A 282,711-nucleotide genomic window follows, 5' to 3' on the forward strand; every position below is an offset into this window, starting at 1 on the left:
ACGTGAACAGTAGATCCTCCGCATTGGATTGTGCCTCCCCTTTCATACAACTGAAGGCTGGAACTCCCAGGCTTGGAGGAAAACCACTAGGAACCTCCACTTCTCACCATGTTTCAGGAGCTCAAAGGCTGAAGCAATGTGGTTTTGTCCCCCAGCTCTGAGGGATTTCTTTGTCACGGTTTAGAAGTCACTCCTGGAGGTCCCACCCAGAGCCAGGGTCACGTGGACTCACCCTGCACCCCTGTCCTTCCCTCCAAACTGCCCCCAGCTCAACCCGTGCCAGGCCCGAAGCCTCCCTGTCTCCACACAGCTCGTCCATGATGCCTACGCCAACGACACAGGAGGAACAGATTCCTCTCCCTCCGTGTCCCCCCAGTACCTCGGCCAGATCCAGAAGGGCCATCACACACCTCCTCTCGGGTCTGGGAGGGGGGACTGGGCCTTGCAGCCTTGGGAGCCCTGTAAGCGCCGGCTCCTTCTCCCTACAGCGAAAAGGAGGGTCTGCGTTCTCCAGCAAAGGCCCTGGGTGAAGGGAGCGGGTCAGAGGCGTCCACCATCTCCAGGGATGCCACAACCAGGACAGCCACCCAGCCACGCGAGTGCTCCCTACCTCACGGGCATGGGGCTAAAGGCTTCAAATTCATCATCTCACAACTTCTCAACCACCCACTGGCATCTGGACTTTAATCTCCACTTCTCGGGTGAGGAAACTGAGCCCAGAGGGCTCTTGTAACCTGCCCAGGGACGCAGAGGAAGGGGCACGGGCCAGAGCCCACCTTCTGAACCACTTAGAAAAACAGAATCAGGTCCTCATTCCACCAGCCTTTCCTGAGGGATTTCCAGGCAGAACTAAAAACAAGAACAAACAAACAAAAAAACAACTCTTGTAATCTGCAGAGACAAGTTCTCCTATGAGCAGAACTCAAAACTCAGATACAGAATCTGAAAGGAAGCTCTAACTCATTTTACTTTCAAGATTCTTTTCTTCTTCCCCATAACCAACCCAAATGCCCATAATTTCCCCCTCATCTTAAAGCAGCATTTTGGGGAGGAAACGTGGATTGCTCTCTGCTCCGCCCCCTCTGCGGGGCCATAAAGGTGGGACAGCGCCACCTCCTGGGCAGCAGGCACGAGACAGCAAGTGTCCAGCTTGGAGGTGCCCACGAGCAGGCTGTTCCTGAGACCTGCTAAGCACCTTAGCCCCTCAGTCCCAGGTGGGAGAGAAAATAATGTGGGCACGGGTGCTCACAAGAAGAGGAGGCTGCACTGGCCTCCCCGGGCTCACTCACCTGCTTTGGAGCTGCACTAATACAGGGGCTTCCAGGGATGCCTACCAGCGTATTTTGAAGGTCGGCTACCAAACGGGCCCATGAGCCAGAGGACGCAGAGCCTCCTGGGGCCGGGAGACAGCCAACACCAGGGAGGACAGCCTGAGGCAGCCCATCCGTGGGGGCCCCAGGGAAAGAATCAGGGGCACGGGGCAGGTGCTCAGCGTTCACCACAGGACCCGGCAGGAGGGAGTGGCCCCAATAAATGTGTGATGAAGCAAAACGAGGTAAGTGAAGCAGCAAGCAGGCCTGCCTGCCCTGAACCACAGCTGTGGGCATGCTGGGGGTCCAGCCTAACTGAGGACGCAGGGCCCCCACCTGCCCAGCGCTTACAGGACAGTGGGGGACCCCAGAAACACACAAATGAAAACATGGCTGATTTAGTCCCACAAAGTTTATTACAGTAAGTTAAGGTTTTCAGGTAAGATCCCTCCACAGAGGAGGAGCTGGGGTTCCCCAGAGACACAGGCCACTTGAAACCTTCATTTATTCATTCAATATGGACTGAGCGTCTATGCAGTGCCAGCTGCTGTGACAGGCACTCGATGTGTATGGTGCCATCAGCTCTTCACCACCGCCCCCCAGGATAAGAACAGAATCTGCATTCTGTAGATCTGGAGGCTGTGTTCCAGAGGGGCCGATTAGCTTGTCCAAGGTCAGCAGAACCAGAACTGGAGCCAACATTCAAACCCAAAGCCCATGTATGGAGTCTGCTAAGCCCCACGATGGTCCTTCATCCAGAAGGTATTTGGTGAGCTCCCGTCACGGGGCAGGCACTGAGTCAGGAGGTCCTCGGGACGTGTCAGGGAAGAGAGCAGGACGAGGGCCCTGCCCACCAAGACCAATGACCATCAAGTGAACGAGACAGCAAGACACAGGGAGAAAGGCAGACTGTTCATGCGCAAAGCTGGACAGAGCCGCTGTCCAGCCCTGGCTCTCCTCTCACCTCTCCGAGCCCATCTTCTCGTCTGTACAACAGAAAGAGGAGCCGGTCGACGTGAAGACGGAACCACCTGACGCCCAGGACAGACCCCACAGCAGTGGCTGTTTTGGGGAGCAGCTAGGAAGGCAGCACGCCCCCAGGGGGGCCGACGGGAGGCCCACAGGCAGGGGATGCCGAGAGGGAAGGCAGTCGCCTGCTGCTGAATTAAGAGTCATCTGATGGCCGTGCCAGGGATGCTGGGGCCGGAGGACGGGAGCGGGCCGAGCCACGAGGCCACAGGGCGGCATCGATGCATCAAATGCCCTGTCGGTGACGCTTACTGACAGTCTCAGGTATGCTGTGTGTTTTTCAAGGTGGGAAAGATTCTGTCTTCCTGTTTTTGACTTCTTAGTTTGATGCAATTTCAGACTTGCAGTAAATTCAGAAAAGTATAAAAAATCCCCACATGCCCTTAACCCGGATGCCACCAATGTTCATATTTTCCCACGTTTGTCTTATGCTTTTGTCTCTGTATTTGTTTTTAGAGCCATTTAGGAGCAAGCTGTCATGCAGACACGATGGCCCCCTGACCCCTCAGTGGGGTGTGTATGTCCTTAAAACAAGGACACTCTCTTTCTCAGCTCTGGTACTCAGCACAGCACCTCACAACCAGAAATCCACTGCAACACACATCACTAACCTACAAGTGTCGTGTCCTGACAGCGTCCTTCATACCCAAGACAGTCCCAGACCGTGCCCTGTGTCTCCAGCCCTCCCCTCATCAGCAACATTCCTCAGTCTTCCTGATCTTTGTCAGCCCTGGTCTTGCGTAGCATGCCCTTTGGTTTGGGTTTGTCTGACACTTTGTCCTAACGAGACCAAGGGTAAGCATTCCAGGCAGGAGCTCTGGAAAGTGAGAGGTGTTCCTGCCCAGGGCACAGTGTCAGGAGGCCCACTGCGTGTACCTGTCTGTTAACGGTGACATTCCCACCAAGATGGCATTGACCAGGTTTCTTCATTATAAAGTCCTTTATCCTTTGTGATCAGTTTCTGGTGGGTAGGTTCTGTGAGACCACGTAAATATTCTGTTACTCAAGAAAACTTCCATCCACCCGGAGACAGCTTCAGCGTACTAACCACCTCGCCTAAATCAGTGATGATAAGACGCTTGCCACACGGTGGCCCTCCAATCACTCCCTCCAACTCTATTAGTTGGTATCTGGCGTGCCTTTTCTTAGACAGATGATCACGTAACAGCGGGAAATTCGTCTGCCTGCTTCCTTCTCGCCCCTACAGTCTATTCCCCATATGAGAAGTAGAGAGACCCTTTGAGCAAGGAAATCAAAGCCTGTTCACATGAAAAAGAGTGAATCTGGACCCCTATCTTACCTCTTACACAGAAGTTAACTCAAAATGGAGAAAGAGGCTCGATATAAGAGCTAAAAATTTCAGTCCCTAAAAGAGAACAGAGGGGTGAGTCTTCCCAACACTGAACTTTCCAACAGATTCCGAGACACGATAACAAAAACAGAAAAACTGATCAGCTGGGCTTGACCTGACATTTCAAAGTACACTATCAGAAAGTGAACACACAACCCCGTACAGGGAGTGTACATGGATCTCAGCCCTGATGGGCACGGAGGTGTCCCCAGCTCAGGCCACCTTTCCACAGGCCCCACAAGCCTTCTGTTCCTCCCACCTGACAGCTCTGGGCTACATCGAATGACACAAACCTGCCACTTTGTTGCCCCAACGGCTCCTCACTGACCCTGCAGACAGTGCCTCTCAGAGACTTTCACGTGCACACGCATCACCTGGGGTCTTTTAAGGTGCAGGTTCTGATCCAGTGGGTCTGGGGGCAGGCTGTTTCTGTGCTTCAGGGAAGCGCCAGGCAGGCTGCTGTTCTGGCCCATGGACCACTGTCTAAGTCACAGGTAACAAAAGACCTATTTACTGCACCAAGTAATGGGGACAGGAGGTCCTTTCCCCAGTCACTGCCTTCCCGGAGCGTTGCAAAGGGCTACCGCCCTCTGCAGCCAGTGCCGGGCAGATGCTATTTGTCCTCTTGACGTGGATTAGAGTCTCATAACTTGGAGATGAGGGACAGGAGAGGCTCAGGGACCACAGGTAGTCGCTTCCCCATAACACCTTCATCTCTAAAGAAAAATCAGAGTGTGGAGAGGCAGAATCTTGCAATTCTTGCGTGTTCCAAAGTAGATAATCCACTCTCTTTTCAGGACAATGAGGTAAATAGAGAAAGTGACTTAAAAGCTTATCTGGGTATGAAAGAAGAGATCAAAGTAATAGCTAATGTGGAGCAGAGAGCCAGAAAAAGCTGTGTGTGCTCCCTTTCCTCCCTGCTGGCACTTGAGGGCTGGCTGCAGCCCCTGCCCACATCCACGGAACCGCGGTGAGGGGAAGGGATAAAAGACAAGACAGAGCGGAGGATAAAGGGTATCTGAGAGCCAACTCCATGTCTGGCTTGAGTAATGAGGTCACTTGTCCATTTTTTACAGACAAAGACACCGAGGCTCAGGAAAGGTGAAAGGTTGTCCAAGGGCACACGGCAACCAAGCTGGCAAGAAACAGTTGTCTCCCTGACTCCTAACGGGTCTCCTAAACTGAATGTTTATACCAAGAGGAGAAGAAAGGTGCAAATGGCATTTGGGGGGATGGCAACTGCATAAATCAATGTGTTCCAATTAACTTGGAAAAACTCACTGAGAAAACAAACACTATACTAAATGAGGAGAGGAGTAGAATCTATAGGCAGACCAAGGATAGTTTTCCAGATATAGGATCTTAAGGAATGGAATGAATGGTTTAGGACGATCTATTTGTTATTCATTTATCTCAATAAGCAATCAGGAGTCTAGAAAGCATTAAATAAGCAGCTACTGTGTGCCAGGCCTTTCAGTAAAGGCAAGAGGGTGAAAGGGATCGTGCATTTAAGCCTTGCGACAATCACCTGTCATTCCCTTTTTATATATGAGGAAACCAGGGTTCAGAGAAGCCACTACTCTGCCCGGCCGGAATGAGAAGCCAAGTCTGCATGCACCTGTGTCCCCAACAGGGCACCAGGCAAGTATCACCCCCTTTCCATCTCAGAAACACCAAGTCCCGCGGCTCTGACTACATGGCCAAAGGATGTATCTGATACTGTTCTCAATGTTGACCTAGAGTCAGGAAAACCACAGTCTTCTGATCCAAGTAAGTAGGAAACTAGTGACGTGCTGTCTACAGGAAATAACCTTTAAGTAAAAAGATGCATCTGGCAATAATAGAGTAATAAGTACCAGATTTTTCCCTTCCCATCTTATACAACAGAAGGGGAAGGAGGGGGAGGGGAAGTAGAAACAGTAGTAGTGATACATGAACGGTCATTAGTTCAGGAGAGTTGTGCCCGAGACAGTGGAAACAAAGGAGGTGAGCTTCATGAAGCAAAATACACGGCACCCAAGACGGAGAGTGTCTTCACTGAGATCAGCACTAGGCTCTTACAGCTGGAAAAAGAATTGGTGAAGACAGGTTGACAGAAGTTTTCCAAACTCTTAACACAAAGAGGAAGCGAAGCAGGAAGGGGGTGGGGAGGGGGACAATGACCATGACGACAATGAGCAGTTTTAAATGCACTTGGGACAATATAAATAATTTAACATACTTGTAACTGAAACCCCAGAAGAGAGTCACAATGATGTAAAAGATGTATGTGAAGAGGTGACAGCTGAGCATTTTACAAAAATAATGAAAGATATCAAGTCACAAATCCAAAAAGGTCAGAGAACTCCAAGCAGGATTATTTACTAGGGGAAAAAAAAAAAAAAACAGACAGACATATCATAGTCAAAATCCTGAAAGAGAAAGAGAAAATCATTAAGGCAGCCCAGGGAAATTAAGGAAATATAAGAACAACAACAGACTTGTCATCAGGAACTATGTGGTCCAGAGGACAATGAAGCACTGAGACAGAAAACAACAGGTGACACAGAATTCTACCTCCAGCAAAAAACACCTCTTATAAATGAAAGCAAAATTTAAATTTTTTTCCAGAAAAATAAAATCTGAGATAATTAATTACAGAAGATCCCTGCTACAAGATATTAAAGCTAAGCTTTTCAGGAACAAGGAATATAAAACAAGACGGAAGCTTGGATCTACACAGAGAAATGAAGAGCTCTGGAAACTGTTCACACAAAAGGAAGACCTTCTTAATCATTCCAAAATACTGAGTGTCTAAAGCAAAGGCCGGTGGGTTTATAGCCTATGTAAAAGAAACATACGAAACCAACAGCACAGAAGGTGGGAGTCCTTATCTGCAAGGAGACTGAAAATGGAGGATGCATATCTAAACCCTAGGACAGCCAACCAAAGTGTCATTAGCTGCTTAATAAAAATATAGTAACAACGTATTATCGATTTGTAACATATGTACTCAATAAGACGTACAAGAAAAAGGTAGGGGCTGGAGGAAATGGTTAGTCACATCACTCTGACAATCCAAGCACGGTGCACCGTCCCCCACACAGGGTCAGGGAGAGAACTGAGATCGCACATGGGCAATATGGAGCCCAGTCCTGACGTGTGCTAACGCTGCGAGATACCCGTTGAAGGAATGAGTCAGCAGCACACAACTCATTCTTTGTACGACAGTTAGGGGTTCTTCCAAAGCACAGAATCCCAAAAAGCTGAATATAGACTTTCCATGTGGTGCTCACGAAGAAGAGGGTTAACTGCCAGCTAGCTTTGTGTCTTTAAGGCCTCGTCTGGAATATAATCTATAAATGATTCCACCTCCAGGAACTCCGTCTCCCTCCCAGGGCTTGTAAGTGAGACAGTCTTGTTAGCAATGGCAGCCAGGAAAAGTAAGCCAACCACAGCTTATGTTGAGAAAAGGACATTTTTATCCCCCCTACATCTGTAATGCACATTATTTCCTGTGATGAACATTTGTACTGCTGTGTCTAACCTTGGAAAGATCCTAAGAGGAATGTATAAACCACCCACAGACTCTACAGCAAACTAGCCCACAAATACTCTCCGACCTGCCTTGACACCTGAAGATTACTATGAATCTAGTAAATCTAATATTAAATAATATTACTACGAATCTAACAAGGCTAACAGAATAACAAACTCTAGGCTAAAGGCAGTAAATAAAGCCCAAGGAAAGATCTTTAACTGAGACGTTGATCAAAAGAATTACCCGTTTTTCATCCTGCACCCAGGAAACATGACCCAACTTAAGAGAAAACACTTGCAGAAAGAGGATGAGGGGGAGACCGGGGCATGACTGGGGAAAGGCCGGGGGTCTCTGAGGCCGGCGTGCTGGGCACTGCATGTCCTGCCTGCTGTCCCCTGCCCCACTGCCCCCCGGTTGGCTCCCACAGTGTCTGTGGCAGCCAGCTGCAGAGTCCCCGGACTGTGTGCGTCCTGCTTTCTGCTCGGCTTCTCCGCCACTGCCTGCAGAGGCCCATCCGCCAGAGAAGCACCAAAGGCACTTGTGCCTCTGTGTCTCAATTTTACTTTCTTGAGAACATGGTCGCAGTCTGTGGAGCCTCATTGCCTGTTAGCTCTGAGATCCTGCCCCTTCCATAGCTGTTCAATCTGTTATTCGTCCCCCTTGCCAAGAGACATACCGGGGCTGAGCCCACACTTGCTCGCTGCCTGGCTATGTGACCTTGGGCAGGTCACTGCAGCTCTGGGACCCTCAGTTACCTCACCTGGGCAAGTCAGGATGAATTAAGATCATGCATGTTTAGAAGTCTGTGGAGCAGGCAGAGGGAGTTACTATTATTACCGTTGGCGCTCAGAAACTGTCAGTCCACTTCCCTTCCCCTTTTCCATTGCAGAAGAGCAAAACATTCTGTTAGTCATCAACAAACTGCAGCAAAGGCGGCCTGGCCCGCCAGCTCATCTCTTTTTTTATTTTTTTTAATGTTTATTTATTTTTGAGAGACAGAGCATGAGCGGGGGCGGGGCACAGAATCCGAAGCAGGCTCCAGGCTCTGAGCTGTCAGCACAGAGCCCGACACAGGACTCGAACCCGCAAACCGCAAGATTGTGACCTGAGCTGAAGTCGGACACTCAACCGACTGAGCTACCCAGGCGCCCCTCCAGCTCATCTGTTATATGCATGTTCTCACAGTCCTGAGCATGCATTTCATCGTTTTCCCATGCGGGGTGAGTGGTAAGTGAGAGAACATCTCTGGCTCTCACTACATACAAGGCACTGTCCTGCAGAAACAGGACAGGTGTATTAGTTACCTAGTGCTGCGTAACAAACTCCCTAAAACTTAGCAGTTTAAAACAGCAAGTGTCGGAGCCCCTGGGTGTCTCAGTCGCTTAAGCATCCAACTCTGTTTCAGCTCAGGTCATGATCTCCCAGTTCAGGAGTTCGAGCCCCACATCAGGCTCTGTGCTGCCAGCGGGAAGTCTGCATGGGATCTTCTCCCTCCCTCCCTCTCTGCCCCTCTTCCGCTTGTGTGTGCTCTCTCCCTTTCTCTAAAATAAATAAAACAGGGGCACCTGGGTGGCTCAGTCGGTTAAGCGTCTGACTTCAGCTCAGGTCATGATCTCACAGTGTGTGAGTTCGAGCCCCGTGTCAGGCTCTGTGCTGACAGCTCAGAGCCTGGAGCCTGCTTCCGATTCCGTGTCTCCCTCCTCTCTGCCCCTCCCCTGCTCATGCTCTGTCTCTCCCTCTCTCTCAAAAACAAATAAACATTAAGAAGAAATTTAAAAAAATAAATAATAAATAAATAAAATAAAATAAATAAAACATTAAAAAAAACAAAAACAAAACAGCAAGTGTCTATTATCTCACAGTTTCTGAGAGTCAGGAGTCCAGGCACAGCTCACCTGAGACAAGGTGAAGGAGGAGGGAGAGAGGGAGGGAGAGGCACCCAGATAGAAGCCACAGTATCTTTTATGACCTAATCTTGGAAGTGACACAGCAAAGTCCAATAGTCACAGACACCAAGCCTAGTGCAATGAGGGAGAGGACCACACAAGGGTGTGAATTCCAGGAGGTAGGACCACGGGGCGCCACGAAGGCTGGCTGCCATGACCCACGGAGGTCTGTTCCCAAGGACACCATCTGGAAGCACAGGCGGGGGCACCCACATATTCCTGTGATGCACTACCACGTGTCTGCCATCAATCAGGGTGGACAGCAGGGGCCGGCAGTCCCGGGAAGGCTGGCACCTGATGGCGAGTGTTCCCGCTGGCCGGGCAATCATCTCGGCGCATTCACAAATGCAGGCCCTGTGTGCATTTCAGAAATTCGACCAAGAGTCAAAGCGGCCCCACGTTCGTTTCAGGTGGTCTTCGATTTTACTTATGAAGGGAGAATCTGAGATTGCACAAACAAAGGTCTGTGCTGGACCGGGCTGTACTCGACTCCCGTCTGACCTGGGACGACAGAAACAAGAGAGGAGCCCAAGAACCCCAAGCACACTCTGTTAGGATGATTTGAGGAGACAGGTAAGGAAAGGACCTATTTTAGTAGGAAAATAAACGAAGTGATAATCGTTTTGTTGTTAATCTTTTCACTGTTTCCAGAAGCAGAAAATCACAGCATCTGGCTTCCTGCCAGGCCAGCCCATGGAACCTGGGCCCTCAGGGACCCCCATGGATCTAAAAGAAGTCACAGTCACTCAGGCAGCAAAGGGCAGTTCCAGGGTGCAGCCTAGCTCCTGCACATTTCACATGTGCATTCTGAGAGGCAAAAGAGCCACAGCACTCAACCTCAGTTCCTCCTCTGTAAAATGGGAGGTATCAGTACCTATTTCGGAGTACCCTATTATTGATGATGATGGCTATGGCTACATGTGTTGAACACTTGCTCGATGTAGGCCAGGCATAGGGCTAAGTGTGTCAGCAACACAGTCTCATTTGGCAGGTGAAGAAACAGAAACTCAGAAAAGTGAAGTCACTGGCCTCACCCAGCTGCCTAGATACACACGTTGACCCAGAGGCAGGTTAAATAGAACAGTCCTAGTCCTGTAATGGCTGGGTAGGTGGATGGTTAGAAGAAAGGATGGATGGATGGGTGGGTGGGTGCGTGGATGGATGGATGGGTGGGTGGATGGATGGATGGATGGATGGACCAACAGATGGATAAATGGATAGACAGATGGAAGGATGAACAGATGAGTGGGTGGGTAGGTAGATAGACAGGTAGATGGGTAGATGAGAAGATGAGTGTGTGAATGGATAAATGGATGGATGGATAGACAGATGGATAGATAAATGGACAGATGGATGGAAGGAAGAATGGATGAGCTGGTGGGTAGGTGAATGGAGGAATGGAGAGGTGGGTGGGTGGCTGGATTGATGAACAGATTAGCAAATGGGGGAACAGGACCACTGTTCTGTTGTGAAGAGTCCCAACTCCTTCCTTTAGGAGAAGCATTGGAAATTTCCATGTGTGTGCTTTCTTCAGTCTCTGACAAATGTTTCACAGGAGAACAAGGTTTGGCTGCAAAATACCTCTTCTTTTCCTGAGGAAAAACCAGCACCTCTTTTTTCTTTCTTGCAAGTGACGCAAAACATTTCACATGGCCCCAAACATATCTAGCACCTCAGGGTCAGGAGCTGGGGACTTCACCAGACACATACATCATTAAAGTTCCCCTGAAATGAACGTTACCACTGTTTTGCTCCCATGAATAAAGCATTAAACAAATACTGAGACTGAGACACCTCGTTACCCAGGCTTGTTCAGGAACTCAGGAAGACCACAGCTATGTTTGAGGCCAATTAAGAGGCCTCACAGTGGGTGTTGGAACCACATGAGGGGCTGGCACGTCCCCTAGCACATAGTAGGCACCTCATAAAATGTGTAGAGCGCGTTAACAGGATGCCCCTGTCCCAGAGATTAGCCAACTCCACCAGCGTGCTCTTAGATCCCATCCATCAGATTACCTACGACCACAACACTCAGAGCTCAGGACAACTGTGGCACACAGAGCAAATGACCCACCAATGGTAAATACCAACAATGCAGTTGTTTTCATTTCTTTGTGTGTGTGTATGTTTGTGGTAAAATACACAAACATAAATCTTACCGCCTTAGCCATTTTTAAGTTTACCCTTCAGAGGCATTAAATACACACCTAATGTGCCACTGAGCACCACCATCACCTCCAGAACATTTTCCTCTTCTCCAACTGAAACTATTAAGGGTCCCTTGGGATTCCACGTGAATTTTAGGATGGGTTTTCCATTTCTGCAAAGGACTTCACAGGGATTTTGATAGGAATCGTGTTGAATCTGTAGATCACTTTGGGTAGTACTGACATCTTAAGAATATTGTTTTTCAGTCCATGAACATGGGATGTCTTTCTGTTAACTTGTATCTTCTTTAATTTCTTTCAGCAATGATAGTTTTCAGCATACAAATTTTTCCCCTCCTTGGTTATGTTAATTTCTAAGTAGTTTATTTTTTGAACGGAATTTATATTATTGACTTCCTTTTTGGATTGTTCCTTGTTAGTGTACAGAAATGTACCTGATTTTGGGGTGTTGATTTTGCATCCTGCTACTTTGCTCAATTCATTTTTCAGTTTTAACAGCTTTTGTGAAATCTTTAGGACATCCTACAGATAAGATCATATTATCTGTGAACACAGGTAAATTTACCAGGCTTCTTATTAATACACTGAGTAGAAGTGGTGAAGGGGCGCCTGGGTGGCTCAGTTGGTTAAGCTCCCGGCTTCGGCTCAGGTCATGATCTCATGGTTTGTGAGTTCGAGCCCCGAGTCAGGCTCTGTACTGACAGCTCAGAGCCTGGAGCCGGCTTCAGATTCTGTGTCTCCCTCTCTCTGTGCCCCTCCCCCCACTCATGCGCGCTCTCTCTCTCTCTCTGTCAAAAATAAATAAACATTACCAAAAAAAATTTTTTTAAAAAGTGAAAGCAGGCATCCTTGCCAAAGGAAAAGCTTTCATTCTCTCCCCAGTAATTATGATGTTGACTGTGAGTTTTTTATTCATGATTCTACTATGTTGAGATAGTTTCCTTGTACTCCTAGTCTGCTGAGTGTTTTTTTTTTTTTTTTTTGAGAGAGAGAGTGAGTGGGGGAGGGGCATAGAGGGAGACAGAAGATCCCAAGCAGGCTCCACACCCAGCACGGAGCCCAATGCAGGGCTTGAACCCACGTGAGATCATAACCTGAGCTGAAATCAAAAGTTGGACGCTCAACCAACTGAGCCACTCAGGTAACCCAGCTGAGTGTTTTTATCATGACGGTTATTCGTTTTTATTTAACAAACACCCCCTTAGCATCACCTGCCAGGCACTGTTGAAACTGCTTTATAATTGTTAACTCATTTAATCTCCAAAACAACTAGAATTTTTTTTTTTACTATTTTTACCTCCATTTTACAGATGAGGAAACTGAGGCACAGACTGAATGCACAGGAAGCTGTGGAACCAGATTTCAAACCAGATCATCCAGCTCAGAGTCCATGTTTAAAATAACCAGAAGGCAGAGCACAAGCCAGCAGGTTGAAGAGGAACAAGTGGGGGAGACGGGGGGAGGGGGCACACTGGTTACTGAGTGCTCTCTGCCTGCCAGGCCCTTGCAAAGTAATAACATCATGCCCATTTCTCTGATGTGGACAGCAAGGCTCAAGGAGGTGACGTAATCAACCCAAGGCACACAACCAGCGGGTCTAGGTGACACCAGACCTACTTCTATTGCTACGGCACACGTTCGGTCACAGAGGAACGCCAAAGTATCATGGTCTTCAAGTCCAGGACACTGACTCTTCCTACATGGCATGTGGCGCGTAATTCTGTGATCTAGAGCTCCCGGTGGCCAGGACAGCCTGGAGCGTGTGTGTGCTTGTCAGTGTCAGGTTCCCAGGTGCCTCCTCTCCTGCTCTCCCACCTCCATCAGCCAATCTTGTCATCGTCATCCTTGAGACACAGACTTCCCCACGTCCAGGCTCATTGCTGGGTGGCAGGGGGCCCTCCGCCCTCCACGGCCAATTCTCAGCACAGCCACCAGAGGGAGCATGTTAGAATCCCAGCCTGATCGGCGACTCCGTGCAGGGGCTTCCAAGGGCTTCCCCAACTCAGGAAAAAAGCTGAAGATTTTCCTGTGGTGCCGGCCTGGAGCTGACCTCCCGGCCCCCAATCCTGGAGGCTGACCGCTTCTCCCTCCACTCCAGCCACACTGGGCTCCTGCTTTCTGCGCACTCACCACGTGTCCACCTTCAGGGCCTTTGCACTGCCACCCTCTGCCCAGCACTCTGTCCCTCTGCAGGGTCTCCCCCATCGCCACCATCCCTCTACTCTGCTTCGCCTTCCTAGCCCTGCCACCACCCAACCCAGAATTTATTTGTCCATGTCCATGACCTCAGCCCCCACCATATTGTGCCCCCTAATAGAAATACACTCTTACAGCACATTGGAGTCCAAGGACATTCCAGTTAAAGATCTATCGCTCTTCTGTTTTGTTTTTTAATTTGCTGACTGCCACTGTCAGCTGTCCTTAGCTGGAACCACGTGAGATAGGGGAAGGGACAGCTGGGGTTGTGGACCGACTATCCACAGGAGGAACAGCGCCCAGCGCAGGTGCGGGCAAGAAACAAACTCAAACACTGCTGTTGGCTCACACCCACACGGCACTCCCGGAAACAGCATGTGCTGCGTGCAGTGCAGGGTGGAGAACGCATCCCCCGCCGAATACCACACACGACTCACAAACACAACCAACACTCCTACAAACCTGTGTGCGTGGCTCCATTCAGACACAAGCACACAGAACAGTCGCAAAGGTATCTAACGGTGGAATCCTCCAAGAGTAGCAACCATGCTAAGTGTTCCATGGAACCCACTTTGGTACAAACTGCTATCTGGAAAATTCTAGCAAGAGAGAAGCAACACATAGGCAAAGAAGCGTCAGCATATCCAGGGTACCTGGTTGGCTCAGTGGAGCGTGCGACTCTTGATCTCAAGGTTGTGAGTTCGAGCCCCATGTTGGATGCAGAGTTTACTTAAAAATTTTTTAAAGGGGTGCCTGGGTGGCTCAATCTGTTAAGCGTCTGACTACTGGTTTCGGCTCAGGTCATGATCTCATGGTTCATGAGTTCAAGCCCCACAACTGAGCTCTGTGCTGACAGTTTGGAGCCTGCTCGGGATTCTCTCTCTCCCTCTCTCTCTGCCCCTCCCTTGCTCATGCTCTCTGTCTCTCTCAAAATAAATAAACTTCAACAGAAAGTTAAAAAAATTAATTAAAAAAATAAGTTGTTAGAAAAGAAATAGCATCCTGGGATAGATCCTGGTTCTGCATGGTCCCGTGTAGCCCTGTGGCATCCCATCCAGCCCCAATGTGGCCATGCATGGCCCTGTGCAACCACAAGAGACCCTCTCTGGGTATCAGTTTCCTTTTCTGCAACAATAGGATAGCAATAATCTTAGCATTCAAGAAGTAAATGTGAGAATTATAAGAATTAAACGGGGACCTGGGGACACAAGGACATAATTTTATAATTTCTAAATCCACATATTGTAAAACGTTCCCCCAGAGAAATAATGGATCTAGTCCCTGGTTGTCAAGAGATGCTAAGGCCACTAGATGGGGCTCTGCCCAATCAGGCCGGCCCCTCTGGGCTTCCTGGTCAGTCATAGCAAATGAAGAGTGAGACCACCAGGACCAGGAGCCTCCTGGTAAGATGCCACAGGGAGCTCGCAGCCCTGCCTAGGAAGCAGTCTTGCCCAAAACACTGTGCCCCAATCTGTCAAGTCTCTAGGTCAGGAAACACAGAACAAAGAAGTTCAATGAGGCACTGTGTTTATATTTTTTAAAAATCTTCATCTTTTTACACATTTTCAGACTCATATACCTGTTTTTATATGCAAAATGGTTTCCAGAAGGAAGAAAGGAAGGAGGGAGGGAGATAGGGTAGGAAAGAGGAGGGTGGGCAGGAGGATGGGAGGGAGGAGGGAGGAAGGGGGAGGGAAGGAGTAGAGAGGAGGGAGGAGGGAGGAGGGAGGAGGGAGGGAAGAGGAGGGAGGAGGGAGGAGGGAGGGAGGAGGAGGGAGGAGGGAGGAGGGAGAGAGGAGGAGGGAGGAGGGAAGAGTCAGGGAGGAGGAGGGAGGAGGGAGGGAGGAGGAGGGAGGAGGGAGGGAGGAGGAGAGAGGAGGGAGGGAGGAGGAGGGAGGAGGGAGGAGGGAGGAGGGAGGAGGGAGGGAGGGAGGAGGGAGGAGGGAGGGAGGGGGAGGGAGGAGGGAGGAGGGAGGGAGGGGGAGGGAGGAGGGAAGACGCAGGGAGGAGGAGGGAGGAGGGAGGGAGGAGGAGGGAGGAGGAGGGAGGAGGGAGGAGAGAGGAGGAAAGAGATAGGAGGGCAGAAGAGAGGAGGGAGGGAGAAGAGAAGAGGGAGGAGGGAGGAGGGAGGAGGAAGGGAGGAGTGGGAGCCTGCGTCACTAGGACCAGGACAGAGAGGAGGGTCACACGAGGGCGCAGGAAGAGGCTGAACCGGTGGAGCACACACAAGTGAGAGAGCAGGATTTGCACCCAGAGACAACCCGCCCAACCTGCCAAGTCACCCTCGGTCCCCCACAAAGCCCATATGCTGGTGAGTGAGGGGCAAACCCTGGCATCGCAGAAGAGGCTGTGGCTCCCGGCCCACCCAGTGCTCTCCAACTGAGAACAGGGAGCGGGTGTGCCACCATTCCTGGAAGTCCCCCCCTCAAATGTGGGATGTCAAACCTTCCACTGCTCCTGGATCAACCCTGAGGTTTGCGGTTTTCTCACACATGGCTGCTCCGGAAACGGCAAGAGCGAATGCAGGCAGGTCCCATCGCTCCTGAGGCTCCCAGCCCCGACCCACCAGCGGGTCACCCAGCAGAGACACAGCGGACCCCACAATCAACAAGTCCTTATGAAACACCTACTGTGCGCCAAGCGCAGAGAGAGCTGCCGGGGCAGCAGAGGAAAGCCCCACACCCGCGCCCCTCAATGACTGCAGAGCTCTCTCCTCAGGGACCCACATGGCTTCCGTGTGGCCACAGTGCCCAGGCCACAAGACTGACCCCTGCGATACAAAGCCCAGTGGGCATTCCTGCAGCAGGAAGGGATGGAGAGGACACAGTGAGCACCCCTACAGCAAAGTGACTTGAAGCCGCCTGGAGGCGGGCAGTTTATTGAGAGGGAGGTGACCTGGATGGGAGGCAAGAGAGCCAAGTTCAAGTCTCGCATCTGCCACCGGCTTGCCATGTGGCTTTGGACACGGCACGGCCCTCTCTGGCCTCGGCATCCCCATCGACGAAGGAAGTGGTTGGGCTAGGTGTCCCCAGAGGCCCTGCCAGCACCCAGGGCTCAGCACATGGGAACGGAGAGCTCTCTGAGGGTGGGGCCAGGCCAGGACCAGGGCCTCCACCAGCCACAGTGGCCTGGCCGAGCCCCTGGGGATCTCACCTTCTCCCAGGTGAGAGGCAATACACGGCCGTCCCAGGGAGGCTCACAGGCCCCAGGAAGCCAGACGGGAGCCTGGAGCAGGTGCAGGGTGGGGTTATGTGCGGAGGTGGGACACGAGGCCCTCACAAGACCCTTCCCCAGTCCCTCCGATGCAAGCTGGCCTCCCAAGGCCACACAAGCACCCAGCTCCTGGGCACTGGGCCTATCAACGGGTCATTTCCAGACAAGAGTGTGATGTGTCCTGGCACACAGCTGGAGCTCTGTAATTCATGCACCCACTCCCTCATTCGTTCAACACAACGGCTCCTGACCACCACGTCATGTGCCAAGCTCTGTGTTCAGTGCCAGGCATACAAAATACTGACTTGATAAACTTGGTCCAGTAGGTAGAAAGGGACGATCCCGCAAGCAGTATCAGTCCCCAGACACACAACGCCCAGCAAGGGCTGTGCGACTGGAGGTCCCTCACCGCTGCCCAGCAACAGCCCAGCACAGTGCTATCAGACGCCCAGGGTGTGCAAAGCTGGTGTACCATCGGCAGCAAAGTTCACTCAGAGGGACCTCCTGGAATTGGGACACATTACGAGAACCGGGGTCAGAAGACGTTTTGCATCCCAGCTCTGCCACTTAGAGCTGTGTGACCCTAAACAAGTTACTTTCCCTCTCTGAGCTTGAAGCTTCTCATGTGAAACACATTTAAGGGCAATACCTCCCTCCCAGGTTGTACATCTGATACAAATGGGTGGCAGTGCGGCTCAGTTACTGAATCCTGGCTCTGCCTCTCACCAGCTGTGTGACCAACAAGAATTAGCCTCTCTGAGGCTCAGCTTCGCCATCTGCAAAACAGGCCTGAGGCCATGACAAGTCCTGCCAGAGTCCACACTCTTGTCCCCCTAGTGCCAGAGCCAGTGTAAAGCAGGGGGCATCACTGCCCAGAAAGAGGTCTGCACCCCCGCCTCCCTCATCGGAGGTGCAGCCACAGATGTGGGTCTGGCTTGGACCGTAAGAACCTTCCAGAAGACTTACATAAGTTAATACGCTATCCAATACTTCAAGACAGCTGTAGTCAGCAGGTGGCTACTGAATAAGTAATGGATGACAAAGGGCCTACTTGCTGAGTTCTTTGGGGAAAAAAACAACCCTCCCCCAGAACCACTCGCCACTTGAAGGAGCCCCAATCAGTCTGGCTGCTGGTCCTCCAATCAGTGTTTTCTGAAGCCCGGACACTGTCCGACTGTCCAGCCACGGCACTCGTTCCGTGGATTCTGCAGCTGAAGAGACGACCCAGACGGCTCCCCTAAGGCTACCGTTTCCTGGCTGGGGCATCATCACCCTCCGGGGGTGAGCTGACAACTGGGAAGCCAGCCATCCCACACCCGACACAAGAGCATGGCGGCAGGCTCTGCTCCGTCCAGGGCTGGGAGAGACCCATCAAACACAGGAAGTTCTGCCAGCAGGAATATGCTGACCATTGTTCTGGAAGCCAGAAGAAATGGGTTCACAGCAAAGAAACAGTTCTCAGTTGGCTGTAAAGGACCTTTCCTGGAAAGGGAATTTAGGGAATTACCCTCGGGTTGAAAGAGATTCTCTTGCAGGATCCTTTCTAGTCTCAGAAGTCCTGCAGGGAGGGGCGGAGGGGGGGGGGGTTCATCTGCATTCCACAAAGCCAGACGTTTTCCCAGGAATTGTTTTCCTCTCTGCTTGCTGCATCCTGTTTTTCTCCATTTCAGTGTCCCCACTACAGGAAGCCTCCTAAGACCTTGTCATAGGCTTGCCCCATTGTCCCCTGTGCTCCCCTCACTCTGTGCATGTCCCCAGTCCTGGAAAGCTCGCTGTTCTGCCCCCCAGCCTCCGCATCACCCGCCACCACCCTGGGACTGAGGCCTGAGACAGGGAAAGGGGCGCAGACCACAGCCTCAGGAGGGGTGGAGGGATGTCACCCGTGATAAACGTTGAGGAGCTCTTCAGTTTCATTTGAGTTGGACGTGGCTGATTTCATGCACAGCAGTGGCGTAGGGTCCTTGGTCCCTGAGTGGGCACCACACAGGCTTCCTCCCAGAAAACCAGAGACACCATCCCCGTTGAGAACAGCCTGCAGGCCACGAGGTCCCTGGGAGCTGGCCTAGCTCTGTGTGGCATGAGCAGGGAGGCAGACCACCTCTCTGTCGAGCCTAGGGCTCCACAGCTGTACCAGGGGTGAGCACTCACTCTGCCTGGCAGGCCGTCATGAGCCATTAGCTTTGCTGGGACCTACTGAGCACTTGACATGGAAATAGGGCTCTGGGAGCCTGCTGCCTTTTCCCTCACAGCAGTAATGAGACTAGGAAGGTGAGAAGCAGACCAGCATATCTAAAGTAAATGTTGTAACCAGGCTCAGGGAACATTCTAGAAGGCCATGAAGGCTTAGGTCTGTGGCTGTGTCGGCTGGCCAGGGAGGACAGGTCAAAGGCAGCAGTCACAGGGCTACATCTTTGCTGTCCAACATGATGGCTGCTGGGCACAGATGACTATTAAAAGTTAAATTTAAGTGAATTAAACTACAATTCAGGTCATCAGTTGCAGTGACCATATCTCAAGTCCTCAATAGCCACATGTGGTTTGTGGGCTGCTGTACTAAACAGTGCACATCTGGAACATGCTATCATTGCAGAAAGTTCTACTGAGCGGGGCTGGGCTGCATGGTAACTGCTCAGTAAATGGTATGAGAGAGATGGAAGAGGAGAGGACAGTGGGAGTGGGGTGGGAGGGGGTAGGGGAGGCTGGGGGGAAGGGAAGGGAAGGGAAGGGAAGGGAAGGGAAGGGAAGGGAAGGGAAGGGAAGGAGGGAGGGGGTTTGAGAGAGGAGGAGGCATGGGCAGGGGGAAGGGGGTGGGGGGGCGGGGGCAGGGGGAGGCAGAGGAAGGACTTTCTCTGGGCTCCCTGACTTGAGTCTGAGGAGCCATGGACCACGGGAGCGTCCTTCCCTAAACTCCTTAAACTCCCTGGAACAACAAACACTGTGCCTGGAAAATCGAAGATTTCAGGGCCTCGCCCAGAGGAAGCAGCCGTAGGTCACACAGGTGGCCTGAACTACCGCTGGGCCCACCTCCTCTCACTGACCTCTGTGCTGACCTCCTCTGACTTCTCCAGCTTCGCAGAGAGGCTTCCAGAGGGGAGACTTCCAGATCACACCTTCTCGTGGCTGCTCCCGTGGGGCAGGCAGGTGCCAGGGCTCAGGTGTGTGATGACCACAGGGCAGGGCTGGTGTGCACCAGCCCTCCAAGGTGTCTGCATTCCCGACAAGTGCGCCTCACTCGTGGAGTGTGTCTGGGGGATTTCTGGGGTCAGACACTCTTCCACCTGGAACAAAACCACGGCCACCACCACAGGGGTCCAGGCATCCCCATCAGCATCTCTGCCGCTGCCTTGAGCAGGCCTCCAAGCCCACTCTCGCCCCCCTTCCCACTCAACTTGCTTCAGCCGAGCTGGCTTTTCCCAAACACAAGTCTGACACACTTGTGATTCTTTTTTTTTTTTTTAATGTTTATCATTATTATTTTTTAATGTTTATTTATTTTTGAGAGAGAGAGAGAGCAGGGGAGCAGCAGACAGAGGGGGAGACACAGAATCTGAAGCAGGCTCCAGGCTCTGAGTTGTCAGCACAGAGCCTGACGCAGGGCTCGAACCCATGAACCAACTGAGCCACCCAGGTGCCCCCACACACTTGTGATCTTTTAAAACTGCCAAGGCCTCCTGCCATCTGGTCCCTACTACATCTCCTGTCATTGCCCCTCCGAAGCATGAGGCTCCTATGTAGACAGAATGCTCCAGACTCTGTCCTGGGCAGGCCCACATTGTGCACCTGTGCCTGTACACTCTGTCCTCACCCTTCATCGCCAGGATAACTGAACTCGCCTTCAAGTCTCAGCTCAGACCACCTTCTCCCAGTAACCTTCCCTGACTTCAAGACCAGGCTGGCATGCCTTGTCTTCTCTTAGTTTCCTCCAAAAGCAGAGCCTGAGGCAAGGACTGACTGCACATGCTTTACTGAGCAGTGATCCAGGGAGGCCTGTGAGGGAACAAGGAAGTGAGCAGAAGAGAGCAGCCAGGACAAAGCACATTACCAAGGTGACCACGGAGGGCAGCGAGGTTCAGTCCCGCTAGGAGCTCCAGGAGACCTTACAGAACACCACTCAGAGCTGTCCCATCCAAGGGGGAGGAGGTTGGGTGCGCGTTCACAACTCCCACCCATCACTTGCTGAGGGCTGCCCCCAGGGGCATCACTCCCCAGGACACCCAGTCTGCCTGCACGGCTCCCGCAGCCAGAGAGACCCCAGTCAGGGACTGCTGGTCCCTGGGGCAACATGGGAATGTGGACAGGATGCCAAGAGCAACTCTGGCACCCCCACCCCCGTGCTCATTATGCAACTATCCCTGTGTTACAATATCCCATCAGCCAAAGGGCAGCCTGGGGGTTGGGCACATCTTCCTACGATCGCCCCTGACCATGCCTGACAGTAGTTAACACCGACAGATATTTGCTGTTGAGTGAATGATGCTTCGCTGGCCCTTGGGCCAGTGAAGATGTGCCCAGGAGAACACCGCTCTGCCCCTGGGGAAGCCTGGAGGCCCTCCAGGATGACCTATGCTCACAGGGAAGGGTGTGCCCCAAATGCCCCACAGGGCCAGTCCCTGGCCCCAACAGGAGCCTGGTCATGCTCCATCCTCTTCAGACTAGATCCCCATCTCTTCCTGCCGTCACTAAGGTGGACGCCCCAGTCCACACGTGCCCGAGTCTACTTACTGTGGGAATCTGTCCATTCTTTCCTGCCACACAGGCCAGCTCAGGGTGGGGGGTTCAGTGGGTCCCACTTTCCTCTCTGTGCTTTTCTGTATTTTCAAAATCTTCCAAAGCAAACTGTACTGCTTTTTTAATTAAACTTTTATTTTGAGATCATCATAGACTCACAGGACTGACAAGAAATAATAAAGAGAGATCCCGTGACACCCCTCATCCAGTCCGCCCCAGCTGAGAACATCTTACAAAACCATAGCATAACATCACAACCAAAACATGACAAGAGTGAAGATACGGGATATTTCCATCACCACAAGAATGCCTCATGTTGTCCTTGGACAGTGGCACCTATAGCCCTCCCCGAACCCCTGGAAACCACTAGTCTGTTCTCCGTTTCCATAACTTTATCATTTCAAAAATGGTTTATGGAACTGGATATCCACATACAAAGAGCACCATATACACACACCCCACACCATATGCACGCGACCACACCATAAACAAAAGTTACAAAACCAACTCAAAATAAATAAAACACCTGAATGTACAAGCTGAACCATAAGTCTCTTACGAGAAATCATAGGTAAATTTTTGTGACACTGGACTAAGCAGTGGGTTCTGACGTATGACCATCTGACCTAAAGCATAAGCAACCTAAGGAAACAGAAAAATGGATTTCATTGAAATTAAAAACTTTTGGACTTCAAAGGACATCATCAAGAGAGGGAAAATCCTTGCAAATGATACACCTGATAAGGACCTACTACCTACAGCACATCCAGAACACAAACTCAACAACAATGAAAAACAAAGGATGATCCAATTAAAACACAGGCAAGGAGTCTCAACAGACCTCTCTCCTAAGCAGACACGAATGGCCAATGAGAACACGTAGAGATGCTCAATGTCACCAGTCATCGGCGCTCCACACCCACGGGGACGGCTATCACCCAAACAATGGACAGTAAGTAACAAGTGTCCGCAAGGGTGTGGAGAACTCCGAGCGTGTCGGCCTGGCCGGCAGGAATAAATATGAAGCATGACAGTGCAGGGCCCCGCTGTGGAGGACTGCGGCAGCCCCACAGAGCACTGAACAGAGCTGCTGTTCCACCTGGCGTCCCCAGGTGCCCACCAGAGAGAAAGGAAAAGGTGTCCACACGGAAACAAACATTCAGAGTAAAGCCGACAAGCGAAAACCACCCCAGGTCCATCCAGCCCCGCTGCATCCACATAACAGAACATCACTCAGCCAGAGAAGGACGCGGCATCCCCGGCTACAAGACACGTGCGCCCTGGAGACCCTGCACTGAGTGCAACATGCCGACGCAGAAGGCCCGCACATTACAGGCCTCTGTTCACGTGAAACATCCAGAACAGGAAAAGTCACAGAGTAGGTGAATGGCTGCCAGACGCTGGGAGGGAAGGGAGGGAGGGGTGATGGATCATATGTGCGGGGTTCTTTCTGGGGCGACGACAAAGGTCTAGAACTAGACAGTGGTGAGGGCTGCACCACCTCATAAATACACCAAAATCCACTGAATCATACTTTAAAAGGTGCAATCTATGGGATGTGAGTGATATCTCAGTTTAAAAACTCAACTCCTATAATTTTACACTACTTAAAGCATGAGCCACCCTAAAAAGGTGCTAAAGCCACTTCCCGGCCCTCATCTGGTGGGCCCGCTGGCCAGGGTAGAGGCGGCCTCCCTCCCACAGGGACCCAAAATGGAGAACAGCCCCTCCCCCACAAAGGAGAACCAGATGCCCTCGTTCAAGAAGGGGCCACTGTGGAGTCTCACAAATAACATTTATTGGCCGCACTCAGGGTCTCACCAGCATCCACGGCCTCCCGGATGATAAACAGCTTGGATTCAACCCTGGGTGTGAATTATATGACCTGAGACAATGCGGGCCATCACAGACTCCTCCTGACTTGATTACAATTGACATGTTCGCGGATGTTCTCAACAGTAGCTGAAGATTCCAAGTTCAAACCCAAAACAACTGGCTGGAAAGCAAAGAGAAAGGCAGTTACTAGGAACAGTGGCCCACGCTGAGCCCACAGTGCCTGGGCAGGACCTGTAAGGAAGCCTCCGTGGGCTGGAAGGCGGGGACACCCTCACAGCAGAGGGAGGGGTGCCATTCAGATCACTGGTGCACTTGGTTCCCGAGGAGCCCAGGCAGGAAAGCGTGCAGTGAGGTGATGCCAGGATACCTTGCAGCCGCGGGCCCTGGGGTGGATGGGCACTCGGCCCCCAGAGCCCACTCTCTCCCTTGGGTGGGAAAGGGAAGTCCAGCCTTGCAGAGCTATGCACGGAAGCCAATGCAAGGAGGCTGTGGCAGCCCCATCTAGAAGGGACCTGCCTGTCTGTCACGGCCCTTCCAGGGTCCCTGCTGGGAAGGCCCCATGCTCCCCCTCTCTTGAGGCCTCCACAGCAAACCTCTGCCAGGCTAGCTCACGGGCAGCCGGCAGCTTCTCCTGAGATAAGCCACTCATGTAGTCTGTGGGGATCTCCCAGGGCACCCCACAGACACCCCGGCCAGACAAGATACTTCTCCCGAACAGCTGGCTGGGACCTGTGCCCCTGCCCTAAGAGCCTGGTTCAGAGGCAAACGCCTCCTATAACACCTTCAGCGCATCCCCTTGAGCCTGCCCTGCCCATCCACCTCACTCGTCATCTACACCCAAGCTTCCTTCTTTGCTCTTCCCAGAGCGGGCACGGGGGAGCCCTACCTACTTTGATGTCACGTTGGCAAAGATTAAAAAAGAAACAAATCTTTGCAAAAAGCAAAGAAAAAACCATGGCACGATGTCAGGAGCCCTACTCGTGTTCACCGATCACACAAAGCTCACGGATCCCTGCCCCAGCCCCCTTCCCGAGAGCACTTGACCCACAAAGGATGCAACCCACGTCTGGGCAGGCGCTTGTTTGAAGATGTGCCCCATGGCATCATTTGTAACCACAGGGGCAGAGGCAACACCAGGGCCCAACACCAGGGGAGCGGACCTACAGGATGCAGGGGGAGGGCCTTCCACCTCTGGCCAGGACGGGAGACAGAGAGCTAACCTCCTATGAAAAACCAGAAAACTGGACATTAGACACCTACAACCGTGTCAGATACTGGACATTTTCTAGAATATTCCTCTTACATGGAGAAGACAGACGAGCAAAGAGCCAACAAGTCAACATATGTAGGTTTGAACTGCACACACTGACATGCTGCCACAGCTTTGCAGATCTTCTATTCACACGTGTGTGGGCACCTGCATGGATGTACACAGGTGTGATGGAAGAGCCTGCGTGGGAAGGTAAACGGGGATGGGGGCGGGGGGAGCTATTTCAGAGACTAAAGGAAGCAGCCCCTTCCTGTCCGCTCGGGGAGGTGTCATCCTGGAGGCCTCATGGGGGAGGGACTGGGTGGGGTTCTAGGTGACAAACGCAAGGCCTGCGTGCGGCTAGTGGGTTCGAGGTTGGGGAGAGGGCTTCCCAAAATGGAGCCTCGATGGATGGGCCTGGGCTGGGGGAGAGGCCGCAGGTCCCCAGACCTGAAGGGGTGCTTCTACCCCAGAGGGCTGGCTGGGCGAGTGGGCTCCAAGGTCACTTGCAACCCTGACAGGACACAGATGTGCGCAAGCTAGAACCAGTGGCAGGCTGCCACGGGACTTGGGAACAGGGAAGAGCCCCGAGGTGCCCAGCCCCCCGCCGTCAGCTCTGACGCACCTGGACTGCCGTTCCATCAAGTGTGTGGTGTGGACGGTAGGAGCAGCAGCGTGGTAATCCCGCCACCCCATTCCCCACCCTCTCACGGAACCACAGCCAAGGTCTCCCACATTCTCGGTTCAACTGATCCCGAGGCCGCCGACTGAAACAGCCCGGGAGGGAGACGGGCCCAGGACCCCCAGTGCCCCCACCCTGTGCCTGCTCACCGAATGGCCACCACGACCCTCACGACAGCCTGCAGCAGGGTGAGGAGGCTGAGGCTGAGGGGCAGGATGGGGGCGAGGGGGCTCTCTCCCCTCCCCGGGGCCGGTGGCTCCTGGTGGTGAAGGGCCTGGAGCTGCCGCCACTTGAGGAAGAGGCTCCCATCACAGCAGACCCGCCAGCGGTGGTACCGGGAGCGCAAGTCCAGCGGGGATTCTAGGCGAGAAAGCGAGTCAGGCCCCGGGCAGCGTGAAGATGGCAGGCCGCGTCTGCACACCGCTTGCGGGAGAACCCTCTGGAACCGAGGGCGGGGACTCCAGGTGCCCCAGCAAGGCTGGTCCCAGCCCCATGAGTGTGGACGCCGACCGACGCTCATGGAGGTGAAGGGGACCGTGCCGTTCGCTTCTTCCGGGGCTGACCGTGAGGCTCCTGCCGGCGTTTCTGGAGTCTTTACCCCTCACGGCCACGTGAGGGCACGGTCATGGTTATGGACGAAAGGAGACAGAATCCAGGTGGCATGTGCTTCGCGTTAGTCTTTGTTTTCAGAGGAAAACAAGTGGTGAAGCCCAGATGAAACCAGACTGGCAAGAGGCTGATAATGACTGCAACTTAGCAATGGAAACATGGGCTGTGTCTGAGTGTCTGAAAATCCATGACCCCAGGTAGGGCTCCTGGGCTGCTGTTGCCCCGACGTGAGCTTTTCTGAGACCTGTTTTGGTCATCCTGTGACCCTTCTGACGTCACACCTTGTTTATGTTTTATCACACTACTGACATGCTCCTACAAATTACACTTTATTCACATGCTATGCTGTACTATATGCTACATTACTACTCTAACTATACCAATATGTAAAAGCATGATTAATATAAAATACAATAAATGTGTTTTGTTAAAAAATCCTACCGCAAAAGCATGGAGAAGAACACCGGAGGAGCCCCTCCTTACAAGGAAAATACAAGAGGAGAAAGGCAGACTTTCTCTTTAAAATGGAAATAATCCGGATTTGACGCCAAGGGAAATATTTTTAAATCACTGTATATGAACCTCAAGGGGCAACAGATCCCGCCTGTCCCGGCACCGGTGGGACCCGTGTTCTTAATCCTGTCCTGGGACCGGTGGGACCCGGGCTCTCAATCCTGTCCTGGGAACACCCTCCGGCCTGAATGGGTTTAAGGCTTGGCACAAGATCCCTATAAACTGCCTGAACTGTCAACAATGACTGGACTAAAATACTGGTTTTTGAAAACATATCAAATTGATGCATGATTCAACAATAAACAGCTTTTAGCTACTCTTGAAGATGCCAAGTACTCACAGCCAAAAACAACCAATAAGAATAAACCCATAAACATGTGATTATACAGTTAAAAGAGCACTTTCTCAAACTGTTCTTGTCCTGCTACTGTGGGTTTTCTTTCCTAAAGTGATTTCTGGCTCTTCTCCCTGAAACTTGAGCCAATGTATCGCTTGCTCTTGGTTCTTTACCTGTCTTCCTGCCCCCCCCCCACCCCCACCCCCACCCCCCGTGTGTTACGCGCGACTCAGCCTAGACACACACCACCTAACCCTCGTCCTCACCCAAACAGGGCTTTAGCTTTTCAAATGCACACGCTTGGGGTCCTACGGCGTGGACTGCAGCAACTTAGTTTCTCCACACAGCCACGTGCCTGGGGCCCCTCCCATCATTCCTAAGGGCCACAGGCTCTCCGTGGCAGGTGCCACATTTCAAATATACCCCCTGCTTTTATGTCCATCCTCCTACTGAGAGACACTTCAGCTGCTTTGGATACCTTGCCGAGGACAGACACGCAGTGGGGGTGTCTACGAGACATCACCCAGACGTGGGCTCGCTGGACTAGAGAATATGTGCATCACAAAGCTGACGGATGAGAGGAATGGGTAGTCAAAAAGTACGAACTTCTAGTAATAACATAAGTAAGTCCTGGGGATCCAATCTACAGCATCATGAGTACAGTTGGTAATACTTCACTGCATATTTGTAAGTTGCTAAGAAAATAGATCTTAAAAGTTCTCATCACAAGAAAAGAAATCTGTAACTGTGTGAGGTGACAGATGTTAACTAGACTTCTTGAGTTGGCTATTTCGCAATATATTTAAATACCAAATTGTTACGCTGCGCTCCTGAAATGAATATAATGTTATGTGTCAATTATGTCTCAATAAAAAATAATTTGATAGAGGCCCACACAAAGGCTGTGTAGATTTGTGCCGCTCCTAATCGTGTTACTTTTATTACCAGGGAAGACATGTATTTCTGTAGCATTAAGAGGTGGGTGTGCTGGCTGGTGGCCACTCATCCTGGCACTCTCCCAGCCAGCCCTGTGCCCCTGGGCTCCGGCAGGCTGCTCAAATCGCCTGCCCGTCCCAAGAACCCAGCCCCAGCCCGGCATCCATCCATTCCCTCCTGCACAGATTGTGGCCAGGGTGCTCCCATGCAGAGCAGAGCAGGGGCACGGCTGGGCACGGGGAGGACCTGATACAGGCCACAAAACGTGCCTGCTGCTTCGCTCACGGGCAACACGGAGGAGGCATACATGTTAGCCATCAGCGCCGGAAAACGCCTTCCAGAACAATCCAGCCCACTTGTTTGAGGGACAAAGAATGTACCGGTGGGGATGGAAATGCCGTCTCCTCGTGTGCTGAAGGGAATGAATGACACAGCGGGTCACAAACACACAAATACATGCACACGCCCCGTTGCGAGTATCTACTGCATCATGAACAGAGGAGTACGTGGCACGTACTACAGCCTCCACAAATGTGTGACGATACACGCCCTAGGTCTCAAATATGCAAATGTATAAACACACCGCAAGAGGAATACGTGTCTAAATGTCACGTCATGAGCATATGGTGTGTCCTGCACATGGAAATGGAGGTACAGGCGCCACGTCGTTAATAAATACGTATAGTAGCCGCGCGTACACGTACGTATGTGTGAGTATACCCACCCGCCCCCCCCCCCCCACACTATGTCATGAACCATAGCAGGTTAGAGCTTAAAAGAAAATATGCTTTAGATACCATCTAACTCCAGGCTGCAAACTGGCTGCATCTTGAGAGCCGCTGCAAATGGACTGATAGAGTCTAAGGCTCTCTGGGTTCGGTGGGAAATGGGGGGTGACTAGCGATGTCTGGCAAGAGAAGGGGGCGAAAAGGCGGAGTGTATGCCACACAGCCATGTCTGTTTTACAGACGTGGGGAGGAGAGAAGTCTTCCCATCCCCACCATAAGACCCCGCCTCCCTTGGGGAGCGGGAGGGGATGAGACCCACGTACGCGCTGTTACCTTGCATGCCTTTAAAACTCTGCTGCCTTTTCACCACCTAAAAGAAAAGAATGTGGGCAAACGTATCAGCCCTGGCCTGGTGATCTACTGGAAGGGTGGGCCCAGTGATGTGGCCTAGAAACCAGGAAAGGGCTGTGAGCAGCTCAGGACGCAAGCCAGCTCAGGACACAGCTTCAGGACCAAGCTCAGGTCTCCTTTTAAAAGGCCTTTGAGTCTGAATTCTAGGGACAGTTTGCTATTTGATGACAGCAAACCAGCAACTGGAAAGTGGGTGGAGGCAGAAAGGAAGCTTCTACTGACCACCCAGGGCACCTGAAATGCCGTGGGGCTGAGGAGGACTGGGCCTGGCCAACCACCCCAGCGGGGGCTGGCCTGGAACCCAGAGCCCCGGAGAGGGCCAGAAAGAGCTGAAGAGTGAGGACAGAATCTCAGAACAATGGTCCTTCCCGGCTCCTCCATCCGCCTGCTGGGATGCCCACAGAGCTGGAGCAGGAGGTGAGGCCAGGTGAGGGAGGGGGAGGAGGGGCAAGAGAGGAGGAGGGCAGGAGAGGCGGCAGTAAAGATGGCAGCAGCAATGCTGTCCCCTTCAGAGGGCAGCGTGACCTGCCCTCCGGGCACCCCCCCCAGGACACGGAGCCTGCCCCCCCGCCCCCTGCCTGCACTCTGCTGCCTTTGCTGTGCCTTCCAGGAGACCCTGGATGAATGGAGGCCACTGTGGGGAGAGAACCCGGTACCCTCCACCCCATCTCCGGGTCCCTCTCGGGCCTCGCTGCCATGAGCCTCCCTCTTACCTTCGTGTGAGGCCTCAGGACCTGGGGCACCCAGTAGGGCATCACAGCCTGATCCCTAGGCATCGGGAGGCGGCCCCCAAAACGGTGGCATGGGCAGGGGCATGCCTTGGTGGTTTTGGGGGTATAAAACTGGACCATCTTTGGGATCTAACAGAGAGGAAGGGAAGACAAGGTCCAAAGGGATAGTGCCCCAGAAACCTTCACGCTGGAACAGGGCCCCGGGAAGTTCTTCTTCTGCACCCCCACACGAGCACACCCCAACCACCCAGCCGAGGGAGCACAGTCCCAGGGGACCGCCTGCATCTCTGCAGTGCCACGACGCAGGGTGCCACGGCGGGACATGTGGGCTGCAGTCAGGAGGCATGGCTCTGCCCTGAGCTCGGAGGCCACCAGGAGTGGCCCCTGAACACAACATTTAGCCCCTCGGAGCGTCAGCGGTCTTGGCTATAAAGGGGGCTCTGCCAGATTTCTTAAAACATAGGTCAGAGTCCAAAACGGGACAGTGTCTGATTCAGCAATTCCACTCTCGGACACACGTGCGTCTGCAAAACGACGCTCTTAAAGGCGGCCGGCATCAGCACTGGCTGTTGGGGCCCAACAGCACGAATGCCATCTGTAAGGGACGATACAGGTGGGACACGGGGACAGCAGGGAATGGGGCAGCCTTTGGAAAGAGCGAGGCGGACCTTCCCGTCCTGACGTGAACGAGTGCAGAGAGGGGACGGTGAGTGAGAAATGCAGCGTGCAGGCACAGCAGCTGCCGTGCGTGGTTTTCACGGAGAACCTACGTGTGCCTGAGTTGTGGGGGGCCATGCCCTCACTGCGTTCTGCACCCTCCCACAGCCCTGCCCTTTGCCCTGCGACCCCAGTTCCTTGCAGCAGAGGGACAGCGTGGAGCCCACCCCTGGACCTCGGCCAGGCCCAGAGAACAAGAAGTGACAGCAGCCAGGGCCCGCACGCCAGCCCCAAGATCAGGGACAGGTGGGGCCGTGGTGCCCAGCAGAGCCCCTCGGACACCTGTGCAATGACAATGACTGCTGTTTCAAACCAGGCATTTGGGCATCGGTGACATGTCGCTTGTGAAGGAGCACACTCACAGCTCATCTGCAGGCCACATGGGGAAGCCTTGGAGGAAGCACGGGCAGGGGGGCATGATCTTCACTGTACCCCTTTGTACCTCTAGAGGTCCCCACCATGTGCTCATGTCGCACATTATAAAAGACACTAAAAGACACTAAAACCTACCTCTGAGTGGACCCTGCCAACTTCCTGAGGTCACGGAGGGCCCCACAGAGCACGTGTGCGACGTGAGGCGAAGCACAGAGGACCCCGCAGGGAGGGCTGAGGGGTCGCAGGCTCATGAACCCCTCCCGCTTGCCACCAGGGTGCTGCCCAGCAGGACGAGCACACTCGGGACACTTGTGCCCACCCACCCCCCAGCATGCACCTGAGAGCCCTCCAGATGTGGACAGCACAAACTCCCTGGGCAGACCCTGTGGGTGGCCCCTGCCGCGGTCATTCCGCACCACCCACCCCTTGTTAGAAGAACCCAACTTTGCTCAAGGGACCAAGTGCCCAGTCCCAAGGGACCAGCCTCAGCCAGGCAGGGCTTTGCCAGCAATGTGTCTGGGGGTGAGAACAAAGAGATCAAAGACAAGTTGGCTGGGGCTTCTGGGAATTTTTTACCCTGGATAAGAAAAGGGAACGAGACAGTAAGCCTTCCATGCACCCTCCCTGCCCCCCCCCCCCCGAGAAAAGGAAGACATCATAAAGGCTTCCTTTGTGCCACGTGTATCATGGTGTAAGGAGGAGACCCATGGCCACCATCTCAAAACACGCAAGCTGGAAGTACCAACACTAGGAGTAAAGGGTAAAAAGAATCTGGATCTTTAAACACATTATCCAGCCATAAAACCAATCCTAGAAGAATCCTCTCTCTACCAAAGACCCTGGTTGAACCCACTGTGGGTCAGCTCTCTGTTACTTGCACCTAACAGCGCCCCCTGCCGGAACAGGAGCCTGCTGGGTGAATGGAAAGGAGGCTGGAGCCTAGGGGGGTGGGGGGTGGGCAGCAAGGTCAGGAAGGACCCCAGGAACTCCATCAGGGACTTTGGTCCATACTCAGAAATGAGGGGCTATGGGGGAGCGACGGGACCAGATGTACAGTTTTAAAAGCTCTTACGTGGTGGGGGTGCCAGGGTGCCTCAGTCGGTTGAGCATCTAACTCTTGATTTCAATGGGGTCATGATCTCACAGTTTGTGGGATCAACTCTTGTGTCTGGCTCTGCACAGAGCCTGCTTAGGATTTTCTCTTTCTCTCTCTCTCTCTCTCTCTCTCTCTCTCTCTCTCTCTCTCCACCCCTCCATTTTCTTTCTCTCTCAAAATAAATTTAAAAACTTAGGAAAATAAATTATAAAAGCTCATGGGGCTTCAGATCAGAAAATGGACAGCCAGAGCTAGAACGGATGGAGGCAGGGAGACGAGCTGGAAGACAGGAGACAGGCTGGGCACCTTGGCCTCTGCACTCCTTCCACCCTGCCTAGGGCCACCTCCTCCCCGACGCCCAGCAGCATAACTCAGTGGAGAGAGTCATGGACCCTAATCCCCCATCGGCTGTGGACTGACCCTGTGACCTTAGAAAAGACCCTGTCCCTCTCTGGACCTCAGTTTTCCCATCCTTTAAAGGAGTACAATCATACCTACCCTGCCCAACTTTCAAATGATACAATGGCCAACAGGAGGGACTGAGACCATCATCACTGCCTAGAACAATGTGACTCAGTGACCTTGAGGCCACTGACCTGTTTAAGAATCTACTAAAAAACAAGAAATGAGAGATGGCCTCACTACAGATTCTACTGATATTACAAGGGTAATTAGAGAATATTATGAATAACACTATGCCAATAAATCTGACAAGGATATAATGGACAGAATCCTCGAGGCTCACTATGCAAGAGACAGATAACATAAATAACTCTATATCCATGAAAGAAATTGTTTGCAGTTAAAAACCCTCCCACAAAGAAACTTCTAGCCCCATATGGCTTCACTGGTAAATCCCACCAAACCCTAAAGGAAGAAATAATACCAATTCCACACAGAGTCTTCCAGAAATTTGAAATGAGAGACTACGTCTCAACTTATTCTACATGGCCAGCATTACCCTAGTACAAAGGCAAACAAGGAAAAGGCAGATCAATATTCTAATCAAATTCTAACCAAATACATCAGGAGAACAATACATCATGATTACATGGGGTTTCTCCTAGGAAACAGCTTAACTTTTGAAAGTCCATCAATGTAACAATATTAACACCCCCCCCCCAAAAAATTATCATTTCGATAGACATAGATAATACCCAACATTCATTCTGGATACAAACTCTGAGCAAATTAGGAATAGACAGGAACTTCTTCAGCCTGACACAGGGCATCTAAACCAACAGCTAACATCACACTTAATGGTGAAAACCCGAATGCTGTTCCCCTAAGATGAGGAAGAAAACAAGGGTGTCTTGTGTCCCCACTGCGTTCATCGATGTACTAGAAGTTCTAGTCAGGGGATAAGGCAAGAAAAAGAAATAAAAGACATCCAAACTGGACAGGAAGGAAGGAAATCCTCTCTCTCTGCAGATGGCATGATCTTCTACGTAGAAAATCTAAATCTACAAAAAGATCCACTAGAATAAAGGAGGTAATGCAATATTGTGGGATACAAGATCAAAACACAAAAGTCAGTAGTATCCTTGAAAAGTAGCAATGAGGCGGGGTGCCTGGGTGGCTCAGTCAGTTAAGCATCCAACTTCAGCTCAGGTCATGATCTCATGGTCTGTGAGTTCGAGCCCCACGTCGGGCTCTGTGCCGACGGCTTAGAGCCTGGAGCCTGCTTTGGACTCTGTGTATCCCTCTCTCTCTCTCTCTGCTCCTCCCCTGCTCATTCTCTCTCTCTCTCTTTCTCTGTCTCTCTCTCAGAAATAAACATTTTTTAAAATTTTGTAATAAATAAGTAAAAAATGACCTTCAAGCCATAGGAAAAAAAAATCAACTTAAAATGGATCACAAACCTAAACACAAACTATAAACTATAAAACTTCTAGAAAAAAAAACACAGGAGAAACCTTTCCAATCTTGGCTTAGGCAAAGATTTCTTAGAAATGCTTAGAATGCATGTGCCACTGCTGTGCTGGCAGGGATGGAGGGGGAGAGGGCGCTGGGGTAGAGGGGGGAGGGGTAGAGGGGGGAGGGTGCACCTAAACAAGATCCAGAAAAGATCAAACTGACAAACTGCACTTTGTCAAAATTTAAAACTTATGCTCTGTGAAAGATACTGAAAAAAGAATAAAAGGACAAGTCAAGAACACGGAGAAAATATTTGCAAATTAACTATTTCATAAAGAAAGTATATATCCAGAATACATAAAGAATTCTCACAACTCAATAGTAAAAAAAAAAAAGCAAACAACCCAATTTTTCTAAATGGGCGAAATATCTAGAGAGACATCTACATATCAAGTAAGATGCACAGATGCCAGGGCCGCCTGGGTGGCTCTATCAGTTAAGCGTCCGACTTCGGCTCAGGCCATGATCTCACAGGTCGTGGATTCGAGCCCCATGTCGGACTCTGTGCTGACAGCTCGGAGCTCAGAGCCTGGAGCCTGCTTTGGATTCTATGTCTCCCTCTCTCTCTGCCCACCCCTGCTTATGCTCTGTCTCTCTCTGTCTCTCAAAAATGAATAAACTTTTTAAAAAAAAAAAAAGTTTTTTTTTTTAAAGTTTTTTTTTTTTTAAAGTAAGATGTGCAGATGACGAAAGCATATGGAGGAGACCCTTGGCATCACTAGTTACTATGGAATTAAGTAGTGGAATTTAGCCACCTATTAAGATGGCTAAAATTTAAAAGACTGACCAAACCACATGCCAGTGAAAACGCGGAGGGACTGGAACTTTATACAATGCTGGTGGGAATGTCAAATGACACAACCGTTTTCGGAAAACAGTTGCCAGTTTCTTAAAAAGTTACACATACCCCTACGGCATGATCCAACAACTCGCCCAAGAGAAATGAAGGCACGTTCACACAAAGACTTGTACACAAACGTTCACAGCAGCCTTACTGCTCACAGACAAAACTGCTGGAAATGATGCCAATGTCCTTCAGGGGGCGAGAGGCTACACTGTGGCTGATTCAGATGACAGAGCACTCTCCAGTACTCCTCAGCGACCACGTGGATGAAACTCAAAAATAATTACGCTAAGGGAAGGAAGCCAGAGTACCCCCCACACGACGCCATTTATATAAAATCCAAGGAAACGCAGACTGGCCGCCAGCAACAGAAACAGACCAGCAGTTGCCAGGGATGGTGGGGCAGGGAAGGCTGGGTGCAGTTGCAAAGGGCACAAGGAAACCCTTCAGGGTTGTGTGTGTGTGTACATTAACTCAACGACGGGGGTGGTTCCACAATGTGTATCTATGTAGAGATTTAGCAAACTGCCCACTTCACACATGTGTGGTTATCGCATGTCAGTCTTAACTCCATAAATCTGGTTTAAAATAAAAATCCCGATTTAAAGAAAAACACCAACTGTCTCCCAGAAATTGTAAAACATCACTCATGTAATATCTATGATGCTGAGATGTGACTGGTCCCCTTAAGTTCACCCTGGACTCAGGTGAAGAAACCTGGCTCAAGTCACCTACCTGCTTTCGGGGTCTCAGGGACAAAGGGACCCAGTAAGGCAGGGCAGCCTTGACCCTGGGCACAGGCAGGCAGCCCCCGAACCTGGCCTGGCACTCACAGCAGATGGGCTCTCGAGCAGCGCTGGGGACGGGACACATCTGAGCATGAGCCAGAAAAGACAGAATTAAACATGCCGTTACATTCAGCGATGTGAGCCGAGGAACTCTCTGGAATAGTCCATCAACGCTCAGAGAGAGCCAGGGTTGAGGCAGGGTGTCCAAGGGCAGGGAACAGGGGCCTCAGCTCCTTCCGCAGCTCAAAAAGAGGCAGGCTACCACGGCTCACCCTCCAGAGTCATCTAGACAGAGACCAGCGGAGCTTGCAGACCAGGTCGTGAGGATCCCCGGCCATTTACGGTCACGTTGCCGTGTGCATGGCTGGGGAAGTACAATCAGCTACAATGGGGGCTGCTCTTTTTGTGGTTATGTCAGGGGTGGGGGAGGCAGTGGGTGACCCTACATAGAGATACTAGGGGCCGGGTGATGGGCCCCATGTCTGACACAGCCTCGTGAGGTGTGGCTTTTGGGTGCACCCACATTCTCCACTCTCCCCAACCCACGGGCATGTCGGAGTTGGGGCACAGACCCTGAGTGTTTGCTTTCCTTACCGAATAATCTATGAGGCACACTTCTTTCCCAAAGATTTGAAATGCGCTCTTCCTAGAAAACAAGAACAGGAAGGCTTAGAAAGTTCTGGGCTTTGGGTACATTGGGAGACAGGGCTGTTGGGCGACGACCTGGGCCAGATTTCTTGAAACTGACTCGTGTCACTAAACCCCAGGGAGGGAGGGGTCATCCTTCTGAGACTAAGAGGGTGTAGGGGCTGACAACAGAATCAGGTGTATGCACGCTCACATGCTGACATCTAGGGGGTCCCTGAACGCCGGGCTCGTGTAAAATCCCGTGTCCCCAAACCTAGTTGCTTCATGCACGCTCCAGCTAAACCTGTGCTAAGCCCTTCAGGAGAGAAAGAAAGCTCCAACCTGCTGAGAACTTCCCAAGCCCTGGAGCTGCCAACCACCACACCTAGGACATCCCCAAGCTTCTACTTGGGGAAAAGACAGTCAAACCTGTCCATTAAATGAAAGTCCTTCCAGCATAACCTGAATGCTCTGTCTCTGGGATGACAAAAGCATTTGGGGCTACACAGACCGTGTTACCCTTCCCCATTGTCCCCCCTACCCCTGCAACAAACTGCTAGAATGCCATATGGGGTCTCCAGTGGGCATGAATGTAACACACAGCAAAGCAACTTTTCCCTGACAGTGATGGGGTGGGGGGCGGTTCTGTAGCATGGAAACCGTAGGAGTGACACGGTGTTTTGGGGTTTCATTTTTACCGTGATCATCACCACTACTGCTATCTTATTACAGCAACAGCTTCGGGTCATTGAGCTCTCTCAGCACACCCGGCTGCCGCCAGAAAACACTGGATGCGGCCCCTGCGCGCATCCTCCCCCTGCTGGTAATGACTGCATCGCTAGTTCCTTAAGGGGCCACCCCTGTCTCCGCCCCCACCGCTCAGCCCCCCAGCCCAGAGGCTGAGGCCCAGCTCTCTGAGGACGTTGGCTCAGAAGGGGGGCATTACCCAAGTCAGCCCAGAGAAACTCATTTGGGGACTGGGGGCCAAAATTTAGGGGAAAAAGAATGTCCTTTTGTGTGGAGGTTGGAAGCCTCAGGTCTTGGCTCCAGGAGGGAAGCCGGCCCGCAAGCAAGCGCAGCTGACAGATGGACAAAGCAGTCCCCGACCACAGTCCCTGAGCATCTGGATACACCCGTGTCTGAAGAGCTGCCCTCCGTTCTCAGCCGGTGGAACAGTAACCCGCCCCCCGGAGCTCCCGTCAGCGCAGACGTGCCCTCTGCCCTGCCTACGGGACACAAGCTGCCGCTGGGCCGGGGTGACGTGGGGCCCGGGCGCCTGGCGGCGGGGCTGGGGCTGCCCCGGGTGCGGTGTCCGCGGCCCGGCGTGAGGGGCTCAGGCACGCACCTGCCTGCCGCGACGCGCTCCGGGGAGTGCGTGCTGACAGACCCAACGGACACCCGGGGCGCCCGGAAGTGCCCGCCGCGGCTGTGACAGGGTGACGGGGTGGGAGGGAGCGGTGACCATCGTGAGGCCGCTGACGACAGCACGGCCGGCTCCCACGCGTGCGGCTCCTCCCTGCAGCCAACGAGCACACGCACGCCGCGCAGGGCCCGCCCACCCCCCAGGTCCCGCCCCTTCCGCCCGCCGGCCTCTCCTGGTCCCGCTCTTCCGGCCCGACGGCGCCGCTGACTGGCCCAAGCTCAGCCAATCACACGCCGTCTTCTAGGTATGTGCCCCCATCTGACGGCTGATTGGTCCCTGTTGGCACGGGCTCGAGGATGTAGGGTCGGCAGGTCGGACCGAGGCGGAGCGTAGCTGGATTCCCGGGCTGGAGCGGGGTTCAGAATCTCTGCCCGGGTCTCCGGCGCTGGATGGTGAGAAGGCAGTGGCCGCCGGCCGGGCGTAACTCGTGGCGCCCTCAGGCCGCCGGTTGCCTCTCTCAAGTTCCGACGGAGCGGAGCGCACTGCATCTCACGTGGTGGCCGCCTAGCCGGCCCAGGCCTGGACGCTGCGGTCCCGACGGTGCCGGCCTGCCGTGGCCCCGAGTCCCCGCGCTATGCGCGGTCGCTGGACGCGAGACCGGCCGCGCGTCTTTACAGGCCGGATGAAGTCTGCCTCTCCGTGTTGTTCTGCTTTATCCCAGACTCCAGTTTCCATCTCTTGCAAACGAGTTTACCCCCACCTTTTAGTATTTTCATGCCGACTGTAATATTCTCCGTTAATCCATTGTTTGCCCAAACCAACACGAGTAACTAGCCCTGATGGGCGGCACCCCGATGGGCTGCCTCCTAGCCGTGGAGCGAACAGGATGCGTCCGGGCACTGCTCAGGTTTCTTGGCTCCGCTGCTGAACTGTTAGGGTCAGAACCTATGAACAGGGCTGAACTTCCAGCCAGGGCTCACATGTATGCTGTTTGGCCGGCATCCAAGCTCACTGGGCAGTGCCCCTGCCATATTAGCTGCCACATAGTTCAAACATCACCCCTGCGTGTTGTGTAAGTAATGTCACTAGTCTCTTTGTTAATAGCTCATGACAAGATTGTCCAGGAATCTCACTACTAAACTAGCACTTTATTTACAGCTCTCTTGTCTCTGCCTGCCTGCCTTGGAGTCTCCATTCTCCTTCTGAGCCGACAGGAATATCACTGCAGCATAGAAGGCAGGCTCATGCCTTCTGGAAGCTCTGGTACACTGTCTTGCTGTTTCATGTCAAGAATAGCGCATCCCTGCCCCCATCACCTCCCCCTCCCCAGGAGTGGCTAGAAGGTCTAACAAATGCCAGCTTTATTGAGGATGTGGCAGGTGGAACCCTCATACATTGCTCACAAAATTGAAATAACTATTGGCAAACCGTTTGGCAATATTTTCAAAACCTAAACATCTGAATGAATAGCCTGTAACCAAACAGTTCCTTGCCCAGGTATACCCTCCAAAGAAATAAGAACTTGTCCACCAGAAGGCACACACAAACCCAGCCAAAGCAACTTTTAACAGCTTCAAACCAGAAATGCCACAGATGTCCACTCGCAGGAGAAAAGATGAAAGAAACCAGAACACTACACAACGACGAAAACTACACAACCGCAAACCCACAACGGTGTGGAAGAAGCCAGACCCCACAGCATGCAGTGGGTGCACTGCATGTGTCACCGTAGTGACTGCACACGGACGACTGCAATCCGGGAAAGCAAATCCATCACCACACAGCGATCCAAAGCAGTCCTCGCCCACTCTGCCCTGAGTGCTCAGTCACAGGAGCTTGTTCCCAGCTCTGGCCCTGCCTGTGTGTTATCAGGCGGCTCGCCTCACTTCTCCAAGCCTGGGTGTCACCTGTAAAATAGTGAGAGCCATAGAACCAATCCACAGGACGTTGGAGAAGATGAGATTTAAGACCAGACACGGTGTGAGCCTCCCGGGCAGGTCAGCCTGTCGTTACAGAAGTGTGGCGGCTCCCTGTATTTTCCCTTTCCCTACCCACTTAAGGCAGAGCTTGGCTCATTGCCACTGCCTCAGAGGAGAGAAGTCAGACCAGAGAAGCCTGCGGCCGCTAAACATTTCTCGGTTTGGCTTTTGTTTCCAAAACCCCCAGGTAGGAGGAGGAGGAGGAACAGAGAGAGACCTCTATGTCCCAGAATCATGGGGTAGTTGTGCAGTGCGGTCACCAACCGAGGATCCCTGGCTGAGAGCATGATGAGTGGGCCTGTGTTCCACCTGCACTGTCCCCTGGGCCCGTCCCCACTCCCGACCTTATATGACCTGCATAGGAGCACACCGAGCTAGCAGGAGCCACCAGACCAGAGGGAACAGTCTGGCCTGGCTTGAAGGGGATGGAGAAGTGCTGGGCCACTGAGGCAGCCATGGCCAGCATCTGTGAGTCTCTTCCTCCCCACCCCCATAGCACCCACATGTCCATGGCTGTCAGCTCCTGTAACTGCCCGGAAATGACACCCAGCCACCAGAGAGTCTCCAGACCCCTGTCTGGGGGCAGGCCAGGAGTGTCAGGATTAATGCCCCTGGGAGCAGCCCTCAGCAGTGACAGGGAACGTGGATAAGTATCTGAGCTTTCGTGCCCGCAGGTGGGACAGCTTGGGGCATGTTGCATACTGCCCCCCAGCTTCCCTGCGGGACCGAACCCCAGCTGCCCACATTGCTGCCCCCCTCCCTTGATGGCACCCTTTGCAATGCTCCTTGCTTCTCACCTCCCCATACCCTATCCCAGGTCATCTCCCCAATAATATACCTGCAGGTCCTAGCTCAGGACTGGCTTTTAGGGAAATCAGCCAGGACAGGCCCCTCCTGCCACCCCTGTGACCATCCCTTGCAGCCTGGAGGGGCTCTTTCAGATGGTCACGAAGCCTCGTGCCGCCTGCATCTGGCACAGAGCCTGGGTCCAGGGCCAGCTGTGCCCTCAGCTGGTGGCAGAGGGGACTCTCCCCAGCCACTCCTGCATGTGGGGAGGTGGGGGGTGGGGGGGGGCAGGCTGCAACAGCACGGGGCTAAGTGAGCACCAACAAAGCTTTCCAAACCGACGAGCCCTGGGCAGGTGTAGAACAAGTGAAGGAGGGCGACCACAGCCTTGCCGGGGCTCAGGCAGGAGGAGTGACGCATCTCCAAACACCAGCAGGCACGGTCCACGTTCTTGCACGGTCCCTTGTTCCAAACTGGGTTCCCCAAAGATATGGACCTCCTCTAGTAGTCGGAGAAAAGGGCCTGTCCTCTACTCCACAGTTACAAGCAGGGGTGGGGCCAAGTGGGGATGCCCGTGTGACATGACCGAGCTGGCTGCCAAGACAGAGGGCCCAAAGGGGCAGGTCACACGCCCACCCCCGTGGGCAGACAGAACAAGGGAGAGGCCACCCAGCAGGAAGGACACTGTCCTCAGGACCACCAGAGTGCTGCCGCCAGGGCTGTGGCTGGGGTACTGCCACCTCCCACTCCTCTTGGCTTGTCCACATCCGTATCTTTGAGAACCTTGTGACTACAAAAGCCTGTATTGTTGCTAACCCAGAAGTTGTGATTTTGTTTTGAAGTTTGCTATCACAGGATAACCTTGCCTGACTGACCCATGACAGGCTCAGGAAAGGGGTTCTACAAAGCTAAGCCCGTGGATTGGGTAAAAACAAGATTTAAAAATATTTTTTTCAAACTTTTTAAGTAGGCTTCGCGTCCAGCGCAGAACCCAACACAGGGCTTGCACTCAGGACCCTGAGATCAAGATTCAGACACTTAACCGACTGAGCTACCCAGCTACCCCTAAACTTTTTTTTTCTTTTTTAAGTAATCTCTACACCCAAAGTGGGGCTCAAACTCACAACTCCAAGATCAAGAGTCACACGCTCACGTCCCTCATTAGGAACACTTTGGGGTCTCTTGAAGTAACCCTTCTCAGCCTAGTCTGGGTCAAGGTCATGCCAGGTGCCACAGACTCTTGCAGTATGTGGTGCTAATGGCTCCCTGGAGGCAGAACTCACTTTTTCACTCAGATTGGGGCCCTGCATGTGACCGGCCCCACTGGTGGGCATCATTCTGTACAAGTCTGCTGCCCCACATCCTTACCCTTCCTTGTGGGGTCGCAGGCTCCATTGTCACCCCTTACTGTCCCTGCCTCTCCAACCACACCATTCTGGAGCTCTCTCTTTAGTGAGCTGTGTACCCTCAGCACCTTGGTCTCCCTTTCCTTCTCCCTCACCGTGTCCTGCGCTCTGCTGAGATGCCACCACCACCACCATTACCATCATCAGAATGCCATAAGAGGGACGCAGCCCAAGCCAGACAACCAGGCTCACAGAGAGTTTGTTCATTTCCAGATGCCTGTCACTGTCTCAGCCCAGCACCAAGGACCCATGTCCTAGTGCTTTCCATGAGATCAGAGCGTCCTCTGGGATGGACTCCACACCAGTTCTCCCCATGCCCATGGCGCTCTGGAAGCCTGAGTCCCAACAGAACTATGGGATGTTGGCAGCAGGGCAGAGGAGCTCCATGGTGATAAGGGCCATCTACCTGGGCTCCGTAGCCTCTGTCCCCATCCCAGGTCTTGGAAGGAGCCTGAGGAGACAACAGGAATTGGGTCTAGGTACTCACTGGCCTCTGGTCCACTGGGGTGCCCAGCAGCAGCTCTCTGAATGACAATCTGCAGAGGGGCTGACCTGCCCATCCCCTGCAGGCTTAGGGCTCCCTGGCAGAGATGACAGCATCCCTGAGCCAGTGTCTGGGCACCTGCTGTCCACAGAGTGGTCACAGCGCTCTGCTGAGGTGGGCCCCAGGGCCGAGTCACTAACAGGTGGGACTCCCGAGACTGCATTCGGCCCAGCAGCATACCCAGACGACAAATCAGATCTACTTCCCAGGCCAGGCCTGTTCTAACCCAAATCCCCACGGCAGCCTCCGGCGCAATGCCTCCCACCTGCACCAGCAGTCCCTTCTCAGCTTGGCAGCCAGGGCTCCTGGGGGCTCTGAGTGCAAGACCCAGGCCTCCCTCTGTCCCTGGGACACCACGTGACCTGTGCCTGTGTGAATGCAAGCACACGCACGTGCATAGAGACACAGACCCACACGTAACGCACACGGTGTTATCTATGGTATTCAAAGGTCACGGGGAGTATTAGAAAAGAGTCTAAGAAGGCTCCTTGAAGGGAGATGGTGAAAGAAGCCTGACTGGCACCTGCGTGCTGTGGCTCTATTCTGGAAACTTGACGTTCTGAGAAAAGGCAGAGCCACGGGATGCAGGCCAACCAGCGACCGCGGCTTGGAAAGGGGAGTAGGACTCTATCCCGATCGTGGTGCTTGTTCACAGCTGCGTGCACATGCTAAACATTCACATAAATCACAACGAACCTAACCAAGAAAAGGAAAAAGGACAGCTCAACCATCTGTCACCAAAGAGCGAGGGACAGCTATTTGTTAAAAACACGTTCTTCTGAGCCCTCTTCCCAAAAGATACTGGGAAAGGAGATAGTTGTTACGCAGCATGGAGGACAGCCACGGAAGAGGTGTGCTGCACGCAGCACCAGAACCCTTAGCGGGTTTGGGAAGCTATGGATGCTCAAACCCTCTCCCCAGAGGCCGCGGTTCAGCATCCCGGGGCTGGGCAGGCATCTCCCTCCCTAAACTCCTGGTGGTGCTGAGCTGCACACCCGGCCACCCCACGGGCCCAACGGCAGGCAGCACTACTGCCGACAATGGCCCTCGCCTTCTCCCGACCACCAGGGGCCAGGACAAGGGTGCCAGGGACGGTAGCACCGGTACCGGGAGAAACCAAAACTCCAGAGCACCAGAGACCCAGCTCCCGGGCCCCTGCCGAAGGTCCGGGAGTGACGTCCCTCCCGGGTCGAGGGAGACGGGTGAGGACACAGCACTTCACCCACAGACTAGGCCCTACAGGTACAGGGCCAGGCATCACCCAAGCCAGGCACCACAGTCCATATGCCTGCTTCCGTGTTGGCCTTGACACTCCACCGCACAGGGGATAGACCACACTCTGATAGGGTACCCCCGAGTGTCCAAGGGAGGCCCCCAGGCCCGTTTGGGGGACCATCTTGTGCTGTGACCTGTGCAGGCCTGAGACCCTGCCGCTCGTTCACTGCTGTGTCTACAACGTTCAGCACCACGTGTGGAGCATGGAGGTGCAGGTACTGACCCCATGGTTCCCCACAAGGTGACGACCCACAGGAGACACCGGCCATGTCTGCAGGCATTTGGGGTTGTCATGATGGGGAGGTCAGGGAGGATGTTCAATGCCCTACAGCATCGGGTGGCCCCAGCACAGAACCCCATGCCCCCACACATGGGAGACTGAGCACCCAGCCAGCTCCAAACAAGCAGCTAGGGCTTGGGGACAGAGCAGCCCTAGGAGTCAGGAGGTGCTGAGCCAGCAGTGGGACTGGTCCCCATAAAGATCTTGGGTCTGTGGCTGGGTCACTGCAGGACAGCGAGACCATCTGGAGACCATCTGGAGATCATCTGGGAAGGGAAGGCTGGGTCTGCTTCTGAGACCTCCCTCTAGGGCCCCCCAACATATGAGGGCAGTCCACTACCTCCTTCCCTCTGGTTCTGCTGCCCAAGAAACACCTGTTCCTCCCAGAGCTGGACATCCACACAAGGGCCTATGGGTGGAGGGAGGGGCTGCAGGTGCTGCCCTCCACGTGTGCAGAGCATCTGGCCCCTGCAGCCCTGTTTCCAAAAACCAGGTGCTGGGAAGACAGCCTTCCAGCACTCATGGATTTTCAAGTCATGCTGGCTGGTGTCACACATGCATGCAGCCACCCTAAATCCCCCAGCAGAGGCCAGGCTACAGAGGGCCCCAGGAGGGAGCACAGGGAGATACATGACACACACACAGTGCTTGGCCAGGGCCCTGCCAGCCACAGCCTCCTGCGGGGGAAGGACCAGCCAGCCCTCCTCCAGGGGACCAGTGGGCCTAAGCCAGTGCCCAGATAGAGGAGGGGAGTGCTCCTGCCCGAGTGGGAACAGAAGGTTCTTGTACTTCCTGTATTAAATTCTTGCACTGTTCACAAGATAACTTTCACAAACAGAAAAAAACAAACCCGAAAATGAGATCCTCAGCTGTGTGCCCACCACAGAGCACAGCCCTAGCCCTCTTCTATCCAGCCAATCTTATCCTGTTCTCAGAAAAAGCAAACTCTTTTTGAATTTAGTCTAAGAAAATCCCACAGTGGCCCCCACTCCTTCTAGGCCACCGCTCGGGGATGGGGCCACATATCAAGCCAAGGTCAGGAGGGATCCAGAGACCTACCGTGGTCTGGGTTCCAAGGGATCACTTACCGCCTCATTCCACGACACAGAAACCAAAACTCAGTCAAGTCCTGATGTGAGAGGCTCCCAGAGGGCCCCCCAACCCCGCCAGGATCCAGCCCCCTCCTTTGGCTATCAGCCCCCCACCTCATATTGTTGATGGCTCTGGATCACATCCCAAAAGAAACAATTACAAAGCACACAACAAGGTTTCAAAAACTGGTTTATGGAGAAACAGCCCCACAAGGTCCCATCGGTGACAACGCTGGGCGCAGGCTCACGGCAGTGGCTCCTCGGGGCGTGGCCCTGCATGGCCCCTGCTCCAGCCCACCCTACACCAGAGCAGATGCCTGGGGGGGGGGGGGGGGACGACAGCGACTCCCCACACCTCACCTGTGGCTGTCAGGGCGTGGGACTTCAAGACCAAGCAGCATAAATGTGCTTCTTCTCCAAGTAGGCTATGTGATCTCAAATAACAACCAAAAGTAAAATCAGACTAAAAAAGCACGGGTTCGGAACCCTTCCTAGGTTTGGTTGGTCTCCCTGTGAGCACACAAAGGACCAAGCCTCGGTGCTGCCGCTGGTCGCCCACGCCACCGAGCACTCGGTACTTTGGCACTGTCTCGTCCCTGTGCACAGCTTCGGGCAAACCAACAGCGTCATGGCTTTCTCTACTCACTCAACGCTTCTGAGAACGTGTAGCCAGGTGACATTCCGGATCTCCCAAACATAAAGACAGGGACGTCAGCGTATGTTAGCACTGGGATTGGCCACGGACTGGGGCACGCTAGCCTCAAGCCAGGGAGGGCTGCACGAGAACATTCCCATAAGCATTCCTAGCACTTGGAGCACGAAGGCAGAAGACGGGGTGAAAGGTTCTCACACTGCAGGACAGCCTCCTCAAAGCACTGAGTCTACACGGGGCGCTCGTCCTCAACACAGCAGACACCGTGGGCACGAGGGGCTCAGAAATCCCAGGAAGCCGGTGACTGAGTTGGCCAAGTAAAGGGACTGGACAGGTTCTTCTGCATCACCGCTCACGAGCACGACAAGGTGACCACACCTCAGCAGGGCGAGACACCCAGACAGCCCACAGATAGAAATCCAGCCCCGAACATGGCAGCCGTCGAGCAGAGAGGATCAGCTGGCTGACGGAGGGGCCTTGCCCGACTGGGCCCCAGCAGTAAACCACGCCAGGTTCTCAGGGAAGGAGGAAGTCTGCCATGGCGGCTCCGGCTCGAAGTCTGTTCCACATGAAGTGGGAACGCAGGCCCGGCCTGCTCCTAACCGTAGGCCACCGTGGCAGCCCTCCCGCCCTCCGCCTGGGCCAGAAGGAAGGCCAGGGGTACAGGCACCCACCCAAGCCGCCTGGATCAGGACAAGAGGGGAGGGAGGGAAGGAGGGAGCGGCGGGTGGCTGTGACCCTGAGCAACAGCCACAGGGAGCCAGCTGCCCAGACAGAGGGACCGAGGGGTGAGGCCAGGAAGCGAGGCCCCGTCTGGACCGTGGGAGGGAGGATTCTGGAACTCCCGCCACACAAGGCCTCCAAACCTGCTCCCCAGCAGCAGACACTGCAGGTCTAAGCTGGGCGGGCCAGCGTAACCAGAGAGACCGCCAGGCCCGATTCGCACAGGCAAGAAATCAAGGCCATTTGCAGCAGCCTTATGGCAGGGAGCCTTCAGCCCCAACACAGAGGAATCCAAAGACTCACATCTGAAACCTCCAATCACGTGCTTCCGGGTCAAGTCCAGAACAGCACATGCCCAGGTGTGCACAGACACACCTGAGGCTCCTGCCGCCATAAAGCACAACAGACGTCCCCGGTGTCACGGCAGCTCGGTGGCGAGTAAAGGTGACATCAACCGGGGGAAAACGTCCAAAGGCCAACCCGGATCCACCTGCCACCTTCCCCCAGTCAAGCTCCACAAGGGCGTAGACAGCCCCTGAATTGGGCCATTCGGGTTCCTTTTGGGGACCTGCTTTATCAAAACCCCAGCTGCCTTGAGGCTTCCAACCACAACTTCAGCCTTGTTGAATCCTCACCTGCAACAAATTAACGGGCTGGAAGCCGCCCTGACGAGTGGGGTGCGCACTCTGCCGGAAGGGGCGCCTGCTGGGACTGGTTTGCACGGACCCTGCACGTGCAACTCACCTACAAACTGGAAACCAGAACCGGCCACGGATACGCCAAGTGGGAAACAACAGGTACTCTGGGCTCCCGGCTGCGCAGGTGACACACTCTCACCGTCCACCACCACGGACCCCGCCTGGCATTACCCAGGCCGCTGCCCACCCTTTGGCCCCACAGGCCCCCGTCTGACACCAGAGACGGGACGATGCGAATGCAGCCAACAGCCACTGCCAGTGGAAACCACGTAAAAGGCCCACGCTCCAGAGGCAGGTCCCACAGTCTGGGTTTGAGACTGGTTTTTCATCAGAAAGGTTCATCTTCGATCCAAATGGGTTTCAAGGATGAGGGGAGGCCCAGGTGGAAAAGCCTCAGAATGAGCCTCCCAGCGAGCCCCAGGCTCGGGCAAAGTGGGACACACAGCGGCCACACACCCAGCGGGCCCTGCCCCGTTCTGCCCGAGGCTTCGCGGACGTAGTTACTGCCATGCGGGAGCAGCCACAAGGGGCAGGGATGGGAACGCTTGGAGGCTTGCTTGGTCCTGCGGAAGACACGAACACAGACCACGCCTCAGCCTGACTCCAGGTCCTACCAGAAGCATGTGAGGGGCGAGCTCGGCATCTCCGACAGCCGGCCAGGAGGGACCCCCCCGCCTTCTCCACTTGCCTCCTTCCTGCGTCAGAGTCTGGACAGAACCTCCTAGAAAGTCTGCCTTTTAGGGGCCGTGCCCCAGAGCTTATCAATTCTATGATTCTGGGAAGCAAAGGAAGTTCAAAGTTGCCAAATGTACTGAAGCTACAGCAATAGGGATTTTTATTAAAAAAAAAAAAAAAAAAAAACAAGGCCAGTCAGGGAGAAATTCGTCAGGAAAACAGGACATGTTTCATGGGACATCTCGGGTTGGTCTCTACATGAAGGCACCACAAAGCTGCCCCCTTCCCTGGGGTCCCTTGCCCCCAGCACAAGGGCTCAGCACAGTCCACCCAGCAGGGACGAGCCACAGACAGGGGGACGAAGTCTGCCCCCCGCCCCGGTGGAGCGCCTGCCATGGAAGGGGAGCATGGTGACAGCTCTCTGCAGGCTGGAAGCGGAGCAGGAGCTAATTCTTGGGGGTCTACGTGCATTCAGGGCTCTGTTCTTCAGGAGACACTAAGATCAGCAGAGACCTTACAACAGTGGGTCCCCAAACGCAGGTGTCCATGGGACACGGGCACACCACCGGCAGAAGCGTCCGTGCTCAGGGTCTCCACACTGGAGGATCCCGAGATGCCCTGGTCTCCAAAGTGCATTCCACATGTATGGGTGACTTTTCTAGAAAGCTGCCCTGTTACCCACAAAGGGGCTCCAAAGTCATCTTGTGCAACCACTCTGCTGCTTTAACACTTCCGAGAACAGCACCTGTGTATACTAAGCAAATGGGAAAAGGCAGGGCTGGTTCAGATGTGGCCCTGCAGAATTCTGAAGAAGGTTCTGGGACAAGTGGCTCAGCTCAGGGTTCTGACACCAGAGCATGTGCAGGAGGTGGATGGGGGGGTGTGCAAACAAATGCCCTGCCTCGAACTGGCTGCAGCAAAGGTCTTGATTCTAAAGCTGGAGAGAGGCCAGGGCCTCCAAGCTGCCCAAAGGCCCACCATGACGTTTCCTACTGACCCGTATCACTAACCCCACTGCGCTGATCCACAAGCCAATCAGAGGTGAAATGCTTCTGTCCAAAATCCAAGCAGGTTAGTAAAGACACAGGAATTCAGTCCAGGGTCCTGGCCTGATACACCCGACCCCCTGGAGCTCCCTCACTGCACACAGTGCCCCACCCAGGCTGTGGAACGCTCACCTCACAGAGGCCCTCGCCCCAGACCCTTGCCAGACCGCAGCCACGGTCACTCGCCTCACGCATGATCCCGATCGTTAGCCCCCAGGGTCGCTCTGCCTGACCCAAAAAACGTTCAGCAGGCCAAGGACAAACCCAGTTTCTCCAGCTGAGTTGTTCACAAAACTGCGCAGCCAGCCCTCTCCATCAGTTCTGTCCTGGGCCATTCTTTCTGTGAGACAAGCTCAGTCAGCCTTCCCATGAGCTACTGACGAGGACACGGGCATACGTCGCACACTCTGTACAGAGTTTTGGGGTGGCTGGGCCGAGACTCCTACGAGGTGGGTGTTCTGGTCAGAAGGCCAAATCTCCAAAGTGCATGCTGCTTCCTGTCCCGGGCGGCAGGGTCCGGGGCCCCGGGAGCCGCCCCACAGGAAGTGGCCCGTCAGGAGGTCAGGGACTGGATGTTCTTCAGCATCTCCTCGAAAGCCTGTGGGGACGGCGCCTCTGCGTTCCGGAAGGTGGCCCGCACCCTGCTGTACAGGCTGAAGGATTTCAGCTCCAGCCAGATGAACCCGAAGCGGTCCTCGTCGAACAGGATAAAGACTCCAGGAGTGCGTTCAGGGCTGGTGAAGCCGTGGCCGGCGATGAGGCCCGTGCCGTAAAAACTGAACAAAGACAAGAGGAAAAGTGCATGGGGAGGGAATGAGAGGGACCCAGAAGGAGTGCACCGGGCCCCAGTCCTGCCCTGTCCGCCTGGGCTGTTGCAACGCCCGCCCCCCGCGCCCCTGCCAGCCCCTCTTCCCGCCAGCAGGAAGCCGCAGGCCTCAAGGCCCACGAGAGCCTGTCTTGCCCAGACCACCTAGCAACCCTAACTGCCCAATGCACCAAACCACGGGCCGACGGTTGGGCTCACCCGGCTAAAGGAAGAGGGTCTCCAGCAGCCCCAACCACGTACCGCTGTCCCAAAGGACACCTTCACAAAGCTGGCCCAGGTAACCAGCCTTAATTCCAGGGATGCTTATGTTAGCACATCAACGATTCAAATACAATAAAGACTTACTGTCACGAACCCAGCAGGCAGAACTTCCAGATTTCCATAAGGCCAAGTTTCAAGTTTCAAGACCAGGGTCAGACTAAGCTACGCTTATGTCTTTCTTGCCAAGAATTTGGGGCTCCTACAGATAGGTAATAGGGATGGGGGCTGGGCCCATCTCCTGGGACCCCCACCTCCACCCACCACACCAAGGCTCCCCTGGACAGGAGAGGAGAGCAGGCCTGTGCCTGAGGGTGCGCACAGGAGGGTGTTTGGGGAAAACCTCACATGGGAAAGCAGCACCAGAGGCCACAGGGAGGCCAGGTCCTGAATTGGTGCGGCGGCAAGGCCTCGCAGACACAAGAACCGAACAGGAGGGACCGCAGCACGCCCCTCCCAGGTCACAGAGCCCAATATTCAGCAGGTCCTGCGTGTCCACCGCAGGGCTGGCCTCAAGAGCGCCCTGGGGAGCCACGGCTGAGCCACAAAACACTACGAGTTTTCCATTTCCTAAGGACAGCAGAGCCCTATTTCATGACCTTTGATAAATTCACATCAGTCGAAATCCTACCGGAACGCGATTTGCATGTCTCCTCCAGGAAAACCCAAATTCAGCCCCTTTGGTGACAACTGAGCAGCATGAAGAAATGGAATTGATTTTCCCAGTGGGAGACAACAGAACACACGCTGACCTCTGCTCAGGTTCCTGGCGCCGGGCTCCTGAAACCCACGTAAATTCCGAGGGGATAAGGACACTAGGAGGTGACTCAGGTGGCTCCTGGATGGCAGGCAGGTGGATCAGAAGCCTGGAATCCTCGGCTGCTCCGCGATCCCCCAGAGAGGGGAGAGGGCTACAAACGGAGCTAATGACCGACCAGGCCTACGGGAGGAAACCTCCAGAACAACCCACAGTATGGGGTTCAGGGAGCTCCCAGGTGGGGGAACACGTCCACCCCAGTCCCAGGGTGGGTCAGGGTCCCACGCATCTCGTCATGTGGCTGTCCATCTATGTCCTTTGTCACCGCCTTCAGCAAGATGGTGAATGTAGTGTTTCTCTGACTTCCGTGAGCCGCCCCAGCACATTCATTGAACGTGAGGAGGGGGTCATGGAATCCCTGACCTACGGCTGGCTGGTCGGAAGCACGGAGACAAACTGGACTGGTAACAGGCGGCTGAGGGGGCGGGGCAGTCTCGCAGGGTCTGACATCATCCTGGGTGCACAGTGTCAGGACCCAGTCGAGTGGCAGACACCGGGCTGGCATCATGAAGAATTGCTTGCAGGTGTGGGGCACTGGGCGCTCAGAGCCAATTTAGCCGCCCAGCCCATGCAGACACTTCAGTCCTCCTCGGGGAGCTCAGTGCCCTGCCCACACTCTAGTGGGCATGTGAAGTGCCAGTCACAGGGCCCAGGGGTCAAGGCAACAGACCTCTGCACATAACTGGACACACGTGGAAGCCAAGCGGCTATGATGCCACGGGACAGGTCATTCCCTCAACACGTCCCCTAGGGCGACGGTCCAGGAGAACTTCCTGCAATGATGGAACATTCTAGACCTGCAGAGCCCGACACACCCGTGGCTGCCGGCTGGGGATGCGGCCAATGTGACTGAGGACCCGAGTCTGTCCTTTTAGGTCATCTCAGCTCCAGCAGCCCTGGAGGTTAGGGCTGGGGCGAGGGTCTCCTCATGTGTCCTCCAGGGCTGGGCCCGGGGCGGATGGAGGGAGAGGCCTGAGACAAAACCCTAAGAACATGAGTCAAGAAGCAGGAAGCCGGCCCTGCGTCAGGGACCTCCCAGCCTCTGTGGGGAGGACAGTGCACCACCAGCCCTTTACACATGCTTTCTGAGTTGGGAGGGAACCCACAGGAAGAAATGAAGGACTGACGCTGGAGTATGTTCACCAGGAGACGGAGGGAGACCCCCAACAAGCCTCACCGGCAAGGACACCAGGTGAACTCAAGCCGGCTTCTAGGGACACAGGTCGGGGAGGGCCCCCTCCTCACCGGCTACCTTCGCCACCGCCGGTAGACTCACCTGTCTACCCTTCCCCTGACTGACTGTGCAACGGCAGGCATCTGAGAGGAGGCCTCACGCCCGGTGGTTCTAATAAGCCCCCTCCCTTTGAGGCTCCCCAGGGGTGAGAGGTCAGAAGCCCCCGAAGTCTGAGATGTGGCCGTGCAGCCCAGGGAAGGACGCTGCCCACTCGGGCCCGAGCTGGAACCCAGAGAGAGTTGTCGGAGGTTCCCCGCCCGATGCAGCGAGCCCTGCGCTGGCCCCACAGCCCGCGTCCACGCTGGCTGGGCGGGGGGGCTCTCCGGAAGGCCTGTCGCGGCCGCCCTGGCATCCTTACCACATCCTGCAGGTGCGGGGGTAGTCCTCGTTCCGCGAGCTCACGCCCACAGGCAACACGAACGGCTGCCCCTGCCCGGACTGGGCCGGCTGCTCGGGTGCAGGCGCCGCCGCGGCCGCGGCCTCTCCGTCCGCAGGCCCCCCGCCCTTCTCGGCAGGCAGCTCCACGCTGGGCTGGGCGGGGCCCCGCTGGGGCTCGCGGGGGCTCTGCGGGGCGCGGCCCTCGCCATCCTCGGCCCCGTCCTCCTCCCGCTGCTGCTGCTCCTGGCGCACCTGCTCCCGAACCTCCAGGACGATGCGGGACAGCTCGTTGAAGCTGCGGAGGCTCTCCACGTCGGGCAGCTGGATGCGGTGCATGAGGTCGATCTCCACCGTCTGCTGCCCAGCAGGGATGTTGGGGTCGCCCTGAAGAGCGAGCAGGCGGCCGTCAGCGGGGCTCAGAGACCGGCACAGACACGCTGCACGGTTTCCAGCTCAGAGCACAGCACGCCTCTGGCCAAAGGAGCTCACTCCAGCATTCCCACGGACTTAGCAGCAACTCCTTACGAAGTAAGAACGTCTTAGATGCCCGTAAAAACTAAGTGCCTACGGCAGGCAACACATCTGTGAAGGGGTCTTTGAAAACACGGACCTGACAGCATCCGAGTGACCTTGTGAGGTGCACAGGCCCCTGGCACAGTGGCTCATGTGTGCTTGAGACCTCCAGGTGTAAAAACCTTCCCAGTCTGGAGGGGCTAAGACTGGGGCTCAGATGGGGCACCTGGGTGGCTCAGTTGGTTAAGCATCTCTTGATTTCTGCTCGAGTCACAATCTCACGGTCGTGAGATCAAGCCCCACATGGGGCACCGTGCTCAGAGTGGAGCCTGCTTAAGAGTCTCCTTTCTCTGCCTCTGACCATCTCCCTCTCTAAACAGAAGAAAATAAGATAAGATAAAAAAAACTGGGGCTTAGAGAAGTGCACAGACCCTCCTGGCCTGAGCGCCAGCCCAGATCTGTCTGCCCGGGACGCAAACGCTCCTGAGCCTGAACCCAGGAGCTCCTCCGGGCCCTGCAGCTCCGCACGGGACCCCAGGGCTGCGCTCTGCTCACAAGGAGCCTTCCCAGAGCACGGGGGCCCTGGCCGACCAGGATTCAAGAAGAAGGCTTTGTGAGAACTAGGAAGAGGCATTCCTCCCCGGGACGCTTCGGTGCACCTGCCAGAAAGGCGCCCTGGCTATGCAAATGACAGGTGAGCACGGTGTGACCGGTGTGGATGAGGCAGGGACAGAGGGCTGATTTGTTTAAGACCCGCCCCCCGCCACCTTCAGCTCAACAATCCTCCGACTGTGTGCGCCAGCTGCTGAGGTCAGGACGGGCAGTGGGAGCCCGTGTAGTAACGCAGGGGGCTCCGATGTGGCAGCACCCTACCGTCACCTGGGGAACTCCCGGAGCCACGCACCCAGGTCGCCCTCCATGGATGAGAATCTCTAGGGCCCGACATCAGTGTTTTCTCAACATCTCCAGGCACTCTGGCGTGTGGCCAGGACCGGGTGCCATGGGGTAAGGCTGCCTGAGAAACGCTCCCAATCCCCTAGAGGTCTTGTGAGATGCAAATCCTGCTTCAGTGGGTCTGGCTACGCCTGACAATCTGCATCCCCGGCAAAGCCACGGCTCCAGGGCCCACTGTGAGCAGCCAGGGTGGCGCCAGACTCACCGTGATCTTCGTGCCCCTGGCCCGCTTCCCGTGGAAGCTGAGCATGACGATCTCTAGGCCGTGGCTGCCATAGGTGCCTTTGAAGAGGCCGGGTCTGATGAGGTCGTCCGGGTGGCTGGGCGGGAGGTAGATGCGGCGGTACGTCAGGCAGTTGCTGTGGGGGGAACAGGTGGCTTGAGAGCAGCTCGGGTGGGGGGACGGGGAGGCAGAGTACAGAGCTCACGCACCTCCCTGCCTGGTGACGGAGGGCCGGCAGGGCAGGGCGGCCCGGTACAGCCCGGTTAGGGTCCTCCCGGGCCAGTGGGGGGCAGGAGGCACGCCGCGTTACTGAGCCACAGTCGTCGCCCCCTCAAAACACAAGCAGGGCACACGTCACACCTCATCGGATTCTACCGGGGCTTACGCTCTACCGGGCACCGCAGGGCAGCTGTGGCGGGTAGAGCTCTCTGCAGAGGGGGAGGGGATGCCACTCCTGCTCTGTCATCCCGGCACAGGGACGCGAGACTGCGGAGGGGGCGTTCGCTGCACCAGGGGTTGTTTACGTGGGACCCGGGGACAGGGACCAGGGAGAGCAGCTAAGAGAGGCGGAGGCCTCCCCCAGCAGACGTGGGGAAACGCCCTGAGGCTTTGGCACACGGGCCAGGCTTGTCAGAGCACGCCGCTGCTGGATGCTGGCGACAAAGCAGACAGAAAACAGACACCAAGGTAAGGCACGGTGGGGAGGATAGAAACTGTACTCACAGTACTCCGGGAGAGACTATGCTCACAGTACCTACCAAGAGAGGGTCTGTATTCACACCACCCACAGAGGGAGCTGCGCTCAGTAACCATGAAGGGGGACTAGGCTCACAGTACCCACAAAGGGAGCTGCACTCAGTGTGCACAAGGACAGAGTGTGCTCAGTACCCACAGAGCAGGGGTGCACTCGGTACCCATGGAGAGGGACTGTGCTCAGTACCCAAAGAGGGGGACTGCATTCAGTACCCACAGAGGGACTGTGCTCAGTACCCACAGAGCAAGGCTGCGCTCACAGTGCCCACGGAGAGGGACCGCGCTCAGTACCCACAGAGAGGGACTGTACCCAGTACCCACACAGCAGGGCTGCGCTCACAATGCCCACGGAGGAGGATGCACTTACTCGTACTGACTAGTGTAGATAAACTTCATCAGGATGAGCTCCTGCATGTGCTCGTGGAAAATGTCCTCCAGTGTCCGCCCCCATTCTTCCCTCAGCCACGTGCGGAATTCCTTCCAAGAGAACACGGTCATGAACACCACCATGACTCACACGTAAGGCCATTCCCTGTGGCACTGAGCGGACACATGCAGCATCTTACAGCTTGGGCACGCCTGCACCACAGTCCCACTGGGGTGGACGGGATGGAGATTCGGCTGGCCAGAGACAGCGGCTGCCATACTGTGGTCTCCCGGGACCTGGCCTCCCTCCTGGGGGGTGAGTCACCAATGAAAAGTAAGGGGCTCTGGCCTCCACTTTCCCGAACTTCAGGAAACAAGAGGGACCGTGGGGTCCCTTCAGGCAAGGCTGGGGCCACAGCCCACGTCCGGAGCTCCCAGGCAGCAGCCACATAAGCCTCGCTTCCGTGGCCGCCATGGGATATGGTGTCTAATCCAAGCCTAGTCCTCAGGCTTCTGGGCTGCAGGACTCTTGTCGCTAAACCCCGTGCTGGTCACACTGGCTCGAGCTGCTTTCACCAGCTGCCAATGAAGAAGGAGACAGGTGTGGCCAGAGGAGAATGGAGGTGCCTTCATAGCTACCTTATACGTTCAAAAAGTTTATTTGCGAGAAGGGAGGTTCTATAAACATGTGTCCTCAAAAGTCAGTAATTCATTGTGGAATCAAACCATGTGAAGGATATTTAGTGCTTAATAACTTCATGGTGTGTATTTAACCTAATCCCCAGCTCTGAGTTCTGAACTCAATGTAGCATTTTTAATGACCGTCTAAAATTAGCTTTGCAAACAGAAGCAAGAGAGATTTAACAACAACAACAAAAAAATACAGAAGAGCTATAATCCGTCAGTTGCTTTAACACATCACTGCCTAACCTCGAGCCACAGTGACTGAAGCACACGGCTACTAAACCACAAGCTCAGTATGTACAAATCAACGGGAAGTATCTGTATCAGGAGCACAAAACTGGAAAACGAACTTTTACATCCTATTTGCAGCAGCCTCAAACAACACAAGACCTGGGATCACATGTTAGGAAACACGTGTGTGGCCCCTGCTCCGACAACCAGAGCACTGAGAGGGTGCGAATGAGCCTCCGTGACGGGGGTGCCTACAGCCGGGAGGACTCAGGCCAAGCCAGCAATTCTCTCTCATCTGTAGACTCAGCGCCATGACAGTCACCGTCCCACCAGGATTTCTGTAGAAAATGACAAGCCGATTCTGAAATTCATATGGAAATGAAAAGAACCTACAACATCCAAAGCCATCTTTCAAAACAACAAAGTTGGAGGACCTCCACCAGCTCACATTATGACTTAAAGAGAAAACCACAGTGATCAAGATGGTGGTAGTAGCATTGGGACTGACAAAAACATCGACGCAATGAAACGGAGAGCCCGGAAACAGACCCATTTAGCTGGTCAGCTGATTTTCGACAAATATGTCCAAGCCACACAATAGGAAAAAACAAGTCTCTTTCACAAATGATGCTCAAACAACTGGACAGCCATGTGGAGAAAAGGAACCACGATCCCGGCCTCACACCACACACAAGAAATAATTCTGGATGATCCAGGCCACAGACCCAAACATAGCATGAAACTACCATGCTTCTGAAAAGAGCGAGAAGCTTTGTAACTTAGGGATAGGCAATGTTTTTTTTTTTTGTTTTTTTAAGTTTGTTTTTGAGTGAAAGAGAGCATGCGCACACGTGCACACAAGCGGGGGAGGGGCAGAGAGAGAGAGAAGGAGATACAGAATCTGAAGCAGGCTCCAGACTCTGAGCCTTCAATGCAGAGTCCGAAGCAGGGCTTGAACACACGAACCTCAAGATCATGACCTGAGCCGAAGCTGGACACATAACCGGCTGAGCCACCCAGGTGCCCCTAACTTGTGAAGGTTTTTCTTTTACGGTTATTTTTCTGTATCTTAATAAACACTGCCTGTCCCAGGGCGCCTGGTTGGCTCAGTCACTTAAGAGTCCAACTCCGGCTCATGATCTCACAGTTTGTGAGTTCAAGCCCCACACCAGGATTACTGCTGTCAGTGCTGAGACTGCTTCGAACCCTCTGTCCCCCTCTTTCTGCCCCTCCCCCACTCATTTTCTCTTCTCTCAAAATAAATAAACATTAAAAAAAAAGAAAACTGGGGCACCTGGTTGGCTCAGTTGGTTGGGCATCCAACTTTGGCTCAGGTCAAGATCTCACAGCTTATGGGTTTGAGCCCCACGTCGGGCTCTGTGCTGACAGTTCAGAGTCTTGAGTCTGCTTAGGAGTCTGTGTCCCCCTCTTTCTGCCCCTCCCCCCACTCACACACTGTCTCGCTCTCTCTCTTACTCTCAAATATAAATAAATATGGGGGAAAAAAAAAACACTTGACAAATTATACTTTACCAAAGTCAAAAGCTTCCACTCAAATGGCTGAACTCATGGAGGAAAGGCCCTCAAAAACTCAAACCGATAAGCAACAGATAAAAATGGAATTGAAGTATAAATTAGCAAGGACTTTGATGTTACCATGGTGAATAATCAGACTTGAACTAAATACCACGGAAGATGGCTTGTGAGGAGTCGTAATCTTATTTACTTTGCATGAAAAGGTCAGAGTCATTAGAAATAGCAACCAGGCCCAATTACTCAGAACAAAGGCCTTTGAAATATGTTTATTATGCAATTATCTCATGAGAGGTGCATGTACAAGGAAAACATAGGAGCCCGGAACACAGAAGACAAGGACGATATTTCCCAGAGCTTGCTCACCACGTGCTGGCGCCATATAACCATCGTGTTCGTCTTCACAGCAGCCCAGGAGACAGGTGCTGGCATCTTCCCCATCCTACAGAGGTGTGGGCCTTCGGAAACCCTTCCTATGTCACCAGGAGTAGGTGGCAGAATCAGACCTCATCCAAAGTCCACGTGCTCCCTGGCCTTGCTTCCACCAGGGCCACCATCAAGGCCAGGAGGAGCACAGGAAGCAGGGGGCTTACCCGCCCTGGTGGGTTGTGAACATGAACCAGCAAACTGACGACACATAACAAGAATCTGGAACATCTTCAGGGCCTTTTACCTGGCAATCCCACAACTGTACGGTCCAAAAACCAGGTAAGGTTTTTGCACAGAGTTCAGGCAGTTCAGTTCCAGGAAGAAGCCTGGCGTCTCTCCCAGGCGGCCGTGGCCAGGCCTGGTGCTAAGACTTTCACATGCTGTGCCCTACTCAGCCCTCCAACTCATGTGGGTTCTGCAGGTAACTGCATGGCCCCATTTCACAGGTAAGGACTGAGGCTCTCAGAGAGCAAGTCACTTGAGCACGTGGTCAGGAGGGCAGTGGGGAAACACAAACACCTGAGCACAGACCCCATGCCCGACTGCAAGAGAGAGGATCACTCTCATAGAGTCAATGACCTCAGGTGACAGATGGCATGCTGCGGTCAAACTGAAGTTTGTAAACAATTCTAATGAGACTGGGAAGTATTTGTGGAACAGCTAAACAGCTTAAAAAAAAAAAAAGACCCAAATTAGATAGAGTTAGATTGTAATTACATAAAAAACAATTTGGAGAACATGAAGGGATAACACAGGACAAGCACAGGGGCTGACCCTGCGTGGGGCTCCGATGAATTCGTGTTTGATGATCAGAAGGTGACATTTCAATGCTCAGGTGAAAAAGTACAAAAGACAAAAAAAAAAAAAAAAAAAAAAAGCAAAACAAAAGCATCTTGCATCCCGTTCAGGAATGTAGCGCGAGAACCTCTCCACACGACAGAGCGCCAGGAGCGAGGCCTGGTCGGGAGGGATGACGGACACCCACAGCATCTCAGGGGTGGGGCCTGCCCATCCTGCCTCCCTCCTCTCTTCCCCATCTCTGCTCCTCCTCGCAGCCCCGATTTCCAGAAACCTCAGGCTGGGGGCTGGACAGGCAGAGGGTGGGCAGGGAAGACGGCAGCTGGGCCTGGCTGTCATCTAGTGACGGAGGCCAGAGGAGGCAAGTCTGCGTGGGCCCAGGAGCCTGCCCTGCTCACAGAACCCAGGAGAGGGGCTGCGGTTTGTGGAGCACGCACAGGTCCCCCGGGGCATGCCATGAGGAGCAGGCTGAGGGCATCGCGGCCTGACTCGCGTCTGAACTTGGCATTCAGAGGTGCACACGGCGGGCAGAAACCCCAGGCCTGGAGCTGGGTGGGAGAAGCGGAAGGGCTGGTGAGCAAGACTCGGTGTATGAGCCAGAGACCCACGGGGCACCTGCAGCGTATGAGCCAGAGACCCACGGGGCACCTGGGGTCAGCACTTCTCAGACAGCCGAGCCGCCCGGCATCCCTCACGGGCTCTTGTGGTGCCACAGAGAACGAAGGAGAGCAGGGTGCCAGGCCGGCCCCTGGGGGCGTGAGGACTCCCCCGTCCCCGGGGAAAACTGCACTTGCTGCCATGATCCCCTGCTAGCCCTCTTGGCTGCCAGGAACTCTCAATCCCCTGGGAAGTGCCCTCTGGGCCCGGAATTTTATTTTTCATATGTTTATTTAATATTTTTGAGAGAGAGAGAGAGAGAGAGAGACAGACAGACAGACAGACAGCACAAGCAGGGGAGGGGCAGAGAGAGAGGAAGACACAGAATCCGAAGCAGGTTCCAGGCTCCAAGCTGTCAGCACAGAGCCTGATGCGGGGCTCGAACCCACGAACTGTGAGATCATAACCTGAGCCGAAGCCGACGCTCAACTGACGGAGCTACCCAAGCGCCCCAGGGCCCAGATTTTTAAACGACCGTCAGCCATTAGACCACAGGGCAGCCAGAGTCCGGCGCTCAGCCCTTCGCCTCAGTGCTCAGAGCTATCAGGACACATGGCGATGTCCCCGCCACGGCCTGTCCTCTCTCCCTGGAGCCTGGAGCCATCCTCTGGATCCAAAAGACTGAACGAGAAAGTGAAGACATCGCTGGCTGACACAGAAATCCACAGGAGAAGCCCATCCCCACACAGCTGAGGGGAGACAGAGACAAGCAGCAGACAGCAGAGCACCTAAGATGGACAAAGTGACCACAGGGCCAGACGGCAAGCTCTCCCACCACAGCAACTCCAGGCTGGCTCACTGGGGACCTTGAGGTCCCGCCGCTCTGCCTGGGGACGGTCTGCCTGGGGACAGGACGCGGCCCTCTGCTCTGCACGGGGGACGGTCTGCCCATCCTCTCGGATGGGCCGGGCGGGGGAAAGAGAGATGCCTCTGACTACATAAAAGTTAAAAACACATAAACATTAAAAAAACTCCTGGAGAAAAACGCACTATAAATCAAACCAAAAGACAAAATAATGAATAAGACATGACTTGCAACTCGCACCCTGAAGGATTCATTTCCCAAGACGATAAGCTGCTACGAGTCAATTAGAAACATCAAGCAGAAAAAGGAGCAAGGATGTTTCCTGACGTTCAGAGAAGAAGCCGCGGGGAGCCCTGGCTCATGCCCGTCACCTCAGCCTCGGCTGAGGTCGCGGCAAGGGAAACGCAAAAGGACCCCAGAGCCAGGAGACCAGCAAGGCCGTGCTCCTGCCTCACACGCACTCGTTCCTAGTTCCCATCCACAAAGGACTGGTGTCACTGCTTTTACAAGCGAAGTTATACCGTCCCACTTCCCAATCGGCGAGCCCACACACAGAAGGCGGCGGCCAAGAACTTTTCCCGACCCCAGCATATGTCCTTCCAGAAACACACCGCACGGTCCCTTTACGGTCTCGACAACTGAGGAGTGTCTACTCTCGGGAAACACGCGGACGTCTTCTGCGGAAACGTGAACTACAGCAACACGTGCGTGTTGTGCGTGCGACGTACGTGCAAGCGTCGGTGACACTGTTGCGAAAGAATAGAGCATTTCCATCACGTGCCACATATTTGAGGAAACAGGGACCTCCTCCGCCTTCAAGGGATTCCAGTGAGCGTGTGCGTGCACTCTTTACACGAAGACGCACGTACGTGTGCGCTTACGTTCGATCTCCCGGCACTTCTCTGGCTGACAGGGAAGCGACCGGACTCAGAACCCGACCGAGAAATGCAGGCCCAACCAATAACCATCAGTTCAGGGAGCAACCGACACTTTAAAAATTCAAGTTTTCCTTAGGATGTTTTGAAATGGCAGTGTGACTTAGGTCCTCAGAACACAGAAACTCAAAGGCAGTATGAAATTACTTGTGCAAATAAAAGGAAGTCCAAAGAAACTCACGAGTGAAGCTCAGAGACAGGCCTCCCCTCTGTGTGGCCATGACGTGGAAACGTCAGCCACGAGGCCCGTCTGCCGGGAGAACACAGAGGCTCCAGAAAAGCCGTCTGGTCTCCCCACGCACGCACACGCGAGAAGAATCTCCAACAGCACCTGGACTCTCTGGCCAAAGGGGCAAAGGGGAGCCGCTCAGAGAAAACTCCTTCTCTTCGCTCCGCCTGTTCTCAGGGGTGGCGGGTAACGAAAGCCCGTGGCCGTGCACCCGCACACACGGTGCCCTTTCCGACGGACGGGGCAGGGGAGACGACCCTCTCACAGGGGGCACGCCGGCGACGTCAACCCGCGAACGGAGGGGTTCAGGCTCACCTCCTGCCTCCCGCCAGACATCCTGTGGTGGTCCGTCTGGTTGCACTTGGTGGAGAACTCGTCCTTCTTCACAATCTTGAGGGTTCACGACAAAGGAGAGGGGAACGGGTCAGTCACGGCACGCCGGGCAGGCAGCCGGGGCAGCGCGATCAGCCTCTCCGGCACGGACACCCCGCGCACGCGGACGGAAGCCCAAGGGCCGCCGAATCGTGGCCGGTCCCAAGAAGGGAGCTCAGGGCTGCCTGGACGCGCACCTCCTCCCCAGAGGACAGTGCATCTGGGAGGCTTTTCCAAGGCGACACGTCACAGCACAGCTAAGGGGCTGCTGTTTCACACGGGCTCACTGGGGTGGCGGTTCGCCAAACCATTATCAGAGAGCGGAGTGTTTTATTCCAAGCGGATACTCTTTCAAAGAGGAAACCTGGGAGCGGTGAGGAATCACGGCAAAAAGGACGGTTCGGACCGAACACAGAATCCCCGGCAGGTCCCAGCGAGTGAGTCTCTGAGGGGCTACATCACAGCACCATCACGTCGGGAACGCACCCCAGGGGCGGGGCCGAGCCCCCCCTTCCTCCCCTGCCTGCTGCTCTGTGTGCACACGGGCCTGCAGCTGGGAACCCCACGGCCAGCTCAGCCAGCACCGCACCCCCGCTGCCACGGGGACCGGGGGCGACAGAGGAGCCCGGCCCCTCGCCTGCACTCGGCTACCGTATGTAAAGGAGCCCCGGGCGCTCACCTGGATGTGGCCATTGTGGGGCCCTCTGTGGCCATACATGCACTCCACCGTGGCAGACTTTCTCTCCATCAGGTGGACCCTGAACAAGGGCTTGAATCGCATGGGGTCGTCCACATGAGGGTCGTGGGGAGGCAGGTACATCCAGCCGATGATGAACAAGCCGTCCACCTGCGGCGAGGAGGAAGGGCACAAGTCCACGTGAGATTTAGGCTGAGGGGCTGAGGCAGAAGGTCTCCACCCCACACTGCCCTCGAGGACCACCCTCGCCCCCACACCGCAGCCCCGCCCAGAATCTTGGGGCCCGGGAACATACGGTCCAGCGCACCAGGATCCAGCGCATCAGGATAAGCATGGCCCACCTACCAAGTGCTTGTTGTTTAAAAAGTAGTTACTTTTCATAAACATGGTGACTGAAATCTTCTAAAAGAGTAGAACTTAAGTGTTCTCACTCAGAAAAGAACGGATAGAAATGGGAAGTGGAGGACGTACTCGTCACTAGATGGCAGGAATCCTTGCACAAAGAACACAAATATCACCAACATGTATTCCTCACGTAGCCCACAACTTTGTCAATTATACCTCAACGAGGCTGAAAATAAACACATACCTGCACCATTAGCTACAGTAGCCAAGATATGGAAACAGCCTAACTGTCCGTCAACAGATGAATGGATAAAAACGTAGTGGGTTCACGGTGGAATACTACTCAGCCGTAAAAAAAAGAATGAAATCTTGGGGCGCCCAGGTGGCTCAGTCGGTTAGGCGTCCGACTCTTGGTGTCGGCTCAGGTCACGATCTCACGGTTCATGGGTTCGAGCTCCCCATCAGGCTCTGCACTGACAGCACAGGACCTGCTTGGAATTCTCTCTCTCCCTCTCTCTGCTCCTCCCCCGTTCACGCACACGCACTCTTTCTCAAAATAAACTTTAAAAAGCTAAAAATAAAAAAATAAAATGCCTGAAAATCAGAAACAAACTGAGAAGACAGATGCCGTGGACGTGCAACATGCATGATAACTGTGGGTCTGACGCTGCCGTGGCTCTTTGGTGCACGCAAAGTGGTGGCAGACAGACAGGGACTGGACTGGGGGCGGGGGAGGGGTGTCCCGGGCAAGGAGCTTGGGTGCGCTCCCATCGTTCCTGTGGCAAACCGGTCTGACAAGGGCAAGCCAACACTGTTTTGTCATGGCTCCATTCTCCCCCTAATTACCCCCTCCTTTCAGAAGCTGCAATTTCTTTTTTACTCTATTACTCACTGCCAGGAAGAAAAACAATTATCACCCTCCCCGCCTAAAGAAAGGAAAGCAGTCTGCCCACGCTGGGGAGCAGACTGGCTTGTCCTGGAAGGAACGTTCTAAATGCAAGGCTTTCCCCAGTGATGTTGAACATAAATATAAAGCAGGTTTCTTAATGGATGTTTCCACTGCATCGTAAAGAATATGAAGCAATATTTATCCCTGTCCAACCCCCACCTGATGAGCAAACCACAGAGTGACAGAGCTCTTGGAGCCCCCAGGTGACTCAGCTGAGCCAGGCTCTGAAGAGCCCACGCCGAGGCTATGCAGGGCCCCAATGTGCCGTCTGTTACTACCACGCGCTTGTGGCCGGGCCCGTGGACTCACCAAGAGCGTGTGCAAGCAGAGGGGGAAGCAAGATCAGAACACGGGCGCTCCCCAAAGGGCACCAGACTCCATTCACACTGGAGCACCAGCGGCAGTGACACGGGGGTCAGGCACCTGCACACCCCCAGCCCTGGGGCTTCTGCTAAGAGCACATGGCGAGCCCGAGGAGGGAGGACAGCCACGCTGGAGACCCAGCAAAGCACCGCATCCCACAATACAGATGCCTGTAAAGCACTAGAACTGAGCGGCTACTATTCAAGACAGGACAGGCAAGCGACGGAGCAGCACGTAAAAATGAAGCTACAAGACTTTCCTCCTGGGGAGCCTGGGTGGCTCAGTCGGCTGAGCGTCCGACTTCGGCTCAGGTCATGATCTCACGGTTTGTGAGTTCGAGCCCCACGTCGGGCTCTGTGCTGACAGCTGGGAGCCTGGAGCCTGCTTCGGATTCTGTGTCTCCCTCTCTCTCTGCTCCTAACCCACTCGCATTCTGTCTGTCTGGCTCTCTCTCTCACAAATAAATAAACACTAAAAAAATTTTTTTTAATAAATAAGTAAATAAACATTTAAAAAAAATAAATAAAAAGACTTTCCTCCTGCTTAGGACCAGGGTGCTTACAACAAACAGCCCCTCCTGCAGACACCAGCTGGGAAGTCTGCACACACAGCAGTTCGAATGCTGCCTGAAGACACCAGGGGCCCCAAGACAAGGACCAAGGGCCTGAAAAGAAGGGACAGGTGAGCCGAAGGGGGCAGGGCCTCCCACCCCTGGGTCCCAGGCCCCTGACTACTCCTGGCAGAGGGCGGTGGGGTGGTGGAGCCCCCAAGGCTGCCACGGAAGCCACGGCTCTAGGGCAGGATCCCAAAGTGTGCATAGCTCTGCCCTTGAGGCACCTTCTGGATCCTAACCCGTGAGGCCGGGAGATGGAGAAGTCAAGCAGAAGGTGGCTGCTGAGAGGCCAACCAGCCAGGAGAGGCTTCAGCGGTACCTGTGCCCTGCTGGGAATACAGGCCCTGGAGAGGAGGTGCCTAGGCTCTCTCAGGTGACAACCTGGTCAGAGCCAAGTGCCCTGCTGGCTATGAACCCAGGCCAGAGGCCAGGGACCCTCCTGGGGAGAGCAGCAGCCACGGCCACGGGTGCGGGCAACGCCAGGCCATGCCTGAAAATCCAGAGGAAAAAGTCTGTAAAGTGAACTGGAGGCCACAGACTTTAAAGTAACTTTGCCTCCTCGTGTATTCTACAAGACAAGGAAGAGGGAAAAACCTCACCAGAAGCACAAGAAACAAAGCCAGACTTGCATCCTGGCCACGGTGGAGCAACGGGGGCCGCTGTGAACACAAATGCGACCACGGCCAACACGCAGCGAGGGGCTGTAACCCCTGGCCACGCTCTGGATTCCTGCCAGACCCCAGAGCCGAGAGGGGCCCAGGCAAACAGAGAAAACAGAGACCGGACTTCGAGGTGGCTGGCGTGCTGGAGCACGGGGGTCAGAGTCCCAGAAAGGAGGGAGCTGTGTGGAGAAAAGACCCCCGGGATCTGCCGAGGGGCCCGCGCTCCGGCTGAACACTGAGCCCGGGACAGGCTGGGCACACGCTGGACAACCCCCGGGTCGGACAGGTCTCGAGATGTCCCAGCTGCAAGCAGCAGAGATGGGGGCCTCCGGGAACCCCCGGGGCACGGACGGGGCTGCCCCAGCACCGGGACTTAGACACAGAGGTAAAGCACGCCTCTACGAGACCCCCCGACCGCCTGACCTGCCTGACCACGTGTGAGGGAACAGAATCACCCAGCTCCTCAGTATTGAGCGACAGCGTCCACCTCCACAGGGAAAAGAACCGGCCTGCAGCAGACGGAAAAAGGGCGGGCAGACAGAATCAGGAAGTCCAGGCGGCTGAAACAAGAGACGCTATGGTCTGGTGGGGAGAAGCTCTCAGGAGACAGGATCAGGCTACTGGCACAACCAAGCACCTGCACGCACCCCCACTGGGCAAGCTGTCCCCTTTGGTCCTCTTCTGCCGGCCCTGGTCCCCTTTGTCCCCAGGAGCACAGGCCTCAGCTCATCATCCCTTCCTGCCTACGGTGAGCCGGGCACTCGGCAGGCAGAAGGCAGTTCTTCTGGGGCCTGGCCCCCAGGAGGGTCTGTGTGAAGGGGTGCCCATGATCACATGCAGGTTGTGTATTTTTGGCAAGGATCCACAGAAGGGAGGCTAAGTCCATCAAGTGAAACCAGGAGGGGCCTGAGGTCAGAGTCCCACTGCCAGTTAGCTGACGGGGATCACCGCGATGGGTGCTGTTGACCACATCTCCCCCCCGTAAAGGCCTCTTCCTCCTTGTAATCGTGACCGCTAAACAGTAGCCCCCAAAGAAGTCCCCGGAACCCATGAACGTCACCACCCTATACTGCAAGACGAGGATTTTACAAAGGTGAAGTTGAAGATCTTAAGAAGAGATGGCTGGGGCTCACCCGGGCCCTCAATGCAATCACTGCATTCCCGAGAGAGGGAGGCAGACTAGGTCTGAGACACACAGAGGGGAGAGGCCGTGTGGGGTCGGGGGCAGAGGCTGCAGGGGTGCAGCCACAGTCAAGGGACACCTGGGCCTCGCAGCTGGGAAGAGGCAGGGAGGACCCTCCCCCAGAGCCTTCAGAGGGAGAGCGGCGACCCCACGACACCCTGGTCTCAGCCTGGTTAATACTGAGGACGTCAGGCTTCCAGATGAGTGACAGAATCCACTGGTGGTAGTTTGGTAATTTGGCCCCCGGAAGCTAAGACAGTGAGTAATATAGGATTTGTGGGGAGAGGCTCGCAGATTGTGGAAATACAGTTTCCCCCAAAGTGCCCACCGCTGGTTTTCCCATCCATCAAGGACCCTGGCCTGACCCCAGTGTTACTATGGTGGGTGAACCCCACTTTCCGACTCCACTGAGGCTTCTGGTCAGCACCAGGCCCGCCTGGTCCCAGGGCCACCGTGCCTCCCAGGTGACTCACCAGGACACTGCACCCCAGCCCGCCATCCTGGCCACTGAACTGCGTCTTATTCATGGGACAGGCACTCGCGAGCGTTAGTGGAACGATAAAAAGTCCGCATGACGAGTCCCAGCTGGGGCACGCCTCGGGGCACAGAGACGGGGCCGCCGGGGTCAGAGGGTGACTGTTTACGGCTCCAAGGGGCCCCTGATTTAGGACAAGAAGTGAGTACGCAACCCAAAACTAGCGTGTCCTGCTGGCGTGAACACAATGGCCGAGATGTCCGCAGGCGGGGACCAGGACGAGGGAGGGAGGACACCCTGTGGCTCCTCACCACGAAGTCCAAGGTCGCGTGAGAACCTTTGGTCATTTACAAAATCGCAAGTCACCTAAGGGGGCTCCCTGTGACCACCGGGCGGCGCCTCGGGGAGAAGACCACTAGGGCCTCAGTCCCCCCCGCACCAGGACCCAGCGTCGCGGGCTCGGACTCACCACCACGTTCAGCAGTCCTCCGTAGGGCCCGATGTCTGGCTGCCACAGCCCCAGGATGTGTCTGTAGCGGTGGAGCACTGCGGGAAGAGAGAGAGCGGTCACGCCAGAGCCGGCCAGGCTGCGCTTCCCAGTCACCCGGGAGGAAGCGCCTGACGCTGGTAACTAACAGAGCCTCGTGCGCAAATGTGGACCCAAGCAGATCTTCGCAAAGGTTTCTAGAGAAGTCTAAGAATGAAACGTCTTTCGAACCCTTAACAAAACAGACAACCGGACCATTCCAAAACCTAGCCTCTAAGTGATCAGTGCCGGTGACTGCTGCCTTGAAAGACACAGAGGGAGCACCCCTGTAAGGTGGGGAGCCTCCCATCAGCGGGGGAGTCAAAGACTGGGACACCTCCCTCCTGGGGACACGGCAGAGGGGACACTGGCATCTGTACGCGAGACGTGTCCATAAAGCAGTTAGGCTAAAATTCCCACCAGAGTCAACTGCACGCTGTCTGGGCAACAGGTGCCCACGTGTGACCCACGACCACACATTTACAGCAGGTGCATCTGAGAGGGTGTTTCCAGACAAGGTTAGCATTTAAATCCGCACAGTGAGTAAAACCAACCGCCCTCCCCAACTGGGTGGGCCTCATCCAATCAGTGGACAGCCTGGAAAGAAAGGCTTTTCCACAAGGAGGGGACACCTGCCTGACCCCGTGACCTGGGACATCAGTCTTTGTAACTTGGGACCTGAAAGGAAACATGGGCTCCTCCAAGCTCTCGAGCCTGCCAGACTTCAGACTTCAACTGCACCCTCAGCTCCTCTGGGAGCTGGTCCCAGGGCCACCATGCCTCCCAGGTGACTCACTGGTGGCAGACCTTGGGACTTCTCAACCTACATTCACTGTGGGATCCAATTCCTTACAACAAATTTCTTCACATAAAGGAATGGCTCTGTTTGTCTGGAGAACCCAGGCTGATGCACAGCGGGAGGCAGGGATGGGCTGGACGGCACGATCACACCATTCTGCGGGAAGCAAGACCCAGCCAGCAGAGCCAGCGGGACCTGGAGACGGGCTGGCAGCTCTCAGGTCTCCACTGTGTCTGGAGTGCAGGGAGGAGGAAAGTGAGGCCAGAAGCAGCCCAGGCCTTTGAAGTATGCAGACAGCTGGCGGGCAGCTACCCGCTGTCACCCGAGGTTCCAGCCTGTGAACACAGGTTTCCAAATGAGCCTTTACTGTCTCCCAGACACCTGCCATTCATCCCGTGTGCAGTCTTCTGAGTCGGTTTACAAGACGCACAGTAAAGTCGGTCTGGCTAATTTATGGTCACACCCGGATAGGTTTTGTGTTTAACACACAAGCAATAATCAGCAGGACCAGGAACCATAAACAAATGAGCTGCAGACTGACGTATACACTCAAGGGTTCAGGGGTGAAATATGACAGCATCTGCCACTTACTCTGAAATGCATCAATCGAGCAGGATGATAGAGAGATGGGTGGATGGAAAGCTGTGAGATAATAAAGCATCACAGACGGTTGTAGAATCAGGTGATGGCAAGCGGGTGTTTGCTCTATGATCCTTTTTGTAGACTTTTTAATTTTCATGATAAAACACGGGAGAATAAAGTCAATGGGCCCACTCAGCGTGACCCTCTCCTCTCGCATCCCCCTCCCCTAGTCCCCAACTTGACTGCAAGCAACAGTCTGTTCTTTCCAAATCAGTCTATGACCACACAGCTCCTGGACCACTCAAAGACCACACAAGACTCTTAGCAACTTGGAAAGGAGACCTCCCTCTTTTCCTTTAAAAGCCGCAGCTCTGGGGGCACCTGGGGGGCTCGGTCGGTTGAGTGTCGGATTCTTGTTTCGGCTCAGGTCATGATCAGGGTGGTGAGATCGAGCTGTACATCAGGCTCCACATTGAGCACGGGGCCTGTTTGAGGTTCTCTCTCTCCTTCCCTCTGCCCCTTCCACCCACACACACACACACACACACACACACTCTCTCTCTCTCTCTCTCTCAAAAAAATAAATAATAAAAATGACAGCTACAGCTCTCTGAAATTAAAACACTGCCTCCCAGCTGTCTGCCTGGAGTGGCAGAACCCTCGTATAAGCTCTGCACGTGTGAGAAAAATCATTGTTCTCCTTGTGGCTGCTGCTGACACAACACTGGCTCATGGGCCTGGGATGGCCCCCAAGATGGTCCAAGAGAGACAAGAGACCAACACCCTCAGCCCAACTGCGAGCACGCTAACTTCTAAGCAGGCAAGCCATTTCACAACGTAAAGGTAAAGTCTGAGTTTTATGTTATGCACTTAAAACAGTGGAGCCACCAGAACGGAGTCTAGCAGCAGTGACCTGAAAGCCTCAATGAGCCCAGGGTGCCCCCAGGAGGGGAGCCACGTTCGGAGTTAGCCTCTAACTAACGCCCAGGGCCGCCGTACAAGGAGCGGGCACTGGCTCGCCCACTTCCCCGCACGTTCCCACGCGGCCCTCACCCTGACCCTGTGTGGGCAGAAGGAGGGTCTGGGCCGAGACGTCCTGGCCCAGGGCACTGAGCAGACCTCGGGGCTTCTCACCCGGAAGACCCCCAGCTCACAGAGCCCTCCCCAGCGTTTCCAAACAGCCAGTGTGGGCAGAAGGAGGGTCTGGGCCGAGACGTCCTGGCCCAGGGCACTGAGCAGACCTCGGGGCTTCTCAGCCGGAAGACCCCCAGCTCACAGAGCCCTCCCCAGCGTTTCCAAACAGCCAGTGTGGGCAGAAGGAGGGTCTGGGCCGAGACGTCCTGGCCCAGGGCACTGAGCAGACCTCGGGGCTTCTCACCCGGAAGACCCCCAGCTCACAGAGCCCTCCCCAGCGTTTCCAAACAGCCAGTGTGGGCAGAAGGAGGGTCTGGGCCGAGACGTCCTGGCCCAGGGCACTGAGCAGACCTCGGGGCTTCTCACCCGGAAGACCCCCAGCTCACAGAGCCTCCCCAGCGTTTCCAAACAGCCAGTGTGGGCAGAAGGAGGGTCTGGGCCGAGACGTCCTGGCCCAGGGCACTGAGCAGACCTCAGGGCTTCTCACCCGGAAGACCCCCAGCTCACAGAGCCCTCCCCAGCGTTTCCAAACAGCCAGTGTGGGCAGAAGGAGGGTCTGGGCCGAGACGTCCTGGCCCAGGGCACTGAGCAGACCTCGGGGCTTCTCACCCGGAAGACCCCCAGCTCACAGAGCCCTCCCCAGCGTTTCCAAACAGCCGGTGTGGGCAGAAGGAGGGTCTGGGCTGAGACGTCCTGGCCCAGGGCACTGAGCAGACCTCGGGGCTTCTCACCCGGAAGACCCCCAGCTCACAGAGCCCTCCCCAGCGTTTCCAAACAGCCGGTGGCCACTGGTCAGGAGAGGTGGGCGGGATCAGGTTACAGAGACTGGCGTGGCCCCAGCAGCGGGCGTGAGACCCGAGAGTCCAGCGGACTGTTCTAGACGCTTCGGGTGCTTTACTGTCACGAGCACCAGGCCACGGCCTCAGTTCGAGGGTAGAGAGCCTCGACACGAGAGAACTACGCTATTCGGGATGACGGAGGAAACGCCGCTGCTCCAGCCCCACGAGGCAGGACTCAGGCCTGTCAGAACATTGGTATTCAGCCAAACGAGGCAGCTCAGAGGCTGTTCCAACCGCTGGTCCCCGAGGTCAGTGCGGCTGTGTTCAGAAAAACATTCCCGGCTCTGAGACACCCCACCCTCCGAAATGGAAATGAGTGAGATAATCCGAGGTGAAGGGACCTCTCGGCTAAGCACTAACGGGAAAATGCCCCGTACTAGTCCGTGCCCGCTAACTCTCATCCGCCAACAGAAAGGCCACTTAACAGGCCCAGCGGGAAACTCTTGGCACACGAGGCCCAAAAGATCCGGCTCTCCTCGGCACAGCGTGAGCTGGGAACTGGCTGTCCCGGGCGCAGCCGCGATGGCCCTCCACCAGCAAGGCCATAAAGCTGCTCTGGAACCATCACGTCTGCTGCTGCAGAACAGGGGTTTCAGGCAGTAGGTGGTCCTCAGACTCAGACTTGTCCAAAAGATTAGCATAAATGCAACTGATGTAACCGCTGCCACTTGCTGGTAGGAGGGGACACGTCCAAACTCATTCCCCAAGGCCAGCATGACCCTGATACCAAATCTAGACGAGGAGGCCACGAGAAAACTACAGGCCGACATCCCTGATGAACCAAGATGCAAAAACCCTCAACAAAATACTAGCAAATCACATTCAACACATTAAAAGGACCATTAACCACAATCAAGTGGGATTTATTTCAGGGATGCAGAGATGGTTCAACATCCACAAATCAATGTGGTAACAATCACATTAACTAAATGAAATCATATGTCATCTCAATAAATGCAGAAAGAGCATCTGTTAAAATTCAACATGTACCGATGATTAAAAAGAAAAAAACCTCTCAACGAGATGGGTATAAAGTGAACACAGCTCGACATGATAAAGGCCACATACAAGAACCCCCCCAGCTAGCATCATCCTCAGTGGGGAAAAGCTGAGAGCTTTTCCTCTAAGATCAGGAACAAGGCAGGGACGCTCACTCTCGCCGCCCGTATTCGACACAGTCCTGGAAGTCCCGGCTGCAGCAGTCGGGCAAGAAGAAAGAACAGGCGTCCAAATTGAAAAAGAAGAAGCAGAACTGTCACTGTCTGCAGATGACGTGGCAGAACATACAGAAATCCCCAAAGGCTGCGTCAAAAACGCGTCAGAATGAAGGAGCCGAGCGAAGCTGCAGGATACACACTCCGCATGCAGAACGAGACGAGGCTCTCAGGATCCGGCCGGGCGACGGGCAGGCTGCCTCCCTCCCTCAGACCCACTTCCCGCCGGGGCCTCCCTGCCCTTTCTAGGAGCGCCTTCCGCCTTTATACTGCCAGGGTCTCCCCCTCCTCGGGAACCCCACGTGTTCTTGGCTCCACCAGGCAGAGGGGACTCTGGAGGAACCTTCCCATCAGGTGCACCTGTGCGGCCAAACACCGTGTCGTCTACGTCGAGGGTTAAAAGCGACTCGTGCACCTCGTCCCGGAGGAGTGCGTGACACTCCGCCAGAGCCCCTGTACCTACCAGAGCCGTGGAGCATCGCTGGGACTCCAGACGGACGCCTCACAACCCTGAGTCCTCTGGTCACTGGTCACCATCAATTCACACACAGGGACATGCGTCAGCTACGTCGTTAACGATGCATCCCCCACGATGCCGCCAACGCCTCACGGACACAGACCACCAAGAGTCTCAGGCGATGACAATAACATGCGGCCTGACAGACAAACAAGCACAACCGACACGGCCCAAGCCGCTCGTGGGGGCCACAGAGGCCCTCGACGCCCAGCACCATGAGGTGGGCTGACACGCGCCTCCCCAGGACAGCGTCTTACGCGGAGGCTGCTGACGGTTTCTGGCCCGGCAGAACCTGGCCCAGAGGACTTCAAGAGACCAGGGAACACCGGGTGCCAAGAGCTCCAGGAACAGGGCAAACTGGTGAGAGAGAAAGAAACAGTGCCGGGTCCCAAGGTCCTCACAAGCCAGTCGCCACGCAGACATTTCCAGAGGATCTGGCCAACGTCAAAAATGTTGCATCCTGAGTTGCCCTCTACAAGAACGCACCAGGAGCCCTGGAATACCGACGGCCTGGGCATACAGGCCTCAATTCGGGTTGAAACTGGCTTCCTTTCTGCACGCACGTGAACTTCTCTCCTGATGTTCTAACAGACTGTGGAGACAACAGAGTGCTCGCAGCGTAAGTATGTCCCCAGAAAAATGCAACCAATACTCACAAGTTGTTGTTGTCTTTGTATTTTCTGGGTCGTCCAAGGTTTCTATAATGCCCACTGTATTTTTAAACAATACCCAAACCTTAGAGAGGACAGCAGTGGGTGGTGTCTGATTAGAACAGGCCTGTTACAAAGCTGTCAGCTACGAGCTTGGGGGGGTGGGGGGGAGGGGGAGGGGAGAGCACAGCTTGTGGGTGAAAAGCCTAGACAGACTGTGACACATCCCGACAGCCACAGAACACTCCTGCCCACCACGGGGGACAAAAGGACACACTCTAGGTACTGCCCACAGTGGGTCAGAATTCCATCCTAGCCCTACGGTATAAGCCCCAGATGGACCGTGATTCCGGAAGGATCCGTGACAGACGTATGACGTGATGAAGCTCTATGGTCCTGCGCACAGGCGGTTCCCGTCAGCACAGCTCAACGTTCTACCTTTGCTCACTGACCGCTAAGCGGGAGGGTGGGTCACTCCACAGCACACTGTTCTAGAGGAAACTTCCAAGAGGGCAAGAGGGTTCAGAGAACACAATTCACGCCTTTGGACTTCAGACTTGACCCACTGGGCCCCCCAGGTGGCCCACCCGGCTCCTCGTGCCTGCTCACACGCACTCCTGACAAGCCCCCTTGTCACAGGAGCTGAGCACGAGCTCACACGTACCCTGAGGCACACTAACTAGACCCAGGATGGTCCCTAAGCGCCACAGGACCAGCGGGCACGTGTCAGCTGCGCGTCCAGTCTGACGGGATGAGGAGCAGTCCCAGAAGCAACACTTCTCCCTCTGCTCCCATAGGGTCTGTTAGACACGAGACTCCAGAGGGGGCCTGATCCAGGCACGAGACACAGACACACGGAGGCTCAGAAGGGTGGGCGTAACAGGAGGGAGCGGCGCCCTGTGCTTCTAGGAACGTGAAAACACCTTTTAGCGCAAGCAGGTACGTTTAATGTCTCCTCGACAACAGACACTCACCCTGCATCTCAGCTCAACCTTACGAAGACCTGAGGTGGCATTAATCACCTGGAATAGGGCTTATGGAAATTTCCAGACTCGAGTGATGCCAATCAAGAGAGGAATCAGATTCTAATTAACCAACTGTTTCTACACACTTCTGTCCAGCATGGGTACATCGTAGGATTTTTTTTTAATTCACGCAAGCTATTACAACGTGACTAATGAAGTCTCAGAGCAAACCATTTACGTTTAATTTTGGAACAGAAGTGTTTCAAGGCTTCTACCCTGTCCTCTCTCTTCAGCCTCAATAAACAACAAATATGAAAACGTGCATCAACAGAGTGGTCTTGCTGCTACAACCCAAAAACCCCAAAGCTGCTGCAGAATCCCAGCCCGTGTGTGCAGCTGACACGGGCCACGGCTCAGGTGTGGCCTCGGCTGTGGTCAAGCCACGGAGAACAGCAAGAAAACAGCAAAAGCCAAGGAGGGCAGCTCGCTCTTAAGACCCAAGCAGTCCTCGTGCCCAGAGTTAGAGGTCCCTCTCCATGCAGCTTTTCGGCCGTGCTTGCCCGCAAAAGCCAGAGCCAGCAGGAGGTACGTACGGCAGGTGTAAACATCTCTGTACTCCATGTGCTCGTAATCGGGAAGGATTTTCATGAAACGTCCCGACTTGACGCGAGGGTTTATACCTGAACAGACACAGCAGGGAAAGGGTGAAGAGGGTTCTGCTCCCACGAGGGTATGAGCACTTTTCATGACGACACCCTCTCCCGCACTGGCCATGGACATTTCCTGTTACACACTCGGCCCCCAGAACCTCAGGAGGCCAGCATCTGCCAGGGGTGACCTATCTTCCTTCAACCAAAGGAGTCACACCAGAAACTCCTGATGGGGGGCAAGCTCAGGACCCTCCTCTCTCGACCACCACAGATCAAGGGAGCATGGAGGTGGGAGAGCCAGGGCCGGGGCTGGGGGACCTTGGGGAGACCGTTTAGGGAACCCCCGTGCTCAAGTCAGATCTCTCCCTTGCCTGGTGCACACCTGGTGTTTCCCTTGACCTTTGCCGCGTCTGTTTTGTTTCTGATTAAGGGCAATGTCTGGCAGCCTCCTAACTCAGACCTCTTCACTTCTGAATCAAGGCTGCAGACTCTACCACCTACACCAGGAACCAGCATCGATTTTCTTCCAGCACCCATTCCAGAAGCTAAGCGGTTCCCTCCTGGGTAAGGCTCTCAGAGCAAGTTCACAAAGACAGTTCCCGCGCCACGTATATGAAGACCGAAGCTGGCTTTGACAGGAGCAGATTCAACACTTCGGGACCCTGAATAAGGGACTATGAATCATTCCCCGGATTTTGCAACCATTTACGGGGTCAAGACTCAGCAGTGAAAAGAAATCTCCCGATGTCCACGTGTGCCTGTCCACACCCCCAGCACTCCAGACGTGCACAGGAGCATGTTCACCTTACCCTGTCCCCTCTCAGTCGCCCACCCCTGGCTTACCCCAGCCGTACCACCCACTGCTCAGTCACTGCCCACCTGTGCTCCACAGGACAGCAGGGCTGAGTCGAGCTCTAAGGAGGCCTTAATTCCCACATCTGCAGCCACCCCCGGTGGGCAGAGGAACCTGCCTTCCTCCAGATGCTATTTTGAATGCCTACACTCCCGAGGCCAAGTTTGAGTGCTTACTTGCAGGAAACTTCTCCCTTCAAGCTGCTTTCAGATGACACTGTCTAACGACCTAACAAACTCAAGCAGTCAGATGATAAAAACTTGACGTAGTGGACACTCCTAGAAACCAGGTGATGGTCCAGAAAAGCCAGGACATCTCTGTCCTCTGTGCACGCACATGGAGACCGTCGTGGGGCATGTGCCTCTGCTTCAACAACAATCTGATATCCACGCTCTGGCTAGATTTAAGACACGAGCTCTGGGAAACCACGGAGGAACCAGAGTGAAGCCAGGGCCTTGTGCACACCCACAGAACGGAGCGGGGGCAGGGAGAGGGGCAGAACTGGCTTTCTGCCTCTGGAGTCTGGGCTTTGCAGGATGCAAGGCAGCATTGTTCTGGCTGCTGAGAGGAGAGGACAGGAAGGAATCCGGCATCCAGGACACTTGACCACTTGGGTCCCCCAGACCCGCGTCCCCGGGAGAGATGGCGGAACGTGGGGCAGAGGCATGAGCAGAAAGCAGAGTCTGAGCGCACACGGGAAGCCCAGGGAAGGGGGAGCTGGCAGGTCCCAAGCAGCCGGCCTCGCATGGGGTCTAGGGGCAAAGATGGGGAGCAGGGGGCAGCTGCCGACCTGGGGGCAGCAGCAGAGGGTGAAGGGGAAGCCCAAGGCCCTGAGGAAGGCGGTGGGGGGGAGGGGGGAAGCAGGGTGCTGGGCGCGGCTGAGGCCCCCAGAGGTGCGCGGCAGGTGGGAGGGCACCGCTGAGCCCCACAAGCTGCGTGTGTCGTGAGCACGCTGGCTCCTCAGAGGAAGGTCCGTGAAGAACCCCAGCCTCCGACAGGAGGGCTCCCCGGTGTGAGCAAGCCCGCATCAGAACACGCGCCACGTGTGGGGACAGAGCCTCTGATGGGCGAGGCACTGGCCGGACGACGAAATCAGCCTGCAGGGACAGAGCCCCACCAGGGTCTCCCTCAGAGCCCGTCCTACGTGGCGACCCCACACTCACCGTGAGGAGGGGCATCCCAGAGAGAGACCCCTAGTGACAGACCTAACAGGAAGGACAGGGAAAGAGGCAGGAACCTGCGCGGCCCAGAGCCTGGAGGGGCTGCCAGGGCTTCGGCCGGCTCTCTGCGACCGGCCTCCTTCTCTGACCAGAGTCGAAGGTGTCCCCGCACAGATGCGGCCCCAGCTGGCAGGCAAGGCATTTAGGGAGGAGACCACCTGCCGTGCTTTCAATGGAGAACATTTCAAAAGAAGGAAAACCCAAATCTACCAAGATGGTTAGAGATGAAAACTTAAGGTCCTTTTCAGAGCAGTCAACAAGTCAACTTTAGGCCAAAGAGAACTGAGTCACCATCGTCCCTGCGCTCTCTGATCCCCAGCTCCAGGCGGCGGCCGGGCAGTGGACCTGCGGGCTGCCCTCTGCGAGTCGGTGCTGATCCGCGGCTCCCGGGCCGTGACGGTGTGAACACAGGCCTTCGCACACCAAGAGGCCCGAGGAAAGGTATTGGGGCTGGGGGGACTGTGAACACACAGATGGGGAGTGTCACTGATGACTCTGGAAAGCAAGGGAGCAGAGAACAAGAAATGGGGGGGTCCGGGGGGCTCATCATGGCGACAGGAGACTGCAAGGCAGAAGGAGCCCGAGAAGGGGGAGCCTGGGTGGGGCTGGAGGACGGTGCGCTCCAAGGCGGCCCAGGCCCACCGGCCGAGGGAGCCTGCGGGAGCAGCCACACCTCACCATGGAGCTGCTGTCCACCTGTCCCCTCAGGCTGCGGGCCCAGGATCCAGAGGAAGGGACACTTCTGGAAACACCCAGAGTTTCCAGGGCAGCCACGTTTCTCAGAGCCAACGGCCCTTGACACCTAATAAAAGACACCATTCTCCTTGACGGGCTGAAAAGTAAGGGTGAGACGCCCAGAAACAGAGAAAAGAGCCCCTTGGTTTTAGCACGACCACGCCAGCTACAACCCTGAGGAGGCGTCTGAGAAGGGCCCCATGGGCTGTGGGTCAAATTCTTCGTGTTCCTATCATGGGTGCTCACTCTGCGTCTGGCTCTGGAACAAAGGTGACAGTGGGTGGCAACAGGTTAACTTACGCTTGGCATAGACGTCTCTACAAGACACGCCCGTGATGTCCAGCTTCCGCAGGTTCTCGCAAACGCCATACTCTGCAACAAGAAACATTTGCTGGAGATCGTGGTCAAGAAATCATGAAACGACAGAAACAGATGGATGGAGGGCGGGGGTCGGAGTATGGGGAGGTGCGCCGAAACCTTGGCCCCGTCTTCCAAGTGTGTGTCTGTCCCTTGCTGGGGAGGTTTTGTGGGACTTCGGCACACAGCACCCGCACTCACCAGTGAAGCCTTTATCCTGGGTTCAGACCACACCTGACGAAAGGACAATCTGCACTGTCCACTCCGATGAGCTCCAGAAGCCTCACGGCACAAACCCAAAATCGGACAACGCCCAGCTCGTGACGGGGTGCGGCACAAGCTCAGTGGTCAGGAAACAACACGTTCCCAGGAAATGAGATGGTCCTTGGTGTCAGGGTTCCACCAAGGCCCCCTGAACCCCTGCTGTGGCTCGCCACGCTGCTGGTTCTATTAAACAAAGCCACAGGCCTGTGATCAGAGTCCCGGGCGAGATCCTGGAAGGAAGAGCTGCACACGCGTGTCCCTTTGGCACCAGGCCACCTAGACCCCAGCCAGTGACAGGGATCCTTGGAACCCTCCTGCTTCCTTCTCCCTTTCCCCGCCCCGCCCCACCACAGCCCCACTTTTCCAAGTCACGCCCCAGCACTTCCCAGCTGAAACCTCAGGTGACCGGGTCCCAGCAGGGCTTTGAAAGGAAAGCACGGACCTGAGCCAATCACCGCGGATCCAGACCCGCCCACTGGCCAAGCTAACAATAACCACACCTGCCCGGTACCAACCGTTGCTCGGGCCAGGCGTCAGTGTGGCCGACCCTGCCGGCAGGCCCGAGACTGCTGCTGCCACTACCCCGTCCACATCAGTGTGGAGGAAACACGTGCAGAGAGGCCTGAGGCTGGCACAGCGGAGCAGAGCTTGCGCTGCGGGACCGGGAACTGCAGCCCGGACGGGGCGCCTCAGGGTGGCAAGCGCGGCCCCCCGCCCAGGCCCTCACGCATCAGCACAGGACTCTCCCCGTGCTCACACTCGGTGCAAGCGTCCGGCTGGGGCTTCACGGCACGGCCGCCTCTGGGACCGTGCCCCCGGCACAGGAAGGCGCGTCAAGGCTGGGCAAGGCTGGCATCTCAGCAGGCCGTCTGGAACGTGGATCGACACAGGGGGACCGGCAGTGGCAACGTGCTGCCCCCCACCCCCGGCCCCGATCCTCCAGAGGTCCAGTCTGGTCTTTTCAACAGAATGGATGATACTGGCCCAAATGCCTCTGTGAGCCGGTAGCGCTTCAACAGTACCCAAAGTAAAGCTCGAGATGCACGCAGCACGGAGAAGCTACCTGGGGGCTGGCGGCTCAGGCCTGCCCGGGACCCTGCTTCTCCCTACCTCCTCTGCTGACGAACAGACGCGACACTGAAGACTAAGACAAAAATCACAGCCTTGCTCGTTATCAAGCAAAAAAAGCACAAAGCATGCAGGGTATCCTGCTGGCTGGAGAGGAAGGACTGGAGGCTGAGGGCCTGGGAGCCCTCCGTGAGCCTGGGGCAGGGACTCAGCCACACCTGCATGGAACCTGAGACAGCACGGCTCGTCCACACCCGCACAGGCCACCCGGGCGGCAGAACAAACTGAAGCAGCCAGTCTACCCCACAGTCACTGAGAAGGGCTCTGCTCCACATACGTGGCCTTCACCACTTCCTGTCCGCTCTGTGATGCCCACTGCAGCCCAGCGGCTCCTCCCGAGAGCCACCGGTCAGCGGTCACGACTGTGTCTGGCTCTCCAGACACACTGGCTTTCTCTTGTGCAAACCATGCACTTCAAAGTTGCCACCGCACAAGATTGCTGCTTCGCTTTGTTTGCTGTGTGGTTTTGAAAGGACAGCTCCTTCCCAGTTTCAGCAGGCCACCAGTGCGTGCAGTGACGGACAATGAGGAGTCTCTTACCGCCTCCTTGGCCAAGTGGTGTGACTGCAGGGGGCGGGGGTGGCGGTGGTCCTCCGTGAACCGCACGCTTGTATAATATGCGCACTGGCACCCTCGGTGCCAAGAGTCAGATACAGGGCACAGATGTGAGAGCGGGAAGTCAACGGCCAGGCCTCTGTGAGGCACTGATGCTGCTCCCTGGGCCCAGGTCGCCGAAGGCTGGTGACTTGACATGGCTTTTGCGTCAGAGTCCAACCCACACTCCGTCGCGACAGGAGCCAACCTCCCGAATGGCTCCAAGGGCTGCAGCCACAACGGCCACATCACCCGCTTTCTGTGCGCTGCGTGAGGGCACAGCACTGCTGGCTGGCATCGCACAGGCTATGAAGCTGCACGAGCAGTAAGTGTCCACAAAAACCCCACCAGCAATCAGAAGAAAAGCAAAATTAGGGTGCCGTGCTAATAAATACAGCAATCCTTGGCGGGGTTTTCTTAATGTTCCCTAAAGGCCCTAACAAATCCACCAAGGCAGAATAATGCCATTGTGACCTAACCGTCCCTCGGAGAAATGTTTATTTTCCACCTGATGGAAAATCTTTCTCTTGAATAGGGAATAAGAACAACGCCACATCCTCTGATTGTTCCAGAAACCTTCCAAAAGTCATGAGGGGAAACTGCCCTTAAAATAGCTTTGGGGGGGGGGGGCGCCTGGGTGGCTCAGTCGGTTGGGCATCTGACTTTGGCTCAGGTCGTGATCTCACGGTTCGAGTGGGTTCAAGCCCCACGTCGGGCTCTGTGCTGACAGCTCAGAGCCTGGAGTCTGAGGCTGATTCTGTGTCTCTTTCTGTCTCTGCCCCTCCCCCACTTGTGCTCTGTCTCTCAAAAATAAATTTAAATAAAATAAAATAAAATAAAATAAAATACCTTTAGGGCCTGCAGACTGGCCAGCACCATGTACCCTTGCTTCTAGAAAAACTACCACGTGTGACCTCTATCCTTTGGCACAGACCCTGTCCCAGATGACTGAAAGCTAGCACAGCAAACCAGGATGCCTCCGGCTGCTTCTCAAGTACTGGATTTGGGGTGGAAGGCTGGCGACTCAAGTCTCCTTGCTGGGGCATCCGGCCGGCTCAGTTGGTGAAGCATGCGACTCTTGATCTCGGGGTCGTGAGTTCAAGCCCCACGTTGGGTATAGAGATGACTTAAACAAAAAACTTTTTTACAAAAAAGGTTTCCCTGCTTATCTATTATATAAAATAGCTTAAGAGACTCTTTTTTGGAGAGTGCCCACTCCAATGATGGCCACAAAATAAAAAATAAAAATTAAATTTAAAAAAAAAGAGGTTGGGAGGGGGAGAAAAACGGGTGAGCTGGGCTTGAGGAAATTTATAAAATGTGGAAAAGTACGGGCACACAGAATTACCGTATGACCTGCTCTCATTCTCCATCTGGGATACATCCCCAAAAGAGCTGAAGGAGGGGCCCCTGCACCCACGCTCCCAGCAGCACTACTCACAATATCCAGAAGGCAGGTAAGTGGGCCATCCACACAACGGGATATTATTCAGCCTTAGAAAGGAAGTAAACTCTGCCACCTGCTATAACATGGATAAACCTTGGGGACCTTATGCTCAGTGAAACAAGCTGGTCCCCAGAAAACAAATACTGCAGGATTCCCTGGAGTAGTGAGATTCAGAGAGACAGACAGAAGAATGCTGGCTGCCGGGGCTGGGGGAAGAAATGGGGAGCTAGTGATGGGGACGGAGGCACAGCTGAGCAAGAAGGGAAAGTCCTGGAGACGGACGGGGGCGATGGCTGCACAACGATGTGAAAGTGCTCAGTGCCGCAGACCTGTGCATTTACAAACAGCCCAAGTGGAAGCTTTTGTTGCATGTGTACATTCACCACAGTAAAAAAAAGGAAACTGCCACTTCAAGTATTCCAACTGGAAAATTTCCACAGCGCCTGGGGGGGCTCCATAGGTTGAGCGTCCGACTTCGGCTCAGGACGCGATCTCACAGTTCGTGGGTTTGAGCCCCGCGTCAGACTCTGTGCTGACAGCTCGGAGCCTGGAGCCGGCTTCGGATTCTGTGTCTCCCCCTCTCTCTGCCCCTCCCACACTCTCTCTCTCTCTCAAAAATAAAATAAACATAAAAATTTTTTTTTTTTTACCAAAAAGCTATTTGAAAAATGTTTTGCCCGAGAGAAAAAACAGCCCAGTGATTTGGCCCAAGTCAAGCCAACACAAGCGGCAGCCTCTTGTGACCTAACTGCCAGGGGCTGCCAAGTGCTCACCACGCATTCCCTGTCCAACGAGCTCCGGGCCGTATGATGGGGTTTCCCAAAAACTCCCCATCCACACGGCACTCTGGTCAGTCTCTATGGGTGGGAGAGAGTGGGCTAGAAGCGTTCTCTCTCTCCCTCACCCCTGCAGAAACCAGCAGACACACTTCTGCTTCTTGAGAGGCCCATTCCCTGGAAGGGAAGGTGGAGATTAACAGACACAGTCCCTGTGCCAGCCATGACAGATAAGCACACACATCAGAGCAGAAGGGGACCAAGAACGGGAACGCCGGGGCGCCTGGGTGGCTTGGTCGGTTAAGCGTCCGACTTTGGCTCAGGTCATGATCTCATGGTCCGTGAGTTCGAGCCCCGGGTCAGGCTCTGGGCTGACAGCTCAGAGCCTGGAGCCTGTTTCAGATTCTGTGTCTCCCTCTCTCTCTGTCCCTCCCCTGTTCATGCTCTGTCTCTCTCTGTCTCAAAAATAAATAAACATTAAAAAAAAAAAATTAAAAAAAAAAAAAAAAAGGAACGGGAACGCCATTCTTCCGTGTGCCACATCAGTGACAGAGGTGGCCACGGAGGGACCCAGCCTCCTCCTCCCCGTTCACGCTGTGACAGCACTGCACTCAGACGCTACCGCAGCGAGCCGATGGGCACACAAGACAAATCTGGAAAGGGAAGTTGTCCCCCAGCCCTGGAGGGAGGTGGATGGCAGCAGTGATGGGAGGCCACAGGCAGCACCAAAAAAAAAAAAAAAAAAAAAAAAAAAAGGGCATGGAAGATTCTAGGTAGAAAAGCAGCAAGGACAGAGCCTCCACAGAGAACCATTAACCTGTGGGGGCGCCAGCAGAGATGTGCCTGGAAATGCAGGCGGGGGCTCCAGGGAGGCCGCTGCACCACCAGGTGAGGCAGAGGCAGGAGGAAAGGACCGTGTGACCAGACATGTCACTGCACGAGCAGGGAGAAGGGCCGGAAGGTGGACCAGAGGCTGCTCATGTCCTTCCTACCTGCTGCACGCTGCAGGGTTCTCTAAATAAAACTCTAAGATGGCTTGATTGGTAAGACTGATTTTTGTGTGCACTAAACTAGGAGCGAAATACCCTCCTTAATAAAGTATGGCTCCAAGTTTGACCTGAGGCTAAAAACGAAGTTGGGGGCTGGGGCTGGTGGGAGGGGGATCTCCACCAGGCAGGACAGGGGAGTTGGGCACCCAGTCCCCGGGTTTCCCGACACCGCTGCTCTGTGCCAGTATCCAGGACCACCTCTCCAACGACAGACCACTGACCTGAAACCCATGTGTTCTCCAGTGCCCCGCTTCGCTTAGCTATTACTGTAACTGCATGAAATGCCTTTCTCTCTCTCTCTCTCTCTCTCTCTCTCTCTGTCTTTTTAATAATGTAGCAGATCTGGAAAAACTCTGCAGCCAGCTCATCTTAGGATGGTAAGACTGTAAAACCCAAAACATGGACACAGCCCACAGGTGTCTCTTATTCAACACCTGGACTATTCGGGACACTTAAACAAACACCTCCCCAGGACGGCTGACACCGCCTATGACTCATGTGACTTGTTCTCAACCAGTTCAGTCCATGTAAAGGTAAGCGATCTCAGTGCCAACGGGCTAAGGACTCTGACCCCAGTCCGCCTCCCATGACAGGCACCCACCTGCTGGCCAAGTGACACCCGCTCCTGGGAATGCCCATCTGTCACCCTCAGACACCCACACTCCCTGCCCCGCCGCCCACAGATGAGACCAGGAGAGAAGCCCATGAGCCTGACGGGGCAGTCACTGCCACCCCTCCCCGGACCTTGTCTAGTGTTTCTGACACGTCCCTGCCCCTCCACTAATGCTCCACACACAGGCCTGGCCAGCTCAGGTTCTCGAGCCTCTCCATGGACACTGATGGTGTCGCTGGCAGAGGATGCTGACTCATGAGTTCCAAACCCCGCCAGCCTTGGGGAAAGGGCCTTCTTTGCAGAGGACGCTTGTTCCTCTGCAAAGTCCCAAAGACACCCTTGTGTTTGCAAGCCCTTTCCAGCCAGAAAGACAAAGTCAGAGCCTCACACGTGTTACACACTCATTTTATAAACACAGGGCAACAGTAAAAATGGCAGTGCCTGGACTTCTAAGAACCAATCGATTCTTTTTGGCAAGGTAACAGTGTCCATCCAATTAAATACGGTCGGGGGACATCTTTATTCGATGCTTTCTGGGTACGAGGTTCACTTTCTAACTTACTTTTTAAATTTTTTTTTTAACATTTTTATTTATTTTTGAGACAGGGAGAGACAGGGCATGAACAGGGGAGGGTCAGAGAGAGGGAGACACAGAATCTGAAACAGGCTGCAGGTTCTGAGCTGTCAGCACAGAGCCCGACGTGGGGCTCGAACTCACGGACTGTGAGATCATGACCTGAGCCGAAGTCAGCCGCTTAACTGACTGAGCCACCCAGGCGCCCCTCTAGCTTACTTTTTTAAGGTCAAAAAGACGAAGTCTAAAAAAATGTTCCCCTATGATGCACCACTGTCCTATACCCTTTTCTGCTTTGCTAACTAGAAGGCAAAGGTTTCTCTGTAAAGCACCATATGAGATTCAACTTGCAAAAACACAGAGGACTATAGTCCTTTCAATTGGTAAAGCAGGAAGAAAAGATAAAGGTTTTCCCTCAAATTGTGAAATCCTGCTGCATGTACCGGAGGGGGGCTGGCCTCCCGTGCGTTTCTATTACGGGAACAGTTCACTGACCTGCCCATCCCACCACCAAAACTAGTGGGCCAGGATCTGCTTTACAAGTAATCATAAAATATCCCTGAAGCCAGCCTTATAACGTACAGCTTGCCCATTTCACCTCTTCCTAAGATGACCTTCCAATTTTAACCGTATTTAACAAAAGCCATGTTGCTCCTATTTTGCATCAGCATATCAGATAGGACAGAAATAGCATTTTCTTCTGATTGCAAAACCAGAATTAAATATTGGTTTTTAATTTCCCATTTCTGTCAAAAAGATCATACATTATTGGAAACGGATTATTTCTAATCATGACAGAATCTAAACCCACTTTAGACTTACCACAGATCAAAATATTACCCAAATATCATTCTGTGTCAAAAAAACTTACCATCAAGGGAAGAAATGGGCAAATTATACATATACATATAATATATATATCTTAAATTCAAAACCTGACACCAGCAGGTACTGAGCTGAATGAAATGAAATCCTTATGTCTGAATATTTACAGCTCAGTGTGGGAGGGGAAAAACACACGCATTCTAAATTTGTCTTTTGTTATTTGATTATTCTGATTAAGAACTAGGGTGTGAATGTGGACCTCTAAATTCACCAACTAAATGGTGAAGTATTAACCAAGAAAAGCCTCGTCAGGGTCAAAGGCAAAATAACGCACTTGGCTTTGCCCTCAGAACTCCGAGAAGTGATGACTTATTTATAGCCCCACACGTAAGTTACTGCAGGAGGCCTGCAGCCTAAGGAGTGATGATGCATCAAAAAGTGTTTACCCTGGCCCTGGTCTGCACCCGTCCTGGAGGCCGGGCTTGGTTTGATCCCGGGCTTGGTTTGATCCCGTTCCTGTAAGCCAGCCAGTTGTTATGTGCGGACCCCAAAATTAGGAGCTCAGACTTGGCTTCTCCCAACAACCTTCTTTCACCTGCCCAGAGAAATACCACTAGAAAATATTTGATCCAACGGCTCCAATAAGCAGCAGACTAGAAAAGCCAAAGTTCTATACAAATAACTGATTTATTGCTAGGACACTGGAAATTGTGAACGTCTCACCAAACATTATAGAGAGCTACCTCGTTTTCAGTTCCCAGTGCTACCCCCCGACCCTCCCCCCTTGCAAAATCATCCTATCATTTTAAACATGCAGGCATTGTCTGTACCCTGAAAGTCACTCATGGCCCTAAATCCTGTAAAGCAAGAAAACACAGGTGTATGGTATCCTCTTTCCCACTCCCATTTTTGTGGGTTTTCTGTTCTGGAAAATCCAATCAAAAGATAGAAAGCAAACATGTAAACATGCAAAGTCACTAATTAGTCTCACCCACCCAAGACACTAAAAAATGGAGGCACCATTATACTCCTGTCAGGGCTGGACCAGACCTGGAGGTTCCATTCACGAAACCTGAGGGGGCAAGGACAACTCACCTTCTCAGCCAGCCTGAGATCCAGCCTCCTGATCACCAAGGCTGGGAGTACTTTGGTTTTTACCTAAATAGACCTGGCACTTTGGCCTTATGAACACTCACCTTAACCAAATGTCTAGTTCAGGAAAGAAGAACTTTGGGAATTAAGAGAAGTGAAATCAGGCCTGTCTCATACATGACTATTCGTATACGTGTATATGTATTTCAAACACAATTAGACTAACGCTATGACACATCTAGATATACCATATAGGATTGCCAACAGTCCAATGTTTGACATAAATGAGCTTGCAATTCAAGCTACCAGAATGAACTACTGAAATCAAAGACCCAGCTGCCAACCATCTTCATAACCTTGAGATGAAAATCATTACTTAAACCCAAAATTCATGAATTTGATTAACATGTAACTTTCACAAAAGTCATTATAAATGAAGTTAAATTGCAAATGACTATAGACTACACGAAAATGTTTTACAATATAGTAAACAGAAATCGATCCAGGTGAAATAAATTAAACCCACAAAATAGTAAGAAAATAATAGGGGAGAAAATGGGCAAAAAGGATAGGCAAACAAGAGAAATCCAAACTGCCAATAATTATTTTTTTAAATGTGCATCCTTACCAGTTATCAGGCACATGCAAATTAAAATAAATAAAAATGCATTGTTCAGGGGTGCCTGGGTGGCTCAGTTAGTTACGCACCCAACTTCTGATCTTGGCTCAGGTCATGATCTTACAGTCGCGAGACTGAGCCCCACAGGGGCTCTGCACTGACCGTGCAGAGCCTGTTTGGGATTCTCTCCTCTCTCTCTCTCTCTCTCTCTCTCTGCCCCTCACCAGCTCACACGCTCTGTCTCAAAATAAATAAATAAACTTTTAAAACATGGATCTTTCAGATTAGAAAGAATTTGGCAGATGCTGGATTAAATGGGATAACTTAAAATAGCTGGGCCAGAAATGACTGCAACTTTGTAATGATGCATAATGAACATTTGTATTTCATCTTTTGTGACTTAACCTGTTCATGCTCTAGTGACAGGTGTGAAAGCAGCTAAATCAAGCCCAGAAATAACTGGGCAGTACCTAGCAAAAGTGCAAATCGCACAGCCCACTGCCCCAGCAACACTACTTCTGCGTGTATGTTATCTGCATTCAAGGAAACGTATTGTTCACTGTATGCTATATGTAATAAAAGAAAGAAATAAAAATAAGAGAAGTGACAAAGTGTGGTCTCTCCAAATGATGAACCACCACACAGCATTTAAAAAGAGTGAACCAAAATTAAATGTATTCACATGGACAGAACTTAAAAACAGAAGTTCACAAGGGGAAGAAAAGCAGATGTACGATACTCACAGATGATATATTTCTAAAAACTAAACCACCACAAATGTTACATTTGGGGACAATGTCCTAGCATATGCTATATACAGATGTAAATTAAGCCTATGACAGTGGCTGCTTCTTGGAGTAGCAAAGGGCAGTGTTGACCAGAAGGGACGACTTTGAGTATCAGCTGAGATGTTTTCTGTTAAAAAAAAGGTCAAGAGGTGCATCCCTTGGGTTGATCATCTGACTCGTGGTTTTGGCTCAGGTCATGATCTCACAGTTCCTGAGATCAAGCCCCGCGTCTGGCTCTGTGCTGATGGTACGGAGGCTGCTTGGGATTCTGTCTCCCTCTCTATCTGCCCCTCCTCTGCTCTCTCTCAAAATAACTAAATAAATAAACATTTAAACAATCAAAAAAAAAATTACAAAGGTAGAGGAATCAAAAACAAATATAACAAAAGAATTAACACTTATTGGGGGTGACTAGGAATATACCTGTTTTTCCATTTTATTTATTTATTTATTTTTTGAGACAGAGAGAGACAGAGCGTGAGCAGGGGAAGGGGAGAGGGAGAGGGAGACACAGAATCCGAAGCAGGCTCCAGGCTCTGAGCTGTCAGCACAGAGCCCGATGCGGGGCTTGAACCCACAGACTGTGAGATCATGACCTGAGCCGAAGTCGGACGCTCAACCGACTGAGCCACCCGGGCACCCCCTGTTTTACCATTTTTATCTTTTTTTTTTTTTTTTAATTTCTCAAAATGAGAACTTTCCCAGTTAGCCTTCCTTCTACCACATGGTCTGCTGTCCCAGGAAAGCTGAACTGAGAAGCGCCCCAGCAGGGAGGGACTGCATAGTCCTCTCCCTGTCCCAACTACCTTCTACAACCGCATCAGGACTTCCTATATTTCCATTAGCGACTCTACAATCCACCCTGAACTCTATCCCCAGTGAGTTTTACTCTGTGGCATACCTTTGAGTTTTTGATTACACAAAAGTCTTCGCTACTCTCTGTTTCTAGAGTTGAGCTAGCCACATTACAATTCCCCAGAGACAAACCCATCGGAAAGCACCACACTGGTTTGGCTGACGGATGGACAAACTTCTCAAAGCACAATGGAACACCTGTGACCAATCTGGGTCTTACAGGTGAACAAAAAGCAAAACAAATGAAAAGACAGAGTTCAGAGAGAAAGAGAAAGGGGAACTTCCTTTGCCTCTACTTTAAAATGTCAAAGGAAATGCACTTGCCACATACAAGACAAAAGGTGAATACTGCTAATACTTGGAGAGTTCTTACAAATTTGTTCTTACAAAAATAGACTGTCTTAAGAGACAAAAACAAAAACACACAAATAAGGAATCACAAGACATGAAATACAATGGCCAAGAGGCCCCATAATAGAACATTACCATTTAGGGGGTGAGAGTTTCACATGCATCATCTCATTTAACCCTCAACGTGACCCTAAGGGAGCAGCATTTCCCAAATACCTGGGAAGGCGAAGCAGCGTGTCCAAGATCTCACGGCATATAAATAGAGCCTGAACCGCTGAGTAAAAATCCAGAGCCCTGACCACTGAACATTACCGCAGAGATATGACTGACTGACCCCCTTGTTGGGGGGAGGGGTGGGGGTGGAATCCGGGGAAAGCGGTCTTCTCAGGCACCCTCTGGGGTGGGAGGGGGTGCAAATTCCAACGGCTGGGCAGTGGGTGTCTATGTGCCATCAGTGTGTGCACTCCACTACCCACAAACGTGCTGCGAGGATGTGCACCCTAACAAGACAATCGCAGACGTCCTAAAAGACACATGGACATATAAATTGCTACAGTATCTGCTTAAAAGCAGCCCTGACAAGCACTGTTTATGACCAGGAAAAACTGCAAACTCAGAAGTCGACCGGTAAGGGACTAACTAGTCTGTGGCATATGCACGCAGAGACATACCACGAAGCTTTTTCTATAGTAAACTGTCTCTAGAAGAATATACATGGTACGATCCCATCTAAGTAAAAATGTGTACAGGACTCTACCTGTGCATACGGAGAGACGTTTTCCAAAATTGTAAGAATGGGTTATCTTTGATGGCAGGGATCTCTGATGATTTTTAATTTCTTCCTTCTGCCATTCTGCATGGTCTGGATTTTTTTCTCACCTATCTTTCTTACCAAAACATGACACCTCACTGAACACCTGGCATTTGTCAACGTTCAAACGTTGTTCAGAGACTCTGGAACTCTGGATTAAGTAAACCCTTCCTCCTGGGATTTGTTACAAAACTAACTATTCGCCACCGTCATTACTGCCACCAGCATCCAAGAGAGGGAACTCAACCCTCGCTCCACCTGCCCCTCCACAGACCCGCCCCTAAGGAGACCCTCCACACTCCCCGGCTCGGGCTGCTTCCCCAACCGTTCGCCTTCACCCCCTTCGCTCTGCTCAGCTCCGCCCCCCGAGGCCTGGGGACCGAGGCCGATGCCCACATGCGTCAGCTTACTCCCTGGCCTGAACCCAGCCCCAACCCCAGCACAGTCAACCGTCCTGTCCCTGAGGCCGGGGGACCCTCCACCCCCGCTCAGGGCCCCCAGGGCGGGTACAGCGCGGCTCCGCGGCCCTGCGGGGACTCCACCTCTCCCAGACTCCGCGCCCCGGCAGTGTGGGAGACAGCCCCGGAGTCACCGCCCCCCGCCCGGCCGGGACCCTCCCCCGGGGGGACCCCCGCCCGCCAGGACCCCCGCCCCCGGCGCGCTCACCCTCCCGGCAGCGCCTTCTCCAGATGGTGTCGGTGTGCAGGATGCGCCGGAACTTGGTGCAGACCTGGGCCAGGCTGGGCAGGTCGGTGCCGGGCAGCGAGGCGAAGATCTCCACCAGCAGCTCCGGCGGCAGCTCCAGCAGAGAGCAGCGCGGGGGCGGCGAGGGGCCCGCGCCCCGGCCGCCCCCCGCCCCGGCCAGCGCCGCCGCGCCCGCCTCGATGCGCTCCTCCTCGGGGTCCGTGTCCGCCTCGCTGTCGGCCGCCGCGGTCTCAGCCGGGCCCCGGCGCTGCTGGCGCCGCCGGCATCCCCGCGACGGGCCCACGCCGCAGAGGCGAGCGCACACCGCCATGCCGGCGCGAGGGACGGCCGCGGCGCCGCCGCCGCCCGTGCGCACGCGCTGCCGGTCGGCCGGGCCCCGCCCCCGGGAGCACGACGGGCCCCGCCCCCGCGCCGCCCGACCCCGCCCACCGAGCGGTGAGCGATTCAGGCCCCCGCGGCCCAGCCGGGACCTGACGCCACCGGGTCCCAGGTCCGGCGCCCGGACTGGGCACGGGAAAACAATGCCACTTAACATCGGGCGATGGTAGCCGCGTCCCGACTGAGGACGTGCTCGAGGACCCAACTCGCCACCTCCAGAGTATGGGCTCACGCCCTCCCCACTGCGCTAACAGGGGTGGCGGCGCCGTGGAATGCCGGCAGCTGCGAGGAAGGCCGGAGGACCCCCCCCCAAGATGTTCGAGGACTCCCCCGGAGGTACCCATCCAGAACCCCCCAAGACAGCCTGAGGACCCCCCCCCCGGAGGTTACCCTCAGAACCCAAGACGGCCCGAGGTCCCCGGGAGGTTCCCCAGACCCATGAGAACCCCCCAAGACGGCCCTGAGGACCCCACCCCCACCGCCGTGGACGGCCCCAGGGACCCTCCAGAATCCCCACAACACACACCACCACGACTCCAAGAATTACCCTAGGACAGGGCCCAGGACGGCCTGAGGCCTGATTAGGTGGCCAGGGGGATCGGTGCAAACTTGTCTAGCGCCCCAAACCGCCCACGTAAACCAAATAGAACCCCGATTGTGCCAATCAGCCTCCTTTCTTTTATCTAAAAATTGACATTCACTCATTTCTTCCTTTATTGCAATGAAAGGGGAAATCATGTTAGCTGCTGAATCAAACACCGACTCCTGCATTGTCCAAACCGGTCTTGTGGTTCGGCCCTTAGTTACCTTGTTTACTGTGCTCCAGGGCACGTGTGTTCTAGAAGGCGGGGCCCAACTGGAGAGAATAGGCAAAGCCTTCCCGTGACAGTGGCTTACCTTAAATAGCTCACAACAAGAAGAAACTGTAGTTATTAGTTGTTTCCAGAGTCAGGCCCCGGGGGTGTGGGTGTGGTTACAGGAACCTCTCTACAACAAAGCTGCGAACCCTGCTGGGACTGCCCAGGGTCTTAAGGGACGCCAAGAATCCCCCTGGCCACCCCACTGTTTCTGGGGGAGCTTGAGGTCTTGCTAGGCAGATAGAAAACTAATGACCCTGCCAGTTTCCACAATTCCTGACTGTTCACTATCACCTCTGTAGAGCAGTCTCAAGGCCAGAAACAGGGCTGCCTCCCCTCCTCCCTGGAATCTGATAATAGAAGAAGTGCATCTTCTAACAAAAATAACTAAACAGTAAGTCATGGTTCAAACCTTGGAACATGGTTCAAACCATGGTTCAAACCTGCAACTGAAAAGCAACACCCAACTGGCCTTTCCATCTAGACTGCTTTTCAGACCAGTCTCCACGCTGGCATCACAACTCTATTCCTTCAAATAGTAACACATGAGCCAAAGCAGACTCACTGTGGCACTCACCTATGTAAAGGTATTTAATGGCCCCAATGATTCCTTACCACACCATGCCTAAATCCCGGTCTGGCCTTGCGGCCTGTGCCCACACCCAGCTCTTAGGGGGAGCCCTCTGATAATTCAAAGCTCACCAGCCTAGTTAACATCTCTGACTTTGCTCAAGCTGTCTCCTCTGCCAGGAAGACCCATCTCTTCTGTCTGTGCCATTAAAGAGCCAACCCCCCCCCCCCCAAACTTGTCCGCAAATGGCATCTCCTAGGAAGGAGCACCATCACATTGTTTTATCGTAAACACTTGCTTCCTTTTGTACCAATCTCCCTAGATGTATCCTTGTCATGTGATATATACACCAACACACATCATCACGCAATGAATGTTTACTAAATGTTTCTTGAATGAAAAAATAAAAAAACTGGCTACAAGACTAAAAAGAAACAGGAACCACACAGATTTAGAGAAACCTGGTGGGTCACCATTATGATCCAAGGTAGGAAGTATTTCACCAAGCAGAAATACGTGATAAACTTTTACAGAATGCCTGACTAGCCTACGTGCTATGTTTGGCATGGCTCCATAGCTTCTAAGGCATAATCTTTGCCACTGTTACATTTAGTGTTGTTGGTTTTTTTTTTCTAAATCTATCTACCCCTTCCCATAGGCAATTTTCTCCTAGAGGAGCTTAGAGTTGTACTAACGTACAAAATAATTTTGTTAAATTCCCATCTTTAGAAGAATGGTGAAACTATTCTGTTTAGAGTATGGATTCGGTAACTGGACAGTTAGGAAGGCCTAGCTATATCCGTGTATCCTTGAGGGCAGGACTAACAGAAGGTTGTATACGATAAGCCACCCAAACATGTGCAAGGACTGAATTAGTGCTAACCAGAATAGAAAGAAACATTTGGCTGTGGGAGCTTGGGTAACCCCTGTTGGCAGAAAGGAACCCAAGAGGAAAGGCTGTGGATAGCAGATAACTATTACACATTGAACAGGAAAAGTTTTGTATGTCGTGAACACTTTCATCATCCCTTATACAGAAATGTATCCCATACAAAGAACACTAAGGAGGACATGTTCATATCAAAATGAGAAAATAAAACAGATAAAATAGATCATTTGTTTTAACACTGGGATGAGACTATAGTAATGAGTTCTTTGTTATAGAGAACTGATAACATCTAAAGAGATAAGTAGATTACAGAACAGGATTATTGTTTTCATTGGTTGCCCCAGGGGGAGCCTGGGTGTCTCAGTCAGTTAAGCTTCGGACTTTGGCTCAGGTCATGGTATCACTGCTTATAAGTTCGAGCCCTGCATTTGGCTCTGTGCTGACTGCTCAGAGCCTGGGGCCTAATTTTGAATTCTGTGTCTCCCTCTCTCTCTCCCCCCCTCCCCCGCTCACACTCTGTCTCTCTCTCTCTCTCTCTCTCAAAAATAAATAAACATTAAAAAAAATGGTTGGCCCAGAAGTCCTAGAAAGTAGTATTTCTTGGACCTAAATAAACTGTTAGCTTTACCCACGCTGGTTCTCACAATCCAGATTTGAAAATGGAATCTTACTCCCCTGCTCAGAAGAAACAAAGTGATAGAAAGGGGAAATATTCAAAGGCCAAACAAAAGGTTCAGTTTAAAATAAGAGGGCGCATAGACTCTCAACAGATGCCTCCCTTAAAAGTCCCATATATGGGCAAAAGCTGGAAAAACAGCAATCCTTCAGAATTTACGAATAATCAAACAAAAAACCCGTGGAGCGCCGAATCAGCTGTCCATGGCCCTTTCAGAAATAATGTTAGATCATGAGCGTGATTTATGATGGCTTTCCTGCATGCACTCGCTGGCTGATTTCTGAAGTTGTCTGTCACAGACAGCTTCCCGGGAAGAGGAAGCACGCTGCACGCGGTGCCTCTGGCGGCTGCTGACAGCAGCTCCCGGGAGCCAGCGAAGACACTCCTACACACTGCGATCCACTGAGGGTCAACTCCAAAATCCTCCCGACTAAATCCTTTCTGAGAATAGCTCCTGGGCTTCTCTTGAGCAATACTTGTTTGTTTACTTGTTCTAAAGAGCAAAGAGATGACCCGGGAGTGATAGGACAACTGGCCAATGAGTGCCCAGACATCCTCCAGGCCGGAGTATCTCTTCCAATCAGAAAGAGGAGAGGCGGGCCGGGCCGGGCAGGCCTGAGGTGCTGAACAACTTCTCGGTGTGACTCGTCCTCCATGTTGTGTGTGGCAAAAACAAGGTCTCCTACCCTGCGGTTAATGTTTCATGCCTCATGTAACAGATTCTTAGAAATAGCCGGACGGCATGACTTACAGCCACGTTACATCACTAATGCTGGGGGCATCGTGTTCAATTTTTTAGCGGTGACCTTATTTCCTCCACAATTATGGTCATTTCATGTGATAGAAAAAGGAATAGGGTCGGAGTTATTTAAAACTGACACCATCTGGCTTGCTAGAATAATTCTATAATTTAAAAGCACCATGAGATTCCTGGAGAAAGCATTGAATAAATTTAAATGAAACGTGTTCTAGTTTTTCCATAATTTATTTGGATTATTTAAGAAACGGTGATATTTATATTATTCTTTTAAAAAATAAATCATACTATGATTATATTACCTAGCATAATATAATCCATGAATATTAACTTACCACTCGGAAAATTGGTCACTACATCAAACTTTTAAACTGCAATCTGAGGGCACATGAAATTTTTCACATATACTCAAGCACACTTGTTTTCTAAAGTTACACTAGGTTACATTATCTGTATGTTAAAATAAATCAGTAAATTTTAGATATGATTTAATATTAATTATATGAATATGGTATTCTTACATGGAGACGATGCTTATGAGACACCTTTCCGTGCCCACTGCCGTGGATGATTTTCTGAGGCACACCTAGCGAGATGTGGTTTTAGCTGCAAGTAGGAATTCAAGGTTAGGGAGGACTTAGGCAGTCACTGTAAATGTGGACTTCAGTACTTGAAAATCACAGAGTGATCCTGAAGCATCAGTAGCTGGGCCCTTGAAGTCTATCCCTGTGGCTGCAAACTCAAGGCCTGGGGTAATTCGGTAAAGCTTTACGGATGCCTAAGGGACTAGGGAAATATGAAACTCTCCTTCCCTTCCCCCACCTCCATATGCCAGATATTGATTTTTTTTTCCCTCTTGCATTTGGGAACAGTTGTCCAGCAAGAGAACAAAAAGTCCATTTCTTACAAAATAGCAATTAAGCCAAGAAAGCAACTCACCAGTCAATATTTTAAAAAAGAAAAAAGAAAAAAACATTCAAGAAAAGCAGCATACAGTCCACACACTCTTTTAAGACTTCAACCCCGATCACTACGCTTTTGGCAGTAGGTAGGTACATAACAAACGCTTACTGGATTTCTTTCTCCATTTTTCACAGAATAAATACAAAGCAGCCAAGATAGTACACTTGGAGCTTGAAGCCTTCCTTTGGAACTTTGGAAACCAGATAGAATGTTTGAGTGGTGTTTATTCAGAGGTTTTTCAAGGTAAAGGACTGTGACAAAGGAGAAAAAACCTGGGGCAGAAAGCGACGCATGCACAAATGCCCTGTTGTCTAGTAAACAGCAGCGGGAATGAAGAGCCACAACTAACATCGTTGTCCTGGGCTTGGGAAAGAACTATACAAGGATCTGCGCCATGTTTGGCTTTTCTGAAGGGAAACCAATCCCAGCTATATTAAGACCACATCGAGGAACAGATTTGAGTATGTTTTATGCGTTTGCATAGTAACGCACGTAGCACAGTCCACTCCACCAAACGCGCACTTGAGAACGGCTTCCCCAAACTCAAACAGGAGAGAAGCCCGGAGATGCGGGAAGCGTTCAAAGTACGCGATGCCCACTGCAGCGCTGTGCGCACCGGTGCACGTCCCGCAGGCGTGGGCACGCGCGGGCAACCCGCGCCCCGCAGGCCCTCACCCCGCGCCCGGCGCCCTCAGCGGTCACTGCGCGTTCACACAGGGCTCGCGGGGGCGCGCGGCGGCGCGGGGGGCCCTTCCTCCCCCGGGCCAGTTCCCTAAGCGCTCGACACCGACAGGTGCCTGATCTGGACCCCAGACCCGTGGCGCAGCGGCGAGTGCACGGAGCGACTGCATTTTCGGGTCAGAACTTCGTCAGAGACGCGGCACCAAGCGAGGCGGGCTCAGTCGGAGAAGCTGGGCCCCGCGGGACTTCGGCGCGGGAGACGCTCTGACGCGGGGGCTACGGGGCCAAGACGCGCGCCCCCTCCCGCGAGCGCGCGCCCGGACCTCCACACCCCGCCCGGCACGCGCGCCTGCGCACGGAGGGCTTTCCGCTGCGCGCGCGGCCCCGCTTCCGCCACGCCCGCCATGGCGGCTACGGCGGCCGGCCCTGGCCCCGCCCCCTGGGACGCCGCACCGGTCACCTGACGCGGCTGCGGCCTGAAGAGACACAAGGGAAGTCGCTGTCGCCACAGTCGGAGTCTCCGCCGCCGCCTTCTGGAACAGCCGGGACCCTCCGCCTCGCCTCCCGCGCCATGCCGTCGGAGAAGACCTTCAAGCAGCGCCGCACCTTCGGTGGGTGCCGCGGCGGGGGGCCGGGCCCGCGGAGGGGCTGAGACGGGGAGCGTGGGGACCCAGGGCGACCAGAGTCGGCGGCGGGGGCTGACGGAGGGGTCGGCCGGGGGCTGAGGGGGGTCCGGGCCGGTGCCCGGGGGCTGACAGCGGGGCCGGGGCTCGGGGGCCGAGGGGGTCGGACCCAGGAGGGCCGACGGAGGGTCGGGGGCTGGTGCGGGTCTGAGGGAGGCCGAGGAGGGCCGGGGCCTGAGAGGCGTCGGGACCTGGAGAGCTGAGGGGGACGGGGCCTGGAGGGCCGACGGAGGGCCGGGGCCCGGGGGCTGACGTCGGGCCGAGGGGGCCCCGGGCCCGCCAGGGGGCTGAGGCGGGGACCCCGGGCGGCCAGAGTCGGCGGCGGCCGAGGCGGGAGCTGGCGGAGGGGCCGAGGGAAGGCCGAGGGGGGCCGGGGGCCGGGGGGCGTCGGGGCTGGCCGGGGGCTGGGGGGGGGGGGACACCGGGCGGGACGCGCCGGCGCGGAGCTGCTGAATCACCTCTTGGCCTTTCGCGGCGGCGGCGGCCCGGCCGCGGGCACCGCTGTGCAGCAGCCCTTCGGGGCGGGGGGGGGGGGGGGGGGGGGGGGGGGAGGGGAGGGGTCGCCGCCCCGAGTGTCAAGTGTCGTGCCCGCGGGGGCAGCCGACCCGGAGGCCCGTCTGCGACAGGTCCTTTGAAGGGGTGGCGTTAGCGTGCGAGTGAATCTCGTCCAGGTGAGGCCGGATCCCACGTGGTCGCTTACAAACGTCGGGTCCCCCTCGACGGAGGGGCTGTGGGCCGCGGAGGGCCCCGGAGGCGGGCGGCGGAGACCGGGCGTGGCGGCGCGTCCTGACCCGGTTCGCGGCGGGAGAGGGGGCCAGCGGCTCGCGTCCCCGCGGCAACGGGGACGCGGAACCGACGGGTGCTCCCCGAGGCCAGCACATCCCGCGCGGACGACGCGGCCCCCCGGCCGTGTGTTCGTGGGGCTGTTGGCCGCGGCCGCGCGGGCGGAGGGGGCCGCCGCGGGGCTCGTGCGTGTGCCCCGCGAGCCCCCTGCGCGCGGGCCTCCTCCTCCGCAGGGTCTGCCCTCCGTGGAGGGCCCGCAGCTCCCCGGGAGGCGAGCGGCGCGCCTGGGTCTGTGGCTGTCGTTACGGACAGTCGTGAGCTCCTGCCCCTGCGAAGCCGCGCTCCGCGCTCGGGGAAGCGCCCGCCGGGCCGTGGCTCCGTCTGCAGACGCGGCGTGTCCGTTAGCAGGACTTAGACGTGCCTTTCCCGGCGGGGATTTTCTCGCTCACGACCTTCGCGAGCTCTTCTGCAGCCCCGAGAGCAGCGTTGGAAGCAGGTTCCCTGTGGTATCGGGCTTCCGTCCACACCGACTCTTGCATTTATTTGGAAGCTCACGGGGCGGGGAGGGGGAGCTGGCTGGCCGGCGCAGTGGATAGAGCGGTGTGGGTCTCGATCTTGGGGTCGGAGGTTCACCCCCCCCCCCCACGTTGGGCATAGAGCTGGCTTCAAAAAGAAAAAAAGTTAACTGGGGACATTGGTGTGGGAAAGATGCTTATTTTCCCATAGCTGAAACTATAGTTACTTTCCTTTTGCTTCGAGTATTTTTAGGTTACTCTAGAAAAATCTGAGCAAGAGTAGGTGGTAAGAGTAAGGAAAGTGAGATTAATGTGTTCTGATGAATTAGAGGGAATTCACCTGGAATCTGGCCCCTTTTTGAAAGATCCCTTTAGTAGTCGTTTTCGCAGAAAAATCTCGAGTGCCGTTTAGCGGCTACTGCCTTTCCTGGCTCCGGGGCTGACAATTTTCACTTGATTTGTAGCCCAGTAAATGAGAGACGTTAATTCTTCGGTGAGAACCTCTTCACACACTCACACCAGCCCCAGCGAGCTCGAGCAGTTCTCTCGCTTTCCACGTGAGTGAGCTCAGGCTAATTCAGAGCTGAATAGAGCGCCGCTGATACCTTCTCCCAGGATGCAGAGGGTTGAAGTGGACCCTGAGCTTCATCCAGAACAACCCCTTCCTTTTGTAGCTGAAGAAACTGGGTGGGGCCCACAGAGGTGACGATCGTGATCCACCTAGTGGCAGCCTCTGGACTTGCACTCTGTCGTCCGCCCTGTGTTTTCCGTCCTCCCGGAGGCCGCCGTACAGGAGGCCGTTTCCAGTACAGGAGATGGGCCAACACGGAGTCGAAAGGCATAGGGTGCCTTTGCACACAGGTGGAAGCGTGAGCTTCCAGAATTGTATTTGAGCAGAAAATTCTGGATTTGGTCTTCTCAGATGTAAAAGTTTTGCTTTAGCCCCTGGGGTTGCCCCAGTTTATTTAATGACACTGTTCTGCGATTCAGCGGTGAGCAGGCTTAAGCTTCTCCGTTAATAGCGGAAAAGTTTGCATGTCTCCGGGGACGTGTATGTGTTGGTCTAGAATAACTACTCTAAAAGGCAGACCTGTAGAGCAAGGTATATGGCAAAACGCAGGCAGCACTCCATGAACTGAAGCTGTACCAGTCGTTGAGGGATTGAATATCTATCACACTTACGATTTATAGACAGATTGGGGGCAATATTTATTATGCTTCCATTTCACTCAATGAAATAGTTTTATTTCAAATGCCTTCAGTCGTCTCAAAGCAACTTTGCAAATACGCTGGTCAACTAAGACACTTCGGACTCCTATTCTCCGTTTTTGTTTGTTTGCAAGGCTTACAAGGGTCTTAGAAGCAGGAGGAAAGGAATCTGGGGAAGTATACCTGCATATGCATTTGGAGGAGTATTTATTCCCATTTTACAACTTTAATTTGTTTATTATCATTTTCTGTGTACAAGCCTGAGCCCTGGGGGAATACAAAGATGACTAGAGGCAGGTCCCTGGCTGCCGGGGGCACTCTGTTGAAGACAAATGATAAACAGATGACTACAACATTAAAAAAATACTTGAGTAAAAGAATTGCTCATATGTGCCTTTATCTGTGGTGTTGGTAATGTTTTTGTTAAATCTACTGTTAGTCTCGGAAAATAGCTGTCCACTTAAAAGAGTGAGGCACAGGCATGTCCCATATTTGCTGTGTTACTCCAGCTCACCCCTGCGTTTTCACTGCAACTGCTCAAGACACTTAAGACATTTCTAGGAGACTTTAACACTATGTGTTTTCTTTTTCTTTTTTTAAGTTTATTTTTGAGAGAGAATCTCAAGCAGGCTTCACACTGTTAGCATGGAGCCCGGTGTGGGGCTCGAGCTCACAAACCGTGAGATCGTGACCTGAGCCGACACCAAGAGTTGGGAGCTTAACCACCTGAGCCCCCCAGTTCCCCAGTACTAAGTGTTTTCACCTTAAGGAAGTCACTCACCTTCATACTTTGATTTTCCCACCTTTAGTAAAAAGAATCATTTTTGTCGTTTGGGCCATATTTTGGGGCTAAATCAAGATAAAGAAACTTCTGATACTACAGTATAAAAATTCTGATTTCTGACTTTAAAGTCTCATATTTAGAGCGTATTTTTATTGTATTTTTTTCCTTTTCCACTTGCCAAAACAAACCTGTTTCCTTGTATTAAAAAAAAAAATCTCCCCCTTCTGTCTGAATGTTTCCAATTAAACTTTTACATGTATTATGATAAGTCTTTAAATGTGAAACATATTCCGGGGTAAATTAAAGAATTCTCATTCATTTGCTAGAGTGAATTAATTGTGATTTCCTCTAACCTCTGGAAGAATCTTCTCTGACAGAATGGAGATTTTTGTCATGAAGAGGGTTGATGGCTAAGTCTATATGGTAGAGCACCTTTTCCTGGGGTAAGACAGACAGGGACAGGGCTCGAAGCTGAGAGAGGCATTGAAGGGGAATCAGAAATAGAGAAGGATTTAAAAGATGATTCCAGGGAGAAAATCCTCCTCCTGTGTCTCCTCTACTCTCACTATTCTAATCACTGCTTCACTTTGGACCCTGGAGGCGTGGCTTTTCCACACATCGAACTGAATTCAGCTGGCTGTCCTAAAATTAAAAAAAAAAAAAAAAATTTGTTTTACAGTCATCTCTATACACAAAGTGGGTTTCTTTCTTTTTTTAAGTTTATTTATTTTGAGAGAGAGAGAGAACATGAGCAGGGGAGGAGGGGCAGGGAGAAGGGGGAGGGAGAGAATCCCAAGCAGGCTCCACGCCGTCAGCACGGGGCTCGATTTCACAAACCACGAGATCATGACCTGAGCAGAGATCAAGAATAGTGCTCAACCAACTGAGCCACTCAAGCAGCCCTATACCCAGTGTGGGGTTTGAACTCAAGATCAGGAGTCGGATGCTCAACTGATTGGTGGCTGTCCTACAGTTTAACTCAGTACTAACTCTTTACCTGGTGATAGCTTCAGATCCAACATGTTGATAAGAGTTAAGTCCCAAAATATTGCCCCTCCCCACCACGCCCAAACACTAATTCCAAGTGCAGCTTGTTAATCTGTGCTTCTGACCACTGGCTGGAAATCAGAGGTTCCCATAACCGCCCACCACCAACCGTGTTTAATTAAATTGCTGGAGTGGCTTGCAGGAAAGCTGTTTATTTACTAGATTACTGGATTATTACAAAGGATATTAAAGTACACAAAAGAACAGCCTCATGAAAAGTACTGGGGTGAGTTCTGGAAGAGTCCTGAGTGCAGGAGCTTTTGTCCCCGGGGAGTTTGGTATTCTCCCAGCACCCGGAAGTTCTGAGCCCCATCCTTTTGGGTATTTACGGAGATTTAATTACATGGGCCTGACTGGTTAAATCATTGGCCATTAATGATTAGTTCATCCTCCTAGTCCCTTTCCCCTCCCTGGTTGTTGGGGTAGGTCTGAAAGTTTCAAACCTAAAGTCACTGTTCTTTCCCCTGGCAGCCAGTCTCCCATCCTTAGGAGCTTTCCAAAAATCACCACATTAACACAAACCTCAGACATGGTTGTTTGGAGTTTGTTATGGAGAAACAAAAGATGCCCTTATCATTATCACTATTCTTGTTTAGAAAATTCCAAGGGTTTTGGACCAGATACGTCAGTCAGAATATTATAGATGGGAACCACTAGGTTAAGCTTACTATTAACAGTACCTAAGAAACAAAACAGGTTAACATAGAGGAAGGGATGGATGAATAAGATAAACAGGCAAATCATAAGAGATTTTTTTTTTCAACGTTTTTTATTTATTTTTGGGACAGAGAGAGACAGAGCATGAACGGGGGAGGGTCAGAGAGAGAGGGAGACACAGAATCGGAAACAGGCTCCAGGCTCCGAGCCATCAGCCCAGAGCCTGACGCGGGGCTCGAACTCACGGACCGCGAGATCGTGACCTGGCTGAAGTCGGACGCTTAACCGACTATGCCACCCAGGCGCCCCAAGAGATTTAAATACAGAAAACAAAATGAGGGTTGCTAGAGGGGTGTCAGGTCGGGGTTGGGCTAAATGGGCGATGGGCATTAGGGAGGGTACTTGGGGTGAGCACTGGGTGTTATATGTAAGTGACAAATCACTAAATTTGCAGTCTTTATAGTAGACGTGTTTATATTTAGTGATTTCTTAGAAGCTGTTTTAGAAATTTTGGGTGGGAAAATAGAAATAGAACCTAAACGTTCATAATTTGAACATGGGAATTATTTCAGTCATTTTAGTAAATTTTTTTGAAATTCAAAAAAAGTTGGTAATAGTGGTATATACTTTTATATAGGTCATAGCATCTTTTTTTCAAAGTCACCAGGATTTCTCAGGAAGCCCATGATATTGATCACTTACATAAGTGATTATATTAAGGGGGAGAATAGAGATTGTCAAAAAACTAGTATTCAACAGCAGACTTTGTGCTTTAAACTTTTAGGTAAAGGGAGGGGTGGGCACTGAGTGAAACTGTTTAAAAGTCAAATAGGAAATTCCTTTTACCCATATCTATTTTGGGCATTTTCTTTCCTTTTAAGGACTATATCATTGAAAAGCAGGAAGTGATAAGGGAACATTGTATTGGAGAGCCTCTGGTTGATCATGGATTTCTGTACCAACTTAAACTATGGAAAATGCACAAAAATTGACAGGTGGTGGGAGTCCTTGGAGAAAAGATTGGTAATACCGTGCAGTCAGTCTGCTGATTGTATTTGACTGAGCCTGGGGTCCCAAACCCTTGAAACTAGGAATTCTGTACTCTTGGTCTTAGGCTATTCCACCTGCTATAGCCATGTAATTGCATGTTGGTTTACATGGAAGTTGCATTTGGCCTTACATGTCAGTTTACCAGATATGAAATGCCAGTGTTTGGTTCTTCTGAGTTCTAGGAAAGATACCCTTACTGCTCTACTCTGCCACAGCTAGGGATAGGTGAATTCACATATGGAAACCACCAGTGAAAATGCAGGAAAGAAGCTGCATTGTCACCGTTAATAATGCCTGTGTCTTTTCCTTTCATTGCAGAACAAAGAGTAGAAGATGTCCGACTTATCCGAGAGCAGCATCCTACGAAAATCCCAGTAGGTAGTCTCCAGCATCTGTGTTTCAGTCATTCATAATGTATGCAGACGGGAGCACTGCTTAAGTATTTTGGTACAACACTGCTGTGTGCAACCATGTGACGGGTTTCTACAAAAATCCTGACCAATAGCCCCCAGTGTCAGCTTCATGACCTAGAATTGAGATCACTTAATACACAGTTTTTTCATCTAACCCCATTGTTTCCTCCTGAGTCTGAGTTTGGTACCTTAATGTTACACACTTCACAAGTCAAATGTATTTATTTGGGGGAAATGAATAGAGGGGCTAGAACTGGTAGGAAGTATCCACTGTCTGCTAAAGTAAGCTGAGTACTGCGGTTGGAAACTCAGTAGTCCTCGGGATTTAAATGTGACTGCACATTCCAGGATGTCTTTTGACGCCCCAGAGAAGTCTCTTGTATTTGGCTTCTTCGCAGGAAATGGAGGAAAAACACTGCTCTTTCTTGTCACGTGTAGGTAGATGCCTCAGATGCTTTTTGGTGTGCCCAGGAACCCACATCCTCTGCCCCAGATCCTTTGCTGGCAGACCCTAGAAAAGGTTTCTGCCTGAGGCACAAGGTCTAGTGGGTAAGAGGAACTCCTGGTTTCAGACAGAGGCTGAGTTCAGGCCTTAGGTTCAAGGTTACTAAGTGATTTTGAGCTAGTTACTAAAATTCTGAAAGGTGCTGCTACATCTTTATCTGTAAAATGGGAAGAGAATCCCATCCCATGTAGTTGTTGGAAAGATTTGCGTAATTCTGTGTACGTGGTTGTCACCTCCTACAAATTCTATAGACCCCTGAGAAACTCCACTGTTAAAAGCTCTGTGGCAGCTTTCGTGTTCGGCTTTGTGACATGTGATCTCATGCCAAACTGAGGGGAGAGGAAAGAGCCAGGGAGTTGGGGCTGTAAGGTACACAGAAAAGAGAAGACGGGTCTGCCCAGCAGTTTCCCAACTGTGGGGTCCTACAGTAAAAAACAGTCTGTTTTCCTTGGCCTGCTTAGAAATTTCAGTCTGTCCTGGTACTTGGTCAACATGTGGCCTGGGGGATTTCTTGAACTGTAAGGTTATCTTCACTTTGAATACCTGCTGTCTTATCTGCTAGCAGGTGCTAGCTGTTGGAAACAAACAGCCCAGTAGTCTGCCAGGGTTTGTGCCACAGCCTCCTTTTGAAACGCAGATATCTGCCTATGTTAGCAGTCCTTTCTGCCAGTTGTTTCCGGGTTTTGGCAGAAATCACGTGCTTATATTTCCCCGTTCGTGCTTGTGATCCCCTGAACAAGTCTGAGAACCACTGTCACAGGCACTGCTTGTTGAGAATCGGATGGAAGGACCGAAGGCAGAAGCAGCTCCGCCGGCAGTCTGGTCTCCACTCCTTGAGGGCGGCTGTGTCCTCCACGCTTCTGCCCACAGTGGCCGCCTAAGTGCAGCACTCAGGAGGGCACTCCTCAGATGCAGCCAGACGCCTTACCCCATGACTCACACACCTTCTCTCCCAGATTAGAAGGGTACCGGAAAAAGGAAAAAGAAGGGACAAGGAAGCCAGTCATTTGTAGGTGATGGTTCTCGTGGGGATGGCCAGTGCGGGCGAGTCAGGAGCAGCTCGAACAGCTCCTCTCCCCGCAGAGCAGCCTGAGCACCTGAGAGAGAGCAGGATGGGCCTGAGGCCATCCTGTCCTGTGTCCCCAGGCTGCTGCTATGTCCTCCTTTAAGGGAAAGGTTCTAAGGTCTTAAGTTTTTCCTCCGGTGCTTCTGCCTCTTCTTGGACCAGGAATTTAAGATTTCTGCCTTGCTTCTGATCTCTGCTACTAGTCAAACCCAGGCAAGTGTACTCTATCTACTGATTCTTTCCTGTGGATAATGTTGTGAACACACCCTGTGGATAAAAGTTCTAGATCTTACCAAGGAAGGTGATAACAGTTTGATTTGGCCTTACACAGAACCTCACGTGGGCTCCCTTACAGCGGAGCCATATACAGACAAGTCTCTTCCCCTTTTCTGAAGAAACATTATGTAAAGATTCCCATTCCTGACTCTCAGCTTCTCGTTGTGGCAGGGTATGGCTGTTTTGCTTTTGTAGTGGTGTAGAACTAGGGGAAAAACTGTCTTTCCTCTATGGAAAGGAAGTATGGCAAGGAGTTGATGGATTTATTTCAGTTCATGATGTAAAACTATTGACTTAAAAATTTTTTTTTTAACATTTTTAATTTATTTTTGAGACAGATGGAGCACTAGCCGGAGAGGGGCAGAGAGAGAGAGAGGGAGACAGAATCCAAAGGAGGCTCCAGACTCTGAGCTGTCGGCACAGAGCCTGATGCGGGGCTCAAACCCACAAAGATTCTTGACTTTTAAAACTCATTAAAGAGGGGCACCTGGGTGGCTCAGTCAGTTAAGTGTCCAACTTTAGCTCAGGTCATGACCTCAGTTTATGGGTTCAAACCCCGCGTCGGGCTCTGTGCTGACAGCTTGGAGCCTGTTTCAGAGTCTATGTCTCCCTCTCTCTTTGCCTCTCCCCTGCTCGCGCTCTTTCAAAAACAAACGTTAAAAAAAATTTTTTTAACTCTTTAAAGAAATATAGGGAATATTTTGTCAATATGAAAGAATCTTCAAGTCTTTCTGCACAAAATGTGTTTCCAGAACCAGTGAATCATTGTCTCTACTTGTCAAATATTTACTTAAGACTTTTTCCATGTCAAGTAGAGAAACAGGTCTAGTATGAAAAAAACATGAGTGTATTACCATAACAAAAAACTTCCACACTTCAGGGGCGCCTGGGTGGCTCAGTCGGTTAAGTGTCTGACTCCTATTTCAGCTTGTGTCATGATCTCATGGTTCCTGGGATTGAGCCCTGTGTTGTGTGTGTGGACCCCCAATGTGGGGCCTGCTTAGGATTCTCTCTCTCTGCCCCTCCCCTGCTCATGAGAGCTCTCTCAAAATAAACTTAAAAAGAAAAAAAGGTACGGGGCCTCTGAGTGGCTCAGTTGGTTAAATGTCCGACTTTGGTTAAGGTCATGATCTCACAGTTCATGAGTTTGTGCCCCGAGTCAGGCTCTGTGCAGATGGCTTGGAATCTGGAGCCTGCTTCAGATTCTGTTTCTCTCTCTGTCCCTCCCCTGCTTGTGTTCATTCTCTTTCTCTCTCTCTCTCTGTCTCTCTCTCAAAAATAAAAAAAAACATTAAAAAAGTTGTTGTAGAAGTACATCTAATTAAAAAAGATCTTACATATTTCAGAGGAAATGGTGGTGGTGTAATTGACAGACAGATTCAGAGCTTTACACTTTAAGCTGGCACCTAGCCTCTGTTCTTAGTATTTTTTTTTCTGACTAGTTAGTATATTTTCATGGTTCCAAGTAAAAAGAATACATAGCTCACCTCCTGGAGGCATCCACTGTGTATTGTGTGTGCCATATTCTGTAAGGGACAGAGTGTAAGCTGATAAATGATCACTCTTCACAAGAGCACTATGAGGAAACTAACAACTGTGCCGTTTCTATTTCAGACCCCGTTTAGGTATGTGCCAGTTACAACATAGGAGGTATTTTGTCTGTTCTTCATAGTTAATGCTGATCTCACAATCTCTTTTCTGGCTATTTTTTTAGGTGATCATAGAACGATACAAGGGTGAGAAGCAACTTCCTGTACTGGACAAAACCAAGTTCCTTGTACCTGATCACGTCAACATGAGTGAGCTCATCAAGATCATAAGGTATATAATCACTTTTTTCTATTTCTTTGGGTAGCTTCTCATTCTTTATCAGACTTAGATAAATCTTTAGTGTTGTTGTTGTTGTGTTTTGTTTCAAATTTTTATCTTCAGTTTTGATTAAGATCTCCACAAGCTCAATAAAACCTAAAGACATTTCCTTTCTGAGTTCTTCTCTCTTCCCTGTTGGATCTGCTGTCCTTCTGATTCTTTCGTCATAACCATCTAGTATAGATGTTGTCTCTTGATCAGAAAAATTACAAGTTTTGTACAGCAAAATTAGTAAAAGAATGCAGACTTGGTACAATGGTAATATAAACTATATTTTGAAGTATTTCTCATACTAGACACTAATGGCTCTTCAGAGAGCATGCTAGTTTAAGACTGGCCTCAGGAATATAGTAAGAATAATCTATCAAGTATTACCACTAATATATTCTTTGTCAGTGTAATCCTAGGAAATGTCCTGTACTTTATGAGAAGCTTTGAGAGTAATCATCAGTAGGCATACATTTTATTTTGCCAGAAGCAGCATGTACAAAATCTTTGTACTTGTGTGTCAGTGGGGGGTGGGTGAGATTTTCACACATCCCGGGTATTGGTGTTCAGTATCTCTTCACATTATTTTTCTTTCAATAGGAGGCGCTTACAGCTCAACGCTAATCAGGCGTTCTTCCTGTTAGTCAATGGACACAGCATGGTGAGTGTGTCCACGCCGATTTCTGAAGTGTATGAACGTGAGAAGGACGAAGACGGGTTCCTGTATATGGTATATGCCTCTCAGGAGACATTTGGAATCAAAGTGTCTGTGTAAGACTAGAAAAATGCATCTGTTCTAGAATTTTTTTAAGCCCTTACCAAGGAAAAAAAAGGGATATTACCAACTGAGATTGATCCATTCATCCAGTCACAGACCATCAAAAACAGTAGTGTTCCTGCCTAGGAGTTGTAGGAAGTTGTTTTGTGCTACAAGCAGAAAAATGGAGCTCCACATGAGCACATTCAGCTTTGGAAAAACCATTATTTAACCTAGGCTGTTTTGTTTTCAAATTTAGAGGTTTAAAAATAAAATACTTTGCATTCTAAGTTGCCGATAAAATAGACCTTCCCATTATTCTAATGCTCTTTCCCTATGAGGAACTTGCAACATAAGCATTCAGCGAGAAATTCTTTTCTAGGTTCACAGAACCAGCCAACTTTTTGTAGAAGAGTTTCCACTCAACTAGAGAACTCTCTTTAAGAGGATCTTGGAAAGCATAAGTTGTCAAGCATAGCCCCCTTCCCGCCCGCCCACATTGGCCATAATAGTGGGCAAAAAGCAGGAAAAATCGAGGTGGATAAGAAAACTCTGAACTGCTGCTCAAGGTTCTCGACTCCTAGTGTAGTGTGCCCCAAGTCCATGCCTGTGCAGTGCCATTGGGCGGGGGGGGGGGGGGTTCGTTTGCTTCTCTAGACAGTAAAGCACCACTGCTCAATAAGAACCTTGAATGATTTAAAATTTTGGTCTAGTTTCTCAAAGGGCCCAGGGAAGAAAAAAGTGACATTTCTTCTGGTTTGCGTGTTCTCTGAGAGGTCAAACTGCCATCTGCTTTGGTAGAGAAACAAGCTGTTCAAGCAGTTTTGTTCCTTAGGTCAGTGGTAGAAACTACAGAACACGGAAACTAAAGCATTAAAATTCAGATGCACTCCCTCTACCTTTCAGCCTAAAGCTGTAGATGGTCCATGTTTTATGTTGTGTGTGGCTGTTACGAAAAAGTTCCCACATTTTTAAGAGTATTTCAGTTGTCACTGTAGGTCAGAACCGTCCTGGTTCCTCTGCTCAAAGTGCATGTCAGTTGTGAAAAGAACAGGAACAAAGGAGACATACACTCTTCGTGGATATCAGTGTCAAAAATTAGACATTTTCCGAGTTCAACTAGAACCACCAATGCTTCCTACTACCTGCATGGGCTCACTATTTACTATTTTTGTGGGAGTGACGGAAAGATCACAGTCACCTTTAGACTGTACGTGTAACGAGCAGGTTACGTTTCACCTTTGTGTATTTAGACGTGTGTGGAATACCCGGACCTGTTAGTGGAAGTTACTTATTAATGGGGGGGGGGGGGGGAATATTGCTGCATATGTGGGGGCTTGACTCCCCAGCCTTCCGACCACTCCCACTGCATGCATCTGTCCACGTGGCTAACTTTTAATATGCGTATTTTTACATTATGTAAATTCTTAATCAGCCTGTCTTGTTTAGATTGTACACATCATTATACCTGACATTCTTGTAACTCCTGTGTGGTAAGATTCCTAGAAGAAATTCAGCTTTTTAAAAAATACCATGTGGGAAGGGCGCGACTTCTACCCCACATCAGTGGGTGGTCACTATAGGATCTCTAAGCCAAGTACGTTTTTAATGAACTAAGGTGAATAAAGGCACAACGAAAACCCGTCACCGAGTTCAGTTTAATGGATCGGTATCCGATACTCGCAGTGGTATAGCGTCCGCGCTATCCCGTGCCAGGCGGGGAATTTCCTTCCTAACGGCACCAAGGCTGGTTTCGCTGCAGGGGGGTGGGGGGCCGGGAGTGGGCAGAGGGGTGCCCACCTCTGAAGGGCTCTGCCTTGTCCGAGGCACCTTTCTCACCTCAGTCCAGGTTCTGCCAGCTCGTCTCGTCTTTACCAAACAGGAGTCTCCTGAGAACTAAAAGACCGGCCACAATGTGTATGGATGGATGTGGGACCCGGGTGTTTTGTGGGAATACACACTTGGAACCCTGCCACTCTAAATGAAAAAGTACCCCACAGAAGGTGTTGCGTATGCGCTGCCTGGTCGAGAAGACATTTCGTGGTTTACGGGCACCTCGTGCTTCATCAGGGAAAGGTGGTACAGACTGCAGCCAAGCAGTGGCCAGCACTACGCCCTGGAAAACCTCCACCCATTCCCAGTTGGAAGCAGGCACCTCAGAGGTTTGTGGAAGAACCCGGGGAGCGAGCTGAGGAAACGCTCTGCTTCCGCGATTGTGCTGCTCAGGTGCACACATCCCCCTTCAGAGGCCCCTCTCTCTTCCGAACAGCGAGTCGGGGAGGCTGCCGCCAGCTACAAGGATGGGCCAGTGGTCTCTCCTGACGGGGGCCCTGATGCCCCGAGCCACGTGCGCACCTTTCTCTGGGCAGCCTCAGGCCCGACGAGACCAAGAGGCCCTGGGGACCTCTGCTGGGGAGTGTGGCACTGCTCGGGGCAGTGCAGTCCTGGGCCAGCTTGTGCTCACTAGACCGCCACTGTCCCAAATCCAGAGAGGACAGAGCTTTAAATGCCAGGACACGTTCGTGCCGTGTGTAAATCACACGTTTACAAAAGTCTCAAGTATCCTCGACATCTATCTGTTCCTGCCAATCTTGATTTCACATGGAACCTCTTTAAACCCCAAATCAAGAGTAACTTCTCTGTTCAAGGCAAGGATGTTTTTAAAAAGTGGGAAATGATAGACAATGGGCTTAAGGGGCACCTGGGTAGCTTAGTCAGTCGAGCGTCTGACTCTTGATTTTAGCTCGGGTCATGATCCCAGGGTCGGATTGAGCCCCATGATGGGGTCCACGCTGAGCATGGAACCTCCTTGGGATTCTTTTGCCCTTGACCCTCTCCCTGTTCACAAGTTCTCTCTCAAAAAGAAAACCAGTTTTTAGAAAATGGATTTGGGCAGCTGGGTGGCTCGGTTGGGCGTCTGACTCCGGCTCAGGTCATGATCTCACGGTTTGGGAGTTCGAGCCCCGCCTGGGAGCCTGGAGCCTGCTTCGGATTCTGTGTCTCCCTCTTTCTCTCTGCCCCTCGCCCGCTCACGGTCTGTCTCAGAAATGAATAAACGTTAACAAAACTTATAGAAAAACTTTAAAAAATTTTTTAAAAGGGATTTAAGACCACGTATCTCTTGTCAAATTGAGAAGGCAAGGTTTGACTCCCTAGTTTGGAGATCAAGAATTTCGATTTATTCAAAAAGATGTGTGCTCCATTTTCTATGAAACAAAGGCCTAATAAAATGAAACATTTTTTTTAATTTTTATTTTCAGTACATTAAATTTACTCATAAAAACATTCTAAAAATGTACAATTTTTCCTTTTTAACAAAGTATAATAAAACATAAAAACTTCAAAAACAGAATACTTAACATTTACAATTCAAAATCAAATTAGCAGAATATTAAATATTTACAAAACTATATCTTTTAAAAATATTTATAAAGTTACATGCAATTTGTAGAATTGACATAAAAGAATGGCTCAAAAATGGGAGAATTTTCCTTCATTCCTAAAAAGAAAATCTGTCCAATATAAGCTGTGAAGATTCTTGAGTACACGAAGTCTTCGGTTTCAGTACCAAAGCCTTCATCCTTGTGCATGTGAGAACTTAATGCATGTGAGGGGCTTGTTACGATACCCGGGACTGACTGAGGACACTGATGACGCACTGAGCTCCCCTCCACCTGGAACAGCGTAGCAAAGTCGACCTTGGGCCTCAACCAGCAAGTGTGTGGTTTCGAGAGTACTGATTAAAGACTTTTTCATTCAGAACCTCGGGACTTTGCAAACTGAGCCTCTTCAGAACCCATGGTTTTAAACGTCACCTGACTCATTCTTTGGGGAGTCGTCTGCACTGTGGAAAGGAGGTCCGCCCGCTCAGGTTCCACAGGCCCATCCTCTGGGAAAGACACGGCTTCCCTTACCATCCTTAAGACTCAATTCGTACGCCATCAGTGACCAGTATGTAAAACTAGCAAGGCATCAAATAACCCACCACAGAAGCAGGAAGAGTACAAAATGACAAGGAGTGAGGAGGGTGCAACCTGATTCCACTGGGCGAGCGCTCTCCAGGGACACTGGAGTGGGCCCAGAGCAAGCCTCTCGGTCAGATCCCGATTGATCAGATCTGCCGGTGCTCCCACCGGGCCGCGTGTGTGACGCTGGGCTGAGCTGCCGCCCCGCACCTCCGCACACAGCGTAGTGCAAACTAGCTACAGTGACTTCTAAATAGTGAATTAAAACACCGAACCTACTAGCTACCATATTCACAAGCTGACTCCTGTGATCTTCTGGAGATTATAGATGATGCTGGTTGGTTGTTTTTTTCAAAATACCCAATCACGTACCTGCTTTGAAGAAAATAATTTTGTCTTTATTGTAAGTGCTAGCTCCCATTTCCTCAGTGGTCTTTAGCAATTACGAGTTTTAACATTTAAACACTTTCCAATTTTCAGTACTTTTGAAATAAAAATTAGAAAAGAAGGTAGAAAATTGGATGTTTGGCTAAAAAAAAAAAAATTAAATAGTTGTTTTACCTCGACATTGTATTCTACTTCAATCTGTACATTCCACTTCCCCCATTCTTGAAGACAAAAAAATGGGGTGAGAAACTCTGATATACGATAGACCACACACAGCCAAGTGGCCATGCCACACCTACCTGGTTGCTACAGCATTTGGAAACTGAGCCCATGGTTTCACGAAAATGACTACGTAGTTGAAAGGGTCAGTCGGATCTGTGTTTCTAAGAAGATGAGGACATCTGAGGAAATGCAAAACGCTCTTTAGGCTTAACGACTTTGGTTGCTTTTGGAGAGAAATTCATCGGAGATAATACTGCCAGCAAACATTCCCAAGTCCAAGTAAGGAAATTCACTTGGGGAGAGATCGCACAGATCGGCAGCTGAATGCTTTATGTCCCGTGTATGTCACATTTACGTTTCACAATTCTCACCTTGGAATGGCCTCACTGGAGACATCACACCGCACATGCACTTCCAAAGACAACTGGGGATTTTTCTAAGACCTTTGATGACTGGAACACAGCCGCACAATGTCTGGACTCATTTACCTCAATTTGAATGTCATACTTCAAATCAAAGATCTTGTTTCAACTTCTTGTTATATGGAACGCTAACTTCTAATATTTATCAAAATAGTCCTAAGGGTAACAACAGACACTTTCATTCCCCAATACTGACCACTAAAACAAAAACCCTAAATATGATTTTTTTTCCTCTTGTTATGAGACAGTTTTCAACAATTTCACCGTGTTGAAATAGGATTTATTTAAAATATTTCTTTTTTTTTTTTTTAAAAAACCAAAAAATTTAAAAGTTTGGCTTTCAGCACATGTCCAGGCCACCATAACGGCCTTCAGAAATATTAAAATCGTAAACATCAGTGGACACTCCCAAGTCTTCCTCTAACATCATATGACAAGTTCCAGGCTCGTACTCTTTAAGGCAAAGTTGTGTCAGTTCTCGTTATTTTGACATTTTGTAGTGTTTACAATTAAGAGATCAATGTCACATTCCCCCAAAAAAGTTGCCGTAAGCATCACCATTGCTTCAAAACCGTACGTAATACTGTGCACTGGGAAGACAGACGCGTACAGAGGTCTGTCCATTCTGCATTGCATAGAAATGAAACTCTACTAAAATAAAACGCTAAAAAACTACTAAAAGCCTTTCATTAAAAAATGTAACAACTCTGCTTTAGTTTCTCTGCAGCCAGGAAACGGATCATAAAATTTGAAGCCTCACATCACAGTGCCTCAAATTCTAGGGTATTCTTTTGATTTACACCAATTCGGCATGAGGCTGATTGTCCCATTTTAAGAACGGTCTGAGTATTATGATTTTTTTTTTTTTTTTAATACATACTCCACTGCAAAATCCCTGGGCAAGGCCTAACCAATCAGTATTTTAATATGGAAGGCTTTAGTGTTTAAAGTAATATTGTTATTTGAGCAGAAAACTCCCTTTAGCTTTGAAGATTTAAGTCCCTACATTTCAGACCAAGCAACTTTCATTGCAATGGGGTGACACCGAGAGCTGTGTGGGGAGGATTTCTTTCCCACATTGGATAAAACCACACTCGTGCAGATCTTGTGGCTCTGTCCTGTTGGTGCGGCCTCTTTCAGAGTCTTACCACTTTCTCTTGTAGTTTTCCAGGTAACTTCTCACGGAACTAACCATTAATACACAGCCTAATACAAAAGAAGTTGACAGGAGAACGTTTCAAATCTTTTGCTCCTAAGTTACAGGACTGTATCATTGTTGAAATGTCTGTCTCCAGTGTGAATCCGTCAAGCAGTCAGCCTTGGGGGCCTCGGGAGATCCGTGTGACATAAAAGAACTTGCCAACTTTGCTAAGGGTGTCGTAGCGTCCCTCGGAGCCAGCCCACGAAGGCCGGGCGGTTACCATGTCCCTGCGAGAGCTCCGTCGCGGTGGGAGACGACCAAGACTCCACGCTACTGACGGGCTGGGGAGGAAGGATTCTCAAAGCTCTGACAACTAGGGATTCTCTGGGACTTGGACCCTTAAGATATTAAGTTGTTGCGAGTAACTATTTCTATTTAATAATGTAGTTTAAATGTATTCGCAGAAAAAAAAAAAAAGGAAAAGAAAAACCTGAAACTGCTGCAAGTGTTTTAAGGAGGGAAGGAGACGCTGACATCTTTGTCGTGTACCAAGTCACGCGGCCTGCTGGTGCCAACTCCTTAAACGCAGATTCTCCGAGTGTCTTGCACTGACTGGTCTCAGGGAGTCTGTCTCCCAAAACCGCAGAGACTGGCATCAGTTTACATTCTTCTGTAGTGCAATCCTTAAAAAGCCCAGAGAGATTAGTGTCTAACCACTCAAGGAACAGAACAAAACAAAAACAGAACAAAACAGAGGCGACATTTTCCCTCACCCAGGGGTGACCAGAGTCCGACTGGTGGAACGCCACGCAGGGAACTCCGACCCTCAGTACTCGAGTCCGATCTTGCGTAGCTGCCCTGGAATTACATGTGAGCCTGGAAGGACCGAGGATGGCGATGCTCCTCGGGAGACGGAGGTCTCTGCATCGCGACCACGGTGGAGGCGCCGACCAGGCGAGTCCTGACGTCAAGCTCCAATCTAGGATTTTGGCAATAAAACTGAGTTTGATGCACTCCTACACTAGGTTTTCTATCCAGTCTAGTAAAGTAAAGCACCTTTGGATTAAAAATATTAAGCTCAACAGCAACTAGACTTCTCGGTCTTGTATTTAATTTCCTTATGTCTCCATGGCTTAATAGTGTTCTGTTGCCAGAGGAAAGTATCAGTCTGTGGAGTCCAGACTTTCTGCTGGAGGGGCATATTTCAACCTAAAAGTACCTAGAAGTGGGGGGGGGGAGGGAGGGGGAAAGAGATCAAATTTGAATCACTGCACAGTTAGCACAAACAACCAAGCCGTCCAGAGTTCTTTCTGGAGGTACTGCTCAAGATGCGGTGCTGGAGACCTGGACCACCTCTTCTCCCCACCCCCGAAACTAGACTCCACGAGTGCATCAGCGCAGACCAGGGGTCCCCTGGCTGGTCACCAGCCCAGTCCTCTGTTGACCGGGAGCCGGGACGGGGTAAGGGGTGGCCTGACCGGCACCACAGGCCTAGGACCTGCAGCATCTAGACTCACGCGCCACACCCTCGGTTATCAGCTCGACCCTGAATCCCCCCCTCCGTGCTCCCCTCCGCCGCATGGCAGGAGATCCCACCGGGCCAGACGACCCGTCCCCAGCCAGCTAGGCCCTTCTAGAAGAAGGAGCAGGCTGGAATCAACAGTCTCAAAGACAAAGTAACCCTTCCAGGGGCTTCACGGCCTATGGAGAATCCCATGCTTCTCCAAAGAGCACTTGAAACATTAGTGTTCGCTTCCAAAAACAAGCCTGCAAGATTCCCTAAGGAGTAAGCCCTCGGGGGCGGCTCAGTCCGCCCCGAGGCCGCCCGCCTTTACCTTGCCGATTGAAGTCCATGGACGGCTGCTTGCAGTCCTGAGCGCGGTGCCCCGTGGCCCCGCAGTTGTAACACGACAAGTTGCCGCTCTTCTTATGGCCCGGGCCGCCGCCGCCACCGCCGCCGCCGCCGCCGCCCACCAGCCCCGGCGCCTGGTACACGCCCGCCGCGCCCGCCATGAAGCTCTGCACGGGCGGCACGGCGAAGGCCGACTGGCCGCCCAGCACGGGCTCGGGGGGCACGCCGCCGCCATAGGGCGAGTGCACCACGGGGAAGGCGCCGCCGCCGTACTGCTGGGCGCCCACGTAGCCGCTGCCGCACACGGGGCTGAAGGGCAGGAAGGGGAAGGGGAAGACGGACGGCCCCGAGAACGGGTGCTGGAAGTAGTTGGCGTAGCTGACGGTCAGGCCGCTGGAGCCGCAGCTGCCGCTGCACCCGCACGACGTGCACACGACGCAGCCCGGGGGCGGCGCGGGCGCGGGCTGCTGGGGCGCCGACTGCTGCTGATGGTGGTGGTGGTGGTGGTGGTTCTGGGCGGAGGCGGGAATGTTCCCGGGGGAGCCGGAGCCGCCGCCGCCGCCGCCGCTGTAGAAACTGCTCTCGGGGGCCGAGGAGAGTGCGGGGCTGGAGCTGGGGGCCGGGCAGCTGGGCACGGTGGCCATGCTGGCGAAGGACGTGGAGGGGTGGCTGCTGGAGGAGGCAGTGTTGCTGTTCGCACAGAAGCCGCCCTGCAGGGGCCCCACGGGCACACTGCTCATCGCAGAGAAGGCAGCTTTGGTGTTGGCGGTGTACAGGGCAGTCCGGGGGTTTATTATTGCAGGGGGCACGCTTATTTGCACGTTATTAGAACAGGGAGTTTGCCCGGAAATGGCAGAATCCGCGGGGACGGATGAAGACACCAGGAGTTTGATGGGGGGCCGGGCCACGTGGAAGACGGTGCTGGACGTGCCCGCAGCAGCGGTGCTGGTCTCCCCGCCCGGGGCGGGCTGCGGGGCCGGCTTCAGGACTCTGTCCAGCGCGGACGTGTGCACGACTTTGGCACGGGGACCAAAGGAGACGGTGGGTGACACGGCGCTGCTCTCGGCAAGCGCGGAGAGGACCTGCAGAGGCTGCTGGGGGCCAGGCGTGGGGGCCGCGTCGATCACGGCGTGGCCGAAGTTCTTGTCCACTTTGATGCCGCCTCTTGGTCCCGAGAGCTTACTCCGTTCTTCGAGAGACAGCAGCGAGTGCACGGAAGGCGGGAGGAGCTTCATGTCCGCGCCCCCCCTCTCCGACTTGTGCACAGAATTCAGCATCCGGATGGGCGCCAGGTGTGAGGCCGCAGCCATCATCTGGGGGGGCAGGGCGTGGTGACCCGATGGACTGGAGCCCGCCTCGTTCTGCACGGGGAGAACCTGGGCCGTGGGCCTGGCAGAGCTCGAAGCGAAGTGGTTCAGGAGCATGACGGGCTTCTCCTTGTCCGAGCCCTCCAAGTGAATCTCCACACCTAGAGACGGGGACAGAGCGGTCAGCGCGCCGCCCCGGGCCAGCGCAGGGCCAGCAGAGCGCTCGGCACGCCGGGCGTCCTTACGTCTGTCGTTCTCCTCGGCGCTGTCCGAGCTCTCTTCCCGGGCCTGCACCCCCATCGGGCTGGGCGAGGAGCTGGAGCACTCGGAGGAGCTGCCTTCCCGGGCCGTCTGGTGGGGGGGCTGCTCCACTTCCACCCGCAGCGCTGCGGAAAAGGGGGGCCCACACGGGTCGCGCCGGCCGGCGGCTATCACACCCTCCCCGCCCCCCTCCACGCACACCCGTCGCGCTGCCCCCGTGAGGCGGGTGCCGTCACCCCCGCTTCAGACGGGGGACCCTGACGTTCGGAGAACACAGACCGCCGAGGGCCCACGGCGAGTTCCCCGCAGATGTGTGCGTGGGGCCGGGGGCCGCCGTGCCTCCCTCCTCAAACGCCCGAGAAGGGAGAAGGGTCCCCCGGCCACCACGGTGCTGCGTTAAGTGAGATCCACAACACCGAGGGACACCCGACACCCTGTTTTACAAGACCAAGGGACGTGACAACTTTGTAGTCAAATAACCACTTAAAAGCCACACAGGCGTGTTTTTCTTCTTGGCTGCTACTGTCCATACGAGGGGCGGCCATCACAGGCGTCCTCCACCCCGTCTGAAGAGGTCCCCCGAGAGGGAGGCTGCGGTCAGGCAGGCTGGGCAGTTCGGGCCAAGGACCTAAACATGACCTCTCCGCACCCGCCTGGGGAAGAAGAGTATCTTCATCTATTTTGGGGATTTCCTTCTCTTTCCCTCTTGCCAGGTAGCTTCTGGCTCCACTTCGTTTGCCCCAACACCTTCAGGCGAGCCTCCAGCTTCTAACCCAAATGTCCCTTCTATTTTCTAGCGGTGGAGACGGTAAAAGCCAAAATAATGAGAAGGAACTGTATAGACTAAAATTATGCAAATGGCAATAGGGTGGGGTCTGTGATCTCATGATTCTCAAAAGGAAGGGCCCGAGATCTTGCATCACGGCCACCCGCGCCCATCCGTCCGTCCACACCTACCTGCAGCGTGGGCGCCTCGCACGGTCTGCACGGGACCCACGTGGCTGGTCGGGGGGACGCGAGCCACTCCGCTGCCGGTGACCGGGGGTGGAGCTGCAGGGTTCAGGCACCGTTTCTCTGACTTCTCCCTGTGTGGCAAGAAAGGGTGCGAGCAAGTGAGCGCTCAGGTCCTCTGCGGAGGAACTGCTTTCGTGCAGATTCCTTACAGGGGTGACTGCCCCGCACATGTCCCCAGGTGTGGAAAACGAGGCACCGTGGCTGGTCAGATCCACTGCCAAGGGCCTTGCCTGGCACACCAAAACCACATCTGTAGAATTTTAAAAGCATTAATGAAGCTTTGATAAGCAATCAAAATAATCCAATCAATGGCATTTAACTGGAAGTGCTGGTACCTGTTCAGCGTAGAGGCCGCTTTTAGGAAAATAGGCTTGGGCGATGTAATGTGGATCGAAGACAGCCAGGCCCGGACCCACCCCGAAATATCCACTGGCCCTAACTGACCAGCGTGCTCCTTACAACCAGGCACAGTTAGCAAAAATGGGAGAATTCCAGGCGTCGCCGTCCTTCCTCATCTTCCGCCTTTAGGAAGAGCCCCCTCCCCCACCGCCTCTTGGCAGACAGTCTCTCCTCTGCTGTCCTGCCCCTGCTCCCTGGTGCATTCAGTCGACTTCTATCTCCTTTGTTCTGCCTCAGGTGAATTCTTTCAACGCCTAGGTTTCCACCTGATCGTCATCCCACATTTGGGGGCCCCCATCTGATCAGGAGACAGCCCCCCCCCCCCCGTATGTTAGAAATGAAAATAAACACACACATTCTGCAGCTGCACACTTACTTCTCCAGCTCTAGCTGAGTCTTGAGTTTTTTCTTTGCTCCCATGGTGAGGGATTCAAATTTATTTAGATCTTCCTCAGTAAGGCTCAGAAACTTCCATAGAAGAAAGAAATTACAAAGTTATTGAGAATGAACTTTGAAAACAAAGAACCTGAGACATAACTTAATAAATGCATTCTACCAGTAGGATAGGTAAACGGATCAAACCTAACTGGACAATGAAAGCCTTGGGAACATGAGGTCACTTGCTAAATGATATGGTGTCCCTTGTTCAAAATACGAAACGGTCACTCTACACGTGAGGCTCACAGGCCGTGTCCCCCAGGCCCTCCACTCGCCGCCTGCAGAAGCCGGGGCACCTGGAAGGTCCACGACAGGCAAGTAAAGAAAATGCCCTCAGTTTCCACTTCTACAGAGACTGGACCGGTGGAAGTGTCCCCCTCCTGTCCTGGGATCTACCCCCTCAAATGCAAGCCATTTATTCTCCTGCGGACAGGGACTGTTCTTTTAACAGCACTTTTGTCTCAAACACCACCACTTTAGGGACAAAGCCACTTTGTCCTGAAGCAAGTGATCCAGAAGAGCAGAGCAGATGTCATCTGAATCGAATGGCTAGCTAACCGGAGGTCTGACACCAAGAAAACACAACACTCTGGTTCCGTAATGTCACTGGTGATGTTTATGGCCAAAATTCAACTCCTACATTGTAACATTTTAAACTGACCATGAGGCAAGGCTGGCAAAATGTGGTTTTCAAGAGTTATGAATCGTAAGCCAAGGGTATTACAAATACAGCAAAATCTTGGTTTGTGAGCATAATTCATTCCAGAAACATGCTTGTAATCAAAGTACTCATATCCAAGCGAATTTCAAGAACCACTGCCTCAGTTGTGATCATGTGACGTTCAGCATCATGTACGACTCATAATGCAAGACACTGCTCGTTTATCAAGTTAAAATTTATTAGAAATGTTTGCTCGTCTTGCAAAACACTTGCAGAACAGGAACAAGTTACTCGCAATCCCAGGTTTTACTGTATGCTTAAGAGCCGTCTTTTATTAGGTACTAAAAGCTTGATTTCTAGGTTCAATTGCAGATTTTGGACACATGAAATTTTTACACAGGTAAAAGCACCGAGTGACTGCACCCAGCAGGGGGAGTCAGTTCAAACACTGCTACAGGCCTCATTTAGTTTTATCGCCAAGACACCAAGACTTAAGAAACTTCAGAATCTTCTAGAACGAGAAAATGCTCACCAAAATTCTCTATTGTAAAAAATTATCCCTATGTAGAACTGCTTGAAAGACACAAAACTGATCTATTCCTTTTGGTTCTATGACCCTCAATCGAGCCAGATCATCAGTGGGTTGTTCCCTTGGGTCCAAACATTCGGGACCCCTGTAAAATGGGCCCTTCCTGCACCGGAAGGGAGCGTGCGCACGAGAAATTCCCCATTCCTGCCGATGGCAGGGATGCTGGGGGATACGATGTCCTTCAAATTGCACGGAGTATCTAACCTGCGGAGACCACAGTTGGCTTTAAAAAAACATGTTTACAACCAGTCCCGTTCCAGTTTGTGCTTTGGCTGCAGGGAGACTTCAAATCCAAACCCACCACCCCCCTCCAGTGAGCGTGCAGGACTTGGGGCACACACCCGTGGGTGTCAAATACCAGGCCGTGTGACTTCCACAGCATGGATGGCACAGACACCCAACTCGAGCCCGCTAGGCACGAGCTCAGAGGAAGACTACGTTGCCCGCGGGGCAGCCACGTACCTTCTCCATCGTGAGCTGTTTGAAGACGGGGTAATACTTGTGCAAGCGCAGTTTCCTCAGCCAGTCCAAGATCCCATTCTGCTCCTGGGTCTGAGGGGTCTGCAGACTGGAGGGCATCAGGATGGCGGGCGACGTGTCCATCTGGGCCCGGTAGGCCAGGGCTGAGCCGGCACCCCCCGCGTGGGAGCAGTGGGGCAAGGCGGCCGCGCTGGCCGAGTGCTGCATGTGGTGCTGGGCGCCGCTCTGAGAGGAGGGGATGCCGGCCACGCCACACACGGGCCTGTGGGGACAGCAGACAGGTGGTTGCTGCCGCGGACGAGAGAGAGGGGCACGGGGGCCAGCTCCGACAGGCTGGACTGCGCGGGAGGCCCAGCCCCTGCCGACATCAGAGCCCTTTTTTGCCGCCGCCCCTCCCCGACACCACCACCCGGAAGGCGTCCGTAGCTGTGCACACGTACACATATGTGCACACGCTTCTGTACCTGTAGGGTGTGCGTGAGTACACGCATCTGTGCGTAGACAGGTGCATTCGTATGCTCTCGCGAGAGCATATGCACACGTATGCGTGTTCGTGTGTGTCACCGCCAGACTTTTGGTTTCACTGTCTCATTTGTTACTTCTGTCATACGTGACAGAACGGACTCCTACATCTTTAACCACCGAATGCGTGTTTTCTGACCGAGTCCCAGCAGCGGGCTGAGAGGAGCGCTCTGCATTCGGCTTTCTGCCCTGGCCCCATTCACACCAGACCGCAAATCCACACGTGTATCGCGTGCTCCCTCTGTGCCACGCGGAGGGGAAGAGGGCAGCACTTCCACGGGCCTCGTTACCCGACGGCATCGTCACACCATCTGTGCACCTGTGTGACTGTGACACGGGCCCATTTTAATGGCCTGTTTGTCCCCTGAGCACTGCGACAGTTGCTGTCGGGCCTCGTGCTGACAGAGGACCCTTGGAGCGCCGGCTGTGCCACCTCACGGCCACAATCGCTCCCTGGTTGCTTATAAAAAGGAAGATTCCCTGAAATTCTGGTTTCCTAGAATGTGCGGGGCCCGGAGACTGGCATTTGCGATAAAGGGTCCTTGTGAATTCCGGCTCCGGTGGCTCAGAAAACCACTTGCTTCTCTACGTGGAGAATCATAAACCAGAGCATCTGTATCCAATCCTCTCACAGCATTATTCGAGACCAACTCCAAAAATGACTTCACTCTGGGAACAAGTCTTTACACATCATCAGCAGAAGCTCCACCCTGACCTGAAACGTGCTGGTTACCCAGGAACGTCTCACCTTCCAGACACGCCCATCACGGTGCCCACTTTGGAAAGGGAAGGGGTGCCAGGACCTGTAAGTTACAATAACTGTCAGAAAGTGTACGCACAATAAAACGATTTTGTGTATTTAATCACATTTCACAAACTCACTTGGACTTTGAAGCTGTTGGGTGGGAGATGAAGTGCTGAAAAATTTCTTAATGTGGTCGTTTTTCAATACATGAGAAGGTAATGAAGTCAAATACCTAAAAATTAAACAAAGTGGTTTTATCAGCATTAAGGTGGTATTCCCAAAAACTCACCGGGAGACAAATTTTAATTTCCAATGAAGAGAAACACACACTAGAGTGAGGTGAACAAAAGCACCACAACCCGGACTCTTTCTGCTTCAATTCAGCCGGACCCCTGTTACGACTCTTACCACCCCCCGGGGCCACCTCCGTCGCAGGGGCTGGGTCTCCGGGCCCGGACCCAGGCAACAGGCCTGCCCGCTCCGCACGCTGACCAAGCCAGGGCGCGCTCTGCGGCTGGGGGACGCTGGCCGGGGGACTTCATCGGGCCCTGTTTTGCCCCGCAACGGTCTCAACTTTCCACTATGGGACCTCATTTCATCAAACTGTCAAAATCACACTAAACGGTGACATATACTATGAAATTCCTTTACTCGTATCTTCAAAAGCATGCCTTTAAATCCTCCATAAGGGAGGAAAATCCATGGAGGCGAGACAGAGACCCAGACTGCTGAACACAACATGTCCCCTCAAGAGCTGCTGGGGTGACCACGAGGCTCAGGCGTGCACTTGCCCAGCCCTGGCCACGCCACAAGGCCCACGGGCAGGTACCACGGGGCAGCACCCCTGGCCCGCGGGGGCAGGGGCACAGTGGCGCATTACCTCAGGTCCGCTTCCAGATCCATGTGGCTTCGCTCTACGTAAAAGGAATCTGGGCCAGCCAAGCAAGGAATGAATTTCTCCAGATTTTCTTCGGGGTACAGCTGAGGTAACTGAAAGAGACAGAAAAGCATCGGAGGTCTGTCAAAATTCACTTGACACGGGAAGCCCTGCGGTTGAGAACCGGGTAGGTCCTGGGTGCTGACATCTGTGGGACGCTACAGCCCACCCTTGTCTCAGCTCTCTGGGATTTTACTTCCACTCGGGATGGGAAAGCCACAAGAGAACATCGCTCGCACCACAGCTTCAGGAAAAAGCTTGGTCATCTACACAATCTCCTTCCCGTGAGCCCATCGGAGAACTAAGTTGCAAGGTCACTATGAGAACTGAATTTCAAGAGGGACCTGCCCCTCCAAGGAGAGACAAAACACATGACCCATCTCTGTGGCAGAGCACAAGGAAGAGGGGGCCACCACGCCAGCAGGCAGAAGAGGTCAGAAGACGGGACACTTCCCGCGGGCTGAGTGTGGGCCAAACATCAGTCAGGCGAGAGCCCCAGACACCAGGGGAGTGTGCCCTCCTTCCCAAGCTTGCTTCCACAGGAGACTGGAGAGAGTCCCCAGGGTGGCAGAGGTGGGGGCTGGCTACCCCTGGGGGCCTGGCAGGAACCCCCAATGCCTCTCCCTGGAGCCTTCTCTAAATCCGAGACAAAAGCCCTTAAGCCTTACGGATGAGGCGGAAGCAATACCCTCCTGCCTCTACAGGAGGGGAGGGAGTCTGCTTGGCATGAGGCCACAGGCAGAGACGCCCTGCTTCTGGGGGGAAGGTAATATGCGCACGACCCTCTGGCCCTGACGAAAAAGCAAAAACCCTCTTGGGCAGAGGATGCTATGCCAGGACAAAGCCGGGATCAGCCACTGTTGGGGAAGAAAGGGGCAGGGATGCCGAGAAAGCCCCCCAGGGCCCCGTGCCTGGGACTGAGGCCGGACCAAGGGGATGGAGAACACCTCACCCCTACGTCTGTTACCAAGCAACAAGTGACCGCAGTCTCCCCTCCGGGCCATGGACACAGAGAGGACTACTGAGGGCTAAGAATGAAGTCGGACCACTGACAGGAACCTCTGACACTGCACGCCCCTCCCCCAGCTCCAGGTGCAGTGGGGGACCAGAAGCCCGCAGGGTACACAAGCCCGCAGCAGCAATAAAACCCAAACCCAGCTCAACTCCTGACTGGACCAATGCGAGGACCCCCCCAAGGGCCTGAGAGTAGCGGCAGGGCGCCCATTCCCAAGCAGATACATGGCTTCCCTCGGTTTCTACATTTTCTAAGCACGATATCTATCATTCAGTCAAAAATTGCAAGATAAGGGGGAAAAAATAAGACGGAAAAAAAAAACTATGGTCAAGCTAATCATCAGAGCCAGACTCAGAGATAACCCAGATGCTGGAACTATCAGACAGGATTACAAAATAACCATGATTAACATACTGAAGGATTTAGTGAGAACACAGACAACACACATGAACAAACGAGAAATCACAGCAGAGAGATGGAAACTTGAGTAGAAGACGTGTCAACAGAAAAGCTAGAAGAAACAAAAAAAAACCCAGGGAAACAGAAAACCACAGTCCCAGAGACGAAGAACTCGGCACGTTAACTAGCCTCAGGAGCAGCCTGGGCAGAGGTGAGGAGAAGCCCCAGGGAACTTAAAAACAGGGCAACAGAAACCGTCCAACCGAAACACACAGCGGAAAGAGCAAGAAAAACAAACAGAGCACCCGAGGGCTGTGGACAATGTCCAAGGTCCAGGTGCATGGAGCGGACATCCCAGGGCCAGAGAAAGGATGGGGCAGAAGAAACATGTGAAGAGATCATGGGTGAGAATCCTCCAGAATTAACAAAAGGCAATAAACCAGATCCCCAAGGAGGCCAGGGAGCCCCAAGTCCAGCAGACAAGCAGCACTGCGCCCACCCAGCGGGTCCAAGTTCCCGCCTGCATCACCACAGGCCAGAGCGATGGATTTCGTACCAATCGAGAGGCCAGGCACACAGGAGAGGAAATGTAGCGTTCTCAGTGTGACAGAGGAAAGTGCATCCAGGGGGAGGGGCAGTGATCCCAGAAAGCATGGCTCACAGGCCAGGAGGAAAGGCGCCAGCGAACAACTTCTGTCTGAGCTTTTAAAACAGGACCCATCACCTGGATTTTCTCCTACAGGATTACGTCCTTGACTTTATAGCGAAAAACGTAACACTCGCTTCGGAGACACCTTACATACGTCACTCCATGAAATAAGGGGACTCATTAAGATGCACCTGCTTTGGCTAAAGACAGAGGGTCACCACTCTGACCCGGGCCAGTGGACTCCGAAGACGTATTAGCCATAAAGGCACGCACGTGCCTACGTATGTACACATGTCAAGTGGCATTTAGTTAGTACTGGAACCTTTTGTTCAGGTGACAGCTGTTGAAACAACTGGAAAATCCAGTATGTACGACAGACCCAGGTGGAACCAGGTGGAGTGTCTCTGAGCCTCCGCTGCAGAGTAACCACACCACACGCCCCTCAGCCGCCCGTGCAGGCCACAGCGTCCTGCGCCTTCGTGCCCTCCACAACTGCAGGGAGATCGGATCGCGGCACCGGGGACCAGGCTTTTATGGCCATGCACCAATTACTTGCTCTGCCAGCTGAAGGAAGCAATCCACTGAAATCACTCTGCAGTGTTATCAAGAGCCTTTTAATTTTTTAAGAGCCCTTAATCACCTTACCTTTGACATAAATTCAGTCACTTCAGAGGAAGATTTGGTTACTGATGTTACTGAAGAATCAGACCACAAGACCTTGAAAACAAACAAACAAACAAACCTTAAAAACAGACGCCACATGTGTGACTCACGACGCACCTGTCCGGGGAATCTTCGTGGGCACAGGTGCAGTGAGCGTGATGAGCCCTAAGTGTGGTGGACCTTGTGAAGGGGGTAGTTACACATCCCCTGACTCGTGAGAGGAAAGCTCACCTGGCTCAAGTCCCTAAGGCTTAACTTCCTGTTGTGTGCAATTATTCAAATATCACCAATTACTCACAAGCATGGAGTCTGAGGCTGGCTCCACAAACTCGTACGCAGTCGCTCACCCTTACGACCGGCCGTGTATGCCAGCGCCCACCATCCTCAAGTGCACCTCCTCTTAGGGCAGAAGGAGACAAGGCCCCTGCCCTCAGGGACCTGACAGAACGGGCCCGGGCCAGTCAGAACTAGCAGAGCGCTGGGGCCACGGGCTGGGTAGAAAGCACCAGAAAGGGCTTTCTGGAAGAAGCTCTACAGTGCCGCGTGTGCCCAAGACTGTCCACACTGCACTTACTCACCCGCACACGAGGGGTGGGAGGTTGTGTTTCATCCCGGGGTCAAAGCAGGCCTCCCGAGACGGACTGCATGCGCCCTGCAGGGAGGGCTGTGTCACCTCCCTCCCATTTTTCCAGTGTTTCCTGACCACCTGTGGGCACCACCACCAAGTGGGGGGGGGAGGGGGGATGAGAAGGGGCGGGGGTGAATGGAGGTGGGGGGAGGCGGGCGGGGGTGGGGAGCAGCACTCAGGTGCCTGAACTGGGAAGTAGCACGTCCACCACAGGAAGAGGCGCACGGGTGTGAGGGGTGAGGCGGGCAGGGCCACGACAAGAGGGGTTAGACCATGAAGCAAGGATTTTGCCCTCAGATCCAGAAGAAGCCACTGGAGGGTTTCAAGCCCAGAAGTGACGTGACGAAAAAGAATGCATTATGTTTCCAGCGATGGAGTAGACAGAGCGTGGCGGTTTGGGTGGCCCCCCTCTGCTCCCCCCTCCTGCCCGCACCTTCTAAGAAACAGCCTCCGCCAAAATCCACACGAGTCCCTTCCGTCCCCACAGCTGCCGTGACAAGTATGAAGGTGGCCGTCTCACCAAGCTCCCACGAGACACAAGCCAACTGAGGAAAGGGGCTCCTCCCCTGACCTCGGAGCTCGGGCGCACAGCGGCCTCTCCGCGTCACACGCTGGCGCTCTCTGAACGAATGTGCCTCGCCGCCCACATGGACCCCACAAGGTGCACTTAACTGGCCTGCTCCTGCGTGAGACAAACAACTCTCACGACACCGGCCACACGTTTGGAGCAAGCTGCTACCCACGAAATACCAGTACCATCCACGACCAGAGGCAGGAACGCTCTGGTCCTTAGACGCCGGGCCCAAAGCACTGCTGACGTCCCGCGTCTACCGAAGTGCAACACGGGGTGGAGGACCTCTCTTCTCCTCGTGCCTCTCCGACCAGGGAGGACGGAGTCCGGTCAGAGTCTGCCTCCTTCTGTGCACGTTCCCATCCGTGAATGCACCTTAGACCCCACGAAACACGAAATCCAACGCCCAAGCAACAAGCGCAGCATGGACGGATCACGTTATGTTGAAACAGACCACCCGCTGCCCCAAAAGTCATGTGCTTGAAACAGGCAAAATCGCTGCAGGTGTCAGCTCCTGACACATTTCCATTTACCTCCCAACGGAGCTGATAATTCAGCCTAAGGCAGACAGAAAGCAAGGGCTCACTTCCAGGCTGGCCTCGGCACCACCGTGCTCTACAGCTGACACAGCTTCCTTCACGCTCACCCTCAGCCTTCCCCGCGGGCCCACACCCCTGCACGAGAGGAGGGGACAGGCCCCGGGAGGGGCATGGACACAGAACAGCCTCATGGCATGCCACGTGCTAGACACATGTCCCGTCAAATCCAAGGTGGCACCAATTGTAAGCTACCCCATTATCTTACGTACCACCAAGGAAGAAACTTGCCAGACAAATTATGGCACAAAATTTTCCTGTCGCCTGTACCTATTCAAAGAGCTACCAAGACAGACTGTAAAATACCCCAAGAATAAACAAAACGCAAAACGTGCACAAAACAGATAGACTACGTCACATTATGTCTCAGTCCCCTGACTGACTTCTCAGCTCCATCCCCGACGTCCCTGTGTCGCCCACAGCACCTCGGCCAGAGGCCCTGCCACAGCCCGGACGTGAGCAGGCGGGCCCAGCACTAGAACATCTAGCACCGGGCCTTGGAGAGCCCAAGTAGGCCTGGTAGAAACAAAGGCCATGTGCGAAGAAGAAAACAGTTTTAAAAAACTAAAAACAATCATTACTATTCTCATTGAACTACAGAAGAAAGCATAGCCAAGAACAGGATGCTATGAAAAAAGAACTGTCAGAGAAAAAGCGTTCCTTGAAATGGAAACAGGACAGGAGTGAAAAATTCCATTGAAGAGAGGGGAGATGATGCAGTCTTCCCTAAAGTGGACCGAAATACCAAAGGGAAAGAAAACAGAGAAAAATATAAAAGAAAGAACCAGTCTTGAGATCCAAAATGCAGACAGCAGGAGTTCCAAAGCAAGAAAACAGAGAAAAGCAGAGCAGAGGAAATCAAAAGGGAGGATTCAGGACAAGGCCCCCAAATGATGGATGTGAGTTTCCAGGTTAAAAGGGTCCATGCAGTCCCAGCACGATGATGAGAACAGACCCACAGCCAAGCATGGGTGAGGAGTGGGCAAACACCCAGGACTGAGGAAACCCTGAAAAGCACCAGTGAGACAGGAGTGCTCCCCATTTCCTAAGGAAGAGTGATGTCCAGCTGCCAACTGAGTGTTCTCGGTACCACGCCAGGAGCATACAGACCTCACACACTGTACCTCCGGAGCACCCTAAGAAGCCACCAAAGGATGACCTAAGACCCGAGAACAGGCGATGGTGCCTGCATGGAGGGAGGCAAGTGGTGGTGAGGGGAGAGCCGCGTGCCCACCAAGGACCACCGCTCCACACGGTAGCAGAGTCGCAGCTCAGAGATGGAAGCAACGGGGTGCCGGGACTGAGTGCGATGAGGGGTTTCGGACGACTGGGGGACTCCTAGGGTGAAACCACTTCTAGGCACCGCTCCTTAAGCAGAAACCAAACCGGCACACAAACAGAGACAATTCCAGGGAAAGCCCTGAGCATGTACCACGTGGCTCCAGGATCAGCAACCCTCACACAGTCACGCTACTACCACGCAGCCACTGTGGTACACGTCAAGACGCACTGTTCCCTGCTCCTCCTGGCCGTGGACGCAGAATTACTGGACTCTCCGCTCTCTGCATACAGAGCTGATAGAAACAGAAACTTAATTCAAAAAATAGTGGTCAAGACTCATCTTTGTCAACGGTAAGATGATACTCAGAGAAGTCAAGATTATTTTGAAATGAAAAAATAAAACTTCCAAAGAAAAGATCTAGCACTAAAATAAATGTAATGCCTGGATTCCTGGGAAAGAATGGCACAAAAAGAATGTTTTTTTTATTAATATTGTTCCACGGTTCTTTTTAAGTCAATTAAAATCCTACAGTCCAGTAAGTATTTCAAGGGGTTGGGTCATCTTTTGGTCTTTTTTCCCCCTCTCTATCCTCACATCTAACAAGAAAATCTTTTCATTAAAAAAAGGTTCAGTTATTCCAGTGTCTTAATAGTGAGAGCGAGAGAGCTGGTAAATGCGGACATTTCCCACGTACGTGGTTACGTACTAACTTTGGATTTCCAGTCGCTTGCTTTCCGCCTCCTGATCTGCTCTCCTCAGTAACCAGTGACTAGCAACGACAACTTCCGCAAAACACACAACCAACTCCATGGAAAAGAACAGGAAGCGCAGAGTGCAACCTGTAGTACAGTTTTTTACATACTGACGGCATCTCGATCCGGCTACACAGCCTTCCTATAAAAGACACCTTTTATCTGTCTCCTGGAAAACAGGGATACGTACAAATTAAAGCTGGAGATAAACAGGACCGCGAAGCCGGTGGGCAGGGGCCGCGGACCCCTCCCGGACCCGGGAAGGCTGGCAGGAGGAAGGCTTCCCCGCGTCCCCTCTGCTGCCAGCACACAGGCCCACCGCCACGCGCGGAGGACGCCCCTAGAAGTGTTCTCCCTGCTCTAGTCCCAGAACAGGAGCTGCTTATTTCCGTACAAGAGATGCCACACTTAACGGACAATTTAATTTTCATTAGTTAGGGTTCTGTGGGCAAAGGGAAAGGCTTAATCCTCAGGTAGCTTTTTAAAAAAAGTTTTACTGAGTTATAACAGACGATGAACTGCACCTATCTAAAGGGTGTAAAACTCGGTAATTTTGGGCACGCATTTATGCCCAGGAAACCATCACTCCTGTGGATACAACGAACACACCCGTCCCCTCTAGAAGTTTCCTCCTCCTTTCCTGAGGAGGCTGCTCCTGCGTCACCGTAGTTAGTGTCCGCCTCCTACAACCTTGTGCAAGTGGGCTCGGACAGAATACGCTCTTTTCTGGCAAGGGCTCTGGCTTTTCTTACACAGTGTCATTATTTGCACATTCTCCACATTGCTGGTGTAGCAACAGCTCAGTCCTTTCCACTCCGGGTAGGCCCACACCCTCCTGTGGACGGATACTCGGACTGGTACACATAAAGCTGTCGTGAACATCCTTGTACAAACCTCTGTGGGAACAAATGCTTTCATTTCCTGCGGATCAACACCTTGGAGAAGAACTGAGGGGTCAGACTTCAGGGAAATATTTAACTTTGTAGAGAACTACCAGATACCTTGTAAAGACACTACAGCCCTGTGCACATGCCCCACCAGTGCGGGGACGGTCCCCAGCTGCGGCCACCACGTGGGCACGCAGAGCCTCACTAGGGATCTACCTGACGTTCTCCTAATGACTAGTGAGACAGACGGAGTATGTGCTCACGTGGGACATTGGCCCTCCAAACACGTCCCCTGCTCACGTGTCCGTTCACATCTTTGGCTCATTTTTTATTGGGTTGTTTTCTTATCACTGAGTTTGGAGAGTTCTTTACAAACTCTAAATAAAAACTCTACCAAATATGTAACTTGCAACCACCTTCTCCTGGTGTGTGGTCTGTCTTTGCACCTCCTCAAGGCGCCTTTTTTTTTTTTAATTTTTAAATGTTTATTTTTGAGAGAGAGAGAGAGAGAGAGAGCGTGCGCGTGCACGCACAGGGGAGGGGCAGAGAGAGAGGGAGACACAGAATCTGAAGCAGGCTCCAGGACCCTGAGCTGTCAGCACAGAGCCTGATGTGGGGCTCGAGCTCATGGAACTGTGAGATCGTGACCTGAGCCGAAACGAAGAGTCAGATGCTTAACTGACTGAGCCACCCAGGCAGCCCTCAAGGTGCCTTCTGGGGACCAAGTTTGATATCCTGAGCAAGTCCAATGTATTTATTTTGTCTTTTATGGATCGTGTTCTTGGTGCTGTTGTGAAGAAATCCGCCTCGCCATACAGTCTTGTATGCTTTCTTCCACACTCATAATTTTAGGCTGTGCGTTTAGGACTATGACCAGTTCTGAAGTAATCTTGTATAAGGTGTGAGGTTTGGTCAAGGTTCCTATTTTTGCATATAGGTGCTTGCTCGGGAACTGTTTGTTGAAAAGACCATCCTTGGTGCACCTGGGTGGCTCAGTTGATTTAAGCATCCAACTTTGGCTTAGGTCATGATCTCATAGTTCATGGGTTCGAGCCCCATGGTGGGCTCTGTGCTGACAGCTTGGAGCCTGGAGCCGGCTTCAGATCCTGTGGCCTCCCTCTCTCTCTCTGCCCCTTCCCAGCTCACACTCACTTGCTCTCTCTCTCTCTCAAAAATAAACATTGAGAAGAGAAGAGAAAGAGAGAAAGAGAGGGAGGGAGGGAGGGAGGGAGGGAGGGAGGGAGGGAGAAAGAAAAGATCATCGTTTCTTCACTGAACTGCCTACCTGCCAATTGGCCGTTTACCTGTCAGTCTAACCATGGACTCTCTGCCCAGAGCTGAGGACTCCCCCCCACCTTGTGGTGACCCCCCAAACCGGCGCCCCTGGGGTCTAGCAGCAAGTCCTGAAGTCAGGAGTGTGCGGCTTCCAACCGTCTTCTTTTCAAAATTGCCTGGACTATGCTACTGTTCTTTCGATACACACTTGAGGGCTGGCTTGTTGATTTCTAAAACGGAAAAATCCACAGGGGCTTATATTGGGGGGGGGGTCGTTCCAGATGATAGAAGGGTAAGCCAAGGCAGGTTCACTGCTGTCCCCAGGCCACCCACACGCTATTAGCAGAGTTCCCAGTTATATGCCCAACTGTACGCGGCCCCCAGGTGGCCTCACTTCCTTGCGAGACAGGAGTCCCCAAGCTGACGCATAAACGGCAGCCGTCAGCGGCACCCCTCTAAGCCCAGCACAGAACAAGCACACAGTTTAAGCTGTGCAAAGTAAAGTGTTTTGTAAACAATATTTTTTTCATGGTGACTATGTCCTTCCTTTGTGCCTTCAAAGACAGCGTGGACTGTGAAGTCCTTAAGGATATCAAGTCAGCACCCCAAAAGAAAAACCAGTTTGGACTTCCGGGTTACTGGAGGATTACCACTTTCCCGAACACAAGAATACTTTTACCAGTTCTCACATCAGGAGGAGGGAGCTCTTCAGAAACCGAAGCTTCTGCGTTAAGTGCTAAAACACTTCAGCTTACCCACTGGGATAGAAACGTCTTCAACTACACGCCTCACTCGTGTGACGGCATCCACACCGGGCGACGCTCCCAGGTCCGGTGCCGCCAGCTCGGAGCTGCCCGTGGCCACAAGGCCGGGGCTCCAGGCTCCTCTCGGAGTCGTGCAGCTCACCTGCAGGGGACTCAGGGCACTGCGTCCCCATTCTCGCCAGCCCGCTGCCTCCCTACCCCTGACCATCACTCCCTCCTCCAAGGGGACACAAGAGGCTAAGTGTGTATTTCACCAAAGCTCGTGTCTTCAGAGAGAAGGTGTGGGCATCGTGTCGGACACAGTCACCACACCTCCCACAAGCCCAGGTCGTGGGCCCAAGGACGGGGGCAGATCGAAGCCTAGCATGACTAGATGGGCTGAGTGGGGGCCCCCTAGCCCAGAACGGCTCCACCCCACGGAGGCGGGGGACCCCTAGGGGAGAGATGGCAGAGAAGCACAGAGCACGAGGGACAGGAAACGTGCTCAGGGTCCCAGGGACCTGCTAAGTCCCGCCCCTTTGAGGCCTTAAAGATTTCGGGATTCCAAGGTTCTCCCGTTGCTGAGACGTGGGTGCCAGTCCCAAGTTTTGACAACCTCCAAAACCTTAGGCAAGTCTTTCCCGTATATTCGAAGACACATGCATAGCAGAACAGGAACAACGGATCCCCATAATGCAGTGTATCTCCCAAACCAAACGTAGATTTTATTCTTTTAGTGGTAAAAGTATTTCAAGTATTTCAATGTAGCTGTGAAAACTTAGCGAACCACACACAGCATGCGTACTAGATACTAACCAGAAGCTTTGATTCCTGAGAACACTCCCCACAAGGATGCAGGAAGCAGGTTTCCTTGTCAATCAGTATTCAGGCACATGGTCAAAGGAGAAGCTCACACAACGTGGCGGGTAAGAAACAGAACCGTGGGGACATGGCCACCAGAATACATTTCCCAGCCTTTTCTGCAGCTAAGTGGGACCAAGAAACTCAGTCTGGGTCAACAAAACAGAAATAGAAGTACCTGTGGCTGCTTTAGGAATGTTCCTTAAAAGAAAGAGAAAAGTAAACTTTCCCTTCCTCTTCTTGCTACCTGGAATGAAAATGTGACGACTGGAGCCCTGGCTGCCAGGCTGGACCGTGAGGCTCGGGGCTGCACCCCAGGGGATCAAAGCAGTCGGCTGGGAGAGCCCAGGCCCCGAAGGACCTCCCCAGTTTGCCTCCTGGCACACTCTGAGGCCACCGAACCACCGTTACTGTGTGCCTCCAATCCTAATACACAGCGTGTCTCAATTTTCACACGGAGTCTCTGCTTCAGCCAACTCTGGTGAGCAGCCAGCAGCAGCTGAGCACAGCAGTCTAGACGACGCTTAGCACTCAGGCTGCCGAGGCCCGGTTGTGGGGGGAACAGCCGCACGGGCTGGAGACGGCCCGCCCGCGGCCCACGCCTGGCTTTCTGCCCCCCCCCCACGGCACTGGCACGGTGCTTGGCTATAAGGCCCGTCTTCCCTTTAGATAAATCAAAGTATCTGATCACAGCAAAGGTTTTCATCCTATCCCTCAGAGGAGAAAAGGGGAAAAAAAACAAAACGAAACATGACATCTTACCTCAAAGGAACATTCAACATTTCTTTCATTTTTTGTGTGTGACAATCCCTTCAGGTCTATCTTTTCAACACTCACTGTAAAAGCAAAAAACAACAACAACAACAACAGACAAAATTATAAAAATGAAATAACACTTGAAGTACATATTAGTTAGCATTTGGTATTTCAGTAATTTTCAAAATGAGGCTTTTGAGGCCAGCGCAGTCCACTCTCCTCTGCGGCGTGCTCGCCTGGGAAGAGGAACTGAGGAGGGGGGCAGAGCAGTCACACGCAAGAATAGTGGTGAATTGAAAAGCAGAACAGAAAAAAACAGGCAAAAATTCAAATCCTAGAAAAGGAAGAGAACGGTACTTGCAGAGAGAACGTAAGTTGACTTGAATGCACAAGAGCACAGCCTCTAATTATGACTAAGGACCAGTTCTGATCTGTTCTGATTTCTGAAAAACGAATGCGCCTTGTTTTCGGCTGTGATTGTCTCAGACACCAGTGCCCAGACAGTCCCATCTGGGTCTCTTCATCAACAGATACGGATATCCTTCTGGGACAGGGCCAGGCCGGAGGGGTTCAAGGCAGCGGTTACGGAGGAAGTAACGAAGGTTCCTAGCCTCGGAAGACCAGAGAGGGCCTGTCAGAGGCCGCAGCCACACAGACGGACAGTGGCAGAGGAGAGACAGAAGCACCGTGAGAACTTCCTGCAGACATCAGTCCCTCCCCTCCCTGCCACTTACAGGGGTGCCTTCTCCTTCTCCTCAAAACTAAAATGGTACAGGGGCACCTGGGTGGCTCAGTCGGTTAAGCGTCTCACTTCGGCTCAGGTCATGATCTCGCCATTCCCGAGTTTAATCCCCGCATCGGGCTCCGTGCTGACAGCTCAGAGCCTGGAGCCTGCTTCGGATTCTGTGTGTCCCTCTCTGCCCCTCCCCTCCACTCACGCTCAATCTCTCTCCCTCTCTCAAAAATGAATAAACACTAAAAAAGAAAAACGTAAAAACATTTTAAGATGGTACAATCAGGTTCCCAGCACTTAAGCTTAAGTTTGAAGATGCAAATTAAGTTTGTAAAATGCAAATATCTGAGCACAAATACGTGTTGAAGACAAACTCCCAAACCACACGAAGGGCCGTAAGTCCTATTTCCGATTCAGATAGCAAAGTTCCTCAAGTGCCCCTGTAACTGCTGCCTCCAGTGTATGTCTCTTGCAGATGGGGACAGTCTAGTCATCCACCCCGCGGCTAGTCAGGCAAGACCGGGACGGATACAGAGCTTCAACACGTGCGGGTCGTACGCCCCTTCCCCCATTTCGCTGCTCACTATTCCTAGACGTGCCTTGGCAGTGCACTACGAGCTTCAAAGCCTCGCCGTGCGACATAAAACACTTGACGTCAACTTCTGAAATGATTACGCTCCACGTCCTGCGGACGCCCAATGTCCCGGACTGCCACACGGACAGTCTTCCAAGGTCTTCTCTAAGAACACCAGTGCCCGAAGGTGTTCACGGGCACGCCCAGAAAGCTTCACAGTCAAAGAGCCTGGAGGAAGGGGCGCCGTGGTGGCTCAGTTAAGGGTCCGACTCTTGCTTTCGGCTCAGGTCATGATCTCTGCGCAGAGTGCAGAGTCTACTTGGGATTCTCCCTCTCTCTCTCTCTCTCCCTCCCCCCCCCCCCCCGCCATCCTCTTTCTCTCAAAATAAATAAATACACATTAAAAAAAAAAGCTTGGAGGAGAAAAATTCGAGAAACTGTCCGTGTACATAAGCACATCAAAGGCTCTGAGCAGTCCTGCAATGAATAAATCAGTTCCTATTAACAATTCCCCAGTTTTTTGGGCCACAGAACTCTTTCTTCCCTTACTGTGAACAGACCTCCCAGAGAACAACAAACTGCTCTGTGCAACTTGCTCTGGGGAGGGTTCTAACCCCTGCGGTGCCCGATGCTGTTGCCACTAACCACACGTGACCACTTAAATTTGTATTAATTACAACAGAATAAAATTAAAAATCCAATTCTTCGGTTGCACTAATCACCTTCTAAGTGCTCAACAGCCAGATGTGGCCAGTGGCTGCCATACCGTACAGCAGAGACACAGAACATTCGGTCACCGTTGAGGGTTCTAGTGGGCAACGCTGTTCTGAGCAGGGCTGGCGGACTAGAGGCTGCCCCCGGCCGGTCTATGTAAATGGCTTTGCCGGCACACAGCCATGCCATTTGTTTACATATCGTCGGTGGCTGCTTTCCACCCCACGACAGCAGAGCCCAGTAGTTGCGCCAGAAACCCTATGCTTCCTAAAGCCAAAAATATTTACTATCTGGATCTGAGCAGAAAAAATGTGCGATCCTTGCTCTAAAACCAACAATTGTTCATTCACCAACATGTCCCGTCAGGTTCCTGCTGTGCGCAAGGTCAAACTCCAGGGGCTGGGCACAGAGCAGAAAACACAAGAGGCGGGTCCCTGCACTCCAAGGTTATGGGCTGTTGCTGGAAAGACCTTTCACTTGCTGAAGTGTTCTCTCCTAGGCCTCCCTCACTTTGTAAAGTTGCATCAGGGTCGATATGCACCTTGGGAGATTCTAGAACCTATTCGGTTTGGAGTATTTTAAGCTTAAAATAGCACCTTACAGGAAGGAATTACTCTAAAAAAAAAAAAAAACCAAAAAACAAAAAAGCGTTTATTTCCTTTCTGGCAAAACAAAGAAAACACATTTTGAGGTTGCACACCTCCTTATTTTCACTCAGTGAAATCGCATGCTGTTCCTGTCTGGCTTCCTCAGTCAGAATGTCAGCAAATAAACAGCTTTTCTGTTTTCCCGATCAGTATTTTTTACAACTTACCCACATGACATCACTCTTACCCAGAACTTCCCCCTTTTCAAACAAGAGAACATACGAAGTCAATGAACACAGAAAAATGCAGTCAGCATTCTCCCTGGCCACAGGACAGCAACGTGCACCTAAATGTTCCAGGATTTAATATTTGGATTTATGCAAAAAAGTAAAAAGAGAAAACCCCATCTGGCCTGAAAGCGGAAGTGACTCATATCTGGACAGGACAATGTGAAAAGCAGATGGACGTTATTCAGCTGTTCGCAAATAACAGAGGCTTCTGGAACTCCGGGGCTGCAGGCTGGGAGGCGGGAGCAAGCGCCCCGGGCCGGCGCCACCACCCCACCTGCGGGCAGCCGAGCTCTGCTCCCGGAATCCGCCTGCGGTGGGATTCTCCCTGAGAAGGCACCTGCGGCCACGCGGGGCCTTGCGGCAGGCGTGGGGGCGAAGGTGGCTGATGTGGGGCGGGGGTAGGGGACGTTTAATTAGGCTTCAAAGATGGCTAAACATGCTGTCAAGTTTGGAGCTCAGATTAAAGACCATGATCACGAAAATGAAAACACGAACAGACACTTGTCAAATTAACTAAGAGTTCACAAACTGCACGTGTAACGTGGCTTTAGCTGTTTAAAATGTAGAAGAAAAACCAAGTTACCGAAACGGACAGGGACTGTTGTGCTTGGTGGTGGAATGAGGAGTAGTTTTTCCTAAATCTCATGATTTTAGAGGGTACTCACTCCCACATACACACATCTAGTCATGATCCGCTGCTCGACTGGTAAAGTGACCCTGTCCCTCGCGCCTCCCCGATCAGTCCCGCAGACGGTCATCTGCCAGGCAGATGGGAAGCCTCACGACCTTCTGAAGAGTGCAAGCAAACGTGGCTAAATCTCAGGGGCTACAGGTCAACCCGCCACGAGGGGGTGGGATCTGCACTGCCCACAAAGACGCCGAGACTGCAAGGCCGAGGCCACAGGAGCACTTGAGAGGTGGACGGGGCTGCGGAGAAACGGGCTGGGGTCCGGACGGCACACAGGCGCGCCCGCAGAGGACCCGTGGGGCCAGGGCAAGGGCACCCGAGTCTAGACCAGCCTGCTCGCTCACATTGAGCTGACAAAGCACAGGCAGATGTGCGTGCTCCTAAAATTCTGTTTGTTCTAACTTTCCTTCTTTTCTCACTCAAGACATACATGAGAAATCCTCTGTCAGTCCTGCAAGTCAGACCACAACGCGGCCTTCGATAAAACATCTACTTGCACTGAACTACCACTTTTGTAACTGGATCGATACCTAATTTCAAAAACCGATACACTGAAGTAACTGGAAAAGGAGGGAGGGAGCTCGTGTGGAAGAGAACAAGGGCACCGCCGGCCCCCCCAGGCACGGGCTCCAGCGTCCCGGGGCAGGACTGGGCATCTGGATGAGGGCGGGGCTGGCAAAAAGTCACAGACGGTCCAGGACCGAGCCAGACCCAAAGGCCTCGCAGCCGGCAGCCACAAAGCCAGGACCAGGAACACACTGTCTCGATGGCAGCCCTGGGGGCTCCTAGTTAAAGCTGCCACGCTCCAAGGGTCACCTTTGCCGCCAAGCATCTTCAGGTGATTTCGAGCATTGTCACATCATACTTATAAATCAGACAACTAGAGATAACGGCTTTAGTGTGTTCCAAGAATGAGTCGCTCTTTTGAAACTTTCCCTCTTTCGACCCTAAACTTTCCTGGAAAAAAGTGGGTAGAGTTGGAACTTTTCGGCCATAGATCTTTTACTTGATTTCAAGGTATCTTTGGTCAAACAGTTTAATTTCTTTCATTTTTTTTTTTTTAATGTTTACTTTCTAGAGAAAGAGAGCAAGTGGGGGAGGGGCAGAAGTGGGGAGGACAGAGGATCCAAAGCAGACTCTGCACTGAAAGCAGATAGTCCGATGCGGAGCTCGGGGCTCGAACTCGTGGACCGTGAGATCATGACCTGAGGCAAAGTCGGATGCTCCACTGACTGAGCTACCCCGGCCCCCCTAACAGTTTAATTTCTACATGTCCCACACGGGAAACCCCTTCACAACTTACCAAAACTATGCTACGAGCAACTACAGTCAGGAAAGCATCATTTATGACTGTGGGAAAAGATGAAAAATCACCCTCCCCCCCCCACCCCTCACAAACATCCCCTTTTGAGTCCCTATACAACGGACCCCACGGCTTCCCACTTAAAGAAAACAGAACCAGAATAACATTTAAGATGCATCCCGCTGAAATTTTTATCACTGGAATTTAGTTTTTCACTTGAAAACTGACAAACTGTATTCTTCAAAGCCTCAGCTGAATAACAATGTTCCTCAAATATCGACTTTCTCCCTTCCGTTTGGTTGTCTGTGTTAATGGGGATCATTTTTAGAAGCACTTCTCCGGCTGTTGTTAAAATCTTAGCATTCACTACTATGTTGATTAAACTGAGCCTCCTTTCTGACATCTTTTCTAGGACATATCATGTTATAGTTAAAAACTCCATAATTTGTTTTCCTTTTTTTTTATCATCTTAGCTACCCTGTATTAAATTTGTTAGGTCTCCAGAAACAGAAATAAAAACAAGAGTGATGCATGGCATGATCTAAAAAATGTAAAGCTGATAAAAGAGATTTCTCAAGTAGCAAAAATAGGAAATAAACATGCACATATTCCATTTCAATGGTTAGTGATATGGCACTTGATCTAAGGGCCCGAGGAATTTCACTTATTTGTATATTAAGGCAAACATTCTATTCAGCCTTAGTATGTACCAGGCACAGCACTAACCACGAGTGACATAAACATTACAAAGTTCAAAGCAGTAATGTCTGAGCTGGACTTCAAAGGGAGGAGCCCATCTGGGCAGAGGGACAGAATGACCAAGGTCCAGGAAGGACAGAGCATGGCGTCTGCACAAGTTTGCTCGTGGCTGGAGCCAGGAACTCGGAGGAGTGACGAGACCAGAGCAGGGACATGAGTAAACGTCACAGGGAGACACAGGCACAGACAAGGCAAGCCCACAAGCCCCAAGATAGGCCTCCCCCAGGCAGGTCAAGGTAAGCCCATGGGATCTGCTGCCACATGGGCTCAGTCTGAAACGTCTCTTTCCAGCTCAGAGACCTTGGGCAGATACTCAATCCCTGAACGAAAGGAACACCTAGTCCCACTTCACGGGACTGTGATATCAACTAGGTGCACACATTTTGAGGATGGCGCCTGGCGGTCAGTGCTGTGATAGACAGCAGCTGCCACCGTGCATGCCATGACATGCTTCCTAAATGGGAGGACTGTGGCCCAGCCACAGAGCAGGTCCCTGCTGGGGATGGACTAGGCGGGAGAACCCACAGGCGGCAGAGGGGATGGCGGCCACAGTGACAGGAAGAAGACTCCATGATGGTCCCCTGGGGCCACGCCAGGGCTGTGAGGCTGAGCCCCTCGTGCGGAACAGGGACGCCTGAAGGTCAGCACCAATCACGTCTGCGGGAAACTCATCGCAGGGGTGGCAACGGAAGTGACGGGTCCGTCTGGGCACATGGGTAGAGGCACCAGCAGGCCACCTTGGGGAAAATATTCACAGGGATCTGGGGTCCCGAGCAAGGGTCTCAGCTGAACTCTCAGATCTGAAAGTCATCAACAGATCAACAGAAGAGGCTCAGACAGAGCGGGAATGGGCGACAGAGGGGCCCGGGCTGCGCCGGCCTCTCAGGAGTGGACGAGGAGGAATTTGAAAGGAAACAAACACAGATAAGAGGAGGAGTGGGAAGCGTGTTACCGGGAGACCCGTGGAGCACGCACACCAACACTTTTGTGCGCACGATGGTCCACCACTTAAAAATGGAAAGAAACCAGGGGAGGACAGAGCTGGGGGGTCAGATACCAAGAGAATAGAAGAGCTGACCTGTCGTCACCTCTCGCGAGCGCAGCTTCAGAGAGGGGGTTGCTCAGAAGGTCGCAGAGAATCCCCTGCTCTTCCTGAAGCAGGGCTGGGGGCATGCGGTGGGCGTGCGTGCACGGGACACACACAGCCACAGCCCGCGGGACATGTCGGGGGGCTAAGTGGCGTCCTGGAAAATGTCTCACAGCTGGCTGGGGGACAGCCCCTCACTCGTAGCAAGTTCTGACGCCACCACGGCTGACTTCATGCCATCAACAGGACATCGAGAGACTAAACAACGCCCTACACTTTGAACAACTGATACAGGCCAGCACGAGTGGCTTCGGTACTGAGCACGCTGCAAACACCACTGAGCACACCGCAAGGTTCGCACGCCCCCCCCCGGTGAAGTGGGTCAATGGTAACTCAAGGTAAGGGCTGAAAAGGTAAAGATGCCCACTGTCATCCCTGTGGCTTCTCTCCATGGGGACTCAGACAGCTGAGCCCTGTTGTCTTAAGGAAGCCACTTGGGATGGATCAGCTTGACTCCTATGTCTCCGAGTCAGACTTTTTTTAGGGGATGAGAAACAGCCACTCGGATAACTCTGTTCTGTGGTTCAAGTGAGAATCATGGGCTGAGGAATGTAAGCAACCAGTTTTCCAAAAATAATTAACAACGCGAGAAAAGCACAGCGAAAGAGTCAAAAGAACAGCTACTTGGAAATGCACCAAACAATGCCATGTCTTAAAAAGAAATGCAGTGTCCTCGTGGGTGGGGAGATGGGCAGGTAAGGGAAGCAGCAGGTAAAATGAAATCGTAGAATCTGGATGGTAAGTACTTGCTGTAAAATTCTCAACTTTACTGGATGTTTCAAAGTCTTAACAAAATGTTGAAAAGAGTCAACAGAGAAATTAAAATGATCAAAACGCCTCAGCTCCAAAAGCACCTTTGAGTCCCCAGTGCAGCCCCAAAACAGTAACCTACTGCTGGGGTTTCAGAATTTGGGTTTTATTATCACGCTGCTTATTAGAATTCCTGCTCTAATTCTCTGCGGCGGGTTTTGTGTCGCCAAAAGGATGAGACTTTTGGAGTTCAAATTTTACGTCTGCTTCCGTCATAATGTTGCTACAGGACAGACACAAAATCCTCAGGGGCACCCAACACAAAGCATCTATTTAAGTAAAAAAAAATAACAATAATTAAAAAAATCCGTTTTAACTTATAATATGATAAATACCTATATGTATACACTACATAAACAAAAACTCTTTGGAATCCTTAAGTTTAAGAATGCAAAGGGGTCTTCAGACCAGGTTTTAGAACCTCTGGCAAATGGCCTACAGTGCAATTAAGTTTACTGTGATGTTCAGCTTCATACAAGGATAATTTTTTAAAATAATTATTCCAACAAGAGAACCAAGTTACAGGACTTCTTTCACCGAGAGTATCATTAAAAGTAATTCCAATCTCACCTTGTACTTTTAGAACTGTTTCCCTAAGTCTCGGTAACAAGGAACCACAACGTGTGGGTTTGGGGGAAACGCATGGCAGCCCCGAGCAATTCAAGGCCCCATCAGGAACACGTGGCCCACTACCCACTGCTGAAGCCACATGTGCAAAGTGCTGTCCTGTGCTCCCTACCCCGGTACTTGAAGGTCTTCACGATACGGGGCACGGGGAAAAAGGGCACGATCACTCTCAACACCAACTTTGCAGACCACCACCCTGAACACAATCTGGGGACCGCAGTCAGTTTCCAGCTGCCTCTGAACTTTCATACAAAACAGACGTGAAAGTCTGACCTCTTTTATCGCTAGGGACTTCCAAGGAAGTAGAGAAAAGTCAAAACACAAGTAGAATGCAGAAAAGACAGCGAGAAAACCCTACAGTAATAACACACTGACTGCGGGTTTTGCCAGGAGCGTCACAAGAAGTGTGACTGTGAAAACCAACCTCACTGTCCCCCAATTTCTGGGCGGAAGAAACATATTACATAGGACCCCCGAATGGAGAATGCAGTGGACAGCCAAGGAGGCCTGGCTCACATGCTTCACTCCACCGATGCTAACACCGGCTCATCCGTGGGCTCTCGGTGCACCACAGCACGCGGACAAGGGAAGGCCAGGGAGCACAGATCTTCCAATTAGATTTAAAAAACAGGAAGGAGGGGTCTTGATAATTATGCCTCAAGGAAAAAGCACAATGGGAAAGAAGAAGCCATCCCTCCATATTGGGACGGTGCAGGGCATGGGTCCATGCTGGACAGCAGAGGGACAAAGGAAACACCACCTCACCGGAAGGCACTTCTCCCAGGACGACACGTACAAGGAAAAAGGATGAGAGCAGTTCTGGAGGGAAAAGTCCTTACAACTGAGTGACAACTGTCCACCCCGGAGGCAAGGCCCTGCTGCGTCTTCAGAACAACAGCCTCATCGAGGAGCGGACCGTGCTCCCAGCGCTGCCATGAGGACGTGCTGTTTTAACACCTGAACCTATCTACACACATAAATATGGTAGAGCAGTTAGGACGTGGCTATTTCTGGCACATATGACCCAAGTTAGGGACGGGTGGCTCTTGTGATTTTGTCAGAATGGGGCTTTATTTTATTTTTTTGTTAAAAAAATTTTTTTAATGTTTATTTATTTTGCGAGAGAGAATGGATGAGCAGGGTAGGGTCAGAGAGAGAGGGAGACAGAGAATCCTAAGCAGGCTCCGTGCTGTCAGCGCAAAGCCTGATGCGGGACTTGAACTCAAGAACCGTTAAATCGTAACCTGAGATAAAGTCGCAGCGTCAACCAACTGAGCCACCCAGGCGCCCTTGAGGGTTTTATTTTTTTTTTTAATTTTTTTTTTCAATGTTTTTTATTTATTTTGGGGACAGAGAGAGACAGAGCATGAACGGGGGAGGGGCAGAGAGAGAGGGAGACACAGAATCGGAAACAGGCTCCAGGCTCCGAGCCATCAGCCCAGAGCCCGACGCGGGGCTCGAACTCACGGACCGCGAGATCGTGACCTGGCTGAAGTCGGACGCTTAACCGACTGCGCCACCCAGGCGCCCCTTGAGGGTTTTATTTTAAAAACAAAGTATTTATTGAGGTGCCTGGGTGGCCCAGTTGGTTGAATGTCCAACTCGTGATTTCGGCTCCAGTCACGATCTCCCAATTCGTGGGTTCAAGCCCCACATGGGGCTCTGTGCTGGTAGTGCAGAGCCTGCTTGGGATTCTCTGTCCCCCTCTCTCTGTCCCGCCCCCTTCTCAAAATAAATAAACATTAAAAAACAACAAAACAAAAAAACCCGATTTATTAAACATCCGTGAGGAACACTGTGCCTGAGATACAAACAAAAGGGGAAACAGGCGAGTGAGGGAAGCAGCGGGTGGCCTCAAGTGTCCTGGGCCTCTTCATCACAAGTCCCCGTCCTGCACATCACCTCACTCACCTCCTGTAAGTCCCCACACCGCCACTCAGCCTGCCAAATGTACGGTAAGCGCAACTCTGGGACTGTCCAGCTGGTGCAGGAACCAAGGACACTCGGCTTCGTCTGAGACGTGCCCTCTGTCGTCTCCAGAATGGCGCTGTCCAGTATAGCGGCCGCTCTCCACACTGAGCCATCGCAGTTGCAATGGAAATGAAATAAAGATAAACTTTCGGGGGGCGCCTGGCTCAGTTGGTTAAGCATCTGACTTTGGCTCAGGTCACGATCTCACGGTTCGTGGTTCCGAGCCCTGCGTCGGGCTCTGTGCTGACGGCTCGGAGCCTGGAGCCTGCTTTGGATTCTGGGTCTCCCACTCTCTCTGACCCTCCCCCACTCACGCTGTGTCTGTCTCTCTCTCTCTAGTGCTCAAAAATGAGTAAACATCAAAAATAATAATAATAGGGGCGCCTGGATGGCTCAGCCGGTTGAACATCTGACTTCGGCTCAGGTCATGATTTCACAGTCTGTGAGTTCGAGCCCCGCGTCGGGCTCTGTGCTGACAGCTCAGAGCCTGGAGCCTGTTTCAGATTCTGTGTCTCCCTCTCTCTCTGAACCTCCCCCATTCATGCTCTCTCTGTCTCAAAAATCAATAAAGGTTAAAAATAAAAATAATAATAATAATAATAATAATAAATGAATGACTTTCAGGTCCTCGGTTGCACGAGGCACATTTCAAGTGCTCAAAAGGCACATGTGGCTGGTGGCCACTGAGTGAGTGCGGATGGACACTGGTACATGATCTCTGTGGAAAGTTCTATAGGGTGGTGCCGCTCTACGATTTAGGACTTGTTTTGGTGTGGGGGCAGGGAGGAGGGTGCAGCAACTTTCATTTTTCCCCTTAATAAACATCAAGATTTGAGATTTTTACAGCCAAGATATATATGTTCGTATGTTGCTTAGAGAATTTAGAAAAACAACGCACCTTAACTAAGATGTTTGCGAAAGAGGAGACAGTATTTAACCAGACACCATCACACAGATCTGTTTTGCACACTCCAGTGTGCCTTCTTCCTTGGGCCCCTCGCAGACACAGACTCACCTTTGGAGTGTTTCCCCACAGTCCTCTTGGGCAGCGACTCCTCCGTGGAATGTGCTGATGTGTGTAGTGCGTTCTCCAAACTATTACTCACGCTGCTGACGGGAGCCTCGGTTCTTGGAGTTACCTGGGAGGACAAAGAAGTCATATTTTCTCCCATTTGGTTCATGTGGAATGACTGTTCACTGTTACCTGAAAGTCATTTATGTTCATTGTAGTTTCAAAAGTGTATACAAAACATATATATAAAAGCACACATACGTACACCTTCTAGAGGAGACGGATATAAAGCTTCTTGAAAACACCACTCCTACAGTAGTGGACTAACAAGCACTTCCCGCGAAAGAAGACGCTGCCCGTGTCCCACGCACCGCTGCGATGCAGCGGCAGCCTGGGCACCTGCAAGTACACGTGGGAGCTTGGGCCTGTGCCAGCGGTTCAGTCGCCTGCCCGGGAACCACGTCAGCCACGCTTCATGAATTACACACCTCTACCTGAGTAGAACCTTGTATTTTATTTCTTCAAGTCATACAGCTCCCTGTAAAATTAATTACACAGCAGGACTCAACTCTGTCCCGTAAAATCTTGAGTAAATGATAAAGTACTCTGAACAGAACAGTAAAGAAGGGAATACGACTGGATCTCTGTGGGGCACATATTCTAGCATCACATTACGATCCTACTTCTAGGAATTACTTGCACAAAGCACCTACTCCTGAGAAAAGTACGGGGGGCTGGGGGCGGGGGGCGGCACTCACAGCCACGGCGCCTGTAGGAGTGAAAACAGAAAGCCTCTGAAGCAGCTGTGGATAGAGACCCGACCAGACGGCAGGCGCACAGGCGGCCGTGGCACCGTGGGCACCGTGGCGGCAGCTCCGCAGGGAACTGAGCTCGGGCTTCCCCTCCCCACCAGCCCCTGCCCACGGGGAGGGGGCTCTGTGCGAATGTGCCGGAGGCAGAAGGGGACCCTGGGCACCTGGGGCGGGGGGGGGACAAGAACTTTCCCCCCGCCCCCACCCCGGAACGAGCGTCAGTACCTGAAAATTTACAGCCAAAACACATGGAGTACTTGCAGGGTTCGGAAGAGGAAGTGACTAGTACTTGACTTGTTCAGAGTCACAATTTAGGACGTGTCAAAATCTCAAAGGATAATAAAGTTGAGATTTTCAAGTTTATCGAGAGAGGTGTGAGTTTTAAAGGGTGAGAAACACTACGCTCCACACACAGGGCAGGGGGAGGTTTAAGGGAGAAGAGGAGCAGGACCCCTGGTCCCCATCCTCCCCTGGAGTCACCGGCCCCTCGTTTCATTAGTTGGCTTCACCAGCGGGAGGCCAGAGGGCGCCCACCGAAGGACACCGTGAGCCCACCGCAGGCAGAGAGCCACCAGGACAGCACGGAGATGCCACCACGCCCGCAGGACAGTGGACGCCACATGGCCGTGTGCCCGGCGGGCTGCCGAAGCCCCTGCAGGAGGCCTCCCCACGCACACGGGAGACGCCACGCAAGAAAAGCAACCCTGCACGGTCTAGTTCATTTGGAAGTTCACGGAACTCACGGAAATAAATCCTGACTACCCAGTACTCCTCCAAAGAGCCAAGCCTTTTGGTAACACTTACCAAGATGTTATCAAGACCGTTAAAATTTTAAATTGCTTTTATTTGTAATTTAACTAAATTGGATTATTTCCCTTAGATTTGGCAAAGTTTCATCCATTGGTCTGAATATTCTAGAAAGGAACTTCTTTCATACTGAATAAGATAACAGAACCAACAGTTACAAAAATTATTTGCGGAGCAAGATTTTTAGTTCCAAACAGCAAATATTACTTTGGGAAGCAACTCAGGAGGTTAACCTTTTAACTCTTACGATAAACCCAATGCACAACAGCTTGAGTGCGATCTGGCCTGATGCGAGCGCGCCTCCACGTCCCCTGGGCTACCCTGCTAAGTGAATCAAGTCCTCGTCCTGATGACAGGGAGGCTCAGCCGTCCGAACGACCAACCAGAGGCGCCAACCTTGCCGGCTGGTTGGTGACGAACCTCTCCCGCACAGGCGGACACACACACACCGAGACCCCGCACGCACACCACCACCCACCCTGAAGCATCCTCAACAGCCACAAAGAGAAAGGTGGCCTCCAGACTCAGCCTCCGTGGGGAAGGGGCAGGGACGGGACAACAGCACCACAGCCGGGACGCCTCTGCGAGCACAGCTTCGGGCACCTGGGCCCGGGGGTCTCAACCCCGGTGTGCGCTAACCTCTGGGCCTGGCAAGGACACGTGCGCCCACCCCCTGTCCCATCAGCATGTCCAGAGGGGGGCCGGGACCCTGGTCATGGCAGGCACCGCAGCCAGAGTCCGAAGCACGGTAGGCCGGTTGTCTGGTCAGCCCTTGCGAGGAGCAGGAGGAGGAGCAGAAGCAGGAGGAGGAAGAGGAGGAGGGGGAGGAGGAGCAGGAAGAAGCAGGAGGAGGACACCCAGGCAGAAGACAAAGCTCCTTCCGTGGGCGGGTGGCTGGGTGAGCTGATGGGGTGGGTCTGTGCACCACGGCCCCAGGGGGAGGGGGACGGGAGGGGGAGAGCCCAGGAGTTACCCCGGAACGCCAACCACCAACATAAGCAACCACGCCCGCCAACAATATAAACACAAGAAAGAAAACTGTAAAATCATAACCAGCGGAAAAGAAATCTTTGTTCGCCTCCCTGTGCTTTCAGAACGTTCTTCCTCGTTTTCCAAATGTTCACTTTTTCCAACCAGGCCTTTATCTTGAATTTGCTCTTTTGTTTACATTGAAAGCTCTCTTCGCCTGCATTTCCCAGAAATGCTGTGTTTGGGTTATTTTTGGTGAAGTTAATTTGCCCCATGTGACCTCCGCAGCTCAACTCAGATGCTCTCTGACTCACGCTCACAAGTGGAGCCCCAGTCATGAGCCTGATGGACACGAGAATAAAGACCTGATCGGTTCCAAATGTTGCCTCCTGCTGCGGCCACAGGAGCCACGAGAAGCACTCTCCAAGCACAAGCCTCAGCCCTTTCCACGAGGCCCCTCACTCGCTGAGCTCCTGGACGGGCTCCTCACGTCCCACCCAGACAGCCCCCCCCCCCCCCAACCTACAGGGGACCGTGGCATCACCTGCTCCTCCCCTCCGCTCAGCCCGCTGTGGCTACCGGGGAGGGGCCTAGGGTGCCCCCGCCCCCTCGCTGCTGTCACATCTACACCTCTCGGTGAGGACCTGTCACAGCTCAGCGAAGGAGGGACTTCCCGTGTGTCCCATTCACTGCCATGTCCTCTGCGTTTCACACAGCACCCGACGCAGCCCAGACACTTGACGAGGACCCCTGAAACAGGGCTGCCTCATCCAGTCTTAACAAAAGCAGGATGAACCGAGCCAAAAAAGCACCTCTAGTTCAAAGGGCAGGTCCGCATGCTAAGCTCTGTACCACACAGTCGCCCGGGTATTTTGCCAGGTCTAATCAAGGGCCGCCAGGGCTGTACGTGTGAATGAAACCGGACTCCGGGGCCTGTTAGCGGCCTGAGGCTAACGGTCCGCCCGGGGGCTCCTCCGGGCAAGATGTGGCCCCGGTAACGGGCCAAGGCCCCGGCTCTGGGTGCCAGCCTCCCACCGGCACCGCCGCCTAAACAGAGACGAGGCCCCTGTCCCCAAACTTCCACGTGCAAAATGCTTCTGGCGTCTGAAACTCAAGCTGTGACTCAGAAGGTCAGGTGGGGCCCGAGCCTCTGCCCTTCTCTCAGGCGATGCTGATGCCAGCAGAGTATTTCAGGATGGTCAGAACACCCAAAGGCCCGACAACCCCCCCAGGTGGGCTGTAAAGTGGAACCCCAGCACCGCACAGACTACATCACGTGAACCCCGCGTCCCCTTCCGAGAGGGAGGGACGGAGATGCCAGAGGGCGCGCAGGGGCTGGTGGCGCGGCTCCTGCCGGTGCACATGCTCCCTGCTCTCAAGGGTTTCCTCGGCGCCGGCCTCCGACGGACCGACCCTGCAGAACACAGGTGGCCTGAAACGTGGTGTTGAAAACTCACTTTAATATTCATGGACCGGAACCACAACTTTCAGAAGAGAGTTTTAACTTTTAAAAAATCGATTTCATTAAAGATCGTTCAAAGTCATCGGACGAGACAAAGCCGGGCAGAGGGCGGGAGGGAGCTTCTCGGAAAAACCCGGTAAAGCGGTCGTTAATATGTGGAGAAACTGAAGGCTCGGGGTCCTCGTTGTGCCGTAATGTAAACGAATCTTCGGTCACCAGGGTAAGACACTGAAGGGGCTGCAGCAGGCGACAGAGAGCCTCCTTTCTCCAGAAGGCGGTGGTCTTCGACGTTGAGACCACCTGGAGACCCTCCTGGGGAACTCCTACAAAAGACGACGGCCTTCCCTCACCATGAAGCTGGGAGTTCCCAACTTGGCCCTCAGCTGCACGAAGGACACTCAAAACCGTTTCTCCGCAAGGTCCTCCACGGCAGTGACACTCGCAGTAGCAACACACAGCGGTTCGGTGCTTGTACCGTGGGGCCGGAAAGTAGGTGACGATGACGCGTGTGTACAGAGCCATAAACGAGAGGCCGGTGAGCCAGGCTGTGCCGTGAAGGGGTGGTGAAGACGGGACTCCAGCTTAAAACGCAGGTGTGCGTGGAATGCCTGAGATGTGACACACGGCAAGAGGCCACGGAGAATAAAGGAACGGAAACGACTAGAATTATGAGCACCCTTTACACCGTTCTCACCCTGGGTGCAATCTGCTTGTACCCACCCCAATCTGCTCCACCCTTCTCTTGAACAGCACAAGCAACCGGTGCCCATCACGACTCTCCCCAAGGTGAGTGGACCAGTAGGGGGCGGTCCCAGTGCGGGTCACACCGGGGGGACAGCAGAGCCCGCTCGCGGAGGCCACGGCACTGGTTCCAGCAGCCCCTGCTGGCTGTGACGGCGGCCAAGATCCAACTCGTTCAGGTCCAGTCTCCCCAGGCGCCAAGTGGGGATTAACGGTGCCTACCTCACCGGGGTTTGGTGAGAATTTCAAGTAGCGGCTGGACAGTCAATATGCAACACAATGTCCGCTGCTACCGTCACTGAGGCGGCCGGTCCGGTTGGGAAGCGGGAAGCGGGAAGCCAGCGGCACAAGCGCCCTGGCAGAGACCAGCTCTGTCTTCCAGAGACACCTGTCCAGAGACACCTCGGAGGTCCTGGCGGAAAGAAAACCTCTTCCGTGAGGCTGATTCTCCTCAAGGGCAAATCGACTCCACCGTCTGTGCCCGCAGCGCCCGGGGACGGGCTCCAGACGGCCACCAGTCCCTGTGCCCCTGCGTTGGAATCGGGGGGCTCCCTTCTGCAAACACGCGTGCCACTTTTCAAAACCGGACTTCTCCATGACAAGTGACCACTTGCTCTACAACTAGCACGTGACAGCTGACACGCTTATGTGTCGCCTGAACCACAGCTCCGTGACATGCTCTTCAGGGCCAATGCTCCCACTGTTACGATGGGAGCAAACTCAGCCCCCAGTAGCAGTGGATGTAGCCACCATGCATCACGCCGGGACAGGACCTCCAGATCTACCAATCTCTCTGGGAGTTCCCTCTCCTAAGAACACAGTCGGTGACACAGTCATAGGTCTGTGTGCGAGGAAGTCTGTCTTAGCTTTAGAAGAGCAGAAAAGGGGTGCCTTGCACAGCGGGTGGTGTGACTCTTGACCTCAGGATTCTGACTTCAAGCCACACACGGGGTGTAGAGATCACATAAAAATAAAATCTTTACTTTTTTTTTTTTTTTTTTTTTGAGAGTGTGAGTGAGCAGGGAGGGGGGCACAGGGAGAGAGAATCTTAAGCAAGTTCCATGCTCAGCGAGAGGCCCAATGCGGGGGAGCTTGATCCCATGACCCCGGGATCGTGACCTCAGCAGAAACAGATGGATGCTCAACGGACGGAGCCACCCAGGCGTCCCATAAAAATAAAGCCTCTCTGGGGGGCTCAGCTGGTTGAGCGTCCGACTCCTGATTTCGGCCCAGGTCGTGATCTCGTAGTTCACTCGGTTCACGGGATGGAGCCCCGTGTCGGGCTCTGCGCTGACGGCACAGAGCCTGCTTGGGCTCCTCTCTCTCACGCTCTCTCTACCCCTCTCACACTTGCATGTGCTCTCAAAATAAAGAAGTAAACTTAAACAAATACACAAATAAAATCCTCAAAAATAAATAAATAAGGAGCAAAAAATACATATATAAACAACAAATACCCAGCAAGGTTAGTATCTACACGTGTAAATACAGATCTACATGGTTAAATATTATGCAGTCTTTAAAAAATAACTTCAGAAAACAAAAGGCACAGGAATGCATAACTTGTCAAGGGTGCACGCACACAGACAGGCATTAAAGAAAGAAGAAAAATGTACCATAATGCTATAGTGTTTATCATCTTTGGGCGATTTTTAAAAAACATTTTTCTGTTTCCCAGTTTTTCTGCAAAGAACAGTTACTCTCAGAACTAGAAACGAGTTAGAAGCCACGAAGTCTCAGCGTAAGTTAACCTCCTACAGGACGGGGAACATGACAGGAAAACAGAAGCAGCTTCTGAAAACCAAACCCCGCAGCTCACCCCCGAAAGGCTGTCTCCTACTCTCAGAGGCGCTGAGGGGCCATGACAGGCGGGGCAGATGCTGCCAGGGGACGGGGCATGGGGGACAGACCAGGCAACACCTAAGCCAATTCCAAGGGAGGACGCGAACCCCGCGGCTGAGGCCGAACTGGAGAAGGAGCCACACCAAGCGGAGGAAGGGCCTTCCAGGCACAGGAACAGAAGTGTGGAGCCCCGAGGCAGAAAGGCCTTCGCGCCTGAAGCTTCGTAACGCCAAGGGGCAGCAGGGCCGGGCCCTCGGGGACAGGCGTGAGTTAGTTCCACAGGCTCTACACATCGAGTCACTGATTTCCAGTCTATCTTCCAAGCAACTCACCTCCACACCGGAAAGAATACCATCTGCTAAATACTCCTAACTCAATGGGAAAAAATACATAAAATCAAAAAGCAAAGCGATTTGTAAGCATTTTACTAAAATAGTAATTATGCGTCTCTCAAAACCAGAAAAAGAAAGTAGATAGTTTAATAGTGAAAGCTATTTGCTGACTTAGGCCAAGTGAAAGCCAATGCTAACCAGAAACTGTTTTCCACATAAAAACGTTCCTTTTTAAAATGTCTTACCCTGCAGCTGTACTCATTAAAAATGAGAGAGAGAAAAAAGATGACTGCTCAAAATCTCAGTGAAAGGTACCAAACCAAGCCCTCGGCTAGAGGGGTCCCGGCAAAGTGACCGTAAGGCCAAGTCCCGCCAGCAGCCTGCAGAGCAGGCCAGCCTCTAACAGCCCGCCCAGCCCTCGCCCTGCACACCCGAGCAGCTCTTACGAATTCGGATCCCAGGGCTCCCACCGCAGGCCAATGAACTAGAACCTGAGGGGGCGGGTCAGGTACGAACGGCTCCTGGCATCCGGAAGCCCCGCCAGGGAGGCTCTGCAGTGCAGACTCAGCCTGGGTCCCAAGTCAAGAGCCCCAGCTGCTAAAGATGGGATCTCCAGCCACACGCACCTGCACAGCAGGTTAAAGTAGTGCCGGATCCGCACCCTCGGCGGCAGCTAGGACCCAGACAGTGGCTCCAATGGAGCCTGTCACACTGCAGGTGCTCAACAAACAGCACAACTCTGTGCAGGCGTGGCACCAGGGCTTCCGTCTGAACGGCCACACCCCCGGCCTCCTAGTCTGACTGCACCTGAAACGCAGTGCCAGCAGGCTTGGTGTCTTCTCCAGGGAACAGGCGGCAAACCCAAGGTGCGGGAGGGGAGGGAAAGAACTCAGCGGTCGCTGGAGAAAGGCGCGAAGCTAGCAGAAGGAGCAACAGGCGACCGACCTCAAGGGAGCACACAGACCCGCTTTTACAAGCAGGAGTTTAAAGGGCACGCCCGCACGGGAACACCCAATCTTCATAAACTCCAAGGCAACACCGCATGGGAATCTAAAGCAATGCGTTCGGGAAGACAGCACCCCCCCACTTCTGGAAAAACTTAAGTCGTGTGACCTGTGTGGGATCGAAAACGGGGAGCAGCGGTCGTCGTCCCCCCCCCCCCTTGTGTGCACTCGGCTGCCTCCGGAAGGGCGACAGGTGAGGCACCCACCGCAGGCTGTGCCTTCAGACTTCTCACATCAGGTGCATCCTACACACGCTACGGTTACTGTGCATGTATGTTTGGGCCAGAACGATGCTTAAATATTGGGGTTTTCTCTGAGAAACCGTCTCAGTGTCTGACAGTAACAAGTAAGCTGTGGTACAAGGACCATTTTGGTTCCCAATATAACATTCACCTGCTGAGATGAACCGTTCAGAGCGGTCAGCACGTTAAAACGGTTGCTTGATGACCCCCGGGAGATACCGGCCACGGCAGGAGTTAGGTTACAGAGCATGCAGGCGTCCAGGACGGGAAAGGACAAGCACTGAAACAAGCTGGAAATGAGAAGAAGCATCTGGATGAGAAGAAGAGTGTATCAAAGGTCCACAAGGTGTCGGTAAAACACGCCCTTGGGTTTTATTTCTATAGAAGCCACAAATTCCATTTAATGAGTCTTGACTGGATGCCTGTTAACAGCAAGACAGAGGTGCTCAGAGAGTCAGAGACCAGACCCCTATGGTTAGCCATGCAGGGAAAGGTCAGGCCAGAAGGGGCTCAACTGGATTGAACAGAAAAGACACAGAGGCCAAGAAATTCCAGACTGACCTCCTACAACAGATACAACAGATCCTCCATCAACAGGTAAATGGTATCTGTCCCTAGGAGCCGCTTGACGACGGTGGGGGGGGGGGGGGGGGGGTGCAGAGCTCCAGATGCCCAGGGCGCCTGGCTCTGTTCCTCAGCACCCACTCGGGGCCAGGATGCCTCATGATCACCCCACTTAACGTTCTCAAACGACCCTCGTATCTCATCATATCATCGGTTTCTCCTCCGCACAGAACCTCATTCTTTGTAAGGACCAATGTCACCATTACTGTAAAACCCTCCTTCCCAGCCACACCTCCTTAGAGAGAATCAATCCTCCCTGCACTACGTGGCCCACATTTACCACAACATTTGGTTCTACGTTCAGTAATGACGGAGTATTTGGACCAACCTTCTTGCCGAGAACCATAACTCCGAACAAAGTATAAAAACCAATAAACTGAACACGACCAAAAGAAACTAAAGAAAGGTCTACACTTAGAAAATGGGATTGGTACCAGGTGTGCTTCATGACCCCTGGGCTCAGTCCTCATCAGAAAAAGCAGCAGCCACAGCTCAGACAGCACTCCTCAGTCCTACCACCTTGACGAGCCTGAGATCTGGTAAAATATGACAGCGCTGAGTGAGGGGGAAGACTGTGACAGAAGAGTGTCCGAGAAGGGGACACGTCTAGTCCTGCATATAAATTCTGCCCACACCTCTGCGTGAGCCCTGAATTAGGCACGCAGGCCCCAAGGAGCCAAGCTAAGACCAGACAACCAGAGGTTGGGGCTGCTGGCCAACAAAGGAAGAGAGTTCTGGGGTTTGGGTCCGGCCAAATGTAGTGCCTATTAAAACAAACACAACAACAACACGATACTCTGCAGGAGGACCAAGCAAAACCCAGAGCTGGTACAGGGTCTCACTTGCAAAACCCAAGGGGCAATCTGTAAGCACGAGACACGTAAAGAAACAAGAACAAGATCCAATACAAAGAGAAAAAGGAGGCCATGCCCAAGAGGAATCACACGCTGGAATCAGAGCCAAGAAGCATTAAGTGGCAGTTGTTACAAGGCTCAGAACATAAAAGAAAATGTATGTGGCATAAGAACCAAAGAATATCTCAGGAGAGAAATGGAAACTCTTAAAATATGAAAATTCAGGCAGCAACTAAGGTGTCCCACAGGAGGTGAATGCATCAACTGTGTGCACCACACGATGGAATATTACTCAGCAATAAAAAGAGCTGTCAAGTCATGAAAAGGCATGAAGGAAAATGAAATGTTATCTGAAAGTCTACATACAGTGTGACTCCAGCCAGATGACATTCTGAAAAAGGCAAAGCTATGGACGCAGGGAAAGACGAGGGGCTGGAGGCAGGGAGGTGCGCAGGCAGAGCCCGGAGGGCTGTCAGGGACAGTGAGACCGCTCTGTGCGATGTCATGGTGGACACCCGTCCTTATGCGCTTGTCCAAGCCATAACCTGTACAACACCAAGAAGGAGCCTTGATGTAAACCGCTGACTTCGGGTGATTACAATATTCAAGTTTTCTGCGAACCTAAAACTGCTCTAAAAAAATTAAGACTTAAAATCATAAAAAAGAATCCAAGTAGAAATTCTAAAATAAAAAAAAATGCTATTTCTGAATTTAAAAATCCATTAGATGAGCTTGGGGCACTTTGTGGCTCTGACCCTTGATTTCAGCTCAGGTCACAATCTCACAGTTCGTGGGTTCAAGCCCCACATTGGGCTCTGTGTTGGCAGCATGGAGCCTGCTTGGGATTCTCCCTTTCCCTCTCTCTCTCAAATAAATAAACTTTAAAAAATCTATTGGATGAGCTTTACAGCAGTTTGGAATTAACAGAAGACTTGCAGAATTTCAAGACGGATCAACTGAAAGTGTCCAGCCCGAAACACAGAGAGAGAAAAAGACTGGAAAAGAAAAGAAAAGTTTCTAACACCTGTGGAATAGGAGACTTAACGTACCTACAGTTGGAGTCCCAAAAGGGATACTGAGATACCGAGACACAAAAAACTATGGAGAAATTATGACTGACGATTTCCCAAATTTAGTAAAAGGCATGAATTTACAGCTCCAAGAAGTTCAGAGAGCACCGAACAAGCTAAACTGAAGAGGGCAACGCTGGGCTGCCCCCCATACTGCACAGGCCTCCCCTTCCTTAAATGCTGGAGCGAGACGGTCAGCAGGGACTCCTACATCTGGTGACGGGTCCCTGCAGTAACACAGGCAGAAGCAAGACACTCTTGCAGGCACGAAAGCTAAGGAAATTTCGAACGTGCAGACCCAGACTCCAGAAAATGCTGAAGGAATTTTCCAGACTGAAGGGACACGATAACAAGCAGGCTTTTTTTTTTTTTTTAATGTTAATTTACTTTTGAGAGAGAGAGAGAGAGAGAGAGCGCACGCGAGCGAGCAGGGGAGGGGCAGAGAGAGAGGGAGACAGAATCCGAAGCAGGCTCCAGACTCTAAGCTGTCAGCACAGAGTCCAACGTGGGGCTCAAAGTCGGGATGGTGAGATCATGACCTGAGCCGCAGTCGGACGCTTCACCGACAGACACGCAGGCGCCCCCAAGCCGGCTCTGTAGTGAGTAATGAAAAGCACTGGAAAGAGCAAATATGTGGGCAAACATAAAATGACATTTTCTTCTTAATTTTTAAAAACACATCGTATTAAAGCAAAAAGTGGTCTCACGTTGCGGGGTTTACAGCTAGTGCAGAGGTAACACACAGGACAACCACGGCACGAAGGGCGGAGAAGGTGACTGGCTGCCATACGAGAGCGCGACCCCGACATCTGGGCAAGCGGGCGGCACCCACTCCAGTGCAGCACCCTGCCCAGGGTGTTCCCTGGACCCACCACCGCAGATAATGCCACAAGGCTCACCGGGGGCTCAAACGGAACTCTGACGAAGGTTTAGCACAGGCGACACCAACCAGGACCGGGGGAAACAGATTTAAAGGTGGGAGGCGGGGAGGAGGAGGGGGAGGCTGGGGGGTGCCGAAGGGGACAAGTGACCACAAGAGGCGGTGACGGGAACTCCTATACCTCAACAGGTATGCGCTACAGAGCTTCCCACGTTTACCGAAACGCTGACAGGGTGCCTTCCGCGCCTTTCTCCAGATGAAGTTCTCCCGTGAGCAGGTGGACGCAGGGCCCTGCGTGTACAGCGGTGAACTGGTGGCGCCACCAAGGCCGCGGAGAGCCGCGGCCGACACCCGCAGGGGCCGGGACAGCCCCCCCTTCCCCCCGCCAACACCACACAATCTTCCGCTTTTCCCCCTGACTTTTAATAATAAAGTAAGGCCGTTCTAAAATATAATTTTGGCTTCACGTAATAAAAATAGCCCCTTATGTCCTCTTTGGCAAATTACTTACACTTAACCTGTTTGCGTCTGTTTTGTCACCGCTGAAACGGGGACAGTGGCGGAGCAGTCACGAGGGCTAAGTGAACAGGTTCGGGGCGCCTGGAGCAGTGCCTGCACACGACAAGTGGCATTCCCTCCCACCACCTGCTCCGTCCGCCGTCTCCGTATTGAGAATTCAGCAAGAAGGTCATTTGACCGGTAAACCAGCCTCCTCGCCACCAACACGAACGCGTAACAGGTCACGGGCCTCATGCCTTCGTGAGCTCGAACAACCGCCTCCAAGGGTGCCCTCCGGCGAGCAAAGGTGCCCTGCAGGGACGAGCCCGCCGGGGGCGGGGGGGGGGGGGGGGAGGGGTGGCTGCGGGGCCAAGAGACCCCAGACCACAGCCCGGATCTCACGCCGCACGGCAGGGCACGCGACTCCAGCCCGGTGCCTACGACGGGGCTCGTGACTCTGTTAGCGCGGCACAGCCGGGCTGTCAGCAGTGCCCCCAAGACTCCACATCCTGTTGAAATGCCCAAAAGACATGGGAGAAGGGATCCCCTTCCCCATCAATTAATTCTCCTCCTTTTACAAAGTTATTTTTTTCTCGTCTAGACTAAGTTTCCAGAAGTTCCTACATATACATGCTTTAATTAGATTCACTGTGAATCAGTATGAAACCTGAGGATACATTTCTTTCCAGTAAGTCTACTGAAGCTTTTATATAAAAGTCCCAAATAATTAAGACAACGACTCTATAACGCTCCCTCCTAATGAATCTGATGTCAATGTTTAAAGTATAGAAAATGCAAACGAAACTTTAATTGGCAAGACGAACGGTTATTAGTTTATCGCCATTCTACACCAAACAAAAACAGCGGGGCTCTCCGCGATTTACACTTTTGTAAACAGCAGCCTTGCAAAGCTCCCACCACCACTCTGACACGAGACTCACAGGAGGCAGGTCTACACAGCACCAACAAGCGCTCAGCAGACTGATCCATACACCTGGCTCTGTCCTGGGGTAGTATCACCCAAACTACCATGTGCAGAGAGGTGCTCCCATTGGAGGCATTCGCGTGCCAGCTTTTGAAGAATAAAGTAGAACGCCGACGTTAAAATCCACTAGAAACCTACAGCTACGTGACGTATGAGAGAAACAACCAATGAACAAAAGCAACCAAGGAAGAGTATGATTTGGTAACAGGTGTCACTGACAGGACCACAGAAAAGCACTAAGGAAAAAACATTTTCACTAGGGTGGCTTTTTTTTTTTTTAATGTTTATTTTTGAGAGAGAGAAATCAAGAAGCACAAGTGGGAGAGGAGCAGAGGGGGGGAGAGAGGGCGGGGGAGGGGAATTCAAAGCAAGCTCCATCCAGGCTATGAGCTGTCAGCACAGAGCCTGAAGCGGGGCTCAAACCCAAGAACCACGAGATCATGACCTGAGCTGAAGTCAGACGCTTGACTGACTGCGCCAGGCACCCCATCTTTTTTTGTTTAATGTTTATTTTTGAAAGGGGAGAGCACAGAGAGAGGGAGACAGAGAATCCAAAGCAGGCTTTGCGCTGTCGGTGCAGAACCTGATGTGTGGCTCGAACCCACGAACCACAAGATCATGACCTGAGCTGAAGTCAGACGCTTAACCGACTGAGCCACCCAGCGGCCCCTAGGGTGAGCTTTCATCAACATCCAACACCTCCCTCCCACTCAGATTTCACAGATGCTCAGGACACAGCCCCTGTGGGGTGGCAGGGACCACAAGGTTCTGGACTGAAAGAGACGGTCTCTGCCCTCCAATAAGTCAAAGTCTGGTGATGGAAATTTAAAGAAACACACTTTAATATAGTAAAAGATATAGGACAGAAGGAAGCCATAGGCGGCTTGTAAGTGTAAGCCAAGAACTGGGGGCTGGGGAGTCCCAGGTGCCAGGTGTCCTGTCTGAGAGGTCAGTACCTACGAAGGTTCAGGGGAAAGAGGGATTGCAGTAAACATAAGGAACCTCGAGTGTAGACAGAGGTGAGTACAGACAGGCAGTAGGCAGATCACAAACGCTGACGCACGCCATGCTAAGACCTGCACGCCAGAGAATAACAATCCTTCCGGCATCTCACCATGGCGCCTGTTGTTAGAGGCTGAGAGTGGGGTCAGGGGGACAGGTTGTCACAGTAGACGAGACCCAGTCAGTGGGATGGGTTGTCACAGCAGAGTAGACCCAGGTCACGGAGATGGGTTGCCATAGATTAGACCCCGGCCAAGGTGAGAAGTTAGACATGTCACTGTGATTTCTAGGAAAAGTTACGGTACCAAAGTTTCAGGATAATTTAATTAAAAAACAAAATAAAACAGCTACGAGTTATTTCTTGCAGACTTTAAACAGTGACATCAGCTTAATTCTAAAGGGAGATCATCACTCACTTGCGTGCCAGCATGCCATCTTGACTCAGGGGAGGGAGAGGAGCTACACGAGGCTAGGGGTTGTGCTTGATCCCTGAAGACTATTTTAATCTATGCCCGGGCTCCCTGGCAAATGGCCCCAAATCTAAGTGCGCCTGCACAGAAGTGTGCCATAGATGGGACCATCGTGTCAAGTGCGGCGGGAAGAAAGAGAGGGAGAGGGACAGACAGGCAGGGCAAACACTGACTCGGACGGCAGTGTCAACAGAGCAGAAACCCACGAGGATGCTGAGGACTTGGTCACTGACTGGAGGGAGACCAGAGAAGGCCAACGACAGGAGAGGCATGGACTTCTGGCTGGGGGTATCAGGACCGGGGTGAGGCAGTCAAGGACAGTTAGAGGGAGCTTACCTTTGGGCATACGGAGCTACCTGGGACCTCCAGCTGGAGCTCAGATCTAGCTGGGCATGCAGATTTTGAATTCATCGGTGAGAATACCATCATCAAAAGGGCAGGAAAGCCGAGAGACTGAAAACACTGAGAGAAGCAGGAAGAAGGGAGTGCACTGAGAGAATGAATGGAGGCGGAGATTCTCAGCAGGATGCTCAGCCAGTCAGCCAGCCCAGGAGCCTTTAAGCCAGCATCCAAGGGAAGCACCTCCACAACCATATTTGCCTTAAAAAAAAAAAAAAAAAAAAAAAAAAAGGAAGCACCCTCCCCTGGAAGATAAGAAAGATAAGGACTGAAAAGCAGGCAGCGAATCCTTCAAATAAGAGGCCGTCCAGATAAAGACATCAATGAAACTGAATAAGCACAGTTTAGAAGTCACCCCACATATACATGGGGAGGGCAGCATGATGGCATCATTCAACAAATGGCACTGGGGCAACTGGGTTTTCATCTGGAAAGTATAAAACCAGCTCCGTACCTTACCCCAAATAAATTCCAGATGGCTCTGTTAAATGTAAGAGGAGAAACCGCGCGAGTTCTACCAGGAGGCACCAGAGGGAAGGCACACGGCATCACAGGCGCACGGCCGTAACCCATCGCGGGCGTGATGATGTGTACAATGCAGAAAGTATAAAGCATTTCTAATGATGACACAAAGCCCAGTCGCCACACAAGATTGATAACAAGAGCGCTAAAAAGAAACTGCATGGCAAAGTCAACAGGCAAGAAAAAAAACCCCAGGAAAACAAATACTTGCCACTTCTACTAAAGACAAAAGGACAACTTCCTTGAAACTTAAAGAGCTCCTAACAATAAAGATCAACAACTCGGCAGAAAAGGGCAAAGGATATGGAAAGCTTGCCAAAAATAAAATGCTCGTTTTTTTAAAAGTTTATTTATTTTAAGAGAGACAAAGAGGGAGCGGAGGAGGAGTGGGGGCAGGGGTGGGGGAGAGACAGGCTCTGAGCTGTCCCTGCAGAGCCTGAAGCCTGCTTCACAGTCTGTCTCCCTCTCTCTCTGCCCCTCCCCTGCTCACGCTCTGCCCAGCTCTGTCTCTCTCAAAAATAAACATTAAAAAAAAGATGTTTTTTAATGTTCCACCTCACCCACGAGGGGGCTCACCCATGAGAACAAACCCACCCCACCCTCAGAGATGCTGCCCCCCAGCCACGACCCCCGCCCCCTCTACCGCCGGGAGGTGTGCAAACAGACGCTCACACATGCCACCCAGGGTTCCAGAAGACGGACTGGGGCAGTTGCCTGCACTCACACAGAGGCACACACCCCGTGGCCTACCAGCAGTCCCGTTTCCAGGCTTCTAGCCCCCGGGTACACACGCATCCAAACATGAAAGGCCGCACACGTGTCATGTGTAGTATGTAAACGACTGGATTGTTTATAACAGTGACATGGGAACCAAATGCCCTCCCTGGGGACCCATGAAACCAGAACGAAGACGCTCCGTGGCCTGATGTGGACTGCATGTCCAGAACAGCTGCCAGGGGGAAGAAAGCAAGGCACAGACCTGTGTGCGGAGCAAGGCACCAGTTACCTACTTGTAAATACACGGCAAGTTCCTCTGGAAGTTTCTACAAGGAACGAAGAGAGAGACAGAATGGATACTAGGAAAAAGGTAAGAAATCTCGTTTTTTTTACGTGCGAAATAACAAGTATCAATACGCAGGTAAAGGAGAGAAGGCGGCCCACACCTCGAAATGTCCTGTGTGTCCTTCTCCCATGTGTGGGGGAGGAGAGAGATGTTTCACTTTTGTCTTTTCAGTTTGCACCTCTGGTTTTGTGTTCTATTTAAATTTTTTTAACAGTTTATGGAGTTCCCTTTAATAAAAATAGATTTCGCCAAAAAGGATGGAGGCAAAAGCCAGGTTCCAGGAGGCCGAGGTGGCAGCGGAAGGTGAGCTGGCTCCAGTCTGTATCGTCTGGGGGGCCGGGCAAGGTGCAGCACCTGGGGGAAGATCCTGTCTGTAGATGTGCGCATAGGAGGTTTCAGAAAAACGTGCGTGTGTTTACAAGTGTGTTAAAACGTCAGAAGGATACACAGCAAGTCGTTAAAAACGGACACTCCCGGCAAGGAGGAACGAGGTTGGCTGCGGGAGGACTTGCTAACGAAGGGACAGACAGTGGACAACGTGGAAGGAAGGGGTTTTGCTGTTTCCAAGACAGGTAAGAGGCCCATGACAACACTGATGTGCCGAGTGGAGAAACAGAGGAGGTCAAAGACCGAGGCGGGGGACTTGGGGGGAAGTGGGAAGGGCAGGAAAGGACAAAGTTCAGACACCTGAGCTAACACCCTCCCGGACGAAACAGAAAGATGTGACCACAGCAGAGACTGAGGGACGAGCCCGTGAGAGGGCCTGTGACGGAGAGAGGCGCTCTGCCTCAGGACCCGAAGGAAAAGTAAGGAACGGTAAGGGCGCACACGAGACATTTTGGGGGCTCGTGATTTTTCTCTGCACCCGAGACACCCACCTGAAACCCCAAACACGCTTACAGGCGAGATGCTTAGTCCGAAGGGTCTCTGACACCCGAGTGCCCCCCCCCCCTCGTTTAGAGCCAGGGCCACAGGCCTGCGCTTCTCCTGGGGGCCGCACTGGCAGGCCGAGGCCCACCCCGTACGGCCTGATCACAGATCGGAGCGGCTGCCAGAGCATCAATCATAGGAAAGACATTCGGTCTGCCTTTGTCTTCACTCTAGACCACCTCAGGCCTTGTAACTCAGAACAAAACAAACTGCTTGAGAATTAGCCTATTTTATACCATCCATTCAAGAGAGTGGCTGAATCAACTCCAGCCGTAATAAAAAAAAGAACTAACCTATTTTATGAAGCTCTTGATTACGCTTTTTCACTGTGACAGGAAGTAGCTCTGCGACACGACGGGTCTCTCCACGCACAAGACCTCGTGGGGACTGGGGGGGAGTCGCCCTTGCTGTCTGCACTGCCTGCAGCAGGCTGGCGTCGGGAATCAGAAACCCTCGACGATCTGTAAACTCGTCAGGCGGCTCGTAAACTAATGAGAGAACTGGTGTCCTGAAAGGTGGTTTCTCAAAAAAAGAGAAACGTCCCAAGGATCTTTCTTCTGAAAGGTAATCCATCCAAGGCAGAAAAACAATACTCAAATAAACTATTCTCCCGAGACATCAGAGAAATTTTGAGTTACAGTCTCTGGGAGGTCGGCAGCCACCAATTTAACAAACAAACAAAAACGTACCTTCTACTAGCTTGCCTTTAAAAATGTAAGACTCCTACGACCTGCTTGGTAGGAAAAAAATAGATTAATCCAAAACGTCCTCAGTCCAAAAGGAGGGGGGATGAAATACGCAGGACTGAAGAGAAAATCAGAAATGGGTAAAATGAGGCCCAAGTAACCAGTGAACTTCCAAAACCGCAGAAATAAGGCAAATGCCGACGAGTGCCTGTAACCGTGCTGTAGCGCACGTAAGTACCTCCACATTACTCATTACAAACGCAAACCAAACTCCACACCAACTACAGCGGCAGCACTAAGGTTTGTGGAGCTGGACGCAGGGAGCATGAACTTGTGCACATGACAGTTGACAGTCAACAGCCCCGACGTGGGGCGGGGAGCGGTCGAAGGACAGTAACCAAAGGCCCCGCGGTTCGGGTCACCCTACCGCACAACGGCGGGACCACGGCAGCTCCGAGCAGATGTGGTCGGATGCGCGTTTTCAGTGAGTAACTACACCACCGCCACAAAGTAAAGCTGCCTCCCAGGATGTCTCGATGACCGTCGCGTGCGCCTCACTGGAAAAAGAAGGCAGTCCTCGGGCCTCTGAGAGCTGGCCAAACACGAAGTAACAGACGAAGCGGTGCAGGCGGCCAGACTGAGCTCAGATGCGGGGCTCAGGCCCCCATCAGCGCCCAGAGCCAAGTGCAGAACTGGAGCCACCGCTGTGCCTTCCGGTCACGGCTCCTCCTTAACATCGGGGATAAGAGCAGCTGCTCTGGACAGACTCACTCCCTTCCCGTGGAATGCCAGATCCTCTACGGCGGGCAGAGCGTCAGGTTAGAGGGACCGGAGGCGGCCACTCACACCTCACAAGGTAACCGGGGCACCAACTACCCATGCTCCAGCTCTGAACTACAACGATTTTCAGCAGCTTAGGGAAGCGATGAAACACAGCCAGCTGGTGCCTGCCTGAGGCGAGACGTTACGAGCAGTATTCGCGTGCAGCCGGTGTCCACCGGGCCTCCCCTAGCGCTCTTGGGTGCAAACCCCAGGACACACACCCGAAGGAAGACCACCACCGCACTCCCGCACCGAGCACGCCGACAAGGCTCGGCACCCGCTGGAAATCTCAACGTCACGCAAGTCGTCCGGCTGTGATCTTCGCCAGGAGGATTCCGAAACACCAGGGCGGGGAGGCAGCTTTCCCCCGCCCGGTCCGGCTAGAGGGGAGGCTTCCGCCGGCTCTGGACCACCACATTGGCCCGACAGCACCGGGCCCGGGGCTCGGGGCAGTGGGTTCTCAGCCACCTTCAACAGCGGCTCCCAAGAGGGGTGCCTAGCACCCACCGGGCGGGCTCGGATGGAGACAGCGAGGTCCCTCGGGACAGCCACACGTGGACAGTGCTTCAGAGACGACTCGTGAAGCGTCAGGTGTAAGGGATTAAAACAAGAGCCTATTAGCCCCGAGGAAACAAAATCTCAGAATGAGCACGTGCAACCATCCAAGTGCCCATCAACCGATGAGCAGATAAACAAAACGGGTCTATCCACAAACGGATAGTATTCAACCCTGAAAAAGCAGTGAGGCACGGACACATGCTTCAACAGGAATAAACTCTGAGAAGTGGTGCTAAGTGAAGGAGGCCCGCCACAGAAGGCCACACATTGGAGGACTGTGTTCGTACGACACGGCCGGGACAAGCACAGGCCGCCCAAGCAGAGGAGCAGGAGCAGGAGCAGGAGCAGGAGCAGGAGCAGGTGGGGTGGGGGGGGGCAGGGACTGCCGACAAAGGTGCGGGGCTCCTTCGGGAGGTGATGAAACCGTTCCGGAAGCAGAGAGCGGCAATGGGTGCACGACTGCGTAAGTGTATTAAAAACTATTCTTAAGCGTACACTTCGAGGCAGTGACGTTGTATGATTTTTAAATTAAATCTCAAAAAGCTGTTACTTGAAAAAATAAGCATATACCATAACACATTATCATTTTATGTAAAGGAAAGACTGCGAAGGGTAAAATTAAACTTTTCCCACAACCATGGCTTCACACTTAAACAGGAAGAGAGCGGGAGTCCCGCCGACCCCCAGCACCAGCTCAGGAGGAACCGCAGACCAGCACCCCCATGGCACCCGTCAGCCACTGGGCACGCAAAGCTACCGCAGTCTGCCGCCGGCTTTGCCCTTCCTTCCCGAATGTGAACATGTCGATTTTACCTCACTCACACTCTTAAGCGCCTTCTGCTTGTCCTCCGAGCAGTGAGGGCTGTTCAACAACACGGTGACTGTATCAGAAGACATACTTATAAAAACTGCTACTTTACAGAAGGTAAAGAAAAAACCAAACCCACGTCTTTCTTTCGAAAGAGTTCAGAGCAAAATACAACCGCTGACAAAAGAAAGGCAGGTGGGGCCTTACCAGGGCTGCTTTCCCGGGATGACAGAAAATGTTAGATTCAGACACCCCAAGAAGGCAAAACGCTCAAATGTTCCATTTCACCACAGAGGCCGACTCCAAGCAGCAAGGGGTGCCTCGGGCCTTAACTTTAACAGAAAGTTAGATGAACGTGCTTGAAATTAGTTTAGCAGTGACACAGGGGAGGTGGGGAAAACGAGGCACCGTGGTTGTTCTGAAATGTGAAAGCCACAGCCCTAAGGTTACTCACCATAACCTCATTATTGATCAATTTCCCATGGATCAAAGCTCCAAGCAACTACTTAAAAATAATTTAGAAAACATGAACTCAAACTCAAACTCAAACTCAAACTTGGGGCGCCTGGGTGGCTCAGGGGGTTAAGGGTCTGACTCTTAATTTTGGCTCAGGCCACGATCTCATGGTTCATGAGTTCAAGCCGTGCACTGAGACCTGCGCTGACAGTGCAGAGCCTGCTTGGATTCTCTCTCAAAATAAATAAACGTTAAAAACAAAACAAAACACAAGACAGAAGTATTTCACTCCACAGCAGCGTGCCTGGCTTAAGTCTGCACTCCCTGCACATGCTGTGGGCACGTCAAGTGTGACCTCACGTAGCCCCCCGACAAGCCCGGGAGGCAGGTAAGCTACCTCTACTCCAGCAGGGAAACACCAGGAGGAGGGAGGGTTCTGGCCAAGGTCACACAGCTGGCCAGCTGGCCGTGTGTGGGCAGGGGTGGGGGCGGACTAGCCCTTCATGTCATCAGAGGAGTTTCTCACCAGACAGAAAGGCTCTCTTCGAGAGCGTATTTTCATTCCAGGGCTAGCGCCTGCCCCACCAAAACCATCATCGCCATCTTCCGCTTCTGACAAGTGATGAGTCTGCACACACAAAAGAATCCCCTTCAAGAGCTGAATACGCCTGGACAAACAGCCCCAGACGCTGGCGCACCGCACCCAAAGAGAAGGCAACAGCATGTGGAACTGACCGCAAGGGACTGAAATCCCACAAACGGGTGACATGCCCCTGGCACCCCAAGAGCCTACCGAGCCCCCTACGGACGACCACAGCGCTTTCCCTTTGTTGTAGCTGAAACACCGTTTTCCTGCCCAGTGCACATCATGCGATTCAGAGTCACTTGAACACACATTTAGGAAAAAAACCACAGCCTCAGATCAACGCCACCAAAAACAGATAAGACTTAGATTAAAGCCAACGGAGGCACCACAACCACATCTTAGAGAAAAACACGGAAGAAAAATAAGCCACAATCCGGGTTGGAGAGACAGCTGAACACCACCACCAGCAGAGCAGAGAGCACAGGAGTGTCAGGTGGAAACAGCTCAGACCCCGTGCAGAGGGCACCGGGCAGCACTCGAGCCGACAGCAACCTCTCCAGGGAGAGGCCCAGGGTGATAGCCACACACGCCACCCTGGGTCACAGAGAAACCCTTCCTCTCTCTGCACCGCTTTGGCACTGGGTCCCAGGGGGCTGGGAAAAAGGAGCTGGAGCCCCGAACGCTTGGTGTTTACATAGTTTTGAAACATGTAGAGGAAAGTTCACGTTTCTGAGGGAATGACCACGATGCCCTTCCTGCTTAGCTCGGAGACGGAGACGTTAACCTCACATTCCTTAGGAGACCAACACCCTGGGACTCGGGCAGATCTGCCCCGACAAAGGCAGGCGGACCTCCAGGAAACAGCCGGCTCGCAGGCGTCCGAGGCCCCGCGGGACAGCCCCCACCCCACCGGGGAAAGGACACCTAGGCCGCAGGGACTCCCCGCAGCGCGCCCATCTCCCCCTCGACCGCGGCTTCCTTTCCTGCTAATAAACACCAGATTTTGGAGAAACCAAGGCGACACAAGGTATAACTCCTGTCGCCCAAGGGAACGATGAAGGGGACAAAAGCGTTCTCGCGTGTCCAGCCGCAGACGCGAGAGAAAGGCACAAAGGGGCCGCGAACTCCGACTGCACACGCCGGCCCGCAACCCAGGGGGCTCCCCGGCGACCTCTGCGCAGCGCCAGGCGGGTGCGACCGCCCACGAGGGGCCCTGGGGGAGGGGGGTACTGGGGGTGGGGAGAGGCTGAGGGCGCGCACCTTGTGGCAGGCCGGGCAGGTGGGCAGCGCGCTCTTGCCGCCGTGGCCCCCGCCGCCGCCACCGCCGCCGCCGCCGCCGCCGCTCAGGCTGCTCTGGATCTGCGTGAGCTCCTGGCGCAGCACCTGCTTCTGGTGGAAGCTGAAGGCCGGGTGGTTGGAGGCCATGGTGAAGAGCAGCAGGAACTCATCGCCCGTGCGGCCCTCGTTGAGCTGCAGCCCGTAGTTGTGGATGATGGAGTCGATGTGCGTGAGCGTGCGGTACAGCACGCCCGCCGCCTCGCGCTGCTCCGAGCCCAGCAGCGCCAGCGACACCAGGAGCTTGCTGCGCACCACCTCGTCCGTCAGGTTGGTGAGGCTGCCCAGGTCGGCCGGGTTGTTGGCCTTGATCTCCGAGTCGCGCAGCGAGTGGTAGTCCTTGCGGGCCAGGTCCTCGAGGCACGAGCCGAGGAAGCGCAGCTCGAGCGGGATGCACAGGTCCAGCAGGCCGCACAGGAACTCCACGCGCTGCGGCGACGGCAGCTCCGAGAACCAGCGGTACACGCCGTCCCTCTGCAGCGGGCAGCGCTTCTCCACCATGCTGCCGCCCGCGCCGCGCCGCGCCCCGGGGCCGGGGGCCGCCGGCCGGGGCCGGGGGCGCGGGCGGGCGCGGGCGGGGGGCGCGGGGGCCCGGGGCGCGCCGGGGCCGGGGGCGCGCGGACCGGGGCCGGGCGAGGGCGGGCGGGCGCCGCGGGCCGCGCCGGGGCCGGGGGCGCGCGGCGCGGGCGGGACCCCCGCCAGGGGCCGGCGGGAGGGCGCGCGCGAGGCGCCGGGGGGGCCCGGGGCGGCCGGGGCGGCCGGGGGCGGCGAGCGGCCGCGGGCCCCCCGCTCACGGGCGGGCTCCTGGCCCGCGCCCGTCCCCAGCGGCGGCCGGTGCGCGGCGGCGGCGGCGGCCGCTCCTCGTCGTCGTCGTCGTCGTCGTCGCCCGGGAGGCGGCCGCCCCCATCTCCCCCCGCGCCGCAGGGTCTGTCACTGCGGGCCGCCCCCCGCCGGAGCCGCCCGGGCCATGCCTCCTCCTTCTTCTCCTCCTCCGCCTCCTCCTTCTCCGCCGCCGCCGCCGCCGCCGCCGCCGCGCCTGGGCCGGCCGGCCGTTGCCGGGTCGGAGGCCGCGGGCGGCGGGCGGGAGGGCGGGCGCGTCGGGAGCGGCGGGCGGGCGCGGGGCGCGCAGGGACTCGCGGGCGCAGCGGCAGCGGCGGCGGAGGGATCTGCGCCGGCACTCGCTCGGCCTCGCGCTTCGGCCTCCCCGGTCCGCGGACGGATCCGGGCCGAGCGCGGCCGCGTTCGCTGCTGACGGGCGCCGGGACGAGGCGCAAGTGGGCGGGGTGGCCGCCTCTCGCGACAGCCGCGCCGGCCAGGCCCGCCCCTCGCGCTGATTGGCTCGGGCTGCCCCTTCTCGGCCCGTGATTGTTCCGGGTCCCCAATCCGATTAGCCCCCGCCCCGTCCACGCCTCCCCGGGGCTGTCGATCACGCTGGAGCCGCCCCGTCCCGCCCCGCGGCGACCGGAGGGGCGGCGCGGCGGAAAACCCGGGGCGGATTCCCGGTCGCTTTTGTTCCCGCAGATCAGCGCGCAGTATTGTTTGAGGTGAAAGCCGGGCGTCCGACCTTCCCGCTTGACTCCCGGGCGTCGCCGTAGGGACGAAGAGAGTATCTCCGAAAAGCTGCTGGAGCGGGGGCTCCGGAGACCCGAGCCGTGCCGCGGTTTTCCCTCAGCGAGGCTGTGTGACCTTGGCCGAGTCGCTTGGCCTCTCTGAGCCCTGGGCGCCTCCTTGGAAACCGAGGGTAACCCTCACCGCCCCGGGGAGCGGGAGGGGGCTCGCGAGAAGGTCGCGAGCTCGCAGACGGCCTGCGCCCGCCCGTGCGAGCCGGCCGGCCCGCCTTGGGGCGAGAAGGGAGCCGCTCTGTCCGCAGACCTCGCCAGATGCGGCCATTGTTAAGTCAGCCGGCTGTCAGCGCGCGAGGACCCCGGGGCACGAGCAACGCCCCCTCCCCGCCTGGCCTGTGCGCGGCCCCCACCGCAGGTGGAGGGGAGGCCGGGGCACCCGACCCCCGTGAGTCCTACAGCGGCAGGCCCGGCCCCGCAGCAGTGGTCCATTCTCCCTGCCCTTCCCCTTGGAAGTGGGGCCGTCTTTCGACTTCTGGCGACCTACGACTCATCCGTGTGTGCCAGGCTCTGAGGCCCTGCCCTGCCCGCCCTGTGGAGCCTACACCCTGGTTCTGGGCAGCACACAAGAGCAAGGCACTGAATAAATGCACGCATTTCTGCAGGACGTGGTCCAAGGTGCTGGAAACTTCCTAGCAAGACATTCGCCAGCCTTGGGACCTCAAGGCTGAACAGACTTTGCAGAGCCACTCGAGGGAGAGAAGGAAAATGTGCTTCCCACTCCCTGACCCCTCTCCACGCCTGGGGCAAAATTTCCCAGAGCCACCACGGTGTTCTTGGTCAGTGAAGGGAGGAGCAGGCACCCAGGTGGCAGTCCCAGGCAGTTGAAAATCCACATAGGCAGGAGGGGTGAGGCTAGTCCCTGCTGGGTCTCCCTGCCTCACTTCCCCGGTACAGTCTACTGTCTACAAGTAACCACGTCAATCCTTGTTCACTCTGACCTCACCTTTTCAAGTCATTCCAGGGAAGTAGCCACATTCCAAAAGCTACGATAGGAGAAAGGAAAATAATATGGAAATCAGGGCAAGTCAACACGTTTGCCTCCTATTGGTTAATTAGGTTCCTTGGAGCAGAAAGATCTTGGGACCTTATGGCGCTGAGGTTCCTCCAGGGCAGCCCCACCAGGATGTGAAACCTCCAAGCTGTGGTGTCAAGCTGACCTTCGTTCCAGTCCCAGCTCTGGCCAGCTCTGTGACCTTGGCCCTTCACCCAACCATTCCAAGCCTCAGTTTCCTCATCTATAAAAGGAAACCAGGAATCCTGCTCCCGGCAGCTAGCAGAGATGCTAACCGGCCCTGGACAGCTGGGGAAATTGAACCACAAGTGACGATCGAGGTCCCCCAGCTCCTGACCGCCTTCTTGTCCCTTTTTTGCTCTGCCGTTTGCTGTTTAACTGGACAGCGTATGGATTAGGGTGTCCTTGTAATAGACAGAAAAGAACAAGCAGAGACTCCCGGTGGAGAAGGCCGTGTAAAGACAGAAGCAGAGATTTGGAGCCAGGGGTCGCCTGGAGTCACCAGGAGCTAGAAGAGGCAGGAAAGATCTTCGCCTGCAGTCTCTGGAGGGAGTGTAGCCGTGGGACACCTTGACTTTGGACCTCTGACTGCGGGAGAACACTTCCGTCGTGTTAAGCCCCAAGCTGTTTGCTGTGGCCACTCCAGGACAGTCTTACAAGTCTCATTTCCCCTCATCCGTACTCCAGCTCAGTTTAATCCAGCTCAGTGGATAATAAACCACTACCCTGCGGGAGCACACCCCACAAAGGGTTTGGGGGCCTCCAAGAAGAATGACACCCAGCTCCTCGACTTTAAGGAACAGACGCCTGGACTCCTGTTCTGGAAGCCGATGGCCGCTCATCTGTGGGAGCTTTCTATGAGCACACAGTTCCCTTCCCCAGGAAACAGCCAGGAGCCTCCTGGAGACTAAAGTGGACGGTGACCTGCCAGTCCCTCTGAATGCTAGAAATGCTGTCTCTTGGGGCTGGCCGTGCGGCTGTGGTTTTCTCAGCCAGCTGCTGCCCAGGGCTCCTTCCCTAAAACAGCCTCCAGCCCCAAGCTGTTTGGAGCTGGTCCCTTTCCCTGACTTCAGGTGGGACTTGAACGTTTCTCCACCTTCTACAGAGTGGAGGGCCTGAGGATCTGTGGGAGGAGGCCGGGGAGGGGAGCTCAGTGTAAGTCCAGAGGGTAGGGCGTTCCTCCACGTGATCAAAGGGGCTGTAGGTAAAAGGGAAGCAGGCCGTGTGTTCGGATGAGAAGAGATTCCCGGTACAACGCTGTGTGGGACAGCAAAACTCACTCCCAGGAGTGAACATACCTGCCACGTGCCTGACTCGGGCCAGGGACCGACAGTACAGTGGGCCCTGCCCTCGGCAGCTTGCGGTCTAGGGCCAAACAATATGTCTGTCTATGTTTTCCAAAGGACTGGAGTGGAGTATAAATTAATACTATTGTTGAGAAAGAGACAGAGAGACTTGGGATTCACCCCAAGTGCCCCAGAGAAGCGATTTTGCAATGAGGATGGGCTGTGCCTGGGATGACTTCCTGTGTCTGAAGGGATACGGAGTTGCCGCGGTCCTGGAATGCGGCTGAGGCGAGAGCTCGGCCACCTGGACTCCAAGTCCAGCCCCCGGCCCCCATGGCCCCGCTTCTCCGTTCTCTCGTAGAACCCAAGCCTAGGGGAGGAGCCTGGAGGCCATGTTGTGGTAGGAAAATGAAAACAGAGTGCAGGTCGCGAGTCCCATCAGCAGGAGAAGTCCTTGAACAGTGGGGCAGAAGTACGCACCCAGGCTCCCTCCTGGATCCGCCGCTTTACCTTCCCTTCAGGGTCTGTCGAGGGGTGTGCCTGGTCTCCAGTTGGAGACACGTGCTGATGTGCGTTTTTCCTTTATCCAAGGCCCTGTGTTTCTGACACAGAAAACAAAGGGACCCCAAACCCCTTCCGTGCAGGCCTTACGAAGTAGGTCCCTGATCTCACTGATGGCATCGTTGCTCGGTGCCTCAGCCCCTGATGGCCTCTCGTGATGGCCACAGCTCTGTGAGCCTGCTTCTGAACTGCTGTCACTGTTCACGTTTTACAGATGGAAAGGTCATCGTGGGCCCAGGGCCATGCAAGTTTGTACGCGTTGGAACCAGATTCTGACCTGAGTCAGTTGCCCAGAATCTGCCCCTCCCGGAGGAAAGCGTAAAGGTAACTTGTTTATTCGTTATTTCTGCAAACCAGAGGCTCCAGCCATTATCTGTTATCTGCCGCATGCCAGTTTTCCTTAGCCGTGGCCTCCCACAAAGTCCACCTGGAGTCGTAAACGGGCAGTTGTCCCAAACAATGCCTGGCGCTGATTCTGCACAGACACACATTTTCCTCCAGGGCAGACTTGCTTTCTTAGGTGTCTGTGGCCTTGGGCTAGGTGCCGTTGCCACGGCGGGAATTACCTGGGCTCTTCTTTGAGATAGATGGTGGTTCCTCAGCCTGACCCCGGGTACGGATCCAGACTCCCTGGGGGTGGGGTCTTGGACGCCACATTTCACCAGCTCCCGTGTGACCCTTGCGTGCACCTCGTGGAGACGTTTTGCTGTCAGGCTTCCCGTGTGCTGCTTTGGACCGAACAATAGCAACCACCAAAATAATCAGTTAAGTCCATATCACAGGCCTGCACCTTGACCGGGATCTTCCCTGTTACAGATGGGGAAGCTGAGGCACCATCCGGGGCTCGTGGGTTCTCGACAAGTCCTGAGCCTTATTTGTGTCGTATGTCTGTTCAGTTTTCACATTTGTTCGTTTCCCACACCACAATGAATTCACTGCTGCTTTTGGTTTTGTGCGTTTTCTCTTTCCACCATGGAAATTTCCAAGCATACCCAAGAGTCAGTCGACTAGTGTAGTGATTCCCTGCGTCCCTACTGCCCAGCTTCCTCAACGGTGACATTTTGCCATTCCTGGTTCATCTGTTTCCCCCACCCTGCTCTAGCACATGTACATAATTCTTCTGGACTATTTTAAAGCAAGTAAGTTATGGATTTTATATATATAAGTAATCAATAATATACATATATATTGTTTTGCCTGGTCATGAGGTAATGCATGCTCCTTGTACAGAGATTTTATCTCACTAGAAAATGATATAGAACTCACAAAGAATCTCACTTCTCAGTCATAACCAACGTCAACATTTGAAAGTACATCTTCCTAGACACTGTTGTATTCATATGTATTTATGCACACCTATTTTTACAGGAGCAGTCTACTCTCCACAAAAATAGGGCTGTTCTCCACATTTTGCGATCTCTTCTTTCCACTTAACAACATATCCCAGATGTCTTCGCCTGTCACGGACTCTCTTCCAAGTCCTGGTTTTCAAGGGCAGCCCAGAATCCCTTTGTTTGGGCGTACCGCAAAATTTTCTACTAATCCCCAATTGCCGGACATTCAGCTTATTTCTGTTCTGCTGGCTGAGTTTCAGAAGGCAGTTCTGCTTATCCTGGACCTTGCACCAGGCTGAAACCCGACCCGCCTCCTCCAGATCCCCCATGTGTTTCCGAGAAGTACGAGCAGGGCTAAAGCGGAGGAACTGGATTGCTTCCCAGTGCCATCCCGATCAAGGCTTCACCGCCGGGCCTGTATCTCAAGATACAGAGCACACCCAGACTCAAGTCGGGCTGAAAAACACATTTCAAAGGCAGGTAACGTATTGTTTGGGTGACAAGGTGTAACTCTGAAATGTGGGAGGATTCTTTTTCAACAAACACGCCAGAGCTCACCCAGCCCAGTAAAGCTTCCTCCTTCAAGGTGCTCACCCCAGAAGGCCAGCTCCTGTTGCGATAAAACTATGACTGCTTGAAAATATACATGTGAACTCCTCTTTTAAAGTTGCCTCCACAGTCTGTGTAAATAGTTTTTGGAGACACTGTAGGCCAGGAAGTCTTTGTGCTTCAAGGTGGATTGACATCTGGAAACAGTCCGTACTGCAGACAGAAGAGTCTACTATGTCTGGTTTGAGCAGAAACAGATTTATTAAGTTACAGCAGGGGCCTCGGAGTGTCTGGCAGGATTGGAGAATAGATGTGGATACCATTTTTCTATCTTCCTCTTTTTTTTTTAATGAATTGCCTGTTCATGTTTTCTGCACATTTTTCTATCAGGTTTTGGGTCTTTGTTTCTGTCAATTCCTAAGAGTTCTTTATATATTAGAGCTATAAAAGCCCTTTATCTGTGATTTATGTTGAAAATATTCTGTCCCAGTTTGTCAGTTGCCTTTGACTTCATTTATTGTGTTTTTACCTTGAAAAAAAGTGTATTTTTGTGATCATTTTTTGCATCTGGATTTTAAGTGGTGGTTAGAAGACCCCTCCCTACACCCAGGTTATAAACAAATTAATCTGTGTTCTCTTGTATTATGTGTATGGTTTCATTTTTTTTTTTTTTTTTCATGTTCGGGTCCCTGAACCATTTGGAGTTTATTCTTAAAAATTTTTTTTTTTTTTAACGTTTATTTATTTTTGGGACAGAGAGAGACAGAGCATGAACGGGGGAGGGGCAGAGAGAGAGGGAGACACAGAACCGGAAACAGGCTCCAGGCTCTGAGCCATCAGCCCAGAGCCCGACACGGGGCTCGAACTCACGGACCGCGAGATCGTGACCTGAGCCGAAGTCGGATGCTTAACCGACTGAGCCACCCAGGCACCCCTGGAGTTTATTCTTATGCACAGTATGAGGTATTTGCTTTTGAAACCCAGTTTTATTAAATGTATCAATTACACCAGGGGTTGCAAATTAAAATGCTTTAAGGCCAGGCAGAAAGTAAATGATTGAAGGTAGGTGGTATAATAAAATAGGGTGAGGTTTGTAGGTGGTCAGGGATTAGATTTAAAGCGCACGTACACACACACACACACACACACACACACACACACACAGTGGGTGTGTTAGTTTCCTATTGCTGCCGTAGATAAATTATCACAAACTTCGTGGCTTAAAACTACAGCATCTATCCTCTCATGGCCCCGGAGATTAGAAGTTTGGAATCCAGGGGGCAGGGGGGCAGGGGGGCAAGGTAGGCTCCTTCTTAAGGCTCTGGTTAAGAATATATCCCAGGCCTCTCTCCCAGCTTCTGGTCCCTGCTGGCAATCCTTGGTGCTCCTTGGCTGTAGCCACATCACTCCAGCCTCTGCCTCCATCTTCAGGTGGTTGCCTTCCTATCTCTGTGTCCAATTCTGTGTCCACCTCTTCTGACAAAGACCCCAGGCATTGGGTTCAAGGCCCACCCGAACCAGTGTGACCTCATTGGATTACATCTGCAAAGACCCTATTTCCAAATAACGTCACATTCATAGGTGCCAGGCAGACATGAATTTTGGGGGGACATCACTCAACCCAGAACAGTGAGCGAAAAGCAGAGCTGTCTGGAGCCCCCCGCAGCCTGCGTGCTCAGAGCTTGGGCCCCTTATGCTGCTGTTGGGGTCATCTCCACCTAGCAATAAAGAGTCGCTCTATCGGGAAACTCATCACACTTCATTCTGAGAATCAGTCTTGAAAAGCATTGACAGATTGTCACTGGAAAATGCCCTGAAAAAAGGAAAAAGAAAACTGATGGCCAATTCTTCCAAATGTGAATAGACGGCCTGCCCCACAGCCAGTAGAAAACAAGTTTGTTCAGCATGAATATTAGGGCTTCCCCTTGGAGGCCAGGTCTCTGTTACGTTTTTTCCTTCAGAGTAAGAGGTGAATTTCTACAGATTCCTCTGTGCTGAAAGAGGGCCCATTTCATACCAGAGAAGGAGGAATGTGGTGTCTCCCCTGCCTAGAGATGGGGGAGGGGCTCTCTTGCAGCTAATGTCCCTGTCAGACCTCCCAGGGTGGCAGAATTCCCAGTCTTTGCTTATCTAAACACTAATCTAAGTGAAGAGATTTTGCAGATGTCAAGTCCCAAGTCAGGTGACCTTGACACACAGAGATTATCTGGGTGGGCCTGGCATAATCAGGTGAGCCTTAGAAGTAGAGAGTTTCCTCTGACTGCTGGCAGAGGGGGTGTCAGCAGCGTTAGAAGCGTCAGGAAGACATATGGTATCATTGCTGCTTATAAAACAGACAGGGCCTCATGGGAAGGAAGAAAAAGGTGGTCCTGACCTATAGCCAGTAGGACACAGAGACCTCAGACCTGTAGCCTCAAGGAGGTAGATTCTGCCACAGGCAACAACCCAGCCACCAAAACCTTGACTTCTGCCCATTAGACTCTGAGCAGAGATTCCAGATGGGTCTGTTCAGATTTCTGGCCCACAGAATTTCCAGATGATACATGGGTATTGTTTTAAGCCTCTAAGTTTGTGGTGACTGGTTATACAGCAGTACAAATTAATCTACCTCTGCTTTTGTTGAAGGTCTGGGGGCAGGGACACTAAGAAGGGGGGGGGGAATGGAGACGTGGGATTGAATAATCCCATTCTCCCTCCTGCTGCACCCTCCCACCCACCCATGAGAATTTCAGGCCCTTGCGTGAGACATAGAGACACCACATGAATGGGGCTTGGGGTGTCCTTGGTGGCTTCAGAGGTTGATGGAAATCAGACATATGTCCCCTCTTCTTGTGCTTAAGCAGTTACTGAAGACGAGGGAGATCGGTGGGTCTAACCACATTTTATCCTGGTGTTTTATAGGTTCGTAGGACCAGGAGGAATCCTAGTACTTAACATAATTAGCATAATCGATTCCCCCTTTGGGGTAACATCCCGGAAAATTGCATCCTGCCTGCGCCCCCCCAAAAAAAAGCAAGCGGCAAAGTTTTTTCTCTAGGTGCACCTAGCTTTGGGCAAGTCACTTCCCCCTCCCAGGAGCTCCTACTCATAGACTTGGAGGCAGCGGGCATGAAACACGTGGCTTGCAGCAGGTGCTCAATAAACGTTAGCAGTTGGGTTGTTATGACCGTCAAGTGTAACGCCTGTTGCACTTCACCCCACCCCCATGTCGCTAAGCTGCATGACCCAGGGCAGCTCTTCCAAGTGCCCTTTCCTCATCCTGTCACAAAAGTGAGGACCAGAGAAGGAGCTCGCACAGCTCCGGCCACACAGGCACTTCACCCGGGCACAGGTGCCCGCTGCCAGAGCGGAGCCTTGCCTGGAAAGGTAACCCCAGGAGCCCTGAGCATTGAGAGGCCATGTGGATGGCAAGCGCTGGGTTTCAGGTGGGGGTTAAGGTCCGTGCTGAGCAGGGCAGTTCAGGGGCTTGCAGACCATTTTGTCTCTGGCAGGCCCTGGGACTCCTGTGTCCCAGAAAACCCTCCGGCGGGAGGAGGAGAGGTCAGTGCCTGCAGCAGAGGACTCTGGAGGGCCTCTGATGGAGAGGGGGTGTGAGGCAGGAGCAGGGGGGTCAGAAAGGCCCTACTCAGGCAAGGCTGGCCCAAGGCCGTGGGAGCAGAGGTGTGGGGGGAGGGTCTAATCTTGGAAGAAGGCATCTTGGTCCCTCTAAAGGGAACAGGTGTGGTCCTTTACCTTCCCTCGCAAAGAAGACAAAAGGCAGACACGGGTGTCTGTTAGTGGTTAAACTGTGTCCCCCTAAAACTTGTCTTGGAGCCCTAACACCCAGTACCTGTGAATGTGACCTTATTTGGAAGTAGTGTCTTTGCAGATGTAATCAGGTTGAGTGAGGGCATTTGGGTGGGTCCTAACCCAAGGACTGGTGTCCTTCTAAGAAGAGGAGACACACGGGAGAGGCCATGTGAAGCTAGGGACAAAGACTGAAGGAGGCCTGGAGCCCCCGGGAGCTGGGATAGGCAAGAAGGACCCTCCCGTAGAGCCTTCGGAGGGAGCAGGGCCCTGCAACACCTTGACTTTGAGCTTCTGGCCTCCAGAGCTGTGAGAGAACACATTTCTGCTGTTTGAAGCTCTACCCCCGTGTCCCGGCTCCCCGTCTGTGGTGCTCTGTTACGACAGCTACACAACGCGGACCTGGTCTCCAAGGCAGGGGTGGGGACAGCCTCTTGGTAGATGTGCAGCATGGCTGGTGAACTACCAGAAAGCCCTTCCCAGTTGTTCTCCCACTGGCTACGAAGGTTGGAAAACAACACTTTCCCATGCCTGGCTTCCCTTGTATCCAGGAATAACCTTGTGATCCAGTTCTGGCCAGTAAGATTCAAGTCAAAGCCTGACGAGGGGTTTCTGGAAAGTGACTTGCCTCGCAGAGGGGAAATGTGTCAGGCAATCCTCTTTGCCCTCCCCATCAGAGCATTCTGGAACACAGCACAGCCACAGTGGTGGAGGCCTTGTTCCCTTGTGATGACACACACGAGGGAGACTCACCCAGACCTTGTGCCTGGCACCACCCAGGCACAAGCTTCTTGTTTGAAAAATAAACCCACGTTTGTTCAAGTGAGTTGGGCCCTCTGCCACCTGCTGCTGAATGCCTTCTTAGCCGATACGGCGGTTTGCCCGCAGGGGCCTTCCCAGACCCATCTCCCCTCCGGTGGACCAGAGAGGTTGAGGGCAGACACTCCAGAAGTCAGAGTGAGCAGATTCCAATCCTGGCTCTCACCCCCAGCTTGCCCCGTGTCCCCCTTCCTCTGCAAGATGGAGGCAAAAGGTACCTACTTGAAGAGGCGGCTGGAGAATTAGATGAGAGCCTGCCTAGCAGGTGCTCAAGACGCGGTGGCTGCCAGCATCTGTAGGAACATCTGCATCCTGTGGTCTGCTGAAGACAGGAGCCCCGCAACACATGCGTTGCTGTAAACATCGGAAACGGCCGGGGTGAGCGGTATCCACGTCACCTGGACTCTGAACAAGCTCTTGCTGCCGAATGAGTGCCCTTGAGCTGACTGTGTGTGTGTGTGTGTTTGCAGCACAGACAACCCCCAGGTTGGCCCAAGCCATTTCCACGACAGAGAACAAAAATGGCAGTATATCATCACAGCTGCGGTCAATCATCACAGCTGCGGTGGGCTCCGTGCGCAGGACACAGAGTGGCAAGTCACTTTTAAAGGACAGACAGCTAGCAAGTGACAGAGCTCGGCCTTGCGTTTGGGAGCTCACTGTGCCTCCTGCCAGCCCAGCCAAGCTAAAGGTTTTGGCACCAAAGGAGGGAAGGCCGAAGGAAATGCCCGGACAAAGCGCTTTCACGCCTCATTTAACCCTTGTGACATGCCTTTGAGATCAATAGATCCTTATCCTCACCTGGCAAAGGAGGCGACTGAGCCTTGAGGAAGGAGAGCTGAGTGGATGCGGGTGGAGCAGGGCTAGAACCAAGGTCTCCTGACCCCCAGTCCTGCCGCCCCATCCACCCGGAATGGCTGCAAATGGAGGCTGAGTAGAGATGACAACCCTGTGGGTGAGGAAGGTCATCATAGGGCATCTCTTCAACACGGCTCAGGTGACCTTGGAGTCACGGAGCTCACGCTCGTGGAGACCTGCCGGAGGCTGTGTCCTTTGCATTATTTCCTTCGATTCTCCTTTCGCAGATGAAGAGACTGTGGTTCAGAGAGGCCACCTGCCCTCTGCACACCACCTGCAAGGACAGATCCCACGTCCGGTCCACTGTGTGGCCCTAGTCGCATTGGATGTTTCCTGACCGAGTGGAGGCCTTGCCTTCACATGTTAACCACGGCAACTCTGGTGCGCGGTTGTGTTTGCTCGTATGTGTAATGTGTATTTGACTTCAGCTTTAGATTCTGTCTGAAGAGTGATTTCTGAAGCTGACCGTTTTTTGAAGCCACTGGTCCATAGGTCACACGTGTGATTCTTTTCATGCATTGGCTCCTTGGCACTGAGGCTTCCTCTTTCTTACGCAGGGACAGCTTTCCACGTGGACATCTGTACAGAACTCTCAGAACCATCCCTGGCTGTGAAATACGGTAAGGCCATGCCAGCGTGTCCCAAGGGAAGTTCAGTCCTGTTGGCACACGTCTGTTGGCACCTTAATTAAACTATAAGCTCCTTGAGAATAGGGACCGACCGGTCTGATACGTTTTTGTCATTTCGAGTTTCCAGCTCTAGATGGATGCCTTGTATACAGAAGGCACTCGCTAAGTGTTTGCTGATGGTCGTTGCGACTTCCCAAATAAGTTTTTGCAATGCTTCCTCTAGAGCTCTGCCTTTTCCTCCGTAGAGATTGTGGTACCGTGCTGATTTCTCCAGTGAGTACAGAATCTTGTCTATCAGGGATGATTTATTATGTGTAATTATGTTTCTGACCTACTGCTTGCAGAGTGGAATTTTTTCCCAAAATATTGGTAATATTTCCTTATAACATAGCCTGAATCCCAGGACAGGAAAGACTTGATCTGAAGAGAATGTGGTGGTCATGTGAGGTTAACTTCTTCATCAGCAGATGAAAAAGGAGATAAAGGGACCATCAGGGGTCATCCAGCCAGTTCACTTATCAACCTGCCTTTGGAGGCTGATTCCTCACATAGAAAATAGTTGGTATGATTCACAACTTCTTCAGATGTTTTTAATGTTTTTTATTTTTGAGAGAAAGAGACAGAGGGTGAGCGGGGGAGAGGTAGAGAGAGAGGGAGACACAGAATCCGAAACAGGCTCCAGGCTCCAAGCTGACAGCACAGAGCCCGACGTGGGGTTCAAACCTACTGACCGTGAAATCGTGACCTGAGCTGAAGTCGGACGCTTAACCGACTGAACCACCTGGGTGCCCAACAACATCTTCAGATTTTTGATCAGCTGTGTTTGGCCAAGTTTTTCTGTATGAAATGTATGATAACATTTTACGATAACGTGTTCTGTTCACATCCACCCATGCTTCTGACATCACATGCGATATTACCCGTGTAACCTGCTAACTAGCAGGTCAGAAAGTCCTGAGACACGAAGGATCCAGAATTGGTTCATGCACTGTCTCATGGACACCACTGAGGACCCAGCCTCTTTCTGTCTATACATTGCGCCCTCCTCAGGGTGTTAGCCTTGACCTTAGGCTGGTTCTCCTCAGGCTAACAAGTGGCTGCAGCTGTTCCAGGCATCACATCCAGCTTCCAACAGAAGGAGAAAGATTATCTTTCTTTGCGTATCAAGTTTAAGGGGGGAGAAAAGTCTTTCACTGAAGCCCCTCTGCTCATTGGCTAGGTTGTGTCATATATCCACTGAAACTAACCACAGACAAGAGGGCTGGAGTCATCATAATGGCCCTTGATCAATCAAGATATGCCTTCTGGGACTGGGGCCTGCCTCTCCTGAAGCCCATGCATGTACAGAGTGTGTAGAAACTGGAACAAAATCAGGGGTCTCTTTGCAGATGAGGACAGTGAGGCTCAGGTCACCTGTGGTATACTCTGAGATCTGTCCGACCGCAATTATGTCTCCAACGGACCACGCTGCCACGTTACGTGAGGTGTGGGTGGGGTTGTTGTCACCCTTTATCATAAACGCACTGGGCATCACCTTCCACTAGAGCCAGCTTTTGATCAGGTACGTGCTCCGTAATCAGTCATTTCACGGCTGGGCAGATACAACCAGGCCAGGCTCCCACCTTGTCCGGAGGCCAGGTCTGCCGGGTTAATCTCCTCGTCGCCAGGGAGGACTGTGCAGCCCCTGGGTGCACTTTCTCCCTTCCCGGCCACCCCGCGGCTAGTTCTCCGGGAGCGAGGGAGGGGACGTGTTGCTTCCCAGTCCCGTCAGCCTCTCTGGGAAGTTGGCTGAGAGGCGAGGTTGGAGGGGCCGTCTGTAGTGGGCGGGGACACCCCTGGACTGATTCACCCATTGCTGGGCCGTTGCCACGGATAACTGAGGGGTCACACCTCCACGACAGCCTTCTCACCCTCTGGCTCACGTGCATGCACACAGCACGGTGCGTCACCAGCACGGACACGGGCCCGTGTGCTGCCCCGGTCCTGTGGCGACCGTGCCGGCACCCCCTTCGTCGTGTCTGGGCTCATTGACAGTCGGCTGTGTCGGAAATGAGAGCAAGCTGGAAGAGCCCAGAGACGCGGGAGCCGTGGTTCTTGGCTGTGTGGCCCCAGGCGCACCACTCAGTCTCCCCGCACCTCACTTTCCCAATCTGCATGGTGGGCTGCCGTGTGGCTCGGGGACCGTGGGTACGGCGGTGTGCGTGTGGCCGGCACCCGTGAGCAGTGGCCGTTTCTCACAGCCGTCGGGGTGTAGCCATGGCAGGTTCGGATGGAGTGAATTAACCTCCTGGTGGCCACCCGACCTCTTGGCATTCTCTGAAAGGAGAGCCTACGTTTTCCTGTGGGGGTGGCCTTCCAAGTCTGTGGGCTTGCTCTTGCTTTGTGCGGGGCAACAGGGAAAGCAGCCTCAAATGTTTGCTTCTGGGCGGGTGCCTTAGCTTCCCGTGGCTGCCATAACAAATGCCCACAAACTCGGTGGCTTGAGACAACACACGTTTTTATCTCACTGTCCTGGAGGCCCAAAGTCGGACACGAGTCTTACAAGTTTAAAAATGGGGTGGGGCTGGAGCTCCCAATAGCCAGAACTGCTAGGGGGGGACAGGTCTGGCTCCCCCACCGTGCACAGAGTCCTGGTCCTGCGTGCACAGGGCCGCTACAGGGAAAACGCAGCCCCGGGTTCTTCTCCCCTTGGAGGCTGCGGTAGGAGGTGGAGACCAGCACCCTTCCCTCGCCTTCCCCGAAAGAGTGCACTGGCGCAGGGGTGCAGGGTGGAAGTGAATGTGTTTGGACAGTCGACAAAGACTCTTATCAAAGGCCTTCAAGGAGAGCTTGACCCCCCCTGAATGTATCCACCACATTTTGCGTGAAAGGCCGACGTGCACTTTTTAAGGCAGAGTTTCTGGCTTCCACAGCATTCCTGCGGGGGTCTGAGATCCGAGGGACGTTGAAGAGTTGGGAGAGCAGCGTTCGGAGCCCAGGCTGCGTTCTGGCTGTGAGGCTGTCCCTTCAGGTGTCTGAGCCTCCGCTTTGCCAGCCTGGACAATGGGACAGCCCTGCTCACTGGCGTTGTCGCCGTGGAGACACAGCCTGGCACCTGGAGGGGCTCCGCGGCTGGCGGCGAGGCCCAGTACCAGCAACACTGGGATTTTCTGTCTCCATCCTTCTCCCCAGGGCTGCACCGGCCACCCCGCGTTCCCGGCCATCAGCTTCCCCAGCAGCCTTTCTGTTTGTTTGGAACAGTTTCTCGGGGTCTCCTAGAGAGAAGATTCTCAGCTGAGTTCCGGCAAACGGACACGCTACCCCACCCCCTGCTTGGAGGGATCCCAGCAGCTCCCTTGGCTGCCCAGCGAAGAAGAAGAAATGATGTCAGGAGTGTTTCTCTCTTGAGGAAGCTGGAGACTCCTTGCAGCAGGACGAGAAGACACTATCAAAGGGGATATAGGGGGGCTTGCCAAAGCATCCTTGCACGGTGCTGTGGAAACATCCGTTTCCTCTGTCTGCCTGGAGAGGGGCTGGGTCAGCTGGGCTGGTGGTCTCAGTCTTGGTTCTCTCAGCCTGATTGTGCTCATTTATGTCACAAAACATGCACGTGGCTCAGGACCAAGGGGGCTGGGAGCCCCAGCTCTAGACTTTGGGTAGACACGAGGGGCTCTTTCTGGGCTCCACATCAAGGCTTCCCCTCCTGGTGAGCACAGAGGTGGCGCTGTCCTTCGATGCCCGTGGCACTGACAAGCAGGGCCCATGGTGAGCTTAGTGTCCACAGAAGACGCTGAAGGGCCTCTGCTCTGGAATCGTGTGACCGGAGCTTGAATCCGGGCTCCATCGCGTAGAGGCTGTGCGGCCTCAGGAAAACTGCCCAGTCGGAGTCTCGGTTTCCCAACCAGCAGAATGGTGGTGGCAAGGTTCCTGCCTCCACAGGTGGTCGTGAGAGCAGAAAGGGTCCCAGTTGGAGGGCGTTCCGCACAGGTCAGTCCGGACACACGGAGGGGAGATCGGAAGCAGGAGCCACCGCTATTTCAGTCACCTGACTATGAAATCGAAAGATCGGAAAGTACAGAAAACGTCAAGGGAGAAGAAACCCCAAGGTGTTCACAGCCCCAGTCCCCGGAGACACGCGCTGCTAGCTTTCGTTAGGTGTCCCTCCAGCCTATTTCTACGTGTGTGTGTGTGTGTTTCGTGGGCTCAGATCACTGCTGAATGAGCACAGCCTGTGTCTGCATATGCGTGCTAGTTTTTCTTAAGACCCGGCATGGTGTTGCTTAACCCACTTCTTTTAAACTTAAAAATGTATCAAGACCATTTCCTGCAAATCATTACATTTTAGCATGTTGCATATTTTCCCACACTTTGATGTTTCTGAAATAGGGATGTGTTTTAGAATCGTTGTCAAAAGAAACATCCCAGCTACTTCTCTCTTTTTCTCCCCTGAAGGGGGTTATGAGATAGGCGATCCGTGTGACAAATGACAGCGTCTCAGACTCCAAAAAGCATGGCGTTCTGAAAGATGCCTTCTTACAGGCCACGTGGTTCTCTTTGGTGCCTTTGCCATAATTAACTTAATTGACCTCCAGTTTTGGACATTTTAGCTCCTTCTGGTTTCCTGCTATTATCAACAATGCTGCAAAAGAGAACGTACGGCAGGAAATCCATTCAAGTGGGTCACTGACCCTACAGGGCAGAAGCTGGATGGAGAGGTCAAGGTCACAGCCAGCCTCCAGTGACCTTCTAGGGAGGAAGGTCGGAGACGAGTGGCTCCTTCCCGGGGTGCGGAGAGGCCCCGGGTCAGAGGGGTGATGCCCCGCGCAGCCGTCCTGTTGACTCGCCGCGCTGGCTTTGGGCTGGGGCTTTCCCTTCCCCACGCGGAACAGAAGGCTCAGAGAGAGGCCCCTTGTCAGCGCCAGGCACAGCTCGCTCACAGTCCACGTGCTCCGAGGCAAGAGAGGAGAGGCTTTCTCCTTTTCTGGAGTTCCGTCTCATGCCCACGTTTTGGGTAGGATGCTATTTTTAAGCGCCTGGCACAGTGGATTTGTACACCCCAGGGGAGGAGGGGGACTCGACGCGGGGCAGGGCTGGGCAGGCAGCAGGCATGGGCGCGGGCAGGGGGGCCGCATTTGCTCTGCTCTAACAATGAGCCGCGGCGGCTGTCACACCCACAGCCGGCATTAATCACTTCCTGCCTTGCCTTCCCCAGCGGCTCTGACACAGGAGGCCACGCCCCGCTTCTGGAAAGCGCCCCGCTCAGACTGTGAGGGTGCTTCCAGGCCACGCTTGCTTCCTTCGTCGGGTCCGTGCCCCACCCCCCCACGTGTCCCTTTTGCCCGGCTCTGGAGACCGCATGGGCTCCGGCCACCACCACAAGCGGGTAAAGCGTTTTGCAGGCTTTGAGGCGAGGCTGCACCCGCTCGGAACGTTGGCCGTTGTGTGGGGCAGGCCACGCGGGGCTGGGCGTGATGCCCAGCTGGGTCAGTCTGTCACCCAGGGTTTTGGGGTTGCGAGCAACAGAAATCGACTCTTGCTGGCCGGGGTTCAGGGGAGGGGGTTACTGGGTGGAGACGGGCTAGTTTACAGAACAGAAGGGGAAGGTGGATAACGGATTAAGGCTCAGGCAGGAGCCGCACAGCGCCCAGGATCCAGGAGTGAGATCAATAACCACCTGGGGGGAGAGGAGGTCAGGGTGCGGTGCGGTGCGGGCCCGTTTGCTCCATTTTGCACATGAGCGACTGAGAGCTGGAAAGGAAGGGACTTGCACAGGGCCAGGTGGCTCACCGGAGGCACAGCCAGTCCTGTGTAGCGGGACCAGGTCCATGAAGACGAGGGTCCCCGCCAGGGCCCACCCTGGAAAGCTCGCGGGTGTCACAGCAGGAGCTCCTATCCTGGGGCTCCTTCACCTCCCAGATCTTGACCCCTCAGGCCACACATTGCTTATTTTGGATTGGCAGGCAGCCCACGCCCGAGGCGGAAGGAGGGGGGTTGCTCAGGCAGGACCGGGGTGTGACTCACTTCTGTCTGCCCAGCCAAGTACCAAACAGAGAGGCTGGCAAACAGGAGCCAGTCCACAGCCACTAACCAGCAACCGAAACCCTGCTCAGAGTGGCCAGGCCTCGACTTACACAGAGGTCACCAAAGGATGGCCTTGGCAGGACGCCAGTCCTTGCCTCTCTGCTGACCACCCTCGAGCCCAGTCGACAGCATCTGCTGCCGTGATGGGCCCCTCCCCTCCTTGTTCTGGCCACGGGACAGGCTCGCTGGCCTTCCCTCCCCACACAGAGTCAAGCATGCGGTCCACCTCGCCTAGAAGGCCCTGCCCCGGTTTCCTCCCAGCCCCACCAGCTTGGCATGAAAGAATTCGGGCTCTGCAGTCAGAAAACCACATGTCTGTCTTCACAGCTTCCTGGTGTGGATCTTGGGCAAGTTGTGTGGCTTCTCTCTGCCTCAGTTTCCTCCTTTGTAACACGAGCCCTCCCTTGCAGGATTCCTGTAAAGATTGGGAGTAAGGTGGGCGAACACCAGTGCTTGGCACAGGATAGACGCCGGCTACAGTGCTCACTCTCCGCCCGAGGCCTGGCATCTCCCTGCAGGACCGACCAGCCTGGAGGAATGTTCCAGGCCCCGGGGTTGCTCTCTCTTGTGCTGACAGTCACCTTGATCTGGGTCATTTGGATAGCACTTTCCAGATGCTAGCCTGCATTGCACTCGTGGCAAAAGGGAACATTTTGGCTGCTTAAACCCAAGCCAAACAAAAAAACTGACTGTCATCATTCTTGCCCTCTAAAGGGAGTGGCAAATTCGTACTGGGGATGCTGGCCTGGGGACTTTGGTTAGCCAAGAGCAGAGGAAAACATGTCATTTCAAAGCACCAGCTAGTCCTTCATGCTGCTGACGGCTGGAGTCCTGCCTTAGCCAAGCATTTTAGTGCTTCCTGTCTGTATGTTACTCGGTACTCTCTTGGCTGCAAGTGATGGAGATTCAGTGTGAATCTCTAAAGCAAAAATAATGTTCATTGGCTCACTGACTGGAAAAGACAATCTCCCCGTGAGTCAAGCTTCAGGTACGGCTGGATCCAGGGGCTCTCCTTCTCTCTGTTCTGCTTTGCTCTGTGTCGGCCTCGTTTTGTAGATACCCAGGCACACATCCCATCCCACATGCCCTCATAAAATGTGACATTAAGGGCCCCCAGGTGGCTCAGTGGGTTAAGCAGTTAAGTGTCCAACTTCAGCTCAGGTCATGATCTCACAGTTTGTGAGCACAAGCCTCGCCGCTATTTTGGCCCCCATTCTAGCAGCCAAGAGGCAATACTAATTACTACGGTCCATTACATGCCAGCTGCTGTCCTGGAGGCTCAGTCCTGGCCCTCCAGGACTTTTGTGCTAACTAAGCGAGTGTGTAGACAAAACACAAAACACAATGCTAAGCACAGAGCAGGCCCAGGACAGCAGCTGGCTCTCTGCTGTCAGCATGGAGCCTGCTTGGGATTCTCTGTCTCCCTCTCTCTGCCCCTCCCCCGCTCACTCTTTGTCTCATTCTCTCCCTCAAAAATAAATAAACATTTAAAAAATAAGTAAAATAAAATGTGACGTTAACACACTTCCAGCAGGAGGTAGGGTTTGTGGTCTCTCCTCTTGACCTTGAACTTCCCTTTGAACTTCCACAACCAGTAGAAAGTGGTGGAAGTTACATGTGATTCCAGAGACCAGGTCTTAAGAGGCATGCAGCTTCCAGCTGCCTTGCTCTCTTTGGGGACACTCACCCTTGGCAAGCAGCAACCATGCTGTACGGAAGCCTGTACCAGGCTGGCTTTCGAGGGGAGACCACAGAAAGAGGCCCGTGTGGAAAAGGACCTGAGGGCCCCGCCGACAGGAGCTAGGCTGGGCCTGCAGTTAACTCCGGACTCCAGCTTTTGAGACTTGCAGTCGAGGCCCCGGACATTGTGGAGAAGCAAGGTCCACACCGTGTTTAGTCGTGACCCACCAAATCCATAAGTGTAGTAAACGGTTGACTTCTGTCAGTAGGTCTGGGGTATTTTGTTGCATCGCCGTAGCAGCTGCAGTAGATTTCATGATCTCTACAGCTCAAACTCTCAGCTGAGGAGTGCCAGATCTGCCCTCCGCCAACACCCAGCATCCGTTCATAGTCAAGATGCAGATTAATTCCGCTCGGGCACGAGTCTTCTCTCTATGGGGTTGTTGTGGCCGGAGGGGTGAGGAGTCCTGGCTGCTTAGGCTCAGTCACGAGCCACGCTCCGGCCTGGCGAAGGATGGGTACAAAGACGGCCTGGTCAGGACCACCGGGAGTGGGCCAGCGGTGGCTCAGGAAGGAAAATTGGGATGCGGCCATTGGATGAAACAGGGAACCGTTCTGGAATATACAGGCAGGTCCGCAGCTCCCTTCTGAATTGCTCTCCCTACCAAGAAAGCAATTTCTTTGTTAAGGTGTATGTGGTGGGTCGCTGGGGAGAGGAACCCAGAAAAAAGAGTTTTTCCTACCATACTTTGGTAGGATTTGGAGAAAGCAGAATGCCAAGATATGCGAACTGATACCTGAGGTACCTGTGTCTCACCTGCGTGAGGACCTGACTTTTTCCAGGGCCTGCTCTGTGCTTAGCATTGTGTTTGGTGTTTTGTCTACACACTTGCCTAGTGAGCACGAAACTCCTGGAGGGCCAGGACTGAGCCTCCAGGACAGCAGCTGGCATGTAATGGCCTGTAGTAATTAGGATTGCCTCTTGGCTGCTAGAATGGGGGCCAAAATAGCGGCGGATTAAACAAGGGAGAAGTTTTTTCCTTTCACAACTGCCCAAGACGAAACAATTCAGGCTAATATGACAACTCTAGGTGATGTTTTTATCTTGTTACTCTGTCGGGGCAACTGGCTGGCTCAGTCTGTAGAGCATGCAACGCTTGATCTCAGGGTTGTGACTTCGAGCCCCACGTTGGGTGTAGAGATCACTTAAAAATAAAATCTCAGGGGCATCCAGGTGGCTCAGTCGGAGAAGCGTCCGACCTCAGCTCAGGTCATGATCTCGAGGTCAGTGAGTTCAGGCCCTGCGTCGGGCTCTGTGCTGATGGCTCAGAGCCTGGAGCTGCTTCAGATTCTGCATCTCCCTGTCTCTCTGCCCCTCCCCCGCTCGCACTCTGTCTCTTTCTCTCTCTCTCTCTCAAAACTAAATGAACATTACACAATTTTTTTTTAAATAAAATCTTAAAAAATAAAAGTCATTATCTTATTTCTCTGCCAACCCCAATATGTAGTTTCTATGCTGAGATCTAAGACAGCTGCTCCAGCTCCTGCCAGTGCGCCTGCATTCCAGCCAGGGCAAAGAGGGAAGAAACGGGACGTAAAGGGCACCCCCTCTTCCTTGTAAGGACAAGGTCCAGAAGGTTTACTCGTGTCTTCTGCTTATATCCCATTGGCCGGAACTTAGTCACATGGCCCCAGCTAGCTGCTAGGGAGGCTGGGAAATGTAGTTCTTAGCCAGTGACCATGTGCCCACTGAAACTCAAGGTTTGTAGTGCTAAAGAAGAGAGAGAATGGCTACTGAGTGATAGCCAGGAGACTCAGCCTAAGACACTCAGCTGTAGAGCTGGTAGTATTCCCTGTGGGAGATGCAGTGTGGCCGGAGAGCCACCCTTCCAACGGCTTTCATCTTGGCTCTGCTCTTTACTAGTGGTGTGACCTTAGTCGCGATTGTCTCAGCCATAAAGTAGGGGCGACAATAACACCACGTTTCATCGATTCGAGGATTCACGTATTAACGTCTCTAAAATGGGGATGTGTTTGCAACTGAGGATGTGTTGAACTGGGCGCGTCTTTCATCCGAAAGAGTATAGAACAGAACAGTGTGTCTTACAACTTACAGGTGTCTTGTTTTGAGGATAAAATATAGAATATACATATCTACTTATTAATAGAATTATCAATCAGATACAGATGTCAGTATTCATAGTTTTCACCGATCAGTGCCAGGATCATGGTAAGAATGCAGTAAATGCCAGCCTCTGTTGCTGTCAAGGATCCCCCGTGGGGAGACGGAAGGGGCTCACCCAGCTGGGGCTGACGTAACACCCAGGGCTCAGGGAATCAGCTTTAGCACCCATCGTCCAGCAAGGCACGAGGCCCCACACGCCCCTCGTGTTCTCAAATTCAACTTTGCAGTCGATGGCTAGGTGGAGGGGACAGGGACCAGCTACTTATTATCTTAGTTTCTCGGGCTGCCACCATAAAATACCACGAACTGGGGCGGGGAGTGCTTATAAACCCCACATGTGTTTCCCCTAGTTATGGAGGCAGAGTGCGGCATGGTGGGGCCCTGGTGACCTCACGGGAGGGGGGGGGGCAGAGCTGGGGGAGCGGGCCCCCTGCTGACTCCTTCCTGAAGGCCCCGCCTCCTCACACCGTCACATGGGGGGTGGGGTTTTGACATAAGAGTTGGGAGAGACACAGACATGCAGTCCGTGATACTTACCTTCCTGGTTTTCCAACCTGAGCCCTGGATGGGTTTCCTGTGGCTGCCACACAAACTGCCACCAGCTGGAGGGCTTCAGACACTAGAAATGTATTTTCCTGGTCCTAGAGGCTGGGGTCTGAAATCACGGTGTGGACAGGGCCGGGCTCCCACAGGAGGCATCAGGGGTGTGTCCTTCCTGCTTCTTCCAGCTCCTGGGGCTCCAGGCATCCCTGGGCTGGTGGCCGCGTCTCTCCAATTTCTGCCTCTGTTGCCACCTGGCCTCCACTCTGTGTCTGTGTCCTGTCCTCTTTTTGCAAGACGAGGGCCCACTTTAGGGCACACCCCGATCCAGTGTGACCTCCTGCAAATACCCTGTTTCCAAAGAAGGCTACATTCTGAGGTCGCAGGGAGAGGCGGATGTTGGGGGGCGCTGTTCAACACAGGGTATCCCCTCACTGCAGTCTGTCCCCCGCCTGGCTTCGGTCGATTCCGCTCTTCGCCTCCTCATTTTTGCTTTTTTCCCCGCTCCCTGCCACATCTGCCGGTTCTGCGTGGCGTCCCTGACACCGGCCGTTGAGAACATTCTGTTCCACGCAGATGGGAAAGGCGGTACCCAAGCCGTTGTGCTAGCTGCCGCTAAAACATAATAAGCTCGAGAAGAGATGAGGGGAGATAAGCCTGAGAGAAATAATTAATAGGAAGGAATGTCACATGGCATCAACTCACTCAAGCACAGCAAAATTTGTCACCAAAGATTTCCTTGGAGCTCTATTTATTATTTTATTTTGCTCTTTCAGTAAACATTCCGGTTAAGCACCGACTAGTCCAAGCACAAAGAAATGGCATAAGAAAGATTTTGAGTTTGGGGTATTGGCTTTTTTCTCTCTTGGGGCGAAAAGCAAATAGACGAGTCAAATGGGCGGTGAGCACAGGTTGCAGATGGGGTGGGTGGTTTTCAGCCAGGGGACGGAAGACAGCCAGCCTCTCAGAGTCCACGAGGGCAGTTAATTGAAGTCAGCTTCTGCGTGCACTTGGGCCACTGTGATGCGGTGATGTTTTTGGAAATGTTTGAAAAGCACCAGGCACTTGGTTTTATTAGAATTCTGGAAAAAGTGTTCTGAGGTCAGGTTTAATTATTTAAAAGCTGGAAGGGATCTGAAGAAATCAGACATAGCTCAGTGGCCCCCAGACCTATTTTTTTTTTCATGCTCCCTTTCTTATTTTGAAATGAAATTCATAGAAAACGTAATCTATCTACACACCAGTTGCAAAAAAAAAAAAAAAAAATCACTATGAGGCCTTAACTGTAACATAAAGGAAAAGTCATCTAAAATAAAACAACATGGATCTCGAAGGTAAATGTTTGGGTCTGACCACACTAGACAACGTGATGGCCAGAGGCTTGCACCACAGAGAGAATGTCGGTGACACAGGTGTGTCCCACAGAGGCTCAAACACCACGAAGGCATTGCTGCTGGCAATGCGATTTTCCGAAACGGTGAGCAACTCTCGGCAAAGTCCAAATGGAGGTGACAGTTTCCCCTTGACCGCGTGGTAGTCGCAGTCCCAGATGACCCAGCGTCTTGACAGCTCCGTGAAAGACAGACAGACAGAAAACGGAGGCAGGTTCTAGACCCACAAACTACAGGAGGATTGTTCATCCACATGACGGTCTGGTGGGGCACTGGGAAGTGGAGGAGGTTCTTGGGGGACTGTCCCACTCATGGATCCCCTGCAAATTTCCAGAATGCTCCATAGGGGGCAGCAGTGCCCCTATTGAGGGCCACTGATGTTTGGGGTCCCTCATGTTTTAAGGTAAGCAAAATGAGGCTGAGAGATGGGATGAGGCTTACCGGGGTCACACGGCCACTGAACTGAGCGTCAGAGCAGATACCTGGTCACCTTAGCACAGGCTTTCTGGCAACAGAGGGCCCTTCCTTCCAACACTCGGTCCTTCCTGCTGAGAAGGCGGGGGTGGGGTGGGGGGGCTGCTTCTAGGCTAAGCAGCCTCGTGAGCTGTGGAGTCACCGGAAGTAACATCCTGGAAGGAGGAAAGAAGGATCCCCCGGCAACCCTGACCTCACTTTAAGGCAGTGAAGCGTTGGGAACACAAACTTTGAAGCCAGAGAGACCCGGATCGGAGTCCTGGCTCTGCTGTCAACTGCCTGTGTGCTATCAAGCCAGTTGCTTAATTGCTCTCTGAGCCTCGGTTTTCCCACCTGTGAAATGGGGTTAAGAATGTCACCCACCTGTAAGGTGGTTGAGAGTACTTCGTGGGAAAGATGCATGTGAAGTGCTTCCTTAGCCCAGAACCCGGGCGACTAGGCAAGTCCGGCTTGGTGATCACGACAGCTTTGTAGCGGGCCTCAGCCTGGGAGGGGGGTGGGGGTGGGAGAATTTCTTTTCAGTTAATCCTGCCCTTCGTTCGTTTACAATTCAGTGCTTTTTAGGATAGTCAGACAGTCGTGCAGCCATCATCACTACCTATTTCCCGAACGTTTTCGTCACCCCCGAAAGAAGCCCCATTTCCGTCAGCAGTCACTCCCCACCCCCTGCCCTCAGCCCCCGGCAACAGCAGATCTACTTTCTCTCTCTGTAGATGCACCCCTTCTGGACACTGCACGTAAGTGGAACCCTGGAACAGCCGGTCCTTTATGACTGGCCGCTTTCACTCGGCATCGTGTCTCAGGGGCTCGTCCCCAACCGTAGCCTGTCAGGACCTCCTTCCTTGTTGTGGCTGGATGATACTCCACTGCTCTGGCAGACCACACTTGGTTTATCCATTTATCGCTTGATGGATCCCCCACATCCTGGGCTATTACAAACGGTGCTCCCCTGTAAGAGCACTACCCCCAGCACGTGGTAGGTACTGGATGAGAACTAGCTGGCTCTATTCCGAATCTGGCCTTTGTCTGGGGTGGAAGGACACGGATGGGACAAGCCCGGCTTCGGATCCAATTCCATGAGTCCCCATGTACCTTAACCTCTCTGCATCTGTGTCCTCATCGAGCAGATGGGCAGTTTCAAGGAATCAAGAGAGTGTTTTGTACGTGACTAGCCCATAGTAGGTATTCAACGTGTGGTCTCTCATTTGTCTGAGGGCAGCCCCTTCGATGCCTTAATCGTTCCTCTCTGGCCAGGGCAGGAGCCAGCTCAAAACCGTAGGATCCAGCTGGGTTTTGGGGAGGGGCGCTCTGGCACTGGCTTGTGCACATCTCTTCCCAGCTCTGCAGTCAGTGACACTGATTGGTAGCTTGAAATCAACCCAGTGGGAGTATTTACACCCTGGGAATCGGCAACCCTTCATAGGAGGGCTTCCCTCCACGCCGAGAGCCTGTTGTTAACCATTAACCGGCACACCACAGGTTCTAGTACTTTCTGTCAGACTGGCCTGGGTGGCAACAAGCCAGAGGGGTCAGGAGGGGTCAGGTGGGACAGTCCGTGTCAGAGATGCTGTGTCAGACACGGTTTTCTGCCCCGCAGCCCCTCCCGCTCTTAGCCTCAGGTCTGGGCACCCACGGTGGAGGCGGAAGGGAGGGGCCTGGCTGTGGCCCACAGGGCCTGGGGTGGGGGTGCTTTCCTCCCCTGTAAAAAGTCTCACCAAGCACGAGATGCCCTGATGCCTACAACTATATAGCACCTGTCATGTTGTGTGTGTAGACCAATGTGCCAGGCATGGGGTGCGGGGGCAGAAAGAAAGGGGCGGGCTCCTCAGTGGCAGTATTGTCCCCCGAAGTTGCCTGACTCTGGCCTAACTGGTAGGCCACTAAACAGTAAAGACACTCTGTTGTTCAAGCCATATTTAGTCAAATATTCTGCTACCTGCAGCCCGAATCCTCCCGATACAGATGCCAACATAGGCAGAGAGGAGACTGGGGTTCCGAAGAGGGTTGGGGGCAACTCAGAGACACCACCTTCAGATTCGGGAGGCAGAACTGTGCCCTAGAGCTGGCCAGTCAAGGAGTCTCCCCCCAATTCAGGCAGCGATCGGGAAATGGAAGAATTGTTGGAAAAACATATCAGCCAAAACCGACTCACAAAGAAGCAGAAAGTCTGAACAGTCCTATAGCCAATGATGGTATTGATCAGTCAACTCAAATCCTCCTGCAAAGAAAACAGCAGCTTTAGTGGTTCAGTTGGTGGAGCACATGACTCTTAATCTCAGGGTCATGAGTTCAAGCCCCACCTTGAGCATGGTGCCTACTTAAAAAAAACAAAACAAAAAAAACTTTCTTATATGATAAAGCACACCTACCAAAATGCTATAGTAAATATAATTCTTCACGGTGCCCATTCGAGGCATGTCTTTAAAAGCAGGGATGAGGCAAGGACGACTCTTGTTTCTGTTCGATGTTGTATGGTGGGAGTCACCAGCATAGGGGAGTGAGAAAAGTAGTAAAAACTATCAAGGTTGGAAAGCAAGAAACAAAGCCATCATTACTCTCAGACGACGCGATTATTAAAACCTTGAATCTACAGAAAAGAAATAATCAGAAATGATAAAAGAGTTTAACAAGGCAATGCCCAGTAATTAAACCCAAATCTAGAGCCAAGGGAATGGAAAGTGAGCAGCATGACTTAGACAAGAGGTGGAAGAACAGAGCCCATCACAGAGCCACCTGTCCCCCTGGGTTCTGCCGAAGGCCAAAGCTGGAGCAAGAATGGGGGTGGGTCTGGTTCCACCTGGTTGGAGAGGAGGCACGACCGGGTGGGGAGCAAGCTTTTCCTGGTGCTGGCCTCACGGATCCCTTGCTTCACCCTCTACTGCTCCCAGAACTACCGTCTCTGGGTTTCTTCCAGTACAGCTAGCTTGCCACCAAATGGTCCGCTTAGATTCCTTCGTGTTTGCGAGGAACAGGCACACCCAGACCCGATGACCTTGCTCAGCTGCCAGCAAGCGTCTCTGTACCTTTCTGCTGCCGTTTCCGTCTACCTGTTGCGCTCTCGCCCTCACCTCCCCAGAAGGGAGGATCTGGTTGAACACGCACATCCTTCACGTCTTGTTCTGCTTATGCTGCCGCCTAACAAACTATCCCAAACCCGGTGACCAGAAGAAAGACAAAAGCATGCGTTATGGTGACAGATCTGTGACCCGAGCAGGACTTGGCAGGGACAGCACATCTGTGCTCCATGTGAATTCACGTGAGGCAGCTCAGCACCTGAGGGCGATTCAGCGACTGGGAGCCAGGATCGGCTGAAGGTTCTCTCATTCACAGGGCTGATGGGACCTCACTCAGGCACTTACATGTGACTTCTCCACGGTGGCTGGCTTCCAAGAGCAGGCATCCCAAGAGAACCAGGTGGAAGGTACATCACCTTTATGACCCTGCACCAAATATGGGATAGAGTTGCTCCCACCATTGTCACAAGTCCACTCCAACTCAAGGGAAAGAGATCTAGTCCACACTTCTTTTGGGATGAGTGGAAAAATCCTACTATAAGAAGAGCATGTGGTTGGGAGATATTGTTGGGAAACACAACCTGTAACTCCCCTGCCCTGCTCCTGGCTTCCCCCCTTGTCTGGAAAACCCATCCTCTGTCCGTAAAGGAAGCCCGTGCTCCACTTGTAATGCACTGTCTCTCCAGCCACGGGGATCAGGCCAGGAGTGGGCATGTGACCTCAACGAGCTTGGCAGAAGCCAAGCCCGTGGCTGTCAACCCCACGACGGGAATGGACAGCATAGCAGAAGGACACAGATGATGCCACGCTGTTGCTGTGTCGACCCAGGACTCTTGTCTTCAGGGTCTTCTGAGAAAAATTAGACCTTAGCTGGACAAGCCATGGGGGTAGGTTTTCTGTTACAGCTGAGCACAATCCTAGTTTATACTCGGAACAAACGGCCACTGTCACATTCACCCCACGGTCATCACTGAAGGGAACACAAGGCCCAGGATCACTATGGACGGCGGCTCTTTATTTGAATAGCTATTCACAGAGGGACCGCGTCTCTTTTGTTCATCTTTCTAAGCACTGGACATAGAAGACTCTCGATAAACTTGTCTTGGATGAACGAGTGAGTGGAACAACTAGCAAGAAGCCGCGGTGACAGTGGGTCCCGTGTTAGATAAATCTGGGTTCAAAGCCCGCTCCCTCCTCTCATTGGCTTTTGGATCTCGGGCAGGACCGTTAACCTCTTTCTGCCTCAATTTCTTGACTGTAAAATGGTGATACTGCGATTAACTACCTTCGACAGTTGTGGTCAAGTTGGACGGGTTGAAAGGGGGTTCACTCTGGCGTTGTTATTGAACCTAGTAGGAGCGAGGGAGGCTATGGGGGCGGAAGAGGCAGAGTGGGATCTGGTTCCACCATTTGCATGTTCCTTATCCTCAGGCAGGGCAGTTTGGGCTGGGCGCAGTGGGTAATTCTTCTGTGGGACGGTGTGGGACCCCTCACGTGGCTGTAGTGATCTGCGTGGTCAGAGACGGGTGCGGCCACGGTGGGTGATGTTGCTTGCGTGGCCTTGCTTCATCCTCCATAGGCAGGTTGGGTCTCCTCGCGGCCATCGGAGAGAGCGGGAACAGGGACCACAGGGGCCCTTGAGACTGAGGTCAAAGGTCGCACATCACGTCCGCCGCAATGTGCGAGCCAAAGTCCTTTGCAGATTTGCAGTCACGTTGCCAAAGAGCAGGTACGCAGGCCAGCATACTGAGAGGCCACAGCTCCATGCTGAGAATCACCTTCTCCAACCGTGTGCTCCCCTTGATAACCTCCCCCAAAATCTGCAGACTTTACTCTAAAGAGTTTCCCACTGCCATCGTCACGAGTTACCACCCACCTAGTGCCTGGAAACTGCACAATTGTTGTAGAGTTCCAGAGGTCACAAGTCTAGAATGGTCTGCAGGCCCTTGGTTCTCCCAGAGGCTCTAGAGAAAAATTCCTTCTCTTGCTTTCCCCACTTTCTGGAGGTGCCACGCTCCCTGGCCTGTGCACTGCCCCCATCTTCCTGGCCAGCAGCCCCATCTCACCCCCCTGCCTGCCTCTCATATGGACAATCGGGGTTGCATTTAGGGCTTGCCTGAATCATCCAGAACAGTCTCCTCGCCTTGACATCCTTCGTCACATCTACAGGGTTTGTCTTGCCAAGTGAGGTAAATATTCACAGGTTCCGGAGCCTGGGATGTGGGCGTCACTGGGGGAGGGTATTCTGCATAGTACAGATTCTCACATGCTTTCTTTCTAATCTGGTAGTTTCTAGACTTTTTCTAACATATTCCAATATGAGGTTAAAAAAAAAAAAGGAACGTCAACCTGGGTGGCTCAGTCTGTTAGGCGTCTGACTCTTCGTTTCGGCTCAGGTCGTGGTCTCCTGGTTCGTGGGTTCGAGCCCCACATCAGGCTCTGTGCTAACAGCGAGGAGCCTGCTTGGGATTCTCTCTCTCTCTCTCTCTCTCTCTCTCTCTCTCTCTCTCTCTTTCTCTCTCTCCCTCTCTCACTCTCTCTCTCTTCCCCCCACCCCTGCCTCTCTCTCTCTCTCAAAATAAGTAAATAAATATTAGAAAGGAGAGAGAGCATACTCCACTATATATAATTAAAAGCCTGGGCTCCTCACCCACACTCTCTGGATGCAAGTCCCAACCCCCCCCCCCACCCCCAGCCTGCTGTCCTGGCCACGCTCCTTGACCTCCTCATACCCCCATTTTCCCACCTGCACAATGGGGGGTGCTCGCGCCCATGGCTGCCTTAACAAAGTACCACACCCTGGGTGATTTAAATAGCGGACTTTGTCTCACCGTTCTAGAGGCCAGAAGTCCAAGATCAAGGTTTCTGGGGAGGACTCTGGCTCACAGGCCTCCGCCCTCTCATCATGTCCCCACACGATGGAGGGAGCAAGCGTGCTCTGTGACGTCTCTTCTGACAAGGACACTGATCCTCTCGGGTCAGGGCTCCCCGTAGGACCTCATCTCATCTTTGTCATTACCTTGCTGCAAATTCAACCATTTTGGGGGTTAGGGCTTTGACATGTGGGTGGGGCCACGGTTCTGTCCACAGCAGGGGTAGTAACATCTCTCCCAGTTGTGTGGAGTAAGGGAGTGTGTGTCTGGGAGAGGCTTGGCGCAGGGCAGGCAGCGTAAGGGCTGGCCGCTGTCGCTTCATCATTTAGAAGGCGAGGGTCTGTGTATGATGCTGGCGTATGCACGTCATCAAACACGAGTGAGAAGCCTCAAAGAGATGAGATGAATCAGAGTGGAAAGGATGATGGTTTCTTCGTGCGCTGCCAGCAGATTATCCTGCGAACGCCTTGGGGTGCATGAGCCCTGCTGTGCTAGCCTGGGGGTTCGGTCACTCGTGGCCCTTCAAACACAGCTTCCTGAGGCCCACCTGAGAATCTGCCTCTCGGATGGTGGGGCCCAATATTTGCATTTTTTTTTAAGTTTATTTTTGAGAGAGAGACACACACAGAGTGCGAGCAGGGGAGGGGCAGAGAGAGAGAGACCCAGAATCCTAAGCAGGCTCCAGGCTCCGAGCTGTCAGCACAGAGCCCGATGTGGGGCTCGAACCCACAGACCGCGAGATCATGACCTGAGCCGAAGTCGGACGCACAACCGACTGAGCCACCCAGGCGCCCCCAATATCTGCATTTTAAAAACATGTTCCTGATGTTTGGGAAACTGCTCTTGCCTCCTGGGAAATCACCTGAGACCCGGGGACATCCCTCGTAGCACGAGGACCCTGAGTCACGGTCATTCCCGCCTGTCCCAGCACCGCTGCGGCTGAGGAGCATGGAGATCTTATGTCCACGAGGTCCACGCCCCTGAGCCCACGTCCCAACCAACCCCACCCCTCTTCCCATCTTTTTTTCCTGGAGACGCAAAAGCATTTTGGAAGTCTGCACTTCCATGTAAAGAGGGTTCCTTCCCATGTTTTCCGTGTCCGGCGACTCTGGCCCTCGGGCCTTCACCGCTGACGTGAGTTCTCCCTCGCCGCGAGCCCAGTGGGTCAGACAGACACTAGTTCTTGAGGCCCGGCTACCTGGGACCTGCATTCACTTTAGAAGTGTGAAGGACACGCTTCCTCATTCCGTTCATTCATTCGCCGGCACTAGGTCAGTGTGCAGGCCCGTGGGCCGCGGCTGCGCTGGGGCAGGGGGGTGCCTGGTGCCGCCGTGTGGAGAGCGCTTGCCTCCCTTCACTCAGCTTCTCCAGAATCTGAAGCCCCAGCCCCCACTCCACTCAGTCAGGGGGGAAACCAATTCACAGTTTGCTCTTTGCCCTCCAGGAAGCTTTTGCTAACAGCCCAGGGGCTGACACAGGCCGAGAAAAACACTCTCAGACCTGATTTGCATTTTCATTGCCCGTCCTGGGTCCCAGACTGAAACCGTGCTGGGGCCCCTGTCCTCTGCCCTCCCAGCCACACACCCCTGGAAGCCAGAATGAAGATTCCTGCCTCCCCTACTACTCTCTTTCTTTTTCTTCCATTCATCTTTTTTTTTTTTTAAATTGGAAAGTTAATGTATGCAAATGACAAAACAAAACCCAAACACTGCAGAGAGGTATGCAAGGAAAAGACCTTCTTCTACCACAAACCTTCAGGGTACCAGACCCGCCTTTCCAGAGCTAAGCCAAGTCATGTTTCTTGTGTCTGTTTTCAGAAGTAGCCTCTATGCACACGCATGTGTGTACGTGCACAGGTAGGATGTGTGTCTGCACCTGTGTGTGCCCATACACAGGTGTGTGTTGACAATACACTACGCATTTCTTCTTAGAGGAACAGAAGCATCCACGTGTCTTGTTCTTAATTTTTTTTTTTTACATTTATTTATTTTTGAGAAACAGTGAGACAAAGTGTGAGCAAGGGAGGGGCAGAGAGAGAGGGAGACACGGAATCCTTAGCGGGCTCCAGGCTCCGAGCTGTCAGCACAGAGCCCGACTCCGGGCTCGAACTCACAAACTGCGAGATCATGACCTGAGCCAAAGTCCGAGGCCCCACCGACTGAGCCCCCCAGGTGCCCTCCATGTGTCTTGGACAGACAACCCCCCCCCCACCACCTTCCTTTCCTCTAACTGTGTGCTGCTTGTTGGTATTTGGGCACCAAGCTGGATTTATCCGCTCCTAGCTCCAGAGAGACGTGAGGCCCTTCCCGGTCTTCACTGTAGTAAACAGAGCTGCGCGGAACGGCGCTCCCGCACGCCCATGGAACGTGCCTTGGCACACGCATGCCGGCGCCTCAGACAGCAGGGGCCTCAGACGCAGAACCGCCCCCGGGAGCACGCCGTCGTGCACCTGCCCAGGGTGTGTCAGGGCAGCGCCCTGCCGCTACACCACGCAGCAGGCCACGTGCCGGGGACCTTTAGGTGTCCCGCTGCGGAGCTCACTCTCATCACAGAGCAAAGGTCTCGAATCGGCTTGATTTTCAAACGACTTAGCCAAAACCCCACCTCCTCAGCCCCGGTTTGTGAATGTGAGTCCTTCCCTGGCAACACTGTTATAAAAAATAAATAAAAAAAAAAAAAAAAAAAAAAAAAAAAGAGGGCTGGTGGGGAAGAGCATCCTCAAAACACGGACAGCGTTGCTTCCGGCACAGAGGGAGCCAGACAGACTAGAACCCACACCCGCAGACCCCAGTCCCCTTGTTCCGCCAGAGCTCCCCCGGCACAAGGCACAAAGACGTATCGTCCTTGCCAGCTCAGAGACACTGAGATCCATGCGGGTGCTCCCCTGAGCCTTCCTCAGTCCCCGAATCGCCGGAACGGATTTTTAACACACACCCCGCCACCCTGCCGTGGTGCAGCCCGTTGGGGTCTGAACATCCCTGGGGTTCACGGAGGGGACGGAACAGCCCCAGGTCTGTTCTCGGAAGCAGAAAGCCTGTGGGATGGGGCGAGGCTGTCCTTGCCCAGCTGCAGAGAACAGGGCTTCAGACAGACTGGCAGGCTGCGACCTGGCTTCCCGAGCGTGGCCGTGTCCCGCAAATGACGACCCGGCTGCCACCACCACGAACCGCCCTGCCGAGCCCACCCCGTTCACGCCACGACGACTGATGTAGGAATTATTTATAGATCCGAACTCCGCAGAAACCATCGTGTCTGCTGTTGCCGCGGCAACAGGGATGCGGCGCAAGCCCTGGGCTTGAAGGGGCCACGGGGGCCAGCGAAGGCGGTTGATTTCCAGCCGGGAGCCCCCAGCTCACACGCGCCATCGGGGGGTCACCGGGAATGAAAGGAGGCTTTCAGTCGCGTTTCCAGCGCGGGCTGGCGTGTGTCCCGGAAAACAGCACCACCTGGGTGTTCAGCTGCTGGCTAGTGGTTGGGTTTTGTTCAGACCTCTTGATGAAATCATCCAGAACAGCATCCCCATGGCTGGCGGAGCACTGGCCAGCTGTGGAGCCTTTCAGGAGGCTGGCTCCTCACCCGGGCTCCTTGGTCAGTGGGGCCCAGGGATCTGTATGCTACCTTCTGGGCTGGTGGAAACGCACGTGACTCGGTGATCTAACCCTGTAGACAGTCGCACACGCACACTTGTGCCCCTCACCGACCTAGGCACTTTTCTTAGCATCTTAATTCCTGCTGGTTTTCTGGATGGAGATGCAAACACATACCATGGAAGTACTGCCTTCCCCTTTCAAGAAATAGGGAGCCTGTATCCGCTCTAGGCGCCTTGCGTTTTTCACTCAACAATGTATTGTCAAGGTGTCCCCAAATCAGTAGCTGCTGCTGCTGCTGGGGTTTTTTATAACTGCACAGAGCTGCCCCCTCTGTGTGGACATCCTGGACGCTTACCTGGATCTTCTCTCTTGGTACAAGTTGCCCAGAAGCAGAACCTAACCTGAAGATCTGTTGGCAGGTGATTACTAGGAGTGCCCGTCCCCTGGAGAAACAGGCACGGGTGTGGGGGAGGCAGGACAGGAGGGAAGGAGGCCCCACAGGATGCCCACATCTTGGCGAAGGGCTGCCTGGGGTGATATGAACTCCCAGGCTTTCCCGCTGCTGAGGGCAGCGTGGCTGCAGGAGCCAAAGGCATCCTCCGAACGATAGCCACAGCACTGACCTTTGGAGCTACGAGCACGCCCAAGCTTCAGGTTCACAGAAATGGCAAGAACGGACGCCCAAGACCAGGGAGGAGCCCGAGACCGCTGTCCACGGAACCGGAGCCAGTTCTGGTCTGTTCGGTTCAGACAGGCAGCTTCTCAGAGGCGCCCCCTAACTCAGGGACCATCCCCGTTCACGGAGTACCTCTGCGAAGACGGGAGTCCGAGGGGCCCGCCAGGTACAGAACAATGCTTCTTCCCTCCCGAGGCCTGGTGCCCAGCAAGCAGGTGGCGATCAGACACGCTGGCCCCGTTCACTTCGCCCTGTTGCAGGTGCTCAAGATCGGGCGCCCTCTGCACCTGCTGGCCGTGGTGCACGCTTAGCAGTGTTGCAGAAATCGCTCCAGCGTCGCCCCATTTTACGTATCTGTTTGTGTAACCAGTGTAAAATACATTTATTGGTGATAACTTGGTGACTGATCCCTAACATCAAGATCTTTCAGATGAGCAGGATCCTGAACACGCTGGCGTGCATCGCGTCGTCCAGGGCCTCTTAACGGCCGCCGGGTTCATCCGTGCCGAGACCCACTCAGACCCGCTGCGTGCTCTCTGTAAACCCCCTGCCGCTGCAGGCCCGCAGTGGTCCTGCGTGAACCGCCTGTTTCCCGGGCGAGATGCATTTCTGTAGGAAGTTCCACATAAGGACTTCCTACTCTCCTGGCTACCTGTTCGTGCGGTGACCAGCTTCACCTGCCTTCCCAACCCTGTGCTGATCGTGCCCTTGGCAGGCGGGGGCCCTCCTCGTCTTCTCCCTCGAGTGTTCAAGGCCATGCGGCGTGTGGGGCACGAGCCTCTCCGTGAGATGTCTTAGTGCACATGTGAGAAAAGCACGGCCCTCTGGGTGCAGGAGCCTTGAAGGTGCACGCGGTGACAGGGACTCAGTGCGCCGGCTGCCTGTGCGCGTGTGCGGCCTGGTGTATTAACACCAACAGAGAAAACCAGAACAGCAGACGTGAGGTTTCTTTCTGCCTCTGTCACGTGCGGTTCAGGTACCTCCTCACGATCACTCTCTGAGTCTCCCAGTGTTGTTCTTATTCCCCAGCAGGGGTCCCCAGGCACTGCCAGGCAGAGGGGACATCTGCGCCCTCATTCAGCCTCACTCACAGGTCTCAGCCGACCCTGCAGGGAGCTCGGAGGCTGTAACGGCCCTGTGGGGGTGTCTGGAGCAAGGGCGAGGGCCGGGCCTGGTCTCCACGCAGGGACCCCAGGGGCCGTGACTGTGGACAAGGACCCTGTCCTCAGCTGATGGTGTCTCCGGACAGGTGGGGAGCAGAGGGCTGGTTCCCAGCCGTAGGCAGGATGAAGTGGGGCCTGGCCCTCACTAGGGCACAAAACCGAGCGGGCTGGCCTCTGGCTGCGCCCCAGTGTGAGGGAGGGCACTGCCCAGGCTTGAAGGGGCCACTCAGAGGCCGCACCATCACCTCTGCTCCAACTCCTGGCCAGAACTCAGTCACGTGGCTGCAAGGAGCCCCGAGGTGCAGTGTTTTATGGTGAGCACCGTGAGCCTGTTGCAAGCCAGGGGTCTCTAATGTGACAGCGGCTGGGAGGCCATGACACCTGCACTGACCCGGGCCAGCCCAGAGCCAAGGGCTCCGAACATAAATGATGGCAAAGGAGAGATTAAGGGCTCACTGCCTGCTGCAAGTAGGAAAGGTGAGATTTTTCTTTTTTAAGTTTATTGATTTATTTTGAAAGAGGAAAGGAGAGAACGAGTGGGGGGGGGGCAGAGAGTGGGGGAGAGAGAGAATCCCAAGCAGTCTCTATGCTGTCAGCAAGGAGCCCAATGTGGGGCTCAAACTCACGAACGATGAGACCATGACCGGAGCCAAGATCAAGAGCCGGACACGTAACTGACTGAGTCCCCCAGGCGCCCCGGGAAGGTGGGATGTTTAAGAGGACTCAGAAGGAAACGGGTCCGTTTTCTCTGCTGCATAATAAATTACCAGCAGTTGAGTGGTTTCAAACACCCAGCTATCGAGGGTCAGGAATCCAGGCTTGGCTGTGCTGGGTCTCCGCTCCAGACCTCCCAGGCTGCCGTCACGGCGTCGCTGGGCTGTGCTCTCATCTGGAGGGTCAGCCGGGAAGACCGATTCCAAGCTCCCTCACTTTGTTGGCGGTATTTTAATCCTTGTGGCTGAAGCCCCGAGGACCTCACTTCATCTCTGGATCTCACCTGGAGGCCACGCTCAGGTCCTGCCTCGCGGCCCTCCCCGTGGGCATTCCCTGGCATGGCTGTTTACTGCTGCAAGGTCCGCAGGAGAGTCTCTCCCTCCGTCTGCTGAGACAGAGCCTTATGTAACGAAACGAGATCCTGGGAGTGGCATCCCACAGTCTGTTGGTTAGAAGCGCGTCACAGATCTTGCCCACACTTGAGGGGAGGGGATCACGCAGGGTGTGGTTCATTGCCAGTCACCCTAGGATCCGTCTGCCACAGCCCAAGACTGAAAACAGTTCAGAAGGCCTGTGCTCCAGACCATTTCTGCTACTGCTGTGTGACCTCAGGCGAGCTACTCACCTTCTCTGGGCCTCGGTGTCCTCATCCATCAACCAAGTGGTAGAGGTCAATGGTCAGTAGTTTCAACATTGAAACGGATGCACGTTTTTCTTATGTTCAGAGAGCATCTTTAGCAATGCTGTCTTTTATGTTAATCAGGAGTGTTCCCAAACGCGGCTGGGGGGGGGGGGGTGCTAACAGTCACTAAGGACTTGCCATGGTTGAATGGCTCGCACACACATCTGTATGATTCTCCAAGGGCAGGATTGCTGCCCTTGCTTCCCGGGCCAGGAAACCTGGCTCAGAGAGGCCAAGGGACCTACCCAAACCACCCAACTAAAAAACAGCCGGGCTGGGCACTCGGCCGAGGCAGGCCCGACTTCAAAGCGTGTGCCCTTCCCGCTGTCCCCTCTATCTCTAATTGGCAGCTGTCACTGCTCTCTGATGGAGTTTAACTTTCCAGCGGGCAGGTTGGGGGAGCGGGCAGAGGCTGCCTCCTCTGACCTTGATAAAGTGCTGGAGAAAAGCCTGGGCCTGTGGCCACGCCCTCCCACTGACCCCTCCCCTTCCCCCACCTTGCTGCTTTCATCAGAGCTCAGGGCCCAGCCGCTGCAAGGAAGAGACAGTCTGACCTTCTGGTGGCAGGTTGCCCATCACCATACATCTTTATGACGTCCTGTCTCCACCGTCATCGACTGCGAAATTGTCCTTGGAACCTGCTGGTGCCTTTCTGACTTTCCCCGGGGTTTCTGAAGGAGGGAGGCGGCCTTCGCACACCCAGAGCAGGACAGCTCCAGGAGACGTTTACAGGGTGTGATTTACAGCGACGCGGGCAGAAGGGGGCCCACGAGGGTAACGTGGTTATTCTGCGTGGACAGGGGCACAGCTGCTTCCACACTGAGCACCTGGAGGTGGGTGGTGCTGGCCCTTGGGGGAGCGCGTGGAGCCACAGCCTTGAGGCGCGTGAGCTTCGGGTGCGGGACAGCCGGCCAGAGGCGACCCTGGGGGAAGGGATCTGGAAGGGGAAGCACTCAGACCTCCTTCTGCACCTTCAGGCTCCCGTCGCACCAGGGCACCCGGTGGGCAACCCGAAGCCAGACAGCAAGGATGGCTGTTTTTGCAGAAAGTACAGGTCAGCTCCTTGGGCGGAGAGCAGGGTGGACAAGGATGGAGTGTGGACAGGCAGGGCGGTTTGGCTTACACTGTGCGGTGGCGGCCATCCGAGCGGGTGTTTGTGCAGCGTCTGCATCACGTTTTGTGGCGCGTGTTTGTGGCAGGCCGAGAACGCGGCCCAAATAGTACAGTGAGCAAGTACCCGAGCCGCTGTGCCGGTCCGTCTCTCCCAACAGCGGCCTGGGGAGAGCTGTTCTGCTCTGTAGATGGAGAATTGGGGGGGGGGGGGGGAGGGCAGGCTCGAGGGAGGACGTGAGGAGGGACGGGGCGGGGAGGGCAGAAGGGAGCCAGGGGGAGGCTGGGCTGGGAAGCAGGATAAAGAGCAGTCTGACTCCGATGGCAGCCTGCCTTGACGGTAGTGGCCTATGACTGCCAAGCGCAAACTGTGCACGACTTCGGGGCGAAAGCCATATCCTCATGACTTTATGGTCGAGAAGGAATTTATTTTTTCATTTGAGAGAGAAAGAGAGAGAGAGGGAGCTGGGGAGGGGGGCAGAGGGAGAGAGAATCCCAAGCACGCTCCACACTCAGCACAGAGCCTGATGCAGGGCTCGATCCCTCGACCCCGGGATCACGACCTGAGCTGAAATCAAGAGTCAGGTGCTCAACAGACTGAGCCAGCCACCCAGGCACCCGAAGAGGAATTCTTTAACAAGATTCCCAAACTGTGGAAGAAAATATTGATGGCTTTGGCATTAAAAATGCAACATTTTCTGTTAGAAAGAAAGGCCGTAAAAAACAGTGAAAACACAAGTCGCAGATGAGAAGGTGCTTGCGGTATAAATAACCAGTGAAAGAGGAACATCCACATCTGAAGAGCTTCTGAAAATCTGTAAGGAGAGGACAAGGAACGCGATGGAAAGACGAGCAAAGGGCACAGGCCAGCAAGGCGAGTTGAAGAGAGACCGTGCGTGGTCCACGTGCGCGTGCACACCGCGGGGCTCGCCGGTCCACGGAAACGCACAAGTCACGTCACAGCGTGATGCCTTTCCGTGCCCCGCAGCTTAGCAGGCGGAAAGCCCCCGACCACACCGGGCGCGGTGAGGCCGGGGAAGTGGGCCTCTGACGCCCTGCTGCAGGGGGAGGCCCTGCGCGCAGCACCCGGCAGAGGGGAAGCCACGCCCCTGTGATGACGCAGCAGTCCTCTTTCGAGGCCAGGCCGCAGAAAAATGCTCCCAGACGCGCAAAGACACACCCACGAACGTTCACTTGTTTCTAACGGCCAGCGGCCTGGAAGGTCAGTCGGCGGGGGGACGAATCACGCACTAAGTTAGGGTAGATTTGTACAACGTGACACTGGAGCCGTTACCCTGAATGAGCGAAAGCTGATAGGCCTCCCAACACAGTGAGTCAAAACGGCTGAATGGCAGACGTGGCGCCCCTGGCATGAAGCTTGAAAGGATGCCCAGAAAAGGGGGTCCAGGGTCTCCCGGGAGCTGTTTGCAGTGCGATTCCCCCCTCCCCCCCTCAGGGAGCGCCCTCTGCACGGGCCAGGGCGGGAGCGTGGGGGACAGGGAGGTGTGTGTGAGCAGAGGCGACGGGATGTACGTGTCAGTGCGAGTGAGCGTGCAGGGACAGAGGTGCACAGGTGACGGGAGGTACACGTGAGCGCGGGTGAGTGTTGGTGTGGAGCAGTGTGTGAGTGTACTCATGGCCACATATGTGGGTGAGAGTGAGTGGGTGTGTTTATGAGTACGTGGGTGTGTAGGAATGTATGTGTGTGACTGTGTGAGGTTGAGTGTGCATGTATGAGCGTGTGAATATATGTGAAAGGAAGTGCGAGTAGGAATATGCGTGCCTTGTGATGAGTGTGAGCAGTGTGTCACTGTGGGTGTATGAGTAGGTACTAAGGTGGGCTGAGTCTCGGGGTCGCAGGTGTGAAACCCTAAGTGGCCCCCCAATGCCGGTGAGTCCTGGGCCATCACCGAGGTCCCCATGACTGGGCACGGGCCACTGTGCCAGCTGGGGCCAGGAGGGGGCCACCCGCGGAACAGGGTCGCTGGCCTCTGTAGGAGTCGCCTTTGACAGAGGGACACAGTGACGGGACCCAGGCAGGAGGACCTTGCGTCCCCCAGGTTTATAGGAAGGTTCCTACCACGTGCGCTGCCTGGGCCGTCCAGCAGGTGGCGATGCCTAGGCAGGTTGCAGCAGGATGTCAGGGTCCCCGGCCAACCCCCTGCGTTCAAGCTGGGGAAACTGAGGCAGGAGGTCTCCTGCCCCTGAAGCTTTTCCTTCCACAGCAGGGAATTCATCCCTGTAGGTGCCACGTGTTCATGGGGACTTTCCTTGTGCTGGGGGCCGTGAACAGCCGTGAGCAGAGCAGGTCAGGGCTCCCTCTGGAGCTCGTGTCCCTGAGACAGGACAGGTGCATGCCCAGTGGGAAGCGCCTGACTCTGAATCAGTGCCCACATCCCACATCCCGCACGGTCTGCCTGTAAGCTGCCCCCCCCAGGGTCGGCTGACCCTGAGCCCCCTCTGGGATTCACACTTTTTTTTTTTTTAATTTTTTTTTTCAACATTTTTAATTTACTTTTTGGGACAGAGAGAGACAGAGCATGAACGGGGGAGGGGCACAGAGAGAGGGAGACACAGAATCGGAAACAGGCTCCAGGCTCCGAGCCATCAGCCCAGAGCCTGATGCGGGGCTCGAACTCACGGACCGCGAGATCGTGACCTGGCTGAAGTCGGACGCTTAACCGACTGCGCCACCCAGGCGCCCCATGGGATTCACACTTATCACTCTGTACCTTCGTCCGTCATTAGCCCCTATTCTCTTCGTGCCTGTGTGTTTCAGGGACAGGCAGCTCATCCTAGCGCACAACAATGCACACCCTTTGCCCTGCAAAGGCACTGGGACCCCTCTGCTTTATTGGAAGGTGTGATGGGTTGAACTGTGTGCCCCCAAAGGAAGTCCTAACCGTTACCTGTGGATGTGGCCTTATTTGGAAATACGGTCTTTGGAGAGGTCATCAGGTTAAGCTGAGGTCATGTTGGACGGAGTAGCATGAGCTTTAAGTCCTCAGTGTCAGGTGTCCTCATGGGAAGGGACACAGAGACAGACACACACGCCAGAGAGGCCACGTGACAACAGAGGTACAGAATGGAGGGACGTCCTGGGCTGCTGGTGAGCAACGAGAAGAGACGGGAAGGATCCTCCTCCAGAGGGACCGTGGCTCTGCTCAGCCTTGGTCTCGGACTTGTGGCCTCGGGAATGGGAGAGAACAGACTTCTGTTGCTCTAAGGCCTGCGGCCTGCGCTGCTTTGCCCTGGCGGCCCCAGGGCGCTGGTGCGGAGGGCATGCCCAGGACTGGGAAGGAGCCTCCTGGCTCACCGCAGCCCTGACACGCAGGCTGGCTCCCTGGCCCGGCGGCTGCCGATCGTGGGCCAGGGGGGCACCTCTGGGGCAGGGGGAGCAGGCGGTTCCCACCCAGACTCAGCCCAGGCCTCTGCTCAGAAGCTGCACGCAGATCCCTCAGCCAGCGCGTTCGTGCGCACGTGTCCCTGTGTGTCCCCCGTCCTTGGCCCACGCGTGCTCTGAGCACACACCTGAGTGCTGCTCCAGACCGAGCACGGTGGGGAGTCCTGGGTCTGCCACTGGCCGAGCAGGGACTTCAGCCCTGAGCCTCAGCTTTCTCATCTATAAAAGGGGCTAGTGACAGCAGGCTCACAGGGCCGTGCTGGGGACGAAACTGGACACCGGTGTCCCGCACACTGGGCAGGTGCTCGGTAAACGCTGAATCACTTCTGTGGGTACTGGGCACTGCTCCGAGCAGAGCAGGGGTGGGCACGGCAGCTCCTTGATCCCCCTCCCCCCCGGGAGGTGGCCCCCCTCAGCAGGGGCGCTGGCGGCTGGCAGGGCAGGCAGAAAGGGCAGACCTGGGGGAGCAAGCGCTCGGGCGGGGAGGGCGTCACCAGAGGGCCGAGAGAAGAAAGTCCACCCGAGAATGGGATTCACACATAAAGCGCCCACGTGGTTTGTGGGTTAAAACCCGAGGATTGGGGCGCCTGGGTGGCGCAGTCGGTTAAGCGTCCGACTTCAGCCAGGTCACGATCTCGCGGTCCGTGAGTTCGAGCCCCGCGTCGGGCTCTGGGCTGATGGCTCGGAGCCTGGAGCCTGTTTCCGATTCTGCGTCTCCCTCTCTCTCTGCCCCTCCCCCGTTCATGCTCTGTCTCTCTCTGTCCCAAAAATAAATAAAAAAAAAAAAACGTTGAAAAACCCGAGGATTTAAGAGAACACAGAGGTTCCAGTAGAGGAGCTTTGGAAATGGACGAACAGATGCCGTGAGGTTCCCGAGTGGGACATGAGCACTCCGGAGGCACTGAATCCAACCAGAAGGCTCCGGAAGTTGGGGTAGAGCGAATGGCACATGGTGGGGGGGGGTGGGGGGGTGGTGTCGTGTGATTTTTCCGACAACACGTGTCAGAGATCCAGTTTCAGAGACCTTAAAATCCATTCATGCGAGGATGGGGACTCACCATGGCCCCTCGGGCAGCAGCAAGTGCGGGCAGGAGTGGACAGGGGGCTGGGAGTCCGGCCGGCGGGGCGGGGGGGGGGGGGGGGACACCGACAGCGGCCCTGGGGGCCAGGTCTCGGGGCTGCACGGTCCAGCCCGCTGAACCACCCTTTGCGGCCAGAAGTGTTCGCTTCCACTCGTAGCAGGAATAGGAGCCCCGGGGGAGAGACGTTCAGGTTTGCCTTTTGTTGCCTTTTTTTTTAACGTTAGATATTTGTGTAAGGCCCCCTGCTGGGCGCCTGGTGGGATGCCATACTGTCCATGTCGGGACACACAGACCACAAAATGACGCGGTTATTCGTATCAGATCTGTCACTCCAGTTTCAACTTTGGTGGGGGTGGCTGTTTGAAACCAGCGGTCAAACGCGGGCCTCAGGGTCCCTGGGCATCTTCTCTGTAGCCACCTGGGTAAAGCCAGGCCGGCCAGAGAGCAGTCCCAGACACAAAAGCCACTTCCCACGAGCGGATGTTCTTGTCGGCGTTCTTTACCCTGGAAAATATCGGAGGCAGTGGACACGTCCAACAACAGGGGACGGTAACGTGAACAGTGCTGCCTGCCCCAGACAGAACATCCGGGGACACACAGAGGCGGCTAGAGATGCTAGCACACGCCCTCCGAGACCCAGCGATTTGACCTCCCGGAATCCGTCTGAAAGACACCCCCAAGGGAGAGCACACGTGTTTCACGATCATTGTGAAAAGCGGGAATCCGCCTCCCTGTCACCCAGCAGAGACGTGCTTGACGCAGTTGCACACTTGGAGAGCAAATGGAAACGGATGGGCACGTTCAGAGGACGTAGCGGAGGGTCGGTTTGTGAAGGTGCGTGCGGGGCTTACGGTGGGTGACAAAGGCTGCCGAAGCCAGCGGCCCCAGCCTTCCGGGGAACGCAGCCCCAGCCCGCCTTGGGGGAGGAGGGAGGGAGGGCCCCCCCCCCCCCCCCGTGGTGCAGGGCCAGCAGAGCAGCCGGTCCGGGTCCCCAGACATGCAGCTACAGCATTTAAAAATGTATATGAGGGGGGCACCTGGGTGGCTCAGTCGGTTGGGCGTCCGACTTGGGCTCGGGTCATGATTTCGCGGTTCTTGGGTTCGAGCCCTGTGCTGACAGCTCAGAGCCCGGAGCCTGCTTCGGATGCTGTGTCTCCCTCTCTCCCTCCTCCCTCCCCCTCCCCCTCCCCCTCCCCTCTCTCTCTCAAAAATAAATAAACATTTAAAAAACATATATGAGGGGCGCCTGGTAGGCTCAGTTGGTTGAGCACCAGACTCTTAATCTCGACTCAGGTCATGACCTCACAGTTTGTGGGTTTGGGCCCCATTTCGGGCTCTGCACTGACAGCATAGAGCCTGCTTGAGATCCCCTCTCTCTGCCCCTCCCCTGCTCTCTCTCTCTCTCTTTCTCTCTAAATAAGTAAATGAGCTTTAAAAAAAAGTGTATATGAGTATATCCAGAACTCCTAAATGTGATGTATTTTCGTGTCTTTGCTCTCCTCTCTCGGTGGGGGTGGGGGTGAGACTATACAAACGACGTTGTATGAATATAGGCATATATACATATGTACGTATGTTTTATGTATTTGTACATACCTACATATGTTTAAAGTGAAAAATATAACAGCAACACATATGTAGATATGATCTTAGGTTTGTAAATAAGCAAACAAATTTATACAGAGATGGTTTTTCAAATTCACAGTCTGGGGCGCCTGGGTGGCTCAGTCGGTTGAGCGTCCGACTTCGGCTCAGGTCATGGTCGCACAGCTTGTGAATTCAAGCCCTGTGTCGGGCTCTGTGCTGACAGCTCAGAGCCTGGAGCCTGCTTCGGATTCTGTATCTCCCTCTCTCTCTGCTCCTAACCCACTCGCATTCTGTCTCTGTCTCTCTCAAAAATAAATAGACATTAAAAATAAATAAATAAATAAAATAAAATTCACAGTCTGGCCTAGTGAGTAGCAAAAGGTTATCAGTGACAACCCCCAGATATTAGGGTTAAGGGTGATCTTTTCTTCGTCTCTCTCTTCATTACAGTTTTTCACTTCTGAATATTTTGCAATGGCTACATACTGCTCTTACCACGAGAAAACTAGCTATTTGGCAATAAATACATAAATAAACGTTGCAAGGAAAAGCAGTGTTCACCAGGATTACGAAATAGTGTGGACAGACTCTTACCGACATTCGGTGGATGGGACTAGAAGGCAGGCTGCCTGCGTGTGCTCAGTGTGTGACAGACGCAGACTCAAGCCACCCTGCCTGGGAAAGGAGACGCAGGGTGGCCCTCTGCTGGGAAGGGGCTGCGTCCGCCCTCTGTCTGCACTCAGCTTTTCTTTAAGATTCCTGCACAAAAATGAAGCAAACAGGCTTTAAAAAGAGGGTGGGACGGCTCAGCAGCAAGGAAGGGAGCTGAACTCTGTTTCTGGATAAGAGGAAGGCGTCACGTCGGATCTAGACAGTCCTGTAAGGCAGAACAGAGTCCTCTGTCCCTGTTCCAGAAGGGTAGACCGAGGCCCAGGGGGGCTAACGCTCCTTCCTCGCTCACTGTGTTGCATTGTCTCCCCGCAAGAGCTCTTACGACAAGATGCTCTTATGATCCCCATAGCGTTGAAAAAGACAGAGCGGTTATGCAACTCGCCCAAGGCCGCACAGCCAGAGGCAGGCTTTGAATCCCAGAGCCAGACTCCACCAGCTCCGCGCTTGCCGCCTCCAGGAAGGGCTCGCTCCCCCGGGTCCGCGGTTCAGACCTTACTGCTGACCGCCGCCGTCCTGCCTGCGCCCAGGCCGTTCCCCTTGCCTGAAATGCCCTCACGTTTCCACTCTGCCCCGGGGGGTGGTGGCTGGGCTAAGTGGGCCATGTCCCTTCCCATACACGCTGACTTGCCAACCAGCTTTGGGCCATGCCCCTCACACCCAGCTTCCCAGGCCAGCAGCCGCTTACTCACAGCTGGGTACCGTCTCCGCCTCCCGGCCGGCCAGTATTTCCCCATCCTGCCTCCACTTCCTGGAAAATGAGTGTAATGGTTGGTGACTGGAGGGGCCTGGCCCGGAGTGGCCTTCCTGGCCGGCTGGGCCCCGGGGACATGGTGGGCACAGAGGTAGCCTAGCTCCTCCTCAGCTGCAGGCTCAGGGTCCAAGTGCCTGCCAGTCCTGTCCTCTGCTCTGGCCTGGTCCTGTTTCCCCTCCAGGCAGAACTGAAAGCACGGAGTCGGCCTGTGACCCCAAGGGTTTCCAGGCTGGGACTGGGGTGGGATGGGGTGCGGGGCAGAGGCCGTTGCTTCCAACAGCCTGGACATCCCCACCACCACCTGGGCTCTCAGAGTTTCCTGATTCCCGCTGCTCGGGAGGGCCAAGAGTCTCCGGCAGCCCAGCAGTGAGGCCTGATTCCCACTGGAACAGGGATTCCTATGGGGTTCACAGAGAGACTCAGGGGTCTGTAAACTTAGATGGGAAGAAGAAATTACACCTTTCTCCCACCAATCTTTAACTGATACGTGCAGCCCCCAGCCTCAGCAGGGTTAGCCGGGAGGCAACTTTGCTGTCCATGGAGATCTCAGAGGGAGTCATGTCAGCCAGAGTCAGGGCATCTCAGAGTAACGCTGTCCTCACCTCCAACCTTCCAGGCAGGTGCTGTGATCGTCCCCGCTTTACAGATGAGAAAACCAAGGGTCGGCAGGGCGACATCACTACTCAAGCTTGTGAACTTGAACGCAGGTCCGTCTGACCACTCCTACCCATGCATTCTCTTATTTTTTGACACATTCCAGAGTACGTCCATTTCTCCCTAAATACTTCAACATGCATATCACACAAGGCATCAGTGTTTCAGACACTTAATTTTACTTCTGCAAATGCAGATGTCCTGCCTCCTTCTTGCCTATCCCCATTTCCACGCTCCAGCCACAGGCTGAGAGACCTGGGCCGGGAACCTGAAGGACCCTGTGAATTCCTCCTAGACCCCCGGTTGCTGGAGGACCCTCTTCCTTGGGGAATCTGAGGACAGAAGCAGGGGTCTTAGCTTGCTGGGGGCTCGTTCCTCTTGAAGCCTTCAGTGCGAGCCCAGGGCCGCCTTTCCGCCGTGGATAACGATGTGCAACTTGTTTCTTTGGATGTCCTGCCAGCTCTGGCGCTGATGTTGAGCCCCTCACCATGGACCGGGTGCTCCCATAGGTAGTGAGCCCTCCGTCACTGGAAGCAGTTAAGCAAAGACTGAAACAAGCTCTGGACAGGGTGGGAAGATGTCACAGAGTAGATGGAAACCTGGGAACGGGGCTTCAAGTGCATCAGGGGTTCTCAGCCTCCGCACAGTTGAGGTTCTGGGCTGGATAACGCTGCTGCGGGGCCTCCCTGCACCCCGAAGGCTGTTTCATGGTATCCCAGTCTCTGTCCACTAGGTGCCAGTAGCACCTCCCACCCAACCCAAGTGATGGCCCCGCATGCCTGCAGGGATCTCACACCCTGTGGAGGAGCCCTGGGGTACAGGGGATTGAAGGTCCCTTCTGTCCTGAAATCTCAGGATTTATTCTGTTCCTGGGACAACCCCCTCGGTCCTCTCTGTTCACAGTGCTGCAGCCTGTCCGTTGCTATGGAAACTGGGAATTTTCTAGCCTCTCTATCTCCTTGCCCACCTCATGTACACACTTTCAAAGCCTGTGTGCAGAGCCCAGGGGACAGCCCTCAGTCTCCTCTTCTGTCAGATGGGAGCAGCAGTCTTCTGACCTCCCGGGATGGAGTCAGGGAGGATAAGGGAGTGGTGCCGGTAAAGTGTGCAGAGGGCAGTCGACTCCTAGAATCAGGACGAGAGTCTGCGCTGGTGGGAGGGGTGGCGGACCAGAGGAGGGGAGGGGTGCTGACATCCCACCGGAAGTGAGGGGAGGGGGTGAATGTGCAGAGGTGGCAGGCTTCACAGTGTGCTGTGGCTACAGAAAGACCTGCCCTCGGGTCCTCCTTGCCCCTGGGGGCAACAAGCCCCTAGGCGGCTTTAAGCAGGGGTGAGTGACGTACTGGGAGGGAGAAGGGGGTGGGAGAGGGGCTAGGAGACAGGCTGGAGGCGGTTACAGCGGTCCTGGAATTAGACAATGAGGGCTGGGCCCAGTGTGATGACCAGAGGAGGGGCTGGGCAGGAGGAACGCTAACAGAGGGAGAAGCAGGTTCTAAAGGAGCCTGAAAAGCCAGGGGTGGAGTCAGGCCTCCTGGGAGGTGGAGCCAGGCCTCCTGAGGGTGGAGCTAGGCCTCCTGGGGGTGGGGCCAGGCCTCCTGAGGATGGGACTGGGCCTCCTGGGGGTGGAGCCAAGCCTCCTGGGGGTGGGACTGGGCCTCCTGGGGGTGGAGCCAGGCCTCCTGGGGGTGGGGCCAGTCCTCCTGGGGGTGGAGCCGGGCTTCCTGGGGGTGGAGCTAGGCCTCCTGGGTAGGAGGCCAGGCCTCCTCGGGGGGGAGGGGCAGGTCTCCTGGGGGTGGGGCCAGGCCTCCCGGGGTGGAGCCAAGCCTCCTGGGGGTGGGACTGGGCCTCCTGGGGGTGGAGCCAGGCCTCCTGGGGGTGGAGCTAGGCCTCCTGGGGGTGGGGCCGGGCCTCCCAGGGTGGAGCCAAGCCTCCTGGGGGTGGGACTGGGCCTCCTGGGGGTGGAGCCAGGCCTCCTGGGGGTGGAGCTAGGCCTCCTGGGTAGGAGGCCAGGCCTCCTGGGGGGGGAGGGGCAGGTCTCCTGGGGGTGGGGCCAGGCCTCCTGGGGGTGGAGCCATATATCCTGGGAGCCAGGCCTTTGGCTGGAGGAGGGAAACAGAAAAGGTGCTTTCCTTGCCAGCCTTCTGGCTGCCTCCCAGCCTGTTTGTCACAGGCTACCTCTCTGTTTCCATCAGAGCTTTAGCCATCTGGCCGCATAGTACCTTTAGAAGTCATTGCCAAAGTGCGTGCCTGGAATGCTCGGAGACAGCCTGGTTGTCCGTGGGTGGGGGTTCTGGTTACATCACCTCAGATGATGTCACACATGAAGCACGCACATCTCCCATAGCGTGGTCTGGGAGGGTCTGGGCGCCCCTGTAGAGTGCAGATCCGTGTGCCATGTGCCACCACTCGGGGGGAGAACAGCAACCTGTAAGGACACGGGCTTGTGTGTGCATCTAGATTTCTGGGATGACCCCGAGAGACTGGTCATACCGTTTGCCTCTGGGGAGGCTGGGTCCTGTGATGGGGCGGAGAAGACCCCCCCCCCCCCCCCCCCCCCCCCCCGCTTATTGCTGAGCTGGTGGGAACCGCATGTGCGCACTGCAGGGAACAGAACCAGGCTCAGGCACAGCGGATAAGTATGTTCCAGCACAGGACCCGGAGCTGAGCAGATGTGGGTGGGCTGGCTGCAGCCGCAGCTCCACGTTCAACAGCGACCTCATCCAGCTCCTGCCTTCGTGGCTGCAACAGTGGCCACACCACCGGCTGCTGTGGCCTCCACACAGGAAGGAGGGTGGTGCAAAGTGCAGAAGCCACTGAGTGGGAAGGGCTGTTCCAGAAGCCTCTTCCTGACATGCATGTGCAGTCAGCAGTGCTGGGTCCCACAGCCCAACCCCGCTGCAGGGAGGGCTGGACATGGGGGTTTTCAGCAGGGACCTTGGTGCCCTGGATGGACCTGGGGCCCTGGTGGGAAAGACGAAGGAAGGAAGGCATGGAGACAGGATGGGCGCCCTGTGTGCCTCTTGAATTTTGTGCTAGGAAACTCTGTCGCCTGTGTAAAACAAACCCCAGCACTGTGTGAGGACGTGCCAGCTGCCCCCACGGCCCCCAGCTCACGTCTGTCCCGCAGCCTTGGCCTCAGCACAAAGCCCCCCATGGGAGCAGGATGCAGGCATGGTTTGGAGAGAGGAGGCTCGAGGCAGTATGGGCTCCCCCTTCCTGCAGCGGGAGGATGGGGCTATGCCAGGGACAGGTGAGATGGCAGATGGTGGCCGAGGGGGGTGGCAGTCTGCAAGGTAATGAGGTAGCTCATTATCAGGCAATTTTTCTTGGTGGCTGAGAGCCCAGCTCCAGGGTAACTCACTCAGCCCAGGGAGGTGAGGTCTGGACCTGGCCCTCCCTGTCTAGAGAAGGCAGAGCGCTGTCTGCCTGCACAGGGTCCTGCGATGCCCCTCTGTGATGGGCCAGGGCTCCCACATCTGCTACCTAGAGACAGGTGTGCTTCCAAGGCAGATCCTGGGCTCCTCCGCCCAGAGAGGAAGATCTGGTGAATCAGAGTGGCCCAGCCACCTGCCTTTTTAGACAAGCCCCCGGGTGATTCTGATGCAGTCCAGTCCCTGGCTCGACCTGAGAACCATATCCAGAGGTTTACTGAGCGCCCATGGGGGGCCGAACACAGCTCCCTTTATATGCATTAAGTTTTGTCCAGTCGTCGGGATCACCACCCAGGGGGTAACACTGTCATTAGTCCATTTCACAGACAAGGAACTAGAAACCGAGGACATGAAGTCCTCTGGTCAAGGTCCTGCAGCTGTCCAAGAGGAGCGTCTGTTCTGGTGGACCGGCTTGCTCTCAGGAGCAGGCAAAGCCTTGCAAGACCCCGTACCTGTGTTGCCCCGTGAAGTCCCAGCGTTCTGGAGGGCATGTCACGGCTGCTGCTCTGTAACAGAACGGCAGACCGAGGCGTTGGGCTGTGTCCCCGCTGGGAGCTCCAGACCGGCCACACAGTAGGTGCCTGTATTTGTCAGAGACACAGAATTAACATTACGTAACCAATGTAGGTTTATGCATATACACATTATACCCACGTGTACACATATATATACTTATAAATCTTTCCCATATATACTTATATTTTGTGTATTTATATATCTGTGTATAGGCACACACACATGCATGTATATTTAAAAAAAATTTTTTAACGTTAATTTGTTTTTGAGAGGAGAGAGCATGAGCAGGGGAGAGGCAGAGAGAGAGGGAGACACAGAATCCAAAACAGGCTCCAGGCTCCACACTGTCAGCGCAGAGCCTGATGCAGGGCTCCAACTCATGAACTGCGAGATCATGACCTGAGCTGAAGTCGGATGCTCAACCCCCAGGTGCCCTCACACACGTATATATATTTAAGAAGGACTTGGCTCTCACGATTATGGAGGCTGGCATTCCGGAATCTGCAGGGTGGCCTGGCCCAGGCTGGGGGCCCAGAGACAGCTGGTGCTGCAGTTCTGGTGTGTTGTGTGCTGGCACAACTCCGTCTAACTTGGAGGAGGTCAATCTTTTGTTCTAGCTATAGGCCTTCAACTGATCGGATGAGGCCCACCCTCATTATGGAGGGCAACCTTCTTTCCTCCATCCACCGGTTTAAATGCTAGTCTCCTCTAAAAAATATCCAGAATAAGGTTTGACTGAATAAATATCTGGGCGCCATGGCCCAGGCACCTTGACACGTAAAATCAAACATCACAGTGCCCAGTACATATTTGTCGAATGAATAAATGAAGCCCGTGAGGGCCAGGAAGGCCCAATTGTGTTAGGGCAGATTCCTCTTTAACAGGCATCAGCCTGGACATGGAGAAGCCTGCCATGTCCGAGGCCAGCCCTTGCCCTGCTGGCCATCTCTTGCTGTGGCCTCAGTCCTGGGCTCCATTTTGCTCCCCTGCTGAGGGAGCCAAGTGTAGACCGGGGCCAGCTGGGCACCTGCTCTGCTCTGCGCCGGCAGCTGTGTCCAGCCCTGCAGGGCGGGGTGGTGGCCTCCCCGGGGCAGCCGCCAGCTTTGCCCGCGGTGGGAAGCGTCCGCGCCTGGGCACTTACCACCCCTCTGAGAGACCGTGGGGCCTTGTGTTCCACGCATGGACCGTGAGCCTGCCAGCTCGACCTCTCTCTCCCGTTATGCAACCTGCCACCCGGGAGAGGGTTCCCGGCCGACTCTGCCATCCCCAGGGGGCACATTCAGTGCCCAGGCTACCTGTGGGGAGGCAGTCTCGGGCAGGCGGCTCTGGAGCCCGGCTTCCTGGGTTCAAATCCACACTCTGACACCGGTCGCTGGTCGCTGTGTCCTCAGCTGTCAAGGGAGAGCGCACTGTGTGGCCGTGAGAACGCAGTGGGTAAAGCTGCGGGCCCTGGGAGGCTTGACGTGTGGAAAGGCGCCCGGGAGCCAACACCGTCACCGTCATCGCTGCTGTGCCATCTACAGGGGCCAGCCTTCCCTTGGTCCTGCCACGGGCATCGCTGAAGTGAGGCCGTCCCTTCCCACCGTGCTCTCCCCGACAAACACCTCACCTAAGGGCCACATCAGGCCAGCCGTGAGTACGAGTTCTGCCCACCTGCCTGCAGGTGTGGCCTCGGAGAGACTGCGCGAGCCCCATTCTGCTGCTCGCCCGGCTGGACGGGAAGCACGGCCTCTCGGGGCGTCTGGTTCCTCATCTGTGACATGGGCGCGATGACAGTGGTTACTCCCTAGGATGGTTTTGAAAACGAAGTAGGACACGGGCTCGCCCTGGAACTTGCACGTCGCAAGGACGCGAAGCACACGCTCAGGGACCATCGACGGGGCGTGCTGACTGCAAGTCCCAGCTCCTACTTGATGGTCCCACTTACTTTCTTACACACCCGCTTAAAGTGTGCCTTCGGGGGTGCCTGGGTGGCTCAGTAGGTTGAGCGTCTGGCTCTTGGTTTCAGCTCAGGTCACGACTCAGCTCTTGGGTTCGAGCCCCACATCCGGCTCTGCCCTGACAGCCAGGAGCCTGCTTGGGAATGTCTCTCTCTCTCTTTCCCTCTTCCTCTGCTCCTCCCCTGCTCGTGTGCTCTCTCTCTTTGTCTCTCTGAAAATAAATAAACATTAAAAATAAAGTGTGCATTCAGTGGCGTTTAGCACATTCTTGGGAGTTGTGACAACTGTCACCACTATGTACTTCAGAACTTTTCATCACCCCAGAAAGAAACCCCGTCCCCATCAGCAGGCACTCCCCATTCCCCTCCCCGGCCCCCGGCCACCACGACCCTGCTCTGTGTCTCTGGAGGTGCCCCACCCCCCGGCACAGCTCATGTGGATGGACTCATACAGGATGTGGCCAGCATATCCGCGTTAAGTTTTCCAGGCCCCTCCCTGTTGTGGCAGGAGGGTCAGCACTTTGTTCCTTTTTACTGACAAATAACATTCCGTCGTTCCCACACCTTGTCTATCCGTTCTTCAGTTGATGGACACTTGGCTTGTCTCCTTGCATTAACTCTGAAACATATTTTTATCAGCAGACCTTTTATTGAGATACGATGTACTGGCAAAAAGCATGCATATCCTCCATGTGATGTGTGTTGGCTTCTCAGAACAAACTCACTCATGGGACGGCACCCAGATCAAGGAATAGAACATCACCGGCCCCCTGAGCCCCCTTTCCTGTCCCCTTGACACTGTCCCCCGACCCCCCACGCGTAAGCATCAGTGTGCCCTCCAGCACGGACGGCTGGTTTCTGAGGTTTGCACAAATGAAAGGAGACCGCACGCAGATGCTGTGATATGAGATGCAGCCCTGCCCTGTGCCGTTCTGGCTTGTTCCTGTTCACTGCTGCGTCGTATTCCGTCGTACGGCTAGACCGCATTTCCTAATCATCCTGCTGTCGATGCACAGCCAGTGGCTCCAGGTTAAGGCTGTCCCCGTCTGTGTTGCTGTGGATGTCCACCGTCGGGCGCACGTGTTCAGCTTCCACAGAGATGGCTGGTCCCGCAAAGCTGTGTAATGAAAGATTCCAGAAGTGTCTGACAGGTCCAGCAACCCCAGGTCCTTGCCCTCTGTTGACGTCTGCTGTGTTTACAGCTTTACTGAGATACGAGTCACGGACCGCGCAAGTCATCTGTGTCGAATGTGCAGTCTGGTGGCGGCAGTGTTCTCACAGGGCTGTGCGACCATCACCACGGTCAGTTTTAGGGCATTTTCATCACCCTGAAAAGAAACCCCGTGTGGCCTCAGTAACACCCACAAGCCCCCATTCCGCCTGGCCCAGGCAGCCCCTGATGGACCCTCTGTTCCTGCATAAATGCAATCACCCCCGATTGTGTTGTCTTCCCTGGACAGAATGTTTCCCCCACGCGTGGCCCGTGTCAGGACTTCATTCCTGTTTTTGGCCGATTGATATTCCAGTGTGTGGACTAAGGTGTGGCTCACGCTTGGCTCATCCACTCAGCAGTCAGTGGTCATTTGGGTTGGTTCCACCTCTTGGCCGCTGTGAGTAATGTTGCTGTGGACATTCTGGTACAAGTCTTTGCGTGGACGCAGGGTTTTCATTTCTAGCCAGGTGGACACTGGTGGGGAGGGGTGCCGGCCGCAGGGTTGTGGACAGCCCGGGAAGACTGGCGTCTGGGGGGTCAGCAGTGTCTCGAGGCGGCATCTGGCCTAGAGTCAACGGTGGGATTTGTTGCCCGTGGCCACAGCTCTGCCCCCTGAGCTGTTCTGCTTCTCTGGTGTCAGGAGTCTCCCACAAAGGACTGTCGGTGCAAATTCCCCACGCAGGTCCAGAGGCGGAGGGCAGCCTTGGCTAAGTTTGTTGTTTCTAGGGAACTCCACAGAGGCCTGGCCGGAATGTTGTCCAGCCCTGACTGGCAGTCCCATATGCTCACGTCTCGCCAAAGCCCAGCTTTTGCTTGTCGGGGAAGGTGGGACTGAAACAGCTCCTTGGTATTCAGCCACTCGCAGAAAGTTCTAGAAGTTGCCTTTGCCGTGGAGAAATGCCTTGGAACAGAGGAAGGGGCTCTGGCTGCTGTGACTGCAAAGAACACCGAGGCTGCCGGCGGGCAGGTGCCACTTGGACAGGAGCATGGAGGGGTCCAAACGGGCTCTGGTCAGCGGGGGCCGCGGCTTCGGCATGAAGGCAGTGGGTGCCGGGCAGTGATCACCGCTGTGCCCGCAGAGGAGGCCCTCGTCCTCGCCTGAGCTCTGTGCCTCTTGTTCAAACAGGGCACAGAGTCTGGTGGAAACCAGGCTCTGCTCAGTGGCAGGGGTTGGACTCTGCCCCCAATTCCCTAGTGGCCTTGGGCAGGTCACTGGCCGTCCTGGTCTCAGTTTACCCATCAGCAGGAGCACGGGGTCACCCCGGTGACGTTCTGGGCTCTCCCAGCTCTCGGGAAGCGGGCCCAGGTACACGGTGTCTTTGGACAGCAACCCTCCCGGTCGGCTCACGGGGCCTGTGGCCTTCCCGGAGGCCGCGTGGAATGTGTTTATACTCTGGAGCCGAGGAATGCCTGGTCCCTGGAAGCTGGCCGCCCTGGCCAGTGCACGTGTCCGCTGGGGACTTCCCGGCTTCCGTGGAGCCCTTGGGCCTCCCAGTGGCAGGAGGGAGAAGGGACAGCTCCCAGGAAGCCCCAGACATTTCCATCTCAACCGAGTCAGGAACTTGCCCAAAGCAGTGAGATTCTGTTTCCTCGGTTTCGTCTAAGTAGCTTTTTGTTCAACAACCTACACTCGGTGTGCGTTTGGTCAATTCACTCGCTCATTGACGCCGTGAAAATGTTGGAGTCTAAGCTCAGAAATTGTGGCTGCAGAGGCAGCGGGGACTAGTTTGTCACCTGCCCGCTGGGGTGGCCGAGTTGGGCCAGGCCTGCACCGCACCCTTGTGTGGCCTCCACGGAGTCCTCGAGAGGCCGGTATCCTTCTCTCCCCTACGAAGGAGGAAATGCCAGGGGCAGAGTGGCCAGGCTGTGGACCCAGGACTGACTGCCCCCCAGGACCTCTCTTTGCTCCACACTGCCCGTCCCCCAGACCCAACCAGGATGTGATCCTCACCTGCCTGTGCTCTGACCCCGGCCCAAGCCAGGGCGGTGTTATGGGAACCCCTGTGTGCTCTGGAAAAGCTGGGAGGGGTCCGTTCTGCCCAGAGGAGAGTGGGGAAGGCAGCACCGAGCAGGCCACCTTGTGGACCATCCTGCAGATGGCCAGATGTGGCCTGGTGACTTGGAGAGGCCATCTGCACCGTGGCCGTGATGCTGGGCATTTAGCTCCATTTAAAGAGGTCACGTTGGGCCGCTAACTTTGTAGATGGGAGGGGGCCGGGGGACTCGGGTCTTGGGGCTGGTGATACTGAGATAGTTGAGCGGTGAGGACAACAGCACCACTCACCATTGGCGGGACCCGCATGTCCCGACGGCACCAGGGCTCTGACCCGAGTAGCTCCTGGGTAGGGACTTGAGGAGAACCCCAGCATTTGGAGCCCAAACCCACCAAAACCTCCGCTGCCTTGTGAGAGTGGCGGGTAGGTGGCTGTGTGGGCGTCCGTGGCTGCTGCGGTGTGCGCCCACGGACTTGGTGGCTCAGAACCACACAGCTCGTTCTCCGGCAGGCTGGAAGTCGGAAGTCAGGGGTGGCCTCGCTGGTCCAAGTGCCTGCAGGACTGGCTTCTCCTGGCGGCTCCAGGGGGACTGTTTCCTTGTATCTTCCAGCTGCCGAGGTGTCCGCACTGCTCGCCTCGTCGCCCCGGACCACATGGCCTCTGCTCTCCCTGCGTCCCCACCATGCTGCCGTCTGCCTCTCCTGCAGTCAGACCCCCTTTGGCCTCCCTTTTATAAGGCTCACCTCCCACATCCGGATCCTCAGTCCCTTGGGCACACGTCCTTTGCCCTGCGAGGTCACATAGCCACAGTGCAGGGATTGGGACGTGGGCGTGGTGCCAGGCTATTATCCAGCCGACCACAGTGACATAATGAACCCCAGGAGGAAATGCGGCTCTCTACTGTTCCTTTCCACTGACAGAGACTGCAGGTGGCCAGAGAAGGATCTGGAAACACAAGAGTCATGGCCGGTTCTTCCTGTCGTGTAGGGTGAGCCCCAGAGCAGGCGCCCCTCTCTCAGGGCACCAGTGAGCCAGAAGTGACCCCAAGGTGAGGCCCCAGGGAGGCTGGGGATCCCAACGGCAGGAGCCCTTGCTCGCACCCAGTTTATAACCACCCCCTTCCTCGACCTCACTTGTCCCCGATGGGCCTCCTGGGCTGCCGGAGCCTTCGTCCCAGTCCCAGGGCTGGCTGCGGGCGAGTTCCTGACACTGAAAGGCATCTGCAAAATGGGTGCAGCTGTGCACTTCTTGGCAGGAGGGAGGGCGTGGGACACAAAGTCAGAGAGAGCCGGGCGTCCTCTGGAAGGACCCCACAGCCTCCGTGACCCCTGTTAGCCTCCCCTCCTTCACAAAGGCACCTTTCCTGGCAAGGGACAATAACGTGCTTCTTGCTCTCAGCCTGGACTTGCTCAGGGGACTTCACAGCCAAGGCCACCAAAGGAAAACCCCCTGCTGGTTCTCCTCGGACTCGAGTCCTCACGGCGGGCCACGGGGGGCAGCTCGTCCCTCAGGGAGAGGGCTTGGCACAGAAGCTGTCCAGTGACAGAGACAGACCCACTGGGGACACAGAGCCCCCGGGGTGGTGGCTGTGGCTTGCAGGCATCTGAACCCTGTCCACGCTGCAGCCAGTGCGGCTGTGTAGGGATCTTTTCTTACCCGGCGGACGCGCTGCCTTGTGGGTGGGGCAGGCCCGCTCAGCTCCGGGGGCGGGATTACTGGCGACCAGAAGGACCGCGGTTCAGAGGAGGATGGGTGAAGTGGGGTCAGAGGATGGCACGGGAAGTTGGGTGCAGATCATTTCTTGGGGCGAGACCCACAGTGGGGACCGGGAGGGTCCCACTGGGCCCGGGACGCAAACTCAGGCCCCCTTGAGGCCACATTAATTGCCAAGTTCAAGGTTTCTATGATTTGCACTCTGAAATCTCTGTCTCCAGTATTTCCCTACCGACCCCTGAGCATCCTTGTCGTGGCCTCTAACCTCTGACCTCTTCGGCTTCCCATCAGTACTGGTAACAACCACCACACTGAGTGGTTGAGGGACTGCCTCGTCCCACGGCCATCTGCTGCCTCGTGCCGGAAGCAGGCCTTGGTGTGGCCCTGCCCCCCCTCCCCAGCCTGTGGCCTGCACCCCGGTTCCCGTCTGCCTCCTCTCCCGGGAAGAAGCCAGGTCCACCTGATTATCTACGGCTCTCGGGGGCACAGATGGCCCGGGAGATCCCAGTTTGGGTGACCACTGTGGTCTCTACCCACTCAGGCTTGGACGCTGGTGCCATCACGGGGGAGAGGCACTGAGTGGGCCATTTGGCTGACCTGCCCTAACTAGCGCCCCTAAGGCCTGGTAGATTGCCCGATGCAGTGGGTGCTGCTTCCCCTGGGGGCCGAGTCGGAAGTCTCTGGAAGGAGCTGTTTGTCACAGTGATCAGCCCACCTGCACTTGGGGGGCTATAGTTAAAGTCACCTCGTCCCTGCCAGTGTGGACAGCACATCGAGTGGAGAGATGTCCTCAGAAAGAAGAGCTGCTCACACAGAGAAGGACCAGCAGCCCTCCTTTCTTCCGTCCGCTTCCTCCTACCTGCTCTCAACTCAATTCCCTGCTGCCCCCAGCGGGCCTGACTTATTAATTACCTCTGCCTCCCTCCCGAGCCGCCGCCTCCAGTGCTCAGAAGCACTCCGCTACCTGCCATCATCCCCTGCTTTAATGCCAGTGGCCCCCGGGTATTCACACGTCAGCCACTGGGCTGTGCCCCCTGACCCCTGGTCAGGTTGGCACGCTGCAACTCTCCCCAGAGGCAGGGACGGTTCACCAACCAGGCTTGGAGGACTTAGTAACGGGCCCAGGCGCATGCCACTGTTTAAGCTCCGAGGCAGGATTCAAACCACAGCAGGGTCTAATGCTCACGCCCGTGGCTGTGGGGTCTTTTTTTCACTGATGGTTGGAGCAGCTGGATGGAGGTGGACACTTCTGTTTCTCTAAGTTTACAGTTGTTGTTTTTTTTTAAACAGTGTATTTATTTTTGAGAGACAGAGCATGAGCAGGAGGAGGGCAGAGAGAGAGGGAGACACAGAATCCGAAGCAGGCTCCGGGCTCCAAGCTGTCAGCACAGAGCCCGACCCGGGGGCTCGGACCCACGCACTGTGAGATCGTGACCTGAGCTGAGGTCGGAGACTTGACCGACTGAGCCACCCGGGTGCCCCTGTTTCTCTAGGTTTAGATGAGCTATATCGGGGTTGGCAAACTACGGCCCAGAGGTCAAATCGCGCTACTGCCAGGTTTGTGAATAAAGTTTTATTGGAACACAGCCACGCCTGTTCATTTACTTCCCGCTGCTTTGGTTCTGCGACCCTGGAGCCCAGCAGGTGCAGCAGAGACCGTGTGTCTGCAAAACCGAAAATATTTACTGCCTGGCCCTTCGTAGGAAAAGTTGGCTAAGCCCCGAGCTGCACATTTTGCAGGACAAAGAAAGAGGGAAAGGAGCTTTTCCCTCCTGAACCTGAGTTACTTAGTGGCTTCTTCTTGAACTGGCTCAGAGAAGGATTCCCTCTTTTTCTGGAAGGCAGACGGTATTTGATTGTCCCAAGCGTGGTGGGCACATGAGTGGCCACTGTGCACTTCACTCCACTTTTTATATGAAAATTTCCGAACTAAAAAAATAAATAATAATACATGTAAAACATATCAGGCTAAAAATAGTCACCTAACAATTATGTCATTGTAGGTCAGTCTTTCAATTATTTTACTTTGAACCAGCCAGCTCATTTGGAAAACGCACCTTCTTCTGAAACGACCTCCAATGAGGCTAGACACGGGCCCTCATGGGGGTAACAGGAGGGAAGTGATGAAAAAGGACACGAGCAATTGACAGGGATTTAGCAAATCTTCCTGTAGGGAGGACCTCCCAAGGGTAGGTGTCACAGTGAATAAGCCTTCCAGAGATCTTTCAAAAGGAATATGTAAGCGCTTAGGTTGTGAAGACCGAGCAGCGAAACCCGCAAGTCAACTTGGGAGAGCCCCGCCCCGATACACTGTCGGGGGAGACGTGTGTCCTGGCAAAGCGATTATCAACAGCATCTGGGATGGATCCCAACCTCACACCTCGAGGTGAGAACGAGACGGCATCTTGGGAAACCGAGGATGACGGCTCAGGAAGCGGCTCTTGACGAAGACGCCGATGTCGACCACACGTGCAATGAATCTGAATAAAACTGACTCACAAACTGTGAGTGGACCAAGCGTTACCTCTAAGTTAACGTGTTGAGTTAGAGCTGGTCAAGGACCGCATGGAGCCCTTGAGACGTTCACGTGGGTTCGTCCTTTTCTCAGATTAGTCGTAGTCGGGTGTTTGGTGGGTGGCCTTCAGAGGCCCAGGGCCCTTCATGCAGTGGGCCCACTGTCCCCTGGGGTGTCCAGACAGCAGATGGTCTACAGGCTGGGGAAAGCTGGACGTGGGAGGTTTCTGAGGCCAGGCCTGGAGCCACGCACGACCTGACTGCCCGATTTCCACCGGGCAAACTGTTGAGTGCCCGTGCTACCTGCCAGGGAGGCTGGGAAATGGGGTCAGCCTGTGTCCCCAGGAGTAAGAGGGAACCGTGCCCTGGACAATTCGCCAGCCTCCAACACATGTCCTGTGCGATCTCACTAAGGATTCTAAAACTGCCTTCCTGAGGGGCGCCTGCGTGGCTCGGTCGGTTGAGCATCCGACTTCGGCTCAGGTCATGATCTCTTGGTTGGTGAATCTCAGCCCCGCGTCAGGCTCTGAGCTGTCAGCTTGGAACCCGGAGCCTGATTCGGATCCTCTGTTCCCCCTTCTCTCAAATAGAAACATTAAAAAATGTTTTAAAATAAAAAAATAAAAATGCACTTCTAATTTAATTAAGATTTTATAAGCATTCCTGTCACTACTTCATGGACATCCAAAACATTTGTATATTCATGTTGGCCCAAAACCATTTTGGAGGGTCCCATACTAGGCATTTCCCCGGATTTGAGGCTCCCTTATATCCAGGCACAGGTGTGATTTCTTGATTGGGAAAGAGGTCTGCCCTAGGTGAGGTGGAAAGGGCAAGCCGACGAACGAGAGGTTCCTGTGGCTGCCCGCTGGCGCTTGCCCTCCCTCGACGTCCCAGGGGACCTGCTCAGGGGGCTCGTGGTGGGACTGCACCCGTGCGCACTCGCGGTCTGACCAGCGAAGACATGGGAGGCAGGCAGATGGCATGTTTCCACGAGACAAACACACGCCGATGTGCACGCGAGAAGGTCTGTAAGGAGACACCGCAGAGGGGAATAGTGGCGATCCCTGGGAACAGAAACGGTAAGTCTCTATTTGGTCAAGGTGTGACTGAGCACACACGTGGAAAAGCACGCAAGTTGTAAGTCAGACAAGCACAGACGCGCAGCCTCCCTGCTGGGCCACCACCCCAGCTTCTGGCGCCGCGGGGTAGTTTCACCTGTTTGAACTTGGGTGCGGATCATGGAGCCTTAGCGCGTCTGGCCTCCTGCTCGGGTCGGCCGCCGCTGTGTGCATGATCAGGGCGGCTCATCTCCTCCCTGGGCAGTGCAGTCGGGAGGTTTTACGTTCTTCATCATGCTTATCTATATTTTCCCATTTTTCTACAATGCATATACATTACATAATGAAACACATTTTTAAAAATCAAAGCAGGGGGGAAAGGCAAATTGGTTTCAAGGAGAATTCAAACGACAACAAAAACGGCACTGTCCTGGGGCTTCTGGTTCAGGAACAGCTTCAAAACATATAATTTCTGGCCAAGGCCAGCCTGTCTGGCGGCCAAATGGGGGGAGCGCGGGCAGCTGTCACCACAGGCGACGTCCTCCTCCGGTCCCATGACCCGACCCTGGCAGGCAGAGGAGGCCTGAAGCCAGGAAGGAGGCTGCCTCGCTCCTCTGCCCGGCTAAATATACGCGCCAGAGGCCCCACTCCCAGCCTTCAGGTCTCTCCTGGCCTTTTTCTTTCCCACCCAAGCATGCGGCGAGGAGAGAAGGGGACCCACCCTCCAGAAGAATGAGCGGCCAGGCGGGAGCCACCGCGGGGAGTGGGCACGGCTCTGTGTGCCGTGGGCAGAGGCTCACCTGAGAGTGACAGAGCTCGTCCTGACGGTCGTCGTCAGAGAAAGGACGAAGCTCGTGCGGGCCAGACATGGTCCTGCAGTCTGGCGGACACGTGGGGTCCGCCTCTCCTCTGGGACCGCCGGGCTCCGGGAGGGTCTGGACCCATACCTGTCTCTTAGGGCTGTGTCACCTGTCTCCCTGGAGTCCTTCCTCTCGGTTGTCGAGTGAGCATACGCACCGGATACACCCCGGGATTTCTTACTCGTCTGGGCTGCAAAGGAGCCAGAAAAAAGGAAAGATCATCACTGACGTATAGCTCAGAAGGGAAAAATAGATTTATGTCTTCAAATACGTGCCCCAGGGGTTCAGAATGTGGGTTCCAGAGTCAGGCTGTCTGCTCTTGTGTCCTGGTCCCACATCTACCAGCTGTGTGGCTTGAGGAAAACCACTTTGCCTCTCCGAGCCTCAGTTTCCCCATCTGCAAAATGGGGAATAATGGTAAGACTTACCTTAAAGAGTTGTGCAGATTAAATGCACTAATAAATGTAAGGCCCTGAGGATGATGTTGGGCCTGGGATAGATGCTCAATAGTATTGTGAGGTGTGCAAGCACATACACACATGCACAGTTCACTTATGCACACACATACACATACACACACAGTTCACTCATGCACATGCACACACACATGCACACTTCAATCATGCACACACACTTATACACACACTTCACTCATGCACACACACATACACACAGTTCACTCTTTTTGCACACACACATACACACACAGTTCACTCATGCACACACATACACATTTCACTCATGCACACACATATACACACAGTTCACTCATGCACATGCACACACACATACACACACGCAAAGTTCGCTCATACACACATGGTTTACTCATGCACACGCACACACATGCACAGTTCATTCATGCACACACACATACACATACATTCACACTTCACTCATGCACATGCACACACACACACGCACAGTTCATTCATGCACACGCACACACCAACATAATATACTCACCTACACACCCATGTATACGCATGTATACACACATGCACACAACACACACCAACACATATACTCACATACCCACGTATACACACACGTATGTACAGATGCATGTGCACGCACCCACACATACAAAAACATGCAAACACACAGTCTACAATACACGTACACGTGTCTGCATATACACGTACAAGCACACACATGTACATCCTGACACATGCGTGTGCACATGTGTACACAGGAGCGTTCTCTACAATCAGGACCAGGGCCACCAGGACGCGGGGTGATCCCCTCTAGGTGTAAGCTTGCACTGTGGGACCCTGAGTGCGGGCGCCTCTTGACCTGTGCCCCCTTGGTGCCTTGCTCGCCTCCCCTGGCCCCAGCCCGACCTGCGTCTTCCAGAGGTGATGCAGCAGCTTGCAGCCCCACAGAACCAGAACGTGGCTGTGCCTGGAGCAGCAGCCTTGGGAAGGCCTCTTGGTTCCGGTTAGTTAATCCTGGGTGAGTCCAGGTGATTAGCCATTCCTCATAATGGCGAGGCTAGTCCTCAGCTGGACCAGAGGGCACAGCTTCCCGTCTTAGACTGGGTTCCGGAAGCAGACCCCGAGTTCGTTCTAGCCACAGTGGTGGGAGGACGTGGTGGAGGCCCTCCACCCTGTCGCCTGCTCTCTGAGGGCCGCCCCTGTGCGGACACCCCAGCGTTTCAGCCTCCCCGGTGCCGCACCAAGCGTGCACCACACCTGCCGGGTGGCCCTGCTCCCGGATTCTCTGGCTTCCCGGCAGCAGCTTTGGTGGCCCGGCGGCTCACGCCCGCGCTCCATTCTCACATTTGCAGCTGCTCGCTGGGTGTCTTCGTGCACCAGGCCTGGGCGCGGGGTGAGCAAGCCCCTCCCTGCTCACCTGGGGCTCGCAGCCCCCTGTCCGGACCTTGCCCCAAAGTCACGTGGAAAGTGACCCCTGGACAACGTGCAGTCATGAAAGCACTGCGCTCTGAGGGCACAAGGGGGGCCGGTGGGCAGGGGCGGGTGTCCTCGAAAGCAAACAGACCCAGTGAGTCCACACCCAGGCGTCTCCCCGGGAGAACCGAAGCCACAGGTCCACACGGAAATCTGTGCGTCGTGGTCACAGCGGCGTTATTCCTAATAGTCGCAACGTGCAAACAACCAGATGTCCGTCCGCCGAGGAACGGGTAAACAAAGGTGGCCTACCCGAACAGCGCCATGTCCCTCTGACACAGGCCGCAACGCGGACGCACTGGGAAACGTCTTCCGGAGGGAAGAAGCCAGCCATAGAAGGTCACACAGAGCAGGATTCCTCTTAAACGAAACGTCCAAAGATGCAAATGTGTAGACAGAAAGTAGAGTCATGGTTGCCAGGGGCTAGAGACGGGGCGGGTTTCCTTTGGGTGATGGAATGTTCTGGAACTGCATTGTGGTGACAGTTACAATGGCTCTGTGCATGTGCTAAATGCCACTGGATTGTTCACTTTAAACAGTTAATTTGATGTTATGTGAATTTTATCTCGATAAAAAAGGAAAGAAAAAACAGCATTAGCAGCGGGTAGGAGGCAGCACAGTTCCATATGGAGCCCAGAGAAGGCCCAGGTGGGACATAGCAGGGACCGTCCCTGCTCCGGAGCACCTCCCTGCCCCACCCTACCACCTTCCACCCACGGCAGCCACAGGCCAGCCCTCCTCAGGGGCTGGCCCCAAGCGCCTCCTGTCATCTTATTAATACAGTGACGCTCTCTGCTAAGCGCTGGCCCTGCTCTTGGACCTCAATCCTCTCACCGTCCTGGAGACAGGATTGATTATTGAGCCCACTCTCCAGATGAGGGGAGTGAGCCCGGAGGCAGCGTGGTGGGAGGAGGTTGGAAACCCAGGTCTGGGGGCGCCTGGGTGGCTCAGTCGGTTGAGCATCTGACTCCAGCTCAGGTCATGATCTCACGGTCCGTGGGTTCGAGCCCCGCGTCGGGCTCTGTGCTGACAGCTCAGGGCCTGGAGCCTGCTTTGGATTCTGTGTCTCCCTCTCTCTCTCTGCCCCTCCCCGACTCGCGCTCTGTCTCTCTCAGCCTCTCAAAAATAAAGAAAACTAATTTAAAAAAATTAAAACAAACAAAAAAGAAACCCAGGTCTGTCTGATTCCAAAATCTCTTGCCATGGGGAAAAATTCTAAAACGCTTTTTGTGGCAAGGATTGCTGGATTCTGTGATACTGGGAAGGAAGCTCAGCCAGGTGACTGAGCTGCAGGTCTGAGTTTATTCCGTGGCGATATAGTCCCTGGAGGGCAGACGGTGGGCTGGAGGGCAGTGGCTGAACAAACAGGACCGGGAGGGGGCGTTTGCCGTGGGTGCTCACACAGACGTGCTCCTGGGGTCGGTTGTCCCGGGTACGGCTCAGCATGCTGGGTCAGGGGGCCGCACTGGTGACTCCTGGGTCATCACACTCTGACACCAGGACAGTATGAGGAAGACATACCTGGAGACTGCTGGTGGTGGGGCCAGGTGGATGCCAGAATCGCCCGTGTCCTACACCCCGCCCCCGAGTGTGCGAGTCAGCCGTTGCCTCGTAACAAACACTCCCAAACTCAGGGACTTAAAACAACACACATGCATTAGCTCATGGTTTTGGTGGGTCAGGAATCCGGGAGCTGCCTGGTGTTTCTGGCTCCCGGCGTCTCCCTTGGCGGTGGTCAGGAGGTCACGTGGGGCTCTAACTCGGGCACAAGGGTCCACTTCCCAGCTAACCGTGGTTGTTGGCAGGCCTCAGGTCCTCGCTGGCTGTTCACTGAGGCCTTTACTCCTTGCTATGTGTTTCCACAGGGCAGTTCCCAACATGACAGCTGGCTTCCCAGAGTGAGTGATGGTGGGGGGGGGGGGGAGAGGGAGGGAGAGGGAGGGAGAGGTAGGGAGGGAGCAAGAGAGGGAGGGAGAGAGAGGGAGAGAAGGGGGGAGATAGAGGAGGAGAGAGAGTGCTTCGACTCTAACTTCGATCCCCTCAAAAAACACTCAAAGCACGTAAGAACAAAATTAGCATTTGTTCGATCTGGGTACACAGGCGTCTGGTACGTGCTGAGCTCTTCGTAATTTGGATCTGGGGTGCGTGTTGACAATGGAGCCGTTCTGGGGGTGCTCTGGAGAGGTGGGTTGAATTCATCCCCACAGTTGCTGATGCGCCGAGACTCCCAGGGGTCATCACGCTCCCCGTGCGTCATATGTGCACGTGGGTGTGCGTGTGACTGAGTGTCTCGCAACCGGAGGCAGGCGTGCCCACGTGCGCTGGCATCTGATTCCATCTTAGACTCTGCGCTGCTGGTGGCCGTCGAGCCCTATCCCCTCTCCCTGTGCCCCACGTCCCGCCCCGGCTGCTCCTCTCCTGGGGGAAGAGCCCCCACCCTCCAGCCGCAGTAAGGCCCCAGGCCCGTCTCCTTCCCTTGCTCTTTCCAGCCCTTTTGCAGCAATTAGGGGGCTGCCTGGCTCTCCCCAGAAAGCGCCATCACAGGAGTGACAACCCGTTCCCGCCCTCTGAGCGTGTGTGTGCCTCATCACTCTTGACGTCCAAACCCAACTTTGGCGGGGGTTCCCCCTGTCCCTCCAGCGTGGCCACAGCACAGCGACCCCTGGGAAGTTCTCACCTCCAGATTCTGGAAGGCTGGGGCCAGGTGAGTCGGGAATCTGGCCACGTGTTAGCATATTGGTGCTTTTGTCTCCTGGAGCAGGAGGGCTCCACCCCACCCTGAGTTAGCATTCTCAGGGGGCGAGGAGCCCTCCGTCTGGCCTCCCTCCCCACCCCACCTGCTGGTCTTTCCTGGGGCTGACCCTCAGCATCTCGGTGGGAGAGAAAAGTGGAAGAGGAGGGGCCCCCACCGACACGGACAGACGCCAGCGCCCCCCACCCCGGGGCCTCTCCCCCATGTTAGCCCCTCACCGGCGTGTGGCTCTGAGAAGCATACCATGAGGCACAGCAGCGCTCTTATGCTGGAGAGAAGAAACAGGAGCTCTGGCTCCCTAAAGTCCCCAGAGCTTCGTCCAGAATTTCTCTGCTGTCAGAGGGACAGAGGGACACAGAGCACCTGGCACCTGTTGGTAGCAATATGTGCGAAATATGTGATTGCATACAAATATACCAGCTTTGCGTGTTCCGAGGAAGGGGGTGGGGGGGACTGTAAAAACAACCCTGAATTTGCTCTTGGGATTAACACCGAACTGCGTGAAACAGCCCTTCGGGAGTACAAAAATGGCCCAAATCGGCAATTTCGTGTGGCCAACACTCTTTTTGTGCCCTCCGCCCAACTTGTACCAGGATTCAAGTTATCTGCTTGTTTGTCCGTTTGCCTCTGGCCTCCCCCGGCCCCAGTGCGAGGAACGGGCGCTTGCAGCCTGGTGGGGTAGAAGGGAAACGGCATCTACTCCTGTGTCTCCTCTCCGGTTGGTTCCCCGTTGCCGGGGTTTGCGGCCGAGAGAGCCGGCTTCCGCGCTGCACGGCCGCTCCCGTCCAGACGGGGTCTCCCTCGGCCCGCCATCCTCTCCGGACCTGCTAGCTGCTGCCGGAAGCCTGTAGGCCCCGCCGCGTGCGGGGCTGGACGCCCGCCGCCTGGCCTTGGTGCAGAGAGCTGGTCTCTCCCATCCTCTCGGGGTGGATTAGATTCACCGAAATTGGCTGCATAAACAGCCCGGCTGGACCGGCGGCTAATGGCAGAGGTTCAGGCTCCTTGGGGCTGGCGGGAGCTTGCCAAGAACCAGCCTTCTCTAGCCCCCCACGGCGACATTAACACCCTGCCTGGGGCTGTGGTCTGTGGGGCCCCAGGGGCACCAGGCTTCCTGCAGGAGGACGGTGGCAGAGAGCCCATGTGCGCCCCAGCGACCCCTACAGCTGAGAGGGTGCCCCTGGACCAGCGCATCAGAAATGCAGAGTGCCAGGCCCCGCCCAGTCCTGCTGAACCAGTGCCGCCGTTTAACAAGAGTCCAGGTGACTCTGGTGCTGTGGAGGGTTGAGCAGCGCCGTGACAAAGGGGACCGTCCGACGACAGCAGCAGGTTTGCAAAATGCCCTTGACCTGGCCCTTGTACGTTTCCGAATCTGTTCAACAGAAGCGAGCGGAGGGCACACGTGGACACGTTTGATCTGGTGGCACAGCTCTTACTGTGGGTGTCCCATTCACAGCAACCTGGGCAGTGGCTCTCCGGGGCCCACGAATGTTGAGGAGGCCGGAGTCGTCCACCTAGGACAGGGCAGGGTTAGCAATTCGGGTCAGACAGTCGGCAGACCATTCTCCACCCCCAAGCCCCCCAGCAGCCCCACTGTGTGAGCCGTGTTATCTATGCCCGAGGGCAGGACGGTGCGTCTCCAGTGCTGGGGGCTGGCCGGGGGGATGCACTCTGTCTATAGAACTGGGGGTCCTACTGTCCAGTTTGGGGGACCCGCAAGGACACGCGAACACCCTTCCATACCGGCCTGCAGCCTATGCCTTCTTCCCTTCTTCCCTTACAAAGTCCCAGAACCTCAGGGGCTTATGTGGCTTCCCAGGGGAAGGAGGGCCTGTTCTGCCAGCCGAGGCCCTCGCTGTTGTGGCTGCCCCTGGAGTTGCTGGTTTCCACGACCAGCGAAGCCCCTGTCTGAGGCAACGCAGGCCAGCATCACTATCGGCAGCCTAGGGCATTCTGGAACATGACGCTTGAGACCAGAGGGGTCGGGAATCATTACTGCAGCTAATGCTGCTGAAGCTAACAGCAGCTCCGTGGTAAAGGGGTTTCCAGCACTTCTCACAGGTGCCAGAGGGCGCATGTGGCCATACAGACAGGTGCAACCACCTTCCCCACCGTAGGCTCCCGGGAACCGTGGGCACAGACAGCCTAGCATCGGTGATACCCTGGGCGCGCAGTCAGCCGGCCCTCCTGCCCCCTGTCAGGATGCCTTCCAGAGCTCCAAAGAGGAGACAGCCCGCCCTGACTCCCCGGGACCATCCCTGCCCCGTTTGTGCCCACGATGAGGGAGCTTTAGAGGCAGTGTAGACTCTGGGACCAGACACCTGGGCTCAGATCCTGGCCCCCGCAGCTTAGCGGCTGTGTGATCCTGGGCAAATGGCTTTACCTCTCTGCGCCTCAACCTCCTCCTCTGTAAAATGGGTCCTAATAGGATCCTTAGCTCACGCAGGTGCCGTGTGGATTAAATGAGCTGGTATATGAAAAGCCCTGAGAACATATGAGCACGAGGTAAGCCAAGGCCTCAAAAGCCCAATATAAACAACACACACGTGTAAACGTTTGCTATTATTAATGGCCACAGACGGACACCAGCAGCTATTAAGCTGGGCTGTAGAAGACAATTTAATGAAACAGGGAAATGTCCGGGACTTACTGCTACCTGAAGAAAAAGCGAAGGTCAAAACAGCCTTTTCCACGTGACGCTGAGTTTGTACAGTAGATGCGTGTTCACTGCGCACCGAAGGAAACGACTTGAAGGAAATAAATCGTTACCTGTGTGACTGCTGGGCCCTGGGGTAGTGGTTCTCGTTTCTTGGGTGTGGTTTTCCACACTCCCTAGAACGTGGGTAGTGAGTGTGACGGCTAACACAGGGACCAAGCACCTTGTTAACATCTGTTCTGCAGAAAAGATGCTATAGTTCAAGGGTCCCAGCCCTTTCCACAAGGGAGCCTTGTCTCGTGCCCCCAAAGCCGAGGCCCCGCTGCAGGGCGAAGTGAGGTTGGGACAGCCAGCTCAGCGAGCACGGAGGCTCTGCGCCTCCCACGCTGGGGTGTCTGCTTCCTTTTCTGGGGGCCCTCCCACGTGGGGTTGTGCACAGTTCCGGAGTAATGCCTCTCCATAGACGGAGGGATTGTCGCCACCTGCCGCCAGGTCAACGCCAAGGCTCCCTTACAGTTGTGTGCCCTTGACTCCTGGCTACCCAAGTCGGGGGCTCCTCGACGGACACGACTCCTTGCTACCCCAGTCGGGGGGCTTCTTGATGGACACGACTCCTTACTACCCAGACCTAACTGCCATTTGTCGTCAGGGCGTGTGGAGCCTCGAGTGTGATCGCTTTCTGGCCACGTGGACCCAGACCACGCCTGCTCTGCTCTCTGTATCCCTGACCCTAGCCTTCGGCTTCTCGAATGCATGTTGAGTGGTCGGGGTGACGGGTCTGTGTTCTGGAGGCAGGAAGGTGGGTGGGGAGGGAGCGGGGCACAGGAAGTATCCGATCTGCTCCAGTCTTCAGGTGGCAGAGGGCAGACACTGGCTCCCGCTAGCGCTAGCTTGAGGCCGCGTGTTCTCTGGGGCGGATGGAGCTCACAGGAGCGGTAACGGGCCGGGAGAGCCCGTGAGTCAGCAAGCTCCAGGCCCGTCAGCCCCCAGAGGGGTAGAGTGTGACCGGCGCCCATGCTCTGTGGTTGTCCGGCTTCCTGCCGCTGCTCCCTTCCTGCCCTTCCTTCGGGAAGCCCTGGAATGTCCGTCAGCTGCAGCCACCGTGGGGGGTGTGGCTCAGAATCTGGTCATTCCGGGTGCCTGAGATGCTTCCTCTGAGAACACGCTGTTTGCGGGAGCAGGTGACCCCGATGTGGTGGGCTCAGAACCACCCCCTCCTCAGGTTGTCGCTGGGAGGCCAGGCTGCCTCGCTGAGAGGACAGAGGGCAGGGGTGAGCAGGTGGGTGTGTTCAGACTCTTTAGCAACGACCCCAGCAGCACAAGTGACACCGGGCGTGACCAAAATCAAAGTCCCGGAAAGGAAGACATTTTTTGCAAATCATCCATCTGAGAAGGGGTTTGTATCCAGAATATACAAAGAGCTCCTACAACTCATAATAAAAGCACGAGCTGCAAAAAGGAAAGGGGTTTGAATGAATATCTCTTTGGGAGGCATGCAGATGTCCAACAAACACCTGCAAAGAGGCTCTGTGTCACTAAGCCTGGGTGGTGGGGCAGCTGGTCCGGAATGTGGTCTGGGGGCCCCTCAGAAGGTGATACAGTCACCACATGACCCGGCAATTTCATTCCGAGGTTTGCACCCACGAGAAATGAGAACGCACATGAAGACTTGAACACACGCGTTCAAGGCAGCATTATCCACTGGAACCCAAGGTGGAAGCAACCCAAATGCCCAGCAGCTGAGGAACAGACGGACAAAATGTGCCCCATCTGCACAGTGGGGCATTACTCAGACGTGAAAAGACGGGGAGTTCTGACACCTGCCACAACATGGATGAACCTTGAGGACATTGTGCCGGGTGAGAGATGTCCGACATCCTCTCGGATGATTCTGTTTTGATGAAATGTCCAGAGCCAGCACATCCCTAGAGACTGAAAGCCAATCCGTGCTTTCCCAGGGCTGGGGGGTGGGCGCCGGGGAGTGACCGCCAGGAACTTGAGGTTTCTCTTTGGGGTGATGAGATGGTAACATCACCTTGTGGCGGTATTTCCCAACTTTATGATTATACTAAAAACACTGATTTGTACACTTTAAACGTGTGTATTACATGGCATGTGAATCACATCTCAATAAAACTATTTAAAGAAAAACACGCACCCCCTTTGCAAGGAAAGGAAACCCGGCTCCAAGTGATGTAACCAGAAAGGGGATTGTTAGCTTCTGTGCATCAGTAAGTGGCCAGGTTCAAACACAGGCTGGCTTCCGGTTCTGCGTGGTTCAGGGGGTAAAAGAGGTCATCAGCACCTGGGTGGAGACCTACTAAGAGTGGGGCTGAGAACTGGGGGGAGGCGTGAACGCTTTCGCCGGAGTGGGAGGTAACGGATGCCGAGCAACCTTCTATCCGTTGAGGCTTTCTGTTCAGAAAGTAGCCACTCAAAGGGCGGAGAGGGAGGCCCTCCTGGCTCGCCTCTCAGGAAGGCAAAGTTGGGGGACAAGGCTGAAAGAGGGCAGAATCTGTCCTGGTTACCTCTGAGTCACTCTCTGATGCTCTGCAAATACTCGATCACCATATTCATTCAGTCACCCAGAACGTATTTACTGAGCACCTGTTATATACAGACAGAGCTGGGATAGGGTGTGAATGCCATGGCCACGGTGCCTGTTGTAAGTCATTCACAGAGAATGGTGCTAGGGAAACAAGCCTGGGCCGTACACTGTGCCCGGTGCTATGACTCAGAAGGTCTGGGAGCACCTGTCCTGGGCTTGGACGGGGCGGGAGTCAGGCAGGCTTCCTGGAAGAAGCAGTTACTAAGCTGTGGCACGCAGGGGAGCAGAAACAGTGAGGGCGGAGCCAGCCTAGGCAGGGTGAAGTAGAGGAGGGAGAGCGGGGAGGCAGAGGGGTTGGCAGGCGCCGGTCAGGGAGGCCTTGTAAACCGTGTGAAGGAGGCTGGACGTCATCTGCAGGCCAGCAGTCTGTCATTAACAGGACAGTCGTGAACGCCCCTGGCCAGGCCTGTGTGTGGAACGAAGCTGGTCTACACTGGCCGGGGCTCCAATCCACTACTGTGACTTCTGGGTGCATATCCCCAGCCTCTGAGCCTCTCCACGCTGCCTTGGACCCTCAGAGACACCCCTAACCCATGGGAGCTCAGCCCCCTGCCCACAGCCCTCGCTCAGACTCTACAACTTTCGTCTTCCTTTTCGGTGAAGACGCCTGCCGCCACCCAGCTCACTCATTTTCTGGGGATGGGCGGGTCGGATACGCGGTGGGTAAGGAAGGGGCATGGGGAAGCCGCCTCATTCCGAGGAGGTCTAATCCCACTTATTAGCCCTGGGAAGCAGAGGAGGAGCAGAGGCGAGCACTCCGGCCGGGAAGCGCTTTTCTGGATGTCTTTATGTCCGACACATCATCTGCGGAGCGGGGAGAGAGTGAGGCTCTCTCCCCGCTCCTCCACTGTGGACTACGTCCCCAAGTGCCATGTCGGTGATATCAGCGGGTGTCCAACAAGGTCAAGATGCAGATCGGAAACAGCCACGGCCTTTGCGTCTTAACAGTGCCTCCGGGCTCTACCATTCACTTCCGTGACCTGCTCCGATTCAACAAATGTTAGGGGAACGCTGACCGTTCATTCATTTATTAGTTTTGTCGTTCACCATTTACTCGAAATTCTATGATCACATTCCTAGTGCCGGACGTTGTGCTGGGCGCTGGGTGGGGAGGAGAGGAGCCCAACAGGGTCCCACTGGGCCGCACGCCTCCCCGTCCCACGTGAGTGGATGAGGCCTTGAATCAAGAGATAGCTACCTGGCAGAGTGACATATGCTGTAATGGGGGGAGCACAGGTCCTACTGCAGCTCAGAGAGGAGGCACCTGCTGGGCGGGGATCCCTGGAGAGGGGGGTCTATGGTGAGTCCCGAGAGCAGTGAGTGTTCCTGCGCACACATTTCAGAACACACGGACTATGGCCCCGAACTGGAAACAACCCAAGTGTCCAATAACAGTGGAATGGACATCCAGACCATGGAATATTGTACAGCCAAGGGGACAAAGGACCCCAGAGACACACAACCACGAGGATGAGCCTCGAGCATAATTTCGGGCAAAAAAGTATGAGTCGAGTCCAATTCCAGTCGCATAAAATTCAACAAGAGGCAAAATGAAACTACAGTGTTTCAGGATACAGAGTCACAGGTGATAACAATAGAAGGGAAAAAAGGATGATCGTGTAAATTCGGATGGATGGTTCCGTCCCACAGGAGGAGAGGGTTATGACTGGGGAGGGGCACAAAATGGGTTTTGGGGTGGGAATAATGTTCAGTTCGTGGGCCTGGGTGGTTGATTGCTCATGGACATTTGCTGTCTAACCATTTATTAAATTATACAAATATGTGGCTCAACCACAGACAACAGGTCATCTTCCCCAGTGAGGGGACGTTGATGCACTTGAGACAGAGGAACATGGTTGTCACATGCCGTACTCTGCTGGCAGCTGCTTGGGTTAGTTTCTACTTGGGCAAGTGACTTGACCTGTCTCAGCCTCAGGTTTCCCCATCTGTAAAATGGGGATAATAACAGTAGCAGCCTCATAAAGTTGTTTTAGGATGAAATGTGATAGTGAACGTAAAGTGCTCAATACAGAGCCAGGCACAAAAATGTGAAAATTAGTCATCATCGTCACCATCATCACTATCATCCTCCTCCTCATCACCGCTATTATGACCATCATCATCACCATCACCATCGTCATCATCACCATCGTCATCATCACCATCACCATCATCACCATCATCACCACCATCATCACCATCACCACCATCATCACCATCACCACCATCATCACCATCACCACCATCACCACCATCATCACCATCACCACCACCATCATCAACATCATCACCACCATCATCATCATCACCACCACCACCATCACCACCATCACCACCATCATCACCATCACCACCACCATCACCATCACCACCATCATCATCATCATTACTGTCACCATCCTCCTCCTCATCAGCACCTTCCTCATCACAGCCTCCCTTTTCTTCTTGCTAATCCATCCATATCACTTCTGTATTATCCTCATTTTCCTCTTCCTTCTTCCTCCTCCACCTCTCTCTTTTTCATTAGAAATTGAATGGCCAGGACAGTGCTCCCTGGCATCATAGACAGTTGTAGATCTTGGTAAATAAAGAAGTATAATTACGCCTACCATTTTTCAAAGCTCTTCCATTCTTAATTTCAAATCATCTGTCCCATCAATGGAACATCCCAATTTTTGCCTCGGAATGTGCTTCCTCCACTTGTGCTAGAAAGGCCAACCATGTCCTTTGCTTGCCATCGCAAGGCAAGCCCCCACTCCCTGACCACGGCTTATGGTCAGAAACGGTGCCTGACTCAAGCTGACCCTAGCTGAGTCTCACCCAGGAATCTGGATCTATAGAGTCCAGTTTATTGACTGTCAGGGACTGAGAGCAAAGGAAAGAGCAGAGTGTGCAGACTGTGGAGAGCAGACACAGAGAGCAGTCAGGCGAGAGCAGAGACGGGGGCCCAGGATGAGGGAGACACTTGGGTTCTGACTTTTCAGCCCCTGGCTTCTGTCTAGAGCCTGCTTTCACCTCTACCCCCAAGGCTGGTGAGGTCTCTACTCTACCCCCAAGTTGGAGAGGTCTCTCCTCTGCCCCCAAGGTTGGAGAGGTCTCTCCTCTGCCCCCAAGGTTGGAGAGGTCTCTACTCTACCCCCAAGGCTGGAGAGGTCTCTACTCTACCCCCAAGTTTGGAGAGGTCTCTACTCTACTTCCAATGGCAGAGAGGTCTCTACTCTACCCCCAAGGCTGGAGAGGTCTCTACTCTACCCCCAAGGTTGGGGAGGTCTCTACTCTACCCCCAGGGTTGGAGAGGTCTCTATGTCTTCAACAATTGCCATGTTCCCATCCGTGCTGGTCTATTCGTTGCATACTATTTCTCTTTAATTGGATCTCCCCTCACCTCCTTTCTTTTTTTAAAAACTTGGATGGATTTATCTTCAAAGAAAACTTCACATTAGTAATCTAAATAGAAAATTAGTGGCATATGATACTCTCAGAAGGAGACTGTAAAAATAAATAGAGCAAATAAGAAATAAGAAAAGATATGTTTATATCTATTAAGTTGAAATTAAGTAGTGAGCTATACATAAAAAAAACAAGCCTAATTAATTTACAAAGTGTTTCAGAAACTCAAATTAGAATCACAATGATATACCACTAAAGCACACTACATTGGCTAAACTTTTAAAGGCTAATATCACCAAGTGTTGGTGCGGACAGGAAGCAGCTGGAATCCTCACCCTCTGTTGGGGGTGGGGGAGGGGGCTGCAAACTGACCTGACCACTTTGGAGAACACAATTCTAAAAATGAAATATACGCCTAGGCTAGGTCCCGGGAAATTCACTCCTAGGCATATGCCCAGGGGAGATGGATGTCTGCCAGAAGACACACATACAACAGTGCTCAGACCAGCTCCGCTCAAGACAACCCCCAGGCTGGAAGCTCGGATTCTATCCACAGGAGAAGAGAGAAAGGAATTGTAGTATATTCGTGCAATGGAATCCTATACAGCACTGCCAAGAACAAAGTGCTGTTACCCAGAGCCAATCAGATGAATCCGAGATATAATGTTGAATGAGAGAAGCAAGACACAAATGTATGAGTCCACGGATATGAGGTCCAAGGACAAGAACTAATCTATGGTGATATAAGTCAGCATAGCTGTCCCCTGGCGGGGGGGCGGGGGGCGGATACTGTAGGAGGTACCTGAGGGAAACGCTCTGTATCTTGAAGTGGGCGGTGCTATTATCGCCCCTGTGCTTGTCACCTGCATGGGGGGGGGGGGGGGCAGGCAGAGAGAGCAGTGGCTGCAGTGACAGAGCACTACTGCTGCTGCTCCTGATGCCATCATTCCAGTGGCTGTGTCGGGGGAGGGGACGTCACAGGTCAGCAGGTGGCCACGTGTCTGCTGGGAACCCAGACGGCTGCTTGCTGCAGGTTCGCTCGTTGGCCCTAACCTCTGGCTCCTCACCTGTAAAGTGGCGCCCACCCTACAGCGGACGTGTCTTGGAGGTCGGGTTTTGGGGACACTGAGCCCAGCTGGGAGAACGGCCAGGGATCCGGGTTCCTGGCACTCCAGCTGGGAGGACCGTTGGTTTGGATGAGTCTGGAAACAGCTGGAATTGGAATGCCTAGCTTGGAGAACCGATTCCTGGAGAATTGACTTGCGGATCTTGGGCAAGGCATTTACCTGCCCTCTGCCTCAGTTTCTTCGTCTGAAATGTGGGGGTAACAACATCGCCTTGGAGTTGTCATGAGGAATAAATGAATTAACCACTGGCACTCTGTTAACACCCCTGTTAGCCACTGTTACCACTGCATTGCCGGGGACTAAGATGCGGGGCGGGCAGCATAAGGAAAAAAAAAAAAAAAAAAAAAAAGACGCTCCCAGCGGGGTGTCTGAGACTACAATTGCAAAGCTCAGACTAGGTTTCTCAACTTTTCTCCTTAGCAGACTTTCGACTCTGGAGGTGGTCATCAACTAATCGAGAACAAAGGATTCTTCTGTATCATGTCCATGTGGATCCATCTCTGGGGATGGGATGCCTGCCCAGAGGGCCAGGTGCTGGCAGCGGGCAGCACCCCAGGAGGACATTCCCCTCAAAGTTCACCTGGCTCTTCTGGGGTCAAGCCCCGACGCTGGCACTTGCTAGCTATATGTCACCGGGGGCCACTCGCTTTACCTGCCTGACCCTCAGTTTCCCCATCTTTAAGAAGAAAGAGATGGTCAGAGTCTGGATCCCAAAGGACTGGATCCCATGCCAGGACTCAGATGAAATAAGGCTTTCAAGGTCCTCCTCCCACCCAGGGCTGGCATCGTTTTCTGCCTCTGGTCTGGGAGAATCGGGAGCCCCAGCACAATCTCATGGGTGCCTCCAAGTGACCGCCATCTTGTATGGTAGGGCACACTTGGCCATACAAGCATGGGCAGGTGAAGTCCTACAATCAGGTGGTTGGGAGGAGGACAGGGGGCACAGCATCCTCGGGGTCATCTCCGTTCCTGGGAATGACCACCCCTGAGGGGGCAAGGAATAACAGCTGTGAGTTATTGGGGACCAGTGAGGCAGTAGGGACCCCAAACCACCTTACTCACATGGGCTGAGCCGTGTCCTCTTTGCCCCAGCACTCCCTGCACAGTAGGAACAGGCGCTGGTGCCATTTTACAGATGAGGAGGGAGGGGCACAGAGCCATGTGCCAGAAGCACAGAAGCACTGGTCTGGGTGCCACTGCTCCATAACAAACCACCCCAAAACGTAGTGGCTTAAAACAGGGTGTTACGGACTGAATGCTCGTGCCTTCAATTCACGTATCGAAGCCCTAACCTCTAGCGAGGCTGTCTTTGGGGTACGGAAGTACCAGAGGTTCAATGAGGTCATAAGGGTGGGACCCTGATCCCACTGGATTAGTGTCCTTATAAGAAGAGTCACCAGAGAGTTTTCTCATTCTCTCCCTTCCCACCCCACTGCCATGTGAGGACACAGTGAGCGGGCAGCCAGTCACCTGCAAGCCAGGAGGAGGGCTCCTCCCCGAACCTGAGCTCGGTTTCCAGCCTCCAGAGCTTCGAGAAATACATTCCCATTACTGAAGCCGCTCAGTCTGTGGCAGTCTGTTACGGCAGCCTGAGCAGACGAGGACACAGGGCTCTGCGCGTTTCTCCTCTAAAGGAAAAGGTGGGGAGTATTTTAGGCTTTATGGGCCATGTGGTTTCAGTCGAAACTATTCAACTCTGCCGCTGTAGTGTGAAAGCAGCTGTCGCTGTGTGTTTGCGGATGGTCATGGCTGGGTTCCAATCACACTTGGTCTCTGAAGACCAGCCTTTGGCCCCTGAGCTGTAGTTTGCGTGCCCTCTGCCTGGCTTAACATAATAGCAATCATTTATTCTGTTCAGAAATTGAAATTATGATGGAGACGAGTGTCCACTGAGGGACGAGTGGCTAAAGAAAATGTGGTTCATGGCTATAATGGAATATTACTAAGCCATAAAGAGGACGTCTTGCCATTTGTGACAACATAGATGGACCTTGAGGGCATCTTGCTCCGTGAGATAAGCCAGACAGAGAAGGACAAGTACCACATGATCTCACCTCTATGTGGAATCCAAAAACAAAACAAAACAAAACAAACTCATCTCATAGATACAGAGAACCGATTGGTGGTTGCCTGAGGTGGGGGTGGGGGGTGGGCTGAATGGGTGAACGGACTCGAGAGGCACAGACTTCCAGCTCCAAAAGAAATAGGTCACAGAGATCTAATGAACAGCATCATGGCTGTAGTTAATAATACTGTCATAGTTCAAAGTTGCCAAGAGAATAGATCTGAAAAGCTCTCATCCTAAGAAAGCGAAATTCCATTAACTATGTGTGGCAATGAGCGTTAACCAGACTTCCCGGCCGTCCTATGGGTACATATGTCAAATCGTTACGTCATACACCCGAGACTAGTACCGTGTTGCATGGCATTGTACCTCAAGTTTTAAACACTGCAGTTATGGGGCGCCCAGGTGGCTCCGTCGGTGGAGCATCTGACTCGATTTCAGCTCAGGTCATGATCTCATGGCTCGAGAGTGGGAGCCCTCAGGTTCTGTGCTTGGGATTCTCTCTCTCCCTCTCTCTCTCTCTGCCCCTCCCATGCTTGATCTCTCTCTTTCTCCAAATAAATAATCTTAAACAACAATTTTTAAAAATTGCAATTACGACCAGGCATGACGAGGAAAGCCCCATGGGTGAGGTCCCTGCTCGGCGTGGCCACAGCTGGGGTGACTGGCCTGGAGCTGGCAGATCTGGTGTTCTGACACAGCCATCAGCGGGTGCCGGCTGTGGGCTGGGGTCCAGCTGTGGACATGGGCCGGAAGCCCCGTTTCTCTCCCTGGGTGCCCCTCCGTGGGCTGCACGGGCTTCCACGGTTTCAAGCACCAGCCCCTCAAGCACAGGGCAGAGGCCGTGTTGCCATGTATCTGACCTTCCAAGTGACGTTGTGTCACTTGGGCTGAACTCAGCAGCGGGAGGAGAGTCGAGGGCACACAGAACGGGGCATCCCAGGGTCCTGGCGAACATGGGCACAGCCAAAAAGACAAACAAAGGTCTGTCGCAGCTCAGTTCGTTGAGGGAACGAAACAGGCTTCTGTGGACGGAAGGGGGGGGGCCTTTAAGATGGGGAGCCCAGGAGCCTTTCTGGATCTGAAATCGGAAAACTTGTGGCCGCGGGGAGAGGGAGCAGGCAGCGGAAAGTCAGGGCATGTGCCTGAAGGCCAGGAAGCTTCCAGGCTGGAAGACTAGTCAGCTTGGGTAGCAATCCTGCTCGGTCGCTCTGTTCCCTTCAGCCAGGCAGTTCACAGAGGCAGTCCCCAAGTCGGTCTTTCTGAAAGGTGAGTACAGAAGCCCAGGTCACCTGAGGAGTGCCCGCGAGGTCACTAAGGCAAGGTCCTCATCCCAGAGCCTGGTGCACAGAGCTGTGAAATTCTGCATGGTGCTATGGCTTTTGTTTTTATTTCTGGATTTTGTTTTGAAATTGCTGGGTGGTACTGTGTTTATAGCCTTAGAGAGTTTCCTCCAAAATGAAATCAGTACCACCAGCCGTGCTTTATGGGGGAAGGATTTCCAAATGGCCCAAAAGGAATGCCTCTGTATCTGCATTTCAAAGAATATAAAGTCCGTCTCTGTCTCAAAAATAAATAAACGTTAAAAAAAAAAAAAAAAAAGTCCGTCACTGCTGGAGCTAAACGTGACCACGCCTGGGAGAGGAGGGAGGGGTGGTTAGGGGAGGTCAGAAACAGGGTCTGTTGGAATTGCTGGGGGGAAGGGTATGCCTGAGCCAGAGGCATAAGATGCCGGCCAGTAATTGCTTGAAACCAGTCACCATTTTCCAGCAAGATCTCAGTTGCAATCCACTGCTTATGTGAGGAAGGGCTGCTGAATCAGCAAAAACCGGTTTGGAAATAAAATGGAAGAAAGCAAGTGCAGAGTGTACAAGGGGACAGCAATTTGATGTCAACGAGGTTTGGAGGGAGCGGGCACAAGGTTGGGCCCCCAGGTGGGAATCCACAACCTTCAAGGAGCGGCTGGACTCCTTAATAGCACCGCCGTTTCCTTCTTCACTGCTTACTACGTGCTGGGGGGTCAGGTCCTTGAACCCTCATGGCAACCGTATGGGAACTAGTATCTGCCCATTTTACAGATGAGAAAACTGAGCTCAGCAGTATTAAGTGACTGCCCAAACCACACAGCTGGCCAGCCCTGGCGGCAGGATTTGAGCCTGAATCTTTTTTTTTTTTTTCTTAAGTTTATTTATTTATTTATTGAGAGAGAGACACAGAGAGACAGAGAGAGAGAGAGAGCACACGCCTGGGGCTTAATCTCATGAACTGTGAGATCATGACCTGAGCCAAAATCAAGAGTCAGATGCTTAACCAACTGAGCCACCCAGGCATCCTTTGAACCTGAACGTCTGCAGCCTGTTTGTCTACACGTTCACAATATGTAATTTTTCATTTACACCAAACAGCCCCGAGACACTGCCTCTTTCCATTTAGATTAACAAAAGAAAATAAATGGAAACATAGTAGGAAGTCTGGTAATAACCAACGGGTGGCCAGGGCTGGGAGAGCCAGAAGGGGAAGGCACAGCAGGGCGAGAAGGGACCAGCTCCAACCTCTTTAAGCCCAAGATGTGCTCTACCCAACAATTCCACCCCTAGGCATCTAGAGAAACCTTCCAGGTAGCAAGGGAGGCAGACAGCAACCAGAGGCGCATTGAATCATTGTAATTGCAAATCACAAAGCAAAACTGGAAACTCCCTAAATGCCCTTCTGCTTGTGGGGTGGATAAGGAGGTGACTGCTCTGAAGGCCAGGCCCTTAGAGCTTTAGGTGGGGTGTGGGGCTTTGGTGCCCAGGGCAAGACAGAAACTTGAGCTTGAACGCTGGGAGTCTTGGGAGGGGGGGGGGGGCGGCTAGTTTTCCAGCAGGAGCCTGTTTAGCCAAAGATGGGACCAATGCAGGCACGAGAAGGTGTGAGCTGGGCCCCTGGCTGATTGGAAGGCTTCAAATCACGCCTCTTCCGTGGGCTACATCTCCGGCTCCACCGCCTGGCTGGCAGTTTCTGTCTCCCTGCCGGCGGAGTCTCGGGCGCACTGCAATTAGCCCAGACCCCGTGCAATCTCCCCCCTCCCCCCGCAGCACTCGGGCAGCGACGCTGCCGTTTGCCGCACACGTTCCGGGGGAGCTGGGAACCCGGCTCCTGCCTGCAGATTTATGGTCCAGGAAATGCATTTTAAATTGGTCCCAGGATACTCGGATCCAGGAATCAGACACCATCGCTTGGGGGTGGAGGTGGGGGGAGTATCTGTGGAGAAAGTAACGCCCTAGTGACAATCCTACTTTGCTCCCCCAGAGCGCAACCGCTCCCGGAGTTGGGGGCTACCTGTTGGCCAGGGAGCTGGGAAGGGACGGCATTTGGGTGTCTTTACTCCCAGACATGCGTGTGGCTCGACTTTCTGTTAATTTATGGGGAGGGGACATTCATCAACTACATGTTTTCTGGGGCAGCTGGCTCCCTTCCTCCCACATGTGGCCCCCAAACTGTAAGGAAGAAGGATGGATTATTTGTCCTAGGGGAAACCAACCACCTGTGGTCTGCCAAGAGCCTCTCCAGTAAAGCCAGGGACAGGTGTCGCAGATAGGAGCCAGGCGCCAGGGGCGAGGTGCAGGGTGGGAGAGAGGAAACGCGAAGGGCACCCCAGAACGCCCCAGGCCTGCTCTGCCAGGCTTCACCTCCCGACTCCCGGGAGGGGGCAGAGAGCGCCCTGGGTGCTGGGCGCCCTCCCGTTACGCAGTTCCTGTCCCTTTAAATCTAAGTCCCGGGAAAGGGGGGGTGCTGGGGCGACCTGTCTGGACCCCAATTTCCAGGCCGGCCCGGCAAGGGGGAAGCGGGGCGGGCGGGAGCGCCGCGTAGGGGGTGCGGGAGGGCGGGCGCCGGGGGTCCCCGCCCGCGCCCTGCGCTCTCCGCCCCGGCGCCGCAGCGCCCCTCTCCAGATCGCCCGCGCGCCCGGGGCAGGGGGCCGGTTCGGGCGCGCGCGGGTCGGGGTTGGGTGGGGCGGGCGCGCCGGCGGGGAGCTGGTGCGGGGGCGCGCGGGTGGGAGACGCTCGGGCAAGCGGGCTGGGTCGGGGGCGGGTGGGGAGGTGCGCGGGCGGCGGGCCCGGTCGGGGGCGCGCAAGGGCGACTCGCGAGCCGGGGAGCCGGGGAGCCGGGACGGGGGCGCGCGGGCGCAGGAGGGGAGCGGATCGGGGGTGGGGGTGAGGGAGCGCCGGTGGGGTGCGGGGCGCGCGGGCAGGGTGTGGGCCGGGGGCGCGCGGGTCGGGGGCGCGGGTGTGGTGCGGGCGCGCGCGCCGCGCCGGCCCGAGCGCGCGAGCCGGGCCCGGAGCGCACGCCGCCGCCGCCGCCGCCCGCCCGCCCCGCCGCATTGCTGCTGCTGCCGCCGCCGCCGCCGCCGCCGTCGCCGCCGCCGCCGCCGCCGCCGCCGCCGCCCGGCCCGGCCCGCGGCCCCCAATATGGTGCAGCCGCCCGCGCCGCCGCCCGTGCCGCCGCCGCCCGCGGGCCCCGCCGCCGCCCTCGGGCGCCCGCAGCGCGGCAGCCGCAGGTGGGGGGCTGCGCCCCGGGCCTGAGCCGCCCGCCGTCTCCGCCCCGGCCTGCGCGGCCAGCCCGGCGGGCTCGCCTCCGAGGGGCACTTGCAGCTGAGGTGGAGCCGTTTGCACCAGACGCTCCTGCTCCTGCCCCCTCCCTCCCCCTCCCCTCCCTTCCCCTCCCCCTCCCTCCTCCCCTCCGGTCCTGTCTCCAGCGGGAGCGCGAGACGCTGGTCAGGCTCCGCGGCGCAGCTCGAAAAGGAATAATCGCCCCCAATTGACTTAAATTCCGCCGAAGCCGGCGCCGCGGCCTCCCGCCGCCCGGGATCTGCTCGCTGTGTTTTTTCGCTTTCTCTATTCTTCCTTAAAAAAAAAAAAAAAAAAAAAAAAAAAGCAAAACAAAACCAGCCAGCCAGCCAGCCAACCAAGAATCCGGTTTGTTGATCGCCTTGGTTTTTTTTTTTTTTTTTCACCGTTTGCGGGATTTGCAAACCGAGTTACATGCATGTCCAGTGGGGGTAGGTTTAATTTTGACGATGGAGGGTCCTACTGTGGAGGCTGGGAGGACGGCAAGGCGCACGGCCATGGCGTCTGCACCGGCCCCAAGGGCCAAGGCGAATACACCGGCTCGTGGAGCCACGGCTTCGAGGTGCTGGGCGTCTACACCTGGCCCAGCGGCAACACGTACCAGGGCACTTGGGCGCAGGGCAAGCGCCACGGCATCGGCCTGGAGAGCAAGGGGAAGTGGGTGTACAAGGGCGAGTGGACGCACGGATTTAAGGGGCGCTACGGGGTGCGGGAGTGCACGGGCAACGGGGCCAAGTACGAAGGGACCTGGAGCAACGGCCTGCAGGACGGCTATGGCACGGAGACCTACTCAGATGGAGGTAGGTGCCGCCCGGTGGGGTGGGGGGGTGGGGGGGGCCGGGCCAGGGGCTGAGGGAGGAGGAGGAGGGACCTTCTTCTCTTGCCTCTTCTGTTTACCTCTGGGGAAGTTGAGCTTCTCCCTCCAGCGGGGGGGCCGTGAGCACCCGGGGCATTTCCTGGGGCTTCCTGGAGGCCACAGTTGCCCTGGCTACAGGTTGCCCCATGGCCTGGTGGGGGGACAGCGCCCCTGTGCCAGGGGAAGGGTATTGGGGGCTTTCCAGGAGCAGAGCCAGGCCCGGAGCCGTGGAGCTGAGTAGAGGGTCAGTGCATCATCCAAGCGCAGGCCAGAGACCTGCTGGAAAGGCCAGACTCGCCCTGGGCCCCGGGCTCACGGCCTCCTCTGGGACCCACCAAGGGCAGAGGGGAGCTGGGAGAGGGCCCCTCCCCCTTGTTGGCAGAGCTCCCTCAGTGCTGGCCTCCGGGAGTCAGGCCCCAGCTCTGCTGCTTGTTTTCCTGCGGTGCCGAGAGGCCTCCCTTAGTCCTCATGAACCCAAGCCAATGGAAAGGGAGCGATTGGGAGAGGAGCACAAACCCAAAGCAACACAACACGGCAATAAACTTCTAGGTGGTTGGACGCGGGCTAGCGCAGCCAGAGAGGCTGCTGGAGGGAGGGAGGAGGAGGCCCAGGAATCTCGCCTTCCAGTGGCTGAATCATTTTCGCCGTTAGTTTAGGGAATGCTCTGTGCCTTCATTCTAACATGCCACCACATTCAGGGCTGAGCCCGCCCGCCTGTCCTGGCTGTAAGATGGTTTCCGTGCAGGGAGCCTCGGCCAGGGCTCCTTTGCAGCTGTGCTCCTGTCCCGGACACTCCAGTGTCCACTCCTCCTTGCATCCGACGGGCACGGAGCATTTTCTGTTCCTGGAAGCCAGACCCCAAACAAGCCTGCTCTCCAGATGCCCCCTTCCCCCACCTGGGAGCTTATCCTCAGAAGTGGCTCTGTGCCTCCCTCTTGGCGGCTTGCTAATTTTTCAGGCATGGATGCCTGGGAAAGGCGTGGGGCGCAGCAGTGACTTGTGTGCTTCTGCTGGGCATGGAAATCATGAACGGACGTGTGGTCTTCTCCCTGCCTGCTTGCTGCCTCCACATCTTAGGAAGCAGGCACTAGACACCTGCTCCCTGGCCACATCCAGGAGTGATGGAGGGCTGGAGAGTAATTATTATTTTGGCTTATGCAACTGAGAGGCAGGGTTCATCATTACTCAAAGGGGAGGAGGCGTGGGGGGCAGTTAATTATATAATGCTCCTGCCTGTCAAAGCCGTGCCCAGCCCCGTCCCAGGCGGCCTCTTTGCTGTTGTTGTTTTCATGGAGCAGGTTGGAGAGCCTTCTGGACCCTGGAGTGCAGGGGCTGGACTGAGCAGACAGCCCTCTCTGGGTTCTAGGCCGTGTGTGTGCATGCGCGCGTGTGTGTGCGCGCGCACGCGTGCACACGGCGAGGCTTGGGCAGCAGATGTGGGTGGCTGAGGTGGGCGGCTCAGCAGCCTGGCGCTCCCAGCTGGGCTCTTTGGGAGCCCAAGGGTAGTTGTCACCCTGGGGGCTCTGCCCATGCTGCTCTGCGGATCAGTCCCTCCAGAGGTGTTCCCAGCTGTGCCTGAGCCAGGAAAGCGGTTTCTAGGCCTCACATAGGAGCCTGGGGAGGAGATGAGCCAAGCCCCTGTCTCTGTGGAACTCCCTGGAATATCTAAGAGTGAGGTCCAGCTCTCTAGGCTGCCCAGCTTCCCCAGACATCTTGGGCGGCCCACAGAAATCCGTTCTCCGTTCAACAGATATCTACTGAGCACTTGCTATGAGCGGGTGCTCTGGGCTCTGGGAAACCAGCCGCGAGTGAAGCAGACAAAAATTGTTGCCCTCAGAAAGCTTCCACTTTAGAGGGAAAGGTGATGATTCCATTGTGTTTACCGGGTGGGGGGGGGGGTGCGGGGAGGGGGAGAGGATCTGATGCTGTGGCTGGCCATGAGTTTAGGGTTCAATATGTTGATGTGAGAAATGCTTCCTTCCATTGGTCAGTGTTCTTGGATCTCTGTCCCCTATCCAGTCAGCGACACAGGATTCTGCTCCCTAAAGCACTTCCCTCCCTCCACATTGCCCCGCTGGAGTCTCCCACGGTGGAGGGGGGGGGGGGGCCATGTCCATTTTACAGATGACGCCAGAGAGACCCAGGGGCCCATGGGACAGGCCAGAGCCCCCCAGCCTGCGACAGCAGAGTCATGGTTGGAACCTTGATGTGTCCCCACATCACACCACCTGTAGGCCAACCGAGGCAGGCTTACAGGCACAGGACGCCAGGGCTGACTGCTCCCTTCTGGTTGGTGATATGGCATGATGGAAAATCGAATTGACCCTTTTGGCCTGGGATAATCAGGCCAGACATCTGGGGCCACCTTTCTGCAACACGGTCTGTGCTTCTCATCAGGAAGGAAGTGACTGTGGAGAATGTGTGCCCTCTAGCAGTCCGTCAGGCCAGCAGAACCAAAGTGGGGGTGTCGCAGCTCTGGGTCTGGATGCCGGTGGGCGTGGCGGCTCATGCTTCTAGGGAGGGCAGGCGGAGGCTTAATGAGTTCATGGTCCCGACTCCAGTCTGACGTTTCCTTTGCACAAGGGGTGGGAATACGGGGCAGGTATCAGCACAGCTCCTGAACCTCAGCACAGGTTCCAGTGCTGACTTGGGGAAACGGCGATTTTCATGAATGATGCACTCATGGCAAACATATTCTACATTTGGCTGCAATTGGTATGGACTCCATTTCAACTGGGGCCGCTTCTGCCAACTCCTCCCCTTCCAGGTTTATCCTCCCCCAAGTGCAAGGCAGGCGTTTTCTGTGGACGTGGGCTGAGTGACTTCTGCGGTCTGTGGGGTGACCCTGTGGAGAGGGTGAGGCCCTGGGGGCACGGGGCGGCACGAGCACGTGCTGTATAGAGTTGCAGCCATTTGGGCTTTGTGAGCTCAGACAAGCTACTTGACTTCTCTGAGCCTCTGTTTCTTCATCTGTATGAAGGGCTGGTAATAATACCTGTGAAGTAGGTGGGGATTAATTGAGGTGGCGTGTGTGGCTGTGCCAGGGATGTAGTGAGCATTGACTTTTACTTATCACTATTCTTTTATCACAGCACACGTGCAATGAGCGTCGCTTACAGTGACCGTTACCAGGACCGATAGCCAGGTGTGATCATGGTAATAACGAAAATGATGATCAGTGGCGATGTTAAACTCTAACCGTGTGCCAGCCGGGTGGCCAGTGTTTGCAGGATGATAGCACTTCATTCCCGTACCTGGGTTGATGCAGCGTTGCTTTTCTTGTCCTTCCCATTTCCCACACTGGGAAGCAGAGGCATGGAGAGAGGAGATGATTTGGCTGGTGGGTGCAGGGCGCCATCAGGATTCGCACTCAGGACAGCGATTCCAGAGCCTGTGGTTTTGTGTGGAACACGTTCTCTAAACTCCCTTGTGCAAAACTACCTCCTCGTTCCTTCCTCTTCCTCCGCACCCTGCTTCTCCTCTGGGCGCGGCAGCCAGGAGCTGTAGGCAAAGGCACAGGCGCCCACCCGGGTGTTCCCCCCGCTGCCCCGCCCGCGTGCACTGCCCCTTCTCCACTTCTCTACACCCCTGCTCTTGGCCACACAGGTAAACATTTCCTCCTGGTGCCATGTACACAGGACCCCTCGGACCAAAGTTACCCCCACAAATAAACCCTCCCACAGCCCGAAAGATGTGAGTCATCTCACGTACCAGGCCTCCCCCCTCAAATGCAGATTCCGTTCACTGGCCCAGATCCCTCGGCCCACACAAATCACACACGCCCACAGTCAAAATCCCAGGCCCTCTGCGCCTGTGCGCACACACACGCACAATACACCTGTCACCCGGAGATGTTTCCACCCCGTCCCCCAAAACACAGCCACGTGTACCCTCCAAACCCCTCCCGACTCCTGCTCCAGGAGCCCCTGTGCCTGTGCGGGGAGAGTGCCAGCCTTACACGACGAGGCTCAGGTTACAGATGGAGCGGGAGGCTTAGTTTCCACTTTAAACACATGTTTATGCAGTTCATGCCCCCTTTTAAGGGGGAAGAAGCCTATATCCAATCAAAATAAATGACCATTGGGCATATTTTTGATGCTAGGCCGTGAATATGTGAAGGCAAACTTTTTAAAAAAGAAAATCCCAGTGCCAGGTCCCAGGTTAGGGAGGAAGCAGGTCGGGGACACCAGACATAGGCCAATGGGAGTTCGTTTCAGAAACAAAAGAAGCACTCAGCTATTGGAGATAAAAGCATCTCCTCAGAGATTCTGGTTCAGCCACTTTGGCAAGGGAAAAGGCTCCAGGAGGTGAAAGCAGGAAGAAAAAGCAAATAACTCGTTCTTTGTTGCCAATAATAGCTGAGGAAGAAGTGTTACTGAGCACCCCTCACCCAACATAGCCCTGGAGCCAGAGTTGGGCGCTTTATATCAGGAGCTCTATCCAAGCTGGCAAGGAGGCCAGGGTCAGCACCCTCTGGAAATAGCTGCCCCACCAGGTAGTTAGTGAGCAGCCCTGGCTGATGGAAACAGTTAACACAGCTGTCGGGCAGGGCCAGGAGCCTCTGCTGCCTCTCTTCGGGGCTCTTTTCCCTCCCCAGTTTCCCCCCGGGCCTGCACAACCGTAAGGACAGCTGGCTATCGATTATGGGCCGATGGCTGTGGATGTAACACTCACAGTGTCCTTTGATGACCACATATCGCAGGATATGTGGATTCGTGGGATCCACAGGGGGCGATGTGTGTTTGGAATTTCCACAGTGGTCACCCTCTCTTAGACCAGCCACTTCGCCAATTTGTAGTCTCCTGGCTTGTGTGAGGCACGTGGTGGGTGAAGGCAAGGGCCGCCTGGGGTCCTGGCTGTGCTTCCAACAGGCTCTAGGCATCAGACCAGGGGTTTTTCTGGGTCCACCGAGTCTTTGCATAGGATAGGGGAGCGGCCGGTCTCTTCAGCACCTTGGAGAGCGCCACACACATGCCGCCATGGCTTTTGCTCTCCTTCCTCCCCCACACCACCTCTAACAACCAGGGTGCCCAACTGAGCCTCCCGGCCAGTGACTGCCTGGCCCTGACCCGTCCAGCACATTTGGCCATGAGAAGTTTGCCCGTTCCCACCCTGTTGGTGTCTGGGGGCCACACTCCAAGGAATACCACCACCGGGGGCATTGGCTGTTTGCATCTCGATACTGTCCTGTTTTCCAAAAAAGTTGGGTGCCTCCAGGTGTCTGCTGGTGACCTGAGAGAGCATCTCCTGGCTAGCGGGGCGGGTCCAGGTGAGGTCTTTGGTAAGACTTGTACAAGGTGCTCTGAGTCTGAGGTTCATCTCTACCTCAGGTTGTGTGTGTCTCAGTTCTCACGGACTGTGCATGGTTATAGGTGCGCCAGAGGCAGGCAAAGGAATGGTCTTGTCTGTATCAACCCGCAAAAGACTACTGGGCCACCTTCCTCCTTAAATCAGCACCACTGGAGTACTCATCTAGAACAACCCTGCCCAGCACAGTGGCTGCTGGCCACATATGGCTATTTCAATTAATTATGATGAAATGAAAGTTAGATATTCAGTGCCTCAATCTCAGCAGCCACATTCCAAGCGTCTGATAGCAACACGGATCTGGCGGCTCTCATGGACCATGCGGAATGTGTCCACCGCCACAGAAGATTCTGTTAGAGTGTGAGCTTCACGCAGGGAGGGGTGGGTCCATGCTGGTCACCACTGTGTGTCCAGTGACTACAATGGTGCCAGCATGCTGTTTGTGGAGTGAATGAAGTGTGCCAAGGCCGTATACGGGGTAATTTCACTCACCATCCTGCCACACGTCCATCTCATTATAAGAACTTACACCCGGGCATTGATAGTCAAAGGGAAAATGTTCCCTGAGACCCTCCTGCCTCACTGAAAGGTCAGCCTCATTGAAAATTCTCTGAAGGCATCACTGTTACAAGTCCCTGACGGGGTTTGTTTTGCTCTTGGTGCTGTCATTGCTGGTAAGAGGCCCTGCCAGTGTTTCCCATGAGTGAGGCGGATGGCATAGAATGAAGTGAATCCGTCCCAAGGGTGTTCTCGTGATGTGAGGCTGCGATGCAGCCATGGCTGGAGGACACGGCTGGAGCACTGTGTAGCGAGCAGCGTTCCAAAGTGCTGGAAAAGATGCAGAAAAACAAGCAGCCCTTTATCTACCCGTGTCGTAACTCTCTTTACTGCTACGGTTGCCTTGGCTCGATTTGTTGGGTTGTTGAGAAGCATTTACTGAGCCCCTACTACGTTTGAGGTGCAAAGACAGAACAGTTCAGGTCGACCTTCAGTGAATCAACCTGGAAATAGTTGCTGAGTCTGACTGTGTCTTTGTCTGTTCGAGCTGTTGCAAATTACCACAGGTCGGGGGGGGGGGGGGGGGTGGGCGGTGCTTCTAAATGACAGTGTGTGTTTCTCACAGCTCTGGAGGCTGGGAAGTTTGAGATCAAGACGTTGGCCGATTGGGGGCTCCTTTATCAGGACACTGATCCCATTCATGAGGGCCCCACCCCCATAACCTCACCACCCCTGAAGGTCCCACCTTCTAACACCATCTCATTTATAACCTCTGAATTTAGGGGACACAGACATTCAGTCAGTAGCAGCCAGTGTGCCGAACATAGCTTGCAGTCAGGAATGTACAAGAAACAGGGGGATGTGACTTGTACCAAAAAGTCTGGATGTGAGACAAAAATGTGTACAATAATCAGGGGTTTCTCATTCCAGAGTTTGGGGACTGATGGAAACACTGCAGGTGAGGGTTCTGAGAAGGGAAGGGGGATGTCTGTGTCCTTGAGCAGCAGAGGCATCCCAGGGGAGGGGTCCGCTGAGCTCCGATGGTGGGAAAGGGATTTTTGCCCCGAGTCTGTTGACCCTGCAGGAGGCATGTTCTCTGTGATGGAATCATGACACTCCTTGTCAACATGTGCCGGCTCCCACCTTCCCGGGGGTGACCCAGGGGAGCTCCCTGGTGCTCCTGGAGGCCTCTGGAAACACCCAGGGTCATCTGCGCTGCTGGCTGGGCAGGCTGCTGGTCCCCCACTGTTGCTACTCGAGGCCAGTGCTTTGCAAACTTGACTCTGCGTCAGAATCACCCAGAAGGTGCAGAAAGCAGATTGTTGCCTCACCCCTGCATTTCTGGCCGGAGATGCTGTCTGATAATGTCCATTTCTAACAAGTTTCATTGGGTGCTGCTGCTGCTGGTCTGGGGACTGCACCTTTAGGAGCACGGCTGGAGGCTGCTGCTTCTTTATTTAATGTCCATTTATTTTTGAGAGAGAGAGTGTGAGTGGGGGAGGGACAGAGAGAAAGAGGGAGACACAGGATCCTAAGTGGGGGAGGGGCAGAGAGAAAGGTGAGACACAGAATCCAAAACAGGCTCCAGGCTCTGAGCTGTCAGCACAGAGCCCAAAGCGGGGCTCAAACTCATGAGCCGTGAGACCATGACCTGAGCTGAAGTTGGACGCTCAACCCACTGAGCCACCCAGGCGCCCCAAGGCTGGTGCTTCTTAACCCCAGGTGCACAGCAGAAGCCCTGGGATGGTCCCCTTGAGATCATCCCCTTAGAAATGCAGAATCTTGGCCCCTCTCTCCCACCCCTGGAATCTTGGTCCCTCTTCCCCACCCCTGCACGGGGGTCTCCAGGGCCAGAAGCTGCATGTGCGCAAGACGCCCAGGTGGCTCGCATGCGGGAGCTCCTAATCTGGCTCCTAATCTCTGCTGCGCATGGAATCTGGCTGCTTGGGAAAATGCTGATGCCTGGGCCCCACCCAGAGAGGCCGACTGAGGTGGTCTGGGATTGAGATTCTTTTAAAACTGTCCCGGAGATCCTAATGTGTAGCTGAGGTGGGGGGGCCACTCATCCAGGGCATCAGTGAGAGGGTGGCCGTGAAGAGCCTTGCTGGGGTTCTGCCTGGCACCACAGCAGCCTGGCTCTGGGAGGGTGGCCTCCTGGCCCAGGAACGTGACGGGAGCCGTCAGGGCCGAGAGCCGCTGCTCTGGACAGTTCTTCAAACTCCGGGTCAAGTGGCTCATGAAGTACATGTTGTGCTTCATTAAAAAAAAAAAAAAATCAAATAGACGTGCAGATTTTTTTTTTTTTTTTATTTTTATTTTTGGGACAGAGAGAGACAGAGCATGGACGGGGGAGGGGCAGAGAGAGAGGGAGACACAGAATCGGAAACAGGCTCCAGGCTCCGAGCCATCAGCCCAGAGCCTGACGCGGGGCTCGAACTCACGGACTGCGAGATCGTGACCTGGCTGAAGTCGGACGCTTAACCGACTGCGCCACCCAGGCGCCCCTAGACGTGCAGATTTTTAAGCATTGTGCCCATGTTACAGCAAGGAGGAGAGCTGCCGCGTGCCGGCCTGTCACCATGTAGCCCCTCCTGTCTCTGCCCTCTCCTCCTCCTTCCTTACGGCCACACCAGTCCCTGGATTTAGGGTCCAGCCCAAATCCAGGACGGTCTCTCGAGATCCTTAACTTCATTGCACCTACAGGGACCCTTTACCCGTGTGAGCACACATTCACAGGCACTGAGGTTAGGGTGTGGACGTGTCTGTCTGGGGGACACTGGCCAACCCGCTACAGGGTCTCACGGACTTCAGTTTGAAAGTGCTCCGAAGCACAAACATGCTCACGTCGAACCCCAGAGCCATGGAGATTCCTTTGCAAGAAGGACACTCTCAGTTTTTGAACGTCCGCTTTGTTCCGGGTACTGGCCTGTGTGCCTTCCCAGAGTCCTTGCTCCTTTTGTTTATTTTATTTTTTTAACCTTATTTATTCTGAGAAAGAGAGCATGAGAGAGCATGGGGAGGCAGAGAGGGAGGGAGAGAGAGAATCCCAAGCAAGCTCCGCAGTGTCCACGCAGAACCCAACGTGGGGCTTGATCCTGCGAACCTGAGCCGAAACCAAGAGTCGGATGCTTAGCCGACTGAGCCACCCAGGCGCCCCAGCGTTGCTCCTTCTAGTTTTTAAAGTAGCGCCGTGAAGCAGGGCGTGCACTCCCAGGTAAGACAGGAGAAGGGATGCTCATAGGATGGCCGGGCTTGGCGAGGTCACAGGGCCGGTGAGGGGAGGGGGCACACTAGAGCAGTCTGCAGCATCCGCTGGGGGCGCCTCCTGACGGGACGGTCATCTCGGCCACCCCCTGGCTCTCCAGTTGAGGACGCTGAGGCCCAGGGAGGCGCCCGCGGTCTCACAGTCATGCAGAGGTAGGGAAGGATGGCCCGGTCTCCTGAACCCCGGCCTTCGGTGACCTTTCGCTCAGCATTTCATAAACTTGTGGGTTCTCCCGGGTTCCTCCGAGAGCATGGCGAGGCTGAGGGTCCTCTCCCAGGACACACGCAGGGCCCTGCACACATGTGGCATTTTGTCGGTACTTGTGGGGGTTCATGGACTCCCTGAGACTTCTCTGTGGACCCCAGGATAGGAACCCTCCCATTCTCCACAGGTGCCCAGACACACGGACGTGACCATCGCCGCACACGGCAGGTGGGACACGGGAGGAAGGCCGGAGCCAGCAGGCTCTGACCTGTGGGTACAGAGCAAAGGCTGGAGGGGGCAGAGCTGGCCTCCCCACCTCCCCTCCCCTGAACACACCCCTTCTCTCTCCAAGGCCTCAGAGTCCTGAGTTTGTCCTGCCGGGACTCGGCCGTCTGCCCCACCAGGCAGCATGTGATCCTTAGAACTTCATCCCGCGCCCTCCCCACCAGGTCCACAGGCCTGGTGTCAGCAGTCTGGCCATGAGCTGGGAGCCACCTGTGCCTTCTTTCACTCGGTCCCTCTGGGAGGAAGGCATGACTCCTCCATTCTGCAGGGGAAACTGAGGCCCAGCGAGTCCTAGGAAGTTGGGGTGATGACACGGTCTCAACATCTTTGGTCCGCTTCAAACCTCCCACCCAGGGCCCCTGGATAGACTCCCCAGGAGGGAATCTAGCCCAGGGCACACATCTGGGGCCATCCAGGGCCGGGGTCCTGAGGACCAGACCTGAGAATCACCCACCGCTCCCCGTCCGCCTCTGTGGGTTGGGGACAAACAAGGGCAGGAAAGGAGCCTCTGAAGGTGGCTGAGGGGAGGTCTCACCGTAAGGAGCCCGGGAGGGATTTTCAGTGGGATGTTCCCAGGAGCACCAGGTGGGGGCCTCCCTGGGAGGCCTGTATGATAAGCCAGTGCAGGCTTTCTTGGTCCTCGAGGGGCCGCGAGCTGGCGCCCCACTGTCCACCTGGGGACCGTGCGTGACCTTTCTGGGGCCCCGCCCCGGCCAGCTGGTTGCTCGCTGGTGAGTTCAAAGGCCTGGCTCCCTGTGGGTGGATCTGGGGAGCTGTGGTTGAAACGCACTTTGGGGAGGATGGTGCGGGGCGCCCCTCCTCAGACCCCCAGAGTGCCTCTGGGCCTCTGTGCGTGCGTGCTCCCGGGCACTGTAATTACTGGCCTCTGGCTGTCCTGTCCCCCTCCCCATGCACTGGAGTCTCTTGAGGGGGCAGAGACTGGCTCTTGCGGGTTCCTCCCTGTGGCCTTGTAGCAGGGAAAGCTGCAGAAATCCTGGTTGGCTGATGCATGGATGACAGTCCCTCCAAGAGCAGTGGGGGCAGCGGGCAGGGGGGGAGGGGGGCGGTGTGTGAAGGGAGAACAGCAGGGCAAGGGCCCTGAGGCTGGAACAGGTGTGGTTCTGAACTGGAGGAAGAGGGTGAGAGGAGGGAGGGTGTGACCATATATTCCAGGCCAAGGCAGGAGGGGCAGGAAGGGCGCTGAAGGGTTTAGGCAGGTCAGCAGCACCCCGTGGTGTTCCTGCTTTTGAATAATTGAGTTTTAATTTCAAGATGCCCCTAGACTCCACGGTTGTGCCCTCCACCCTGTCTCCCCAAAGTAACACCTGACGGAAGGACCACGCAGCGTTGAGGCCGGGATATCAACACGGACACCGGGTTTCAGCAGCAGGGACCCCTCCGCCCCCCGGCCTGCCACCCTTTCAGAGCCGCACCCTCCCCCCTCTCATCCCTGGCACCCACTCCTCTGCTCCCCATCTTGTCATTTTCTCATTTCCGGAATGTTCTATACACGGAATCGTGGGGTATGCAACCTACGGGGACTGGCTTTTTTCACTCACTGCGGTTCTCGGGAGACCCATCCAGCTCGCTGTGTGCGCCCAGACTTCGTTCCTCTTCACTGCTGACCGGTGTCCGGGGTGTGCGTGTGCTTGGACCGTGGCTTTCGTACCCATCACGGTTCAGGGGCTTCCGGGGTGTTTCCCGTTCGGGGCTATGATGGACACAGCGCCTGCAGACTCTCACGGAGAGGTTCTTACGTGAACGTGAGCCTTGGTCTCTCTGCGATGCAACTGCTGGGCCCTTGCTGTTTGTGACGGTGTCTTTGGGTAATGACGCTGGCTGCTGGGTGGGGAAGGAAATGGGGACCAGAGTGGAAGCTGGGGACCCCCAGAGGGTGCTCGTGTCCGGGGGAGGGGAGATGATGGCCTGGGTCTGGGTGGGGGCAGTGGCTGGGCAGGTGCGCGGTGCCCGGGACGGCGTCTGGGGGCAGGAATTGGTGTGGAGGGCGTGTGGTGTGAGAGGCTGCGTGCTGGGTGAGGGTGGAGGGAGCAGGGGGTTGTGCGTCTGATCTGAATGGGGGCACCGTCCGCTGGGAGGTGGCACAGAGTCAGGAGAGAGTGGCACCGGAGGCGAGAAGCGCCAGGATCAGAATCGGGCCTGAGAAGGAGGACGGTGTGGAGGATGTAGACGGGCCGAGAGGCAGGTGGCCCTGAGGGGTGGGGGTGCGGAGGACAGCAGGAACAGAGACGGGACGTGGACTGTTGTCCCAGCCCTGTGTTCACCCCTTGCAGCCAGTAGGTCTCCTTATGGCCCCACCACCCCACGGGGCCATTTCACAGACAAGGAAACCAAGGCTGGGGGATGGAGTGACTTTCCTGAGTCACTTGGAAGGTTTGGTTTCCAGAAGCAACGGACTCACACGAGGTGGGACCGAGCCCAGCCGTCAGGTCCGTGGTCACGAGCCCCCCCTTGGGGGCTCCCGGAGGCCGGATGGGAGACCCGGTGAAGGTTTGTGCGCCTGCCTGCTGCACGCAGATGCTCTGTGAGCGAGCTGCCGTCACGTCGTGTGGTTGTTTACATCTGTGGAAGTCCCCAGCGGTGGATCGTGGCCCCCGCTCTGCCGTCACCTTTTCCCGTTTGTCATTCTGCCCCCGAGGTTGTTCCGTATCAAGCCTGCACCCCGAGAGCGGATGAGTGATGTCGTCGTGACGTGGTTTTCTTAAAATTTACCTTTTGAAGCGTATAGTTCGGTGGGTCGTGGTGCGTTCACGGGGCTGCGCAGCTCTGCACCGCCTGTTTTAGAACGTTTTTGTCACCCAAGAAAGAAACCCCTGGTGCGTTAAGCCGTCCCGCCCTCCACACCCGCCGGTCCGCTCTCTGTCCCTGGATTTGCTGGGTCTGGACCCTGGGGGTGGACGGCATCACCGAGGGGCCCCTGTGGCTGGCCTGTCCCTCAGCACGGTGTTTCCGGGTGCGTCCAGGGGCCCACGCCAGAGCCCGCGCCAGGTTCCGTTCCTTTTCAAGACCCAGTGATGTTCCCTGGCGTGGCCACATTTGCTTGTCTGTTCATCGGTCGGTGGACATTTGGGCCGTTGTGAACGGTGCGGCCGCAGACACTCTCGTGCAAGCTTTCGTGTGGACACCGCTTTCTGTGCCCGGGGGTGGGGTTGCCGGGTCCTCTGGGTCCTACGGCGGCCCCATGATGAACCTCACAAGCAGCTGCTGCTCCGTTCTGCGTTCCCGCCAGCCGTGTTGCGGGTTCCAGCCACGCCACATCTCTGTCGCACGTGTCACTGTCACCCCGTGATTGCAGCCTCCTAGCAGGTGTGAAGGGACGTCTCACTGCGGTCTGGATCTGCGTTTCCTTAAGGATTAGGGACGTCGGACATCTTTTCACGTGCTCACTGGCCGCTGGGATGTCTTTGGAGACACGTCTGTTCGGGCCCTTGCTCGCTTTAAAATTGGGTCGTCTTTTTATTGTTGAGTTGTAAACGTTTTAACGTATTGTAGACACCACAGTGACATAAGCCCCAGCGTCTACTCCTGACCCCCCGGGATTCCCCGCTTGCCGGCTGCCTCCCCCATTGGATGGTGGATTCCTTGAAATAAACTGCGGATGCCTTTCTCTTGCCTGTTGAGTACCTAGCACGGTGCCGGGCACACAGTAGGTGTTGAGTAAATGTTGACTCGGGCCACTGCCCACTGGCTAGGAGGTCAGGGGATCCTGTCCAGTTCCTGCAGCGCAGGCTTCGAGGGGCTGCAGTTAGGGTCTATTTTACTGGCAGGGACAGAACAGCCGTGGTGTCTGCAGGGTAGCTGGGACCCACACAGGTATTTATTGAGCACTTACTGTGTGCCTGGCAATGAGCCGGCCCCGGGGATAGCAGCAAATAGCCCCAGGGCAGCGTGGGACCGTTGGACTGGCTGAGGGGGCCCTGTCCATGCACCTGTCACATAGGTCCCCCTTTACTGCTGACGGGAGGGAGGGAGCTGAACCAGGGCTGACAGTGAGACCTGGTGGGTGTGGGAAAGCCTTTGGGGGAGGGACTTCCCCACACGCCCAGAGGATGGCAGGGCGAGGTCACAGAGGCTCCATCCGTTTTAAGTGCAGGGAGGGGGAGCAGGGCCGCCCTGGGAAGTGCGGGAGCCAGCATGGCTGTGGCTGTGCCAGACTCGAGGGGCCGCGCCAGGCGGGTGGTCGGGCCTTCCCTGGCTGTGGAGGCCACAGCCTGACCCTTTGGGTCTGCACAGAACCAACCTGTTAGGACAAACAGGAGATAAACATTCTGGGGATGAAGGGCCCAGCCCGCAGCCTTGCCTGGAGGCTCCCTGGGGATCCCACATCACCCAGACAGCGTGGGGGCTGAGTGGCTGTGTCTGCGGTGTGGGGCCCAATCTGGAGGAAATTAATTGTGGATCCCCAAGAGAATGCGGCAGAAATATAGCAGAGGTCAGGGTTTTCTCGGGGCTGGAGGCGGCCCTGGTGACAGTGGCCATGAAGTGTTCACAAGCACAGAGTGTCCTGTTAGCTGGAGGCCTGAGCAGGACCGGCGGGGGGGGGGGGGGTGTGCAGGAATGTGCCAGACAGTGGACAGACAGGGAGGGAAAGACAGAGACAGAGAGGGAGAGACGGAGACAGAGGAGAGGCAGAGATGGAGAGGGGGAGAGGGAGAGGGACAGAGGGAGAGACAGAGACAGAAGGAGGAAGACAGAGAGGGAGAGGGAGAGACAGACAGAGGGAGACAGGAGGGAGAGAGACAGAGAGGGAGAGACAGACAGGGAGGGAAAGACAGAGACAGAGAGGGAGAGACGGAGATAGAGGAGAGGCAGAGATGGAGAGGGGGAGAGGGAGAGGGACAGAGGGAGAGACGGAGACAGAGTAGAGGCAGAGATGGAGAGGGGGAGAGGGAGAGGGACAGAGGGAGAGACAGAGACAGAAGGAGGAAGACAGAGGGAGAGGGAGAGGGAGAGACAGACAGAGGGAGACAGGAGGGAGAGAGACAGAGAGGGAGAGACAGACAGGGAGGGAAAGACAGAGACAGAGAGGGAGAGACAGAGATAGAGGAGAGGCAGAGATGGAGAGGGGGAGAGGGAGAGGGACAGAGGGAGAGACAGAGACAGAAGGAGGAAGACAGAGAGGGAGAGGGAGAGGGAGAGACAAACAGAGGGAGAGAGACGGAGAGGGAGAGACAGACAGGGAGGGAGAGACAGACAGGGAGGGAGAGACAGGGAGAGGGAGGAGCAGGGAGGCCACAGGCAGGGCAGAGGGAGGAGGGACGCGTCCCTTCCTGCGGTCAGGTGCACCTGCTACTTCTCCCTGGCCCTTTGTTTTCAAGCAGCCGCTTCGCGCTCACTGGCGCCCAGCACCCTGCGCCTTACGCACCTTTCTGTTGAGTCTGAGCATCAACCCCCTGGAGCTTGCTGTCCTGCTGCTCAGAGGGAGGGGGCCACACGCAGCCCCCAGCGCCCCGGGCAGGCACCCTGCCTCGGTCTCCAGCCCTGCGCCTGCCTGTCAGGACTGTGGGGAGCCAGAGCCTTAAATGGGATCGAGCTCCCCGGACGTGGGGGGCTTGGAGGTGGCGCCCGTGAGCGCCGATCTCCAGCCCCGGCTGCCGGGGCTCAGCCCCCTCCAGCTAGTTCCCGTTTGGCCCCGAGTGGAGGGGTAACAATGCGGACCCTGCCTCCACCAGCCGATGGAACGGAGCCCCGGGCTGGGGACACCCCACACGTGTGGGGGTGCAGAACCCCAGGCTGGGGACCCCAGCCAGGCAAGCTGGAGCCAGGGTGTCTGAGCGTGAGAGGCTCAGGGCTTGGCACTGGGGGCTTCTGAGTCCCCCTCAGGAAGGCCAGCAGACCCTTGCCTCCAGGCCTGCCCTTCCACTCACAGCAGCCAGAGGGGAGGGGTTCCTGCAGAAGCATTTGGAACTCCTTCGGGGTGTGGAGCCCTCCAGCCCTGAGGCGGTTCCAGTTTACTCCTCGTTGCAGGGAGGGCAGACCCTCCCGTGGGAACTGCGGTGTGAGCAGGTGTCAGAGCCTTGGGTGGGCAGTCTGGGGAGGGTCTCAGAGCGGCGTCCCCTCCGCTCTTCCTCTCCGAGCCTCAAGGACTCTGGCTGATGGCTGAGCCAAGTAGTTTTGGGAGAACCCCAGCTCAAGGGCCTGTCAGCCTGGGCTGTGACAGGCATCTGGGACTGGGGTGGGGTCTGGCCAGCTTTCCTGAGGAACTGGGCCCTGGGCCCTGACGGAAGAGCTGGGTGAGGGAGGGGACTCCCAGAGAGACTAAGCCTGTATCAGGCCGCAGGCCAGTCCCTGCGGGGAGCCGGAGTCAGGTGGGGCTGGAAGAGGTTCAGCCTGTGACCCGTCCCCTCCCCAGACATGCCCTGTGGGCTACCTCCCAGGGGTGTCAAGGCTTCTGGGGGCCCAGAGTCGTGTTGGGTGACTCACTGTTACCCCAGGTCCCCTAGGGCCTGAGGTCAGAGGAAGACCCTGGCAGGGGAGTGGCAGGGAGGGAGTGTGTGCCCCTCACAGGCCTAGCCCCGTGGACACTGAGTCATCAGGGAGGTGTAGGTGGAGGGTTCTGTGCCGGTCACCGCTCAGCCCCTCCTGCTTCCCCTCTGCCCTCCAGGTCTTTTCTCAGTGCCGCTCTGTCTGGAGACACCTGCACAGCCCCAGCGTCCCTCCCAGCATGAGCCTGGAGCTGGCATCCATGGGGTCAGTGGGGACTCGGGCCCCGTGTGTCCTTGGCACAGTGCTGGCACCAGCAGGGTGGGTGTGAGGGTCCTCCTGAGCACTCTGGCCCTGCTCCGGCGGGGGCAGGCCTGGGGTGTAACCATATCCCAGATGTTTGCAACCACTCTCCCGGGACGTGCCGTTTCTATTGGTGACAAGATCACGGGTTTGGCGACCGACTGCTGTGATTTGCTGCCTGTCTAAATCTCAAGTAGAGGCCAGTGAAAATAAGGATGTAATTTCTTTCCCCACGACTCTTGATTCTTTCTGTGCCCCCCCTAGGAGTCTGCACACCCCAAGTTGGGGGCCCCTGCTCCCACCCTGCTCCTTGGGAGCAGCTGTCACGTCTGAAATCGTACTGTCCCCCTCTGTCGCCTGGGGAGTCCTGACCAGAGCATTCTTCCCCCGCACGGTTCTGGGGAGGTTTGGACACCACTCGGAAACAGCCGTGGGACCCCCTGGTGTGTTCACAGGGCCGTGTGCCATCCCCCCAGAGGAACCTTGTACCCCACTGTCCTTTCCCTAGCCCCGCCCCGCCCCGCCCCGCCCCGCCCCGCCCCGCACTGTCCCGTTGGTGGCCTCCGAAACTCCTCTGTCTCTGCATTTGCATCTTTTGGACATTTCACATACAGGCATCATACATGATACATGCCCTTCAGGCTCTGGGATGCTTTCTAGGTCCATCCGCTAACATGTGCCCGAGCTCTGCTCCTCCTTAAGACTCATGAGCTTTCCAGGGCGTGGACAGACTACATCCGGCTCAGCCAGCCCTCTGCTGATGGGTATCTTGTTTCCCTCCACCTTTGGCTGTTGGAACCTGCTGCTGCTGTGAACACTTGTGCGCAGGTGTGTGTGGGGCAGGTGTTTTCATTTCTCCTGGGTCCGTACCTAAGGGTGGAATTGCCAGGTCATATGGTCATTTGAGGAACTGCCAGACTGTTTTCCAAAGTGTCTGCTCCAACGGACGTTCCCACTTATTTTTAAAAAGAATCTTCTGGAAGCTGAGAAGTCCTTACCAGCCTCCCCCCTGGGGGGTGGATCTATTCCTGGACTTGGCAAAGTTTGTGTTTGGAGAGAACCCTAACAGGGATGGAGATGGCCGTCATTCCAGGCACGGAAGCGCTCAGTGCCCACCCCCCACCGGAGGTGGTCCCCACCACGTTTCTGCCCCTCTGCCTCCATCCGAAGCCCTGCTCCAGTCCTCTGCGTACCGGTGGTGGCCGCCTAATGTCTCTCCCTCTGAGTCTCAGATCCACGGGGTTCTTTGTTTTTGGCATGGTTTCCATCTTGGCACGTGGTGGGTACTTAGCAGACCGGTTGGGTGAACGAGGGTAAGGGTCTTCTCTCCACGCTGCAGAACTGAGGCCTAGGGGTGTGGAGAGGGGCCTGAAGGAAGCTTCATAGCTAGCGGAGCGGTGCCCATGACGCTGTGATTTAGGGAAGGGTCGTGGAAAAGGAAATGATGTTGCTGTAGGAGGTAGCCCCAACCACTGATCAATCTCTTTTTCTCCGGGAGGGCCGACTCTGGGGGACCCCGGCGAAAAGATGGCAGGCACTTGCAGGGACCCCCAGGAGGAGATGGCAGGCACCTGGGGCCTCGGGGCCCTTCAGAGTAGGAAGGTAAGGGCCTCCATGTGGTTGTACCAGGCACGTGGGGCCTCCGTGGGGCTATAACAGGCAGTTGCGGGCCTGCGTGGGGCTATAGCAGGCACGTGGGGTCTCCGTGGGGCTATAACTGGCAGGTGGGGGCCTCTGTGGGGCTGTAGCAGGCACGTGGGGCCTCCGTGGGGGTGTAACAGGCACATAGGGCCTCTGTAGGACTGTAACAGGCAGGTGGGGGCCTCCATGGGGTCTCCATGGGGCTGTAACAGGCATGTAGGGCCTCCATGGGGCTATAGCCGGCAGGTGGGGGCTTCCGTGGGGGTCTCCATGGGACTGTAACGGGCACGTGGGACCTCTGTGGGGCTATAGCAGGCAGGTGGGAGCCTCCATGGGGTTATAACAGGCACGTGGGGCCTCTGTGGGGCTGTAACAGGCACGTAAGGCCTCCGTGAGGCTATAGCAGGCAGGTGGGACCTCTGTGGAGCTGTAACAGGCACGTGGGGCCTGTGGGGTTATAGCAGGCAGGTGGGGTCCTCCCTGGGGCTATAGCAGGCAGGTGAGGGGCCTCCATGGGGCTGTAACAGGCACGTGGGACCTCTGTGGGGCTGTGACAGGCACGTAGGGCCTCCATGGGGTTATAGCAGGCAGGTAGGGGCCTCCCTGGGGCTATGGCAGTCAGGTGGGGGCCTCCGTGGGGTTGTAACAGGCACGTGGGGCCTCTGTGGGGTTATAGCAGGCAGGTGGGGTCCTTCCTGGGGCTATAGCAGGCAGGTGGGGTCCCTCCTGGGACTATAGCAGGCAGGTAGGGGCCACCGTGGGGCTATAGCAGGCAGGTGGGGGCCTCCCTGGGGCTATAGCAGGCAGGTAGGGGCCACCGTGGAGCTGTAACAGCCACGTAAGGCCTCCTTAAGGCTATAGCAGGCAGGTGGGACCTCTCTGGGGCTGTAACAGGCACGTGGGGCCTCTGTAGGGCTGTAACAGGCACGTAAGGCCTCCGTGAGGCTATCGCAGGCAGGTGGGACCTCTGTGGAGCTGTAACAGGCACGTGGGGCCCGTGGGGTTATAGCAGACAGGTGGGGTCCTTCCTGGGGCTATAGCAGGCAGGTAGGGGCCTCCGTGGGGCTATAGCAGGCAGGTGGGGGCCTCCCTGGGGCTATAGCAGGCAGGTGGGGGCCTCTGTGGGGCTGTAACAGCCACGTAAGGCCTCCTTAAGGCTATAGCAGGCAGGTGGGACCTCTCTGGGGCTGTAACAGGCACATGGGGCCTGTGGGGTTATAGCAGGCAGGTGGGGTCCTTCCTGGGGCTATAGCAGGCAGGTGGGGGCCTCTGTTGGGCTATAGCAGGCAGGTGAGGGGCCTCTGTGGGGCTGTGACAGGCACGTGGGACCTCCGTGGAGTTAGAGCAGGCAGGTAGGGGCCTCCCTGGGGCTATGGCAGTCAGGTGGGGGCCTCCGTGGAGCTGTAACAGGCACGTGGGGTCCTCCCTGGGGCTGTAGCAGGCAGGTGGGGGGCTCTGTGGGGCTGTAACAGCCACGTAAGGCCTCTGTAAGGCTATAGCAGGCAGATGGGACTTCTGTGGGGCTATAGCAGACACGTGAGGCCTCCGTGGGGCTCTAGCAGGCAGGTGGGGCCTCCGTGGGTTTATAACAGGCAGGTGGGGGCCCTGCCTGGGGCTTTAGCAGGCAGGCGGGGGCTTCCACAGGATACAAACACCCCGGGCTCCTTCTTCACTCTTCACTCGGATCGTCTTCGGTTTTCGTGTTCGGTCCCTGTTCTTGCTGAAGTCCCACTGGGTTAGGTACTACTGTCACCATCTTTCAGACGTGCAAACAGAAGGTAAGTAATTTCCCCAGCCTTATGGTTGGTAGTGGAGCTAGACTCGTCCCCAGGGGGTTCGGTGGGAGTCCTGCCCCCACTTCTCCCTCACCTCTGTTCGGCCCTTGAAACGGGTAGCCCCACACAGAGGCTTTGGTCCTCCCCCTGCTTCAGGTTCTCTAGCCCAGAACTCTGGAAGCTAAGGCCTGTGGAAGCCTCCCTGGGGCTTAGAGGTGGTCTCTGAGGGTTACAGCTCTTGTTTCTGGCTGAGGGTGCGTGTCTGCCTGGGGTGAGGGTTCAAGCCCTGTCACAAGCCTTGTCTTCATGTGGGCCTTTAGCAATGGCCCTGCTGTACTTCTGGTGTGTGTATGACGTCCTGATCCTGCGAAGTGATCCATGGGAGGGTGGAGATCTTCTGGGGAAGTGTGCCATAGAGGCTGCTGTCTGAAGTTCGATGGAAGCTTAACCAGTAAGTGACTTTTCAGCACCGAGATCGTTGGTTCTCCAACAACATAACGTGAAAAAGGAGACGTTGAGAGTCCTAAAATAGTCGTTCAAGAGGTTTTTAAAATGCTTTCCTGCCCAGGCCTCCCCCACACCCACCGAGTCTGTGCCTCTGGGTAGGCTGGGTGTCTGTGAGAACTCCTCAGAGTTCTCCAGATTCTAATAGAAAAACGTGGGTTCTCGATTTTTAGCGGCATCAGTCACCTGGGGGCTGTGGCACGTTCCAGGGTCTCTGCTTCAGGGGGTCTAGGGGCCTGGGAATCTGGATCTCCGTGAGTTCCCGGGAGAACTATGGGTTGGCAAAACACCAGCAACTATCGATGTAGAGCTCTCCAGCACTGCCTCTGTGCCTGGTCGCCTCTCAAACCACCAAGGCCTCCTGACGGATTTTACACGAACGGCGTGACTGCTCTGTGCCCTCCCCATCTTGAAGTACTAACCAGTATATTCCCCATGATGACCACGTAGGGTGCTGTTCTCGTCCCTGTTTCACAGATGCGGACCAGTGAGGCTCGGGGACCGGAGATCTCCCTGGGCTCATGGGGCCTGGCTTCTGACCACTCTGGCGATGAACCCTTTCCTGAGAGGGGCTGATCCCTCCCTTTTTGCCCACGCCCGCTGGCTCCCACCCAAGCGTTTCCGTGAACTCCTGACCTCGGGCTAACCTCGTGGGCCTCTGGCAGCTGCCGCCTCTCTGGGTGAGCAGGGAGGGGAGTATGGGTCCAGGCAAGGTGCTCCCCAGATGGTGGGATTCAGAGTAGTTCTTTCTTCCTGCTGCATCCGGTTCCGGCCAGCCTCCCTTGTTTGTGCCCAGAGGAGAATGAGCGGGGCAGCTAGGGGTGGAGGAATCAGGGTTGGGGAGCAGGGGCGTTCCTGCTCGCTGAGGCCCTGCAGGGTGTGGGGCTGGAGGCTGGTGGGCGAGATGCCCAGGTTTGTCAGCCTGTGTGTCTGAACCGTTCCCCAGGGAGGGGCCGTGCTGGACATCAGGGCGTCAGAGGAAACAGCCGGCCTCCTTTCGTGTGATGGGGGTACCGCTACCATGTTGGGGGGGCTTCCCTCGGGGTGCATTCCCTTGCCACCTGCCTCTCTGCCATCCTGTAGGAGCGGCTGTGCACACTGTGGGCTTGAGAAGCACCGGCCTTGGCGGGGAGCCGGTGGGTGGTTGGAGCCGGAGCCTGCATTCCTCGTTGCTGACCTTCCTTCCCCCTTCTCTCTCGGGGAGTAGGAGAGACCGTTGCCCAGAACGTGGGCCCGGGTATCGGGCACACCTGGTCGGGGCCCTAGCTCAGCTCCTTAACGTCAGGAGTCTGGGCAAGTGACTCTGGGCACCCGGTGGAAGAAGCCCTGGGCGTGGGGTGGACCTGAGGCACAGTGCACCTAAGGTGTCTCTGCCCTCTCCGCGAGGTCAGGATGGTGCGAGCGGAGTCGGTGTCCCCGGGGAGTGTGGCTCGGAAGGAACCACGTGGGGCCATCTGGCTGGGGTCTGCAAACTAGCTAATACTTAACGTTTGCCCTGCTGACCTCCGGGAGCGTGGACGTCCCCCGTGACGGGGACCACGGGGGGATGGAGGTTCCTTCCGGCTCTGAGGACAGCCGAGTAGGGAGACTCGGATCTCTCCCTTCTTCCTGCTGTGTGGCCTTGAAAAAGCGTCCGTCTCTCTCAACCCCCGTGGGCCCTTGTGAAGCCCAGAATCTATCGTGCGTGCTCCGCTGCCCTTCAGATGCTGTGGTCGAGGCTCTGGACTGCCGGGCTCCCCAGCAGGATTATCCAGGTGCCCCTGAACCGAGAAGGCAACGGATCCGGGGAAGTCTTCGTGAACGTGATAGATCCTGGACCTTAAAAGCATATCCCTTATTCGGAGATTAGGTTTGTTTCCTTCTGTGAGAAAGTGCTTTCCCGTTACTCGTAACTGCTGACACTCGGAAGCAATGACACTGCCCTTCACCAGGGGGTGGGTGACTGCACCGCGGCCACCGGACAGCCGGACGCCTCCCGGGCCGGGGGCTGGATGCAAGAGGCAGGCCCGGAAGGGCTTCATCGTGCACGACCCCAGCTGGCCCCCTGGAAGGGTGATGCTCTGGCGACGGGGAGAGGGTCCGTGCTGCCCAGCATTGGGGGGAGAGAGGACTAGGCGGAATGCAGGATTCCAGGGCCGTGTGACAACTCTGTAGGGTGTCGTGATGGTGGATACGCGTACATCTGGCCAGCAACGAGAGGGCCCCCGCTGTGAGCTATGGATCCTACGTGCGTCAATGTGGGCCCAGTCATCGGAACAAATGCCTTGCGAGGTGACAAAATGGTGTGAAGGGCGCCGTGAGGGGGACGTACGGGAAATCTGTATACTTCCTGCTTTTTCTATAAGTGGTTCTACAAACAGTTAAGTTTACAAGCCCTTCCCAGGATGAACGGGTGTGGGGAGCAGAGGGGCACCCCCAGGGCCGTGGAGGGGGCACTCCTGGATGGCTCCTCCTGTTCCCCCCCCCTCCCCCCAACACGAGGCCAGAAGCATCGCCCGCGTCTGGGTCGGTCTCTCTGGGGCGGGAACTGCCTGCCGCTCTCCTCTGGGCTCTTCCTGCCTGGTGTCCTGCACGGGTTGCTGGGGCCTCCCGGCTCCTTTTCCGGCCTCCACTCTGCACGCTGTGTCTGACCCCTCAGGGAAGCGTCTCCCCTCCATCCCGAGGAGCCCACTGGCCTGGGGCTTTGTGGCCTCTTCCCGGCTTTCCTTACCAGCCTTCTAAGTGCGGTCCGGGCACTCACCAGGCTGGCATCTTCCGTGGGGAGCGGGGCTTCGCGTCGGCACCTCCACGGGCCCTGAAGCCTCCCTGAGCCTAGGCAGCCCGAGCAGGGTGGGTACCTGGGCTGCTGCAGAATCTTCTTACGGAAGTTCCTCCCCTGTCTTCCCCCTCCAAAATGTTTCACTATTAGGGCACCTTGGTGTCTCCATTCATTAAGTGTCTCTTGATTTCGGCTCAGGTCACGATCTCCCAGTTCATGAGATCCAGCCCCATGCTGGGCTCTGTGCTGCCAGCGTGGAGCCTGCTTGGGATCCTCTCTCACTCTCTCCCTCTCTGCCCCTCCCCTGCCCATGACCTTTATCAAGATCCTCTGTGCCCATAGTTGAAGGTATCCATTCGTGCCCCAAACAAAATCCTGCTTCGAGCAGGGGTGCCTGGGTGGCTCTGTCGGTTGAGTGTCTGACTTGGGCTCTTGTCACGATCTCACGGTTTGAGGGTTCCAACCCTGCGTCGGGCCCTGTGCTGACAGGTTGGAGCCTGGAGACTGCTTCGGATTCTGTGCCCCTCTCTCTCTGCCCCTCCCCCCTCAAACAAATGAACATTTAAAAAACCTGCTTGGAACAAAAGTCCACAGAACCACCCCCCCTTTCCCACCTGCCCACAAATTTGAGCTAAGTGTGCTTCCTGTTTTCTTCACGCTCGCAGCCGTCCTGTGTGGACTTGTTGCTGTGGTTGATGAGGAATCTTTAGTCTTCGGGACCCCGTTCCCCTTCTTAAGCTTTCCGACGTCAGGTCCCATATTCGTTAACCCCATATTCTGGGTTCTTCCTGATTACAAGACTGACGCTTGTGGAGCTAGTCGGTGCGTTCGGAGTCCCTGCGCTCCTCCCGCATCTGTCTTCACAGGGCACCGGACCAATTGCCGCCTCTTTGCGGCCGCGTAGTTCTGAGATCACTCGTTCTTTCCCTGCCTTCCAAATGGTCCGGAGAATACCTCTCCGTGCAGCTGTTCACATGAACGAAGCCTCCAGGTTCCCTACCGGTCTACACCTATATGCAGCCACACGTTCTACGTGATCCACGTTTTATAGCTTTTCCTCTGGTTTTTACAAGTCCTGTAGATGTTCCCTACTTCCCTCTGCTTCCTGGAAGTCCCCTTTGCCCTTCTTGTTGGCCGGGTCTTGCTTTTTCCTGGTTTACTCCCTTGTTTTGGTGGCATACGTCCTGTAGTATCTTCCTAAGGAAGGCTGCCTGAAAGCTGGTTTTTGGGGCTATGCTGAGGAATTGGTCGTTTACAGGATTCTAGACTGAAGTCCAGGGTTTGGGGGGGGGTGACTACCCCAGACTGCTGGCTTTCACTGTTGCTGTTGAGAAGGCTCTTCCCGTTCTGATTCTCAGCCCTTCATGTGGGGTCGTGCCCCCCTCCAAGTGTTTGGGGTCTTCATTCTAGGCTGTGTGTTGGGGTGGGGGGTGGTCTGAAATTCCACAGTGCCAGGTCTTGGTAGGAGTGCTTTTCCTTCTTCGTGCTGGTGTCCTGAGCCCCTTCAGCCCGGACCCTTCAATCCCAGACGCCTTCCTATCCTGCATCTTTGGTAACTTTCCTCCGTTGCTTTTCCGGAACCCCTAACGTATAGACGCGGGGCCTCTGGCTTAGCCTACACAACTCTTATTTTCTTCTATTTCCCACTACTTTTGCCTGCCTCTTCTTTTCCAGTTTATGATTTTCTTGACTTTGTCTTCCACTCTCTTCCAAAATTCTTATTTTGGCCATCGCACTTTTAATCTCCTGGAGCTTGCTCCTTTAATCTGACTTTTCTGTGTGTGTGTGTGTGTGTGTGTGTGTGTGTGTGTGTGTGTTGTGTTTGCACTTTATGGATACAGTGTTTTGTCTTCATGGCTTTACTTTCTGGCCTCCCTGATGCCTGCTGTACCCTGCATTTTCCAGGATTCTCTTCAGTTTCCCCCTTCCCTGTCACTTATTTGTATCTTTGGGTCCATTTTCCTCCTGGCAGCTTCTTCCAAATGTCTGATGACCCTTGGCTGTTCGTTTATTAAAGGTCCCAAGAAGCAGACTGGCTGGACTCGACCTCTTCAGAGGACTTCTTCCCTCCTGCCTGCATGTGTCCGTGTACCTGCCCGTGCCTGGATCGGCCGGGAACGGGGGCAGGGTCTCTGCTCAGAACGTGGTCTTCCTCCTAGATGTCCTGTGTCTGGTCCCACACTTAGCCCCCGGCTTGTCTCTGCCTGGTGTCCCCCGGCTGTGATTTTCTGGTTCTGTTTCTCCAGGAACTTTTGTGTCCTGCCCAACGAGCGTTTATATGTTCTCGGCAATCTTGTTTTTATCCTTTCTCTTGGTTTATCCTCCTAACTTCTACAGTTTTGTCACCTGGTTAGAGACTGAGAATGTTCTATTGGCTTGCGGGGCCACCATAACCAAATGCCACACACTGGGAGGCTTAACCACTAGACCTTTATTCTGTCCCAGTTCTGAGGCTGGAGGTGCAAGGTCAAGGTACCAGGGCTGGGTTCTTCTGTGGCTGCTGTCCTGGGCTTGCAGGTGGCCCCCCTTCCTGCCTCTTCATCTGGGTGTTCTCCTCTGCACACGCCCCTGGTTTCACTTCCCTGTTTGTTTTTTTTTTGTTTTTTTTTTTTTTGTTATTTTTGAGAGTGAGCAAGAGAGACCGTGTGAGCAGGGGAGGGGCAGAGAGAGAGAGAGAGAGATACACAGAATCCCAAGCAGGCTCCAGGCTCCGAGCTGTCAGCACAGAGCCCGATGTGGGGCTCAAACTCACGAACTGGGAGATCGTGACCCTAGCTGAAGTCGGGTGCATAACGGACTGAGCCCTCCATGAGCCCCCCACTTATAGGAACATCGGTCCTATCGTATTAGGGCCCAGATGAACAGCTGCGTGTTTTTCATTGTGATAAAACCCCCCAAATTTACCATTTTGACCATTTTTAAGTGTACAGTTCACTCGTGTCAAACATCCTGAGTGCTGTGCACGGCTGTTCCCAGCGCCCCCCTCCAGAAAGCGGGTCTGTAAAAATGAGCCCCGTCACGCATTAACCGCTCCCCTCCAGGCCCTGGCACCTGCCGTCCTACTTTCGGTCTTGAATTTTAACTACCCGAAGTATCTCCGGTAAGTGGAATCGTACGGTAATTATCTTTCTGTATCTGGCTATTAGCACAGTGTCCCGAGGGCTCATCTGTGCCCTGGCTGGTGTCGGGATTCCCTCCTCTTAGGGCTGAAAAATGTTCTATTGTGTGGACAGACCACCTTTTCTTGATCTGTCCGTGGACCCTCGGGTTGCCTCCACATCTTGGCCGCAGTGAGTAGCGCTGCCGTGAGCACGCTGCGTGAAGGTCCTGGAGACCCTGCCGTCCCTTCCAACGGGTCTGGAGGCGGGGCTGTAGTGCTTTTGTCCACGGTGGCCGCTCCGTTTCACATTCCCACCGACGGTGCGTGGTCCCCACGCTGTTTCTTATGTTTTTTTTTTAATTTTTTTTAACATTTATTTTTTTATTTTAAAATTTTTTTTAACATTTATTTTTGAGACAGAGAGCATGAACAGGGGAGGGTCAGAGAAAGAGGGAGACGCAGGATCTGAAACAGGCTCCAGGCTTCGAGCTGTCAGCACAGAGCCCGACATGGGGCTCGAACCCATGGACCACGAGATCATGACCTGAGCCGAAGTTGGACGCTTAACCGACTGAGCCACCCAGGCGCCCCTTAACGTTTATTTTTGAGACAGAGACAGAGCATGAACAGGGGAGGAGCAGAGAGAGAGGGAGACACAGAATCTGAAACAGGCTCCAGGATCTGAGCGGTCAGCACAGACCCCGACGCGGGGCTCGAACTCACAGACCGTGAGATCATGACCTGAGCTGAAGTCGGACGCTTAACCGACCGAGCCATCCAGGCGCCCCTCTTATGGTTTTGATCGTGGCCGTCCTAGTGGCGTGAGGCGAGGTCTCGCTGTGGGTTTGAGCTGCGTTTCTCTGATGACCCGTGACGCTGAGGATCTTTTCGTGTGTCCGTCGCCTAACCCCGTTTTACCTTAATCCTCTCTGCGAACGCCAGGTCTCCCAATACGGTTACCTTCTAAGGTCCTGGGGAGGGTGGGAGAGGGGTGGGTAGGACCTCACCATGTGGGATGAGTTGTTTCCCTGGAATCCAGAACACGTGCTAGTCAGTAGCTGTAGCTCGTCAGAGCCCAGCTAAAACTGATTTTTTAAAATACATCCTGGGGCGCCTAAGTGGCTCGGTCGGCTACGCATCCAACTTCGGCTCAGGTCATGATCTCACGTTCGTGAGTTCGAGCCCCACATTGTGTTCTACACTGATTATGTGGAGCCTGCTTGGGCTCGTGCGTGCGCTCGCGCTCTCTCTCTCTCTCTCTCTCTCTCTCTGCCTCTCCCTGGCTTGCATGCACACTCTTTCTCTAATATTTTTAAAAACTCAGCGATAAAACAACTTATTAAAAAAATCCTTCCTGGTGTTGGTGATGATGGAGGGAGATGGTCACTCTTACATAGACTTCTCTCCATGGGCAATTTATCAAAAGCCCTAAGTAAAAAGAAACTTCCCTTTGAGCAAATGCATTCTAGGAATCTATCCTGAGGCTATAACTTGTGTACAAAGATGAGCTGTCAAAAATGAGGAATGACCTAAGTACCCACAGAAGCTTGGCTTGTAACTTCTAGGTTGTGGAATGTTCGGGTTTGGGGCTGGCTGTCCTCACTAATGTAGAAAAGGTGGAAAGAGGGGCACCTGGTGGCTCAGTCGGTTAAGCATCCGACTGTTGATTTCAGCTCGGGTCACACTCTCCCGGTTTGTAAGATCAAGCCCTTTGCTGACAGCACCGAGCCTGCTTAGGTTTCTCTCCCCCCGTCTCTCTCTCTGCCCCCTCCCCACCCCTGGTCACATACACTCTGTCTCGAAATATTTTTAAAATGGAAGGAGGTCCAGGGTATGTTGTGAAAGAAGGTTCCAGAGCCTAGTACGCCTGCCTGTGCTGTGATGCTGCTGCCCTGACCCGGTTGCTTATGAGCTGGGTGTCCTTGGACGAGTTTCCTCACCCCTGGGTTCTCCTCTATCACAGGAGATGCCCCAACCACTGCACATCACGTGGTCTACTCTGGCCAGCCTGATTCAGTAGGTCAGTTAGGGCCTGGGATTGTGGCTTTCTACACACACACACACACACACACACACACACACACACACACACACACAAAATACGAGCACAACAGGTGGCTTTCATCTAAAGCGACATGTGGGCGGCACTCATTTCCGAGTCCTGCCTGCCTTGGAGATTCTGGGTTGGGCCCAGACGTGGACGTGTGGAATTGCTGGGGTGGTGGTTTTCACTCAGGGTGCAGTGCATTCTGCTATTGTTTCCAGAAACTCTGGGAAACCCACTTTCTGGGTGAAGCAGGAAGCAAAAGTCCGGGGTACAACCTGACTTCCCAGTGTGTCCCCTGCTGGTGAGATGGGGTTTGGGGATGGAGGGGCCTCCACGCATTACCCCCCCCCCCGCCCCCGGGCACGAATGTGGGGACACAGGGCATCCTGTGCACCTGAGAAAAGGGGGCCTGGAGCTCTGTGAATGCCGTCTGTTCCTCCCAGGGAGATGCCTGTTCAACACGGGGCTCTCATGCCAGGCCTGACACCCCAGGCCTATTGGTGCAGGGGTCCGGGGGCACACGGACCCCAAGGAGAGGGGTTCTGGGTGTTTCAGGGACCCCTGGGCTCACTGGGAGGAACGAGGGGTGTTCCGGTGGAGCCAGCATTGGAGAATCAACTGTGTGCCCCTCTCTCTGAGGGAGGAGACTCTAGCTGCTTCTCTGGCCCCTCTTTCCTACTCTGGGCAGGAAGCGATCACTCGGGCTCCCTCCACTCCCAGCCCAGCGTCCCGGAGGGAGACGGCGGTTGGCCACATTCTGGGATCTAGTCACCTGCGATGGGGGAGGGGAAGGGCTGCACCCTGTGCGCACTGGGGGTAGTGGACCTCTGGGAGGAGGGCCAGTGCAGGTGGAGTGGGAGGCTTCTGGAGGGGAGAATAGGAGCTGGGCTGTGGCACCGGCCCCTGGGTAGGCAGGTGTGGTGTGGGGCTAAGGAGAGGGGGGTTCAGCCACCTGCAGGCCTGAGGCCCTCCAGGCGGGCAGGCAGGCAGGCAGGCTTTGAGATCAGCTCCAGCTGGGTTCAAATCCCCCTCTTGTCAGTAACATAGGATGGCTCTTTTGCTCCCAAGCCTCAGTCTTCTGTCAAATGGGCACAATGAGTCCTGACTTCACAGCAAATGTTGTTCCTTCCTCTCCTTCCTTTGACCCTGGGGCTCCCAGCTGGTCCCTTGGGTGTGCCCCCAGGAAGATCTGTCCCTGCCCAGGGCATGCTCTCAGGGTGCGCTCAGGAGGGCATCTCCGCTGATGTCCAGCCCTAGAGGCCGGCCTGTGGCTGAGACTGCATTTTCCACCAGGGCGGTCCTCTGGGTTGTGTGACAAGTGCTTTGGAAGAGTGTCAGCTGATGGGTAGGGGCTTCAGATGGGAAAATAAAAGCCTGTGAGAGACGTGTGGAGCTCTAGGGAGCCACATAGAACTCGGCAAGAGCTGACTGTCCCCCCCGGCCCAAGATGCCAGAAGCTGGGGGTTGGGGCTTGCCTGGGCTCTGGCTTTTGGAATTTGGATGGCGTGCCAAGCCAGGTATGGAGCCTCCATGGGGTTCCAGATGCAGTGGCAGGGTCACCTGGGAGCCTGTTAGGAATGCAGAAGCTCAGGCTGCACCACCTGAATCAAATTCAGGGGGTTTTATCCTGCTCCTTGGGGGATGCTGGTGCTGCTCAAGTGTAAGGCAGTCCCAGGTCCCACAGCCTTGTCCTGTTGGCTCTTTCCTGCGAGTCTTGCCGGCTCTAGATGGCATTTCCCAGGCAAGGATCGGGGAGGTTTGCTTCCTCACCTGCAGTCCCCTCAGATCTCCTGATTCCAAGTTCCAGGTGATGGGGATGGAGGGGCCAGCCCATTATCTTCAACAGGCTAGGCAGGTGAGGTGGGTGAAGGCGGAGTCCACTCGAGGGTGCTCTGCCTTACTGAGCTTGCCTGGAGAGAAGTAGGCATGCCCCCAGCTGTCCATCTGTGCCTGAGTCTTTCTGTGACCGGTGGCCCAGGGTCAGGGTGGAGGTGCACACAGGAAGTTTCCCCTGCTCTGGGGCCCTCACAGCATCCTGCAGGGACAATACCTGTCAGGGTCACTTGGTCTTCCCGTTGTACTGGGCATGTTGGCTCCTACCTTCTCACACGCAGGCTGCTTGGGGTATAAAACAAAACACTGGATTTAGGGTTTTGCAAATAACTGATTGGATTCAAATGTTGGGAGGGGCTTGAACCCTTTGTCTGCCCTGCCCCCACCCTGCCAGCCCCGGCAAGGAGGGAGAGGGCTGAGGACTCTGGGCAGAGAGGCTGGGGAGGGCAGGGGGTGGGGGATGGGAGCCTCCCCACGGCCTCTCTGGTCGCTGAGCTGGCCTGCGTCTGTTCTCTTGATTCTGTCAGCCCTTTGTGGGGAAGGGAGGAGGCTGTGCTCCCAGGCCGGTCCTAGCAGAGCTGGGCTGTGGTGTTTCCTTGATGTTGAAATCCAGTTTCTTACCAATGTCGACTGCAGCCTTGTAGAAGAGTTCCCACTGGGGGCAAACATGCAGATACAGGGGCACCTGGGTGGCTCAGTCGGCTGAGCGTCCAACTTCAGCTCAGGTCATGATCTCGTGGTTCATGGATTCGAGTCCCGTGTGGGGCTCTGTGCTGACCGTGCAGAGCCTGCTTGGAATTGTCTCCCCCCTCCCCCCTCCCCCCT

The 282,711-nt window shown here is 54.3% G+C and overlaps 5 protein-coding genes, 1 long non-coding RNA gene and 1 other non-coding gene across 17 annotated transcripts; 4 read left to right on the plus strand and 3 right to left on the minus strand.

Annotated features, from left to right (window-relative positions):
* Positions 1–23,239: 23,239 nt before the first annotated feature.
* On the minus strand, positions 23,240–37,371 carry CE2H16orf95 (chromosome E2 C16orf95 homolog). The gene is made up of 7 exons (XM_042918158.1): positions 37,203–37,371; positions 35,825–35,876; positions 35,178–35,315; positions 29,476–29,622; positions 28,685–28,721; positions 25,378–25,588; positions 23,240–23,457 (listed from the first exon to the last, which is right to left on the minus strand). Exons 3-7 carry the CDS (start codon positions 35,313–35,315, stop codon positions 23,439–23,441), a joined length of 552 nt encoding a protein of 183 aa, XP_042774092.1. The 5' UTR covers positions 35,825–35,876; positions 37,203–37,371; the 3' UTR covers positions 23,240–23,438.
* Positions 37,372–47,741: 10,370 nt separating this feature from the next.
* FBXO31 (F-box protein 31) lies at positions 47,742–96,507 on the minus strand. Of its 5 annotated transcripts, XM_042917779.1 has the most exons (11): positions 96,422–96,507; positions 94,839–94,923; positions 77,642–77,713; positions 74,477–74,563; positions 67,127–67,203; positions 62,050–62,217; positions 61,314–61,388; positions 54,699–54,808; positions 53,561–53,714; positions 51,869–52,272; positions 47,742–49,151 (listed from the first exon to the last, which is right to left on the minus strand). In XM_042917779.1, the coding sequence occupies exons 4-11, from the start codon at positions 74,529–74,531 to the stop codon at positions 48,929–48,931; spliced, it is 1,266 nt and encodes a 421-aa protein (XP_042773713.1). In that variant the 5' UTR covers positions 74,532–74,563; positions 77,642–77,713; positions 94,839–94,923; positions 96,422–96,507; the 3' UTR covers positions 47,742–48,928. The 5 variants fall into 5 exon arrangements, with proteins under 5 accessions (XP_042773713.1, XP_042773712.1, XP_042773710.1 ...); XM_042917778.1 differs by lacking the exon at positions 94,839–94,923 and having other exon boundaries at positions 96,422–96,502; XM_042917776.1 differs by lacking the exons at positions 94,839–94,923; positions 96,422–96,507 and adding an exon at positions 90,151–90,519.
* On the plus strand, positions 96,489–109,210 carry MAP1LC3B (microtubule associated protein 1 light chain 3 beta). Its single transcript, XM_042917783.1, has 4 exons — positions 96,489–96,572; positions 103,008–103,063; positions 106,664–106,770; positions 107,407–109,210. Exons 1-4 carry the CDS (start codon positions 96,533–96,535, stop codon positions 107,579–107,581), a joined length of 378 nt encoding a protein of 125 aa, XP_042773717.1. The 5' UTR covers positions 96,489–96,532; the 3' UTR covers positions 107,582–109,210.
* Positions 109,211–110,845: 1,635 nt separating this feature from the next.
* ZCCHC14 (zinc finger CCHC-type containing 14) lies at positions 110,846–168,457 on the minus strand. Of its 5 annotated transcripts, XM_042920653.1 has the most exons (14): positions 167,882–168,457; positions 145,201–145,324; positions 133,989–134,062; positions 125,614–125,685; positions 122,849–122,958; positions 122,106–122,200; positions 121,972–122,026; positions 120,684–120,963; positions 118,910–119,001; positions 118,078–118,205; positions 117,105–117,245; positions 115,536–117,020; positions 114,474–114,679; positions 110,846–114,383 (listed from the first exon to the last, which is right to left on the minus strand). In XM_042920653.1, the coding sequence occupies exons 1-14, from the start codon at positions 168,455–168,457 to the stop codon at positions 114,132–114,134; spliced, it is 3,690 nt and encodes a 1,229-aa protein (XP_042776587.1). In that variant the 3' UTR covers positions 110,846–114,131. The 5 variants fall into 5 exon arrangements, with proteins under 5 accessions (XP_042776587.1, XP_042776586.1, XP_042776588.1 ...); XM_042920652.1 differs by having other exon boundaries at positions 110,846–114,679; XM_042920655.1 differs by lacking the exon at positions 167,882–168,457 and adding an exon at positions 166,562–167,559 and having other exon boundaries at positions 110,847–114,679.
* Positions 168,458–169,704: 1,247 nt separating this feature from the next.
* Positions 169,705–180,511, plus strand: LOC122209055. 3 transcript variants are annotated; one of them, XR_006197429.1, is made up of 4 exons: positions 169,705–171,666; positions 172,655–172,764; positions 174,095–174,254; positions 180,344–180,511. It is a non-coding gene; the product is annotated as an uncharacterized LOC122209055 (long non-coding RNA). The 3 variants fall into 3 exon arrangements; XR_006197428.1 differs by lacking the exon at positions 180,344–180,511 and having other exon boundaries at positions 174,035–174,954; XR_006197427.1 differs by lacking the exon at positions 180,344–180,511 and having other exon boundaries at positions 174,095–174,954.
* Positions 180,512–232,803: 52,292 nt separating this feature from the next.
* Positions 232,804–232,888, plus strand: TRNAW-CCA. The gene has a single exon. It is a non-coding gene; the product is annotated as a tRNA-Trp (tRNA).
* Positions 232,889–251,487: 18,599 nt separating this feature from the next.
* Positions 251,488–274,957, plus strand: LOC122207763 (junctophilin-3-like). Its single transcript, XM_042917935.1, has 2 exons — positions 251,488–251,883; positions 274,862–274,957. Exons 1-2 carry the CDS (start codon positions 251,488–251,490, stop codon positions 274,955–274,957), a joined length of 492 nt encoding a protein of 163 aa, XP_042773869.1.
* The last annotated feature ends 7,754 nt before the right edge of the window (positions 274,958–282,711 follow it).

The sequence above is a fragment of the Panthera leo genome, chromosome E2 (genome assembly GCF_018350215.1).
Source record: "Panthera leo isolate Ple1 chromosome E2, P.leo_Ple1_pat1.1, whole genome shotgun sequence".
Classification (NCBI taxonomy): domain Eukaryota; kingdom Metazoa; phylum Chordata; class Mammalia; order Carnivora; family Felidae; genus Panthera; species Panthera leo.

What these genes read in the sequence shown, in the direction of transcription:
- CE2H16orf95 (XM_042918158.1), bottom strand. Translation starts at nt 35,315, where the DNA reads ATGTGTCCCGTCCCCAGCGCTGCTCGAGAGCCCATCTGCTGTGAGTGC. An exon ending in TCCTGAGGCCTCACACGAAG is followed by an intron (nt 28,722 to 29,475) that starts GTAAGAGGGAGG and finishes CTTTTCTTTTAG; the next exon opens with GTGGTGAAAAGGCAGCAGAG. An exon ending in GAGTTTTAAAGGCATGCAAG is followed by an intron (nt 25,589 to 28,684) that starts GTAACAGCGCGT and finishes TTTCTCGCCTAG; the next exon opens with AATCCCCGCTGGACTTGCGC.
- FBXO31 (XM_042917776.1), bottom strand. Translation starts at nt 90,499, where the DNA reads ATGGCGGTGTGCGCTCGCCTCTGCGGCGTGGGCCCGTCGCGGGGATGC. An exon ending in TGTCTGGCGGGAGGCAGGAG is followed by an intron (nt 54,809 to 61,313) that starts GTGAGCCTGAAC and finishes TTCTCTTGGAAG; the next exon opens with GAATTCCGCACGTGGCTGAG. An exon ending in CCAGGGGCACGAAGATCACG is followed by an intron (nt 52,273 to 53,560) that starts GTGAGTCTGGCG and finishes CTCGCTCTTCAG; the next exon opens with GGCGACCCCAACATCCCTGC.
- MAP1LC3B (XM_042917783.1), top strand. Translation starts at nt 96,533, where the DNA reads ATGCCGTCGGAGAAGACCTTCAAGCAGCGCCGCACCTTCG. An exon ending in CAAGCAGCGCCGCACCTTCG is followed by an intron (nt 96,573 to 103,007) that starts GTGGGTGCCGCG and finishes CTTTCATTGCAG; the next exon opens with AACAAAGAGTAGAAGATGTC. An exon ending in AGCATCCTACGAAAATCCCA is followed by an intron (nt 103,064 to 106,663) that starts GTAGGTAGTCTC and finishes CTATTTTTTTAG; the next exon opens with GTGATCATAGAACGATACAA.
- ZCCHC14 (XM_042920652.1), bottom strand. Translation starts at nt 168,457, where the DNA reads ATGGTGGAGAAGCGCTGCCCGCTGCAGAGGGACGGCGTGTACCGCTGG. An exon ending in TGTGGGGAAACACTCCAAAG is followed by an intron (nt 134,063 to 145,200) that starts GTGAGTCTGTGT and finishes TTGCTTTTACAG; the next exon opens with TGAGTGTTGAAAAGATAGAC. An exon ending in ATGTTGAATGTTCCTTTGAG is followed by an intron (nt 125,686 to 133,988) that starts GTAAGATGTCAT and finishes TTTGTTTTCAAG; the next exon opens with GTCTTGTGGTCTGATTCTTC.
- LOC122207763 (XM_042917935.1), top strand. Translation starts at nt 251,488, where the DNA reads ATGTCCAGTGGGGGTAGGTTTAATTTTGACGATGGAGGGTCCTACTGT. An exon ending in ATGGAGGTAGGTGCCGCCCG is followed by an intron (nt 251,884 to 274,861) that starts GTGGGGTGGGGG and finishes TTTCCTTACCAG; the next exon opens with CCTTCTAAGTGCGGTCCGGG.